Consider the following 288358-nt stretch of genomic DNA (forward strand, 5'->3'; position numbering starts at 1 on the left):
TGCCGAGAGATCCGCTGTTAGTCTGATGGGCTTCCCTTTGAGGGTAACCCGACCCTTCTCTCTGGCTGCCCTTAACATTTTTTCCTTCATTTCAACTTTGGTGAATCTGACAATTATGTGTCTTGGAGTTGCTCTTCTCAAGGCGTGTCTTTGTGGCATTCTCTGTATTTCCTGAATCTGAACGTTGGCCTGCCTTGCTAGATTGGGGAAGTTCTCCTGGATAATATCCAACAGAGTGTTTTCCAACTTGGTTCCATTCTCCCCGTCACTTTCAGGTACACCAATCAGACGTAGATTTGGTCTTTTCACATACTCCCATATTTCTTGGAGGCTTTGCTCATTTCTTTTTATTCTTTTTTCTCTAAACTTCCCTTCTCACTTCATTTCATTCATTTCATCTTCCATCACTGATACCCTTTCTTCCAGTTGATCGCATTGGCTCCTGAGGCTTCTGCATTCTTCACGTAGTTCTCGAGCCTTGGTTTTCAGCTCCATCAGCTCCTTTAAGCACTTCTCTGTATTGCTATTCTAGTTATACACTCTTCTAAATTTTTTTCAAGGTTTTCAACTTCTTTGCCTTTGGTTTGAATGTCCTCCCGTAGCTCGGAGTAATTTGATCATCTGAAGACTTCTTCTCTCAGCTCGTGAAAGTCATTCTCCATCCAGCTTTGTTCCATTGCTGGTGAGGAACTGCATTCCTTTGGAGGAGGAGAGGCGCTGTGCTTTTTAGAGTTTCCAGTTTTTCTGCTCTGTTTTTTCCCCATCTTTGTGGTTTTATCTACTTTTGGTCTTTGATGATGGTGATGTACAGATGGGTTTTTGGTATGGATGTCCTTTCTGTTTGTTAGTTTTCCTTCTAACAGACAGGACCCTCAGCTGCAGGTCTTTTGGAGTACCCGGCCATGTGAGGTGTCAGTCTGCACCTGCTGGGGGGTGCCTCCCAGTTAGGCTGCTTGGGGGTCAGGGGTCAGGGACCCACTTGAGGAGGTAGTCTGCCAGTTCTCAGATCTCCAGCTCTGTGCTGGGAGAACCACTGCTCTCTTCAAAGCTGTCAGACGGGGACAATTAAGTCTGCAGAGGTTACTGCTGTCTTTTTGTTTGTCTGTGCCCTGCCCCCAGAGGTGGAGCCTACAGAGGCAGGCAGGCCTCCTTGAGCTGTAGTGGACTCCACCCAGTTTGAGCTTTCCGGCTGCTTTGTTTACCTAAGCAAGCCTGAGCAATGGCGGGCACTCCTCCCCCAGCCTCGCTGCCACCTTGCAGTTTGATCTCAGACTACTGTGCTAGCAATCAGCAAGACTCCATGGGCGTTGGACCCTCTGAGCCAGGTGTGGGATATAATCTCCTAGTGTGCCGTTTTTTAAGCCTGTTGGAAAAGTGCGGTATTCGGGTGGGAGTGACCCGATTTTCCAGGTGCCGTCTGTCACCTCTTTCTTTGACTATGAAAGGGAACTCCCTGACTCCTTGCGCTTCCCAAATGAGGCAATGCCTCGCCCTGCTTCGGCTCGCACACGGTGCACGCACCCACTTACCTGCACCCGCTGTCTGGCATTCCCTAGTGAGATGAACCCGGTACCTCAGATGGAAATGCAGAAATCACTGGTCTTCTGCGTCGCTCATGCTGGTAGCTGTAGACCGGAGCTGTTCCTATTCGGCCATCTTGGCTCCTCGGGAATAAATTCTTAAAAACATACAACCTGCTTAAACAAAATCAAGAAGAAATAGAAAGCCTGACCAACAAGAAAAGATGAAATTGAAATAGTAACCAGAAACCTCTCAACAAAGAAAGCCCAGTGGTATGATTTAGCTCTGTGTCCTCACCCAAATCTTATCTTGTAGCTCCCATAATTCCCATGTGTTCTGGAAGTGATGTGGTGGGAGATAACTGAATCATGGGAGTGGGTTTTCCCATGCTTTTTTCATGACAGTGAATAAATCTTACGGGATTCGATGGTTTTAAAAATGGGCATTTCCCCGCACAAGTTATCTCTCTTTGCCTATTGCCATCCATGTAAGACATGACTTGCTCCTTCTTGCCTTCTGCCAAGATTGTGAGGCTTCCCCAGCCCTGTGGAACAGTAAGTCCGTTAAACCTCTTTCTTTTGTAAATTTCCAAATCTTGGGTATGTCTTTATTAGCAGCATGAAAACAGACTAATACAGTAAATTGGTACTAGTAGATTGCAACACTGCTAAAAAGATACCGGAAAATGTGGAAGCAACTTTGAAACTGGGTAATAGACAGAGGTTGCAACAGTTTGCAGGGCTCAGAAGGAGGCAGGAAACTGTGGAAAGTTTGGAACTCCCTAGAGACTTGTTTAATGACTTTGACCAAAATCATTATGATGATATGGAAAATGAAATCCAGGCTGACATGATCACAGATGGAGATGAGAAACTTGTTGGGATCTGGAGCAAAGCTGACCCTTGTCATGTTTTAGCACAAAGACTGTTGGCATTTTGTCCCTGTCCTAGAGATTTGTGGAACTTTGAACTTGAGAGAGATGTTTTAAGGTATCTGGCAGAAGAAATTTCTAAGCAGCAAAGTATTCAAAAGATGATTTTGGTGCTGTTAAAGGCATTCAGTTTTAAAAGTGAAACAGAGCATAAAAGTTTGGAAAATTTGCAGCCTGGCTATGTGATAGAAACGAAAAACCCATTTTCTGAGAAGAAATTCAGGTCTGCTGCCTGTATTTGCATACATAATGAGAAGCCAAATGTTAATCCCCAAGACAACGGGGAAAATATCTCCAGGGCATGTCAGAGGTATTCATGGCAGCCCCTCCCATCACAGGCCTGGAGGCCTAGGAGGAAAACATGGTTTTGTCGGTCAGGCCCAGGGTCCCTGTGTGCAGCCTAGGGACTTTGTGCCCTGCATCTCAGCCACTCCAGCCATGGTTGAAAGAGGCCAACACAGAACTGAAGTCATGGCTTCAGAGAGTGTAAGCCCCAAGCTTTGGCAGCTTCCATGTGGTATTGAGCCTGCAAGGGCACAGAAGTCAAGAATTGGGGTTTGGGAACCTCTGCCTAGATTTTAGAAGATGTATGGAAATGCCTGGATGCCCAGGCAGAAGTCTGCTGCAGGGGTGGTGCCCTCATGGAGAACTTCTGCTAGGGCAGTGCAAGAGATGTGGGGTCAGAGCCCCCATACATAGTCCCTACTGGGACACTGCTTTGTGGAGCTGTGAAAAGAGGGCCACTGTTCTCCAGACCCCAGAATGCTAGATCTACTGACAGCTTGCACCATGCACCTGTAAAAGCCACAGACACTCAATGTCAGCCCATGAAAGCAGCCAGGAGGGAGGCTATACCCTGCAAAGCCACAAGGGCAGAGCTGCCCAAGACCATGGGAACCCACCTCTTGCATCAGCATGACCTATATGTGAGACATGGAGTCAAAGGAGATCATTTTGGAGCTTTAAGATTTGATTGCCCCACTGGATTTCAGACTTGCCTGGGGCCTGTAACCCCTTTGTTTTGGCCAATTTCTCCCATTTGGAACAGCTGTATTTATGCAATGCCTGTACCTCCATTGTATCTAGGAAGTAACTAACTTGAATTGATTTTACAGGCTTATAAGCAGAAGGGACTTGCCTTGCCTTAGACAAGACTTTGGAATGTAGATTTTTTAGTTAATGCTGAAATGAGTTAAGATTTTGAGGGACTGTTGGTACGGCACAATTGGTTTTGAGATGTGAAGACATGAGATTTGGGAGGGGCCAGGGGAAGAATGACATAGTTTGGCCCTGTGTCCCCACCCAAATCTTATCTTTTGGCTTCCATAATTCCCATGTGTTGTGGGAGGGACCTGGTGAGAGATCACTGAATCATGTGGGTGGGTCTTTCCCATGCTGTTTTTTTGATAGTGAATAAGTCTCATGAGATCTGATGGTTTTAAAAATGGGAGTTTCCCTGCATAAGTTCTTTCTCTTTGCCTACTGCTATCTATGTAAGACCTGACTTGCTCCTTCTTGCCCTCCACCAAGATTGTGAGGCTTCTCTAGCCAATGTGGAACTGTAAGTCCACTAAACTTCTTTCTTTTGTAAATTGCCCAGTCTTGGGTATGTCTCTATCAGCAGCACAAAAGCAGACTAATATACCCAGTATTATATGACTTAATGGCTAAGTTCTATCAAATAATTAAGGAAGAACTAATACCAATCCTTAAACTCTTTCAAAAAATAGAGGAAGAAGTTACACTTCCAAACTCATTTAATAGAGCCAAAATTACCCTGACATGAATGCCAGAAAAGACACTGCAAGAAAAGATTACTACAAACCACTAACTCCTATAAACATTGATGCAAATATCTCAATAAAACATTAGCAAACCAAATTCAATGACACATCAAAAAGATTGTATGCCATGACTAAGTGGGATTTATCCCTGAGATCTGACTTTGGTTTAAAATATGCAAATCAGTAAATTAGTACAATCACTATGGAGAACAGTATGGAGGCTCCTCAAAAACTAAAACTAGAGCTACCATATGATCCAGCAATCCCACTGCTGGGTATATACCTAAAAGAACGGAAATCAGTTTATCAAAGAGATATTTGCACTCCTATGTTTGTTGCAGCACTGTTTACAACAGATAAGACTTGGAAACAACCTAAGTGTCCATCAACAGATGAATGGTTAAATAAAATGTGGTACATATACACAATGGAGTACTCTTTAGCCATAAAAAATGAGATCCATCAATTTGCAATAACATGGATGGAACCTGAGGTTGTTATGTTACATGAAATAAACCAGTCACAGAAAGACAGACATTACACATTCTCAATTATTTGTGGGATCTAAAAATCAAAACATTAAACTCACAGACATAGAGAGTAGAAGGATAGTTACTAGATGATGGGAAGGATAGTGGGGGCCTGTAGGGGGTGGAGGCAATGATTAACACGTACAAAAAATAATTACAAATAAGGAAAAGGATCTAGTATTTGATAGCACAAGGGTGACTATAGTCAATAATAATTGTATATTTTAAAAAACTTAGAGTGTAACTGTGTTGCTTGTAACTCAAAGGATAAATGCTTGAGGGCATGGATATCCCATTCTCCATGATGTGCTTGTTTTGCATTTATACCCGTACCAAAACATCTCATGTACCCCATAAGTATATACACCTACTATGTACCCACAAAAAATTTAAAAATAAATAAATAAATAAAATATGCAAGTCAATCACTGTGATACACCATGTTAACAGAATAAAAGATTAAAAGAAAACTACATGGTCATTTCAACAGATGTAAAATAAAGCATTTGACAAAGTTCAATCTACATTCATGATTAAAAAAATCCTCAAAAACTGGTATAGAAGAAACTATCCTCAACATAATTAAGGACGTTTATGAAAAGCCCATTGTTCACATCATAATCAATGGGAAAAAAAACTCTTTCCCTAAGATCCAGTGCATAAAAAAAATCTACTCTTGCCACTTGTTTTTAAAATAGTTTTTAAAATAGAAATGGCCACAGAGATCAGACAAGAAAAAAGACATGTAAATAAAATAAGAAAAAGTAAAATGATTACTGTTTGCAGATGATGTGATTCTACACGTAGAAAACCCTAAAGACATCACCAGAAAACACAGAGCTAATAAACAAATTCAGTAAACTTGCTGTATACAAAAATGAACATGCATAAATCAGTTTTTTTTTGTTCTGCATTTTATTTCCTTAACTTTTTATTTACTGTTTTAAATTTAACTTTTTAAATTCAGGGATACATGGCAGATTTCTTATATAGGTAAATTTGTGTCATGAGGGTTTGTTGTACAGATTATTTCTTTGCCCAGTTATTAAGTCTAGTACCTATTAGTTATTTTTCCTGATCCTCTCCATCCTCCCACCACTAACATCATGGAGGCCCCAGTGTGTGCTGTTCCCCTCTCTGTGTCCATGTGTTCTCATCATTTAGTTGTCACTTATAAGTGAGAACATATGGTATTTAGTTTTCTGTTCCCATGTTAGTTTGCTAAGAATAATGTCCTCCAGCTGCATCCAGGTTCCTGCAAAGGATATGATCTCATTCCTTTTTAAGGCTACATAGTTTTCCATGGTGTAGATAGGGTTTGGCTGTGGACTCACCCAAATCTCATCCTGAATTTTAGCTCCCATGATTCTCATGTGTTGTGAGAAGGACCCTGTGGGAGCTAATCGAATCATGAGGGTGTGTCTTTTCCATGCTGTTCTCATGAAGGTGAATAAGTCTCATGAGATCTGATGGTTTCATAAAGAGGAGTTCCTCTGCACAAGCTCTCTCTTTTTGCCTGCTGCTATCCATGTAAGATGTGACTTGTTCCTTCTTCCCATCCACCATGATTTTGAGGCCTCCCCAAACATGTGGAACTGTAAGTCCATTAAACCTCTTTCTTTTGTAAATTGCCCAGTCTTGGATATGTCTTTACCAGCAGCATGAAAACAGACTAATACAGTATATATGTACCACATTTTCTTTATCCAGTCTAGCAAATTCCGTGTCTTTGCTATTGTGAATAGTGCGCAATCAATGTGTGTGTGTGTGTGTCTGTGTGTGTCTTTATGATAGAACGATTTATATGCTTTGGGGCATATACCCAGTAATAGGATTGCTGGGCTGAATGGTATTTCTGTTTCTAGGTCTTTGAGGAATCACCACACTGTCTTCCACAATGGCTAAACTCATTTACATTCCCATCAATGGCATATAAGAGTTCCTTTCTCTCCACAACCTCACGAGCATCTGTTATTTTTTGGCTCTTTAATAATAGCTATTCTGACTGGAGTGAGATGTTATCTCATTATGGTTTTTATTTGTATTTCTCTAATGATCAGTGATGTTGAACTTTTTTCATATGTTGTTTGAATGTAAGCGTTCTTTTGAGAAGTGTCTATTCATATCATTTGCCCACTTTTTAATAGGGTTTTTTTTTTCTTGTAAATTTAAGTTCCTCATAGATTCTGGATATTAGACCTTTGTCAGATGCATAGTTTGCCAAAATTCTTCTATTCTGTAGGTTGTCTGTTCACTCTGTTGATAGTTTCCTTTACTGTGCAGAAGCCCTTTAGTTTAATTAGATCCCATTTGTCAAGTTTGCTTTTGTTTCAGTTGCTTTTGGGTTCTTCATCATGAAATTTTTGCCCATTCCTAGGTCCAGAATGCTTTGCTTAAGTTGTCTTCTAGGGTTTTTATAGTTTCAGATTTTACATTTAAGTCTTTAGTCCATCTTGTGTTAATTTTTTTATATGGCATAAGGAAGGGGTCCAGTTTCAATCTTCTGCATATGGCTAGCCAGTTATCCCAGCAGCATTTATTGAATAGGGAATCCTTTCCCCATTGCTTGTTTTTATAAGGTTTGTCAAAGATTATCATGGGAAAGGCAAATGAAAACAGGGGATGTCAGCTGACACCTGTTAGGATGCCTACTAACAAAAAGCAAATGATTTTAAGTGTTGGTAAAGGTGTGGAGAAAAGGGACCCTTTGCGTGCTGTTGGTAGGAAAGTAAATTGGTACTGCCATTATAGAAAACAGTATCAAGTGTCCTCAAAAACTGAAAATAGAACTACATATGATCAAGCAATCCCACTTCTGGGTGTATACATAAAGTCAATGAGATCACTACCTCGGAAAGATATCTGTTCTTCCATGTTCATCACACTATTATTCATAATAGCCAAGATATGCAAACTACACAAATATCTGTCCATGTATGGATGAGTGAATAAAAAGTTATATACACACACACACACACACAGAGGAATATTATTTAGCCTTTAAAAAAAAGGGGGTCCTTCCATTTGCAATGACTTGGATGAAACTGGAGAATCATATGCTAAGCAAAACAAGAAATGCATGGAAAAACAAATACTACATGATCTTACTGATATGTGGAATCAAAAAATGTTGCAACTGGGGCTCTCTCACCTGTGCTGAATAAGAAGAAACTCAGATTTAACTCCAATAAGAAAACTGAAGTCACAGGGCTGATGGATCCTCTTTATGCTGCCAAGGTGTGGGGACAATAAGAGAGATGGTAGCTGAATTAAGAATTAAGAGAAGTAGTGTCTGAGGTAGCCTTAATTCCCACCACTGAGGCTGGCAAAGACACTGGTGTTTCTGGTGGATGAAGACCACGTCAGTTTACGTGGTTCGGGTTAAACCATCTTGAAGGCATCCCTACAAAGCTGCACATCAGAGTTTGAGGCTTAGGCGGAGGAGTCTGTGGGTGGAGGGCCAGATAATACACTATGGGTTAGTGTAGGGCAGAGATGTGTCTGTGCAGGAGGTTGTTCCCCTCATTTCACCTCACCCATGCAGTGCCCTGAGAACAACAGATGTCCCTCCCAACAGAGCCAGCATCTGGTCCCCAGCAGCAGAGAGGGCTAATAATAATTAAAGGTGTTTTTTTTGTTTGCTTTTTTGCTTTTGCTTTTTTTGGCAGCAAAAACTTGAAGTCCTACAAATGTTCCACATTGAAGTTCTGACATCATATTGATTGCCTTATATATCTCCTGTCCCTAGATGGTTGCTAAGAGTAGGGGCAGCTCAAAAGATCTGGATAGCAGAGGATGAAAGGTAACTTTCCCCCACCTACACCTCTAGGCCACTGAAGGCCCTTCACAAAACTCTGCCTGAGTTTGGATAACAGGGCTTTGACCTAGACACTGACTGAGCTAAATCATGAGTGGAATGGAACTTTTACCCTAAACCAAATTGATTTATTCCAGAGGAAATTAAAATATTTCTGGATAGAACTGTATTCATTCATTTTCAGGCTTACTCTAAATCCACCAGTCATGTTAAGTCCACCAACACCCTACCAATAACACTATCAGAATTAGGGGCTTGAATTTAAAAAAATAAACAATTGGTTAGCAAATATGTAGAAAATATTCCAGGTATGTACACTGCAATATTGCCTTCTCATTACACAAATAATTTCAGACTTAAGCAAATTCCTAGTCCTATGATATTCAAGTACAGATATTCCAAAGGCATTTGGACAAACATAATCCAAAGGAAACATACAAATGACAGAGAGCTAGGTACGGATCATGTCAAACTGGGCTGTCTGTGAGAGAGACAGAGAGAGAGAGAGAGTGTGTGTGTGTGTGTGTGTGTGTAAATGCACTGGGTGTGGAGTAACCGATTGCAGTCAGAGAGCAGAGAACCAAGGGTCAAAACAAGCATGAGTGAGACAAATAAATATTGAGCCATTCAGGGGGCCATTGGGTCAGCCACATAACCTGAATTCCTGTCCAGCCAAACTCTACTCAGTCTTCTCCCCGTGCAACAGACACATAATCATGCATCTAATTCCAAAGCAGGAAGAGTCTTAAGAATTAATGTGGAAAATTTTCTCCTTCAGATTTGTGGTCATAAATTCACGCAAGATATGATCAGGATGTTTATAAAGTACATGTTACTCTGGTTCATTATACAAATATTAAGTACATCTTTAAATTTCACCTTAGTGCTTAATTTTCCAGATTGTCAGGTATATATATAAGGACTTGATTTGTAAGCAGTTGTTGTTTCCTAATTCTAAATGTAAAAAAAATTATAATTTACTTCTCTTTATTCACAAACAGAGGCATCACCATGATGTTCCTTTTCCAAACCTCTACAACCTTATACCTGAAAAAGGACTTATACTTTCAAATGATAGTTTCTTGAGGGTTCTAGAGCAGCAGAATCTCCTGCTCTAGAATTCTAATTTAGTAGATTTTAGGCCAGACCTGGGAATATATGTTTTTCAGAAAGTCACCCAGAGAAATTTGAAAACTAAACTCATGTGACTGAGCTAAATATTAGGTGGAACTATTATAAAGTTGACACTTTGTACATAAAATATTGTCAAGTTTTAACAATTTTATATGGTTCAAATTATGAAGAGTACAAAAAATGCCAACTTTGGGTTCTCAAACTAGACTCTAATGCTTAAAATTTCTGATTCAGTAGGTATAGGATGGTGAGTGGACATTCCATATTTGACAAGCTGTTCACCGTTTAGAGACCATTGATGTGTGACACTGATTTGGCTCCAGATTGATTTTCTGTTATTCATATGTAATTTGTTATTTTGTTTGCCTATTAAGGAATTTTGGAAAGCCAAAATTCAAAAATAAAATGAAATAAAACTTTTCCAGAAACATCTATTATTATTATCTTTCTTTTTTATCTAAGAAGTTGCATTTCACTACCCTGTTCTTGTCAGCTTATTCAATGAAAAGTGAAGATTTCTTTCTGACATTTCTCCTGGGAGAGGAGGTGAAGCAGGTGAAAGTCACAGCACAGAGAACTAATATACTTTTCTTGCATCAGTGAAATGAAGAAGAGCACCTGTCTGCAAACAATGAGAAGCTCAAAATGAGCAGTCATAAACCTCCCAGCCAGAGATCTATCTTAAAGATAGAAGAGTTGTGTTCAAATGGCGATGTGCCAATCTTTTCAGCAAGACTCGTGTGACTTCATATGATTGAAACCATCATTTTAAAGTGCATAGAATAAGACAGGTACTGAGTTAATTACTCAGAAGGAAAAGAAAAAGAAGAAAATATGTGTTATTGTCAGGCATGTTAATAAAATAAGTTGTAGCTGAAAAAATATATACCACAGGAATAAGGGAAGTAAATTGTTTTAGAACTTTTATCACCAAATCATAGTAATAGAGTCTTCCAGGACCTTATAGGAAAGGGCAGCTGAAGAGTAGCATTTAATAAATTTCTACTATATCAGCTAATGTTCTACATATATTTAATCTTCCTGATAACTCTTGAAGACTTGGGTGTATTTTTTTTAATTATACTTTAAGTTCTAGGGTACATGTGCACAACATGCAGGTTTGTTACATATGTATACATGTGCCATGTTGGTGTGCCCCACCCATTAACTCATCATTTACATTAGGTATATCTCCTAATGCTGTCCTTCCCCGCTCCCCCAACCCCACAACAGGCCCTGGTGTGTGATGTTCCCCACCCTGTGTCCAAGTGTTCTCATTGTTCAATTCCCACCTATGAGTGAGAACATGTGGTGTTTGGTTTTCTGTCCTTGCAATAGTTTGCTCAGAATGATGGTTTCCAGCTTCATCCATGTCCCTACAAAGGACATGAACTCCTCATTTTTTATGGCTGCATAGTATTCCATGGTGTATATGTGCCACATTTTCTTAATCCAGTCTATCATTGTTGGACATTTGGGTTGGTTCCAAGTCTTTGCTACTGTGAATAGTGCCACAATAAACCTACCTGTGCGTGTGTCTTTATAGCAGCATGATTTATAATCCTTTGGGTATATACCCAGTGATGGGATGGCTGGGTCAAGTGGTATTTCTAGTTCTAGATCCTTGAGGAATCGCCACACTGTCTTCCACAATGGTTGAACTAGTTTACAGTCCCACCAACAGTGTAAAAGTGTTCCTATTTCTCCACATCCTCTCCAGCACCTGTTGTTTCCTGACTTTTTAATGATCGCCATTCTAACTGGTGTGAGATGGCATCTCATTGTGGTTTTGATTTGCATTTCTCTAATGACCAGTGATGATGAGCTTTTTTCCATAGGTCTGTTGGTTGCATAAATGTCTTCTTTTGAGAAGTGTCTGTTCATATCCTTCACCCACTTTTTGATGGCGTTGTTTGATTTTTTTCTTGTAAATTTGTTTGAGTTCTTTGTAGATTCTGGATGTTAGCTCTTTGTCAGATGGGTAGATTGGAAAAATTTTCTCCCATTCTGTGGGTTGCCTGTTCACTCTGATGGTAGTTTCTTTTGCTGTGCAGAAGCTCTTTAGTTTAATTAGATCCCATTTGTCAATTTTGGCTTTTGTTGCCATTGCTTTTGGTGTTTTAGTCATGAAGTCCTTGCCTATGCCTATGTCCTGAGTGGTATTGCCTAGGTTTTCTTTTAGGGTTTTTATGGTTGACTTGGGTATATTATTCCTTTTCTTCAGTTGGAGAATCTGAAACTTACAGGCATTAAATAACATGTCCAAATTACACAGCATATAAGTTGCAGAACTGAACTGTGAAATGACAAATGGTGATTGGGTCAGTGCTTGAGCACTGTTAACTTAGAACCATATAATTCCTGGTTACTCAAGGAATTGTAAAAGGAACTTGATTTGCGTCATGTTTGTAATAAGCACAGTTAGAAATGTAGAATGAATGTTTAAGTTTCTGATTACTTCTTTATAGCTAAACTTTATCTTCAGTTAATTTTATAAGAATATGTGAATGCATTAGGTAGATTTGACCTTAAACTTGCATTTCAGAGCACAGGTAGCAGTCAAATTTTCTTAAAGGTTACATTTCTGTGCAGAGACTGCTAGCTTTTTACCAAAATTCATTATCCTCTTATTTTATGGCCCACCTCTAGTTGGTACTTCCCAGCTGCCCTTGCAGTTAGGTGTGGTCATGTGACTGAATTCTAGCCAATGGCATGTTAGGAGACGAGGTGTGTCTTCCCCAGGCAAAGGTTGTAAAACACCCTCCATGCTCTCTTTCCTTTTCCAGCAAATGAGATGATAATGAGGTTTTAGGGAATAGTGAATCCACAAGATGTAAGGAGTCTGGTCTCTGAATCCCCGACCAAGAGCATGTGCTTTGAATTCTTGCATGGGGGACAAACAAACTTATATTGCATTTGAGCCACAGAACAATATTCACTAACAAAATGTTAGGTGATTTTGGATTAAAACAAAATTAAATTCGGTTTTAGTGCAACCTACCTAGTTTAAGACCATGGCAGATAAATTTACTTCTTAGAGTCAATTTCCTCTGTAAAACAGAAATAATATTTTTTATTACAAGGAATTGTTGTAAACAAAAAATTAAATGATAGATATGAAACCACTTTATAATCACTAAGCAAATGGGTAACTTGAAGGAAATAATTTTCAAAGGTATGCTTCATTCTCACACTTTAGGAAAATGTTCCTTTCTTTTCTTGGAGAAGCTTTATTAAGATACAATTTATATATCATAAAATTCATGCATTATAAATGTACAATGAGTTGTAATATATTTTATAAGTTTTACAAACTCTACCGTAATGTAATTTTAGAACTTTTGTATCATCCTAGAACGAAATCTCATGTTTGTTTAAAGTCACTCCCCATTCTACCTCCCAGTCCTAGACAATTACTAATCCACCACCTCAATATATAGATTTGGGATTTTGGGACATTTCATATGAATGGAATCGTTCAATATGTGTTCATTTGTTCTGGCTTCTTTCACTAAGCATAATGTTTTTGAGGTTCATTCATGTTACAGTATGCATCTGTATTTGTTCCTGCTTGTAGCTAAATAGTATTCCACTGTATAGATATGCCAAATATTGCTTATCCAGTTACCAATTAGTGAAAATTACATTGTTTCAAATTTTTAGCAATTTTTGAATGATGCTGTTGTGACTATTCCCATGTATTTATTTGATACTTAGGAGTAGAATTGCTGGGTCAGACGGTAAAACAATTAAACATTTTAAGAAACTGTCCAACTATTTTTCAAAGTGGATTACCATTTTACATTCCCATTTGCAAGGTATGAGAGTTTCAATTTTCCCATATACTTGCCAACATTTGTTATTGTTTGTTTCTTTGATTATAGACATCAGAGTGGGTGAAAAATAGTTTCCTATTATGGGATTGATTTAAATTTCCTGGATAGATAATGATGTTGAACATCTTTTCATATCCTTATTAGCCATTTTATGTTGTCTTTGGAGAGATATGTATCTAAATCCTTTGCCCATTTTTTAATTAGGCTATTTGCCTTGTACAAATTCATCTTTTTGCATATTGATAGCCAATTTTCCCAGCACTGATTTTTAAAAGGCTATTTCTTCCTGTTGAATTTTCTTGGCACCTTTGTTGAAAATTAATTGACCATAAACGTGAGGGACTATTTCTGAGATCTTCCTTCTATTCCACTGATCTCTCTATATATTCTTATGTCATGACCATACCTTCTTCATTATTATAGCTTTGTAGTAAACTTTAAAATTCAGAATTGAGTCATTCCACTTTGCTCTTTCTCAGGATATTTTTGACTATTCTGAATGTCTTAATTTTCACATGTTATTCTAATTTATTTTTGATTTGTTTATTGTTAGTGAATGGCCTTTTATTTTGATGTACATTGTTATTTTTCAGATGCTTCATATTGGTTTTATTATCTCCTTTTCCCACCAAATAAGGTGAACTATTTCTATGGCATTTGACAAGAGTATGTGGAAAGCTCCTTTCCCAACAATCTGAACAAATGATTATGATCATATTCCTATTTCAGTACAGCAGAAGGGAAATTTGTTGGCCTAACAAAAGAGACATAGTAACTGCATATTAACTAATCTTTCTGAATGATGATAAATAACTCCCAATCCAATTTATATTTGCAAGCACACATACTAAAAGGGAGCTTGTCACTTGACTAAGGGACCAGTGACATTTAAGTTCTCTAGCTTTTAGTGTAATACATACATGAATATAAGGAATACAAAATAATTTTTAAAAAGTTATTGAGGAAAAAGGAAATGCTCTATTCTAGGCGCCTCTTCGTAGAGGCACCTTTGGTGATGATGTGGATAATAATGATGATGATGACAACAATGTCATTTGGGAAGATTCCTTCCACTTCCTGTTTCCTTCCTGCAAATAATGCTCCATTGTTATGACCCAGGGTTCCCCTGCACTCTTTATTCATTTTGCCTTTGGGGAGGTTGAATGACTTGTCATAAAGGCAAATTTAGGAAGATCTATTTCTTTAGCTACAGTCTCTTCGTCTTGAAAGAGGTTATAGCTGCAGAAGGCAGAGATTCCTTAATCCTCTTTATAATATAAGTTTCTGCAGGTGCCGCCTCATGTGGAAGCTGCTTTGAGGTGGGAGTAGTGGCTTGTCAATCAGTTTAACTAGCGTTCAGGATGAGTTACTAAGCCGTCAGGCCAAAAGTTAGTAATAAAAACAATATTGTGTTCTCCATATTTACTCTTTGTTTCATTTACCTTTTTCATAATCTGTGGATAAAGGATTTTGTTCATTGGAAGCCCATTCAGAAATTTCAATACTAATGATATTAATAATAACAAGAAGAGTAGCTAATATGTATTGAATAGTTCTTACATGGCAAACATCACTTTAAAAGGTTACAAAATTTAATAAAATATCCATAAATCCCTATTTTATAAAGATTATCCATTTTACACATGACAAAAAACTCTGAGGCACAGAAAGATACAGTAACTTGTTCAGGGTAACACAGCTAACAAATACCAGAGCCAGAATTTAAATCCAAATAGTTTAGCTCCAGAACCTGTACCATTAATGACTGCATTGTACTTATATGTGTGCAATTTTTATCCTTTTTTTTTTTTTTGCCAATGATGAAACAAAGCACAAAGAAGTTAAGTACTTTGCTCACATTTGCACAGGAAATAAGAGATGGAGCTAATAATGAAACATAAACTGTTTACTCTGAACCCACTGTGTTCCTGCAGGTGTAGACGTGTGTTTCGGAGACCCAGAACAGACAGAGGGTGAGGTAAACTCTCCAAGGCTATTAATAATGGCTGTGCAGAAAAGGAAAATAAGGCTCAGAAGAATTCTGCATGGGTTCACCCAGCTGTGTGAGAACTCTCACCAAGGCACTGATCCTATTTTTGCATTCTTGACATTATGTACAGTTGCTCTGCACATTAGAGGAGTCTATTTTGCCTTCATGTTCTTTCTCCTTAGGCTCACTTTCACATTCTTGAAGAGAATTTTTTATGGATTAAAGACCAGTTTAAATAAGGTTTTGCATTTCTATTTGTAGGAAACCAGGGAGTTATAATATTCAGAAATGATTAAATGTTTTGGTTTATATTTGGAGTTTATGTTTTTGCCTTTGAGAAAGAATAACCCGTCACCTGCTTTGGTTGCACCACAGTGGTTAAAGATGCTTAATGGTAACAGACTCATTGGAGCTACTGGCAAACATGTACCGCCAGCCCAGGAAGATTAACAGCATGCTTGCTAACCAGCTTTGCTTACCACCAGTTATTGAAAAGTAGCCAGCTGTTCTTTTACTTTAACTGTTTGTATCTCTTGGCAAAGTTGACCAAACGTCTTCTGCTTTAGAAGGCATAAAAAATATCAAAGTGAAAATATGGAAAGAAAGGCATTATTCAGAGCAAATGTATCTCTTCTTAAAATGTGTATGTTTCTGTATATGAAGATACAAATATATGATGGCAAATGTGCAATACTGAATGAAGTACAATCAAAGAAATTCTATGGAATGACTGCTGTAGAATTTGACAAAGAATTTATTGCTATTTTTGAGGAAGCAAGTGTTATGTGTGTTTCCAAACTTTGTTGTTTGATAGATAGACACTGTGAAATGGTTCCTTTGGGAGTAGAAAATGTTTAAGAAGATTGATTATCATCCATTTATTTCAGAGTCACAATATTCTATGGCTTCTCCTCTTTCTTCTTCTGTAGCCATTATAAGCTTCTGACTAGCATGCCCTCTTCCAAATCATAATTTTGAATAATAAAGTCAAAGCAGCATTTCATTTTTGGAAAAATCATGACTTGGTGCTCAAGTCAGCAGGGGCTACTCATGTTTTGTTAAGATAATGAAAGAACAGTATTTTTCCTGAAATAACATCTTAGAACATCTTTTCAGCTGTTGCTGTCTTAATATGCCTTTGATTATGCAATCCTTATTTTTAAGGAACTCAGTGTGCCTTACGATATTTTCATTATTCTTCTCAGGGTTTTGGTATTGAATTATAAATGGTATGCCATAAAACATTTTAAGTTATAGGAATAGCTGTTTCCTCCTATCGATCAACCACATCATATTTCATTTTCATTGTCTTAATTGAGAAACGAGTTATCCACATTCCCAATGGAGTTTCAACCTCTGTGCTAAATCAGCCATCAAATAATCCACTTGTATGTAAGTGGAAAAGGATCACTCATATTTCCACTCTTCAACATTGTAACTTTATGGTTAGTTGTTTTATTCTTTAAATTATGAAATCCCATAAGAAAAGATATTTATTGCGGGAGGTACCTGAGAGATTAGAAGGGGCTATATAGTAGGTGTAAACTTCTGTTCTGTGAAATTTTCGATTTAATTTTGTAAATTAAACCCTACTTAAATAGCAAATGACCAAATTTTAAAACATGGTGAACTTTTATTAGTTATAGTAATTACTAAACAATCATTTTAATAATATGTGATTATTGTATATAGTATTTACTGAGTATATTATTATGTAAGTGTATATAAAAGGTACAACTGATAGATTGTTCACCAAAAAAGTCCTGATACAGTTGTAAAAAAACTTTTAATATGAAGTGACATAGGAATAATTGATTAAATGGCATAGTAACAAATGAAAAGTTAAGATCAAAGTGCACAATTGCACATATGCATTAACATATAGAAAGATAGAAATATATGGAATAAGTTACACATATAACTTAATAAGTTATAATGATACAACTTATTAAGTTATATTTTAAGTTAATTCTTTATATAAAGTTATATATATATGAAATAGATTCAAGAAGACTTCTCTGTACAGATTTAGATGATGTGTGGGACTGATTCCATGTGGAAAATCAAAAGCCTTTTTATTTATTCATATATTCAACTCATGGGCATCTACTCTGTTTCAGCCTTGTACTGTATGCTAGGTATAGAATATATTTTTCTTTTTTATGATTTCTACTCTCATTTTAGATTCAGAGAATACACTTATAGACTTGTTACATGAGTATATTGGGTGATGCTGAGAATTTGGAGTATGAATGCTGCTATCACCCAGGTAGTGAACATAGTATCCAACAGTTAGTTTTTTAGTCCTTGTCCCCTGCCCTCTCTCCCCCTTCTGATAGAACAGAAAACCAAATACTGCATGTTCTCACTTATAAATGGGAGTTAAACATTGGATACTCATGAACATAAAGATGGCAACAATAGACACTGGGAATTATCATAGGTATAGAATATTAAAGAAAACACAGTTCCTTATCTGAATTATTATGTGTTGCTGAATGTAGACAAGCAACAAAAAGGTAGGATATGTTGTTATAAGTGCTACTATGGGAATAAGTAGGAAGGTCATTTAGTTCAGCAACCACTTTAGAAAGATCTTTATTCTGTAGTGTTAAGAATGGCTTGTAGAGCTCATGAAGGTTACGGCAGTTGAGGGTAGATTAGATACAGAGCAATCAATTAGGAGGCCATCACTACTGTTTAGGCATTTGATGAAGATTTTCTGACATAAGGCATTAATAGTAAAAGAACTGGAAGGATTCCAGTGAAGACAAATAGCCTACTAAATGATGCCTACCATAGTACAATGAAGATATTGATAACCAAAGTAAATATCATTGAAAAACAAAAGCTCAGTTTTCTGTCACCATAGAACACAGAGAGTAGACTCATAAACTCAAAAGAGTAACCATTTCTGTGAGTTTCTGTAAGGTGAAGAGAGAAATAATTTGTTTTTTTAATACAAACAGGATCATGTGCAGGCACAGTCTGTGTTTTGGAGGATGAAAACTGTATGTCAGATACAATTCTAGACCTTCATAATCTTTTGAGGGAGTAAGCACATATTAAAAAAAACCTCTTATTAAATAATTAACCTGACAAAATTATGTTAAAAAATCACTACAAGAACGCGGAGTTTGAGACAATCAATTCTGATGGGTAAGAGATTTGAGAATAGTCAGATATAACTACAAAGAAGTCGGTATTTGTATTGCTACTTACAGGATGACAAGTTCATCAAATATAACTGCAGTCAAGAATGAGGCAGAGGGGGGAAGATGTAGATAGGTGGATGGTGAGAACAGCTTTCCAATATTCCCGTGAATTCCAGAATATGGTTCTGAAGGGATAGCTGCTTCTCTGTCTAATTTATATTCATATATTTATTATATACATATGTGGCCACTGAAAACAGAATTGGACTTGATATTACAGGTAAATAGTTTTATATTAGTGTTATGTAATTTACTCAAAATATTTTAGCTATAAGTGAACTGCTTGATAATGTTTTATGTATGGATATACATTGGAAATAGTCACCTGTGCTTAGATAAAGAATATTCCCATCACCCAGAAGGTTTTCTCATTCTCACTTTGCAGTCGATACCACTCTCAACCCACTGCAAATATCTATCACCACAAATTATGTCTACCAATTTTTGAACTTCATATTAATTGAATCGACAGGCTTCTTTCAATCAACATATCTGTGTATTCTTTGTTTTGTAATATTCAAAATATTATATACTGTATTACGGGAATATGACTTAATTTATTCTTCTATTGTTGGATATTTATTTTGTAATAATACTGATATAAACATTTTGTAACTAATGCTTATAATTTTATGTTGCCTTGGCATTCATTTTGAATAAAAGTTTCACTTTCTCATACCAGAGACAGAGCTTAGTCACCATTCCAGTTCTAACCACAAACAAATGGGCTCAAGCTGGTGTCCAAAGATCAAGAACTTAGACGCATCTCTCTTGCCTTGCATGTTGGGTTCCCCACTTTCCTGCCATTTAAAGGGACCATTCAGGCATTTGCCTGAGAACTTAAAGTGATCCACACCCTATTCCCTTACGTATACCACTGGTTCGTTCTGTCTCTCTCTCTCCCTCTGGCTCTCTCTCTTTGCTTGAGTCTTCATTACTGCCTCACAGGCCCCAGGGAGGGAGGACTACCCTCCCAACTTACAGCATCCTCCTTGCTCAGGATCTGTAAGTAAATCTTTAAACTTGTTTTTATTGGGTTGGTCTATTTAATTTGTGCCTTCCATCTGAAGAATTAGGGGCTTCCCCAGGCCTGGTTTTCTTGAGAATGTGGGGAGAACACAAGGTCAGTCTCCCAGCTGCAGAGTGATGGTCTGACAGACATAAACTAGACATGGGTCAGATAACCAGGCATTAGGCTGTCTGTCAGATAAAGGAAGTATCCTGAGAAAGGCACACTGCAGACACACACATTCAGCCTCACTTGATTTCCCGTTAGGGCAAAGTTACTAGCTGCTCTGGTATTGGAACACCAGTTTACCTGGAGGCTCTCAAAAAACATCTTCTGAATCATTTGCTTTGAAGTACTACAGCATAGACATTGTGATTTTTATATGTATTGTTAATGTTAGGCTAGCTAAACCTTAGGTGTTGCCAATTGCTATAATCAGGGATTCACATTTTAGGGATTGTCACTTACTCTTTATTCAGAAAAGCCTCATTTCAGAAGAAATACACATATTTCATTATTTTATTAATCATTATTTCTGGTCACATATTTTACAATTCAATTTTAGATACAGTGATTCACTGGTGAAATTAGTGTCTTGCTAATTAACATAATGAATATGGAAGTGAAGTCTCATGGCAAAACCAGCAATAATAAAAATAAGTAGATTAGCTGAAATATTTTAGGCATATTATAATTGTCTAAATGCACCACTGCACCATTAATTGAACAGACTGTATGCATCTAGCAAGTTCTGTAGCTTGCAAACTTGAGAGAACTGCTTTGGCCTTGATTTTTAAACAATCCTTTGTCCATCTATTGGCATGAAGGATTTTGATTGGCCGATGATAATTATATGTCATCTCTAAGGGTATAGACTCCTATATCTAGAATATTACCATACCTGACTCAAGTAAACTGCTCATGCAACATCAGATCAGTACCAAAAAAATGAGATAAGGAAATGAGAACTTATCCCACTGAAAGGAGAAGTTACATAAACTTTTCTTCCTTCTTCTAAAGAATATTTATTCACTAACTCTCAGTATGTATGGTAAAATTTGGCCTGATATTTGTTTTCATTATAACCTCTTAGTGTGGTTGTGGGAAATTAGCTTATGTCACCATTATTTAATTATTGATGACAACCCTTATTTACTGTCTTCATTTGTTTTATGTTGCCATAATATAATATCTAACACTGGGTAATTTATAAGAAAAGAGGTTTAGTTAACTCACAATTTCGGTGGCTGGAAAGTTCAAGAGTATGGTACAGGCAACGTTTGGCTTCTGGTGAGGGCCATGTGCTACTTCAAGTTGTGGTAGACAAGTAGAAAGGCAAGCAGGCGTGTGCAAAGAGATCAAACATAAGGAGGAACAACACACTCTCATGGTAACTAATCCACTGGAATGAGAACTCCACAAGATGGCATTAATCTGTTCATGAGGGATCTGCTCCAATGACTCAAACCCCTTCCACTAGGCCCCACCTTCCAACATTGCCACATTGGGAGTCAAATTTCAACATGAGTTGTGGCAAATTACATCCAAAACGTAGAATTCACCATTGGCTCCTTAGAATCATGCATGACCAATTTGGCTTAGGTATTGAATTGCTGGCAGTACTTCTTCACCCTTCCCCGTATCTAGGCCTTTGCTGTGCAATTTTGCATTTTCATGAATTTTATCTCCTATCATTCACTTTAGGCTCTTGAAGTGTTTGCTTTAGCTAGTGAGATGGCAGGAGAACTTATGAGAGCAGGAACTTTAATAATGCCTACCCCAAAATAGGACATATGCCCAAGCTAGCACATTGGTTACGAGTAAATGAACAATAGAAAGCAGAGACTTCTTGGTAATTCAATCTGAAGCAAAATTTCTCCAAATGACCAGCAGTTCTGTGAGAATAAATGATTATAAATAAATAAGTTTTGTTTTTGTTGCTTTAAGGGGTCAGGATTACTGAGATACAGTGTTGTAGTAAATAAATTCACCCTTTTTGGGTATAGAGTTTTATGCATGATCACCATCACAATAAAGATTTAAAACATTTCTATCAACATTCAACATTCCCTTGTGCCCCATTACATACAGACAATTGCCTCCCCTCACTCTTAGTCCCTGGCAACTACTGATTGGTTTTCTGTACCTGGTAGTTTTCAATTTTCCAAACAGTCAAAGTAATGGAATCATATAGTATGAAGGTTTTTTTTTAATTTGGCTTCTTTCATTTAGCATAACACATTTGAGATGTATCTATGTCTTTGCATGTATGTTCTTTTGATCTCTGAGTAGCACTTTATTATATGTATTTAACACAGTTGTGGTTTTATTTTTGTCATTGTTGTTGTTGTTTTTATTTTTTACCATTCACCAGCTGATAGACATTGGGGTTGTTTACATTTGGGGGATATTAAGAGTAAAGCTACTTAGCAATATTTACATGTGTGTTCTGGTGTGGGCATACCATCGTATTTCTTTTAGGTAAATACTGAGGAGTAGGATTGCTGAGTTGTTTGTCAAGTGTATGTTTGTAAGAAACTGCCAAGCTGTTTTATGGAGTGACTGAACCATATTACATTCTACCAACAATGTATGAGTGTTCAAATTACTCCGTACATTCAGTAGCTCTTGGTAATGTCAAATTTAGGGGGTTGGGGCTGTCCTTGTTTTGGTTTATTTAGTAATTGCTGTAGGTGTAAAGTGGCATCTCATTAGGTTTTTCATTCAGATTTCTCTAAAAAGTAACAATGTAGAGCTTCTTTCATAAATTTATTTGCCATCCATATTTAAAGTTTTTAATCTTCTTTGACGAAGTGTTTGTTAAAATCTGTTGCCTATTTTTAATTGATTGTTTCCTTATTATTGAGTTTTGTAAGGTTTTTATATATTCTGAATTCCAGCCTTTTATCAGATAAATGTTTTGCAAATATTTCATCCTAACCTGTGACTTGTCTTTTGATTTTCTCATCAGTATCTTCCAAACAGCAGATGAAAAAAATTTTGATACAATTCAGTTTAATTATTTTCTTTTATGGTCTATAGTTTTGTGTCCCATCTATGAAACATTTTCCTACCCTAAAGTCACAAAGATATTCTATGATTTCTTCTAGATGATTTATAAGTATAGATCATACTTTTAGGTCAAAGACCCATTTCAAGTTAATTTTTATATATGATGTGAGGTAAAGTCAAGGTTTTTTTTTTATAAATCACTGAGTTTTGAGGTGGTTTCTCATATATCATTACTGTAACAGTATAAGTTTTCAATATCCTATATTTACATATTACTGTGTCCCCTTATTTATCTTTCTCTCCTTGTGTCTATAATTTCTATGTAGGCAGGAAAAGGCTTCCTGATGAAAAACTGTAATGATGATAATCGATTAGCACTTATGCCTCAGAATACATAAGTATGTGAGAACCATCAGCTAGTCATCCTCTTTAGGCCATCTAGGGAAAATGGATCTGTAGCATGAGAAAAGGTCCATGTTTTATCTCCTTTCTTTCCATTTCAAAAACCTTATCGGTGCAGAGTGGCATGACACATTTAACTGCAGATGATCATAAGGTTCAGTTTGATATGCATGCTAAATGACACTTAGCAACAGCTCTCTTGTCAGCTATTGTTTCAAAGAGATGGCTTTCTCAAACATCATTTTTTTCCTGTCGCTTAGCAACACTGCTTATTTTGCTAGTGAGGTACCTGTGATGGATATTGACCTGAACAGAAACACACCCTTGCAAAACACAAATAGAAGAAGAGTCTTTGTTGTGGGGTTCCTAGTTTGGGTCCAGGACTAGCACAAGGCCCTTACTGTTGGTGCTATGAAGATACAAATTAATCATCTGGTTTCACTTTTGGTAACATGCTTTCTGTGTTTTGATACTGATTGTTTTGCTCCAGCACTGCAAGCCAGCATAATTTCATATGAAGAATCTCTCTGTGCCTTTCCTCAAACTGCCTTTTAGAAAGGAAAATATTCTGTTATATATGTTAAAACATTTGATTCTACTGGAAATTTGGCTCTACTGGAAATATCCTTTTATTACAATCAAAATATTCAAGAGGAGCTGCTTAAAAAATTGTGAGTGTTCATAAACCTATAAAATTGAACATCGTGACTACTTTAGATGATATGACATGTTCAATAATATTCTGGAAAAATGTGCTACACACTGTTGGCTGTACGCTCTGCAGCCATTCTTCCCATCCCCAGGATTTCTTCCTTGCTGACTTAACTCCCATTAAAGAAGCTAAAAATACCATATAATCACCTTTCTGGCTTTCATTGCACCAGGACATCAGAATGTGACTCAGTCCTGGCCACAGGGATCTGAGAGAGAAGTCTGACTCAGTCTCTGGGAAAGAATTTTTTCCCCAATAAAAATAAACACAGGAGGTACACTTCCTCTGCCCCTAAACATTGTCATTGCATACCCTGTTGGGGAATATGGAAACCATCTTGCAACTTTAAAGTGATGATTTTCAATGAAAAAAATAGCCTAAGTGACATATAGAATTACAAGATTTTATTCATCTGAAATAATCAGTGAGTATCTCAAGAATGGGTGACTCCCCAGATCAAAGTAAGATTGTAGCTGTACTGGCTAATGAAGAAGGGGAAAGTACGGGGTACTTTGGTTTGGATCAGGTTGCATTTTTCATCGGATTTGTTGGAGATTATTCTGGTTGTGTTTTTGCTTCTGTTGTTCACACCTCTTGCTCATCATCAGTGAAATCCCAGAAGAGTGTTTGGAGAGCTGTTTTTCTAAGCCTTGAAGTTTGTCTGTTAACAAAGCTTCAGGAGAGAGGAAGGGGGAAAATGGCATGGGAAAAGGGAAAATAAATGAAGGAAACTGGATTACTCTGTTATCTGTCTTAATTCTTTTATAAGATTAAACCATTATACCAAAGATGGTATAGTAGGAACATAGGTCCTCATGACATTGCTGAACAGCTGCACCAGCACTGGAGCCATGAAGAACCTTAAAAGGACTCACCTGAGGCCCACTGAAGATCATCTCCCTATCTGAAAGATTAACTGATTTGGAACACTAACTATATCTTCAAAATTCCATCACAGCAGCAACTAGATTCCTGTTTGATTTGATAACTGATTAGATGATGATTGTATGCCAGAGGTGAGGAATCTTGAGAATATCTTAGAATTCTTCCTATTATATAAAGCAGTAAATTTTAGAAGAAATTATAGTATACTATATAGCAACCTAAGTATTGAGATATATATATATTTTTTTTTTTGAGGCGGGGTCTCATTCTATCACCAGGCTGGAGTGCAGTGGCGATCTTGGCTCACTGCAACCTCCAACTCCTGGGTTCAAGCAATTCTCCTGCCTCAGCCTCCTGAGTAGCTGGGATTACAGGTGCCTGCCACCACATCCGGCTGATTTTTTTTGTATTTTTAGTAGAGACGGAGTTTCACCGTGTTGGCCAGGATGGTCTTGATCTCCTGACCTCATGATCCTCCTGCCTCGGCCTCCCAAGGTGCTGGGATTATAGGCATGAGCCACCGCACGCAGCCAGTATTGAGAGATATTTTAATTATAAAATTTATTCTCAAAATTTTCAAGCCTATGGCAAGGTTGAAAAAGTTTGCAGCAAACATTTATATAACCACCACTTAGATCTAACATCAGTAGTTTATTTGTTTTATCAATATCTGTCTGCCTACCCATTCCTTTATCCATCCATCAGTTTATTTTATTTTCCATGCATTTCAAAGTTGACTGAAGAAATCAATAAATCTCATAAATATTCAGTATGCAAATTGTTAACTAGAGGTCAACATTCACTGGATTTTTCTTTTGATATAAAATTTGATATATAAAATTAGCCTTAATTGTACCATTTGCTAAGAGTTTTTTTTCTGTTAGTCCCCCCACCCCAGGTTTATGGACGTAGAATTTACATATAATGAAACCCACCCAATTGAAGTGTATAGTTTGATGGGTTTTGATGAATACATATGTTCATGTAACCCTTATAATAATTAAGATATAGAATATTTCCACCATCCCAAAAGATTTTCTCTTGATCCTCTGCAGCTAATCCTCTCTCCTCTCACCCTTCCCCCAGGCAATCATTAGGAAGATATTTTAACCAAAATATTAAATGTATAAATAATTGTATGTCAAAAATCTTAAGATAAAAGTTAATAAACAACATTTTAACATGCAAAAAAACCCACGCTAACCAAAAAAAGACAAAGTGGACAGATATGATATTCACAAAAATATATAATCAAATGGGCAGAAGATGTTCAGACTTTTTTTCTTTTTTTCTATTATTGTTATTACACTTTAAGTTTTAGGGTACATGTGCACAACGTGCAGGTTTGTTACATATGTACACATGTAGTTGTGAAAATACAAATTTGAACGTAATGAAGTATCACTGTTTTCCTATTATACTGTAAACATGTAAAATAAGATGTAGTATTTCTAATGTTGAGAAGATAGAAAAATGGTGAAATGTGAATTATTATAGATCTTTGGTAAAATAATCTGGTGATAGCTGTTAAAATTAAAATTACTGACCAAGACAGGCTAAATATTTCCCTCAGCTTGATTAAACTCTGGATAGGTTTCTGTCTGTCTCTAGACCCCTGATCACCCTCTCACCCCGGCCCTTATGAAATCCAGATGCCGTAACCACAGAGGTCCCTCCCTCCCTTTTCTTAGAGCATTTACTTTTTTTATCTGGTTCTTTAAGCTATAATTTTTTCTCTTTTTAAAAAGATATTTGTTAATTTCTTATGTAGTTCTAACAATTAAAAATATTTTCCCCAGCTTTAAGATATAATTAACAAAATTATATATGTTTAAAATGTACATTGTTATATTTTGATATATTTGTACATTATGAAATGAATCAAGCTAATTAACATATCGATTATCTCATATATTTGTCACTTTTGTGGTAAGATGGGACAGTTTTGAAGTGAGTGTTAAAAACATGCTTGTATTGCCATAAATGGAGCATTAAGGGTGATTCTGTTGAGGCCTCAGAAGAGAACTGTAGGGAAAGTATGAAACTTCTTAGAGATTATTGAATTGGTCATGACCAGAATGCTCGTGGATATATAGACAGTGAAGACTACTCTGATAGTGTTAGAAAGAAATGAGGAAAAAAGTACTGGAAACTGGGGTAAAGGCCATCCTTGTTGTAAAGTGGCAAAGAACTAGGCTGAACTGTGTCCATGCCCAAGGGCTTTATAAAAGACGCAACTTAAGAGCAATAAACTAAGATATCTGTTGGTACAAATATGCAAGCAGCAAAGCATTCAGGGTGCTCAGTGGCTTTTTGTAACTGCATATAGTAAAATTTGAGGGGAGAGCAATGATTTAAATACAGAATTTATAATTAAAAGGGAAGCAGGATGGAAAGATTTACAAACTCTCAGGCTGCCATATAAAAGCAAAAAAAAAGCATGTTCAGGAAATAATACAAAGGTTGTGACCAAGTGACTCTTTGCTGAAGAGATTAATATTGGGTAGATGGGAGCCAGATTCTATTTACCAAAAAAATGGAAAAAATGACCCAAAAGGCATATTAGAGATATTTGAGGCAAGCTAAAACCTTGAGGGCAAAGTTTCCAGAGAGGTGTCTATGGGATCTCAGCATTTGCTGCCCAGTGTGGCCTTAAGTGTCTGTCCTTGAATTCCACTGCAGCAATCCTGGACCATCCAAGCCCAAGGCTCAAGCCAGCCCAGGAGCAGTTCAGGCTACCACTCAGGAGGGCGGCACAATCAGTAAACTTTGACAAAGTTCAGGTGGTGCTAATACTGCAGGCTCAGAGAGTATGAGTTGCAGAGGCATGGTTTCTTCCGCTTAAATTTCAAAGGATGTCATAGACAAACTTGAGGCCCAGGCAGAGACTTGTCAGAGAGGCAGAGCTGCTGCACAGAGTCCCCACTAGAGCAATGCCCAAAAGAACTGTGGGGTTAGGGTCACTTGCAGAGAACTCAGAATGGTCAAACTACCAGCATGCAACTCCAGTCTGGGAGAATTGCAGGCATGAGACCCCCAATGCCTGAGACCAGTTGCATGGGCTAAGTTCAGCAAAACCATAGGGGTGAGGCTAATGGAGGTCTTGGAGGGGGGGCGACCCCCACCCCAGTGTGCCCAGAAGTTGAGAGATTGATTCAAAGAAGAATATTCTCCAGCCTTGAAATTTGATGTTGTTTACCCAGTTGAGTTTTGGACTTAATTGGGATCAGTTTCCCCTTTCTCCTTGCCTATGTCTCTCTTTTGGAATGAGAATGTTTATTCTATGCCTGTCTCATTATTTTAGAAGCATGTAATTGTTAATTTTACAGTTTCACAGCTAGAGAGAAATTTGCCTCAAGGTGAAATATGTCTTAAGTCTCACCCATATCTGAGTTAGATGAAACTTTGGACTTTATTTGAGTTGATGCAGGAATTAGTTGACTTTTGGGCTATTGGCATGGAATGAATGTACTTTGCAAGTGAGAATGACATACATTTGGGGGGCTAGGGATGAGATGCTATGGTTTGAGTATGTCCCCCACAAAGCATTAGTTGGAAAATAAATCCTAATGCAACAGTTGTGGGAGGTGGGGCCTAATGGGAGACATTTAGGTCATGAGGGTTACTTGCTCACAAATGGATTAATGCTGATGATAAAAGAGTTTGAGGCTGTGGGTTTGATGTCATGGTCTCTCTGACTCTCTCTCACTCTCTCTTTGCCCTTTTGGCATGGGATGACACAGCAAAAAGGCCCTTGCCATATGTGGCCCCTAGATCTAAAACTTCCCAGCTTCCAGAACTGTAAGTCAATATATTTCTGTTTATTATAAATTATCCAATCTGTGTTATTTGGTTATGGCAGTACAAAACAGACTTAGACAATACTTTAAGTAAAAGACCATGAAATGAGACATAGAAGGTCATTATATATTGGTAAAGGGGTCAATTCATCAAGAGGATATAATAATTATATATATAATATATATATCCAACATCAGAGCACCTAAATATACAAAGCAAATATTAATATTAATACATCTAAAGAGAGAGATAGATTGTAATATAGTAATAGTAGGGGACTTCAATACCTCACTTCCAGTAATGGACAGATCATCCAGAAAAAACAAATCAATACAGAAACATTAAACTTGGACTACACTTTAGAACAATTGGCCTTAACAAGACATATTCAGAACATTCCATCCAACAGAAGCAGAATATACATTCTTATCAAGTACACATGGAACATTCTCCACGATATTATATGTTAGGCAACAAAACAAATCTTAAAATATATGAAAAGATTTAACTTTTATCTAGCATTGTTTAAGACCATAATGGTATGAAACTAGAAATCAGTAACAGGAGAAATCTTGGAAAATTTTTAAAAATGTGAAATTTATACAACATGCTCATAAACAACTGATGGGCCAAAGAAGAAATTAAAAGGGAACTTCAAAAATGTCTTGAGACAAAGGGAAATAGAAACACAACATACCAAAATGTATAGGATGCAGCAAAAGCAGTTCTAAGGGAACTTTATAGCAATTAATGCCTACACTGAAAAAATATATATACCCTAATTAAACAACCTAACATTTTACCTCAAATAACTAGAAAAAGGATAACAAACTAAGTGCAAAGTTAGTAGAAGGAAGGAAATAAGAAATATCAGATGACAAATAAATAACATAGAGACTTAAAAAACAATAGAAAATATAAAAACAGGGTGTTTTTCTGAAAAAAAATATACAAACTTTTAGCTAGACTGACAAAAAAGAGAGAAGTTTCATATAAGTATCAGAAATGAAAAGGAAGACCTTACAACTGATACCATAGAAATACAAAGAATTATAGGACACTTCTCTGAACTTATACACCAACAAAATGGATAACCTAGAGGAGATGGATAAATTTCTAAACACATACAATCTGCCAAGACTGATTCATGAAGAAATAGAGAATATGAAAAAAACAATAATGAGTAAGAAGATGAAATCAGTAATGAAAGGTCTCTCCTCAAAGGAAAGCCTAGCACTGAATGGCTTCATGGCTGAATTCTACTAAACATTTAAAGAACTAGGAGTTTCAGCCAACAGGGCTGACAAGTTGGAGCCAGGAGGAACACCTGTCATTGAGAGACCAGGACATAGAGAAAACCAGCACACTCCAGGCAGATCTTCAGGGGGAAAGTATTGCGAGCAAAAACAGGAAGGGTACAGGCATCGGGCTGAAGCTGGAGGAAGCTGGGAACTCCACATGGGGATACCAAGCACCAGGACTCATTCCTGGCCCCTAGTGATTATTGGGGAAGAGGTGAGTTGAACAAGGAAACATACATCTGTCCACATACGTCTGGAATCCTGGCAGCAAGAGACTCCACAACCCCCATGAACACTTGAGCTGGCAAAGAGACTTGCTTAGAGAGGTGATAGGGGCAGGACTCCAGCCTGTGTGGAGTCTAGAGGATTTGGTGTGGGAATGTTTGCAGTGGAACACAGCCAGGAGTGCCTATCCCCCAGGATGCACTGATATGGTTTCACTGTGTCTCCACCCAAATCTCACCTTGAATTGTAATAATCCCCAGGTGTCAAGGGCAGCAGGGCCAGATGTAGATAATTGAATTATGAGGGCCATTTCCCCCATACTGTTCTCATTGTAGTGAATGAGTCTCACAAGACCTGATGGTTCTATAAATGGAAGTTCCCCTGCACAAGGTCTTTTGCCTGCCACAATGTAAAACATGACTTTGCTCCTCATTTGCCTTCTGCCATGATTGTGAGGCCTTCCCAGCCATGTGGAACTGTGAGTCACTTAAACCTCTTATAAATTACCCTGTTGGGAAAAAGCTGAGTGTTGGGGGAAAAAACGCTGAGGCAGGGCTTGCTTGTCTGACATAATGTCCAGGGCTCAGGGCATAAAACCCCTCGTGACCTCTGGAATGAGTCTAGATTTGCTGGCTCCTTGCTTCTAGCTTAAACTAGAAGAACATGCTCCCCATTGTCTCAAGTAGCAGAACATGCTCCATATGCCTCAAAGGAAATGCTAAACCGTCACAGCTGTAGATCAAGCACTTGACCTTTCACCCCCACATTCTCACCATCTGTTTCTTTGTTTGATCAACAGTAGATAGTCTGGGCTTCCAGAGGTTGAGGACTTTGCAGCCTCCATACTCGTGTTGGCCCCCTGGACCCACTTTCTCTCTCAAGCTGTCTTTTCTCATTCCTTTGACTCCAGTGGACTTCATCACCCCCACGACATGGTGTTGGGTCTGATCACCCCAACATTACCCGGTCTTGGGTATGTCTTTATTAGCAGAATGAGAACAGACTAATACATTCACCATGCTCCTCTAGAAGACTGCAGCATTGGGGTGACTGTTGGACGTGGACAGAGCAAGCGACTGCCCTCGATTATGAGTTGAGTCCAGTCCGATCTGAGCGTTCCTCTGTCTGCTGGCCTCTCCTGGGGTCCTAGTCTGGCTACAGGGCAGCCTCAGATACCTAACCAGGGTGCTTCCCAGGGGCCCTCAGACTGTGTCAGAGAGCTCCATGAGCATTGCTTGCAACAGCCTACCTACACCCTCCCCAACTGTGACCTCTCTCATGCAGCTTTGCAGCATACACTAGCCCAGAAGCCACCCCCACTACTGATTTGCTGGCATGCACATGCTGATGGACCTTGCCTCCCCATCCCTGCTGGCCCACACCTCGCCACCCACTGCTGCCAGGGTGAGATCGCCCCACCATCCACCTACCCACCTCCACAACCTTCTAACCCCCCATCCACTACTGACATGCAGGGACCTGACCATGCCACCATTGCTGGCATTAATGTAGGCACAGAGGTCTGAGGCTCTGCACTCAATAATGCTCATCTCTGTTGCCACTGATGCCAGTGAGAGTGCAAATACAGACACCGTCAACCCTGCCCTTGCCAGCACCCCACCACCACCACGCCACCACCTGAGTGCAAGTGCACACAGGAACGCAACAGCCCAACTCCCACCAGTACCCCTCCCCAACTGACACACACGTACCCCACCACACTGCTGCAGCTGCTGGCACATGTGAGCAAGTACGGATCCCACTGCCACTGCCCCAGTGAAGCACTTTGGCTGGCTCCACCCATCAAAATGTTGTGGCCAGCAGATCAGGAATGCTTCAGCCCTTTAGTGCAGCAGGTTCTACAATAACCAAAACAGCATGGTACTGGTACAAAAACACACAGACAATTGGAACAGAATAGAGAGCCCAGAAATAGTGCCATACGCCTATAACCATCTGATCTTTGACAAAGTCAACCAAAACAAGCAACTCGGAAGGAATCCCTATTGAATAACTGGTCCTGGAATACCTGACTATCCATATGCAGAAGATTGAAACTGGACCTCTTCCTTATGCCATATACATGCATGTGTATGTTCATCACCACACTATTCACAATAGCACACACATGGAATCAATGTAAATGCCCATCAGTGGTGGACTGGATGAAGAAAATGCAGTATATGTACACCATCGAGTACTACACAGCCGTTAATAAAAATGAAATCATGTCATTTGCAGCAACATGGATGGAGCTGGAGACTAATATCCTGAGGAAGCTAATGCAGAAATAGATAATGAAATAACACATGTTCTCACTTATAAGTGGGAGCTAAATGATCCGAAGAAATAGACACAAAGAAGGAAAGTTGTTTGTATTTCTGTGGGTTCAGTGGTTATAACCCCCATATCACTTTTGATGGTGTCTATTTGATTCTTCTCTTTTTTCTTCTTTATTAGTTTAGCTAGCAGTCTATTTTATTAATTTTTTTTAAAAAGAGCTGCTCCTGGATTCCTTTATTATTTTCTTGAAGAGTTTTTTGTGTCTTTTTCTCCTTCAGTTCCACTCTGATCTTGGTTATTTCTGCTAGTTTGGGGTTTGTTTGCTCTTGGTTCTCTAGTTCTTTTAGTTGTGGTGTTAGGATGTCGATTTGAGATCTTTCTAGTTTTTTGATGTGGGAATTTAGTGTATAAATTTCCCTCTTAACACAGCTTTAGCTGCATCCTAGAGATTCTGGTATATTATCTCTTTGTTCTCATTAGCTTCAAAGAACTTCTTGACTGAGTTATTCAGGAGCAGGTTGTTCAACACCATGTAATTGGGTGGTTTGGGTGTGTTTCTTAGTCTTGAGTTCTAATATGATTGCACTGTGTTCTGAGAGAGTGTTATAATTTCAGTCCTTTTCATTTGTTGAGGAAAGTTTTACTTCCAATTGTGTGATCAATTTTAGAGTAAGTGCCATGTGGCAATGAGAAGAATGTATATTCTGTGGTTTTTGGGTGAAGAGTTCTATAGATATCTACCAGGTCCACTTGATTCAGAGCTGAATTCAGTTTCTGTGTATCTCTTTCCTTTGAAATTGCCATTCTATGCCAAACACTTAACTTATGGCCAGGAACTAGCAATGATTTGAGCACTACACTTTACAAAACACTGGTCTAGGGTTTAAGTTAGGTTTTATGTTTGTGAATTCCATTGTACAATCAATTTACTTTATTTATTCTTAGATAATGTGTGGTTAACAAATGTTTGTGGCAATTATGAAATTTAAAAACATGGAGCAAACACATCTAATAAAGGACAAAGCAGGCAATTTATTTATCATTTTTCTTATTTACTGGGACTGCAAACTGCCATCTGACACCCATTTGACAACCAAATATACAAAGTAAATTTTTGACTTTTTAAAAATTGACAAATTACATTGTATGGTTTTATCATGTACAACATAATGTTTTGAAGTGTATAGGCATTGTGGAATAGTTAAATCTAACTAATTACCAAATACATTGGCTCACATGGCTATAATTTTTGTGGTGAGAGCTTCAGCTTATAGAGCAGAGATTTTTTTCTTCAGTGCTTAAAAGATTTAAAATTGAACAACTTTAGATAGGGTCATATTCTCCTGATCTGCTATTTGCTTATTTCTTCCCTAGACCCAGTTTGGCTCTTCCATGAAGTATGTTACCATCTTGTACCTTAAAGTCATGGTTTGGGAACTCTGGTCTCTATTATGTGCATACATTATTTGTGAACATCAAAGTTTTGGATGTATCAGTAATGTGTGTGTATGTGTGTGTCTCTGTGTGTAGAGAGATGGAGAGACTAGAAATCATGTCAGTGCCCACATCTAAAATAACAAGCTTCTCTTTTATGCAAGCTGGCAACTACCACACCCTGAAAGAAAATATTTACTTTCTCAGTGATTTTCATTTTTAAAACAAAGTTGCAAAATCTCTGAACTACCTCAAAACAAAGCTTTTGTTGTTGCTTCTTATTTTTACTAAGAGACCGAGAAAGCCAGTTGGTACCATACAAATGCATGTAAATCAGTGAGAACTCGTCATTGTAAGGCTTTGTGGATATAAGTACTATCATATTCCTTTTTATTTCTTCATCTTAATGTCCAGTGAAGCTAGGAGTAACTGATATTTTAGGGCAGGCTGACAAGGCAAGGGAGAGTGTTGAAAGTTTTAGTCAAGCATGAGAATGCCTTTTAGTTTGAAGCCTGCTGGTAGGCAAAGCTGGTGAGCAACTCCAAATTAGAGTCCTAGTGGTGTAATCTAAAATGTAGGAAACAGGCAATCAATTATTAACATGATACAAAGATTATGGAAAGAGAATCTGGCCACATCAAAGTACTCAGAGAACTAATCTATCTAGCCTTTTCTATAAGGTGCAATGGCATGACCAAAAAGTTTACCCAAGGGCATGCATAAGGGGTGGTATAGATGAAGCTCCTTTTTTAATTCCTAATCTCACACGAAGTCATTATTCCTGCACTCTTGTATAAATCATCCTATTCAAGTTAAGATTAAGTCAGTTAGTTATGCTCTCCTATAGCCTTCAAAATTGCTGTCATAAAGAGACCCACTACGAAACCATATTTATATTTGTATATACCAGTATGATTTGAAAGCCTGGGAACAGGAGGGTAGAGGAAGATCTTGAGGCTGGGATTTAGCTAGGAGCAAGGGCCTTCAGGATATTAGCACTAGACTGGTTGGAGTCTCTGGGTTTGAAACCTTGGTTCACAATGTTCATTTCTTTTCTTTTTTTTTTTTTTTTGAGACGGAAATTCGCTCTGTCACCCACGCTGGAGAGCAGTGGCACGATCTCAGCTCCCTGCAACCTCCGCCTCCTGGGTTCAAGCGATTCTCCTGCCTCAGCCTCCCGAGTAGCTAGGATTACAGGCGCATGCCACCACGCCCAGTTAATTTTTGTATTTTTAGTAGAGACAGGGTTTCATTGTGTTAGCCAGGATGGTCTTGATCTCCTGACCTCGTGATCCACCCGCCTCAGCTTCCCAAAGTGCTGGGATTACAGGCGTGAGCCACCACGCCTGGCCCACAATGTTCATTTCTATCCTCGATTCCACCAACAGTTTGGCAGTTTTTTATTCATCTATACTCTAGGCTTATAATTTCATGATTCCTAAAGCATTCACCTCCCTTCTATCATAGCAAATTATGTTCATAGCCACACTCTGAACCTTGTCACTACTAGCAACTATTTTATTTTTTAAAGCGATGAACTAACCTTTTACTCACAGTCATAGTGCTTCCTTACTCCAGTTTGGAACCCAACATTACCTGTGATCTTAACTCTTCTATCACCTCTCAACACTTTAGGTTTCTTCCCTTTATTCTATCTAATGTGAACCACATGGCCCGTCATCCCAACCAGTCTAGTGATAATACTCTGAAGGCTCTTGGTTCTACCTAAATCCCAACCTAAGTGTATGCCCAAGCTTTCAAATGTCACTGAAGAAAAATCCAACATCCACCAAGACTGGAACTATTACAAATACATTATTTCCCATTTTAGCTCAGCTTTGCCCTTAGTATTGCTTGGCAATGTATTTATGTGTCCCAAGAAGTTGTTTCTGCCATTGCTTGGAAAAATGTTTCAAATACTCACCTTTCTCTGCAATTCCCTAATCTCAGTATATTGCTTCCCCAATGTGTCCAAAATAAATACATAGTTATTATCCTATAGTTGCAAATATATCTTTAAAATCTTCTTTACATTTTGATAAATCATGATCCTTCCACTGCCACTAAGCTTCTTGAAAGACAATTCTGGTCTATCATCTGTTTTTTATCTTCCATTCACTTTTGACCTCCTGTAACTTGAATCTAAATCTAAGCGGAGCTGTGGTTTCATGGCCATGATGTCATAGAGGAATTCAGCTTCCTTTGGAGGTGTTAGTGGCTACGGCCATGGCTTTCTAGTTGAGGCAGATCCAGCTTGTGGTGTGCAGCAGTTTCCTCACTAGGTGAGTTTTCAGTAGTGTTCCTATTTCTAGAAGTTTGTCTTAAAGTCTGGTTCCCAACCTCTCAACATTTTTGTGGACTTCCCAGAATCATTTAAATTAATTTCTCATTGTTTAAATAGCCAGAGTCAACTTTTATGTCTTAAAATTAGGGCACTTCGCTCATAACATTATTTCTAAAAAACTATTTTAAAATAATATTTTGTAAGAACCAAATTGACAGGGCACTTACTGGTTCTAATAACTTTCTTCTCACTTCCCTTGGCTTTAGAAAGATAATCTTTCTAAAACATAAATCTGACTATATGATTTTCCTTGAAGACCTCCTCTTTGCTTTCAGGATAGAATCTAAATAACATGCTTTTACATTTAAAGCTCTTCAAGAGATGGCTGCTACCTAGTCTCTACCTTCCTGTTCAAATATAGTGGATTGTCCACCCACCTCCATTGTTAATGATGTTCTTGAATTTTTGTTAAAGTGTATTCTTCTAACTCTAGGCTTTTGTGCATTTATCCACATATGTCTGGAAGGATGTTCCTTCCTTCTTCCTTCTCGCTAACTCTTTTTTTTCCAAACTTGGCCAATATTTTTACTTTCGCTGAGTGGTTCAAGATATCTGAGCACCGTGTCCTACCTCTGACCCCTACTTTTATCCCAGTCAAGATTAAATTTCCTTCAGCTCTACTCTATTGTAGCGCTTACTTCTTATACAACATTTCTACCTTCTTGTGTTTCCCCTCTAGATCCTCCTGGTATATGGAGCAAACCACCAGGGCACACGTTTACCTATGTAACAAACCTGCACATCCTACACAGGTACCCCAGAACTTAAAAATAAAAATTAAAAAAATGCAGGAAATGTATATTTTCAAATGTGTTCTCCCAGCATCTATTTTTGCATCTGTCCAACAATAGGCACATAATAAATAGCAACTAAATAATGTTACTTTATCCCTTTAAGATACCATTGACCTAATGGCTAGGTGTCTACCCAATGCTAATAAAGATTTTTAAGAGATTTTTCATCTTCTGAATTTTACAGGCTGAAATGGCACAGAAAAAAGCTCCCATTATGGGAGTTAGTTAAATTATTAAGCTGAAGCTATAATGTGGCTTTGCTACATATGAATATGTGTCTTTTTTCACCATATTTATTGTGTTTTACCTACAGAACTCTTCATTTGTCTAGAATTGTTTTTGTGATTACCATATTGTAAAGGGAACCCAGGCACAGTTTTGACAAAAAAAATCTGATTCAGGGGCTTGACTCTCATGTTGGGGTCTTTGGGATCACTTCATGGTCCTAATGTCAGCAAGAAGATGATGAAATGATATCTGCAACAATTTGCAAGTGAGTGATTCTATAGAATGAATTTTTTAAAACTCTCATAAAAACACCATTTCTTTCAGCTATTTGATTTTATAGACACTTATCTTTTTACATAAAGAAGAGCATGTAGAAATACTTTTTTATTAATGTGTTTAAGCTAAATAATTAATTCTACTATATTCTACAATTAAAAAATAAACAAAAGCATCTAAGTCACAAGGTATTCTTTAAATTGATATTGGTTGTAGGAAAGTCCTCTTAAATCTGCATTTTAGATTTAACAAGCAGAATATTTAATTAGAAGTGACTTTGGGAGGAGAAAGGAAAGGAAAGAAGCAGATGGAGAAGGTGAGCTGTAATGCAGAACCAAAGAGCATCTTGGCTGTCCCATGGGAAGTCCTGGAGCTAGACATCTCAGCATTGACCCAAGTTGAGCTGAGATGACCAGGCTTTTACAGTCTCACGTACATCAGCCATTGGATATAGTCCAATGTGGGAAGAAGCTTGACCTTGGGTAAGGAAGCTCTCTGAAACAAGGTGATCCCTCCAGGGCTGCTATCCAAAGGCTGTGTCCAGGCAGCCGAACCAGAAAGTTTTTTCTATGAAGGAAGATCTGGGTGTTCACACAGCCTTTACCAGTCTGGAACTACTGATTTTGCTCTCTGACATATTCTCTCTCCATTGCTCTGTCTCAGTTTCACAATATCCCAGGCTGCAAAGCCAAGAGGAATTCAACCCTGTATGATCTCAGCAGATTATCCTTACCAGGAATGAGAAGAGTGTATGTTTTCATAGCCAGTTGGAAAGGGAGATATTTGGGCATGTAGTGCTTCCTCAGAGGTCCTTCGTGCTAGTAAATATGCATTTCTATAAAGATGCACTTTTTGAATGTAGATGGAGAGTTATTTTTTCCCTCATCTGAGATTTTCCCGGAGAAGACTAACCTGTTTAGTCCTTTCGTATATTAAAGCTTCAGAGAACTATCTGCTTCTCAGAGTAGCACAATGATCTACCAGACCAGGAATCTTGCAGTAAACAATGTGTTATTGTGTTAGTTTATCTCCTATTCTTTATTTCTTATATATTCACTGTGCAAAGAGTGAGCCAATTTTCATCTTTCATTTCAATAACCACAGTTCATATGTAATCAGAATTAAAAGATAAAATTATCGTACTCCTTTTGTTTGTTTGGTATCTAGTTTTGTAGCAAGAAAAGAAACATTTAAGAAAATGAAATAAAAGCAGATTTACATTTTTATTGGGCAAAGATATATTTCAAAGTGCTCAGTGGTCTAGTCAGACATCTGGTGAATTGAATTCGTCAAACAATTGCTTCCAAACACAAAGTAGCAATAGTCATTTTGCAAGAACATGACCAAATACAAAGATAAATATTATTAAAATTAGAATCATTGTCTATAGTGGCAACAAGGATAAGCATGAAGAAGGGAGATAGAAGAACATTAGGCAAGAGAGGGCACTTTCCCAATCTAAAGACAAATATGTGCCATGAACTGAGTATAATGAACTCAATTCTCTGTACTTAATCTTTAAAAAAATGAACAAATTAGAAAAAATAAGAAGTTGAGGTATGATTTAAATACCTTACTAAACTATTTCCAGAACATTCATAGAACATAATACAGTCAGAGACTTGTTTAGAAGTTCTCTATGTTGCATTTATGTGATCTGATTTCCCTATTCCTTTTTCCTTCTCAGATGGAGAGGTCTCTTCTACATTTACCATCTAGCTTCTGTTATTTTTTACCAATTCAAGAAAGAAAGGTCCTTTCTTTCCCTTGTTTATAAGTTCTATGAAACCCTCTAGCAAGTAGAGCTGTTCTAATGATCAAGTTTGGAATTTGAACTACCCATAAATCTGCAACATTACATGAGCTAAAAAAAAAAAAAAAAAAAAGCCTACTCTCCAATGCGAATGCTCCTACTACTCTATATTTAAGTGGCCTCATAGAGAAGGCACTGTGTTACTTCAGCACTAATAAGCCAACAGACATTGCAATGATGCTATAATAAATCTGAAACGAAACTAGAAAAAGTGGACTATTTGCTGAAACTAGCCTCCAACAACATATGTTGAATGACCAATGCAGAGTTTGACAGACATCGCAAGTACAAATGTGATTTCAATAAGCATAGATAGGAATGGGTCTGAAACAGGCAGTAAAAAATGTTTTCTGTGTCCACATGGACACAGGGAGGGGAACATCACACACCAGGGCCTGTCAGGGTGGGGGGCTAGGGGAGGGATAGCATTAGGAGAAATACCTAATGTAGATGACAGGTTGATGGGTGCAGCAAACCACCATGGCACATGTATACCTATGTAACAAACCTGCACGTTCTGTACGTGTATCTCAGAACTTTAAGTATATGTATATGTATGAATGCCCTCAGAAATGCTAGGAAATCAGTGATGCCTGGAGACAGGCAATTGGTGATAACATAGTTTCTGGAGATTTCCTTCTTATGCCTAATTTAACAAATCATTAAAGGTACATAGAACAAAATCCAGCCTCCGTTTTGTCTGCAAAGAGCTATGTAGAATATCAGAGCTCCAAGCAAATAGATCTGCTATTTGTGTAAGTTTTTGACTACTGCAAATAAAGCAGTCATGAACGTTTGTGTACAGACCTTTTTGTAAGCTTGGAATGGTTGGGTTCTATGTTAGGTGCCTGATTGTTCAATTTTACAGTATTTGAGTTATTTAAAATATATTTTATTACTGATTTCTAATTTTAAAAATTATTTTGTAGTTAGATAATATACTACTCTGTATGACTTCAATTCTTTTAGGTTTATTGAGATATATTTTATGTCCTAGAATATGTTATATCTTCTTAAATATACCATATGCACTTGAAAAACATGTTTATTCTGCAGTTGTTGGATGTAGCGTGCTCTAGTGGTCAATTAGACCAAGGTGATTGAAGGTGTGGCTGAGATCTGTATTTACTGTTATATTTCCTATTTTATCTGGTTTTTTAAATCAATTGATGAGAGGTAGGTGCCAAAATCTCCAACTGTAATTTTACAAATGTCCATTTTCCCCATCAATTTTGTCGACTTCTGTTTTATGCATATTAAGGATATATTATTTTGTGTATCTCCTTTATAATTGCTACATTTTCCTGATGAATTATCTCTTTTTAAATTACAGAATATTCCTCTTATCTCTATTAATGCTCTTTTATTTGAAGTCTCTTATAACTAATTTAAAAATAGCCACTTCACCCATTTTATTTAGAAATATATACACTTTGGATATTAACTTTCAACTTAGTTTGATTATGTTCAAAGTTCATGGTTTGAATGATACCTTTTTTTAGAAATTTATTTTAAAATATTACAAAAGCAATATTTGTTTATTGCATGATTTGGGGAAATATGGGGAAAAAACAAAAAATTACATATGCACACAAACACAATGGAATCATTTTATATTCTGTTTTGTGGTCTGCTCTGCTCTCTTCAAAAATTGTAAGTCACTTTGCTTTTTATTTCTTTTTTAAAATTTCTTATTTTAATTTTTGTGGATACATAGTAGGTATATGTATTTATAAGGCACATGAGATGTTATGACACAGTCATGCAATGTGTAATGATCACATCACGTAAAATGGAGTATCCATCCCCTCAAACATTTATCCTTTGTGTTACAGACAATCCAATTATACTCTTTTAGTTATTTCAAAATGTAGTATTAAATTATTATTGACTGTAGTCACCGTGTTGCACTATCAAATACTATGTCTTATTCATTCTTTCTAACTATTTTTTGTACCCATTAATCATCCCTACCTCTCCCTTATCTCTCCACTACCCTTCCCAGCCTCTGATAACCATATTTCTACCCTTACCTCCATTTTGATTTTTAGATTCCACAAACAAGTGAGAACATGCAATGTTTGTAATTTCTGAGACTTGCTTTATGGCTGATTTCAAGATCATATTGTTAGACACATGTTTTTATGTAATATAGTACATTAAGCTTTGAATAGAATAATTCAAAACTTTTATGTATTTATTGAATTTTTGTTTATTGAACTTACTAAATTTAAGATCAATATATTGTAATTTTTCAATAAGATGGTGACTATGTCTGTATTTCCATCAAGTTTTTCTCTACATATTTTGGTACCATTTTGTTAGGGATATATACATTTGTAAACCGATATACATATACACAATCATTACCTATAATTACAAAATAACAAACGCTCTGAAAATTGAAAGTTTTTTCAAAGGTTTGGCATCAAGACTCATTCAAACAAGACTGACCTGAATAATTTTCAGCCATCAGTATGTCTCATCTCTTCTATCAGCACATAGACTTCTGCTGTTTGTGTACATTTTGTTGTTTTTAAAAATTTAGTGATGCTTCACTATAATTCCTCTGTAAAGACATTTTGGAAGTTAAATATTCTTATGGGTAAGAGTAAGTAGAAGATAGAGAAGTAATTGTTATATACAGCATGAAAATTGTAGTTGCTGCAGAATTTTCATGATGTTGTGTTTGCGGCATCTTACAAAAAAAATGGTATGGAAAGTGTGATGGTTAATACTGAGGGTCAACTTGATTGGATTGAAGGATTAACATTTGAGTCAGTGGACTGGGAAAGGCAGACCCACCCTTAATTTTGGATATGTGCAATCTAATCAGCTGCCAGCATGGCTAGAATATCAGCAGGCAGAAAAATGTGAAAAGAGAGACTGGCCCAGCCTCCCAGCCTACATCTTTCTCCCGTGCTGGTTGCTTCCTGCCCTCAAACAGTGGATTCTGAATTATTCAGTTTTGGAACTTGGACTGGTTCTCCTTGCTCCTCAGCCTGCAGATGGCCTATTGTGGGACCTTGTGATCATTTGAGTTAATACTTATAAAACTCCCCTTTATATATATCTATTCCATTAGTTCTGTCCCTCTAGAGAACCCTGGCTAATACAGAAAGTACATCAACCATATGTGAATTAAAGAAGAAAATTCATAATGTCCAGGTTTTTATTATCCAATGGAATTGTTTATTATTTCTTTTGTTCAGCCAACAAATTAGACTTTCTAGGAAATATCTGACACATTTTCTGCCTTGAGTTTCTTTTCCAGGAAAATACCAACATTGAAATGAGTACTACCATAAAATATGCTTGGATAAGTGCTATGATTAAAAAGCCTACACAAAGTAATTTCAAGGCTAGGAGTTTAATCTAGAACAACAGAAAAATGTTCTCAAGTAGATAAGTTTATCCTGGGTGCCTCTTCATGTCTCATTCTTATTCATGCTTTTTCCTTGTCATTATTTTTATTTGTTTTATTTGTGAATAGGAATATAATGCTGAATATGAGAGACATGGTCCCTCTCTTTATGGAGTTTATAATTCAAAGACTACGATACAGCTACCTTGTCTCAGAAGCAGTTTGTGTTGTTCTTGCTTTTTAAAAAGGTTTAAATGACAGTAATTAACCAGAATAGAAATTTTTAAAAATATATATATTTCACTAGACCAAAATGAAAATCGTACCATGTATTGAAAGAATAAATTTAACAAAGAATTAGTGAGCATATCCCTCATGGCAACTTGTTAGTCATGAAACAAGCTAAAATATACCTTACAGAACTGAACATTTTAGAAGAGTATAAATATTTGAAAGTCATGCCATAGAACTTTAGAAGGCATCATAGTGGAAAATATTTGAGAATCTGTGGTAGTAAATATTTTGCTAATCATGAAGTATCTGAAAGTTTGACTTATGAATTTTCTAATAAAATATCTGATGAACAAATTTACATACTGATAAAACAGTTCTATATTGCTATAGTCCTGGAGAACAGCTCTATATTGGTGTTACATTGTGGGATGTGGGTGAAGCCAGGGATTAGGGTGGAAAAGTTGATAAAAGTTTGGGAAGCTGAACACACATTTACTGATTGGGTGGGCCAATCAGTACTATTTTAAAAAGAAATGAAGTTGGTGGTTATTGGATAAAACCAACATGTTAGGGCCATATAGTCCATGTATGTGATATCTTGCAAACAGCAAAGCACAGAAAACTAGATGAATATTTGCTTATTGGTTTAATAATCATTTAAGTTTTAGTTTGCCATTACAGGCAACCTGGATTGGAAGAGCAAAATTTTGCAAAATTTTATTGCTCTTGAAAAATTCTCTGATGTCCTTCCTGAACTTTTGTTGGAATATGACATATTCAGAATGTACTTTTTCCCTAGTATGATGTTGACTGCACAGTTTTATCAAAAGGAACTTTACATTCTTATAAAGAACAAGTGGAAATGCTTCTTAAAAACAAAACAAAACTTTGGTCTACAATAAAGAGCTCTGAAAAATTGAGGAGGAGAAACTCCTCCCTAACTCATTCTATGAGGCCACCAATTATGCTGATACCAACACCTGGCAGTGATTAAAAAAAAAAGAAGAAGAAAAGAAAACTTCAGGCCAATATCCTTGATGAACACTGGTGAAACAAATCCTTAACAAAATACTGGCAAACCAAATCTTGCAGCACATCAAATTGCTAATCCACAAAGATCAAGTAGGCTTTATCCCAGGGATGCAAGGTTGGTTCAACAAACACAAATCAATACATGTGATTCATAACATAAACAGAAGTAAAGACAAAAACCACATGATTATCTCAATAGAGGCAGAAAAGGCTTTTGATAAGTTTTATTACATCTCATGATAAAATTCTCAATAAACTAGGTATTGAAGGAACATAACTCAAAATAATGAGAGCCATCTGTAACAAACCCACAGCCAACATCATACTGACCAAGCATCAGCTAGAAGTATTCCCCTTGAAAATTGTTACAAGACAGGGATATGCTCTCTCACCACTCCTATTTAACATAGTATTGGAAGTCCTAAACAGAGCAATCACACAAGAAAAAGAAATAAAGGGCATCCAAATAGGAAGAGAGGAAGTCAAATTATCCCTGTTTGCAGACAACATGATTCTATATCTAGAATACCCCATGATCCTGGCCTAAAAGCTCTTAAGCTGATAAACAACCTCAGCAAAGTCTCAAGATACAAAATCAATGTACAAAAATCACTAGCATTCCTATGCACCAAAAACCATGAAGCTGAGAGCCAAATCGAGAATGCAATCCCATTGGCAATTGCCATAAAAAGAATAAAATACCTAGGAATACAGCTAACCAGGAAGGTTAAATAACTCTACAATAAGAATTACAAAACACTGCTCAAAGAAAACAGAGGTGACACACACAAATCTGAAAACATTCCATGCTCATGGATAAGAAGAATCAATATCAGCAAAATGGCCACACTGCCCAAAGCAATTTATAGATTCAATGCTATTCCTATCAAACTACCAATGGTATTCTTCATAGAACTAGGAAAAACTATTTTAAAATTCATATGGAACCAAAAAAGAGCTCAAATAACCCAGACAATCCTAGGCAAAAAGAACAAACCTGGAGGAATCATGCTACCCAAATTCAAACTATCCTACAGGGCTACAGTAACCACAATAGCATGGTACTGATATAAAAACAGACACATAAAACAATGGAACAGAATAGAGAGCCCAGAAATAAGGCCACACACCTACAACCATATGATCTTCAACAAAGCTGACAAAAACAAGCAATAAGGGAAGAACTCCCTATTCAGTAAATAGTGCCGAGATAACTGGCTAGTCATATGCAGAAGATTGAAACTGGACTTCTTCCTTACACCTATACAAAAATTAACTCAAGATGGATGAAATACTTTAATGTAAAACCCCGAACCATACAAACTCTATAAGATAACCTGAGCAATACCATTCTGGACAAAGGAACTAGCAAAGATTTGGTGACCCAGAGGCCAGAGGCAAAAACTGACAAATGGGACCTAATTAAACTAAAGAGCTTCTGCACAGAAAAAGGAAACTATCAATAAACAGATAATCTACAGAATGGGAGAAAATATTTGCAAACTGTGCATCTGACAAAGGTCTAATATCTAGCATCTATAAGGAACTTAAGCAAATTTACTAAAAAAAAATTCATTAAGAAGCAGGCAAAGTACATAAACAGATACTTTTCAAAAGAAAACATACATGTGGCCAAGAAGCACATGAAAAAATGCTCAATATATGGAAATCAAATCCACAATGACATACCATCTGATACCAGTCAGAATGTCTATTACTAGAAAGTCAAAAAATAACAGATGCTGGCAAGGTTGTGGTGAAAAAGGAATGCTTATACACTGTAGGTAGGAGTGTAAATTAGTTCAATCACGTGGAAAGCCATGTGGTGATTTATCACGGGGTAAACACAAAACTACTTATGATTCGATCCAGCAATCCTATTAATGAGTATATACCCAAAGGAATATAAATCATTCTGTCATGAAAAACATGCAGGCATATGTTCATTGCAGCACTAGTCACAATAGCATGTTGATCAGCCTAATCAGCCTAAATGTCCATCAATGGTAGACTGAATAAAGTAAATGTGGTACATATACACTACAGAATACTATGCAGTCATTAAAAAAGAATGAGATCATGTCCTTTGCAGGAACATGGATGGAGCCGGAGGCCATTGTCCTTAGCGAACTAATGCAGTAGCAGAAAACTAAATACCATGTGTTCTCACTTATACATGGTAGCTGAATGATGAGAACACATGAACACATAGAGGAGAATAACAGACACTGGGGTCTACCAGAAGGTGGAGGGTGGGAGTAGGGAGAGGATTAGGAGAAATAACTAATGAGTACTAGGCCTAATACTTGGGTGATGAAATAATCAACAAACCCCCATGACATGGGTTTACCTATATAACAAAGCTGCACATCTATCCCTGAACTTAAAAATTAAAAAAAAAATTCAAAAATCTATACTTTTCACTAAAAAAATAAACATTTGTCTGAATTTTGAAAGTATATGGAAATGTTACAATCTATTTTCTAAACTAGTTTTATCTTTAAAATTTCACTTATGATTCCTGGGCAAGATGGCTGAATAGGAACAGCTCCAGTCTGGAGCTCCCAGTGACACTAACGCAGAAGGTGGTTGATTTCTGCATTTCCAACTGAGGTACCTGATTCATCTTATTGGGACTGGTTGGACAGTGGATGTAGCCCAAGGAGGGTGAGCAGAAGCAGGGTAGGGCATCGCCTCACCCAGAAAGCACAAGGGGTCGGGGAACTCCCTCCTCTAGCCAAGGGGAGCCCTGAGGGACAGTGCCATGAGGGACGATGCTATCTGGCCCAGATACTATACTTTTTCCATGATCTTTGCAACCCGTAAACCAGGAGATTCCCTTAGGTGCCTATACAATAAGGGCCCTGTGTTTCAAGCACAAAACTGGGGGCTCGTTTAGGCAGAAACCCAACTAGCTGTAGTTTCTTTTCATACCCAAGTGGTGCCTGGTATGCCAGTGAGACAGAACCGTTCACTCCCCTGGAAAGGGGGCTGAAGCCAGGGAGCTAAGTGGTCTAGCTCAGCAGATCCCACCCCCATGGAGTCCAGCAAGCTAAGATCCACTGGCTTGAAATTCTCACTGCCAACACAGCAGTCTGAAGTCAACCTGGGATGCTCAAGCTTGGTGGGGTAGGGGCATCCAACATTACAGAGGCTTGAGTAGGCAGTTTTCCCCTTACAGTGTAAACAAAGCCTCCAAGAAGTTTGAACTTGGGGGAGCCCACTGCAGTGCTGCAAAGCTGCCGTAGCCAGGCTGCCTCTCTAGATTCCTCCTCTCTGGGCAGGGCATCTCTGAAGGAAATGCAGCAGCCCCAGTCAGGGACTTAAAGATAAAACTCCCATCTCCCTGGGACAGAGCACCTGGGGGAAGGGGTCGCTATTAGCGCAGCTTCAGCAGACCTAAACATTCCTGCTGCTGGCTCTGAAGAGTGCAGATCTCCCAGCACAGTGCTCAAGCTCTGCTAAAGGACAGACTGCCTCCTCAAGTGGATCTCTGACCCCTGTGCCTCCTGAAAGGGAGACACCTTCCAGCAGGGGTTGACAGACACTTCATACAGGAGAGCTCTGGCTGGCATCTGGCAGGTGCCCCTCTGGGAGAAAGCTTCCAGTGGAAGGAGCAGGCAGCAATCTTTGCTATTCTGCAGCCTCTGCTGGTCTGGAGTGGACCCCCAGCAAACTCCAGCAGACCTGCAGAGGAGGGGCCTGTTAGAAGGAAAATTAACAAACAGAAAACAATAGCATCAACATCAAAAAAAGGATGACCACACAAAGACTCCATCCGAAGGTCACCTAAAGCAAAGACCAAAGGTAGATAAATCCACGAAGATTAGGAAAAACCAGTGAAAAACGCTGAAATTTCCAAAAACCAGAATGCCTCTTCTCCTTCAAAGGATCACAACTCCTTGCTAGCAAGGGAACAAAACTGGATGGAGAAAGTTTGAAGAATTGACAGAAGTAGGCTTCAGAAGGAGGGTAATAACAAACTCCTCTGAGCAAAAGAAGCATGTGCTAACCCAATGCAAGGAAGCTGAGAACCTTGATAAAAGGTTAGAGGAATTACTAACTAGAATACCCAGTTTAAAGAAGAATATAAATGACCTGATGGAGCTGAAAAACACAGCACAAGAACTTCATGAAGCATAAGTGGGAGATCTAACTTCATGAAGATCAAGTGGAAGAAAGGATATCAGAGATTGAAGATCAACTAAATGAAATAAAGCATGAAGACAGGATTAGAGAAAAAAAGAATGAAAAAGAATGAACAAAGCCTCCAAGAAATATAGGACTATGTGAAAAGACCAAACCTATGTTCGATTGGTGTACCTGAAAGTGACGGGGAGAATGGAACACAGTTGGAAAACACACTTCAGGATATTATCGAGGAGAACTTCCCCAACCTAGCAAGACAGGCCAATATTCAAATTCAGGAAACACAGCGAACTCCACAAAGATACTCCTTGAGAAGAGCAACCCCAAGACACATAATCGTCAGATTCATCAGGGTTGAAATGATGGAAAAAAATATCAAGGGCAGCCAGAGAGAATGGTGGGTCACCCACAAAGGGAAGCCCATCAGACTAACAGCACATCTCTCTGCAGAAACCCTACAAGTCAGAAGAGAGTGGGGGCCAATATTCAACATTCTTAAAGAAAAGAATTTTCAACCCAGAATTTCGTATCCAGCCAAACTAAGCTTCATAAGTGAAGGAGAAATAAAATCCTTTACAGACAAACAAATGCTGAAGGATTTTGTCACCAGCACGCCTGCCTTGCAAGAGCTCCTGAAGGAAGCACTAAATATGGAAAGGAAAAACTAATACCAGTCACTGCAAAATCAAACCAAAATATAAAGACCATCGACACTATGAAGAGACACTATCAACTAATGGGCAAAATAACCAGCTAGCATCATAATGACAGGATCAAATTCACACATAACTATTTAACCTTAAATGTAAACAGGCTCAATTCCACAACTAAAAGGCACAGACTGGCAAATTGGATAAAGAGTCAAGACTCATCAGTGTGCTGTATTCAGAAGACCCATCTCGCATGCAAAGACACATATAGGCTCAAAATAAAGGAATGGAGGAATATTTACCAAGCAAATGCAAAGCAAAAAAAAAAAAAAAGCAGGGGATGAAATCCTAGTCTCTGATAAAACAGATTTTAAACCAACAAAGATCAAAAAAGACAAAAAAGGGCATCACATAATGGTAAAGGGATCAATACAACAAGAAGACCTAACTATCCTAAATATATATGCACCCAATGCAGGAGCATCCAGGTTCATAAAGCAAGTTCTGAGAGACCTACAAAGAGACTTAGACTCCCACAAAATAATAGTGGGAGACTTTAACACCCCACTGTCAATATTAGATCAATGAAACAGAAAATTAACAAGGATATTCAGGACTTGAACTCAGCTCTGGACCAAGTGAACCTAATAGACGTCTACAGAACTATCCACCCCAAATTAACAGAATATACATTCTTCTCAGCACCACATAGCACTTATTCTAAAATTGGCCACATAATTGGAAGTAAAAAACTCCTCAGCAAATGCAAAAGAATGGAAATCATAACAGTCTCTCCGATCACAGTGCAATCAAATTACAACTCAGGATTAAGAAACTCACTCAAAACCACACAACTACATGGAAGCCTGCTCCTGAATGACTGCTGGGCAAATAACAAAATTAAGGCAAAAATAAATAATTTCCTTGAAACCAATGAGAACAAAGACACAACATACCAGAATCTCTGGGACAGAGCTACAGCAGTGTTTAAAGGGAAATTTATAGCACTAAATGCCCACAGGAGAAAGGAGAAAAGATCTAAAATCAACATCCTAATATCACAATTAAAAGAACTGGAGAAGCAAGAGCAAACAAATTCAAAAGCTAGCAGAAGATAGGAAATAACTAAGATCAAAGCAGAACTGAAAGAGATAGGGAAACAAAAAACCCTTCCAAAAATTAATGAATCCAGGAGCTGGTTTTTTTTTTGAAAAGATTAACAAAATAGACCGGTAGCCAGGCTAATAAAGAAGAAAATAGAGGAGAATCAAACTACATAATTAAAAGCGATAAAGGAGAGATGACCACTGATCCCACAGAAATACAAACTACTATCAGAGAATACTATAAACACCTCTACACAAATAAACTAGAAAATCTAGAAGAAATGGATAAATTCCTGGACACAAACACCCTCCCAAGACTAAACCAGGAAGAAGCCGAATCTCTGAATAGACCAATAACAAGTTCTGAAATTGAGACAGTAATTAATAGCCTACCAAACAAAAAAGGCCCAGGACCAGATGGATTCATAGCCGAATTCTACCAGAGGTACAAAGAGGAGCTGGTATCATTCCCTCTGAAATTATTCCAAACAATAGAAAAAGAGAGACTCCTTCCTAACTTATTTTAGGCATCATCCTGATATCAAAACCTGGCAGATACACAACAAAAAAAAAGAAAATTTCAGGCCAGTATCCCTGAAGAACATCGATGCAAAAATCCTCAATAAAATACTGGCAAACCGAATCCAGCAGCACATCAAAAAGCTTATTCACCATGATCAAGTCAGCTTCACTCCTGGCACGCAAGACTGGTTCAACATATGCAAATCAATAAACGTAATCCATCACATAAACAGAACCAATGACAAAAACCACATGATTATCTCAATAGATGCCGAAAAGTCCTTCAATAAAATTCAACACCCCATCATGTTAAAAACACTCAATAAATTAGGTACTGATGAAACAGATCTCAAAATAATAAGAGCTATTTCCAATAAACCCACAGCCAATCTCATACTGAATGGGCAAAAGTTGGAAGCATTTATTTTGAAAACCAGCACAAGGCAAGGATGCCCTCTCTCACCACTCCTATTCAACATAGTATTGGAAGTTCTGGCCAGGGCAATTAGTCAAGAGAAAGAAATAAAGCATATTCAGTTAGGAAGAGTGGAAGTCAAATTGTCTCTGTTTGCAGATGACATAATTTTATATTTAGAAAACCCCATCATCTCAGCCCAAAAATCCTTAAGCAGATAAGCAACTTCAGCAAAATCTCAGGATACAAAATCAATGTGCAAAAATCACAAACATTCCTATACGCCAATAATAGACAAACAGAGAGACAAATCATGAGCAAACTCCCATTCACAATTGCTACAAAGAGAATAAAATACCTAGGAGTACAACTTCAAGGGATGTGAAGGACCTCTTCAAAGAGAACTACAAACCACCGCTCAAGAAAATAAGAGAGGACACAAACACATAGAAAAACATTTCATGCTCATTGATAGGAAGAATCGGTATCATGAAAATGGCCATACTGCCCCAAGTAATTCATAGATTCAATGCTATCCACATCAAGCTACCATTGACTTTCTTCGCAGAATTAGAAAAAAAATATTTTGAATGTTATATGGAACCAAAAAAGAGCCTGCATATCCAAGACAATCCTAAGCAAAAAGAACAAAGCTGGAGGCATCACGCTACCTGACTTCAAACTAAATTACAAGGCTACAGTAACCAAAACAGCATGGTACTGGTACCAGAAAAGATATATAGACCACTGGAATAGAACAGAGGCCTCAGAAATAACACCACACATCTACAACGATCTGTTCTTTGACAAGCCTGACAAAAACAAGCAATGGGGAAAGGATTCCCTATTTGATAAATGGTCTTGGGAAAACTGGCTAGCCATATGCAGAAAACTGAAATTGGACCCCTTCCTTACACTGTATACAAAAATTAACTCAAGATGGATTAACGATTTAAACATAAGACCTAAAACCATAAAATCCCTAAAAAAAAAACCTTGGCAATATCATTCAGGACATAGGCATGGGCAAAGACTTCATGACTAAAACACCAAAAGCAATGGCAACCAAAAACAAAATTGACAAATGGGATTTCATTAAACTGAAGAGCTTCTGCACAGCAAAAGAAACTATCATCAGAGTGAACAGGCAACCAACAGAATGGGAGAAAATTTTTGCAATCTATCCATCGGAGAAAGGGCTAATATCTAGAATCTACAAGTAACAAATTTACAAAAAAAAACCATAAAAAGTGCTGAAGAATACAGACAGACCCTTTTCAAAAGAAGACGTTTATGTGGCCAAAAATCAAATGAAAAAAGCTCATCACTGGTCATTAGAGAAATGCAGATCAAAACCACAATGAGTTACCATCTCATGCCAGTTAGAATGACGATCATTAAAAAGTCAGAAAACAACAGATGCTGGAGAGGATGTGGAGAAATAGGAACACTTTTACACTGTTGGTGGAAGTGTAAATTAGTTCAACCTTTGTGGAAGACAGTGTGGCAATTCCTCAAGGATCTGGAACCAGAAATACCATTTGACCCAGCAATTCCATTACCAGGTATATATCCAAAGGATTATAAATCACTGTACTATAGACTCATGCACATATGTGTTTATTGCAGCACTATTCACAATAGCAAAGCCTTGGAACCAACCTAAATGCCCATTAATCTTAGACTGGATAAAAAATTTGCTATATATACACCATGGAATACTATGCAGCCATAAAAGAGAATGAGTTCATGTCGTTTGCAGGAACGTGGATGAAGCTGGAAACCATCATCCTCAGCACACTAACACAGGAGCATAAAACCAAATACCACATGTTCTCACTCATAATTGGGAGGTGAACAATGAGAACATATGGGCACAGGAAGGGAAACATCACACACTGGGGCCTGTCAGAGTTTGGGGGCAAGGAAAGGGATAGCATTAGGAGAAATAGCTAATGTAGATGACGGGTTGATGGGGGGGTGCAGCAAACCACCATGGCACATGTATACCTATGTAGCAAATCTGCAAGTTCTGCACATATATCCCAGAACTTAAAGTATAATTTAAAAAAAAAAAGAAACAAAAAGAAACGTCTTCTGCCAGATAACCTAAATCATCCCTCTCAAGTTCAAAGTTCCACATAGCTTTGGGGTGGTGGCAAAATGCTACCAGTCTCTTTGCTAAAGCATAAACTGGAACATTTTTGCTCCAGTTCCCAACAAGTTCCTCATCTCCATCTGAGACCACACCAGCCCTGACTCTATTGTCCATATCACTATCAGCATTTTGGTCAAAGCCATTCAACAAGTCTCTAGGAAGTTCCAAACTTTTCCACATTTTCCTATCTTCTCTGAGCCCCCCAAACTGTTCCAATCTCTGCCTGTTTGTTCCAATCTCTGGTTCTTAGACTTGCAGTGACTAAGAAGGTCATGGTCATATCTTCAGTTTGAAGCAAACCATTAGCTCTGTAGGCATTCATGCATGTGCCCCATGCTGTTTCTCTGCCTACTTTTCTTATACACCTTTCCAACTTTGAACCCAAGAGGTTAGGACAAACCTCTAATTATATCATTAAGGGCAAGCTTTTTTCAAGGCAAAGACCAGGAGCTTTCGTTTTAGGTCAGTCCCCATGTGGCTACCTTTAAAGTTCATCTGAATTAACATTCAGTGATATTTTTGTCAGATGTGACTGCAAGCAACATTATTACAATGGAATAATAATGCAAATAACTCTGCATAGCTCCATTAAATGCCACATTGTTCTATAATGGAAGTGGCATTTCATTATTTCTCAAACATCAAATGCATCATGGCACTCATTGCCAGTTATACTTTAGGCATATTAATATTTGTGACAGATGTGATAACTCTAGGAAGACTAAAAAGAATAAAGATGACTGATAGGGGCATAACAGTTACCAGATATGCTTATGAGGCCCACTAAAAATGAACCATGAATCGAGTATATAATTATCAGTGACCTTATCCACCCTACTGATAGTGCTAGTGAACCCATCATTCTGGCATCCAGAAATATGCATATCCAGATTCCTTTAATTGCCTAAAAGACTGCAAGTGAGTTGTCTTTTGTGTTATGATCTGGGCCTCTTTAAGTACTTTAAGAAACTCTCCTGCACAACATAAAGCAAGCATTCTCATTGTCAAAAACTGCTGGCTTTTAAAATAGAACTTTCAAGCATGAATATTTGAAACCACATGAAAAAAGTTTAAATGCCACTATAAACTCCTGGAAATGAGGTGTAAAAATGATATGATAAGCAAAAGAAAGATTTAGAAATGGTGTCATCCAATAGGATGAGGGAGAGGCAAGTAGATTTGCCATTGTCTTCACTTAGGGGAGTTTGACTTGATCATTTCTAATTCGAATAATCAGTTAAATACCTATCATGTAAATATGGGCAAGGTTTAAAAAGCAAATTTTCTTAGGCTCATAGGCATAGTAAAAACACATAGCAAACATGGAGATTTACAGAGGTCTGGTCTTTTGACCAGAGATTAATTTTAGAATAAAAAATTATATGCACCAATGATATTGATCCTCTAAGTCCATTCAATTATAATGGATGCTAGGATTCTGCCAAAGGTGATCATCTCTTCCATTGACTCAACAAATTTGTAGTCTAATTTCAGGGAAAGATAAACGGGTTTTAGGTATGATTTCTATTTCACTATATAAGAGAGTGAGTTAGCGTGGAAGAAATAGTTCAGGTGAAAGGCTAGGTGAAAGATTCTCAGGAGGTAAAGAAGACTCAAACTAGCTGAGCACTTTGCAACTGGAAGAATATGACACAGAGGAGAAAGTGTAAAGGACTGTCTCCTTATTGGAGCTGCACAGCTGGTATGAGGTTCTCTCTGCAAGGAAGAAATGGATCTCTCAGAAAAAAACCTAGGCATGCCTCACTTAATTATACCAATAATTCATCGGAGTTTGCAGGATCAAGAACTTGAGGTTCAAGAACTTCTTATCAAGTTCTTGATCCTGCAAACTCCCGTGAATTTAATTAGTTAAATTGAAAAAATATTTCTTGTTCACTTAAAATTTACTCATTAGAATTACCATATGATTGAGCCATCTCACTTCTGGTTGTATATCCAAAATAATTGAAAACAGTATCTCAAAGGGATATTTGTACACCCATGTTTATTGCAGCATTATTCACAATAGCCAAGAGATCGAAGCAACCTAAATGTTCATCAACAGATTACTGGATAAAGAAAATGTGATATATACACATGACGAAATACTATTCAGTTTTTCAAGAAGGAAATCCTGTCATATGGTACAATATGGTTGAACTTTGAGAACATAATGCAATAAACCTGTCACAGAAGGAAAAATGCTGCATGATTCCTCATTTATGAGGTATCTAAAGTGGTCAAATTCATAGAAGCAGAAAGTAAAATGATGACTGCAAGGAGCCTTGGGGGGAGGGAGAAACAGGGAGTTGCTGTTCAGCGGGTGTAGAGTTTCAGTCATACAAAATGAAAAATCCCTAGAGATCTGCTATACGTAAAAGCACATATAATTAATACTATAATGTATACTTAAAGATATAAGATAGATTTCATGTTATGCTTTTAACAAAATTAAAAAGTTGTTAATGATTAAAACTTTATTCATTCTTTTTCATTTATTTATTAGAATTTTAGCATTTACTGTGCCAGCCTTATAATAAGAAATGCAACTAACCAGAAAAATAGCTATTTTTCTTTCTTCCAGTCTAGAATAGAGTTCACATTTCACATGTGTTTGAGGACATTTTAGCACTAAAACATACTGCGTTGGCCATTATGTAAGCTAGGTGGGGCTGTGCATAATGTAACATCATTTTAATTTAAATTGCCAACCAGCAGAGAGAAAGTGATCAATATGATTGTATCTGAAAATGAAAAGGTAGAAGCAAGGTAACTTAAATGGACCAGCAAGATGAACTGCCTCAAGGATGGGCTTTGGTCAAATCACAGATTTCTTGGGGCATAGGCATAGTGGTATGATACAAGATACTTTGACCTATAAGACTGTAAATTATAAGACATAGGCAGGGAGTAGAAGAAAAGGCCTTTAGGAAACAGAGATAGTTACTCCTAGGAGAACTGCAGAGTAGAATGGTGTCAGATACTGTGAACAATCTATGTTTTTAGCCTGTTTGCAAGGCGACATGTTAGCCTGTCAGTTTCATAGGTCCTAGCAGAAAAATACAAGACTTCTAGGTCAGAGACATAGGCCTTTATTACTCACAGTGCTACAGGAAGTTTGACATTCATGTTTGCATCCATTCTCCTTGTTCCCAAGTCCCATAGGGGTGATACAGAACAGCCCAGGCAGACGTGATACACACTGTGAGTTCATCACAGCTGGGGAATCCCAAGCTTAGAGAACCTGGATCTGTTAAAATGGGCTGCCAGTAAACTTGCCCTACCTTTGTCTCAGAGGGAGATATTGTATTTATTACACTGAACAATAAACAAACCTGCCAACTGCTCCTGAAGGAAACACTATCTCTGTCTTCCAAGTTTGTTAGCTACACAAGTATACAAAATAAAAAATAGTCCAGAACAAAGGCTACCTGATATGGTTTGGCTGTGTCCCCACCCCAATCTCATCTTGAATTCTAGCTCCCATGATTCCCGTGTGCTGTGGGACGGACCCGGGGGTAGGTAATTGAATCACTGGGGTGTGTCTTTTCTGTGCTGTTCTCATGATAGTGAATAATTCTCATGACATCTGATGGTTTTATGAAGGGGAGATCCCCTACAAGAACTCTCTTTTATGCTGCTATGTAAGACGTGACTTTGCCCTCATTCACCTTCAGCCATTATTGTGAGGCCTCCAAGCCATGTGGATCTGTGAGTCAATTAAACCTCTTTCCTTTATAAGCTACCCAGTCTCAGGTATGTTTTTATTAGCAGCATGAGAACAGATTACTATAGTAAATTGATACCAGTAGATTGGGGTTCTGCTGTAAAGATACCCAAAAATGTGGAAGCAACTTTAGAACCAGGTAAGAGATGAAGGTTGGACAATTTGGAGGAATCAAAAAAAGATAGAAAAATATGGGAAAGTTTGGAACTTCCTAGATACTTGGAAAGTTCAGAAGACAGGAAGATGTGGGAAAGTTTGGAACTTCCTAGAGACTTGTGGACTGGCTTTGACCAAAACACTGATAGTGATATGAACAATGAAGTCCAAGTTAAGGTGGTCTCAGACGGAGATAAGGAACTTGTTGGGAACTGGAACAGAGGTTACTCTTCTTATGTTTTAGCAAAGAGACTGGCAGCATTTTTCCCCTGCCCTAGAGATTTGTGGAACTTTGAACTTGAGAGAGATAATTTAGGTCATCTGGTGGAAGAAATTTCTAAGCAGCAAAGTGTTCAAGAGGAAGAAAAGCATAAAAGTTTAAAAAGTTTGTAGCCTGATGATGTAGTAGAAAATTTCTCCCCATTTTCTGGGGAGAAATTCCAGCTGGCTTCAGAAATTTGCAAAAGTAATGGGGAGCCAAATGTTAATCAACAAGACAACAGGGAAAAGGTATCTTCATCATGTCAGAGGCCTTCAGGGCAGCCCTTCCCATCATGAGCCTGTAGGCCTAGGAGGAAAAAAATGGCTTCCTGGGCTTGGCTCAGGGCCCCCCTGCTGTGTGCAGCCTTGGGACTTGGTGCCCTGCATCCCAGGCCCTCCAGCCATGGCTAAAAGGGGCCAAGGTACACTTTGGGCCATGGCTTCAGAGGGTGCAAGCCCCAAGACTTAGCAGGTTCCACGTGGTGTTGAGCCTGCAGGTGCACAGAAGTCAAGAATTGAGGTTTGGGAACCTCCACCTAGACTTCAGAGGATGTATGGAAATGCCTGGATGTCTAGGCAGAAGTCTGCTACAGGGGTGGAGTCCTCATGGAGAATCTCTACTAGGGCAATGGAGAAGGGAAATGTGGGGTAAAAGCCCCCAAAGAGAGTCCCCACTGGGGCACTGCCTAGTGGAGCTATGAGAAGAGGGCCACCATTCTCCAGACCCAAGAATGGTAGATCCACTGACAGCTTGCACTGTGCACCTGGAAAAGCCACAGACACTCAGTGCCAGCCTGTGAAAGCAGTCAGAATGGGGGCTCTATCCTGCAAAGTGACAGGGGCAGTGCTGCCCAACGCTGTGACTGCCCCACTCTTGCATCAGTATGACTTGAATGTGAGACATGGAGTCAAAGGAGATCATTTCAGAGCTTTAAGATTTGACTGCACTGTTGGATTTTGGACTTGAATAGGGCCTGTAGCCCCTTTGTTTTGGCCAATTTCTCCCATTTGAAATGGGTGTATTTACCCAATGCCTATACCCCCATTGCATCTAGGAAGTAACTAGCTTGCTTTTGATTTTATAGGCTCATAGGTGGAAGGGACTTGGCTTATCTCAGATGAAACTTTGGACTGTGGACTTTTGAGTTAATACTGAAATGAGTTAAGACTTTTGGGGGCTGTTGGGAAGGCATGATTAGTGTTGAAATGTGAGAACATAAGATTTGGGAGGGGCCAGAGGAAAAATGATATAATTTGGCTGTGTTCCACCCAAATTTCATCTTGAATTGTAGCTCCCATAATTCCCACATGTTGTGGGAGGGACCCAGTGGGAGGTAATTGAATCATGGGGGTGGGTCTTTCCCATGCTGTTTTTGTAATAGTGAATAAGTATCATGAGATATCATGGTTTTATGTAGGTGAGTTCGCCTACACAAGCTCTCTTGCCTGCTGCCATGTAAGATGTGATTTTGCTCTTCTTTCACCTTCAGCCATAATTATGAGGCCTCCCCAGCCATGTGAACCTGTGAGTCAATTAAACCTCTTGCTACCAAGCCACTACTCCTGTAGAAATGTGAAGGACCAATGGAGATCATCCCCAATAAGCAGGAGTTCCTTTAGTTTAGAGTGAGCTATTCTAAGCCAGGAGAGAGTGGAGCAGGGGTGGAAGGAGAACTTAATCTAGAATTCAAGGCTCTTAATGACATCAGGTTACTAACATTTAAGCCAAGAACCAAGGAAAAGGACCAGTAAGTTAGTCACATAAGCATTAAGTTGGACATCTACAGCAAAATGCTTACAGAGGGAGTCAGGCTCAGGTGCTTCACTTTAGAGGGCAAAGGTTTTCTAAAATACTTCTGGGTCATATTCTCAGTAGCTCAATAGCTAAGGCTGCAGGATTAGGTCCACTGGCAGTTTGGCATGGCCTGACATGCTCATGCAATGCTAAAGAGTTTTCTCCACTAGAGGCGTACACCGCATCAACTAAAGAGCCAACAAGGAAATGGGTTTGCTGGTCATGTCTAACTAATTTGATATCTCTCACTTGCACTTATAAAACACAATTATTTCCATTGTATTCACTCATTCTTTACACCCAAGATAATATTTGCACTTACCATTTAATAACTATTTTTGTGCTATTATATTATATCTTCAATCAGGTTATAAGAAATCAGAGGTGTATATGAAATTTATTTTGCAGCTTGTAAATCATCCTAGCCTTGTGAGCACAGTGCTGACTACACAGTACATTCCCCAAAATGCTTCTTGATTCATTTTTTGTGTAGTTTTTGAGAAACTCCAAGTCCCTGTGCCTCTTTAGAACAAGTCTGAAAGAATTTGGGGATTGTATAAACTGTTGACATTTCTCTGGCCTAAACATTATACTTGTGTGAATACTGCTTTTAAGTTACAGAAATTAAATATATGAACTGAAAGCAAAGTCAAACTTCATATTAAAGTCCCTGAGTTATCCTCACATGCTTTGGAATATGTTGTACATTTCTCAAAAAAACGATTAGAGAGATTCTTGAGAAATGTAACTGAGCAAATAATATTTGTTTGATTTGGGATTCTGAGAGAAATTGTACCTGGTAAGCAACACAATATTTTCCTTTCCTCTGATTCTGGTAAGAGATCAGTTAGGGGATCCACAGCTTCAAGGTAACACAAGCACTGAAGGTTATAAAAAGTCAGTGCCAGCCATGGAGGTTATAAAAGGTCACTCTTCCTCCATAGAGGAGAGAATGAAGCCCATTATGTACAAAATACAAGATAATAAGTAGGATAAAAACAAAATACTAGGCTGGGCATGGTGGCTCACACCTGTAATCCCAGCACTTTGGGAGGCTGAGGTGAATGGATCACCTGAGGTCAGGAGCGTGAGACCAGCCTGGCCAACGTGGCGAAACCTCATCTCCACTAAAAATACAAAAATTAGCTGGGCATGGTGGTTTGTGCCTGTAATGCCGGCTACTCAGGAGGCTGAGACAGGAGAATCGCTTGAAACCCAGAGGCAGAGGTTGCAGTGAGCTGAGATCATGCCATTGCACTCCAGCCTGGGCAACAAGAGTGAGACTTCGTCTCAAAAAAGAAACAACAAAATATTAAACACTGGGGAAACGCTTCATGAAATTGGACTGGGCAAGATTTTTATTTTAAGAAGACTTCAAAAGCACAAGCAACCAAAGCAGAAATAGACAAATGAGATTATCAAACTAAAAACCTTCAGCATAGCAAAGGAAAAAATCAACAGAGTGAAGAGAGAATTTTAAAAAATGGGTGAAAGTGTTATTTGCAATCTATGCATCTGACAAGGGGTTAACATTCATAATATGTAAGGAAGTCAAACAACTCGATAGTAAAAACCAAATAACACAATTAAAAAATAGGCAAAAACCTAAATAGACATTTCTTAAAAGAAGACCTACCAATGGCGAACAGGTATGTCAAAAAATGTCCCATATCTCTAATCATCAGGGAAACGCAAACCAATGCCACACTGAGATATTACCTCACCTCAGGCAAAATGGCTGTAAAGGATACAAAATAAATGCTGGCGAGAATGTGGAGAAAAGAGAATGCTTAATGCACTTTGGTAGGAATGTAAATTAGTAGAGCTGTTATGGAAAATAGTACGGAGGTTACAAAAAATTGAAAGTAGGACTACCACATTGCTCAATATGGTATTGATCCAGCAAACCCATTACTGGGTATATATCCAAAGGACATGAGATCGGTACTTCAAAGAGATATCTGCACTCTCATGTTTATTGCAGTACTGTTCACAATAGCCAAGATAAGCAATAAACCTAAGTACCTATCTACAGATAAATGGATAAAGAGAATGTGGAATAAATACACAATGAAATACTATATGGCTATAAAACAGAATGAAAACCTGTCATTGTGGTAACATGGATGAACCTGGAAAACATTATGTTAAGTGAAATAAGCCAGGCACAAATTGACACTAAATGATCTCACTCATATGTGGAATCTAAAAAAGTTATTTCATAGAAGTAGAGAGTAGAATAGTGGTTATCAGAAGCTGAATAGAGTAGGGAGGAAGGGAGTACTGGGAGAGGCTGGTTAATGGGTACAAAGTTACATTTAGACAAAAAGAATAAGTTCTGATGTTCTATTACACAGTAGGATGATTATAGCAATGTGCAAATTTCAAGGTAGCTAGAAGAGATTTTGAATATTATCACCACAAAAAATGATAAATGTTTAAAGTGATAGGTATGGTAATTACCCTGATTTGATCATTTTACAATGTATACATGCATTGAAACATCACGCTGTACCCCATAAATATGTGCAATTATGTGTCAAGTATAAATAAAAATCAATAAGAAAAAATAGAGCTAAATATATTTTTTGAAACAATGAATCTCATTTATTCAATACATATATAAAAGAGAATAAAGGGACATGTTAAAAAATGACAATAAGAAAAGACACTATCTAACTTCAAGGACATCACAGTCTACTAGATGACATAGAAATTAATCAACTCTTTACACAAATGTAAAATTGCAACTTTGAGAAGAGCTATAAAGAATAGAACTATCATGTTATGAGAGTTTTGATGGGGGCTTTGGCTGAGTTTGACAATAGAAGAGACTTAGATGGCTTGCCTCAGATAGTGATATTTGTGTTAACTTTGAAGAATGAGTAGAGATTAACTTAGCTGAGGAGAATGGTAACAGCCTTTCACACCCCAGGGAACAGCCTTGTGCCAGAGTTTGTGATTGAAGGGATCAAGGTATTTCTGAGAGGCTGAAGGGCTAGTATTTCATGAGCAGGGAGAAGAAGGATTGCACCCAGTACTGGAGAGAATGGCCTTGCATAGTCATTATAACTCATAATAAGGGTTTTAATGTTTGCTATAATATCAATAGGAAGCCTTTGAAGGATTTTAAACAGGAGAGGGAATATTAAACTTGTCTTTCAAAGGATAATTTTACCTGCAGTGTGGATAATTAAAAAAAAATTGGAGTAGATGTGAGTAGAACATGTAGATGGAAGGTAAGCAGCCAGGGTTTCTGGTGTGCTCTGCCAGCAACCAGGAACCTGGAGTTCTGAACCCTTTCTCCCTACAGCCTCAATGATAGCCTATTTTAGAGTATCCTGACAGTTTGCTAAACACTTAACTCTGTTAATGTATAATTCTTATATTAACAGTGATACGGAATGCACTGTAGATACACAATATCTAAAATTTGGGGCCAGATGTGTCTTGAGATTAAGAGTTTGAGGGATCTTAGAAAAGTAATGCAAGAGCCTGTGCCATATATTATGTAACACTATGTATACCTATGAGCAGGATGTGAAGCACAACCACCTAACGAAATACATTACTAATTCTGCAGTGAAATGTCTGCATATTAACACCAAGTGGCACAGGTAAAGCTTATAAATAGTCTCCCATCAGTTGAGGTTTGATTTTGTCAACAAATATGTTCACATAAATTTATTTTCTAATAACCATATTAAAAAATGCTTCTATTCTACAGAATATTTAACATTAAAATTTCAAGGGGATTGTGTTGTGTGAAGATTCTCCTTTTTATAGAAAGAAAATTGAGACCAAAGTTATTAGATTAAGTGCTAACCCAGACATGTGTGTGGCAGAGAAATAATTTAAACTTAACCTATTTAACCCTAAAACCTTATCAAATATCTTTAATCGAATAAAATGGACTTTCTTTTTTTTTTTTTTTTTTTTTTAGAAAGAGGACTGTGAATAGGTGACTAAACTGGGCACCAGAGTCAAGACCAGATACAGAGTATTACCTCAGTATTACATTGATATGATGACTCTCTCAAATGGTTATGTTTTACTCAATTTTCAAGATATATAACAGTCAAAACAAAGTCCTTGAATATATAAACTTGGCTTCTATAAAATAAATATAATTTTGGCCAGGCACAGTGGATCATGCCTGCAATCCCAGCACTTTGGGAAGCCAAGGCAAGCAGATCACGAGGTCAGAAGATTGAGACCATCATGGCTAACACGGTGAAACCCTGTCTTTACTAAAAATACAAAAAATTAGCTGGGTATGGTGGCACCCACCTGTAGTCCCAGCTACCCGGGAGGCTGAGGCAGGAGAATTGCTTGAACTCGGGAGGCAGATGTTGCAGTGAGCTGAGGTTGCACCACTGCACTCCAGCCTGCGTAATAGAGTGAGACTCTGTCTCAAAAAAAAAAAAAGAAAACCAAAACACAAACAAAAAATATATAATTTTATCTTTTAAGCTAAACAGAATATTACAACAAAAACTATTTGTGGAAATATGGGAACATGGTATTTTGAAAAAAAGACCTTGGATAATTGGCTCCTGAATAAAAATGCTTATTCTTTGGAATTTTATTCATTTTATATAAAAAATTTAAATTTGATAGGAGTTCAGGTTTTAGGCTTTGAAATCTATGTCCTGTCAAACACCCATTTTTCTCTTTGAGCTTCCCAGCTAAGAAACACATACATACACACAATATCACACAAACACATGCATATACCCCAATAGCAAAAGGAAAACAATTTACTAAGCACATAGTAGCTAGTAAAGCATTCTATAATCCCAATGAAGAGCTCAGGTAAAGCCTGTTCTAAGGTATAAAACTTAGTTTTAAAGCCTAAATGAGACTTTCAGTTTTATCCATAAATGTAGTGTGGTCAAGTCTACAAACTTTGCCCTGAATCGACTTACCTAGTCAGCCACATAGTTGAGAGTGACTTGTTTGCCTTTAATGAATGAATCTCACTTTCATCTTCTTACCACAAATAAACAAAAAGTGAAAGAGTATGTACACCTCACATAGTGCTTCTATTTTTATGGGCCAAGGTGGAAACATGGGCCAGTATTGCCCTCCTTAACAAAATCTTCACTAGGTTTGAGATAAACAGAACTCAAAGATTTGACTGATGGGCCTCATGTTGTCAAAATCGTATAGGTAGCTAATCAGTTCTACTACACTGTCTAGATAATGTTTCTGAACAGAAAAATTCTCTGTATTATGTGGACTATAAAGACTAATATATGGACTTGTTCTATGTATTTTATAAAAGCATTGGTATACAAATTAAAGTAATAAATAATAACTAGCTTTACTTGATAAGAATAGTTGGATTCTTTTCATAATTCTACTTTCCAGAAGTTACCAAGAAAAAAGAAGCAAAGGGAGTCAAAGGAACACAATGCTTGAGCTTAACATTAAATGTCTAAATAAAGTCTCTGTCTGAAGATGTGCCTATCGAACTTGAGTATTTCTAAACTACACTATATTATTTGCCCAGAATATTTTATATTCTCCTAAGGCAAATTATGATACTAGCCAAACAGGACTCAATAACAGCTTATCAGAAATTTTAATGAGTAATAATTCTTGGTATTCTATAGGCAAACATGACTCAATAACAGCTTTTCAGAAAATTTAATGAATAATCATTCTTGATATTCTATTTAATATGTCATATATGGCCCTTCCACATGATTATTATATTATTGATAATACTATATTCTCTATAATATTATATTATAGACTAGTAGGGATATAACTATATATGTAAAATTATATAATAGTTTACTTGTATAATATTTATAATATGAATTACATGATATATTCAATCTGATCTTTACAACTGTCTAGATTTTGTATGTGTGGTGTGTGTGTGTGTATATGTTCCATTTGATCATTGCAACTCTCAGAAGTAAGACCAGAATTGCACTGCTATTCTACAGATAACTATAAATTGCAGTTAAATAAGTAATTAGATTTTCTCAAAGATACTCACTGTAGTAAGTAGAGGAGTTGTTAGCAGACATGGCCACCACACCCAGCCTAGACTTAGTAAAAGCTCTCGTTCCATAACTTATGTTCCTTGATTCCCAAAATGGAGGGATGAAACCATAAAAGTTGTTCATCTTAATTACAGTTTTTGTAACTTTTTCCTAAGTACCCATATCTGCGAAGACCAGCACTACAAGAATATCTTCTTATGGTTCACATATGCAGTTTGTTGTTTGTTTCCACTGTTGATCTGCTGGTGGGTTACCCAAGATCCTGCATATTTTGCTTATTTATACCATTATTTTACCTTCCTGATAAGTTAATAAAACAATGTTTCATTTAACTTCAGAGATAATTATGTGAATAATATCTCTGAAAATGTTTGCCATTTATCTCAATTCTTTGAGTGAAGATACGATTTTTCAGCCTTCATTTTAATGCTATTGTATCTATATTGTTATTTTGCTGGTGGCTGTCAATCATTTGCAAGTTTAGGAAGCTGGGCCAAGTTCCATTAGGCACTTAGCATTTGGCTGATCTTTTAAATCAAGAGAAAAATGCTTAATAAGTCACTAGAAGAGATTCTTTGCTAGAATTATTCTAATTTTCTCTGTCAGATGAGTTCCTCTCCCTGGATATTTCAATGACCTTACTTTGCTTATTGCAAGGGCATTTTAAAACTTTCATAGACTTGTATAAAATGAATTTCTGTTCCTCTAGCAAAAGTATTCACATTTCTCTTTTGTTAATTAAAACTCCTTTTTATGCAGGTCAGAGGTTGGTTAACCACTATTTAAGCCCATGGTTTTCACCTAATGTGCTGCACATCAGGACTTAACTACTTTATTGATTAAACAAATATTTACTAATCACCTATTATACAATTGTAACAGATATGAAAATCACAGACAACTCTACAGTATAAAAATGTAATGTGCTTTATTTTCTGAACAGAAGATTCACCTGGAGGTTTGATTTCATTTGACCAGAATTCTTAACATCAACAATTTTTGAAAAAAAAAGTCAATAATTTTGATGGAGGATTTTTCCTGGCCCTTTTACCAGACTCATGGCAGGGGCTCCCTCTCTACTTGGCCAGCTGCACTCAACCCCTGCGGGAGGGAACATGTGAGCTCTCAGCAGAAAAGGTAGCTGGAGAGGGGATAAGAAGGGCGGGCCATCTTCCCTGAAGTCAGGTTGTCTCTTTCTTGAAGTCAGATCATCTCTTCCTCTACTGACTGCATCTGGAGTCTTTACAGGCACAGGATGGGGACTACATGCTGATTGACTTGTGAAGATGCAAAAAGAGTTAAAGCAAAGACACCACTCAAAGGTGGGCATGACAGTGTAGAAAACCAATTAGGAATGGATAGGTATATGTAAAATAGGTGAAGGGTGAGAATCAATCAGAGGAAAGCATGCCAAACAAGAAGACAAGTTCTCAATCCAGTCTGAGGATTTAACTTGTAGCTTGGCTTTCAGGCTTTAAACTGTCTTCATCTTGGAGGTGGGGTTTCACTGGGTACCTGGCCCTATCTGCCTAGGCATTTGCCTGCTTCCTCCCACTATCAATTTTTTTTTAGGAATTTTCAGTCATTTAAGATGAGATAAATATTTCTTAATACATCCTTATTCTTAACTATTTATTATAAAATATTTGTACATTTGTAATATATGTAATATTATGTAATAACTGTTATGTAATATGTAATCTATAGACCAAAGAATACACACAACACATATGTAAGTTATAAAGCTAACAATTAAACAATCTTTAACCTATATAAGCTACAGACACCTCAACAAAAACCTACAGAGGGCAAAAAAGCATATGAAAAGATGCTCCACATCATATTTCAACAGGGAAATGCAAATTAAAATAACAATGAGAGATTAACACACATCAATTAAAGTGGCCAAAATCTGAAACACTGGTAATACCAAATGCTGGCAAGGATATGAAGCAACGAGTTCTCATTTATTAGTGCTGGGAATGCAAAATGTACCAACCACTTTGAATATGGCTTAGTGGTTTCTTACAAAACTAAACATACTCTTACGGTAGGATCCAGCAATCATGCTCCTTGGTATTTACTCAACGAACTTGAAAACTTATGTCCACACAAAAACCTACACATGGTTATTTATGGCAGCTTTATTCATAAATGCCAAAACTGGGAAGCAACCCAGATGTCCTTCAGTAGGTGAATGGATAAACAAACTGTGTTACCTCTGTACAATGGGTTATTATTCAAAACTAAAAGGAAATGAGCTATCGAGCCGTGAAAAGACGTGAAGGAACATTAAATATATATTGCTAATGAAATTAGCCAATCTGAAAAGGCTACATACTGTATGATTCTAACTATATGATGTCCTGGAAGAGGCAAAACTGGAGAAACACTTAAAAAAAATCAGTGCTTTCCAGGCATTTTGGGAAGAGGGGGATGAATAGATGGACCATGGAGGTATTATAGGGCAGTGAAAAGACTCCGTATGATAACTATAATGGCAGATACATGTCATTATACATTTGTTCAAACTCATTGAATGTCCAGCACCAATAGTGAACCGTGTGTAAACTATGGACTTTGGGTAATTATGATATGTCAATATAGATTCATCAATTGTAACAAATTTACCACTCTGGTGGGGAATGTTGACAATGGGGGAAGCTATATATGTGTGGGGGCAGGGGATATATAGAAAATCTCTGTACTTTCCTCTATATTTGGATGTGAACCTAAAATTCTTCTAATAATGAAGTCTGCAAAAAATATGCATGAGCTGAAGACATATTTTACCTATGAGTTTTTACTAAGATATCTACTAGGAGCTAAAATTCATTCAACAAATAGACAATTAGAAAAATTACAGTCAAAAAAACGGATGTATTTAATAGCCTTAATTGTAAGAACTAAAACAAAAGCTGTGGTAAGAGTAAGAGAAAATAATATATAAATGTTACATGTTCTGAAAAATAAAATAACATAATTTTGTCACATGTATAAGTTTTATCATATATGTAGATTTGCATGTCCATCACCACAGTCAAGACACAGAATGGCTCCATCACTAGAATCCCTTGTTCTGAGCTTTTATAGGCACAGTCACCCTTTTCTCCACACTGGCAAAAACTATTCTATTCGGACGTCTTTAAAGCAATAATCAGAAAAAACAGGTATTGCCTTAAATATACATATATATTAGTAAATCTTTTTAATTCAGTTTCATAAGTTGGTACTAAAACCCATACAGGAAAATAAATCTGCAGGAATAGCTAGGAAATTCTGAAAATGAAAAGGAGTAAAGGAAGCAATTCTACTAGATATTTAAAAAGACCATACAGCCTCTATAATTAAAAATGTTTGGTATTAACACATGAATAAATGAACAGTTAAATGGAATAGGATAGTTCAGAATATGGCAACTGAGTATATGGTAAAACTAGCATTTGAACTCACTACAGTAAAAGTGAACTTTTAAATGCATGCATCTCAGATTTGTCCATTTGAAAAATGAAAAGTTAAATTCATACCTCATACCACATACAAAAATATATATGAAAACATATAAGAATTGGGGAAGACAATATAAGTGTAAAAGAGGATGTTTAATTAGATTTCATAATAAGAAAAGTTTGTTTGTTTTTATTATTATTATACTTTAAGTTTTAGGGTATATGTGCACAACACGCAGGTTTGTTACATATGTGTGCATGTGACATGTTGGTGTGCTGCACTCATTAACTCGTCATTTAGCATTAGGTATATCTCCTAATGCTATCCCTCCCCACTACCCCAACCCCACAACAGTCCCCGGTGTGTGATGTTCCCCTTCCTGTGTCCATGTGTTCTCATTGTTCAATTCCCACCTATGAGTGAGAACATGCGGTGTTTGGTTTTTTTTAACTTGCGATAGTTTGCTGAGAATGATGGTGTCCAGCTTCATCCATGTCCCTACAAAGGACATGAACTCCTCATTTTTTATGGCTGCATAGTATTCCATGGTGTATATGTGCCACATTTTCTTAATCCAGTCTATCATTGTTGGACATTTGGGTTGGTTCCAAGTCTTTACTATTGTGAATAATGCCACAATAAACATACCTGTGCATGTGTCTTTATAGCAGCATGATTTATAATCCTTTGGGTATATACCCAGTAATGGGATGGCTGGGTCAAATGGTAGTTCTAGTTCTAGATCCCTGAGGAATCACCACACTGACTTCCACAATGGTTGAACTAGTTTACAGTCCCACCAACAGTGTAAAAGTGTTCCTATTTCTCCACATCCTCTCCAGCACCTGTTGTTTCCTGACTTTTTAATGAACGCCATTCTAACTGGTGTGACATGGTATCTCACTGTGGTTTTGATTTGCATTTCTCTGATGGCCAGTGATGGTGAGCATTTTTTCATGTGTTTTTTGGCTGCATAAATGTCTTCTTTTGAGGAGTGTCTGTTCATATCCTTCGCCCACTTTTTGATGGGTTTTTTTTTCTTGTAAATTTGTTTGAGTTCATTGTAGATTCTGGATATTAGCCCTTTGTCAGATGAGTAGGTTGCGAAAATTTTCTCCCATTTTGTAGGTTGCCTGTTCGCTCTGTTGGTAGTTTCTTTTGCTGTGCAGAAGCTCTTTAGTTTAATTAGATCCCATTTGTCAATTTTGGCTTTTGTTGCCATTGCTTTTGGTGTTTTAGACATGAAGTCCTTGTCCATGGCTATGTCCTGAATGGTATTGCCTAGGTTTTCTTCTAGGGTTTTTATGGTTTTAGGTCTCACATTTAAGTCTTCAGTTCATCTTGAATTCATTTTTGTATAAGCTGTAAGGAAGGGATCCAGTTTCAGCTTCCTACATATGGCTAACCAGTTTTCCCAGCACCATTTATTAAACAGGGAATCATTTCCACATTGCTTGTTTTTCTCAGGTTTGTCAAAGATCAGATGGTTGTAGATATGCGCCATTATTTCTGAGGGCTCTGTTCTGTTCCATTGGTCTATATCTCTGTTTTGGTACCAGTACCATACTGTTTTGGTACCAGTACCATGCTGTTTTGATTACTGCAGCCTCATAGTATAGTTTGAAGTCAGGTAGTGTGATGCGTCCAGCTTTGTTCTTTTGGCTTAGGATTGACTTGGCAATGAGGGCTCTTTTTTGGTTCCATATGAACTTTAAAGTAGATTCTTCCAATTCTGTGCAGAAAGTCATTGGTAGCTTGATGGGGATGGCACTGAATCTATAAATTACCTTGGGCAGTATGGCCATTTTCACAATATTGATTCTTTCTACCCATGAGCATGGAATGTTGTTCCATTTGTTTGTGTTCTCTTTTATTTCATTGAGCAGTGGTTTGTAGTTCTCCTTGAAGAGGTCCTTCACAGCCCTTGTAAGTTGGATTCTTAGGTATTTTTTTCTCTTTGAAGCAATTGTGAATGGGAGTTCACTCATGATTTGGCTCTCTGTCTGTTATTGGTGTATAAGAATGCTTGTGATTTTTGCACATTGATTTTGTACCCTGAGACTTTGCTGAAGTTGCTTATCAGCTTAAGGAGATTTTGGGCTGAGACAATGGGGTTTTCTAGATATACAATCATGTCATCTGCAAACAGGGACAATTTGACTTCCTCTTTTCCTAATTGAATGCCCTTTATTTCCTTCTCCTGCCTGATTGCCCTGGCCAGAACTTCCAACACTATGTTGAATAGGAGTGGTGAGAGAAGGCATCCCTGTCTTGTGCCAGTTTTCAAAGGGAATGCTTCCAGTTTTTGTCCATTCAGTATGATATTGGCTGTGGGTTTGTCATAGATAGCTCTTATTATTTTGAGATATGTCCCATCAATACCTAATTTATTGAGAGTTTTTAGCATGAAGTCTTCTTGAATTTTGTCAAAGGCCTTTTCTGCATCTATTGAGATAATCATGTGGTTTTTGTCTTTCGTTCTGTTTATATGCTGGATTACATTTATTAATTTGCATATATTGAACCAGCCTTATATCCCAGGGATGAAGCCCACTTGATCATGGTGGATAAGCTTTTTGATGTGTTGCTGGATTTGGTTTGCCAGTATTTTATTGAGGATTTTTGCGTCGATGTTCATCAGGGATATTGGTCTAAAATTCTCTTTTTTGGTTGTGTCTCTGCCAGACTTTGGTATCAGGATGATGCTGGCCTCATAAAATGAGTTAGGGAAGATTCCCTCTTTTTCTATTTATTGGAATAATTTCAGAAGGAATGGTATCAGCTCCTCCTTGTACCTCTGGTAGAATTCGGCTATGAATCCATCTGGTCCTGGACTTTTTTTGGTTGGTAAGCTATTAATTATTGCCTCAATTTCAGAGCCTGTTATTGGTCTATTCAGAGATTCGACTTCTTCCTGGTTTAGTCTTGGGAGGGTGTATGTGTCGAGGAATTTATCCATTTCTTCCAGATTTTCTAGTTTATTTGCATAGAGGTGTTTACAGTATTCTCTGACGGTAGTTTGTATTTCTGTGGGATCGGTGGTGATATCCCCTTTGTCATTTTTTATTGCATCTATTTGATTCTTCTCTCTTTTCTTCTTTATTAGTCTTGCTAGCAGTCAATCAATTTTGTTGATATTCTCAAAAAACCAGCTCCTGGATTCATTGATTTTTTAAAGGGTTTTTTTGTTTCTCTATTTCCTTCAGTTCTGCTCTGATCTTAGTTATTTATTGCCTTCTGCTAGCTTTTGAAGGTGTTTGCTTTTGCTTTTCCAGTTCTTTTAATTGTGATGTTAGGTGTCAATTTTAGATCTTTCCTGCTTTCTCTTGTGGGCATTTAGTGCTGTAAATTTCTGTCTACACACTGCTTTGAATGTGTCCCAGAGATTCTGGTATGTTAAGTGTTTGTTCTCATTGGTTTCAAAGAACATCTTTATTTCTGCCTCCATTTTGTTATGTAGCCAGTAGTCATTCAGGAGCAGGTTGTACAGTTTCCATGTAGTTGAGCGGTTTTGAGTGAGTTTCTTAATCCTGAGTTCTAGTTTGATTGCACTGTGGTCTGAGAGACAGTTTGCTGTAATTTCTTTTCTTTTACATTTGCTGAGGACTGCTTTACTTCCAACTATGTGGTCAATTTTGGAATAGGTGTGGTGTGGTGCTGAAAAGAATGTATATTCCATTGATTTGGGGTGGAGAGTTCTATAGATGTCTATTAGGTCTGCTTGGTGTAGAGCTGAGTTCAATTCCTGGATATTTTTGTTAACTTTCTGTCTCATTGATCTGTCTAATGTTGACAGTGGGGTGTTAACGTCTCCCATTATTATTGTGTGGGAGTCCAGGTCTCTTTGTAGGTCACTAAGGACTTGCTTTATGAATCTGAGTCCTCCTGTATTGGGTGCATATATATTTAGGATAGTTAGCTCTTCTTGTTGAATTGATCCCTTTACCATTATGTAATGGCATTCTCTGTCTCTTTTGATCTTTGTTGGTTTAAAGTCTGTTTTATCCGAGACTAGGATGGCAACCCCTGCCTTTTTTTGTTTTCCATTTGCTTGGTAGATCTTCCTCCATCCCTTTATTTTGAGCCTATGTGTGTCTCTGCACATGAGATGGGTTTCCTGAATACAGCACACTGATGGGTCTTGACTCTTTATCCAATTTGCCAGTCTGTGTCTTTTAACTGGAGCATTTAGCCCATTTACATTTAAGGTTAGTATTGTTATGTGTGAATTTGATCCTGTCATTATGATGTTAGCTGGTTATTTTGCTCGTTAGTTGATGCAGTTTCTTCATAGCCTTGATGGCCTTTACAATTTGGCATGTTTTTGCAGTGGCTGGTACTGGTTGTTCCTTTCTATGTTTACTGCTTCCTTCAGGAGCTCTTTTAGGGCAGGCCTGGTGGGACAAAATCTCTCAGCATTTGCTTGTCTGTAAAGTATTTTATATCTCCTTCACTTATGAAGCTTAGTTTGGCTGGATATGAAATTTTGGATTGCAAATTCTTTTCTTTAAGAATGTTGAATATTGGCCCCCACTCTCTTCTGGCTTGTAGAGTTTCTGCAGAGAGATCCGCTGTTAGTCTGATGGGCTTCCTTTTGTGGGTAACCCGACCTTTCTCTCTGGCTGCCCTTAACATTTTTTCCTTCATTTCAACTTTGGTGAATCTGACAATTATGTGTCTTGGAGTTGCTCTTCTCGAGGAGTATCTTTGTGGTGTTCTCTGTATTTCCTGAATTTGAATGTTGGCCTGCCTTGCTAGATTGGGGAAGTTCTCCTGGATAATATCCAGCAGAACATTTTCCAACTTGGTTCCATTCTCCCCGTGACTTTCAGGTACACCAATCAGACATAGATTTGGTCTTTTCACATAGTCCCATATTTCTTGAAGGCTTTGTTTGTTTCTTTTTATTCTTTTTCCTCTAAACTTCTCTTCATTCTTCATTTCATTCATTTCATCTTCCATCGCTGATACTCTTTCTTCCAGTTGATCGCATCAGTTACTGAGGCTTGTGCATTCGTCACGTAGTTCTCATGCCATGGTTTTCAGCTCCGTCAGGTCCTTTAAGGACTTCTCTGCATTTGTTATTCTAGTTATCCATTCATCTAATTTTTTTTCAAAGTTTTTAACTTCTTTGCCATTGGTTCGAACTTCCTCCTTTAGCTCGGAGTAGTTTGAACTTCTGAAGCCTTCTTCTCTCAACTCGTCAAAGTCATTCTCCATCCAGCTTTGTTCCGTTACTGGTGAGGAGCTGCATTCCTTTGGAGGAGGAGAGGCACTCTGATTTTTAGAGTTTCCGGTTTTTCTGCTCTGTTTTTTCCCCATCTTTGTGGTTTTATCTACCTTTGGTCTTTGATGATGGTGACGTACAGATGGGTTTTTGGTGTGGGTGTCCTTTCTGTTTGTTAGTTTTCCTTCTACCAGTTAGGACCCTCAGCTGCAGGTCTGTTGGAGTTTGCTGGAGGTCCACTCCAGACGCTGTTTGTCTGGGTATCAGCAGCAGTGGCTGCAGAACAGTTGATACTGGTGAACTGCAAATTCTGCTGCCTGATCGTTCTTCAGGAAGTTTTGTCTCAGAGGATTACCCAGCCGTGTGAGATGTCAGTCCGCCCCTACTGGGGGATGCCTCCCAGTTAGGCTACTCAGGGTTCAGGGCCCCACTTGGGGAGGCAGTCTGCCCATTCTCAGATCTCAAGCTGCATGCTGGGAGAACCACTACTATCTTCAAAGCTGTCAGACAGGGACATTTAAGTCTGCAGAGGTTACTGCTGCCTTTTGTTTGTCTGTGCCCTGCCCCCAGAGATGGCACCTACAGAGGCAGGCAGGCCTCCTTGAGCTGTGGTGGGCTCCACCCAGTTCGAGCTTCCTGGCTGCTTTGTTTACCTACTCAAGCCTGGGCAATGGTGGGCGCCCCTCCCCCAGCCTCGCTGCCACCTTGCAGTTTGATCTCAGACTGCTGTGCAACAATGAGGGAGGCTCTGTGGGTGTAGGACCCTCCAAGCCATGTGTGGGATATAATGTCCTGGTGTGCCATTTGTTAAGCCTGTTGGAAAAGCACAGTATTAGGGTGGCAGTGACCCGATTTTCCAGGTGCCATCTGTCACCTCTTTCTTTGACTAGGAAAGGGAATTCCCTGACCCCTTGCACTTCCCAGGTGAGGCGATGCCTCACCCTGCTTCGGCTCACGCACGGTGTTCTGCACCCACTGTCCTGCAACCACTGTCCGGCAGTCCCCAGTGAGATGAACCCAGTACCTCAGTTGGAAATGCAGAAATCACCCATCTTCTGCATCACTCACGCTGGGAGCGGTAGACTGGAGCTGTTCCTATTCGGCCATCTTGGCTCCATCCTGAAAAGTTTGTTAAATATAATTACATTTATAATGACTTTTGCATAGCAAAAATACCACCGTAAGAAAAGTAACAAAGCAAATGACAGACTGGGAGTAAATAATTGCAACATATAAAATGGGTAAAGGGCTGCTAGAACTAAGATGAAAGAACTCTTAAAAATTCAGGGTAAGAAGAGTAGAGAATGAATCAAGAAATGGGTAAAAAGCAAAACAAAATCTAAACAATTCACAAAAATATATAAAATGAGACTCCATCTCAAAAAAAAATAAAGAAATGCAAAAAAAGATGTTTGTTTATCCCAAATTTTTCAGAGATAAATTCTCTGGGTTTGTTCAATAGAGCTCTAGCTAGCTATAACATTTACTGAGATTAGAGACTCCCTTGAACAATGAAGACTGTTGTTTGTTGGTGTAAGGATTTTTTGTTTGCTGATTTGAAAAAAATATGATGCTAAAATCACTCCCCTAGGAGAATTGAAACATACTGTAATACTATGCAGTTAGAATAATAATGGAAGCAAGTTTTCAAGCTTCTCCTATTCCCTCTATAGGAGTAATTTATAAAGAAAATATATTCTCAATTGACCACAATCTTCACTTTTGAAAATACATTAAGGCAGATCTCAGACATTAACCTTTTAGAGTTAAGGAGAGATTCAATTAAGTCCATGGACTGAAACCATTGTAGAGTCAGGGGAAGTCAGGAAATAGTTTCATAATTACACATGGTAGAAGAGAGTGAAGAGGATTAATTGGGATTAAAGCACATGATATAATGTCCTTTTATGGAGTCTTTCCAATTGCCTCACTGTGATTTTTTTTTTCTACATTGACTCTGAAACAATCCTTTTAAGAATTCTGATGAAGGCATAGTTCAGAGTGAGTGAGCATTCAGCTTCTTATTATTGAAGTGCACTTTACAAAATAGTAAGACATAACTAACCACAAATAAAAATTACATTAAATGTATTATAATTTGCATAATAGCAGCACTATTAAGGATCATAAAATTAATAATCCTGTATTCACAGCAGTTTAAAAATTAGAATATAAATTTTTTTCAAGCTAATTGTCATGGCCCAATCAAAATCTTTTTATCAACCCAGGATAAAGGGTTATTTTGTTGGCTCCACTATCCTCCCTCCTTCTAGTATCAAGCTTCAACAGCTTTCCTTCTATACAATCTACTGTTAATGTAGTAAGTGGCTTATTCTCCTTTACACATTGGAGCAGCCTCATATTGGAGCTGGATACAATGTGATTGTTATTGTTAATAATAATGCATTTTGTTTTGAGTAGGAAATAAATCCATAACTTCTTTGACCATTAATCTAATTTAAATTTGATTCAGCTCAAACTGGGTTATTCCCTGAATACACAGACACCTGAAAAAAAATTAGAAACTCAGAATTGGTCTAATTCTTATTTCCATAGCAATCAAGAAAATTTGATTGAAGAGTTATGGCTTACACTGTGATCTGAAGGGCAAAGCTCTGGTGAATTTCAAAACACATTATAACATTCGTGCTTCTTCATGCCAATTTCACTACCTTTAGTTAGAAAAATCCCAAAACTATTTTACATATATATACCAAATAATGCATAAACATTTAAACCACCAACCAGATGCAGTCCTTGGCAGGTAGAATCATCACAATAATGATAAACTTCACTTTGAGTTAAAACTCAAATCTTAATAGTTGGAGAAGGAAGAAAAAAGCAGTTTTTCTCTTTTGCTCCTCTACAAATTATGCAAACAGAAGCATATACAAAAGTGATTTTTCTCACCACTGATCACTTTTGACACGTGAATATCTCACTACGGATCACTTTTGACACCATATTTTAACAAGGATAAAAAAATTTGTGTGTGTGTGTGTGTTCGTGTGTGCATGTTTCAATCTAACCACTTTTTAACAATTAAGTGACAATGTTTGTTTCTAAGGAATAGGTGAAGGGATTTTTATTAGCAGAAATCCAGTATGACTAACAACATGGCTCACCAAATCCAGCAGTAGCAATTGGTTCAGTGCCCAACTGTCAAGTAATGGGAAATAGTCACTGAACAATCAAGTTTAAAATAGCAAAAGAAAAGAAGAAGGATATAGTGTTTAGAATAATGCAAAAGACTTCCACCTCACCTTTTTCTCTGTTGCTATTTTAAAGTATATTTTATTAGTTATATATAATTGTTTTTATCATTTCAATAATGTACTTTTATTTAAGTGTGGCTGGCAGGTATATGTGTGTTTTTTCTTATTTCCATAGGTTTTTGGGAAACAGGTGGTGTTTGGTTACATTAATAAGTTCTTTAGTGGTGATTTCTGAGATTTTGGTGCACCAATCACCTGAGCAATATACAGTGTATCCAGTTTGTAGTCTTTTATCGCTCACCCCTCTCCTATACTTTCCCCTGAGTCCCCAAAGTCCATTTTATCATTATTATGCCTTTGCATCCTCATAGCTTAGCTCCTATTTATGAGTGAGAACATACAATGTTTGGTTTTCCATTCCTGCATTACTTCACTTAGAACAAAGGTCTACAATTTCATCCAGGTTGCTGTAAATGCCATTAGTGTGTTCCTTTGTATGGCTTAGTAGTATTCCATTACATATATACATTACATATATACGTGTGTGTGTGTGTATGTGTGTATGTATATATATATATATATATATATATATATATATATATATATATATATTTATGTATGTATGTTTCCACTCCTTGATTGATGAGCATTTGAGCTGGTTGCATATTTTTTCAATTGAGAATTGTGCACTATGAACATGCATGTGCAAGTATCTTTTTCACATAATGACTTCTTTTCCTCTGGGTTGATACTCAGTATTGGGATTGCTGGATCAAATGGTAGTTCTACTTTTAGTTCTGTAAGGAATCTATGCCCTGTTTTCCATAATGGTTGTAGTAGTCTGCATTCCCACTAGCAATGTAAAAGTGTTCCCTTTTCACCACATCCCTGCCAACATCTGTTATTTTTTGATTTTTTAATTATGGTCATTCTTGTAGGAGTAAGGTGGTATTGCATTGTGGCTTTGATTTTCATTCCCCCGATCATTAGCAATGTTGAGCATGTTTTCATATGTTTTTTGGCCATTTGTATATCTTCTTTTGAGAATTGTCTATTCATGTCCTTAGGCCACTTTTTGACGATTTTTTTTTCTTATTAATTTGTTTGAGTTCCTTGTAGATTCCAGATATTAGTCTTTGTTGGAAGATTTTCTCCCACTCTGTGGGTTGTCTGTTTACTCTGCTGATTGTTTCTTTTGCTGTGAAGAACCTTTTTAGTTTAAGTCCCATCTATTTGTTTTTGTTGCATTTGCTTTGGGTTCTTGGTCATAAAGTCTTTGCCTAAGCCAATGTCTAGAAGGGTTTTTCCACTGTTGTCTTCTAAAATTTTTAGAATTCTAGAAGCTCTGGTGAATTTTGAAACACATTATAACATTCATGCTTCTTCATGCCAATTTTTCTACCTTTAGTTAGAAAAATCCCAAAACTATTTACATATATATACCAAATGATGCATAAATATTTAAACCACCAACCAGATGGTGGTTTAGAATTTTAGAAATTTTAGAATTCAGGTCTTAGACTTAAGACTTTGATGCATCTTGAGTTGTTTTTTGTATAAGGTGAGAGATGAGGATCCAGCTTCATTCTTCTATACGTGGCTTGCCAATTATCCCAGCAACATTTGTTGAATAGGGTGTCCTCTCCCAACTTTATGTTTCTGTTTGCTTTGGCAAAAATCAGTTGACCCTTAGTATTTGGCTTTATTTCTGGGTTCTCTATTCTGCTCCATTGGTCTATGTGCCTACTTTTTTACCAGTACCATGCTGTTTGGGTAATTATGGCCTTACGCTATAGTTTGAAGTCAGGTAATGTGATGCCTTCATATTTGTTCTATTTGCTTAGTCTTGGTTTGGCTATGCAGGCTCTTTTTTGGTTCCTATGAATTTTTGGATTGCTTTTCTAGTTCTATGAAGAGTAATGGTAGTATTTTGATGGCAATTGCATTGAATTTGTAGATTGCTTTCAGCAGTATGGTCATTTTCACAGTATTGATTCTACCTTGGGCTATGTTTCCATTTGTTTGTATCATCTGTGGTTGCTTTCAGCAGGGTTTTGTTGTTTTCCTTACAGAGGTCTTTCACCTGCTTGGTTAGGTATACTCTTAAGTATTTTGTTGTACTTTTTGCAGCTATTGTAAAAAGGTTTGTGTTCTACTTTTCAGATGTGTAATTTACATTCAGTAAAAGTCACTCAAAAATGTATAGAGTTGCATGAAAATTTTAACAGCTTTATTGAATTGTAATTGACAAAAAGTAGCACATGTTTAAAGTAGACAATTTGATGTTTTGACATATGTGTACATCCATAAAAGCATCACCACAATCAAGATAATGAACATATATGTTATTCAACTGTCTTCTCATGCCTTTTTGTAATCTCATTCTCTTATCTATGCTTGCCCCCACTCCAATCTTCAAGCATCCACCACACTATTTTCTGTCATTATAATACTTTTTAGAATTTTAGATAAATGGAATCACACAGTATGTAGTATTTCTTTGTATGGCACCTTTCACTTGGCATAATTATTTTGAGATTCATGCATGTTATTGCAGTTATTAATAGTGTTTCCTTCTAATTGCCTAATTGCTGAGTGATATTCCATTGCAAAGAAATATTATAATTAATGTATTCACTTACTGATGAAAAAATGTTTATAGAACTGCTAAGAACATTCATGTGTAAGTCTTTTAATGGACATTTGCTTTTATTTCTCTTAGTTATATATATTTATAAGTAAAATTTGAATTTTTCCTAATGAATAAAATATTGAGTATCATTTTATGTGCTTACTTACTATTGATATATCTTTCTTCATCAAATATAAGTTCGAATAACTAGCCCTTTGTTGATTATGTTTTTATAACTGAGTTTTAAGTGTTGTCTATATATTTTGGATACAAGCCCTTTATCAAATACATGAATTGCAAATATTTTCTTCCTGTCTGTGACTTGTCTTTTAATTTTCCTAACAATGTCTACCAAAGAGCAGAAGTTTTTAATGCTCAATGAAGTCCAATTCATCAATTATTTTTTATGGATATGTTTTAGTTTGTTATCTAAACACTGCCCCCTTCTTTTTTGAGAGCAGCAGTTTTGTATTGATTAGACTACTGTATGTTATGTCATAAGAAATCTACCACATATCAGAGGTTTATTAAATAAAAGCTCATTTGTTGACGACAATACAAGTAGAACATGAAACACCAGAAAGCTGCGCTCCCAACAATAGTGCACAGCAATGAAGACTTCATCTCAAAATGCAGTAGGAAGTGATAATGAGGAATTATGCCCCGTCATTCATAAGTGACACGTGTCACCTCCACTTATTTTGAGTTGGCCAAAGCAAGTCATAGAGAAATCCATTCTGGCAATTAGAAGTCTTTCACACTTTAACTCTAAGTCAATCCTCAGGCTCTAGAATACACTCAAATATGCATTGCATGCTAAGACTGGACAGACCTCAGCAGAGGAATCTCTTCCAACATTCCTTTTAGGGCCAAACACAAAGGACAATGGATAAAGTAGAACCTACTAGGGGGCAAAACCTATGACCTCTAGGAAGACTGGCATTAATGCAATTGTTTCCTTATATGCCTGTCCAATAGCACAGCAAGCAATTTATTGAAGATATTCTGTACTTTTTTCACCACAAATTGTTGCAGAAATCAGGAGTGGATAAATTGATTGTAGTATACTGACTATCTGGATCTTAAATCATGAAAACTCTATCTCTAAGACATCCTGGGTATGCTATGGTGGCTATAGTGGAGAGGAGAGTGGATTGATTTTTTTGTGTGTGTGTATTTTTTCTAATCTAAGGAAAGGTCATTTGTGAAATTCTGTGAATTGAAAGAAGAGTGGGAAACTAATGAGAGGGATGTAATTATAGATGCTTGCTTTTATATTCGTCCTTACTTTTGGTAATAGCCTACACCTTTATTTGGAGAAACTGTCCTTCCTCACTGCAGGCTTTGACTCCTTCATGACAGGGGATCATTTGTGTAATTAACGATTCTTTTCTTCTGCTCCCAGTGACTGAACCAGGAATAGTCCCGTGAATCATGTCAAGTCAAACAGAAGCCTTCTGTGGAATTGTCTATGTAGGTGCTGAGAGGGAAATGTGATATTTTCTCTGGGACTGCTAAACTTGGCTGTCACATGTCTTCTGCTATCTGTACCTCCATTTGTCTTCAACAAAACTACATGAAGGAAGCCCATATGTTTGTTTTAAAGCATAAAGAGAACACCTAGAAGGAAATATATCTAAGAAATTAAGAAAGAGAAGGAGGAATGGAAGGCAGAAGAAAGAGATAGAAACACCTGATGGTATTATTTGAGTTTATGGAGTCTCTGGGGTCACTTAATATCTTGAGATTTCTATTACTTGTTATAAGAGATGAGATCTCCCTCCCCAACACACACAAGCCTCATTTATTCTAGTTTACATATTTTATCACTGAAAGGAATCTGCCTAGCACACTAAGGTTGTCACAAGAAGAATAAAAGTTGTGTGTGTGTGTATACATGCATATACATGTATATATACACCCAGGTATACACACACACACACACACACACACACACTGCCTTTTTTGGTAATCAATATATTTAGTTAAAGCCATTAGCTTCTGTTCAGCTCTTATTCAATAAACAAATAATACATACACAAACCCATTCATGCAACACAATATCTTAAAACATTTTCCAAGTGGCAGAGTTAGAATAGTGCAAATTTAGCATGGTTATAAATGTGGATACACCATATATACTGTGCTAGACCTTCATCCTTCCCATTTGAAGGTGATTTTCAATAAACAAGCACTTGTTTCCATTTTGATGACTATCAAATGAAGTCATCAAATGGTTGAAGATGGGTTAATTTCCATAAATGATTATCATCAATGCAGGTGGCAGAGCCAGGCTATGCCACAGGCAACGTTGAATTCCTGCCTGAATTGAGATATTCATCACTGTGTTCTGCCTGTTCATGTCTCTGTCAACAAATGAAGGTCATGATAGTCCCTCCAATTTGTACTAACAGAAAATGTGCATACAACAAGCAATCTGAAAGATAAATATGAAATGTGAGGAAGCACGTCAGGTGCACTATTGCAGGATCGAAATCTAATTCTGCCACTTTTATCTCTGGTTAATTTATGGAAAAGAGAGTGAAGGGAAGGAAAGTGGTTGGAGACTCTCTTTTATTGAATACTTACTATGGCCAGATTCCTTAAATAATAATTTCACATATATTTTCTTACTAATTCATCACAACATCCCTTAAATAAGGCAATATTTTTTATAATGCAAGTGTTTTTTATTTCAATAGTTTTGGGGGTACAGGTGGTTTTCAGTTACATAGATAAGCTGTTTAGTGGTGATTTAGGAGATTTTAGTGCACCTGTCATGTAAGCAGTGTACCCTGTACCCAATATGTAGTGTCTTATCCTCACCCCACTCCCAGCCTTCCTGTCTGAGTCCCCAAAGCCCATTGTATCATTCTTATGCTTTTGCATCCTCATAGCTTAACTCCTGCTTACAAGTGAGAATATACAATATTTGCATTTTCACTCCTGAGTTACTTCACTTAGAATAATGGCCTCTAGCTCCATCCAATTTGTTGCAAAAGACATTATTTCATTCCTTTTTAATAGCTCAGTAGTATTCCATGAAGTATATATACCACATTTTCTCTATCCACTCATTGGTTGATGGGCACTTAAGTTGGTCCATATCTTTGCAATTGTGAACTGCGCTGCTATAAACATGCATATACATGTGTCTTTTTCATATAATGATTTCTTTTCCTTTGGGTAGATACCCAGTATTGGAATTGCTGGATCAAGTGGTAGTTCTACTTTTAGTTCTTTAGAAATCTCTATACTGTTTCCATAGTAGTTGTTAATTTACATTCCCACCAACAGTATAAAAGTGTTCCCTTTTCACTACATCCACACCAACATCTATTGTTTTTTGACGTTTTAATAATGGCCATTCCTGCAAGAGTAAGGTGGTATCTCACTGTGGTTTTAATTTGCATTTCCCTGATGATTCATGATGTTGAGCATTTTTTCATGTTTGTTGGTTGTTTGTATATCTTCTTTTGAGAAATATCTATCCATGTTCTTTGCCTAATTTTGATGGGATTATTTCTTTCTTGCTCACAGATTTCTTTGAGTTCCTTGTGGATTCTGGATATTAGTCATTTATTGGATGCATAGTTTATGAATATTTTCTCCCACTTTGTGGGTTGTCTGTTTACTCTGCTGATTATTTCTTTAGCTTTTTAGTTTAATTAGGTCCTATTAGTTTACTTTTGTTTTGTTGCATTTACTTTTGGGGTAATATTAATGAATTCTTTGCCTAAGCCAATGTCCTGAAGAGTTTTTTCCCATGTTATCTTCTAGAATTTGTATAGTGTCAAGTCTTATATTTAAATCTTTGATCTATATTGAGTTGATTTTTGTATAAGGTGAGAGATAGGGATCCAGTTTCATTCTTCTACATCTGGCTTGCCAGTCTTCCCAGCACCATTTGTTGAATAGGGTGTCCTTTTCCCAATTTATGTTTTTGTGTGCTTTGTCAAATGTCTGTTGACTATAAGTATTTGGCTCTCTATTCTGTTCCATTGGTCTACATGCCCATTTTTATACCAGTACCATGTTGTTTTGGTAATTATAGCCTTGTAGTATAAGTTGAAGTTGGGAAATGTGATGCCTCCAGATTTCTTATTTTGGGTTAGTATTGCTTTAGCTATGTAGGTTCTTTTTTGGTTCCACATGAATTTTAGAATTTCTTTCTAGTTCTGTGAAGAATGATGGTGGCATTTTGATGGGAATTGCTTTGAATTTATAGATTGCTTTTGGCAATATGGTCATTTTCACTATACTGATTCTAATCATTAATGAGCATGAGATGTGTTTCCATTTGTTTGTGTCATCCATGGTTTCTTTCAGCAATGTTTTACAGTTCTCTTTGTAGAGATCCTTCCCTTCCTTGGTTAAGTATATATTCCTAGGTATTTTATTTGATTTTATTTTGCAGCTGTTGTAAAAGGGATTGAGTTCTCAATTTCATTCTCAGCTTGGTCAATGTTGGTGTATAGCAATGCTAGCATTTTTTGTACATTGATCTAATAACCCGAAACATTACTGAATTAGTTTATCAGAAAAAGGAGCTTTTTGGATGAATATTTAGAGTTTTCAGGTATACAATCATCATTGGCAAACAGCGACAGTTTGACTTCCTCTTTTCCAATTCGGTTGCCCTTCCTTTCTTTCTTTCCTTTTTTTTTAATTTTACTTTAAGTTTCAGGATATAGTGCAGAATGTGTGGTTTTGTTACACAGGTATACATGTGCCACAGTGGTTTGCTGCACCTATCAACCTGTCATCTAGGTTTTAAGCCCCAAATGCATGAACTGTTTGTCCTAATGCTCTCCCTCCCTCACTCCTCACCCCCCGACTGGTCCAGGTGTGTGTTGTTCCCCTCCCTGTGTCCATGTGATCTCACTGTTCAACTCCCACTTATGAGTGAGAATATGCGGTGTTTGGTTTTCTGTTCCTGTGTAAGTTTGCTGAGGATGATGGCTTCCAGCTTTATCCATGTCCCTGCAAAGGACATGATCTCATTCCTTTTCATGTGGATACTTTTTATTTTTTTCTCTTATCTAATTGCTCTTGCTAGGACTTCCAAAACTGTATTGATTAGAAGGGGTGGACATGAGCATCCTTGTCTTGTACCAGTTCTTAGGGGGAATGTTTTCAACTTTTCTACATTCAGTATGAGGTTGGCTGTGGGTTCGTCATATATGGCTTTTATTATCTTGAGGTAAGTTCCTTCTATGCATATGTTGTTGAGGGTTTTATCACAAAGGGATGCTGGATTTCATCAAATGCTTTTTCTGTATCTAATGAAATCATCATATGGCTTTTGTTTTTCATTCTGTTTCTGTGATGTATCACATTTATTGACCTGCTTAAGTTGAACCATCCATGCATCCCTGGGATAAAACCAACTTGATCATAATGTATTATCTTTTTGATGTGTTATTGGATTCAGTTGGCATTTTGTTGAGAATTTTTGCATCTATGTTCATCAGGGATATTGGTCTGTAGTTTTCCTTTTTCATATGTCCTTTCCTGGTTTTGTTATTAAGGTGATACTGGCTTCATAGAATTATTTAGGGAGGATTCTCTCTTTCTCTATATTTTGGAATAGTTTCAGTGTGACTGGTACCAATTTTTCCTGAATGCCTTGTAGAATTCAGCTGTGAATACATCTGGTCCTAAGCTTTTTTTGTTTACTTTATTATTATTATTACTGATTCAATCTTGCTGTTTGTTATTAGTCTGTTCAGGGATGATAATTCTTCCTGTTTTAATCTAGGAGGGTTGTATGTTTCCAGAAATTTATCCATTTCCTCTAGATGTTTTAGTTTGTTCATGTAAAGGTGTTACTAGTAGCCTCAAATGATCTGTTGTATTTCTGTGGTGTCAGTTGTAATATCTCCAGTTTTGTTTCTAATTGAGCTTATTTGGATCTTCTCTCTTCTTTTCTTTGTTAATCTCATGAATGGTCTGTAAATTTTGTTTGTCTTTTCCAAAGAACTAGCTTTTTGTTTCATTTATCTTTTGTATTTTTTAATTTCAATTTTACTTAGTTCTATTCTGATCTTTGTTATTTCTTTTCTTCTGTTGGGTTTGAGTTTAGTTTGTTCTTCCTTTTTTAGTTTCTTGAGGTGTGACATTAGGTTGTCAATTTGTGCTCTTTCATACTTTTTGATGTTGGCATTTAATGCTATGAACTTTCCTCTTAGCACTGCTTTTTCTGTATCCCAGAGGTTTTGATAAGTTTTGTAACTATATTCCATGCAAATGGAAAAGCAAACAGAAGTAGCTATTCTAAGACAAAACAGACTTTAAAGCAACAACAGTTTAAAAAAAGATAAAGAAAGACATTGTATAATGATATAAGGATTAGTCCAACAAGAAGATATTACAATCCTAAATTTATATACATCTAACACTGGAGCTCACAGATTTATAAAATGATTACTATTATACCTAAGAGATGAGGTAGACAGTGACACAATATTAGTGGATACCTTCAATACTCCACTGACAGCACTAGACAGATAATCAAAACAGGAAGTCAACAAAGAAGCAATGGACTTGAAGTGTACTCTACAACAAATAGACTTGATAGATATTTACAAAACATTCTTTCCAACAACTGCAGAATACACATTCTCATCAGCACATGGAACATTCTCCAAGATAGATCATAAAATAGGCCACAAAATCAGTCTCAATAAATTTAAGAAAATCAAAATTATATCAAGTATCTCAGACCACAGTGGAATAAAACTGGAAATCAACTCCAAAAGCAACCCTCAATAGTACACAAACACATGAAAATTATATAATGTGCCCTTGAATGATTTTTAGGTTAACAATGAAATCGAGATGGAAATTATCTATTTTTTTTGAAGAGAAAATAAGATGCGCAGAAACAAGAAGGTATGAGAGAGCATTGTGTTATACCTAGTGCATTTTATTTTCATTTTTAGTTGAGTAATTGCAGGGTGACCCATCTCATATAGCTGGTTTTAGCGCTGGGTAGCATGACTCTCTGAGACATCTGAGAAATTTCTTCTGTTCTACTTCCACTGCACTGCATTTATGTATCTATATAAAGCAAGCTGTATTATCCTGAAGAATCTGAATGTGATATTGGTGCTGGAATGTACTGCGTCCTGCAACCATATTATCGATCTAGTAATCAATCTTTGGACCTGATTGTATGTGCTTGACCATAGCCATTAAATTTGAAACATATTAAAGCATCAGACAATAACAAAACCTTAGTCTATAGTCAACATTGCAATTAAAGTATAAAGACAATCCAAAGAATATACTTCCTAAATTATTTGTTTTCTAATCAATGTATTCATTTATGATTCAGCACCTACTTCATATCTTGCCTATGTTCTTTTTCTCAATAAATGCACAAACTACAACCAGAGGAAGAAGAAAATCTTTCTTGGATTAAGTATAACTTTATCTCAGGATTAACATTTTTCTGACCTGCTTTGAAGAGAGAGGAAGATGTGTGGCATATGATTTGGGAGATGATTTTTAAATGTCATATTTGCTCAAGTAAGACAGAGGAGGTGCTATGCATTTATCTGTGATTAGAGGTTCTCATTTGATCAAGAAATAATTTTGAAGAACTTAAAAACACTTGAAGCTACACAGCAGCATTGTTCACAGAGGCACATGATGAATAATGCTATGGCTTACTTCAGTCTGTCTTTGGCTTGCTTTGAATGACTAGAGTTGAATCTGCAAAAGGAAGTCAAACTTATGAAATTTCATGACAATGCAAATACCTTACTTTACTAAATCAAATAACTTAACATCCAGGTTTGCATAAACTACAAACAAGCAGATGATGATTACTTACAAAACATTTGTATTAAATATCTTTAAGACAGTCATTGCCATTTTCCATTCATAAAGTTACAACTGTTCAAAAAGTAATTGTATTTTTTTAATCCTTCTGGACTCCACTCTATTATAAAGGCAGGCAACCATATAATTCAATGTACTAAAGTTTGGTGTTGAAAACAAGTGTATTTACCCTTTAAAGGCAAACTCATTTTGAGAGAGATAATTAGTAATTTTAGGAATAAAATTTCCCCTACTGTAGTTACCAATGTGCATTTAGAAGCACTTTTACAATTTGATAAGAAAAATGATTTACATCATCTTTCCTCAATTTTTCCCGCAGAGGTATGTTCAGACAGTTTAGATGACATGTTTGCCTTTATTAAAGTGTATTGTAGTAAATCCTAATCATATTATTTCTGTTACATGCAGAATATAATTACTTATTCGTCAAGATGGCATGGATCTGACTCTTACAACTAAGAGCCCTTGGAGTCTCTTCAAGTTCTGCAATTTGTTTTCCTCTTTTAGTCTCTGAGAGGAGGTAAAACTGTTTGTGACATCAGAGCCCTGAAAGAGAAATAAGTAAATCATTTAGTCAAATTCCAGGTCCTTTAGAATGATCAAAGTTATTTTGCCCTCAGTGGCTATATATTGGGCCTGGCTCTGGTTTTTGTTTCTTGTTTTTACATGGCCAGAGCAGGAAAGTGGCCAGAGCCTCTTATAGCATGAAGAAAACCAGGATGCAGCTTTCTTGTTCTTTCTCTTCCACCTTGTTATAGGAGTGGCTAGCTGCTTAGGGCCTGTTCCTTGATAAAAGACAGAGAATATTCTCTCTTCTGTCCACGGAGAATGGCAAGATGCCAAGAAAAAACGCTGAACTTAGAAGGGAGGAAAGGGGCTGCTTGAGTCTATAATTGGCAGCATAATCTAGACTAGGTATATTGATTGAATCCTCTGAGAACCGGAGTAAAAAGTGCATAAGATTTATTGGGGGTAGTTTCAGTAACAGATAAAGAGGAAAAGGAACAGTACTGACAAGAAAAGCATTTATATTTGGATGCTGAAAGGAGAAGGGGAAGAAAAGAGAATCAGTTGGAAAAATCTCAGACCATATAGCAGTTCCGGGAAAGGCTCAGCCAGCCCAGTGAGATCTGGCACAAATATTGTCCATAGAAGAATCCTGCAAATAGGCAAAAATGGCCATGCCGGAGTGCCATCACTGTACTTTGTCATTTGTTGGAAGCTTTCTAGGGAAAGAGTGGCCTTGGTTCCAGTGGTGCAGCAGATCCTGAGGCACTGCAGCTGGAAGCTGTGAACCAACTGCATCCCTTGCAGCTAATTATTAAGTTCTTTCTGAAAGGGATATCTGAGCAGTCTGCCTGTATGGCTGACCAATCACCTTACCAGAATTCTCTGCTTTGGACTTGGGCACAATCCTAGTTAACAACAACGTTACTTTTAAAACAAAACAAACAAACAAAAAAACCATGCTTCTCGTTTTTATACTTTTTCAAGGACAGGATTCAGATACTCCTCTGTCTCTTTATCATATCTCAAAGCTCCTAAAACCCATCATGATTTCTAATGATTATACGTTCTTATTTCTCATATCTCCCATAAGCTCCTTAAAATTTAATTAATAATACCTATCAGTTTACTTCATATGGAACACATTACGTAAAGTAATCAGGAAATTATATTAGGCAATAGTGCAGATATTTTATTTTTCAATATTTTATGCCCTTTTGGGCCATATTCTACTGAAAATACCCTGTGACCCATGTTATAAACACATGGATGGATGGACAGATAGATTTACCTGTATGTTTTTTTCGTGAAACCATAATTAACTATTTAATATTTTCTGTTCATTCAGTTATTATTCTATATATTTTTTAAAAATCTAGCTATAACTTGTCATTATTTTAACTCATGGTTTGGTAAATAGTAACAATACTATATAATATTCTTGAATGGGAAAATATTTATGAATACTTTAAAATGCATTGGAGCTCTCTTTCTTCTACCTCTTTCTCTTTCTATTTTCTTGCTTCCTTTCTCTTTATTTCTCTTCCCTTTCCTAATATTTCATTCCTAAACGCATCACGGAAGACAGAGCAAGGTAGACATCTACATGGGTAGAGGAGAGAGACAAGAACTACGGTCGCCCAGAGCAGAGTGTCTGAGCCCAAGCATGGTGGACACTACTTAGGAATGCTCCCTAATAGAGGCTGTCAAAGGCTGAAAGAAGCAAGCAAAGCCCAAGAAAGGTGAAAAAATGTTTGCATAGGAGGACTCCCCAGTGTGAGGCTTCCAAGAACAAAGTATTGAGGAAGATGTTCACTAATGGGAGTGACCTCACTTGTGGTGTGAGAGCACTAGCAGATCAAAAAGGGAAAAACACAAGGGGACTCCCCAGTGGTATGAGAATGGTGTCACTGTGACAGGGCTGGCTTTGTGTGGTGTGGCAGAGCCCAAGGGGAAAGAGGAGGGCTTTCATAGGTTGGGATGGTTCAGCACGAGGTGTCAGAACTCAAACAGAGTGAGAAGGAAATCCATGCCAACACATAGCTTCCTATGAAGTGTTAAAGTCTTTGGGTTCATAAGGGCATCTCCTTGAAGAGGTAGTTTTCATATGGTGTCAGAGGCTTACAATGGTGCATTTGATATCTGTGCGTCATGCAATGGAGTGGTAAAGTCTAAATAGGATGAGGTAAGTGTTCTTACATTGGGGTAGCCAAATACAAAAGGTCAGACTCCAAATGCAGTGAGGTATGGGTCTACACAAGGGAATTCTGGCATGAGTGTTGGAATAAGGAGGGCATTTATATGAAGGAATAGGTGGTAATGAAGATGGAAGATTTGTTCCTTACAAAGGAACTGATAAAATTAGTAAATATGATAAAGAGTTAAAAGAATATTAGTAAATATCATAAATATAAACTGGGGTTCTCACTGTCAGACAAGAGAATTCAAATATAAAAAGGGAGAGAAACAGAATGAACCCTGTAGTGGTGGATTGTAATTGGAAGAATTAATGTAAAGTCATGGTTTTCACAAATATGAATGACTATAAAAGCCAATATAGATGTAAATATATGTACACATACATATATTCATATATGTACATACATATATTTCCTAGCTTTATCTACTTGAAGGGCCTAGGAGTGACAGCACGCAATATCAATGAGCACACCTGGCACCTAGAGCTTGGTTCTGTATAGCATTCTTCACTAAAAGGAAGCAAGAATTCTTAAAGACATGGCCAATTCCAGGAGCGAGGCAGGGAAAGTACAAGATGAGCCAGAAATATCTCGTTATGTCAGACAGCAAGAAAATGCTAAAAGAATTATGACACTACAGCAGAAGGACAGAGAAGCTAGCTTGAATGGACTAGCTCTACTTAAACCAAGGTTAATTTTAGCATCAAAATATATAATGATAGTAATAGATTATAACTCACTGCATACACTAGGAAACCATGAGATCACATATTTATAAATAAAAAAATAAAAGAAGAAATTTTCCTCTTGATGAGGAACAGGATATTTATTTAGTGTCAAGGTGTTTTACCCACCAGAAATTAATAATTTCAAAAGAAAAAACAGTATAAAAGATTGGTAGACATTATGTTAATCAAGTGACAAAGTGAACATCATCATTAATGGGACTAAATTTAAGTCCTATGCACCTGACAGAATTCAATGAGAACAGCATAGCATCACTTCTGTGATATTCCTGCCAGAGGTGAATATCTTAAATCAGATCCTGAAGAAATATCATATATACCCAAATTAAGAAACATTTTGCCAAACTACTCATGAATATTCCTCAGAAAGATGAGGATCAAGGAAGTCAAGGGAAGAATAACTGTTCTGGACTGAAGGAGACTAAGGGGACATGTTGGGTCAATGCAATGCTTAATTCTGAACTGCAACTTATGCTTATAAAAGATATAATGAGGACAATTGGAGAAACATAAATGGAGTTTGATGATTAGATGGTAATACTCTATTGAGTTAATTTCCTAATTATGATTTCATTTTATTGGTCAAAGCACATCACATAGCCAAGCTATGTGGCATGGGAAAGTATAATCCTGCCACAAGTAGGCACTGAAAGTGTTACGGTGGTAGTGGAGATACATAATTTTTTAAGAAGCAAGACAGAATAATTTTAAAAATGAAAAATCTAGGTTGAGAAGGCACCATGTAGATCAGGATTTTGACCATGTAAAGCTTTGAAATGTCTATTGAATATTCAAAGGATATTTAACAAATTATTACTTGTTTTGTATTATATAATTTGATGAAGCTCTCTACAGTGTCTCTGTAGTGGTTGGCTCTATACCTTAGGGACCAAGCTTCTGTTTTGCAGTCAAAATCCAGAAAATCCCAATTCAGATGTTTAAACTTTGTCTAAAGCAAGCCATTTTGATTTCCTGATTCTGAACCATATTTTGAAAATAATGAACATCAAATAAATTGTTAAATTAACATGCTGTGACCTCTTAGCCATACTACAAGGCATCTTTGTAGATGTACCAAAAGATCTACACATCTGGTTTGTGCCTGAACGCTCAGTCTGCTTCCTTCCATTGATGTGCCACCAGTAAGCCTATCAATTTCCTCTCTATTCAGGGCTCTTTAGGGCTCTCAGTCTCTTCAGATTTTACACCCATCACTATCTAAGCTGGCCCACATAGCTGATCATTTCAGCTACATTCATACCAGCACCTCCCTGTTCTTTCATTTGCATGACTCTAATATGTGTCCAGCTTCTTCCACACCAAGTAAGTTTGGATATGTTTCCTTTCACCTAGTCCTTCTAGATGATGATTTTTTTTTCTTTTAGGAAAAATAAAGCATCGTACTTCCAACTAGGTCTATTAAAAATTTGTGTTATTCAAAATCAGGTAAGGCTAGATAAGATCCAGATTTATTTTTGAATCCTGGCTTGCCCTATAAGTATTCTGAGCCCTATAACTAAGATGGGAAAAAAGTAATCATTATTTAAGTAGAGTATATTAGATTATTTGACACTTCTGAAAATATTTGAGAATATTGTCATCTGTTTGTTGGCCTTCAAATACACAGATGAATTGTAAATTAAAGGCTTTCTATACTTCAAATCACAAATATATTGCTTCTTGATTTATAAAATTCCTAGAGGTCTGTAGAACATGAGTCCACACATTGTTCTAGATATTCAAATTTCTATCCCTAGAGTAGCATGGACCAATAGAAATCTGAGTATTTACAAATAGATCATCTTACATAAATTTTATTCACTATTTTTATTGGGCTTTGGCAAACTATCCTCAGTTCTCATGGGTAAATGCTTTTAAAAACAACCTTATGAAGACTACAATAATATATGTTTTAAGGATACATTTGAGGTTATGTTTATTATTTCACTTTTGCATATCTATATAAATCCTTAAGTGAGAAATATCTGTTAGAATGAGCTACCATGAATAGCTTCCCATGAGAAACTTGTATGTTTTCTCTTGGTGAAGAGTAAGATCATGGAAATGACCATTTTAAAGCTTTTCATTTAAGTCATCAGGAGCTCATAGCCAAATTCTCAAATAAAATACTGCAATTATATAAGCCGTTTTATGATCTTGGTTTTCTAATTTCCATATACAGAATTTATTTTGTGTACAAAATTTTATGTGGAAAGAGGTAAGATCAATTTATTAATTCATTAAATGTAGTTGAGCTCTCATTGCTGCCAGATAACCCATTAACTTTCATTCATCCACTCAGCAGTTCTCCCATTCTCCACTCTGGCGTTCATCTTTCCATCTGCCTTCTAAGGCTTAACAGATGGCTTGCCTCCTCTGCTCCTTCTCTGCAAATGAAAGCTATAAACAAAATCTCTCTCAAGGTCATATCCAATTTACCTCTGACTTTCTCTATATGTTTGCCCAATCTATTTAATTATGGTACTAATTCTTAATATCCATAGAGTCTTCTTTTAATTGAAATGTAACATACACACAGAAAAGGTTAGAAATCTTATACCTGTACAGCTCAAAAGGTTTTCATAAACTAAACACCCCTATATAACTAGCACAAAGAGTAAGAAGCATAACCTTACCAATATTTCAGATATCCTCATGCTCTGTTCCAGTTACTACCCCTGTGCCAAGGGTAATCATTATCTTGGCATCTGATAGTACAGACTTTCTCTGCTTGCTTTTTAATTTTATTCAAATGGCCTCAGATAGTATGTAGTCTTGTTTTGTTTATTCTACATACCCAGAACTACTTTGACCCTGGACCTTTCTTGTGCCATTGGAGCATTGATGACTCAATATTCTCTTTCCATTCTATCATATATTTGCATTCTCTGATGGCTTTTCTTTCCCCTTCCCCAAAAGCTAAAGCCTATTTTCTTCATCGTCAATTTTTTAAAGAGTTTTTCTCAATTGCCTATGTGTTATTTGGCCATCTGCAAAACTGCCTTTTTTCACCAGTCTCCAATTCTTCTGAAAATCTTGCTAAGCTTACTTGTGACTTTCCATTTGTCAAATCAGAAGGCCAGCTTATTTCTCTACAGCATTTGACACTATAGGACCTCATCTATTTCCTGAAAATTCTACCTGAATGAGAGCCATTTCCTCTTCATTTTCCCTTTTACTCTCTGACTCCCAGTTTTCTTTGCGTACTTATACGTTATAAACTGGGATTGCAAAGTCTTTCCTTTTTGGTCTTTATACTTCTCACTTTACAGCCTCATCCATTGTAATCTCATCCATACTACTGCCTTTGTGCTATACATCCCATTTGATGCATAGCAGAGCTATAAATTTTGGTACCAGCACAATTCAGTTATGCAGAGAAATTTAATTTGATACTAATATACACCTCCTTTGTTATGATGCTGATTTTGTCTTTTTTGTAACCTTCAGCATACTGACCAAGAGAAAATATAAATAACACCGAAATTGTCTTTTTTCCTCTGTTTCTTACACTAAAATGACATCCCGGTACACAATAGAGACGTAAGGGCTACTCAAAGTTCTAGCTGAGGTCATGGAGGCCTCTGGTCCATTGCTGGTCCTTAAGTAGCATCTTCTACTTTCTAAGACAGTGTCTTTTTTATCTGCCTGATAGAGAACTTCTCTGCTAGCATATAATGCTATCATTCTCAGTTGACAGGACCAGGGAGCAGTCTGTCAGCTAAGCCAATAGTCCTGGAGTATGTGGGTGTCATGTTTCCCCTGCTGACTCACATCCCTACAGATCTCACTGCTAGCTGACTCTTCAGTATCCGCCATGGCTTTAGCTCAGCCCTGTGACCAGATGGTCCTCTGCGTGGGGTTCACCTCTTTCCAATTTATCTTACCACTCTGATCTTCTTGGAAGACTATTAAACAAATCTTAGTGTTCTTTTTAGGAGGAAGGTTTAGGAGTGTCAATTTGACTCTCCTTCTGACCACACTAGCTGGGCTGAGCAGCCTAGTATTGTGATGTCTCCTACACAGTGGGCTCCTCCTCTGCCAGAGGCCAAATGGGAAGTGGGGACAAGGTACTGCCTTCTATCCACAATGCTGTGTATAATTTATTTAACATTTCTGTGGCTGAAGCTCATAGAGGAGATCCCAGCACACACATCTAGAGCCAAACAGATATAGTTGTTCCTTCATTTCCTTTGCTTCACGTCCTCCACTTGCATTATTGAGTGTGCTGGATAAAATGGAAAGTTGGGCTGGGTTATCATCTCTACACTCTGGGGACAACTTTGTGATTCAAACAACTCCACAGTTCCATGATGACTAATGATGTTGAGTATCTTTTCATGGGCTTGTCATTCATGTATTTTCTTTAGTGAAGTGTCTCTTCAGATCCTTTGCCCATTTTTAATTGATATTTTATTTTCTTATTATTGAGTGGTGATGGTTCTTTATACTATAATTATATATTTAATATGTATGTATTATATATAATATATAGTTATGATACATTATATATAATTGTATATTTAATAAAATAAATATAAATATCAGACATATAGATTTGTGTTGTTTAGTAAGAGTTTTCTTGCAAATTTTTATGTAATGAAACAAATGCAGACATTAAAACTTTTTGACAGTTATTTTGTTACTTTTTAAGGTACAAACATTTATTCAACTGAATCCCGTATTTTATCTTTATACCTATTTGATACTATTATGTTCGCTTGTACACCACAGATAATATCACTTAAAATTTTTAGGACAATTTTTTCCTTCTTCCCTGATATTTCTGGAAACATTCATTTACTCTCTTGAAAGATACAGAAGGAGGCAGTTAAATCTTTGCTGCCTGAAGGCATTGGAAGTGAAAGACAGTTAATAAGGTATTTCTTGTGGGCTTATTTATTTTGGGAAATAATACTGACAGGAATGCAAGTTCTTTGGAAGGCAGAGAAAGGTAAAAATAATGGGTCCAATTTCCTGGGTTCTTTCAAAGACCTGTTAAAGTCACTGGCAGTGTTATTATTTGACAACACTTAAAAATAAACATTTAATTTTAGAAATATCAGTATACTACAGATGAAATAGGTTCTGTGCAATTGATCTTAGATGGTCAAACATTACTTAGGAAACAGAATAGATGATCTTGTTTGAATGGCATTCTTGAATGTGGAAATTAACCACTCTGATTTTTCAGTTGGTTGGAGTTTTAAAGAGTCAGTCATAGTTACTGAGTTTTGTATATGATTACTTTGGCCACAAAGACTGGCCCATTTGATTTAAGTTTTATTGCCTCTATGCTAATTTACCTTTAAAAGACTTCAGTGTAAGTAGGATGACTTATGTGTGTGTAAGTTAATTACGATCTCAACCTATGGGAATGTTTGCTAGCATTTGGATATGTTGTATATTCCAGAGAAAGAAGTTTATTCTCCTAATATAGTCATCTAAATCTATATTTAAGTACTTAAATATTATCATAAGACACGGTAGAGGTAATTTTTTACTAGTAGAATGAGGAGTATTAAACACAGGTCATTGAGTATAAACACTAAATAGGCTCTACCTCCCTTGTATAAACAAGATATAGGATATTGAGTAAATATGGCAGCCTAATCCTGAGGAACAACATGCAAGGTATGGAGCTCCCTGGTCGTGTGTCCCTCCAATTTATGGAGGGCTCTTTCACTCAAACCTGTTTCATGACTGGCTCTTCTTGCTGCTGCGACATGTTAAGGATAGCTCAGAGTGAACTTTTCATTGAAATTTCTAATTGAAGTGCCTGAGGACAGAAGGGAACATCTTCTAACAATAAGAGTAACTGATATGACCCCCATTTTGTGCCTCTCTGCTGGTAAATAACTGTATGTTTGACAAAATTTGTTCTAAGGCTAACTTCCATAGACACACCCTTCGTTAAAGAACTCTTGAAAGAAGAAAGCATGGCCCCCATCTAACATATGGCTGAGGCCAGTTGTACTTACAAATAGCAGACATTTTTGAAAAGCAGGGTGGCTTAGTTCTGTTCACATAAATCCAAATGACCAAAGTATTTGGGTTTTATCCTAAAATTACGTGAGATATATAAAATCTATTAACTGAATGAGTGATCATCTTGAAATATTTAGCTTCTATTTGTCTAAATGTATCCATCCATAAAGAGTGAGCAAATATCCCCAACTCTTAATTTCAAGTTTGTGAAAAACAGCTAAACTAATGAGTGGCTATGAGATGCCCTCAACCACTTAGGTATAAGATATTCTATGAATTTGAATTTGCATGATTATCAATCATTACTTATGCACTTAAATGTGTTTTTCTCCTTTTCCCTCAATTCCCTCTATAACCTGAAAAAATATCTGGCTGATAACAATAGTTACTGAGAAAATATGCATCTTTACCTCCTTCCTTCACTCCTGAGTGCATCAGTTAAAAAACTTTTATTAAATATTTGCTAAACTGGGCTCAAATACTCATTATGAAATAATGCAGGAAGCAATAAATGTGTCTCCTGTTTTTAGGTTTCTGTATCTGAAAAATTAAAAAATGAGATATGTGGCCGAGTCCATAAATATTGTTGTCTAGATGTATAAATAAGAAATTTCAAAAAGCTAGAGCATAGGCTAAATTACTAGTGCAGTAATCAATTATGAATACTTTAGTAATTATAGTAATGAGAGAAATATTTTTTTAGAAGTGGACCAGTATTTTAGTAGGATAAATAAGATGTGGCCTTGTTTAAAAGCGGGAGATCTCATAGACAAGATCTCAATATCAAAGCTTTATGTTTTCCTTGAAATTTTTAGTTTCTGACATGCTCTTTTACCTTAAAGCAAACAAACGAAACTCCCCAAATTTTTTTAAACATGACTCAATTAATGTCCAAGTACTTTTTTTTTTGAGACCGCTCTGTCGCCAAGCTGGAGTGCAGTGGTGCAATCTCCGCTCACTGCAACCTCCGAATCCCTGCCTCAGCCTTCCGAGTAGCTTGGATTACAGGCACGCGCCACCACGCCAAGCTAATTTTTGTATTTTTAGTAGAGACGGGGTTTCACCATGGGCCAGAATGGTCTTGATCTCCTGACCTTGTGATACACCCTCCTTGTCCTCTCAAAGTGCTGGGATAACAGGTGTGAACCACTGCACCTGGCCATGTCTAAGTACTTTTTAAAACTCTAAAATCTTAATGGCTGACTATCTAAATATAGTATAAGCAGTAACAGGTAGGTGTGGACTGGAGATTATGTACTTATATGCTTCATAGGAATGTTGGTAAATAGGACTTGCTCTTCATGTCTATGGGCCAAACTGACCAAAAATCTCTTCAACTCTGACTTTACCAGACAACCATTTGAAAAAAAATTACAGAACTTTTGTTCTCTATCCTAGTGGGACAATTTTGGCTTCTCTCCTGATTATACATGCATTCCCAGTTCTGCCATTCAGATATTCTAGACATTGTTTTTACTTTTTATTTGCATCTGTCAACTATTTCTCACTTATCTGTGTAGATACCCTCCATGCTATTTATTCCTCCATCTGCCCACTACTTTCTTACCCATCTGTGTAGATATTCCCCATGCTATTATACTGGTTTACTTCTATTTGTATTGGCCCTCCATCACTCATCACTCAAGGCAGTAATGGAACACCTTCCACAACCTGATTTTTGTTTGTTGTTTGTTTGTTTAATAATGGAAGAGGTATTCCTCACTAGATGGCAGAAAGCAATGCTCATTGCTAACTCAGGTATTTTAGTTTTACTGCTCAAGTTATAGTGAATTGCTAATACAGAAAACAGAATAGAGTTTAAGTAAATATTTATATGTATATTGGTATGTTGAAATCATTTTTTCATTCTTTCTTATTGATTGTAAACAGAGGCTCTCTCATTCCCTGAGCTCATAGATCCCCACAAGGGCTGAATTAGCATGTTCTGAAATACATTCTTACTCTGTACCTACAGCTGCTCCATCTATAGGCCCTTTTCCTTCCAATGAGAGTAGCTCACTCTGTTAGACAAATTTCTATGGCTGGAGATCCAACATCATATTGGTTAAGGTATGATCTCTATAGTCAGTAAAAATTACATGTTATATTTCATCTCTCACAATTTCAATTTCTTCTTTTGAAGTCTCTAGAATATACTCCTTCGATTCAAATAAGGTAAAATAAAATAAAATGTAATCTCTAGAATATATAGAGTTTATATATGAACCTTGTTTCCAGAGTTGTGGGGAAGTTTTAAAAGATGCATACAAGATTAATTTTATTCTGGGAATTCTAGTTGCCAAAGCGAATAAGTACAGTGTTATTTCATTGAAATGATGTGTTTACCACACTCTGGTGCATAGACTACACTATGTAAAATAATATGGATATAAAAAGTGAATTAGACACAGCCTCGTACAAAACAAGCACTCACTACATGTGAACTCTCATTCTGGTGATTGTCTCTCAAGGTATTTTGTCGTACCTTTTGTCAATCTGCCTTTCATACAGTCACTTCATATTCCCCACCATTTGTCAGATATGCCTGTACATATATGTCGTCTCACTACAGGCAAACTTTCTTTCTTTTCTTTATGATATCTGGACCTCAGGAAAATCATCATAACAGTAGACAATGGCTTAGAAGAAAATAAAAATGTTTTCTAAAATAAATTCCAGTTGTTTCAATAATCTATAAGTGGAACAAAATTATGACTGAACTAGGAGATAATTTAGATTATTTGTAGAATCACAGGTCTTTCTTTAGAAAGAAACAAAACTCAGAGATCATAGAAAAAAGATAGACATTTGGCTATTCAAGCACACACACAATGCACACACACAAAGACAAAGAGAGAGACAGCCAGAGACAACTACAGCAAAGAGAGTAAGAACGAGAGAGAGAGTCTATATAATGTTATCCACTACAAAGTGAAAGGAAAATAACAGAAGGGAACTGCCAGTCCACTAGACACAGCTTTCAGCCATTATATGAAATAACTCTCCTGTTTAATAATAGGTAATTGGTCATTATGCATCAAAAATTCTTTTATAAATTAAAAAATAGACAACCTGTTAGAAAAAAACATGGAAATAAAAAATTACAATTCATATGGCCAATAAAATTCAAAAAGATGATCAAGCTGACCATCTTTTCTTTCATAAAAGAAGAGCCAATTTAAACAAAGCATAAAAGAAATACAGTGTTGATTAGAATATGAGGAAATTGGCATTTTATATAGTGATTATGGAAGGAGTAATTTGGTAGTATTATTCTACATCTAAAGAAGAATCTAGAGAATTCTACTTCTAGAGACGTGGTCTAGAGAAATTATAGCATGAGTACATTAAAATAAGTAACAAAATGATAATTTGCAACATTATCAATATAAAAGGAATATATTAAAATAATAAAAATGCCTAGAAGATCAGTTTTAAATTTAAACTGGCATATAAAATATATTGCAATACTTAGAAGTGATTTAGAAGAATGAGATAAACACACACACACACTGACTCAGATACATGTTTTCGATAAGCTGTTAAATAAGAACAAGCAAGCTGAAGATTAATGGTTCAATTTTGGTAAAAGATAATACTTAACGTTTGTGTTTACATGTGCATAGATATCTATATTTAAACAAAAAAGTTGGGGAAAATATGCACTTTTTTTACATTTAATACACTTTAGAAGGGCACATGTATGAATGATGTTTCTGGGAATTCTAGTTGCATGGGTGAATAAGTACAGGGTTATTTTATTGAAAGGATACATTCACCACACTCTGGTACATAGACTGCACTATGTAAAGTCATATGGATATGAATGTTTCTAAAAGTCATAGTATTTGTTTGCATCAAGGTAATGTTTTTTCACTAAAAGAATGTGTTCACTGCCCTGTTACATTTAATAAAGTTTCGTATTAATCTGTTCTCATGTTGCTATGAAGAACTACCTGAGACTGAGTAGTTTATGAAGAAAAGAGGTTTAATTGATTCACAGTTTCACAGGCTCTATAGGAGGCATGGCTGGGAGATGAAGGGGAATCAAGCACATCTTCACATAGCAACAGGAGAGAGAGAAAAGGGGGAAGTGCTACACACATTTAAACAACTAGTTCTTGTGATAACTTACTCACTATCATGAGAACAGCAAGGGAAAATCTGCCCCCATGATCCAATCTCCTCCCACCAGGTCCTTTCCCCAACATTGGGAATTCCAATTGAACATGAGATTTGGGTGGGGTCAGAGAGTGAAATCATATTATTCTGCCCCTGGCCCTTCCAAGGTCTCATATCCTTCAATTCTGAAACAAATTCATGCATTTGCAACAGTCCCCAAAAGCCTTAACTCATTACAACATTAATTCAAACATCCAAGTCCAAAGTCTCACCTAAGACAAGGCAAGCCCCTTTCACCTATAAAATAAAAAACAAGTTAGTTACTTCCAAGATACAGTGGAGGTACAGGGTAAATACATTCCAAAAGGGAGAAATTGGCCAAAACAAAGGGGATACAGACCTCATGCAAGTCCGAAACCCAGTAGGGCAGTCATTAAATCTTGTAGTTCCAAAATAATCTCCTTTGACTCCATGTCTCATATCCAGGGCCCACTGATGCAAGGAAGGGGCCCTGAATGCCTTGGGCAGCTCTGCCTCTGTGGCTCCGTGGGGTATAGCCCCCCTGGCAGCTTTCACTCGTTGGCATTAAGTGTCTGCAGCTTTTCCAGGTGCATGATGCAAACTATAGGTGGATCTACCATTCTGGGGTCTGTGTGATGGTGCCCCTCTTCTCACAGCTCCACTAGGCAGTGCCCCAATGGGGACTCTGTGTGAGGGTTGCAACCCCACATTTCTCTCCACACTGCCCTAGTAGAGGTTCTTCATGAGGGTTCCAAACCTTCAGGAGACTTCTGCCTCGACATCCAGGCATTTCCATACATCCTCTGAAATCTAGGTGGAGGCTGACAAGCCTCAACTCTTGCCTTCTGCACACCAGCAGGCCTAACACCATGTGGAAGCTGCCAAGGCTTAGGGCTTACACCCTCTGAACCAATGGCTGGAGCTGTACCTTGGCCCCTTTTAGCCACAGCTGGAGCTGGAGCAGCTGGGACACAGGGTGCCATGTCCTGAGGCTTCATAGAGCAGCAGAGCCCTAGGCCTGGTCCACAGAATCATTTTTCCCTCCTAGGCCTCCAGGTCTGTGATGGCAGGGGCTTCCGTGAGGGTCTCTGAAATGCCCTGGAGGCATTTTTTCCATTGTCTTGGCTATTAACATTTGGTGACTTTTTACTTATGCAAATTTCTGCACCCTGAATTTCTCCCCAGAAAATGAGTTTTTCTTTTCTACCACATGGTCAGGCTGCAAATTTTCCAAACTTACACTCTGCTTCCCTCTTACATATAAGTTCTCCTTCCTTAGGAAAATGAGCATAGGCTTTTTAGAAGCAGCCAGACCACATCTTGAACACTTTGCTGCTTAGACATTTCTTCTGCCAGATACCCTAAATCATCTATTTCAAGTTTAAGTTCCACAGATCTCTAGAGCAGGGGCACAAAGCCACCAGTCTCTTTGCTAAAGCATATCAAGAGGGACCTTTACTCCAGTTCCCAATAAATTTCTCATCTCCATCTGAGACCTCCTCAGCCTGGACTGTCCATATCACTATCAGCATTTTAGTCACAACCATTCAACTAGTCTCTAGGTACTTCCAAACTTTTTGCATCTTCCTGTCTTCTTCTGAGCCCTCCAAACTGTTCCAACCTCTGCCTTTTATCCAGTTTCAAAGTCACTTCTACATTTTCAGGTATTTTTATAGCAATGCTCCACTTCTCTGGTACCACTTTTCTGTATTAGTTTGTTCTCACATTGCTGTAAAGAACTAACTGAGACTGGGTAGTTTATAAGGAAAAGAGGTTTAATTGACTCACAGTTCTGCAGGCTCTACAGAAGGCATAACTGGAGAGGCCTCAGGAAACTTACAATCATGGCAGAAGGTGAAGGGGAAGCAAGCATGTCTTCACATGGTGACAGGAGAAAGAGCAAAGGGAAAATGCTAATACACTTTTAAACAACTCCATCTCATGAGAATTCACTCACTATCACAAGAATGGCAAAGGGGAAATCTGCCCTAATGATTCAATCACCTCCCACCAGGTCACTTCCCCAAAATTGGGAATTATAACTCAACATGAGATTTGAGTGGAGAAACAAAGCAAAACCATATCAACTTTAAAAAGGCACATGTGTAAAAGATGTTTCTAAGAATGGTGGTTGTATATGTGAATGAGTATAGTTCTACTTCAATGAATGAATGTGTTCACCTAACATTGCTGCATTTAATTCACTCTGTAGAGACACATGTATAAATGACAAGGTTTTTTTTTTAAGTAGATCTTCAGATCTTATTTAACTGAAACGTTCTACCCTTTGACCAACATCTCCTCATTTCTACTTTCCTCAACTCCTGGAAACCACCATTCTATTCTCTGCTTCTATATGTTTGATGGAAACCACCTTTCTATTCTCTGCTTCTATACGTTTGATAGTATATTAACATATATTCTATATGTTTGATACCATATTTTAGATCTCACATATAAGTAAAATCATGAGGAATTTATCTTTACAGAAGGACAAATAGAAAGACAAAGAGAAATATATTTTCAGAATCTATTTTTTAACTGAATTGTCACTTTTGTTTTTGTTTTTTGCTATTGAGTTCTAGGATTTCCTTATATAGTTGGATATTAATACCTTATCAGATGTATGATTTGTAAATATTCTCTCCCATTTCATAGGTTACCTTTTCATTTAGTTAATTGTTTCCTTGCTATGTAGAAGCATTTCAGTTTGATTTGTTCCCGCTTGTCTATTTTTGATTTTGTTGCCTGTGCTTTTGGTGTTATATCCAAGAAATCATTGCCCAGTCCTATGTCTAGAGGTCTTCCTATATGTTTTCTTCTAAGAGTTTTATTATTTCATGTTTTATATTTAATTCTTTAATCCTTTTTGAGTCTATTTTTCCATATGGTGTGAGATGAAAGTCCAATTTTATGTTATGTTATTTATTTATTTATTTTTGAGACAGAGTCTCACTCTGTTGCCCAGGCTGGAGTGCAGTGGCACGATCTCGAGTCACTGCCACCTTCACCTCCTGGGCTTGAGCGATTCTCATGCCTCAGCCTCCAAAGTAGCTAGGATTCCAGGCATGCACCACCACACCCAGATAATTTCTTCTATTTTTCGTAGAGATGAGGTTTCACTGTGTTAGCCATGCTAGTGTCAAACTCCTGACCTCAAGTGATCAGCCCACTTTCAGCCTCCCAAAGTGCTGGACTTACAGGTGTGAGCCACCGCATCTGGCCCAATTTTATTCTTTATCACGTAGACATGTTATTTTCGTAGACATGTAATTTTCTTAACACCATTTACTGAACAGACTATCTTTTCCCCATCTGTGGCTCCTTTGTCAAAGAACAGTTGACCATACATGTGTGAGTTTGTTCCTGGGCTCTTTATTTGATTCAATTCATCTGTATATTTGCTTTTATGCCAGGACAAGTCTTTTGATTAGTGTACCTTTGTAATATGTTTTAAAATCATAGAGTATAGAGTGTCATACTTTAAACTTTGCTCTTCTTGCTTAAAATTGCTTTGTCTATTCAGGGTATTTTGTAGTTCCTTATGAATTTTAGATTTTTTTCTATTTAAAGAATGTCATGGGTATTTTTATAGGAATTGTAATAAATCTACAAGTAGCTTTCAGTAGTATTGACATCTTGCCAATATTAATTCTTCCAATCTGTTAACATGAGATGTCTTTCCATTTATTTGTATCTTTTTAAATTTTACCAGTGTTTTGTAGTTTTCAGTGTACATGTCTTTTACCACCTTGGTTAAGTTTGTTCCTCAGTGTTTTATTCTGTTTGATGCTTTTGTAAATCGAATTGCTTTCTCTAATTCTTATCAATTAGGCTATGGTTAATGAATACAAAAGCTACTGATTTTGTATGTTGATTTAGTATTTTGCAACTTTATTAAAGTTTTTTATTAGTTCTTACTTTCGGGGTAGAGTCTTTAGGGTTTTCAGCATATAAGATCATGTCAACTGCACACAGAGATAGTTTGAATTCTTCCTTTCTAATTTATATGCTCTTCATTTATTTTTCTTCTTTAATCGCTCTAGCTAGCACCTTCAACACTATGTTTAATAGGAGAGGTGACAGTGAGCATTCTTGCCTTGCTTCAGATCATAGAAACTGTTCAGCTTTTCACCATTGAGTATAATCTAAGTTGTGAGCTTATCATATATGGCCTTTATTTTGTTGAGATAAGTTCCTTCTATGCCTAAATTGTTGAGAGTTTGTTATTATTAGGGGTGGTCGCAATTTGTCAAATGCTTTTTCTGTATCTATTGAAATGATTACGTGATTCTTTTGTCCTTCATTCTATTAATGTGGTATATCACATTGATTGATTTTCATATGTTGAGCCATGCTTGCATTCGAAGGGTAAATCTTACCTACTTGGTCATGGTGTATGATTCTTTTATTTTCACATTGTATTTGACTTGCCAGTGTTCTGCTGAAAATTTTTGCATCTATGTTGATCAGAGATGTTGGCCTGTCATTTTCTTTTCTGGCGGTGCCTTTGTCTAGCTTTGGGAGCAGGCTGATACTGACCTCATACAAGGAGTTTGGATGTGTTCCCTCTTTTTATGTGTTTTTGAAAAAGTTTTCAAATTTTGGTATTAATTATTATTTAAATGTTTGATGAATTCAGCAGTGAAGCCATCTAGTTCTTGGCTTTTCTTTATTATAATTATTACTTCTTCAATCACCTTACTCATTATTGTTCATTATTGCTTTTCTTTCTTTTTGATTCAGTCTTGGTAGGTTGTAAGTTTCTAGAAATTTGTTTTTTCTAGGTTGTCCAATTCACTCATGTAGTCCCTTATGATCCTTTGTATTTCTGTTGTTAAGTCCCCTCTTTCATATCTAATTTTATTTGACTCTTTCCCTTTTTTTTTTAGTCAAGCTAATATTCTGTCAGTACAATTTTGTGTATCTTTTTGAAAAATAAACTTAGGTTTGTTGGTTTTTCTTATTTGTTTTTCTAGCCTCTATTTCATTTATTTCTTCTAATATTTATTATTTCATTCTTTCTAATAACTTTGGGTTGAGTTTCTTCATCTTTTCTATTCCCTTGAAATGTAGCTATTTATTTGAACTCTCTCTTCCTTTTAACATAGGCATTCATTACTATAAACTAAACTTTACTCTTAGTACTGCTTTTGCTGCATTCAATATGTTTTGGTGCATTGTGTATTCATTTTGTTTGTTTCCACATATTTTCTAACTTCCTTTTTTATTTCTTCTTTGACCCAATAGTTGTTTAAAAGTTTGTTGTTTAATTTCTTTGAATTTGTTAATTTTCCCATTTTCTTTCTATTGTTAACTTTCTGTTTAATTCCATTATGATCAGAAAAGATACGGGTAATAATTTCAGTCTTCTAAATTATAAAGACTTGTTTTGTGATGTAGCATGTGATCTATCCTGGATGATGTTCTGAATACACTTGAGTAGAATGAGTAATCTGTTGCTGTTGATTGGAATGTTCTGCATTTGGCTGTTAGATCCATTTGGTCTAGAGTGATATTCAAGTCAGCAGTTGAATTGTTTAGATGATCTATCTGTTATAGAGAGTGAGTATTGAAGTATCCTACTATTATTGTATTTCTGTCTGTTTCTACCTTCAGTTTGTCAATGTTTGCTTTATATATTTAGGTGCTTTGATGTTGGGTACATATATATTTAAAATTGTAACATGTTTTTGTTGAATTTATCCTTTTATTATGTAATGTCCTTCTTAATCTCTCGTAACAGTTTTTGACTTAATTTCTATTTTATCTAATATAAGTATAGCCATCCCTGTTCTCTTTTCATGGCCATTTGCATGGAATATCTTTCTTTACCTCCTCACCATTAGCCTAAGTGTGTCCTTAAATGTAAGGTGACACTTCTAGACAGCATATAGTTGGGTCATGCTTTTTAATCTATTCATCCACTCCAGGTCTTTTGATTGATTGATTGATTGATTTAGTCCATTTACATTTAAAGTAATTATTGATAGGTAAGAACTTACTATTGACATTTTGTTTTCTGTCTGTTTTGTAGGATTTTTTTCCTCTTTTCTCTTGTTATCTTTCTTTGTGGTTTGATTTTTTGTTGTTTTTGTTTGTTTGTTTGTTTGCTTTTTTCTTTTTTTTTTCCTTTTTTTTATTATACTTTAAGTTTTAGGGTACATGTGCACATTGTGCAGGTTAGTTACATATGTATACATGTGCCATGCTGGTGCACTGCACCCACTAACTCGTCATCTAGCATTAGGTATATCTCCCAGTGCTATCCCTCCCCCCTCCCCCCACCCCACCACAGTCCCCAGAGTGTGATATTCCCCTTCCTGTGTCCATGTGATCTCATTGTTCAATTCCCACCTATGAGTGAGAATATGCGGTGTTTGGTTTTTTGTTCTTGCGATAGTTTACTGAGAATGATGATTTCCAATTTCATCCATGTCCCTACAAAGGACATGAACTCATAATTTTTTATGGCTACATAGTATTCCATGGTGTATATGTGCCACATTTTCTTAATCCAGTCTATCATTGTTGGACATTTGGCTTGGTTCCAAGTCTTCGCTATTGTGAATAATGCCGCAATAAATATACGTGTGCATGTGTCTTTATAGCAGCATGATTTATAGTCCTTTGGGTATATACCCAGTAATGGGATGGCTGGGTCAAATGGTATTTCCAGTTCTAGATCCCTGAGGAATCGCCACACTGACTTCCACAATGGTTGAACTAGTTTACAGTCCCACCAACAGTGTAAAAGTGTTCCTATTTCTCCACATCCTCTCCAGCACCTGTTGTTTCCTGACTTTTTAATGATTGCCATTCTAACTGGTGTGAGATGGTATCTCACTGTGGTTTTGATTTGCATTTCTCTGATGGCTAGTGATGATGAGCATTTTTTTCATGTGTTTTTTGGCTGCATAAATGTCTTCTTTTGAGAAGTGTCTGTTTGTGTCCTTTGCCCACTTTTTGATGGGGTTGTTTGTTTTTTTCTTGTAAATTTGTTTGAGTTCATTGTAGATTCTGGATATTAGCCCTTTGTCACATGAGTAGGTTGCGAAAATTTTCTCCCATTTTGTAGGTTGCCTGTTCACTCTGATGGTAGTTTCTTTTGCTGTGCAGAAGCTCTTTAGTTTAATTAGATACCATTTGTCAATTTTGTCTTTTGTTGTCATTGCTTTTGGTGTTTTGGACATGAAGTCCTTGCCCATGCCTATGTCCTGAATGGTAATGCCTAGGTTTTCTTCTAGGGTTTCTATGGTTTTAGGTCTAACGTTTAAATCTTTAATCCATCTTGAATTGATTTTTGTGTAAGGTGTAAAGAAGGGATCCAGTTTCAGCTTTCTACATATGGCTAGCCAGTTTTCCCAGCACCATTTATTAAATAGGGAATCCTTTCCCCATTGCTTGTTTTTCTCAGGTTTGTCAAAGATCAGATAGTTGTAGGTATGTGGCATTATTTCTGAGGGCTCTGTTCTGTTCCATTGATCTATATCTCTGTTTTGGTACCAGTACCATGCTGTTTTGGTTACTGTAGCCTTGTAGTATAGTTTGAAGTCAGGTAGTGTGATGCCTCCAGCTTGTTCTTTTGGCTTAGGATTGACTTGGCGATGCGGGCTCTTTTTTGGTTCCATATGAACTTTAAAGTAGTTTTTTCCAATTCTGTGAAGAAAGTCATTGGTAGCTTGATGGGGATGGCATTGAATCTGTAAATTACCTTGGGCAGTATGGCCATTTTCACGATATTGATTCTTCCTACCCATGAGCATGGAATGTTCTTCCATTTGTTTGTATCCTCTTTTATTTCGTTGAGCAGTGGTTTGTAGTTCTCCTTGAAGAGGTCCTTCACATCCCTTGTAAGTTGGATTCCTAGGTATTTTATTCTCTTTGAAGCAATTGTGAATGGGAGTTCACTCATGATTTGGCTCTCTGTTTGTCTGTTGTTGGTGTATAAGAATGCTTGTGATTTTTGTACATTGATTTTGTATCCTGAGACTTTGCTGAAGTTGCTTATCAGCTTAAGGAGATTTTGGGCTGAGATGATGGGGTTTTCTAGATATACAATCATGTCGTCTGCAAACAGGGACAATTTGACTTCCTCTTTTCCTAATTGAATACCCTTTATTTCCTTCTCCTGCCTAATTGCCCTGGCCAGAACTTCCAACACTATGTTGAATAGGAGCGGTGAGAGAGGGCATCCCTGTCTTGTGCCAGTTTTCAAAGAGAATGCTTCCAGTTTTTGCCCGTTCAGTATGATATTGGCTGTGGGTTTGTCATAGATAGCTCTTATTATTTTGAAATACATCCCATCAATACCTAATTTATTGAGAGTTTTTAGCATGAAGTGTTGTTGAATTTTGTCAAAGGCTTTTTCTGCATCTATTGAGATAATCATGTGGTTTTTGTCTTTGGCTCTGTTTATATGCTGGATTACATTTATTGATTTGCGTATATTGAACCAGCCTTGCATCCCAGGGATGAAGCCCACTTGATCATGGTGGATAAGCTTTTTGATGTGCTGCTGGATTTGGTTTGCCAGTATTTTATTGAGGATTTTTGCATCAATGTTCATCAAGGATATTGGTCTAAAATTCTCTTTTTTGGTTGTGTCTCTGCCCGGCTTTGGTATCAGAATGATGCTGGCCTCATAAAATGAGTTAGGGAGGATTCCCTCTTTTTCTATTGATTGGAATAGTTTCAGAAGGAATGGTACCAGTTCCTCCTTGTACCTCTGGTAGAATTCGGCTGTGAATCCATCTGGTCCTGGACTCTTTTTGGTTGGTAAACTATTGATTATTGCCACAATTTCAGTTTTTTAATGGCATTCTTTACCCTTTTCTTCATCTTTTGTGTATCCATTGTACATTTGTATGTTTGTGTTGGTGTGTGGTTACCATGGGGGCTCAGATCAAACATGTTATATCAGTCTATTATAATATTGTAGTGACTTAATTTCAATTGCATACCAAAATTCTATACTTACTCCCCAACATACTTAGTGTAATTTATGTCATATTTAACTTGTTTCTATGTTGTTTCCATTAAAATATTTTTATAGTTATAGTTATTGTTACTACTTTTGTCTTTTAATTTATACACTAGTATTAAATGTGACTTACATGTCACCTTTACAGCATAACAGTATTTTGTGGTTTGTGTTTATAGTTACTGTTTAAAAATGAGATTTATATTTTCACATGGTTTCATGTTGTTTAGCATCTTTTCATTTCAACTTGAATAACTCCCTTTAGCACATCACAGCTGGGGGAAGGGAAAAGAAACGCACAAAAACCATCACTACCCCTCATGGAAGTGCAGGGTCGTGTTTTGGGCCCAGCAGCTGGAGAGGAGCACTTGTGAAGGCTGCACTTCCAAGAACCCAGAGCCAATGGAAAGTCTGTCTGAGGATAGGGTTCATCAGAACATCAGATAATTCCATTCCCCTCGTTCCTTTCTGTGACCAAGCTAATATCTTTAGAGTGAAAATAACAGCACAATATACCTGGGACGATAACAAGAGAGAGATTCTTTCTGGGGCCTTGTATAAAGGGCAGAATCAAATAAGTGGAGAGTAGAAATTGAGAAAATGCTCTCTGGCAAGCTACTACCCACAATAAAAACAAAATACCACTAGAGAAGTTTAAAACCTACGGTCAACTGGGGAACAGCAACAACGAACCCCAAACCACTACTACTTCTGACTTGATTAAAACAAACCCCATATTAAAGCTCTAGGAGAAGAAAAGGGCACATCACCCAGCATTAAAATATAATGCTTTGCGAAAATAATCCAAATTTCCATTGACAGATGAATGGGCAAACAAAATGTTATATATATATATATATATTTGTTTATATATAGTATATATATTTGTTATATATTGTTGTATATATATTTGTTATATATTTGTTGTAGATATATTTGCCTTAAAAATGAAGGAAATTCTGCTGCATGCTATAACATGGATAAAAGCATTATACTAAGTGAAATAAGCCAGATATAAAAAAACAAACATTATGTAATCCAACTGACAGGACCTACCTAAAATCAGCAAATTCATAGAGTCAGAAAGTAGAGTAGAGGGCATCAGGCATTGGGGAAGGGGGGAATGGGGAGTTATTGTTTAATGAGTATAGAGTTTCAGTTTGGGATGATTAAAAGTTTCTAGAGATGGATGTTGGCATTGGTTGCACAAAAATTTGAATATGCTTAATGTCTCTGAATTGTACACTTAAAATGGCTTAAATGGAAAAGTTAATTTTGTGTATATTTTATCACAATAAAAAATATATTTGCCTCGGAATATACTGTTCTGCCCAAGAAGTTTGATTTCCAGAAGGAAAAAATTAAGGCATACAAAAAATGACAAAAGATCACCACCAGGCTCAGATACAAAACAGTTTTTGGTATATCAGACTAGGAATTTGACATAACTATAGTTAATCTGCTAAAGGTTCTAGTAGGTAAGTCAGAAAATATGCATGATCAGATGGGTAATTTCAGCAGAAAGCTATAAGAAAGAATCTAGAAATGCTAAAAATAAAAAAATATATAGCATGAAGATAAATAGTACCTTTGATAGGCTAATAGGCACATCAGTAGATTCAGAGAGATTCAGTGATCTTGAAGATAAGACAAGAGCAACTACAAACTGAAGCACACACACAGAAAAGAGAAAACTGTTAAGAACAGAATATGCAAAAGATATGGTACAATATTAATCATCTAATATATATATAATTGGAATCCCCTAAATGAGAATGGGACAGAAGAAATACTTAAGTAAGCAATAACAGAGAAATTCCCAATAGAGAAATTCTCAGATCCAAGAAGGTAACATAATATTTTCTGTAAACCTACCATTTTCTCTCGTCTATTCTGTCCTCTGTGAGATTCAGCTTTGCTGCAATCCTACCAAACATGTTAAAGATAGTTGCTTCTCAAAGCCCTTATGTAGCAAGAACTTGTAAGACCATTAACTCTAAATCTTTCTAGTAATGTGTACCTATGTGTCTGTTCCCTTCTATGCTTCTATGCCTTCAGTTTAATGTTGTATTATCATATTAACAACCATATATCACAGTGGCACTATATGTAATGATACCAAAATACAAATTGCTTTAAACATTTATTAAAATCTTAAATTCCATTTGTTAATCAGTCTACTGATAGATGAAGACATTTAAAAGAGACAGAAATATATTATAGAATAAAGTTAGATCAATAATAAAAATTTATGCTAAAGTGATTTATATATAGTCAGGGAAGGCTAGATGCTCAAGAAAAGACAAAGAATAAAGGGAAAAATACTTAACACCTTCTAAAATATATGTAAAGTGTTGATATTCTAATAAAAATAAATCTTTGCAGTAAAAATTAGAATGTTTATTTCAGCTGAATATGCTTATTTTGAAAAAAATAAAACTGACTAAAAAGTTGTAAATATTTCCAACTGTTATTAAAATTTTGAGTCTTCATCTGTAGATTTTTTTACAAGGCGAATTGCCTAACCTTTGTAAATATATTGCTCATTGCAGCCAGGGGAATATGTTAGATTCATCCAATAAACATTTACTTAATGACTTTTCAAGGTTTTACAAGTCTTGTGATTCCAAAATACCTTAGCATTTACTTTATGTGTACATTTTACAAGTGATGCACTCCAAATTTTCCAAGAAATTTTCTTCAGAGATATAAAAACATTCCTTGTCTCTTAAGTGAACAATAACTAAAATGTATGCCGTGGTGGTATGAGTATTTATAAAGTCCACCTAATTTCTCTGGTTATGGAAGATCTGTAGTTTTATTATTAAAATAATAAATGGTGTTCTAAAATAATATTCAGCAGTATCTCTAGGTCCTAGTACATAGTAGGTGCTTAATAAAACATGCAGCGGAAGGAACAAAAAAAAAAAAAAAGAAGGCGAAGAAGAGGGGAGAGAGTAGTGAGAGAGGGAGAAACAAGGGGAGGAATCGATTTGCTTTCATTAACTTTATTGCTTAACCTGTGTGATCCAGTATTTTAGAGAGTTAACGTACCATATGTCCAAATTAAAATTGAATAATCTGAGGTTCTCTTGCAAATTTAGAGGTTAGAATTTATTTATTTATTTATTTAAAACATTATTTGTCTGCCTACTTTGTGTTAGGCCCTGTGCTTGGTGCTAGGATGTAAAGATGTGATGTATTTCTGCTCCAAGTAGCTTGTATTTTTATAAGAAAGTCAGATATGAATAAATCATTGCAATACAGTGAAGGAACAAGTTCCTGGTAATATACAAAGTGAGATGTAATTACCTCAGGTCATTAATTTAAAGAGGGCTAAAAAGTGGATAATAATTTTCTGGTTAAAAAAGAAAAGAAAAGAAAAAAATAGCATGCCAGGCAGAAGGACTCAAATGCATGAAAGCTTAAATGTGTGACATAGCAAGACCCATTGAAGGAGCTGAAATTAGTCTAATGTAGCAGAAGAATAATCTATCGATGGAAAAATCCTTCTAGAGTTAGTATGAGATTGGAGGCAGGGACATAGTAAGAGACTATGCCAGTGGTCCAAGCAGGAAATGGTGGACAATGAAAAGAAGGTTGGGGAGGAGAGGGTTGACTTTAGAGACATTTAAAAGGAAGAATAGTCAGGAACTTATTTGCATTAATTGGGAGGAATTGCAGAAATATTCCTAACAGTATAGCTGAAAATAACTAGTATATTTAAATGATAAAGAAAAGAGAAAGAATACATAGGAAAAACAGTGATTCGTATGTTCTATTTGCTCTTTGTGAAGTGTCTCTGTGTATGTCATTCAAGAGGATATTCATTGTCTGTTAGATATAAATCTCCGAAGGTCAAGAAGATATATAAATAGGACATGATTTTGTGCAAGGATAGCTTCCTAGAGAAATATATAAGGTTTCTTTATCTTTTCTTTGACTTTTGTGGGGGTAACTGAAAATAAATATCCTGCATTTGTGGCAAGATTGTAACAAAGTTTTTAAATAGAGGAAATATGAATTATGTAATGAAAAGTTTAAGGCATATCGGTTTTAAACTGTATTTATATTATTTTCAAACCACATGAAGCTAGGTTGAAGGCTCACATTTAACCGAAAGAGTACAAGCAATAATTTCCTGGTAACAAGAATAAGTTTCTTAGCAAGAGGTGTCTGCTACCTTACATTAGGAATAGCTTCCTGTCAAAATGTCACTTGGCATAAACGACAGATACCAAAAATAAACCTGTGTTCCATAGTTGCTGGGTTATATACAAGGCAAATTAAATAACTGCACACTGATTAAATCATTGATGCACAGTTATTTTTAAATAGTTACTTAGGCTCCAAGGAACATCTAACCAATTGACACCAATCATGTGTATGTTTTGAATCTGGTACTGGTAAGTACCTTACACCAAGAAGCCTAAGACAGTTTCTAGTCTTGTAAATCTGACACCTAATAGGATATAGAAGGCTGATGCTCTGGCCCAATAATTAAGAAAGTAATAGTAAGTAAGAATGTATAACATTGGCGGGTAAAGGCATTTGCCAGAGCCTGGTGTAGAAAGGAATTCTGAGTAAATACTTGCTTTATTGTAAGGGGATAGAGGGAAGAGAGGTTCATGTTGACACTGGTGGTGCAGGTTGGCTCGGGATATTGAAGGAGTTCCATTTTGACACTGCTAGTTTCTTTGTGAAATAATAAGAAAAGAAAAAGGTAGAGAGCCCTCAGAAATTAGGAAGATTAAAAAAGGAATCATTTTACTTGTTTTATGTTGTAATTTCAAACAGGGGAAAGTTCTATCTGAGGATTATTTTCCACCTCTTTTGTTACATTTTCTTAATCAGCAAATTATTAAAATTTAGGCTAAGAAAAGTTCTCTGCCCTTTGATAAATATAACAAAAAGTGATCCATTTACAATATTAGGTTTATAGACAGCTTTTAATGTATTCAAAGGAAATCCTGAATCAAAGGTAACTTTGTTCTTATTTGGCATAATTTCTCTTCCAAATCAGTAAGGAGAGGAAAAAATGCTTAATAAAAGGGATACTCATTCTTTAAAAAAATCAATTTGTATTCATGTAAACTTATTTTGGTATAAAAAATACAGTAAAGACTAGAGCTGATTCTTTTTTTCTTTTTAAATAGCTAATCAATATTCCCATACTTTGATATTTCATAGTCCATGTTTCTCTCTATTCAATTAAATAACACCTTTATCTTATTTTATATGCCATTATAAGCATAGCTCTATTTCTTAATGCTATTCTGTTATTTAACTTCGTGCCTATTCTTGCACTAGCACATTGTAAACAATTATAGTGTTTGTTAGACTTAGATTCCATAAACATATCAGTGTAAATAAACTAAACACTTCATTAACAGGTTTTTAAAGGTATAAACACCAATGCTTGTTAGCATCTTTTACATTTAGCTGTTTCTAAATTCCATTTAAAAACTTTGTAAAAATAAATTTTAAATACCCTTCAGATACAGTTTTACTAATATAAATCAACACACAAATGAATTTACATTTTGTCTTTGTACCCCTAAAGTGCCCAACTGGGTGAGAGCCTCCAACAGGGGTTGTCAGACACCTTATACAGGAGAGATCCTACTGGCATCAGGTTGGTACTCCTCGAGGTCTGAGGTCCCAGAAGAAGGAGGAGGCACCCATCTTTGCTGCTGTCCAGCCTCCTTGAGTGACATCTTCAGGCCAGGAGCGAATCTGATTCACCGTGAAGTGAACACCCAGCAAACTACAGCAGCCATACAGAAGAAGGACCTGACTCTTGAAAGAAAAACAAACAAGCAGAAAGCAACAACAACAGCATCAACAACAACAACAAAAGGCCCCTGCAAAAACCCCATCCAAGGGTTAGCAACCTCAAAGACTGAAACTCGACAAAGTCACGAAGATGAGAAAGAATCAGTGAAAAAATGCTGAAAACCCAAAAGGCCAGAGTGCCTCTTCTCCTCCAAATGATTGCAACATCTCTCCATCAGGGCTCAGAACTGGGCAGATGATCAGGTGAACAAGTTGACAGAAGTAGGCTTCGGAAGACGGGTAATAAAAAACTACGATAAGCTAAAGGAGCATGTTCTAACCCAATGCAAAGAAGCTAAGAACCTTGATAAAAGGTTAGAATTGCTAACTAGAATAAGCAGTTTAGACAACAACATGAATGACCTGATGGAGCTTAAAAACACTGCACAGGAACTTTGTGAAGCATACACAAGTATCAACAGCCAAATCAACCAAGCAGAAGAGAGGATATCAGAGTTTGAAGACCGCCTTACTGAAATAAGACATGCAGACAAGAATAGAGAAAAAAGAATGAAAAAGAATAAACAAAGCCTCCAAGAAATAGGGGACTTCATAAAAAGACCAAACCTACGATTGATTGGAGTACCAGAAAGAGACAGGGGGAATGGAAACAAGGTGGAAAACACACTTCAGGATATTACCCAGGAGAACTTCCCCAACTTGGCAAGACACACCAACATGCAAATTCAGGAAATACAGAGAACACCATTAAGATACTCCATGAGAAGATCAACTCCAAGACACATAATCATCAGAGTCTCCAAGGTCAAAATGAAGGAAAAACTTTTAAGGGCAGCCAGAGGGAACGGTCAGGTCACCAAAGAGAAGCCAATCAGACAACCAGCAGACCTCTCAGCTGAAATTCTACAAGCCAGAAGAGATTGGGGGCCAATGTTCAACATTCTTAAAGAAAAGAGTTTCCAACCCAGAATTTTATATCTAGCCAAACTAAGCTTCATAAGTGAAGGAGAAATAAAATCCTTTCCAACAAGCAAATGCTGAGGGATTTTGTTACCACCAGGCCTGCTCTGCAAGAGCTCCTGAAAGAAGTGCTAAATATGGAAAGGAAAAACCAGTACCAGCCACTGCAAAAACACAGCAAAATATAAAACCAATGACACTACAAAGAAACCGCATCAATTAGTGTGCAAAATAACCAAACAGCAGCATAGTGACGGGATCAAATTTACACATAATAATGCTAACCTTAAATGTAAATGGGCTAAATGTCCCAATTGAAAGACACATACTGGGAAATTGGATAAGGAGTCAAGACCCATGTGTGTGTTATATTCAGGAGACCTATCTTATGTGCAAAGACACACATAGGCTCAAAATAAAGGGATGGAGGAAAATTTGCTAAGCAAATGGAAAGCAAAAAAAAAAAAAACCAGGGCATGCAATCGTAGTCTCTGACAAAACAGATATTAAACTAACAAAGATCAAAAAGACAAAGAGGGGCATTACATAATGGTAAAGAGAAGAATTCAACAAGAAGAGCTAACTATTCTAAATATATGTACACCCAATACAGGAGCACCCAGATTCATAAAACAAGTTCTTAAGATACCTACAAAGAAACCAAAACTCCTACACAATAATAGTGGGAGACGTTAACACCCCACTGTCAGTATTAGACAGATCAACAAGAGAGAAAATTAACAAGGATATTCAAGACTTGTACTCAGCTGCGGACCAAGCAGACCTAGTGAGAGGTGAAGCCATCTGGACTTCCTGGGTCGAGTGGGGATTTGGAGAACTTTTCTGTTTTACAAGAGAATTGCAAAATGCACCAATCAGCACTCTGTAGCTATGAAGAGGATTGTAAAATGCACCAATCAGCACTCTGTAAAAATGCACCAATCAGTGCTCTGTAAAATGCACCAATCAGCAGGAGTCTAAAAGTAGCCAATCACAGGAGGATTGAAAAAAGGTCACTCTGATAGGACTCAAATGGAACATGGGAGGGGACAAATAGGGTAATAAAAGCTGGCCACCCCAGCCAGCAGTGGCAACCTGCTCACTTCCACACTGTGGAAGCTTTGTTCTTTTGCTCTTCACAATAAATCTCGCTGCTGCTCACATTTTGGGTCCATTCCATCTTTAAGAGCTGTAACACTCACCACGAAGGTCCGTGGCTCCATTCTTGAAGTCAACAAGACCATAAACCCACCGGAAGGAACCAACTCTGGACACACTACTAGACGTCTAAAGAACTCTCTACCCCAAATCAACAGAATATGCATTCTTCTCATTGCCACATGGCACTTATTCTAAAATTGACCACGTAATTGAAAGTAAAACACTCCTCAGCAAATGCAAAAGAACTGAAATCATAACAAACAGTCTTGCAGACCACACTGCAGTCAAATTAGAACTCAGGATTAGGAAACTCACTCAAAACCACAAAATTTCATAGAAACTGAACAATCTGCTCCTGAATGACTCCTGATTAAATAATGAAATTAAGGCAAAAATCAAGAAGTTCTTTGAAACCAATGAGAACAAAGAGACCACATATCAGAATCTCTGGGACACAGCTAAAGCAGTGTTAAGCAGCTATAGCACTAAATGCTCACATCTAAAAGCTAGGAATGTCTCAAATTGACACCCTAACATAACAATTAAAAGAACTAGGGAGGCAAGAGCAAACTAATCCAAAAGCTAGCAGAAGATAAGAAATAACTAAGATCAGAGAAGAACTGAAGGAGATAGAGACATGAAAAATCCTCCAAAAAATGAAGAATCCAGGAGCTGGCTTTTTGAAAAAATCAACAAAATAGATACACTGCTAGCTAGACTAATAAAGAGGAAGAGAGAGAAGAATCAAATAGACACAATAAAAAATGATAAAGGAGATATCACCACTGATCTCACAGAAATACAAACTACCCTCAGAGAATACTTCAAACACCTCTATGCAAATAAACTAGAAAATCTAGAAGAAATGGATAAATTCCTGGATGCATACTCCCTACCAAGACTAAACCAGGAAGAAGTTGCATCCTTGAGTAAACCAATAACAAACTCTGAAACTGAGATGGTAATTAATAGCATACCAAACAAAAAAAAAAACTCCCAGGACCAGATGGATTCATAGCTGAATTCTACCAGAAATACAAAGAGGAGCTGGTACCATTCCTTCTAAAACTATTCCAAATCATTGAAAAGGAGGGACTCCTCCCTAACTCGTTTTATAAAGCCAGCATCATCTTGATACCAAAACTGGGAATAGACACAGCAAAAAAAGAAAACTTCAGGCCAATATCACTGATGAACACTGATGCAAAAATCCTCAATAAAATAAAGACAAACTGAATCCAGCAGCACATCAAAAAACTTATCCACCACAGTCAAGTCGGTTTCATCCCGGGGAAGCAAGTCTGGTTCAAAATATGCAAATCAATAAATGTAATCCATCACATAAACAGGACCAAAGACAAAAACCACATGATTATCTCAATTGATGCAGAAAAGGCCTTTGATAAAATTCAACATGCTTTCATGCTAAAAACTCTCAATAAAATAGATATTGAGGGACTATATCTCAAAATAATAAGAGCTATTTATGGCAGACCCACAGTCAATATCATGTTGAATGGGCAAAAGCTGGAATCACTCCCTTTGAAAACTGGTACAAGACATAGATGCCCTCTCTCACCACTCCTATTCAACATACTATTGGAAGTTCTGGCCAGGGCAATCAGGCAAGAGACAGAAATAAAGTGTATTCAAATAGGAAGACAGGAAGTCAAGTTGTCTCTGTTTGCAGACAACATGATTTTATATTTGGAAAACCCCATTATCTCAGCCCAAAAGCTTTTTGAACTGATAAGCAACTTCAACAAAATCTCAGGATACAAAATCAATGTGTATAAATCACAAACATTCCTTTATACTAACAATAGGCAAGCAGAGAGCCAAATCTAGAATGAATTCCCATTCACAATCACTACAAAGAGAATAAAATACCTAGGAATACAGCTAACAAGGGATGTGAAGGGCCTATTCAAAGAGAACTACAAACCACTGCTCAAGGAGATAAGAGAAGACATAAGCAAATGGAAAAAGACTCCATCCTCATGAATAGGAAGAATCAATATCATGAAAATGGCCATACTGCCTAACGTAATTTATAGATTCAATGCTATTCACATCAAACTACCATTGACATTCTTCACAGAATTAGAAAAAAGTATTTTAAATTACATATGGAATCAAAGAATACCCCGTGTACCCAAGAAAATCCTAAGCAAATGGAACAAAGCTGAAGGCATCATGCTACCTGACTTCAAACTATACTACAAGACTGCAGTAACCAAAACAGCCTGGTACTGGTACCTAAACAGACATAGAACAATGGAGCAGAACAGAGACCTCAGCAATAACACCACACATCTACAACCATCTGATCTTTGACAAAGCTGACAAAAACAAGCAATGGGGAATGGATTTCCTGTTCAGCAAATGGTGCTGGGAAAACTGGCTAGCCATATGCAGAGAACTGAAACTGGACCCCTTCCTTACACCTTATACAAAAACTAACTCAAAATGGATTAAAGACTTAAATGTAAAACCCAAAACAATGAAAACCCTAGAAGAAAACCCAGGCAATACCATTCAGGGTATAGGCACAGGCAAAGAGTTCATGACAAAAATGCCAAAAGCAATTGCAACAAAAGCCAAAATTGACAAATGGGATCTAATTAAACTAAAGAGATTCTGCACAGCAAAAGAAACTATCATCAGAAAGAACAGGCAACATATAGAATGGGAGAAAATTTTTGCAATCTACCCCTCTGACAAAGGTCTAATATCCAGAATTTACAAGGAACTTAAACATATTTACAAGAAAAAAAAAACAACCCCATCAAAAAGTTGGCAAAGGATGTGAACAGACACTTCTCAAAGGAAGACATTTACACAGCCAACAAACACATGAAAAAAAGCTCATCATCACTGAGCATCAGAGAAATGCAAATCAAAACCACAATGAGATACCGTCTCACGCCAGTCAGAATGCTGATTATTGAAAATCAGGAAACAATAGATGCTGGCGAGTATGTGGAGAAATAGTAACACTTTTACACTGTTGAAGGGACTGTAAATTAGTTCAACCATTGTGGAAGATAGTATGGAGATTCCTCAAGGATCTAGAACCAGAAATACCACCTGACCCAGCAATCCTATCACTGAGAGTATATACCCAAAGGAATATAAATCATTCTACTATAAAGACACATGTACACATATATTTATTGCAGCACTATTTACAATGGCAAAGACATGAAACCAACCCATATACCCATCAGTGATAGACTGGATAAATAAAATGAGATACATATACACTATGGAATTCTATGCAGCCATAAAAAGAAATAAGATCATGTCCTTTGCAGGGCATGGATGAAGCTGGAAGCCATCATCTTCAGCAAGCTAACACAGGAACAGAAAACCAAACACTGTATGTTCTCACTCATAAGTGGGAGTTGAACATTGAGAACACATGGACACAGAGAGGGGAACAACACACACCAGGGCCTGATGGGGAGTGGGGGTGAGGGGAGGGAACTTAGAGGACAGGTCAATAGGTGCTGTGAACCACCACAGCACACATATACCTGTGTAAAAAACCTGCACGTTCTGCACGTGAATTCCATTTTTTATTTTAGAAGAAATAAAAATTAAAAATTAAAAAAATAAGATGAAAATTGTCCCTTGTAGTTAAGATATGTATCGTCTATTGAAATGGTATATTAGAAAATATTATAGGACTAGAATTTTTCTCGCTTTGCTTAAATATAATTTTATATTGTTCTGCTCTAAGGGAAAATGCTTAGAGAGAAATCAAATGAAAGAAGGACTATTTTCTGCTTCACTATACAGCATGAATGAGGCTAGAGTATATATTCAGAAGAAATCTGCATTCAGCTATTCAGGGGACTTCAGAGATTCCAGTGATTGTGTGTGTGTATATGTGCGTGTGTGTGTATGTGTGTGTGTATGTGAAACAACGATTCTTTGTTTTCTTTAGCTACAAATGGCATTATAAAACTATAGCTCAATGTAGGACTTTTTGTTGTTTTTATAATTATGCCTCATTCTGTAGAAATACACTTACCACTATACGTACCATCAGTTTTGAAGGTTAACCAATGGTGAATAAATTCATAGTAAGACTAAATTTTCCCTTCAGTGATACATTCTTAAATGTAGTTTCTATTATTCCCATGCATCACTGGCTTGAAGCAGTTCACAGCACTGTTTTTTTCTAGGCAAGCTTCATTCATTGGCTAGATTCACCCATCCTGGCAACAGAATGGGTTTCTTCCAACAGTTTCTTCCAACTCTTGACTTTCTTTATCCCCACTCACCTCCCTGCTTTTACCTCCTCCGCCTACCATCTCCTGTCTGAATCTTATGTCTGCAAGCTCCTCCTGTGTTACCTTTAATAGTTAGAGAGCTATGCTTGAAGTTCCTCTTTGATTTCCTTGAGGTAAATATTTACTGGAATATTCAGTAAATATCTCCTATGTTTTATTTAATTGGTTGGCTTTGTTTTTGCTTAAGTTAGGCGAAGACAATTTATGTCACTTACAAGGAAAGAACCTTAACTACTATGGAAATCAATTTGTAACCCTCTTATAATATGGGAAAACAAAGCTTCATTAGTTGCTCAGTGAATAAGGAATTGAAATTATTTTGCTGAAAACAATGACATTCTCAGAATAATTAGATTCGAGCCAGAAATACTGCTGGGGCAGCTGCTAAATTAACTGAACAAATCAGAGGGTAAACAAATCACCCTAGGACCACTTCCTTCTAAATGTCTGCCTTTGGAAATTTATTTCCTAAGTCTATCGGTTAGAAATTCCAGGTTGATTTTACCACAATGAACAAATATATCCCCAGTTTTCTCTGCTGTTGTTTTTTTTCTTGTTTTTCTTTTTTGATAACATTTATTATAATTACACCTTACTTTTCAATATAGTCTTTTTTTAAATAAAAACTCCTCAAGTATCAAGTTCTTATTATAATCTTCCAGTATACTTAGTACCTGATACAGTCCCTGAGAACATAGTAGACACTCAAGATAATTCTGTGAAATGAATAAATGAGAAAATGAATGGGTTATTTTAAAAAGATAATATCAATTTTCTCCTAATAGTGATTACTGTTCTCTTTGCATTCACCCTTTATATAATAACCATGGCCCCTTCAGTTCAGAGAGAATCCATTTAATAATTCCACAAATATACAGCAAGTGTCTTTATGAGGCTCTGTAGGGACTCGGCTAGTAATAAATTCTATATTCCTCAAGAATCTTTTATCGTAGCTCAGATTTTTCTCAGCCTTGACCCCTGGAAGGTCCCTGGAGGGGCACTAGGAATTCACACATCTTTTCTACATGCCTAAGTACATTATTTTTCTGGGGAAAAATTTCAGAGCTTTCATCAGATTCTCACTAGGGGACAAAATTCAAGAAATATTGGACACAGTAATACCAACAAATACACTCACCAAATAGTTAATGGTTAAAGAAGCATTGTATGTTACATAGCCAATGAATCAAGGAGACATTAGTGTTGCTAGAGTTGAAAGAACGGAGTGATTGAAAGAGATAGCCTGAGGGTTGGGTGCTGTGGCTCATGCCTGTAATCCCAGCACTTTGGGAGGCCAAGGAAGGTGGATCACTTGAGGTCAGGAGTTCAAGACCAGCCTGGCCAACATGGTGAAACCCCGTCTCTACTAAAAATACAAAAATTGGCCAGACATGGTGGCACACACCTGTAATCCCAGCTACTAGGGAGGCTGAGGCAGGAAAATTGCTTGAACCCGGGAGGTGGAGGTTGCAGTGAGCTGAGTTCACACCACTGCTCTCCAGACTGGAAGACAGAGTGAGATTCCATTGCAAAAAAATAAAAAATAAAAAATATCCTGTACTGGAGAGAATTTCACAGAAGTAGTAAAAGTTCGTAAGTGGGTTGGATTTAGACAGTTAAAGTGAAGGGAAGAGGGGATGTTTCCAGAAAATGAGACCTCTTAGGATGGAAAGAATATGTGTCTGAAGTAGGTACAGTTTGGATAGTTTCATTTCTATATTTAGCCAAGACTAAGGTATAAAGAGCTTCTCACTGCTCTTATTAGGAATACTTATTAAATAAAAAATAAAGAAAATACACAACACATTGGCTAGATGCTAAGGATACAGTCAATGCTAACCTCAAATATTATGAGTTCACCTGGGAAACAGGTGAGTTACAATACATTGTATTGAATGTTAGGATAGGAATATCTATAAAAGCATATTGGAGCTTAAGCTAATTAGTCAGAAATACTTTGTCACAAGATTAATCAGAAATGTCTCTGATCAATAAAATGTACACAAAAGGTGAGAGGTGCGATGTATAAAGAAAGTGAAAAGGTATTTTAGACAGAAGAACTGAATGAAAGAAACTCTGAAAATGTAAAGCTGCCATTAGTGGAGTGTCTTGGAGGACAGATATGTGGAGGCAACAGACAAGGGAGAGAAATATCTTGAGTATAATGCTAAGGAGCTCTGATTTTATCTGGAAAGTCCACATTATGATGAGACATTAGTGGTCTCATTAGTGGACTTCGGAATGCCCTTCCTTTTTAAATCTTAATCAATTGGTTATTTTAGTTTAAAAACAAAAATCAGAAAAAACTGCTTTTGTGTCAAAATTTAACAGAGTATTTATTTAAATAACTGAAAAAGTTATTTGTGGATTGCCTATTTGGCTTCTGTGCTTAACTCTAAGATGAGAAAGAGTGTTTGAAACACAATATTGGCTTTAAGCCTTAGAAAGAATTAAGTGATCCCCATTAAAGGCCATCCTGAAAGGCTGATGAAGGATTTAGAGAAGCTTGGTTTGACTGTGGGCCTAACTAGACATATTACCCTAATGGGGCATTTAACGTCTCTGGGCATCAGTTTAATCATCAGTAAAATTAAGGATTTCAGTAAGTGCAATGATTTCAAGTGGTGTAGTTTGAACATAGCCCCCAAATTTCATGTGTTGGAAACATAATGCCAAATTTATATGTTAATGGTAACAAGAGGTGGGGCCTTTGGGAGGTAATTAGGATTAAATATGTCATCAGGATGAGACTGCTATAATGGGATTGTAGCTTTTAAGAACAGGAAGAGAGACCTGAGCTAGCACACTTACTCTGCCTTGCCACGTGGTGCTTCCTGCCATGTCATGACACAGCAGGAAGACCCTCACCAGATGCTGTCACCATGCTCTTGGACTTCTCAGCCTCCAGAATTGTGAGCTAAGTAAACCTCTATTCTTTATAAATTACCCAGTCTATGGTATACTTTTATTGCAACAGAAAACAAACTAAAACACAAAGTATTGTGGAATTCACAAACTTGTTCTTCAAAAAGAGAAACAACAGTTGGAAAGATTATGTAACATTTATAAATATTTTTATTTTATATAACAAAGAAATAAACAAGAAAACGGGCAAACAAAGCAGCATTAACAAATAAGTGTTATTTATTATTATCAATATCTTCTGAAAGAAAGAATAATGTGACACCCACAATATGAATAAAATGTGTTTTATTGAAAAAGCCACTCCATTATCCTTATTTTTCTCAACATGTGGTATAGTGTCGAAACTTGATCTTTCACAGGCATCAGTCTGTTGACAGGTTTGAGAATCTCTGCCTTTCGCCATCCAAGCTGCTCATTAACATCACCTGGAGAGCTTTATAAGCAAAACTACCAATGTTCAGCGCTAGTCTCGACCAATAACAATGACTTTCTGTATACAAGGCACAGACATCTGCATTTTTTCTTTCCCCTATATGATTCCAAGCCGCTCATTAACATCACCTGGGGAGCTTTATAAACAAAAGTACCAATGCACACGCCTAGTCCAGTCTAATAACATTGACTTTCTGTATGTGAGACCCAAACATCTACATTTTTTCTTTCCTCTGTATGATAGCCAGAGTTGAGGAAACATTGTTCCTAACACTTCTAAAGTACCTTCAGACAATAAGATTATGTAACATTTAACTTGTCCCAATCTTAGAACATTACACAATAGGAATTTTCTCTCCTTCATGGGAAACCTCAGAATTACTTTCACTGGTTTATTTAATCTCTGCTTATGGATAGGGAAATGAAATATTTTGGGTTCTAAATAACACTGAGTGTATTTCTCAGAACAAGATTTACATATTAAATCACAGTTCTTAATTTTCTATAAGTGTCCAAATTCTTTGTTTCTGTTTGGTTAATAGCTTTGCCAAGATCTCCAAGAGTTGTAATTTATTTCATTAAAGTAATTTTGGCCAGTAAACACCTCATCCCAACAATCAAAGTTAATTACTATCATAAAGAGACTGCTGGAGGAAAAAGTCCAGGCTAGAATTCAAATATTGACTTCTTTTTCTAATTTAAACTGTGTAAAGTGAGGTCATAGGTGAGAGAAAAATCATTTTGCCCTATTGAATAAACCAGACGGCAATACATATTTCAAAGCCAGGTTTCTTTGTTCGGAATGACATGCTCTGTTTTCTTCAGACAGAAGTTTAGGGGATTCATAAGACAATTTTAATTAATGGGCTCACTCAACCATAAAATAAGTACATTTGTCTTGTAGTATAATAAAGTATATCAGGAATCTAAGAATTATGCCAATGCTTATTTTTATTAAAAGAAAATACCACCGTTATAGGAAAACTACTTTTAAAAAGGTGTGTTATTAATAGCAAAAATGTTGGCTAATATACATGATGGCTTTGAAATTTTCAGGGAGAAAAAAAGTGACTGTAACTGTATTGACAACCGAAATTTAATCTAAATAAATCTATGCTTCTAATTTTCTTGTGATTAAAATGATCTATTGTACTACTTTCAAAGTCTAAATCACAGATTTATAAATTTTATCAGGGTTGACATTTCAATCATATATATACATTTCTCTCTCTCTCTGTCTCCATGTGTATAGGTACACATACAAATCTGAAGTTTAAAAATCAATATTAAAGCAGTATTTTTTAAAGGTTTATACAGCCTCTCTGCAACACCCAAAATTTGAGGGAATAAAAAAATAAAACTTCACTTCAGCTTATGAGCCCCAAAGTCTCAAAATCCTAAAGTCTTTTTGTTCATTAGATTTATAAACCAGTAAGAAAATATCTATTAGTTGTACCAAATCACAACTAATCAGCCCAATTAAATCTTTTGGTCTGGTGGAGCAGGCAGTATAAGGGAAATTCATTAGCTGGTATTTTAAATCTGTGATACTCAGATTTTTATGGCTAAGGTTCACAGGTATATGTTTTACTTCATTACTCCATATTCACAAACTATATTTCTGCATATATATGTATATAGAACATTTTTAAAGCTCATACTTTTTATTGTAATCTAATTTTTTAAACATTAGATTAACTACATCAGTTTTAATACCTACTAAGAAATGTCTGTAGTCTACAATGCATTACATTTTTTTTCTCCCCTTGGGTTCCAGAAAGTTTACATCCATTTTGTGATCAATTGCATCAGGCTTTTTAACTTATATGCTACAGTAATTCCACCTATCACAAGAGTCATGACCAATATTTCCAAACAAAGACAGGTTAACAAGAGAAAAACACAACAAATTCATTTAATCAAAGCTTTACCTGATCCAAAGAAGTGAAGCCAAAGACCCAAGGAAAATTATGTATTTTTATGCCGAGTGTAAATGAAAAAAGTGGATAGTTGTGAAGAAACATGATTGGACAAAAGGGTGTCAGCTAATGGTAATATACTGAAGGGATCTTGGCAAAGCCTGTTTGTTCAGATCCTCCTTGGCCTGTCTGTGTAGCATTTCTTCCCCCTGGGTATGAGGCAGAACCCCTCTGGAAAGAGGGTCTTATGACTGACTTTCAGGGAAGGTAGGTCAGAAAGGGACCTTTCTAGATTTTATGGCTTGCTATAGGGGAGAGGAGTTCTAGTTGCTATGATCTGCTTCAGGGGAGAGAATCCTGGTTTCTATTACATGACTTAGGGGAGAAATGGGAGCCGGGGAGAAATGGGAGCTGGAGAAAAGAGCATAGGAGAAGATTAAAGAGACCTTGCTTCTGAGGGCCTCCCAATTGCCTTTAGTTCAAAGGACTCAGCATGCCAATGTGCCATCCTTTGGGGCATCCTTCCCCCACTTGGTTTCCAGAAAGCAGCCCTGACATATATTTAACTACCTCTCCAAAACATTATTTAGAGCTTATTTTAGTTTACTGCAAGTGATTTCAAATATGATTGAGAAATAGCCAATTTATAATGACAAATTAAAAGAATAAACAGGACACATTTTCTTTTTTATTTTATTTCAGTTTATTATTATTATACTTTAAGTTTTAGGGTACATATACACAACGTGCAGGTTTGTTACATATGTATACATGTGCCATGTTGGTGTGCTGCACCCATTAACTCGTCATTTAGCATTAGGTATATCTCCTAATGCTATCCCTCCCCCCTTCCCCCACCCCACAACAGTCCCCGGGGTGTGATGTTCCCCTTAAACAATCTGTTTTCAAGATTTTCTCTTATTTCCATAGGTTGGATAAACTCTATACTAGGATTGATTCTTCACATTAGTACTGCAGAAACAAAGTATTCGACCAAATTTTTCAAAAGACAATTTAAAAGTTTCACCTAAAACTGCATGCTTCCACAATTATATTTTAAATAGATATTGGGAGATCCAAGCTTACCAAAATCTAATTCCCAAAAAAGCTCAGAAAAGCAAAGGAATAGCTAAGATTCAATATGTACGCTTAAGGTTTTACACAAAATTGTTTTTACATATCAACAAATGGGCTTGAAGATTTCTTTCTCACAACATGATATTACTGCTTAAACTGGAAGCAGCACACATTTCCCAAGACTGGCTTTCTATGAAGAATGAAACTGACATGCCTTTCAGATCTCTGTGGCTACACAGATGTACATGCCCACTGGCAGCTGTACAGCTTGACCAGCCCTACACACTCAGCTCAGCTCAGTACAAACTTTGAAGTCCAAATACCCACATCTACTACACTTGAAGATCTTTGGTGCTTCAAAACTGGCTATTGAGATTTTGTGTATGCCAAGTACACCAGACACTGTTCTGTTTGTGTGCTGACTATCCCTTACTCTCCCAATATTTCTTTATGAGGTACCAAGGAGTTCCCTTCCTCTGCAGGGCTTGAGTTTCTCCTCATCACAAGCTTGAATCCTCTGTTCTGTTTGGTATTTGCTTAAGACATCTTGGAGGTGTGACCCATGCTATCATGGCTTACTCTGACCAGGGGACTCTTGGAAGCCACATCGCCTATGTGTCTTCCAAGTTGGTAGCTCCCTTCTAAGCCCACATTAGGATAATTCCAAAGAACTGCAGACAAGCATGAAGACAGAAAATTATCTTTTTTCTATATCTAGTCAGTCCTTGCCTTGATTGCTTTCTTTATTTCTTTATTTAACATGTACTTCTGCATATATACAGAGATCTGGAAGATTCCATCTATCTGACAACTTATGGAAACATCTCCTGATTTTATGAATTATACCTTTCATTGAGTGATGTTAAAACAACAGATTGATCTCTGCCTTCAGATATGTCTTCCCATTACTTGGCTTCCAACTATTTGTTCTCTCAGGCTTCTTGCATTTTCTTGAGCTCTACTTCCAGCTCTGTTTCATTTACTTACTTTGAACCCCAAGAACACAGATAACTAGCCTTCGGACTGGGGTTACTGAAGCCTCAGGATGTTCCTTTGTTGGCTGGAGGAAATAGCATAAGCTCTGGCTTTGGTCTTGGCTGGTCTTGTGGCCTGTGGCAAGGACCAGATTGTCAGCACGGTACATTGACTGCCCAGAGCATCATGAGCTGTAATCGGAGTGGAGAATACTCAGTTCACGCACATCATCCACTTATTTAATATCAAATCCTTTCTATTTAAGTTATTAGTAGCCTGAAAAGCAAAGGTCACTGATGACCTTTAGAAAATATTAATTTCCAAAGAATAAAGTTTAAAACATTCCTTTAAGAAACACTTGATTCTGAATAAAATGGGGGTAAGATGACAATAAAATAGCTCCTTGAGCTACATAATAAAAAATGCAAAGATATTTACTTATAATTTTCCTTTTACCTCATTTATGTAATTTGTCTCTAAATCCTTGCAATTAATCTTTACTTATACTTCTTATACCCATCCTTACCCCCACAGACCTACTGTCACATCCTTAATTAATTTCCTTATCATCTGATACCTTGACTATTGCAATTATTTTTAAGGCAGCCTTTCTAATTTGTTTTACTTGCCTGTCTCATCATACATCACACTGATTCCAAGCTGATAATTTACAATTTGCCAGCCTATTTTCATATTCTGCATGGATTAGGTGTCAAAAAGAGAATCTAGAAAGGAAGAACCATATCATCAATGTCATGTGACCTGATCCATCTCCCTTGTGGCTCCTGAGAATGGCAGGCACTGAATGCCAACAGCACATCCAGTCACAAAGCTCCAGGCGGTGCAACCTCAAAAATAATTCCTCAGATGGGATAATGCACATGCAAAAGGCAAGGAAAAAAAACAGACATATCTGATGAAATTGATATCTTCTGATAGTTATAAGTGATTATTTTTAAAATTGAATGGTGGGTAAAATTTTGGACTGGGAGACTATTTAAACTAAAACTTAGGGACAAATCTAAGAACATCAAATTACCCATTTCCTTCCTATGTTGCAATTCAAGTTGAAAAACTAAAGTGGCACATAACCTTTGGTAAAGATAATTCACTTATTTTCATGCTCTGATAGGATACTCATAGGAAGAATGAAGAGATGATTCAACATGCAAAATATTAATCTCATCTCATATATTCACTGCTATAGGAGAATGTGATGAAAGTTCTTTGAGGAACTAGAATTAGAGTGCCAAACAATAACCAAGGAACCAAAGATATAAGATGGTGATTGCAAAGAGCAGAGATGAGACTAAAGAAGGGAAAATGAAGCAGAAAACCTAAGAAGCATTCTGTAGAAAGGAAAGACTCAGAAAGAGCCTTTGCTCAGCTCTAGAGGCTGCTTCCTTTTCAAAATGGAAGAGAGTAAACTATGAATCATAAGTTACCCTATCAAAATTTAAAAAGCACATAGGTTATGATGTGGCTATTTCACTCCTAGAAAATATTTCTGAATATGAAAATATATAAACAAAGATGTTTATTGCAGCATTTCTTAATGTGAGGGACACTCTGCACATTGAAATATCAGGTAAAATGAAGTAAAAACTATATCCACACAGGGAAGGATATGATTGTGCAGAACAAAGTGATTCTGCAGAAGAAAAGAATAGGTTGTGAATGGTTCCATTATTCTGCAAATTTTAATTTTATTTATTAAATATTCTCAAACATTAGATACCTTCTATGGGTAAATTATTGGACATACACTACAAACCTTCCTCCACTAGGTTAATTTAGCTACTAAAGCATTGCAACAAAAATCTCTCTTAGTTTAGGGTGGTTGATTTATTTAAATTCCAGTTTCCTCCATTAGGTTGTAAGATCTTAATGACCTCTATGTATCCACTAAGCATAGCCCAGTATCTGTCACATTAAGACTAAAAATAATTACGTGATTTATTATTTATTCAAAGAATTCAGTGCGTCAAAACATATATTCAGGCTAACTTACCTCTCTTGACTCCTGTTTTCTATTACAGGGTGAAAACCTTTCAAATCTTCTTGTGCTTTCCCACTGACAGTTGAACTGAACATATTGAGGGAAGAGCAGTTTCATTTTGTTCCAGCCAGTTTTATAGGAAAATAACAAAGCAATATAGGAACTGTCAACTCAGTACTTTAAACTCTCAACCTGTGAGGTTCTAAGGGCAAACTACTGTCAAATAATGAATAAAATACCACAATGGCCTTAGACGAGATGTAACAAATTTTAGATTTGTGATTGTATATTCATACTTAAGGTAAACACACATGCAAAAAAACTATTGAAAGTATTGTAACATACTGATATTTTCTCCCTATTTATAATCTACTATTCAAGTCACTGAACCTGAAACAATTTGTCTCTTTCATTACACATCTTGACTTAAATGCTGCTGAAAATCAGATTGAGAAAACAGTCTCAACTGACTTTCCTAAAGTATTTCAGGGAATAAAAAAAATTAAATGACACAATATTTTCTAAATCATATATATTTGTTTTTTTCCTTTCCTTGATGTAGCTAGGCTAAGACATCCAGGACACTGTTGAATCTAAGTCATGATATGGAAGACATTTATGTTGTCTTCTTATTCTTCAAGTTAAATGCATAAAAATTTTACCATTAAACCTAAGGTTTAGAGTCAATTTTCTGTATGTGTGCGTATATGCATGTATGCATGCATTCATATACAATTATATAGGTAATTTAGGAAGGAAGTATAAAATCATATACACACGAGTTATCAGAATTAGAGAACATGGAAAGTTGTTGGATACAAAATCAATATATATAAGCAATCATTTTTATGTATAATTGTATCAAGTAATCAGTGAACTTTTAAATGTTACCATTTACAATGGCATCAAGAATATTTAGTATTTAGTAATAATCTATCAAAAGAGCTATAGAATTTTTGTAGCAAAAATCATAAAACTTTAATAAAGGACATTATTAAAGATATAAATACATAAACATGTCATTCTCATGGATTGAAAGATATTTCAAAAATAGAAAAACAACACAAATTCACTAAGATATTCAATGTAGTCCAATCAGAATCATACAGTAGTTTGATTGGGAAAAGGGGAAGTGGAATGGAAGACATCCAAAAATACATATGAAATTCTTAATGGAAAAAAGCAAGTTTGAAGGATTTGCCTTAAGGGATATCAAAATTTATATTAACATTATAAACTTAAGTGAATTTAGTATTGGTACAGAATTAGGAAAAGAATTTAATGGAACATAATCGAGAGCACATAAATGGACCCAAACCTCTAACAAAGGTGGGAAAAGGTAGATGTTTCAATAATTGCTATTGGGACAATTGCATAACCATGTTAAAAAGAAAAAGTGAAATTGAATCTTCTTCTCAGATTAAAGAAGACTGGCCCATGAAGTTTAAGTCAGGTGCTGCTCCTAAGGTGCTCCTGGGAGAGCATGGAGAGGCTGACTGTATTTGGGTCCATGCTAATATTTCTGACCTGGCCTCTCCATTCAGCTGCAATTTCATGTTCATAATCGTGGACACTGCAAACACTTGAAGTCCCCAGTGAGAGTAGCTAGCATATTCTGCTGATGATGAACAAGTCACACCATCTGCCTCCAGTGGGACCTGTTCCTATTGCTAGCTTCATCCCCACCTCTACCACCCTGCTATTTGCTTCTGTCCTGCCTGGCCAGAAAAGTGGACAGCCTTCTGAATTTACTGAGGAAAACTCTGATTACACTGTGTGGGGCTTGTCCATGGCTCTCCACACAGTTATAACTAATAAACCAGTAAAATATAATAAGAAATATTCAATGCAAAAGGAGGCAAAGAAAGGGAAAAAGCAGCAAAGAATGAATGAAACAAATAATTAAGGAAACATAAAGATGGTAGGTTTAAACCCAAACATAAAAATGACATTAAATATTAATTGTCAAAATACCCTAAATAAATGGCAGAAAATTTCAGTTTAAATTACAAAATAAAAATGGACAACAACAACAACCCCAAATGCCTAATTCTGTGCTGTGAAAAAGAAACACATTTAAATATAAATACATAAATAGGCTAAAACTAAAAATACGGAAGAAGATATAGCATGCTAATTTCAAAAGAAATCTGGGGGTGCAATATTAATATCAGACTGGAAGTCCAAGGAATTCCATACAGAATAAACCAAAGAAAACACACCAAGGCACATCATCATCAAATTGCTGAACCATAAAGAAAAAGTCTTACACTGAGACAGGAAAAAAAAAAAAAGCCACATTGCCCGTAGGCTAATAGCAGTAAGGCTGACTGCTCTTCATCAGAAACAATGCAAGCCAGAAGACACTTTTTTTAAGCGATTAAAATACCAGGGGCACTAAAAGGAGTCCTGAAATTTTATATGAGGAAAAATATATGTCTAAAATCAGGTGAAATGAAGGCATTTTAAACAATGAAGAACTAAAATAATTTGTCACCAGCAGACTTGCACTTCAGGCAATATTATAAGAAGTTCTTCTGGCTGAAGAAATATAATACCAGATACAATTTCAGATGTATATAAAAGAAAACAGAATACTGGAAATGGTAAATATGTAGATAAATAGATTGATCCCTATAAACACAATTGTTTAGGGCAAAAATAATTGCTTATTTTTAAATAATAATCAGTAGAAAGAAGGGATAAGAATATACTGTTGGCCAGGTGCCATGGCTCACTCCTGTAATCCCATCACTTTAGGAGGCCAAGGTGGGTAGATCATGAGATCAGGAGTTTGAGACCAGCCTGGCCAATATGGTGACACCTCATCTCTACTAAAAATACAAAAATTAGGCAGACGTGGTGGGGCACACCTGTAGTCCCAGCTACTCGAGAGGCTGAGGCAGAAGAATCGCTTGAACCCGGGAGGTGGAGGTTGCAGCAAGCTGAGATTGTGCCACTGCACTCCAGCCTGGGCAACATAGCGAGACTCTGTCTCAAAAAAAAAAAAAGTCACTATAATTTTCTCATTTCAAGAAGATAATTTAGCTGTCTATGTCCAAAATTGTAATATATCTGCTCCTCTTGATCACCAAGATTCTTAATTGCTTCATCAAAGCATATTTCCAAATGGTATCTGACATGAACTCTCAGTTTTATTTTACATACCAACCACACTCTTTTCGAAAAACACATCTGCTTCCTTTCTGTAGTTTTCCAAAATACAACGTTCTAGTTAACTTTTTTTTTTTCATTTTCTTTGTTGTTTCTGCTTTTTTGCTAAGTGTTCTTTTGTGGGCTTCTCTTTCTTGGCACATATCTTCAATGTTGGTAATGTGTGTGTATCTATTTGCTTGTATTGGCTCTCTTTCTTTCCAAACAATACACTGATTCGGGCACTTTCTCACAGTGACATCAAACATTGGTTATATATCTGATGATTTCAAAATTAAAATCCCCTAGAAAGAATATAGTCTTGAATATGTCAAAGATTCTTAAACATGAACCAACTGCAATCAATTAAAAAACGTCATCTGTTCTTGAATTTTCCAGAGAAGATGGTCTATACCTTATATTAGAATCCCAAGATATTTGTAATTCTAAAATTTAAAGGCAATGACTTTAAAATATGTCATTTTTAGATAAAAATTATTTATATGCCATTTAAAATATGTTTTGTTTCCATGTACCTTTTTTATATCACAGTATTCTTAACATCATATTTCAGCAGCTGACTGTTGCCATTGCTAAATTCTACAAACGGGGGTCCCACATGTTCGGGAAAACTTGAAACTGATGAACAATACCATAATTCTCCTATGTGTACCTATCTCAAATCACCAAGTTACCAGAACAGCCAGACGTTTCTGCACTTAAGCATAAATTATACACATACAACCAACAATATGTTCGAAATGTCAGGATTTTGTTACTATGTGCACAATCAAATTAGAGTAGGGCAATGACATTTTAGTCAAAAGTATCCGTAACCCTGTCTGCTTAGGCAAAATTATCTGGCATGTATTTCTTTCAATTGCCTAATACATGTCCTTCAAATATATTTCAAGGGGGTCCTTCCATGGTCCTTTGTTTTGCCATTTTAAGTTGAAAATTAAAATTTGCTCTGGTACTTGCAGCCTACATCTGTTTCTTACTTGTACAGCTGTGAAAAGCAAGTTTAATTTCTGTTTAGGAGTCATGAGCTTTTTATCTGCCATTCTTCAGTTCCTATTGAGCACCTTGCATTCATTAAATCCATAGAACCAGGAAGCTATATTTCAATATTGGCTGATTTTTTAACCATTAGGCATGTCTAAAGATAGTAGATAGTGTTCCATAATGGATGGCACATATGTATGCTAATATATTCTTACTGAACCTACATGGAGAGAGTTATGCCATCCATTAGTGTCAATTAAATTCTGCCATTGAACACAAGCTAATCTATATGAATTCTTAGGAAACAAAGGTAAACAACTTTTGAAAATAAGATAACGGCTTTTTCTCCTCACAATTTTTTCAGCTCTGGCAATAAGTAAACCACAATTGAACTTGGTTATTAGATGCTTGAAAGAAACTGGCAAAAAAAATTATATTCTTTCTCATATTATTTACTGTTTCTAGAATTTTTAAGACCCATGGGTATTCCATACTTTCATCAGGAGAACATTTGATGAGTAATACATGCTTTGTGTTTGTAGAGGACAAATCATTCTGCTAGGTTAAATGGTTCAAGATCATGACAACTTGATAATTTACCTTTAGCATTATCATGGCGGAAAGCATTACTGTCAATAGTAAAAGTGGGTGGCTACTACAGACATAGGGTTTATTCTGTGCTGGCATAAATAATTTCATAGACATTAAAATCTAGAAAGTGGGACGGGTTTGTGACTGTGCCACAGTAGTAATAAATTATGAAATAGATTAGTAGGAGACATACAGAAAGAAATAACCAAAACCTATCTCTAAAAGGTGCCAAGATCTAATTAGAGATAGAAAAAATTTTTTTTTCACTTTTTACACCAAGTTCTGCTTTTCTTAATGTCAAAAACCACTTTTTATACAATTGGCACAGATGAGTCCTTTGGAAGTGGGCAAACATCAATATAAATGTGATGATAAACAGCAAAAAAAGCACTGAACAAAATAAGCTGCTCTCAGCCTATCCTTTAAAACTTCATAGAAAACATGCAAAGGACTAGAGAAATTATGTCAACAGGCTTGTTAAAAGGTAGAACATTTCTAGGCAAACTGCCCCCGACACACGCACATCAAACAAATCACCAAAGCCTACCTCTACAATTATAGCTCAGGAATATTTCCCAGTATAGTCCTCCTTCTCTCCACCCACCACCACTGCCTTAGTTCAGGTGCGGTTCTACTGTTCTACTGCAATTGATTTTCTTAGTAGGGTCCTCTTGTCTCCTTGGCCCCAGTTGCTTCCTTTTTCAATCCATTCTCTACAAAGCTAGAAGTTTGTATTTTGAATTGAGTCCTGATGTGTTGTTTTCCCCCTTAATTAGATTTCCAGTGGCTCAAAGCTGCTTAAAGGATAAAATTTAAAATTCTTAACATGATTTACAAGGCACTTCACACTTTGCAATTGCGATCTGCAAATCATCCACTGTAACCTTCATCTACATGTCTGGTTACAACCCTAGATTTTGGTGAAGAGAAAATCATATTTTATGCATCCCTTCACCCCTATTACCTTGTGTAGTTCCTGAGACGTAATTCATGTCACATAATTACAGGACTCAATAATTTTTAATAAAATAATGAATTTCAGGACATAAAAGTTTAAATTGATATCTAAATAAATATAAAAACAAAATTAAACATTTTTCTAATAAAAAAATCTCACATAGATTTTAAATCTGTTGGAAACAACATAGCATAAAAGAGAGCACATTAGAGAATGAGTTAGTCTGGGAAAATAGCATTTTCAGTTTCTATCTGGCTGAGAATTGCTGCATAAAGATTTAACTTCCCTGTGCCTAATTACGTTCACCCACAAAAAAGAAATACAATTTTTCAGCCTATCTAATTCTTAGGTTCTTATGAGACTCAGATGAACTAGTCTATTTAAAAGTACTTAGTAGAAAGTTTATCTAAATTATCATTTTGCATTTCATGATTTAGGCAATGATTGATTCCAACTACCATCTGCTAAACATAACAAGCCTGAACATTCCAGAAATGATCATTTGGCAATTGTTGGTATACTTCAATGCTTAAGTAAAAACTAATAATATGTTCCATAAATAGACTCAAAAAAAATTCCAGAGCACAAATTAATCAGCATTTTTAGAAAGACTGAAAATAGTCTCACCTTTGTGTTTGTGTAGGAAAGTTTAGCAAGAATGTTTTCTTATTTAACTGCTTTCATAAAAAAGAAAACTGTTGTTTCTCTTGTAATACCATAATATTGCATCAAAAAATAAATGATAATAATAATATTGCAGCTGTGGCTCCTGTATTTACTCTGAAAACTATTTAATTAATCTCTTTTCACTACTGAATCTATAATAATTATATGCTAATTCCTTTGGTTATTTGATGAGTATCCTTTACAGATTCAAATGTTGCTATGGGGAAGGTAAGGTGCAAAGTGATTTTGGATAAACCTAATGCAAATATCATAATGGATTTATTCATTGAGATGGCAATTATCATAACCTTAAATTAATCCCTCTTTCCTTTCTCCTCCCGTCTTATTTTAGGTTATATCTATCAGGCCAGTTCAGTTAATCATCAGGAAAAGTAATCTATATGGATTGAGTACTAAATACGACGATATTTTTAGATGAAGTGACGGGATATTTTGGCATCCTTCAGTATGTCATGATTCATACTCATAATTCTGTTCATTTAAAGAGGTAGTCAAGAAAGTGCCACTGGCAGTATCACTACTGCACTATAAATGCAGTGTTTCTTGAATTCCCTAAGGAGCACATGTCTTCAACAGTAAAAGGGAACTGTGTAAAACTGGTGACATTTCCTTTTCAATGTTGTCCGGATAGACCCCCAGAGCCCAACATGTTTGCTTCTTCACTTTCTGTGGCATCCTGTCAAGATCCTGTAGGCAGTAAAATTTATTAGAAAGAAAATGTTAAGGTGGCCCAACTTTGAGCCATCTTACTAGGTATCAGTGACTGTCACTAATTCAGAGGTGACTTGGAGTTTTAAACCTTTCTGGTGATTCTAAATAAAGGAAGAAGGTGGAAACATCTCTATATTCAATTAACTATATCTACTAAAGGATATTAAAATAATGTTTTTTTAAAATTATTTATAAATATTTTAAGCCATATAAATACACCATATATATTCAATATCCATATATATGCTATGTTAGTATGTTGTCCACTTCCTGCCACACTGTAGAATTTCTTCATTCGTGAATACCTTCATTTCTAAATACCTGTAAGAACACATAGAAAAACATCTTTAAATATTGCCTTCAATGATCTCCGTACCCTCCCTCATCTTCATTCTATTTTTCAGCTGCTAATCAATTAGTGCTTATTCCTATCCTATTTCCACCCAGACTCAGTTGCTCATTTTACAATGGCCTGTGTCCTAAAACCAATGAAAGAGGAGAGGTCTGAAATACTAACAATTCTAATGCTCCTGAGTAAATGACGCTCTGAACTAGTCAAGATTGCTGTCATATGGCACAGGCACTGCTCATATGAGCAGGTAGCTGTTCCTTCTCTCATCCACAGCAAGAGTTCAAATTTTTGGCTTGGTTCTTGCCACATGCTTAATTACCATTTTATCCTTTGCCTTTAAGTCTCACTCAGTTCATTCAGAACTAGTCTTCTGATGCACATGAGCCCAGACCCAGGTCTAGCCTTATATAGAGAGAAAAAACCTAAGAAGATCTGGCCACATTTCTCTTCTTATCCTTATTGTCTACCATCATCCTGGGAATATGAACTCTGAGCTTTGCTCTGCTCTGTTACCAGTTACATTTTCTCCACTGTGTTATTTTCTTTTTTCTTGCATCAAAACCCTATTTTACAGGAAAGTGCTGATTTAACATGTTATTTCGCCTAATTGCCCTGCCTTATATCTTGGTTAGGGCCAAGGTCATGGTGTACTATGCCATTTTTAAAGATGTGCTATAAAAGAGTTAGGTGAAAGGTATTAGGCTAAAATTAACTGGGATATAGAAAAGAATATATATTTTATTATTCCCTTTGAATACATTATCCAGAAAAGGCAAATCTATACAGATAGAAAGCAGATCCATGTTTTCCTAGGTCTGAGGTTTGATTGTGCTTATGTACAAAGGAACTTTTGGGGTAACAGATGTTTTTAAACTGGATTGTTGTAATGGTTGCACAACTTTATAAATTCACTAAAATAATAAATGAAATGAGTTAATTTGATGTTATGCAAATTATTCCTCAATAAACCTAAAAATAAACACAAATAGCTATAAACAGGTAGATATTGAGAGGTATAGGCAACACAAGATTGTCGATATATTGATAATTTTGAAACTGGTTGATGGATAATAGAGTTCATTTTACCATTTTTCCTAATTTTATGTATGTACAAATTTTCAGAACAAAAATTTAAAAGAAATGGTTTGTTATGTTTATCTAGCAAACCGATGCAACATATTTAGTATTGTGCATAGCTCTCTGCAAAGCAGGTGCTGTGAGATAGACATAGATTCACGAAGTACTCAGATTGGATGGAACCTTAGAAAATCTTCAGGGCAAACACTTGATTTTAGATAAGGCAACTGTGGATGAGAGACAAGTGATTTATTCAAAGTTTTACCATTGATGATATTTTGCTTATAAAGATCCAACAGTTTATGGGTTCATGATCATAGGATTTAATATAAAAGAGCTTAAAATCCATTGGAATATACCTACTTATTACTATTATTATTTTTATTTTTTCATTCACATTTAAATGTGAAGAAAGGTAAAACTATTAACACAAGATATTATGTAATCACAGCAAAGACATTTAATATAAATCTAGATTTTTTAACTATTTTCTCCCTAGTGTGCTTTATATAGATTTGATATTAAGGGTAACTTTCAAGTCATCTCCTATCTCCCCTCATTATTCATGGAGGGTTATTAGTATCTGCTCCTAATAAAATCTCAGGACTTCTCTACTTTCAGTCTCATCAATGGACTCCTTCCTCCACCTTAATTCCTTTGTGTTCCATTTCTATGCTTTTCTTTGGTCTGACATCTTATTGCACTCTTTTGACTTTAAGTTGGCAGCACATGAGTACAAAGCTTGCACTTTGTCCATCAGCTTTTAATGTTGTTATGCTTATGCTGCCCAAAGATCCAAGTAATGGAACTAAGATTCATAAGGGAAAAGAGAGTTATAAGCAAAGCAAAACATGTTAATGTACAATTATTGTTTCAAAGTATATGTAATTCAAATTTTGGCATGCTGAGAAAATAAAACTTAGTCAAAACAATCTGGAAAATGATAGTGATGTTTCTAGCCTAATCTTTCTACATTTTATGAGCAAAAAAATATTGAAAGTTTGTGTAATAGGGTTATGGACTGAAGTAGATGAGTCACCTCTGTAGCTTTCTCCTGCCCTTGGACATGATTTTTGCATTTTATTTGTCATTCCTAGTTGTTCTCATAGAGAGCCCTAATATCCCACTAGCTGCTTTGAAACTCTTTTCATCCCCTCAAATATTCCCAGGGATATTAGTATGTACACTTGTAGAGCTACTCCTTTCCTGAGCAACTTACAAGCTGCTTTTTTCTTTCTTCTGAGTAGCTACTGATGAAGGCACACAAAGTTGAGAATAGCAAATATTTGAACACAATTCAATAATCAAATGATGAATAGAAACCACCTTATTAAATGTTTTAACTTTTAAAATTACCCCAATATTCTTTCTTTGGTGTTACTTTATTTTTTCCACTTACCTAATTTAATGATGTATTAGAGATCAAATTATCTTTTAGTAATAGTTTTTAAGAGGTAATATAATGACATGGTAAACAAACACTTAAATAGTACAAAGGTATACAATAAAAATTAAATGTTCTTCCTAGTCTCAATCTCAAGTCCTATTTCCCAGAGACAACAACTATTGCTAGTTTGTGTGTATATTTGAAAAAACTAATAATAGTAATAATTACTTATATTACAATGGATTTCAAGCTCTTTTCATTAGAATATTCAGATCAAAAGTTATTTTCAACAGTTGCATCTATTATATAAAAGTAACAATAAGTTTTTTAAACAATTATTCTCTTATTATGGGCAACTAGGTCTGTCCTTCCTTCCTTCCTTCTCTCCCTCCCTCCCTTTGTTTGATGTTATTTTTATTATTACAACAATATTGCAATAAATAATACATGCGAATATATCCCCAGGGTAAATTCTAAACAATTGAGTTGATAAGTAAAGGATTTGTAAATTCGTTGAATTCTGTATCTAACGCGAAATTGCCTTCCAAAAGGGCTATACATATTTATATTTCACTCCTGTTAGTAGTGTGTAAGAGATCTATTTTTCCTAAACACTTAACAATATTAATAAACATGACATTTAAATTTTACATTCAAATTTAATGACGAATTTAAGATTTTAAGGATTTGGGTTTTTTTTGTCTTGCAAAAATCATCAATTTCTCTTTCAATTAAGTGGGGTTTTGTTTGTTTGTTTTTAAAAGGTTATACCAGAACTTCTGCTCCTGTCTTGACTGGAGGCACTAATGGCAGACTAAAGCTGCCTCTGAGAACAAATAGGAAAGCCAAATAAAATACAAAAACCATCATTCCAGTATAAGTAATCACTACTGAGACAAGAGGACTGGAAAGGCAAAGGTTCCAGAGAGGGAAGAAGCTCAGAGAGGGGACATGTCTCCTCAGCGACTCTCACCCTGGGACATTTGATGATTCTGGGCATGAGCAGCACAGGGAAAACCCACATATTACATGTTTTGAAAAACCAAGACAGCTTTGACAGAGACGTAGGAGACTTCAAGTACACGACCCATTCTCCTCTTAGGAAATTTCATGATTCTGGGCCTGAAAAGGAAAGGAAACTAAAATCATAAATGGAAAACCTCTGAAAAACAGGGCAAATATCACAAGACAAAGATCAGCATTTGAGACCAGTTAGGGAGAGGTGGTGGAAAATATGCAGGCTTTTAGCTGAAAAACCTAAAGGGCCAGGAATGAACCAGAGTTGGATTGAACTGCCATGTAGGAATGACATAGTGGTTTTTGTACAGAGACTGTATTGTATTTATATTTTGATTATAGGATAATTGAATACTTTGCAATATTTAAATCTTTCTGAGCTTCTGTTATATCTTTCAACACAACTTGAAAATTCCTCCACATATGTACATACCGTAGTTTATTTCTGGGTACTTTCTAGTGTTTATTGCTTATAATTATAAATAGGACTTTTATTTCACTATATTCATTGATTTATTTATATTTAATTTTCTATTGAGGTACAACATACATGCAAAAAAGTCAAAAACTCTTAAGTTTATGTATTTTAACATATAGTACTGGAACAATGCGATAATCTATATCCAAAAAAAAAATGAACCAAGATCCATATCTCATACCATATACAAAATTTAACTCAAAATTGACCATAGACTTAAAAATGCAAAACATAAAACTGTAAGACTTCTAGAAGAAAGCCTTGAGTTAGGCAAAGATCTCTAAGATATGACAAAAGCACAATGCAGTAAAGAACGAATTTATAAGCTAGACTTAATTAAAATTTAAAACGTCTTCGAAAAATATTGTGAGAAGAATAGGAAGACAAGCCACAACTGAGAGAAAAATATTTGCAAAGTATATCTGATACAGGTCTTTATCCAGAATATATAAGAACTCTCAAAATTCAGCAATAGGAAAACAACCCAATTTTTTTAAATGGGCAAAAGATGTGAACAGATGCTTCACCAAAGAAGATATAGGGATGGTATATAAGCACATGAAAAGATGCTCATCATTAGTAATTAGAAAAATGAAAATTAAAACCAGAACAATACCATTATATGCTATTAAAATGGTTAAAATTTAAAAGGCTGATGATACCCAGTGTTGGCAAAGCTGTGGAGGAACTGAAAATCTCATGCACTGCTAGTGATATACAATAAACTATAAATATTTCAAGGTTATAATTTGATAAGTTTTGACATATGTACATGCCCATCTGATATATAATACAGACAGACATATACATATGTCAAACTGATATACAATAAACTATAAATATTTCAAGATTATAATTTGATAAGTTTTGACATATATATATGTCCGTCTGAAACTATCACCACAACCAAGATAATGAACAAGCTAATCATCTCGAGAAGTTTTCTAATGCCCCTTGGCAATCCTTTCTAAAAACTCTTTCTCCTGCACATATCTGGGCAACCACTGATCTTTCTATCAGTGTAGATTACTTTGCAATTTCTAGCCTTTTATAAAATAGAATCATATAATACATACTTTTTCTTGCCTGGCTTCTTTTACCCAGCATAATTATTTTTAGATTCATTCACATTTTTGCATATACCTATGATTCATTTCTTTTTATTCCTAAGTAGTATTTCACTGCGGCTGTACCACAATTTGCTCATGATTTATCTGTTGATGGACATTTGGGTGTTTCCAGTTTTAGGCTATGACAAATAAAGCTGGTATGAATATTCCTGTACCAGTCTTTATATGAATACACATTTTCATTTATCTGGAGCAAGTACTTACAGTGGAATGGATGGATCATACACCTGATATATGATTCATCCATTCCATTATAATTTTGAAATATTTGCAGTTTATTGTATAAGAGTTATGTCTCAAGAGCTGCTAAAATATTAAAATAATGAATCCTGGCCCTCAAAATCTTAAATTAATAGATTGACATATTTTTACACATATGAAAATCTGTGTAACACCACCTGGATACAAATATAGAGTTTGAGGTGCCCCAGAAACTTGCTCATGCTTTTTTCTAGTCAATTCATATGCCGCAGTCAGTAATCATTCCTACTTTTCCAGTTCTTGAGCTTTATATAAAGGGAATTACATGATATGTGCTCATCTTCCTTTTATATGTGTATCAGCAGTTTGCTGTTTTCCATTGTATTTTATTATATTTATTCATTTTACTGTAGATGGGCATTTGAGTTGTTTTCAGGTTTTTGGCTATTTTGAGTAAGGCTGCTATGAATATTCTTGTATATATCATTTGGTACACAATAGCACTCCTTTCCTTGAAGTTCAACCACTGGGTCATAGAGCAGGAATTTGTTTAGCCTTAGCAGATATTGACATGTAGCATTTGGAAGTGTAACTATTTACATGCCCAGTAATTCTTCTTGCTGTATATCATTTCCAATTCTTGGAGTTTTAAAATTTATCTTTTTATCTTAGCAATTATTACAGTGCCGTCAAAAGGTGTTTTTAATTTTTATTTCTCTATTAGGTAATGATGCCAAACATCTATTAATATGCTTATTGGCAATTGTGGATATCTTCTTTTGTGTTCAAGTATATCAACATTTTAAAATTTGGGCTGTATATATTCTTCTTCATAATGTAAAAGAGTTTTATGGCATGTATCAGCAGTTTGTTCATTGGTATAGCTGAATAATAATTCCATTGAAATAGTATATCAAAACTTATCCAACAATATATTTTTACTATTCAGTAAAATCTATTCCATACTGATTAATACGACATTAATCTTATCATTTTGTATCTATGATTATTTCCCTGTCACACATCTAATGCTGTGTATTTGTGCTTTTTCCTTTTATTCTTGATATTAGCTAATAATCTGTTTTTGGCTTCCTTGATTTTAAGAATTGATCTTTGATATGTATTTTAATGTTATTATTTTTCTCTTTTCTTATTTATTGTTTTCTATCCTTATCCCCTAAATTTCGTACATTTATTTTTCTTGGTTGTACTGTATTTTGTTTTTCATCTCTTAATTTCATTCATTCATTCATCCGGTACCACATGTTGATGCCTACTATATGTTAAATGCTTCTGGAAACTAGAAATACAGCACTGAACAAATAGACAGAAATCCCTGCTCTCATTAAGCTGACATTGGAGTGAAATATTTTTAAATTAAATGCTTAAATAATTTTAATTGGGTTTTAAAATCTTGATGGTATTAATTTTCCTCTAAGCATGAATTAACTGAAACCCAAAGGTTCTGATATATAATGCTTTTATTACTATTGGTTTTAAAATATGTTACAAATTTCATTTTTATTTTTCTCAGTTACCTTAGACTCATTTAGGACAGAGTCATGTGTTGTTTACCTTTCAAGAGGCATGAGATTTTGTTTATATGTTTATTGTTAATATTGATGTTTAATTCAATGTGATCAGAACATGTCCATACTTTTTCTACTTTTTTAAATAAGGATTTAAAACTAAGTTTTTTATAATTTTGCAAATATTCTATGGAGACATAAAAGAGAAAGGCATTCTTCATTTTCAAGAATATATGCTTAATATATATCTGTTAGATGCTCATAATAATTACATTTTTGTAGATTCTTAATATTATTTACTTATTTTTGTCTATTAAACCTGACTTTGACCAAACATATGTTCCACTTATTTATCCTTTTTCTACTATTATTTTCCCATAAAGATATTTATGGTACACTAATTTCTTACAAAGACTAACTTTCATTGTTCAGTGTAACATTGTCTTTGTAAAATGGTCTTCTTTGTATCCTTAATGCTTTAAGACTTGAATTAAAATTGGTCTTATATTAATTATGCGTTTCATTAAAAGTAATTATTTATTTTTACCTTCTCTTTTTTTTTGCCTATTCATTTATTTTCAACCTGAGTCACTTGCTTTATGCATACTTCATTATTTGTTTAAATACAATTAAATTATGTTGTAACATGATGTTTAATTTAATTACATATATTGAGTTGACAGATATATTTAAGTCTTGCTTCTGTTATTTAATGTTATACTTTCATGTTATGTTTTTATTTTTAATGTTCTTTTCTTTTTAATGTTTCTTTGTATGGTTTATGGTATCTTTATATTGTTTTATGTTATCTGTGCTTTCTTTCAGAAATAATCAATTGTTTTTATAATTTGTTTTTATTTTTATGGGTCTTCCACTACGACTTTATTAAATTAGCTCATAAATTGATGCATTTATTTTAAAACAGGGTTTATTTTCCTCTCATTTCCCACTCTGAGAATATGGAAATAGTATTCATGAACTTCTTACAACTTCTTGTCCCCATCCTCTTTATCCCAAGTTTTTATCTCTATATTTTAAGTCCTACAATATGAAGATTTACAGATATTCTGGCCAATCATTAAAATATTTTCAGTAATTTTTCCTTAGTTTTACAAGAAACTTTGTTCTTATAAACTTAGTTTAACAGATTGTGTTGGCCATTTTCTCTACCACGATTTCTTCACTCATCTGTTTGTCAGACTAATTTCCTCTTGAGGTTGCTTTTCAAAAAGAAACTGTGTGTCACAGACCCTATTTCTTTTCTATTTGAAAATATCTGTGCATTGCCACTTTCTGAGCCATCTCTTTGCAGGAGAATATATGGAGTAAAGTTAGGGGAAACACACCTGGCAATTGGTGTGTTGGATCCAGCTGTCATAAACCACTTCTCAAATTTTGTGCTGCTTACATTGCCTTACTGCATCTTTACTCACAACGACAAGGAGGCTGTGGGGTTACCAAAAAATCTCTGCATTTCACTGCCTTCTGTGAGGTGATCTAACAGTTATTTATCTTTCTTTACTGAGATTGGCAGATGTCAAATCTGCAAAGATGTCAAATCATGTCTTCTCTTATTCTGCCCTGCCTTCCTGCTATTGTGCTTTAGTTCAAGCCACAAGTCACATACTTGTGACTTCCAAGTGTGTCACCAATTTCTGAGAACTACAAATGCAGCTTGATTGTCTCTGGGCCCTGTTGCTTCATATCCTCTTGATATTTGATCTGGATTTTATTTTTTTAAATTGACTATTGGAATTGTAGCGGTTGCCTAATTTCATTGAAAATTCAGTAGTCTTAGTAGTTTTCAGCTGGTTTCAGAAGAGAGTCGAGTAGAAATGGCCTTAATTTACCATTTTTGTCTGGAAGTCTCCAAATTATTTCTTAACTGAGTCATATCACAGAAAGATAGTTGCTTGGGAACAATTTAATCACATACTTTATATAAACTAGTAACTGAATTTTCTTTGGAGTTAAGTTAAACATTATAATTAATTGAAAGCACAACATACCAATTTCAGTGTAGCTTTGATAACTTGAGGCTTTTCAGAGAGGGTAAGTGGTATTTAGCCTAAGAAAACAAGGTCTGTTCAGTTTGGCTGTCTTGATTTGTTTTCAGTCTACTCTGTCTTCTTAAAGACCCAACCATCCTTTTGTGCATTTCAGAGGACTCAGAGATTCTGTACTTTCAGTAAATCGGTGTCCAACCCAGGGGTCAAAAACAAAGTGCCTATAAGGGCCAGAAAGAAAATGTAAATGTGAAGTGGAAGAAGCCTGGGGAGAGAAAGAGACATGCAGTGATAAACTGCACGGCCGCCGACCACAGCTAAATGAGGTGGCTGTGCTGCATTCAGCCCCATCTGATTGCTGGCAGGCACACAACGACCAGATTTCCAGCTTTTCCCACTGCACATGAAAATGTGAATTCTGCCAGTTTTAAAATGTTGGCCAAATGTGTTTTTCAAACACTACGTAGGAGACAAAACACATTTGTGAACCAGAAAATTGGCCTGAAGGGTACTTCTGCCCCTTCCAGTTGTTGCTATTTCTGTCAGGGTTTTGGTCCCTCCTCTGCAAACCCTTATACACCTTTCCCATACTCTTTCTTACTGCTTTCCTCTATGCTCTCTGCTTAGACTCAGGCCTTGGGACCCAGTTCTTACTCTAACATCTTCTTTTTTGCAGATGCATTCTCTCATGCTTTCATAATAGTTCCCGTGATAAATAACTTTTGCCTCTAAGCATTCAAAGAGATCTTGCACTATGCACACTCTAGAGATGTTTTTGTAATTGCTGCTCTTTCCTGAACACTTTCAGATTCCCTAGGGCTCCCATCTGCTATCACAATAAAAATTATATCCAAGCGAGATTCCTTCCTTCGTCACTCTGGTCATGAAGAAGTGAGCTAGGCATTTATAACTGTAACACCATCGTTTTGTACGAATCTTAACTACTGGTCTTGACATGCAGACAATAGCAGCAGGGAGGACCACCAAAAAGTTCTGTCAATAATTCTTTGAGTTTCTCCTACTACTTTCTTTAAAAACAAAACAAAACAAAACAAAACAAATATTTGTTTCTTGAGCTCTGAATATGTATACATAGCATTTTAACCTCTAATGCTTACTATATGTATTAAGATACATGTCAATTTAATTAATTATTTATATAGTAGAAGCCTTCTTGATTTGAGAGCAAAGTTTACATTTTTCTCAGCAATCCTGATTTTATATGCTTAACTTTGAGAATTATAATAAAAAGTCATATGACATTCAGAGAAATATAAGGCATATAAAATTAGAAATTCCATTACTTAGAGAGGAGAGATTTCAATTTGTAGATTATTTGAACCTTTTGATATTTCTTCATGTCAGTGCGGTTCATTTTCCAGTTCTTTAGTTAATTGCTAATATTCTCACCAGAAAAAGTGGAACAAAATGAGGCACCATATTTCCCATTTAAAGCCTAGAAATAGACAGTGAAGACTTTTTATAAAAATACACTCTCCATTTCCCTGACGAAAATTGAGTATACAGGGAGTTTGGATATATTTTGTTTACCCAAGGGCTATTGAAGAGAAAAGAATAACTTGAGGACTATCTCACTTCTAATCGATAGTGGTAGTGCTAGCGGTACTTTTTCTATGACGAAAACACCCTATTGCCAGACTATAAAGATTACCCTTAACATCTTTCCTCTTTGCTTTTCTTCCCACTGATTTTCTGGCATTTAGACTGGGATACACTACATATGCAATATATATATTAATCACTGTGGTACTAATATTTTCATTCTGACTTTTCATTTATTATATATGACTTGCATAAAAAACAAATGCTACCTAATTTTGTTTCGTTTTAGTCCACGTGGACAAAAGGATTGATTGAAAACAGTTGACAGACATAAGGGAAAAAATGTTTCAGCTACCGTTCAAATTAACAGTTGCAACAATATATGGGTGATTACAGCATACAATAAGTGAAATAAAGAACAGCAATATTATAAAGGACAGGTGAGAAAAATTAGAATTACTCTATTACAAGGTACCTGCATTACCCACAAAACCAGGATAGTATTATCTGAAAGCAGACTTAGGCAGGGCACGGTGGCTCACGCCTGTAATACCAGCACTTTGGGAGGCCAACATGGGCAGATCACGAGGTCAGCAGATTGAGACCATCCGTGGGCCTGGTCCCTCCAGTAGGAGTCATGAGCCAGCTGAATTTGAATGCAAAAATGGAGCAAGGGCCAACCGCAGTCACACTGACATCCACCCCCATAACATGGGGACAGATCAAGAAAACAAAGCAGGAAGCTGAGAAAATGCTGGAGCATCAGGGTCAGGCAAAAACCCCTGACTCCATGTGCTTGGCCATGTTAGCAGTAGTGTCCCGTGAGTCTATAAGATTGGGTGGACCACCAACCAGCAATTGAAAGTTGCACAGCCTGGAATTACCTTTATTCAATTAATGCAAAAACGTGAAGCGGGAGATGTTGGACGCCAAAGGAATTAGGGTCATGACCAACTCAGTATACCATTGGAGGCTGTATGAGCAAACAGCAAACTGTTCTCGTGAAAGCAGTTGGCAGGCTGACAACTGAATCTGCCCCCAGAAGGAATGTTGAGGGCAGTCACGTCCCAGGTGCCATGTTCCTTGAAGTTATCTACAGAAACATATGGAGCTTGTTGAACAAAAAAAGCAATCATGTACACCTGTGTTAAATTAAATAGTTGACTGACAGTTACCCCTTCCTCTCTGTTTACTCTACCAAATAAATATGAAGGGCTGTAGAAGCTCAGGGCTCTTGTTCTCTAGAAGCAAGGAGCCCCCAATCCCTTCTTTCAAAAAAAAAAAAAAAGACTCCACAGGAAAACTATTAGAACTAAAAAAACAAATTCAGTAAAGTGGAAGGATACAAAATCAACACAAAAAAATTAGTAGCATTTCTATATGCCAATAACCAACAATATGAAAAGAAATTTAAAAAGTAATCTCATTTATAATAGCCACACATAAAACTAAATATCTAGGGATTAACTTAATCAATAAGTAAAAGATTTCTGTAATGAATATTACAAGACACTGATGAAAGAAATTGAAAAGGACACAAAAAATGGAAAGATATTCTGTGTTCATGGATTGAAATAACCAACATCATTAAAATGTCCATACTACCCAAAGCAATCTACAGATTCAATGCAATCCCTCTCAAAATACCAATGACATTCTTCACAGAAATAGAAGAAAAAATCCTAAAATTTATATGGAATCAGAAAAGACCCAGAATAGACAAAGCTATCCTGAGCAAAAAGAACAAAACTAAAGGAATCATATTATCTAACTTCAAACTATACTATAGAGTTATAGTAACCCAAAGAGCATGGTACCAGCATAAAAACAGACATATAGACCAATGGAACAAAATAAGAACTCAGAACTGAATCCACACACCTACAGTGAACTCATTTTTGACAAAGGTGCCAAGAACATACACTGGGGAAAGGATAGTCTCTTCAATAAATAGTGCAGAGAAAATTGGATATTCATACACAGAAGAATGAAACTAGATCCCTATCTCTCACCATATACAAAAATCAAATAAAAATGGATTACAAACTTAAATCTAATACCATAAACTATGAAACTACTGTAAGAAAACATTGGAGAAAGCCTCCAGGACATTGGTCTGGGCAAAAATTTACTGAGTAATACCTCACAAGCACAGGCAACCAAAGCAAAAAATGGACAAATGGGATTGCATCAAGTTAAAAAGCTTCTGCACAGTAAAGGTTACAATCAACAAAGTGAAGAGACAACCCACAGAATGGGAGAAGATATTTACAAACTACCCATCTGACAAGCGAATATTAACCAAAACATATAGTGAGTTAAAACAATTCTATAAGAAAAAAAAACTAATAATCCAATCAAAATAATGGGCAAAAGCTTTAAACAGACATCTCTCAAAAGAAGACATACAAATTGCAAACAGGCGTATGAAAAGGTGCTCAACATCATTGATCATCAGAGAAATGCAAATCAAAGCTACAATGAGATGTCATCTCACCCCAGTTAAAATGACATATCCAAGAGACAGGCAATAACAAATACTAGTGAGAATGTGGAGAAAAAGGAACCCTTTACACTATTGGTGGGAATGTAAATTAGTACAACCACTATGGAGAACAGTTTAGAGTTTCTTCAAAAAACTAAAAATGAGCCACCACATTATCCAGCAATCCTATTGTTCAGTTATACCCAAGAGAGAAGAAATCAGTATATCAAAGAAATATATTTGTTCCTATATTTATTGCAAAACTATTCACAACTTTGCAAGTCAAGATTTGGACGCAACCTAAATGTCCATTAACAGATGAATGGATAAAGAAAGTGGTGCATATACACAATGGAGTACTATTCAGCTATAAAAAAGAATGAGATACTGTCATTTGCAACAACAATGATGGAACTGAAGATCATTACGTTGAGTGAAATAAGCCATGCACAAAAAGGCATACCTCACATGTTATCACTTATTCGTGGGATCTAAAAATGAAAACAATTGAACTCAGAGATAGGGAGTAAAAGGATGATTACCAGAGGCTGGGAAGGATAGTGGGGGGCTAGGAGAGGGAAGGGGAGAGGGTTAATGGGTACAGAAAAACAGAAAGAATGAATAAGACCAAATACTTGGTATCACAACAGAGTGACTCTAGTCAATAATAATTTAATTGTACATTTTGAAATTAGTAAAGGCCAGTTGCAGTGGCTTACACCTGTAATCCCAGCACTTTGGGAGGCCAAGGCGGGTGGATCACCTGAGGTCGGGATTTCGAAACCAGCCTGACCAACATGGAGAAACCTTGTCTCTACTAAAAATACAAAAAATTAACTGGGCATGGTAGTGTATGCCTGTAATCCCAGCTACTTGGGAGGCTGTGATAGGAGAATCACTTGATCCCGGGAGGCGGAGGTTGTGGTGAGCTGAGATTGCGCCATTGCACTCCAGCCTGGGCAACAAGAGTGAAATTCCATCTTAAAAAAAAAAAAAAGAAAAAAAAGAAAAAAGAAAAAGAAATGTGTAAAAGAGTATAATTGGATTGTTTGTAACACAAAGGATAAATGCTAGAGGAAATGGATACCCCATTCTCTGATGTCATTATTACACATTGCATGCCTGTATCAGAACATCTCATGTACCTCATAAATTTATATGCCTAATGTATACCCACAAAAACTAAAAGTTACAAATTTAAAAAAATCAATAAATATTTTATTGAATGAATAAAATAACAAGTAAATGAAGGACTGAGTTTCAATGTGTTCTGTGAAACAATCATACTATTGGCAAAAGGCAGAAGGGTTGACCTCAAGACAGGAGATCTAGGAACACATTTTACCAGTAAGAAGAGCCGCTGTTTATTATTTTCCTATAGAAAACTGACTAGTCATATTTAGGTAACAGACATGTCTTTTTTCCTTGTAAGCTGTGATTTCTATCAAGTTACTGTTGCCATTCAATTAAGTCAGCTACAGCGATTCAGTCTTTTGTTGTAGTGTGCTAAATTAAAAGAGAGTGTGGGTAATGACTACTACAGAGCAAGGTGGCTGTTACAGCCAAGCAAGGAGGAGACAGTGTTCAAGTTCTTGTTTGTAAACAGGGAAACAATAAAGGGCCTAAGAAGGGTAAGGATGATTGTGTGATACAGGCGAGTAGATCACAAGGGAACAATTAAGAAATAGTCCCCAGATGAGACCCTTTTATCCCTAAAATACTAGGGGAAGGTGAAAGATATGAGAATGGTTAAATTTGGGTAACATGACATAGTGAGCAAATTTTGCTGAAAATAAGTACCTCCCTTTTCTACTCACTCTCAGTTAATAACCTTGCCTCTTAGCTTACCCAGAAAAGTAAAATACATTTACATGGGCTTTGAGATACCTGAAGTCTCTAGTCAATCAGGTCAGTGGGTAACATGGGAAATTACAGGTCAGGTGGATGTAAAATGTGTGAGGAAGGGAAGGCTAAGCTGTCCTGCAAGGGTGTCTAGAGAGTTGTCTGGACACCGCTTATGCTGTGTCACTGCCATTTATTGTATGTTGCAAATCTACAACACTTTCTCTAGCACTTAAAAAAATACGCAGTAAGCCCTTATAGCTGCATGATCTTAAAGAAAGCTACGATTTTAATAAATAATTACTGAATTTCTGTGCATGAAGAAAGTGAATGATAAATGTATAATTTACACCAAGTAGTTGTCTTTACCACTCACCCTGAAGACCAGTTATACCATGTTAAAAGCAGAATGCACAATTCTGCTAACAAAACAACCACATTTACTTCAAATGTTATTTGTGTATTAAACAGACATTAAACATTTAATACCTGGAGCTGCAGAAATTGTGTTTATATATTGCTCTATGAAGCAAGACATTTTGTTCCAAACAAATGAAAACAACTGTTTTCTATGTTAATTTCACTCATTTTCTATTTAAAATTATTTTCTGTGCATGCAAGAGAAATGAAATGACAGTTCTTACAGTGTCGGCTCCATTCACCGAACTTCTCAAATAATTAAAAACATTAGTTTTATATCAATCAAGAAATGTTTTCAACAGTAAACCCACTAAGGTGATTCTAACAATGGTTAAATTTATTTCATCCAATTTGAAAGCTCACTTTGTCAAAGATGAAATACTTAACATTAACATTATTATAAATGTCTAAGTCCTGTTAGAAAACAAATAACTGGAAATATTTTACTTTTTGCTGAAAGTAAGTAAAATGGGATTACAAAACCGACAGAGATTCATGCAAATGAACATACATACTGCCATGGCCTGATTGTTTGTGTTCTCCCAAAATTCACCTGTTGAAAACTTAATCACCAAAGTGATGGTATTAAGAGGAAGGACCTTCAGAAGGTGATGAGATTTTTAGAGAGGAGGCTTCATGAGTGGGATTAGTGCCCTTATTAAAGGGACCCCAGAGAGCTGCTTTGCCCCTTCCACCACATGACTACACATTAGAAGGTGCCAAAAAGCAGCCTTCACCAAATAACCAAATCTACTGGTGCCTTTATCATGGACTTCTTAGCCTTCAGAACTTCGTGAAATAAATATCTATCTGTTGTTTATAAGCTACCAAGTCTAAGGAATTTTGTCATAGCAGTTCCAACGGATTAAGACACACACACACACACCACACACACACACACACCACACACACACCACACACACACACACACCACACACACATACCACACACACACATAGAGGATAAAAATATGTACAAAAATAAAATAAAGTAAGGAGTTTTCAAGCAAGTATTGATTGTCGAGCTTCTGTCACAAATAATTTAAAAACCAGTCTAGAAGTAAAATGGCAAGTAATTAAGAAACGATGTAAAATGCTACAATGTCTGATGGAAAAACAGCAGGGTTCTTATTAAATAGAGTAGACCAGGAAATTGAACCAAGTAAAAAGAATGGGATTCACAGATGTTGAAAAATCTATTGATTTCTTTCCTACTTTCCCTAAATAATTCTTGACAAAGCATGGCTATATAAGCAAAAGAAAGATACTGTCTGTTTAGTTCTATTCCATATACGACAATAGTCAATGTCTATATATAACAATTTATCTTCTGTCTACATCTGTTTAACCATCTGACATCACTGTTTCAATGATCAAAATATCCCGTAACGTCAAAGTACTTTTTTTTGGTGTAACTCTTAATTCTTAAAATGACTTGCTTACAAAAGCTGAAACAATATTCTTTCTAAAACACAGCCTTAATACACTTGGGCCTTTCCTAAATTAGTACTGAGAAACAATACTATGTCACATAAGATAGATTATACTGTGAGCATAATTAAATTTGAGAAAGAATAACCAAAATACAGCAAAGAATATCTAATAAGTAGCTTTGAATTCAATGGCTTTAAATATTATATATATGCATATTTACTTAGAACATTAAATATTCTCTTAACCAATCAGAAATGAATTGTGATATCAGGTAAAAAAATTGCATAAGTTGAAGTGGGCAAGTTTATTCTACATTGCACAAAATGCCCAAGTTTCAAAGGCATAACACAACAGAAGTTCATTTTTTCCTCTGTTCCTTGTCTACATCAGGTGAACAGTGGGTGGCTGTGCTCTTCACAGTCTTTCAGTTCCTCAGATGGAGACTCCTCAATTCATGCATCCACTCTCATCCCTGTGAGGAAAGAAAAATGCCAAATCAGATATTGACTCTTAACGATACCAGAGTTTAAGCTTTCATCACTTCCAGTCACATTTTTTGGCAAAGAAAAAAAAGTCAAATAGGTGTACCTAAATTCAAAGGGATAGCAAAGGATGATTCTATCATGTGTTCAGAAAGGAGAACTGATCAACTGTGGTAATATTTCAGATTTCTAGTCACTAAATATTCACTTTACTACCTTCTGACCGCAAAATACACTCATCAACTTCCCAGGAGGGTAAACCAAAATTTCATTCAGTTATGGCATCAATCTCAAAGTTCAAAATTCTGGATGACAGATGTTTGGTAGTCTCTACATCAGGTCAGCTGTGGCTCTTAATCTTCTATAGATGCATAAACTGCAATAGTAAATTATACGTGCTTCCGAATAGAGAATTCACTCATAGACTAGGGATGAGACTTTTTGTTTTAATAGAGAAAGGGTCTCACTTTCTTGCCCAGTCTGGTCTCAAACTTCTGGCTTTAAGCAATCCTCCCACCTCAGCCTCCCAAAGTGCTGGTATTAGAGGTATGAGCCACCATGCCCAGCCAAGATAAATGCAATAAAAACACTTGTATTCAGAAAAGAGGAGATGAGAGATATGGACGACACAGACTTGGTGAAACTGACTTGGGCAAGTAGAACCTATTCTTTGATGAAGTTCCTCTTCTGTAGGTGGGCACTGTGTCCATTATTCCCCCTGGCCCTTGACTACATCCTAAATGAGCTTCTTGCATAATGATTGGGAGGGCCCAAAATGGACAAATTTTCCATAGAAGATCTCAGGCATAAATCTCAGACTGGCTCTTCCTTAAAATCTTCCTTTAAACTCAGTAAGCTTCTTATCTTTTTCATCCCAGTCAGTTCTACATATTAGTTATCCTTCTTAGGTTTCATATCTCCTACCACCACCACTCCCACCTAATCTCACTCTTTGCATGTTAACTTACTTGTATTTGGAACTTATCAGGCATCAGGAAAAATTTTACCTTAAATCCAGCTGGAAAGACTCAAACTACTAGAGTCTGGAAGAAGTGGGGCTGAAGAATCCACTTCCAAGATAACTTCTTAAGAAAGCTCATGACAGACAGTTGAATGGTGGTTGCCAAGGGCTAGGGCAAAAAGACGAGTATAAAATTAGTGTTTACTGGGTACAGTGTTTCAGTTTGGGATGATGAAAAAATTCTTGGGATGGTGTTGATAGTTGCACAACAACGTGAATTCACTGCTTACTGCCACAGGACTATACACTTAAAAATGTTTTAAAAGGTAAATGTTATGTTGTATATATTTTATCACAATTGAAAAAAAGCCTATGCCTCAGGAGAGATGATTTAAAAACTGGCTCAATTGGAACTGTTTACTGGAGAATCTAGCACCTGGATCCTCTCTGTGGACTGGGCTTCTTACACTATAGTGGCTGGGATCTGCAGAAGTCATCTCAAAAAGAGGCCTCCAGATCATGGCCTTCTGACCTAGTTTTTTTGTTTTGTTTTGTTTTTTAACCTTAAAATTCAGAGGTACACGTGTAGGTTGGTTACATAGGTAAATTTATGTCATAGGGGGTGTTGTACAGATTCTTTCATCACCCACGTATTAAACCTAGTACCCATTAGTTATTTTTCCTAATCCTCTCCCTTCTCCCACCCTTTACCCTCCGATAGGCCCCAGCATGTGTTGTTCCCCTCTATGTGTACATGTGTTCTCATCATTTAGCTCCCACTTTAAGTGAGAACATGCGGTATTTGCTTTTCTGTTCCTGCATTAGTTTGCTAAGGATAATGGCCTCCAGCTCTATCCATGACCCTACAAATGTTCTTTTTTATGGACCCTATGTTCTTTTTTATGGACCCTATGTTCTTTTTTATGGATGCATACTAGCCCATGGTGTATATGTACCACATTTTCTTTATCCAGTCCATCATTGGTGGGCATTTAGGTTGATTCCATGCCTTTGCTATTGTGAATAGTGCTGCAATGAACATACACCTAATTGTGTCTTTATGATAGGATGATTTGCATTCCTTTGGGTATATACCAGTAGTGGGATTTCTGGGCCATGTTTTTAAAAGGCTGCAAATTCTCTTGACTTAATCCTTATGACAAAGCTCAGTTTAACTCAGCCTTTTTTCATTAAAGGCCTTCTCCATTTGATTTTCTATTTATTAGGTTAGAGAAGGCACATTCCAACATTGTAATTCACCAAATTTCTGGACTTTCCCTTTTTCTACTTTGCTTGCAAACCAGTCATTCTTTTTATTCTGAGCTCTTATCTCTCATGATCCTTCTCCCAAATGCTACCAACGTCAAACAAAGCATACTAGTAACATATATTTTTACAGCCACTTCTCATAGAAACTTGGGCTCTGCTTTCTAAATAATTTCCCTTTCATCTATTGTCACTACATCATGGATTGTAATTTTTTTTCTAGATTCCAATATTGGCTTCCTTCCTGGTTCTTCCACTAATTTATTAAGCCAGTTCCCCACATTTTAAGCCATCTTGTGCATTAGTGAGTGTAGATAGGTTACACTATTATAGGAAATATTCCAAACATTAATAGATTCACTATATGAAATTTTATTTTACACTCATATCTCTTGTCTAACTCAGGTCATCAGGGAGGCTCTGCTTACAATAATCACTTGGCACCTAGGCTGATAGAGACCTTATCTCAATACATGTGTTAAATCAAGATCTTCCTATTAAAACTTCTTCCAGAAAGGATATATCCTTCACTTCTGCTCCAATTTAATTGACAAGTTACATAGGTACACCTAACTACAGAAAACAATGACATTCCATGTTACCGCGTACCCCATAAAGAGGAAAACCAGAAATATTTAGTGTACAGCACTAATAACTACTATCGAGTTCTAAATGATAAGCCTACAATATCTAGTTTGGTAATTTGAATTTTCATGCTTTGCTAAGTAGATTCAATGGCAATTGTAGCAGTGGGAATAATTTCAATTTTAATTTTATTCAAATGTAATACACTATATATGTTCTTAACTGTGGATATATAGTTTTTAAAGAAAGTCAGGAAATAAAAGTGAGAATTTCTTTTGACAAACTAAAAAAGAACTTTCTGAAAATTAGGATTCTCAAATATCAGAAACTTTTCATAAAGAAAATTTAATATTTTTCTCCAAAGGATCTGCTTTGACACAATTGGATGATTATGCACACTGAGATTTCTAAAATAGTTTGGATGTAACATTAAAACTGAGATGGTATAGATGACTATTTAGCCCTCTCAAACACTGCTACTTAGATAGTAAGTTGGTACAATGTTCCTTGAAAGTAATTTGGCAACATGTGTCAATAGACTTAAAAATATTTCTCTTGGTTGGGCGTGGTGGCTCATGCCTGTAATCCCAGCACTTTGGGAGGCCTAGGTGGGCAGATTACCTGAGGTCAGTAGTTTAAGACCAGCCCAACCAACATGGCGAAACCCCGTCTCTACTAAAAGTACAAAAATTAGCCAGGCATGGTGGAGGACGCCTGTAATCCCATCTGCTCAGGAGGCTGAGGCAGGAGGTGGAGGTTGAACCCAGGAGGTGGAGGTTGCAGTGAGCTGACATCGCATCACTGCACTCCAACTGGGGCAACAAGAGTGAGACTCCATCCCAAAAAAAAAAAAATTCTCTTATTTGACATGATTTATTTCATTTAAAGAATCTGTAAGAAAGAATAATGAGGAATAATGAGGTTAAAAAACCATGATTTTGAAGATTGCTTAAAGACTTAAGAAAATCCTCATGCTGTACTGATATATTATTAAGAAGAAGTGAAATATGTTCTACACAAAACTGTGTATATATATATATATGCACAGAAACACATAAATTTATGATTGTGTATATTTGTATATGATTTTATTTTTGTATAATGTACATATATTTTACAGACACATAACTGGTATGCAGAAAAATAACTTGAGGAAATTATATAAAAATGTCACCAGTATTTATATCTGTGTTTTAGAGTCATAAGAATTTTTATCTTCTTTTTACACTCCTATAATGAACATTTTCTATAAATGCAATTATTTCTTTTATAATTAAAAAATTATAGAATAGTTCCCTTGAACAACCTATAACTTTTAATCTATTTTTAATGGATTTTTAATATAATTTCAGCATTAAGTATGCAAATCAACTGTTTACCTTCAAGTTATCTGCCCACGATCCAGGAAACAATCAAATAAATTATTTCTTATTATACAATATTTTCTATCAAGACTATGTGTCAACACATATATTAGAACTAATAATAAGATAAATGAACCAATCTATTATTTTTGTTCCTTTATTGGAGGAGGAAACATGTATAAGAATAATCAAGTCTTAAGCAACTTAACAGTTTTTTTTCCCTCGTAAGTGAGAATTTCAGGGGTTTTTGCTTCAGTTTTGTCTGTATGGAGTCCTCCCTGCCACTTCCAATTATCTTTTCTATTTCCCAGCAGAAAACTATTTTCCAATAGAATTAGTTACACACACAAAAAAAACCCTTTTTCTTTTGTCAGATTTTAGTCATCTGGTACTAAAAGTTGCTATGATTATATAAATAGAGAAAAAAATTGGTGGTTTCTGATAATCAGTAACAAAACAGAAAAATAAGCATTAAATTTTTAATTTCAATTATAAGGATATTTTCTCATTAATAAATAACATATATAGGAGCTGAGAATGCCATATATATTTCTCAATAGCATAAGATATAACTTAAATTAGTAAAAATTATATTAATTTTGATTATAATTAGAATTGCCCGCTTCATAATGTGTCATCTTTTATACAAAGAATTTTCAAATCGGTTGCAATTATGCACATTAAGTGTGAATTAAGTCCTTTTGCCATTTGGCTTCCTTAAAAAATATGTTACAGTAAATAATACTTTCTAGTGTGCACACAATAAAGTAGGGAAAATTTGGACTGTCTATCCCTTTATACTAAAGATGGCTATAAACCTGCATATTAATTCTATTTTGTCCAGCATCAATTATAATTTGAGTGTTATAACATAATTGCACAATAATGATATAAAAATATCATTATGATGTTTTTCTGAAAGCATCATTACTTATCTAATTTCTTGCTTGCTTCTGTTTTTTTTTTTTTTTAATTTTATCCTGTATTGAAAATGTGTACCTAGAAGCATGCCTCAGCTATCTCTTTAGTAGGCCAATTTTTGGCATCTGCCACCTGCACGTTTAGTTCCACCATACCATCTGCTTCAGCTTGTCTTCATTTCTGCTTGGGATCAGAACACAATACCCCAAAATATGGTTCCTTGGCATGTTAATCTGTCTTTGTAAGTTTTATTTTCGGGCCCAGTCAGGAACCCTAAGGAGGTTGAGGAAAGCTTCCTTCCCTACTCCTCCATTTATGACTCACACTTTCTACTTTCTGTGGGTACCCTTTGCCTTTACACTAAATTTCCCAACCATCTCATTCATAAAATTTTATCCCTTTACAAAATCTATTCTTTAAATATGAGACTGAAAATCAGTGCAATACAGATTTTTAACTGTAATCAGTAATAAGAACTACTGGAGTGACAAAAGCAAATACTTACAGAGGATAAAGTAGATATCTTCTAAAGGAGTGAAGTGGCCTGGTAGGGTCAATACAGTAACAGAATTTTGGCCAAAGAGAAAAATTACTGGTCCAGAGAGGGAGGATGCAGAATCATATGAAACAATAAAGAGATTAGTAGAAAATTAGCCATTTCAGAACTAAGGAAAATTTAATTCCACGTGTTCAAAATCAAGAAATAAAATGTAAGAAAAGTTAGGATAAAAACTGAGTAATGGTAAAACTTTAAAAAAAAAAAGCCCAAGGGATACATAATACATTGATATTATGATGTAAGAAATTTATTTAAAAACACTTCAGTGTGGAGGCTGTGACTAAAATCTATATTAGTTTCAATTTGCACCCTAGGGGCAGCAGTTGCCCTAATCAAGAATTCACACTCTGGAGGTGGTCTGCTGTCCTTTAATCTAAAAGGCCACCCCCAAAGGCAGCTTCTACTGGTGTTTCAGCTATCTTTCTCTTCCATCAACACTTGAAGCTACACTAATTTATACAGTGAAAGTTAAAATGCTTATCCATTGGTAAAATTAGTAGTTTGTCAACTAGCACAGAGGATTTTGGACAGGAGCTTTCTTTGATAAAATTGAAAAAATTGTGTGTGTTTTTATTTAAATAAATTCATGCACCCACCTCTAACTGGGAAGATCAGACTCCAATAAACGGTCAGCAGGATCTGGACCTTATTCAGTTGGTTGCAAGACAGAGTCTGTAACTCTTTTGCGAACCTAAAATTTTCTGAGAGAGGTCTCAATCAAATTTAGAAAATTTATTTTGCTAAAGTTAAAGGATGCATCTGTGACACAGCCTCAGGAGGTCCTGATGACATATGCCCAAGGTGATTGGAATACAGCTTGCTTTTATACATTTTAGGGAGACATGAGACACCAATCGCTATGTGTGCAATGTACATGGGTTTGGTTCAGAAAGGCGGGGCAACTGAAAGGGGCAGGGGTCATGGCTTCCAGGTCATAGATAAGAGATAAAAGGTTGCATTCATGTCTTTGATCACTATTTCACTGAATACATAATTCACATGTGTTGGGGTAGAGTAGTAGTCACTTATGCCTTAGTCTGATTCAGTGAATCTGCATTTTTACATAAACAACAGGGCAGAAGAAGCAATAAGATATGCCTTTGTCTCAGGTGAGCAGAGGGATAACTATGAGTTCTGTCCTTTGCTCTGCACCTGTGAAGATAAGCGATTAATGTACATTACCAGGGTGAAATTCAACAGAACTGTTTTAGGGTAAAGATCTTGAGGCCCACAAGGAATTTCCCTGTGGGAAAATTGTGAGGGTGATATGTAGCTTTTTTGTCTTTATAGCTATCTCATTCTGAAATAAAACAGGAGGCAGGTCTGCTAGATGCAGTTCCCAGTTTGACTTTTCCCTTTGGCTTAGTGATTTGGGGGTCCCAAGATTTATTTTCATTTCACAGATTTTTTGTTTCCTGAATAACAAATGTCTACTTGTGTGTCAGAGCTTATTCCGAAGCTTCTTTTCAGTAGAATCTGGTAGTGAGAGAAAGAAATATGAAGAAGGAAGAAGGAAGAGGGAGAAAGGGAAGGGGGAGGGGAGGAAATAACTAAACAGTTTTCTAATTCCTAACTAAATTAGGCTGGTTCCAGAAAAATCAGTTTGCAAAATTAGGAGCACGATAGGCATGAACTGAAGATCCCCTGTGAACAAGGCAGGATGTTCAATATTGACAAAGGTCTCAACAAACATCTCACATTTTTATGATGGAAGATAGTTTCAGAGGAAGGCTTCTACCAAAGTTAGGCTTCTAGCCTCCTGCAGAAACTGCGAGACGGGAGAGTTATCTTCCTTGATGATTTTGTGTCAGAATTGTCTCCCAGGTCCTTCGAAGAGGCATTCTGGATCTTAAAGTTGGTAAGAGTCTTGTTTAGCTTTTTAAAAGATTTACACATCTTTTAAAGACAGAAATAATTTGCAAGTTTTCTAAAGCAAATGTTCTCAGAAAAGGGAGAAAAGGCTCTTAGTCTCAACAGGGAGAATTGAGAATCTGATTTTATATATGTATTTGAATATTTCTGGTTTTGTATTTGTATTTGTATTAAGGCAATTGAATTTCTATAGGACAGGACAGAATTTACATATGTAAAAAAAGAATGGTATTTGTTGCCATCAGTTAGCTACAATGTACAGACTTGCAAAATAGCTCAAAGACGATGAAAGACTAGATTCAGATCATCCGGAAGAGTGTACTCTAGGCCGGGCGCGGTGGCTGACGCCTGTAATCCCAGCACTTTGGGAGGCAGAGGCGGGCAGATCACGAGGTCAGGAGATCGAGGCCATCCTGGCTAACACGATGAAACCCCGTCTCTACTAAAAATACAAAAACTTAGCCGGGCGTGGTGGCGGGCACCTGTAGTCCCAGCTACTCGGGGGAGCTGAGGCAGGAGAATGGCATGAACCCGGGAGGCAGAGCTTGCAGTGAGCCGAGATTGCGCCACTGCACTCCAGCCTGGGTGACAGAGAGAGACTCCGTCTCAAAAAAAAAAAAAAAAAAAGAGTGTACTCTAGAGGTACATAATTGAAGTACAATTTTTTTCTCTACAATATTAGTGATTTCAATTTGAAATATGCAATGATTTAAGATATATTTTAATTTGTAATGATATAAGATATATTTTAATTTGTAAGGTATTTGATAATTTGGTTATTGATATGCAGTAGTTGAGTGCTTAAGACAAGCTAATCTGTTTCATTTATAAATTTGACTTATTAGATTTGCCAGAATTGCTCTGAGAGCTTCAATAATTCTCCAATTCCACATATATCTTATAATTCTCAGAGCAGGATTATAACTGAATCTCCTTTCCACATTACCATTCTGATCCTCCAAAATTAGGCACAACAAATTGAATGGTAGGTACTCAGATTTTCTCAGTTTCTAAAGAGATATGTTGGAGAATAAACAGAAATTATAGAACTTTCAGTAGTCCAGCATGTAGAATAAGTATTTCTCAATCTTTATTTTCTTACAAATTTTATAATTTTTCTGTCATAAATGAATACAACTATTACTTGTGTTATGTCATATTTATCATAACTAATAACTTATTATTTACGTAGTTTAATTCAGTATTAAGTTAACTCTTTTTCTAATTTATTCTATTCCTATACAGTGATATCTTTGGAATTATGAATTCAATGTACATATGCTTTTAAAAAAAATTTAATAGATGTAAGTATAAATGTTTGTCAGTGAACTGCCTACAATTATCTGATATAGCATTATATGTGTACATAACACATTCTTCAAAACACTAAGTTGAAGGAAAAAGGAAAGTTCTTCCTCAGTGGACAAAAATACATCTAGAAGAGCAGAGAGGTTTCACACAGTTGTCAGGTTTTGGATCATGACTTTTCATTCCATTTTTATTAAGTGTGTGATGCAAGAAGGTTACAGCTCTAATGACCCCTGAAATTGAACAACCAACATGTAAAGAGCACTATCAAAATGAATTAGTTTATTTGAATGCACTTCATAAATTACAAAACAACTTAGAACACTGAAAAGCTTCAGAGCTTCACAGCAAGCCATAACTATGGGACGAGCCAAAACTTCCATAAGTTTATAAATTATTAAGGAAGAATATACAATTTTTAAAAGTTTAGATAAAGAGGGAAGATAAGGCCAGGGGTGGTGGCTCATGCCTGTAATCCCAGCACTTTGGGAGACCAAGGCGGGCAGATCGCTTGAGCCCAGGAGTTCGAGATGGTGAAACCCCATCTCTACTAAAAAATATGAAAATTAGTAGGATGTGTTGGCACACGCCTGGAGTCCCAGCTACTTGGGAGGCTGAGGAAGGAGAATCACTTGTGCCTAGGAGGTGGAGGTTACAGTGAGCCAAGATCTCACCACTGCACTCCAGCTTGGGTGACAGAGTGAGACCCTGTCTCAAAAAGAAAAAAACAGGGATGATAAGTCCTAAATTTGTTTTCTTTCATCCATGTTTTAATTAATTATTTATGTCCTTAATCTTTGAATGCAATGTTAATTGAGACTCACAAATGTAAAAATTATAGCTCTTTTCTAAAATGCATCAATGTTAGGCTGTGTCTCACTTCACTTCTGATGAGGCTGTTAATTACTAGGTCTATGAAAATCAATGATAGTCCATTAACTCATTGTAGTCAAAGACCCAGGATTATTCCTCTCCATTCATAGAGTAAGTCCGGTTAATTCATTCATAACCTAGGACTGGCATTTTTCTCAAAAGAAAATTGAAAGAAGACATTTAAGTGTTGCCCTCTTACAATCTTCAATATTTGAGATTCTTTGCCTAAGCAATTTCCTTTGCATAAGATCTTGTAAGTTTAGGATTTCATTGTTTTAAGTTTCAAAATTCAAATATTGTGCCAAGTAGCCAAGATTGAAAATATTAATCTATCTAGATATTGTCCCAATTGAGATCTTGAAACAATGGTCACATGTTGAAATTCTGCCTACACTCATCCATTTTATGCAAAATGGTGGAAACTTGAATAGGTAAGGGCAAAAATAGGCTAACAAAACAGTGAGACTGAGAAGGAACACAATCTAAAGTAAGTAGTCCTATGATTACATGAGTAAATTTGATGACAAAAGAAACAACTATAAATAATTAAAAACTTAAGCATCTATTTTCCAATTCAGTTTTGAATTACCATCAAAAATTATAGATACCTTTACTTTTGGGGTTTGGAGTCTTGGCCTTTTCCTAGTTTGCTTCCTTCCCTTGCTTTTGGGAATCCTTATTCTGTTTTTAGACTTTTCTCCTGTGATATTTCCATTTACTGATTCCTAATTCTATTACTTCTGTAAAATTCAATTTCCAAAAAATACTCAACCTCTAGCGATAGTAAAAGTTGATAGTTCACTTCTTTCCTCATAAAATGCACTTTGTGTAGTTTCATTTAGAGTTGACTTGCTTCCCAACTCCATACATATTACATAACGAAGTGGATTATTCAAAATTAAAAACTGAGTTCCTGCTAAAATTCCATAAATTTGTATTGTGAGCCTATTTAATGTAGAGAGGATTGTTTTAACTCTGTATTTAAAGAATAAAAATAGGATAAGGAAACCTTTTAATTTTTCAAAACAAATAATTTTTATTGCACAGGCAGGCATTCTATATACCTATATATTTATGTGCTATGCCATCAATACATTATATACCATATCATTTTATAATTTCCTACTTTATGATTATTTTTGCAGTATAGACACATTTTAAAGTATAATTAGTGCTTATAGTTTCCCAAAGCATTAAAACAATCCCTTGATTCACATATTTGTATTAGGTTTTTCCTGTTTTTATGGTATTCCACATGAGATTTAAATAGTCAGACTGTAATTACAGCAAATTGCCCAGCGTAAGTATATGCCTATATTAATGGAGCATCAGAACACTTTGTATCAGAAAAGTGTTATTCATTGTTCTTATTGGATGCTAAGGCTGGGGGCAAATCCCTTCTGTGAAAATAAAACCAATATTAAAGTTACTTCAGAAGAGAATAAAAATAATAGTATAACTTGTTTAAGTAATGGTCAAAATGCAGAACTAGATAGAATGTGTTCCTAATACTTACGAAATAATTTAACCTGTGGATTTGACATGGGTACTTTTGGAAAAAAAATTAGGATATGCAGTTACTTTAAGATATAAAATGAAATATTATTAGGAGCTTCCAGTTTTAGATGACTCTGATGTGGCTGGCATTGAACTAAGCTCTATTCCAAAGCTATTCTATTTGTTATTTTAACATTATTCCAATTGTTAGTACTTTTCTTTTTACATTTTGCACAAGATCTCACAGTTGGGAACCAATGGAGATTTATTTGATTGAAGTATTTTTGAATCTAATGTCTATGTACTTTTCAAGATGTTACACTTTTTCTCTCCATATCACATTAGAAGGAAAATGTTATTTCAATCCACTATTGTACTCCTAGAATATTTCAATTCTTCTTACTCATTGGTTCAGAACACTTAAATCAGAACCTCCTCAAATAACATCATTGTCATGGTAAAATAAATTATCCAACTAATAATTAAAGACCACATATGTTGAGCATGCTCTGTTGCTCAACATGCTCTGTTGCTGATGTTGAGAAATAACATCAAAAATGTTATTTCTTACCTTCTCAATAAACATTTAAGATGGGCATCATTCTCTCGGTTCTGTAGATGAGACGTTAAGTTACAGAAGGCCAAGTTTCTAATGGCCTCATTAGAATTGGCCATTAGAACTCAGTGGAATTGGAATCCAACCCTCTTACTGTTGAAACTCAAATGACTTGCACAGCATCATTTCCCCACGCTGCAATTAACACATTTTCCTACCAAAAGTTCTGTCTGTCTATAACTCTAGTAAAGCTAATGAAGTAACTTCAGTGAAGTAGAAATGAATTACTGATCTAAACAGATTAAGAGTGTTACACTTCTAAGCCTTAACTAATTTTGATATAATTTTGCCCTTAATTTTGCCTTCAAAAAATTTTTATTGTGAGTGCTTTGTGATGATATCTGCCATAGGTCTTGGGGATCCATGTTTCTAATGTGTTGAAGAAATGTTCCTTAATTCAGAATATACTTTAAGAGTATTTAAAAATCAACAGTTTTTTTTTCAGTAAATGCCATAGTCATATAATTTAATGCAAAATAATTAGTAAGAAATTTATTCTCTTTGTTCTATATTTCTCTTTATTCTATCATCAATATTTCTTTTTTATTTACCTTTTAAATTCAAGGGTACATGTGCAGGTTTGAGCCATGGTCTCTCAGCGTGTGGGCAATATATAGAATAATTTAGTCCATCATCCCAATATAGCAAACTTTTATCATTTTCCTGATCCTTTATGGCTATAAATTAATCTGAACTGTTCTATGGAATAGCATATCCAATTCATTAACGAAGGAATCAGAGTATTTGATGTAAATGCTTGTTGGTCATCTTCTTTGTGCATAAACCAATCTGCACACTTTAAACAACACACATTATTCAAAGGACTTTATACTCTTTTTCAATTTCTCTGTAATAAATTACCACAAACTTAGTGGCTTAAACAAACATACAATTATTATCTCACAGTTTCTGTAGACCAAAAGTCCAAGCACAGCACAGCTGGATTCTCTGTTCAAGGTCTCACATGGCTGAAATAAGTTGAGATATGTTCTCATTTAGAGTGCGAGTTTCTCTTCCAAGCACATTCAGGTTGTTGGCAGAATTCAGTGTCTTGCAGTTGGAGGGCTGCAGTCCTCATTTTCTTGCTGGCTGTTGGCCAAGGTGGTTTACAGCTCCTAGAGGCTACCTTCAGGTTTTGTCCATGTGGGCCTCTCACTACCTGGCAGCTTGCTTTCTAATTAAAGGCCAGCTGGAGAATCCCTCCTAACGTGTTAGACTGGAGTCCCATATAATGCATTATAATCACAGAAGTGACTATCCGATCACATTCACATGTTCTACCTACACTCACTGGGAAGGGATCTTACAGGGTATGTACAACGGGAGGTTGAAATCTTGAAGGCCATCTTAGAATTTCAGGGCCAATTCAGAAACTGGGCTGGCTATTCAGGAAATATTTATTAAGATTGCTATATGCGCTAGATGCTGTGCTCTGCTCTGAGTTATAGAGATAAATGACACAGGTCTTTCACATATGTTGTGCTCTACTCTGCGTTATAGAGATAAACATTGGTCTTTGACACAGAGGAGTGCTTGCGGGAACATTGGAATATTACAATGTGATTAAAGGGAATTGGGGACACTGGAAGAAGTACTATCAAAACATAGTGAGAAAAGTGATTAAAATTTTTGACTTTTTTGAAATGGTACTGTGTCTGACATCTCTTGCTTAACACGATGCTTTTGATTGATATTTCTTAAGTTTTTGCTTGCATTAGCAATTGGCTCATTTATATTGCTAGGTAGTATGCCATTGTATGATCACACCACAATTTTTGCATCTTTTAGCCCACTGATGGACAATGAGTTATTTACAGCTGTTGGCTATTATGAATGAAGCTGCTATAAATATCTATGTACATGAGCTGTGGGGTTTTCCTTTTATTTTTAGTTAAATAGCTCAGAGTGAAATTGCTGTATTATAGCTAGCTATTCTAGATATGGATAAGGCAGGCTATAATTCCACTTACAGTAAAAGTTTTAAGGAGGGTTATTATTCCCATGGAGTGAGAACACACCGGCTTTCCATCTTTCTCTCTCATTCTGTCTCTATAGATAATGGTTTGGTCTCTTTTACTTTTATAATTATAATTGGGAGAAAACTGCAATACACTTAATTAATATGCAGACACTGCAGTATTTCTGTATTAGTTAATTGAAAGTCAAAACATCAAAAGAACCAAAAAAGAAATAGCTTGAATGACCAAATGTGATTAATTAGTGTGACTGAATATTAGGAAATCAAATTAGTGTTTTAACTGCACATTTTCTTTTTTCAGTGTTAAAACAAGATTTCTTAAACTTTATAGCAGCCTGCATCTCTATTTAGTGGCCTTTCTTTATTTTCAAGAGTGGATTGTGGCTAATAGGCTGAACTCTTAGAGCATTCATAGTTTATTTAAAGAAAATAGTAATACATTTCTGGCATAAATTGATACCATATACAAGCTACAATACCTCACATTATTAGAATCAAAAGGCAGTATCTTCTCTAGGGAAAACATTTACTGAATGGCTGATTAAAATACTTAAATGAGGGGGAAAGCCCCAAAACATGCTACTCTAATATTGAAAAAATGTGAGAAATCCCAAATATTTAGAAAATTATTGTCAACTGAAATATTTAAAAATTGAAAGCTTTGCTCAAAATATTCTGTTTCTTGCAGTCAAAAATCATAATTTTTTTTGAAAAACCGTAAGATTTAGCATTAAAAACAAGATTTCTAATATATCATTCTTTCAACACATGACAGAAGCTGAATTCCAAGGACATCTGAATTTAGATGCACAGAGGAGTAGCTATAAATATTTTTGGCCCATGAGTCATATTGCAGGGGCAGGAAATTGTCCCATTTATATTTCTCCCTTGACTATTGTTGTAGAGGAAAAACTATCTCCACCAGCCTGGTTCATTTTGAATGACTGAGAAAGTCTGTATGAACTTTCATAGCTAGCTGAGTATAAGTCTTCTTCTTTAGTTATAAGAAAAAGAAAAAATAATGAGAATATGAATAAATATAATAAGAAATTAGAGAACAAATAGGAAGAAGAAATAATAGCTTTAAGACCATGAAATATATTTACCCCCACCAAAGAAAATTTTAAAATGAGGAAAAAAAGAAGACAAATTTAAATATTTAATTCATTTACTTAAAATTCAAGAAAATATATTGCATTAACAAATCAAAATAAGTGATAATAAAGAGGAAAAATGCAAAATTCAAAAGGAAACTCCATGGTAATGAAAAGTTTGAATTTAGTAACAAATACCATTATGGACTCTATAAATAATAGACATATATAGGGGATAACTGATTTAGTAACAAAGAGCATAAGCCTCAGCAGTTTTTATGGAACTCAAAGAAGAAATAAAGAGAAAAAATAAACGAACCATAAAACCAAGTCTTAAGAGAATCTATTTGGAATAGGAGTTGTAGAAGGAGAGAGAGAAAAACAAAGAGCATGAGCGCAAATGAAGGATAAATATATAATTTCCTTGATAACAGTTATTCAAGAAATGCATATATTTGTATTTTGAATAGATATTGGACATTGTAAATAAAATAATTATTTTTAAAAGCCCATGGCCATTGTCTTCATTAAACTTAAAGAGTATGGAGAGAAAAAGACATTGATGTAATAATCTTGCAAAAAGAAGGTAAAAGGTCATCTGTTGTCAGTGCTATAAACGTTTCATCTGTGGTACAGTTCTACCATGTCATGGGGGATTCACCAAGACTGTCATGGAGGAGATAGGAAATCTCCCCTCCTATTTGAATGGTCCTCATCAGTGGGATTTTCTTAGTAGGAACAGTGGACGATGAAAGGAATAGAGAATAAGTGTGACAGGCAGAGGAAAGGGCAGAGGCAATAGCTGAACTAAGAAAGGCTGGAGTTGCCAGCGTCAAGGGCTCAGTAAGAAGCCGAGAAACTTCATTAAAAGGAATTAATAATGGGAGAAATGTTTGAACATCATGGAAAATAAACAAGGTCTACAAACATCTAAGCTTCGAAAGCTGTTTTTATATATATATATATTTTTAAAATACCAATATTTTGCTGATTTCTGTCATCTCCACACTTCCATATTCTGGGAGACAATGATGTAATAGTATTTAGAAACATTCAAGGGAGAAAAAAACACTATAACCCAAGCTATCTTTTGTCACCCCTTATCCAACTTCTTGTCTTTTTTTTTTTTTCTTTAGACAATCTCGCTCTGTTGCCCAGTCTGTAGTGCAATGGTGTGATCTCGGCTCACTGCAACCTCCGCCCCCCGGGCTCAAGCGATTCTCCTACCTCAGCCTCCTGAGTAGCTGGGGCTACAGGCACATGCCACCACGCCTTTCTAATTTTTTTGTATTTTTAGTAGAGACAGGTTGGCCAGGCTGGTCTCAAACTCCTGACCTCAAGTGATTTGCCTGTCTCAGCCTCCCAAAGTGCTGGGATCAACTCCTTGCCATTTGACCAGAAATAATAATATTCCTGGATTGTATTTTCTAAACTTTCTCCTGGGTTTCTTTGTTTTATTCACAATATAGTTGATGCTGAGCAAATGTTACTTACTCCATTCAGCATTTTCAACTAAAAGATACAGACGCTTTTTGCCAAAAGGTTTCCTGGGTTTTTGCCTGGGTTAGAGCTTTTGGAACCATTACATTTCTTATCATTCATGTAATTTTGTGTACAATATTTTATGCAACTTGTTAGAATGTTTCCATTCTCTCTACCTCCCCCACCCCAGGGCAATATCTTTCATAGCATAATGTAGTACATTGCTCAAAATTTTCTTGAGATGAATTTAACATCTAAAAGTGTGTTTTGTATTTTAAGATTAAGTCATTTTAGCTTGAAAATTTTTGCTTTCCTAGTAGGGGTAAAAGAGATAGCTATGTTGCTTTTTAATTGTTTTCTATGAATTTTCAACATCCTGCTTTGGACAATAAGTCCCTTTGTCTAAGGAATCCATTTGGAGGAATTTTTTTTTACCAGACTCGGCATCATTAATATTAATACAAAGCCACCTCATTCATTGAAGATGCATTATTTCAGAGATGAAGAAGAAATACAGCTCAAGGTTCTGGGTTGTTTTTCTTTTTCTTTTGATGACTTTGGTACCAAAGGCTTCTGTTTTTAATAATCATATTTAATGTAGCAAATAATTTGTAACATTTTCCTTATTTTTAGCATGATTCTTCACTATGTTTTTCTCTTGAGTATCAAGAAGATTTCTGCTTCCAATGCCTACTCAAAATGGAAACCTGCACACTTGCCTAAGAGAAAATATAGTCTAGTCCTTCTCTTTCTATATGGATTTAAGGGGTATTAATATGTATTTTTATATTTATGAGAGCCCAGAAAAAATCCAACACACTGCTCTAGGATAATTCTTGGATAGATTTATGATCCTTGTCTTAAAAGATTATAGATGCTCAGGGGTCACCTGCGAACCCTTGTCTCAATACTTCTCTGGAAGCTTTCCCAGTGCATTGTGTTACATCTTCTCATCCTTTGAAACACATATTGAGCCATTAAAAGACTCAGTTTTAATATCTGTTTTCTTAACATGTAAAGTGAAACTCAGTTGAGAACTATGTGGTATCTTGATTACATTATTTTGCCTAAGACTCATCTACACATATTCATGCTCTAGTTAACAAAATATATAGCCAATTTTTCATTATTTTGCCTAACAAAAAAAAAATAAGAATGACTCAATATTTTTTCAAATTGTCAATTTACAAAAAAAAAAAAAGAGTCTAAGATACAAAGAAGGTAAAGTTATACAGGTAGATAATGATAGACTCAGAACTAGAAGATTACCTTTCATCTCACTGATCTCACTGATTTTTCCATTGGAAAATAATTTCATCCTTGATGTGAAATCAGCTGAACAACACAGACACACACACACCATACACACACATACACAAACACCCACACACACACTGATACTCTCATCATTGTCACAGACTTAATTGAAACAATGTTTTCAATTAAATTTTGGCCTGAATTTCTTGGGAATGAACTTTCCAGTACAGTATAGTTCTAGGAGAATTTTAGGTTGCTTATAATTTACATTGAGCTATTAGTAATCTAAATTGCACAGAATGTTGGTTGCGCATGGAGTTTAAAACAGAATTTTTAGATTGGTAAAATAAATGTCAGGCACAAACATTTAAAATATGAATAAAAGATAAGGGCTTCAGAATTGCATTTCATTTTGTCTTCTTTGTGTTAAGCATATTTAAACATACTTATTTTCTTATCCAAATGCCCAGAATTATTTGGGATGCCTTTATTTGCACACTCCAATAGCTCTCCTAATGTAGCATATGATCATTTTCAGTCTATACCAAGCTATTATACTATTTGGTGGTCATGTTTTTAAATATCGTTTTTCCTGGTTAAATTGCACCTAATGTAGCGAAGTGTTTGCAACTAAGCTCTAATGTATGAACACTTTACCTTGACATTTGAGATTGTAGAGTACTGGAAGTCATTGAATGTAGAGCTCATGAATAAAAGTGATTATGGATTCAGAGGATTTAGCTTTTCTGACAAAATACCTAATAACATGACTTCAATTCTCAATTTCTTATGGCACTTTTTGAAAAGGTCAGCTTGTTTCCAGTTTAAAAAAATCAATTGATCTTCAAAAAAATGTTTACATTCTGTTTTGTTGTCTTATTTCAGGAAGAGAGTCAAAATTACGGTGATCATCATTGAAATATATGCCAGTGTAGTGAGGAAAGAGTTTCAACTGCTTCTACTTGCTTTGAATAACGCTTTTGCAAGCAGCAATCAGGAAGCAGTGCTATCACCTTGCTGCTGCCTAATGGCCCTGAAAGGCAGTTGTAACATCCTCGGAAGCCCCATTAGAGCAATTCCTGAGTTTATAATAAAGAGGGCTGGGTCTTTTATCCTAAATGTAGCAAGGAATAAAATTTATTTCTGAAAGAGTTAGTGCTTCTGCCTTTTTGTCCCCTAAGTCTTATATATCTTGCTGGAGGATAAACAAGAACTGAATCCCAAGGGGAGTATAAAGCACCAAGAGAAAGCAAAATGCAACTTATGGCAATATTTTCCTTATGCCTGGTCCAATTTATGAGGGACACATTTGGAAAATGCTCTGAAAAGCCAGAGTCCCTACAGAGATACATTAGGATTTCAAACATCAGACAAATTAACTGTCAGCTGAATGCAATTTTTGTTGGGATGCAGCTGTATGCCATCAACAACCAACATTTTCTGTAGCCGGTAAATGAGTGTTTAAGACCTGATGTGGGGCAGGTCACAGTGGCTCACGCCTGTAATCCCAGCACTTTGGGTGGCCAAGGCGGGTGGATCACCTGAGGTCAGGAGTTCAAGCCAGGGTGGCCAACACAGCAAAACCCCATCTCTACCGAAGAATACAAAAATTAGCCAGGCATGGTGGTGCACACCTGTAATCCCAGCTACTCAGGAGGCTGAGGCAGGAGAATCGCTTGAACCTGGGCCACGGAGATTGCAATGAGCCAAGACTGTGCCATTGCGCTCCAGCCTGGGTGACAGACAGAGAGAGACTCCGTCTCAATTCAAAAAAAATAAATAAAAATAAAAGACCTGATGAGGGGAATCTGAGGAGTGCAATGCAGCACCTACTCACTCTAAAACTTCTTTAAAAACTCCTTTTTTTCTACTCCAAAAAATACAGACCCGACAACAAACAAAACTCACGTGATAATTTGAAAGTACTGTCTTATTTTTCTCTTGCTGTATAACAAATTGCTACGAAATTCAAAAGCTTTAAAAAAAAAAACTCTCAAAGATTTATCATCCCACAGTTTCTGTAGGTCATTAATGCCAGTAGTGATGCCTCTGGCTCAAGTTTACTCATGAGATTACAGTCAGGCCTTTGGCCAGGTCTTTGATCTCATCTGAAGGCTATTTTAGGGGAGAATCTGCTTCCAAGCTCACTCACATGGCTGCTTACTGGATTCAGTTTCCCACAGGCTATTGGACTGAGGCCTCCATTCCTTGGCATGGGGGTATTGTTATGGGCTGAAAATTCATATGTTAATGTCTTAACTGCTAATACCTTAAGACCTGACTATATTTGGAGATAGTGCCTTTATAGAGGTGATTAAATGAAGATTTATTTTTTAGGGTAGGAAAAAATACAAGCTGACTAATGTCCCTATAAAGAGAGGGTTAAACATTGAAGAGTACTGGTGCACAAAGGGAGAACCATGTGAAGAGGCAGCAAGAGGGCTGGATCTGCACGCCAAGGAGAGTGGCTTCAGGAGGCACCAACCCTTCTTGCACCTTGATCTTTGACTTGTGGGAAATAGACTTCTGTTGCTTAAGCCACACAGTCTGTGGTGTTTTGATATGGTGGCCCTAGCAAATAAATGCAGGCCTCCACATCGGGCAGCACACAAGATGGCAGCTGGCTTCCCTCAGAGTGACAGAGCAAGAGCGTACATCTACAATGAAAGCCAGTCTTTTTGTAACTGAAGAAGCAACACCTGAGTACTTCTGTTGTAGCCTATTCATTGGGAGTCAAGTAGTCCAGCTCCATCTCCAAGAAAGGGGGTGACTTAAGGGCATACTTGTCATGAGACAGCCCGGGTGCAGTGGCTCACGCCTGTAATTCCAGCACTTTGGGAGGCTGAGGCAGGTGGATCACAAGGTCAAGAGTTCAAGACCAGCCTGACCAACACGGTGAAACCCCGTCTCTACTAAAAATACAAAAATTAGCTGGGTGTGGTGGTGCATGCCTGTAATCCCAGCTACTCAGGAGGCTGAGGCAGGAGAATCGCTTGAACCCGGGAGGCAGAGGTTGCGGTGAGCTGAGATCGCACCACTGCACTCCAGCCCGGGTGACAGAGTGAGACTCCATCTCAAAAAAAAAAAAAAAAAAATCAAAATCACGAGACAGGGATTATTAGGGGCCATTTCAGAGGCTGCCTGCCAGACACTAACGTAACATCTGTAATAATGTAGGAAATATGAGATAAAGGAAGGAAAAAAACAGAGAATAACGTACAATGAATGGATTATAAAGGATCTGGAATAAACAACCTTTAAGAGTGTCTGGATGGGGTTTAAACTGGAGAAGAGATGTTAAACACAGGACGGCTACAAGAAGTTTTCGCCACATGGTGTTACAGAAAAATAACTGTAGCAGATCCCTAGCAGTCATCATCCTGGCAACAAGGGCTAAATTCAATTTTCTTTTCAACACCACTACCTATAGCTGCTATCTTTTCTTAGAAGCAAAACTAAAAAAAAGCCAGTTTACAATAGGTGAGTGTCATCAGTTGCCCTTGTACTTCTGCTCTGCATTCACTTTTACCCCCTCCAGCCCTTCCCAGTTTTCATGCTTGACTTAGTAACACCTCTTCGTGAGTAAAGTTTGTAGTCAATTACTGTGACAATAGCAACTATTCCCCTAAATATACATTCAAATTAAGGCTTACATAGCAGACATTTCTAAAGCAGAACATTCCTATAAAACAAACAAAACTGAAACCAGCTGGAATGTTATTTTCGGTGCATCGTCCTGCCTCAGGACCATTATTAGTTTTTCAGGACTCATTTCCAAAGATTCATTTAGGGGAAAAAAAAGCAGATTTTGTTATAATTAAACATAAGTTAAATATATGCTTTTGAAGTTGAGAAAGAGGTGCTGAGAACTCCAAACTTTCTTTCTTTTACAAAAAAAATCGTTCTATATATTTTAGGTAGTAAAAAGACCACCAGAGGCATATTTATGATTATCTTTGTCTATAATTATAACAAAACAAAGAGGAAGAAGATAATTTTGGAAATATTTGAAGGTCATAATTTCTTGTTCGAGTACTATATTTTAAAGTCAGTAGAACACATTCATAAGCTTAAGTTCTGAATTACTTGGTCACTTAAAAATATGCTCACAAGAAAAAGGTATTTATACATTTGGAATAGGGCGCACTGGGTATTACAACCTCTGGTTTTGAAAGTTGGCATTGGGGATGTTTACAGCTCCATTGCCAAAGCACCCATGCTCATTCATTCTCCATCTCCACCTTTTCTGTCCCAGCTAAGTGGCATAGTAGTTAAGAGAATGGAGCCTGGGTTTGGATTGGCTGAGTTTGAATCCTAACTCTATTTTTTTATTAACTGCAAAATACTTCAGAAACTCACTTTCTTAATCTGTAGTGTGGGAATAATAATGGCAATTATATTGATGAGGAATAAGAGCATTTTTTATCCAGCTTGGCAGATGGTAAGCATTCAAACCGTATCTGTTATTAAGTTATTAAGTTATTACCCTGTCTGAAATGTCTTTTTTCAATCTGTCAGCTTGTCAAGTTGTTCAAGATACAACTTAAATGTCTCCTGTTCTAGAGTTTTCCTGTAAATCCTCCAAAGTCCTCCTGGGCTTTCCTGTCATTTCACACTTATCTTTATGTATGTACTTTTCACTTTTAATAGTCTTGTCTACAACTTCTTCCTTGGGTCCCACGTTGTGGGTGCTTAACAAATGTGTATGAAATAAATGAATGACCACTCAGACCTTAATATGACATCTCCTTGAACAAGTGTATGTCAGAGTAGAGCGACTTATGTTAACTAGCATGTTTCAATGGAGGATTAAGAAAAATATCTTACCCTAAAAATATCTTGAATCAATATATGCTATACAAAACAAAAGTTACTCATCACTAATGTTTTAGCATGATTGAACATTTTGAACAGGAATATTTTAAAAAATATATGAGGCTCCTACTACCAACATCACTTACCAAAAAAAATGTGGCATACGGGCTTGTGATTTGTCAGACAGACATTTGCATCTGATATTTTAAATCATTTATTGAAGTATATAGCATGGATCCAGTTAAAAGTAGCATTAAGTTAAGAATGTTAGTCAGTAATAAAGATTTCAAAAACTGATATTAAAATATAAGAGTAGTCAAGGCAACTATTTCAGCCTCTAATGTCCAGCATTTGACATTACAGTTATTGATATCCATCCTGATGTCCTATGGGATAGCATATCCATTCAATCATATATTAGTTCAAATAAATCATTATTCTGTGCTTCCATACCTTTCATTTAAATATAAAAATGTCAAAATTTTACCTTCTAATCTGACCTATAATGATATGTTGTCTAAGTTTGCACTTGTAGATCATTATCAGTGCTTCATTACGTGGTTTGAAACCCTAAGTAATTAGCACTTGCCCCAATCAGCATTATTTCACAATGTAAACTGGATCTACATTTGAATGAAAGATTTCACACTTTAAAAATAATGTAATTTAGTTATCCAGAACTGTTTTTGTTAGTAAAATTGTTGCAAGTATCAGTATATATCACAGTATAAATATTAAACTTTCATTTACTAGTGTAACTACAGCAATTTATACTGACTTCCATTGTCACAAAATGGTGCTATTATATATGGCAGTCATATAATTAGTTACTAAAGAATTTGGGGTAGTATTATGCAGAATATAATGAATTTCAAAAAGCACACTGAAGTCAAAGAGATCCTAAATTTTTAAAGTCCAAGCTGCAAATTAGGATTCATTCTTTATTTCTCATGTTCCTCAACCTTAGCCTCAACCTTAGCCTCTGCTTCTAATTTATTATCAAATGCTTTCCATTTCATCTCCAAATTATAAGTACAATCTTTCTATTTCTTTTTTCACTGCCACCATAATAGACTAAGTAACTATCCTTTTTTGACTGGCCTACTGGCAATCACTTCTAACAGGTAACAAAGATACTTCCCTCTTATATAGTGTTTTCTGTAGTCAATATATATTGACAATTAATATTCTCATCAGATTTATTTTTGAAATATTCTAAAAACAGCACTAACATTCCTTAGTTTGGGGGAATAGTGCTGGGTATCAGCATGCTGGTATCTGAGCACACTGCAGAATAAAGCGATTTTTATCTCATGCCTCTCTTTCTGTCTTAGATCAATAGGCCACTAAGGCCATAGGGATGAAGCCATGAAGACTTGATCTTAGCCTGACATCTATGTTGTTTTATATATATATAAATATATATATATGTGTGTGTGTATATATATATATACACACACACAAATATCTATATAATCTTTAATCTGATGGAGAAAAATATTGACAGAAATAAAAAGAGAAATAGACAAATCCTCAGCTATAGTTGGATACTTTATCTTAGCTCTCTCAGACACAACAATAAAGCACAAGTAAAAATCAGTAAATATATAAAGATTTGTATAGCATGATGTTGCCAACTTAATGTAATTTATACTAACAACTGCAGAAGACATAATTTTTCAAGTTCTACTATCACCACATTTATTCAGTATTGTACTGGAAGTTCTAAATGGTTCAATAAGGCAAAAAAAGAAGAAAAGCAATACAATTATGAAGATTGGAAAGGAAGAGCACATAATTTTGCATTTTAAAAATGAATCTTTAAATATGATCTAGGATTAATAAGTATAACAAGATTATAGAATAGAATATCATTATATAAAATTTAATTGTATTTTTATATAAAAGAAAAAGATCAAATAGAAAATGAAACAAAATATAAACATTTACAATAAAATGTTTGACTTTTGATGTTTATAAGTAAAAGTTTAAACATTTACAGTAGTATAAAAATTCTATATCTAATACTAAATCTAGCAAAGATGTGCAATACTTCTGCATTTAAAACTAAAAAAAATTGAGAAAAGAATTTTTAAAAGCAAATAAATTGAGAAATATATGACGTGCATGGATTGGAAAATTCAATAATGTTAAAATTTCAATTTTCCCCAAGTTAATCTGTAGACTCACTGTAACTCCACTGAAATCCAAGTTTGATTTTATTTTATGATCTCATTTATTTGTTATTTTTAAATTAAAGACTTATTATTGTGGAAACTCCCAAGCCAATACAAAAATATATATGGAAATAGTCAAGAATAGTCAAGAAAATCTTGAGGAACAAGTTGGAGAGCCATACTATCAAATAACAAAACTTACTATAAAGTTGCAGTCATTGAGCCAGTGTGGTATTTGTGTAACATTATCATAACAAACAAATGAAATAGAATAATATTAAAGTAGATGAATGCATATATGCTCACCTTATTTACAAGATGCCACTACAAATCAGGGTAGAAAAGTTAATCTTTTTAAATAAATGATGCAGGAACAATTAGATAACCACATAGAAGATGACCCTTGACTTCCCTCTCACACCATACACAATTCAAGGCATGAAAGACTTAAACGTAGATGGTGAAATATTAAAACTTAAATAAAAAAATATAGAAATACATCTTCACAAACACAAAGTAGTCGATAGGATGTGAAAAGCACTAACCACAAAAGAAAATGGTGATAAACTGCATTTCATAAAATTAAGACAGTAAAAAGTCAAGCAACAAAATGGGAGAAGAAATTCACAACACAGACCAACCTAATTGAAATTTGCCAAAGGATCTTCAACAGGCATTTAATGAAAAACTATACAAAAATGGCTAGTTAACATATAAATGGATGCTCAACATTAGTCATCAGAAAATGCAAACTAAGCCATAATGTAATACCACTGTATTCCCATCAGAATTGCTAAAATTAAAAAGACTGATAATATCAAGTGCTGACAAAGATTTTGAGCAATTGGAGGTCTATATCAATAGAGGTGCAAATTGGTTCAACTGATTTTGAAAAATCTTTGCTATTATATACAACTAAACCTATAAATGCCCTCTAATCAGCAATTGCACTCATGAGTATATACTCCATAAGGTAAGTTTCAACTGAAAGGCATAGTCAGTAATGTTCACAGTGGCTTTGTAATAGCCTCATAATGGAATTAACCTATGTTCTCCTCATCATAGAGTGGGCAAACATATTTTAGAATAATGTTCATACAGTGGAATACTACATAGAAATAAAAAAGAATAAACTATTATGCCAACACAATAAAAGAATGAACTCAGCAACATTTTTGAACCTCAAAGACAAAGCTCAGTGAAAGGCATCAGACACAAAAGAGTACATACTGTATGATTCATTTATATAAATTTCAAAAATAGGCAAAATTAATTTTTAGTGATTGTATTCAGAATAGTCCTTATGCTTGCTAGTTTGGGTACTGACAGGTTGGAGCACAGCAAAAGAAAGCCTTCCTGGGTAATGAAATTTTCTTTATTTTGATAGAGAAAATGTATTTTATATGTAAAATTACATTTAATGTAATTCTATGTAAGTTATACCTCAATAAAATATCACTGAAGACAAGAGCAACAATAAAAAGGTTTGAATAATACTACTCTATGGGACTATTTTGAGGACTGAATGGAATGCATTTTTTTGTATACAAATGGATTCTTTTGGTATTTTGTATACAAATAAGGGTGTATTTTGTGTAATACCTAGCACATGGTAAGTGCCCAGTAAATATTAGATGTTGTGGGAAAAATAAACGTAGACAATATCGAGATTTGTTGATGATGTTCAGAAACTCGAGATCTAATATACTGCTGCCAAAGCATATATTGGTACAACCACTTTGAGGAACAGTTTGACGGTATTGACTAAAGTCAAATATATTTCTAACCTCTGATAGAAGTTTCTCTCAGGTATAGAACTAAGAAATATGAGTATATATGACCCGCTCAAAAAGATGCATAGGATTATCCAAAGCTTTATTCATAATAGCCAAACACTGAGATGACTCAAATGCCCATCTGTTTTATTGGACTATCCATTGCTATAACTGAACACTTGAGACTGAATAATTTATAAAGAAAATAAATTTATTTATTACAGTTCTGGAAGCTGGGAAACACAAGGTCAAGGGGCAACATCCCTTGAGGACCTTCTGCTGGTGAAGACTCTGCAGAGTCCCAAAGTGGCACAAGACGTCACATGGCAAGGGGGCCACAGCATTAGCCAAACTGGCTTTTATAACAAACTTAACTCTTGTGATAACTATCCCACTACCATGATAACCCATTAATCCATTAATTTATTAATCCATGAATGGCTTAATCCATTCATGAAGACTCTGTCCTCATGACCCAATCAGCTATTAAAGGCCCCAACTCTCATAGTGGGGATTAAGTTTCAACATTACTTTCAAAGAAGAAAAACATTTGAAGCATATCACCATCAACTATTGAATGGATAAATAAGTTGTAGTAGTTCTTATAATGGAATATCACACAATGATATAATGGAACAAACTACTACTACAGGCAATAACAGGGGTAAATGTTGAACAAGAGAAGCAAGGCCAAAAAAGAAGGAGAGTTTACAATTTGGGTCAAGGAAAGAAGCTCAAGACTAGGCTAAATTAATCCATAATGATAGAAGTCAGAGGGGCTACATCTTTGTGGGAATGGTAGTTGCTGACTGGAAAGGCATATTGAAGAGCCTTTGGGATACTGAAAATTTTCTCTAGGTTGATGAGGGGTGGTTACACAGTTGTATACATATTTAAAAATGTCATGAATCTGTATTCATGATTTGTGTACTTTACTGTAGGTATATTATACTTTAATATAAAAATTTTTAATTATTAAAAACTTAGGATGTAGAATAAATAAAATAAAGCGTTTACTTAGGTCCACCATGATTTTAAAACATCAGCAGTAGGACTGCTGACACATTTTATAAACACACTGCAATAACAATTGGATTATATAACAATAGTAGGGGTCATTCTTGGATAAAAAAGAATAGCAACATTAATATTTTCACAATATTTGAGACATAAGTCCATGAACATATTACATTTCATAAATTATGAGATTTAGGGATTACTGAAATGAGAAAGATAAAAATTTTATCAATTGCTATATAAAAACAAATAAGCTAAAGTAAAAAAATGTACAATTGTAAATATGAAGTAAAAAGCATACACAATCGTAAAAAAACATACCTTTCTTTTCTTCCAAGCCACCCAAATAACAAAAACATACAGGAAGTAGAAGAAATATGTTAAACTGAAAAGTTCATAAACTAGAAAAATATGAAAAATAAATTTCGAAAAAAATCTAAGAATTAGTTCTTTGAGTATATCAATAAAAGAGATAGTTGACTTGCTAGCTTAATCTAGAGAAAAGAGAAAAAGATGATAATATAATTATTGTATATTTGTTGAAAAAATAATGTATTATCAAAGACAGAGATAAGGACAAAAGATTAATATAAATCAGTTCTTTTTATGCTAACCAATTCAAAACAGATTAAATGACTGATTTGTAAGGAATATATAAATTAACAAAATTGATTAAGAGAAGATGGTTCATCAAAAAGCCAAAGAGAACAATTTTTTAAATTAAGGATGTTGTCAAGTAAATACTCCTCAAAAAAGAAAACACCATTCTCTGTCAATTTTCTTCTTTTGTTTTAGCAACGATTCCATATCTACATGGAATGTGCATAAGTCAGCATATTTTTGATACATTAATTTGGAGACTAAAGATGAAATACAACCTCACTATTCTATTACAACAATTGTGTATGTTGATAATAAAACTTGAAAAAAATTCTAAAATTATGCACAAATATTACTGCTAAATATAAATTAAAAGTTTTAAAGGAAATATTTGTATATGTATTTTTAAGCTAACTGAAGTGTTTTGGTTTTTTATTGCTAATTTACTTAAACTGGAACTACATTTCCCAGGATTCCACCCCCACCCCGCCCCCTTATGGTTCTGGTCCAAGATTGACCACAAGAGAAATCTGCATGAGATTTGGGAGGCAGAAGAGAAGCAGCAGTCATTACTCTCTGAAAATCATTGTCGGGATTCAGATGCTGCTGTTTCACCCACTGGCTCATTTTCTGCAGATCCTCCAGCTCCAACTGATCTCCTCCTTCAGACTCTGAGTCCTGGACCAAATGCAGATTTTTCCGCAAATCTCCCCATAATCCATTTTAAAGATGGCGAATGACAGATGTAGATTTATATTCATGGTTTGCTGATCATAATCCTAGGTTTCAATTTTCCCAACTCTTGCCTGATTTTCTTCCACAGTCAGCCCTGCCAACCTACAGTGGATTGTGGACCATCCCCAGACACAGGACAGTAGCCTTCCCTAGACTCCTTTACCTGCTTCCCTCTGGATTCACTGGTTAATGACTTATCTAAAATGTCTCCTTCCAGACCTTACTTGCTCAGCTTCTCCCTTATGTACTCCTTGTAATACATCCCTTAGTACTTATCAGTCATAATTGTTGCACTTCCCTGATCAAATGCTGATTGGTCAGTGGTGTTAAATCCAACAATGTAAGGATTGTTTGCATAAGGAAATCTACCATTATCGTTTATCATTTTATATGTCAAATTATCATCTTACAAAAAAACCAAAAAACTTCTATCCCAGAGAGTTTCCAGCAAGTCCTATAACATTCAGTGAGGAAATAATGCCAACCTTACATCATTTCAGATAATGAAAAAACAAGAAACAGCCCCTAACTCAATTTTATCATGTAGCTAAAACAAAATATAAAAATATAACAAGGACAATATGAGAATGTAAATTTATAGATTCATCTTATTACCATAGGTACAAAAGCCTTAAACAGAATTTTAGTATAACAAATCCATTAATATGTGTTTCCGTGTGTGTAAATATATTCAAGTTATAACTCAGAAAATCAAATAATATAATTCTCCACATTAATAACAAAATATTTTCTAACTTCAATAGGTATAGGAAAATTATGCAATAAAATGTGGAAGTATTCATTTTTTAAAACTGTAAGTATTCATTTTTTAAAAGTAAGAAAACAAAACCCACTATCACCAGCACTATTCAATAGCTGACAACAATGAAGTAAGAAAAATTATAAGTAGTATAAGGATAGGAAAGGAATAAATAAAACCACCATTATCTGAAGATGAAATAATTATATATGTAGAATATCTTGAAGGGTCTCCAGGCAGAAACTGGCAGAATTTAAAAAGGATGATCATATCAAATCTTGGTAAGGATGTGCAGCTAAGGAAACTCACATACACTTCAGGTTGAAATATACATTTAATTACAAGACAGTTTGGCCAAAAATAACATTATTATGTCCACTTTAAATGCCCTTCAAAACTGGCAATCCAACTTTTCCTTTCTTCTTGTTTACCTTACAAAATAATGGTTTTCCTGCCGTCTCCCATTCTTTAGGTATTCTCTCTCCTCCATCTTCAAAATACATTCAAAACTCAATTTCACTTTCTTCTTTTCTTTTTACTTGTTGGATTCTTTTTTAACGGAAAATCTTCCACCTTGCTGTCAACTTCATGAGAGATATCCAAGGCAGGTCACATTTTCAGTTTAAATTTGTTTGGTTACACATTGCAGCATTGTTTATCATCTCATTTCTTCCTGTAACTCCTGCTGCTAATACTAGAATCTGTTTTCATTTACACACAGTTTGTGCCAGGTACACAGTGAGCATTAAACTAATCTGTATTGATGATAATAAATGGAGAAAAAAATTAAACATTGGGAAAGAAACCAAGTTGCTCCTCTGCTATCTTGACTTGCTGTCTTCAAGGATCTGGGATTGATACTTGGAACTTTCACTAGCTCGGAACTTTCACCCAATTAACTTAATTTGGGTTAATATATTTCTTTAGCAATAGAATATTGTAAAATGGTGATGTAGCTATAGATGATCTTATAAATGCAAAAAAAAACCTAATTTCTTTCCTGTTAATTGTTTTTCTTAGATGATAGGTTTTACAGTAAATTAAAATGAAGATCAGGCTTGAAGAATCTCTGAGCAAACAATTAGGCCTCACAGGGGAGCTAAACCTTGCTTGATTTGCAAACGTAAGTGAAACTTAACTTGAGCTTTTTCTTGTAAATGCCTATATTAAGGAAAAGCAGAACTTTTAAGAACTAGTCAACAAGCTCATAGTTAGAGAACTAGGAGCATTTTTTATTTATTTATTTTTATTTTTTTGAGACAGAATTTTACTCGTTGCCCAGGCTGGAGTGCAATGGCACGATCTCGTCTCACTGCAACCTCTGCCTCTCGGTTCAAGCGATTCTCCTGCCTCAGCCTCCAGAGTGGCTGGGATTACTGGCATGCGCCACCACGCCCAGCTAACTTTGTATTTTTAGTAGAGACAGGGTTTCTCCATGTTGGTCAGGCTGGTCTCAAACTGCCGACCTCAGGTGATCTGCCCGCCTCAGCCTCCCAAAGTGCTGGGATTACAGGCGTGAGCCACCTCGCCCAACCGATAACTAGGAGCTTTCTAACTGGAGATACTAAAGGAGACAACTGTATAATTGCAACTAATCAAATACTTTATTTTCTTTCTGCATTTACTCCATACTTTCCTCTGACAGTCATCAGCCCATTAAGCCTCTCTTGGGTTGGTGTTACCCAATTCATAAATTACTTCTTACTCAAATTAACTATTAAAAAAGTATTGTGCCTCAGTTTACCTTTTTAAGAGTTTGGTGTCAGAAAAGTGGGATCTGAAGGAGACCGTCATCAACTCCCAGGAGCAATAAGTAACCAGGAGTAGCACTGAGCCCATGGTGCTCAGTGTTTTCTTTCTTTCTTTTTGTTTTTGTTTGTTTGTTTGTTTGTTTGTTTGTTTGAGACGGAGTCTCACTTTGTCTCACAGGCTGGAGTGCAGTGGCGCGATCTCGGCTGACTGCAAGCTCCGCCTCCTGGGTTCACGCCACTCTCCTGCCTCAGCCTCCCGAGTAGCTGGGACTACAGGCGCCCGCCACCACGCCCGGCTAATTTTTTGTGTTTTTAGTAGAGACGGGGTTTCACCGTGTTAGCCCGGATGGTCTTGATCTCCTGACCTCGTGATCCGCCCATCTCGGCCTCCCAAAGTGCTGGGATTACAGGCGTGAGCCACCTCGCCCAGCCGGTGCTCAGTGTTTTCTTACCGCCTCTGGGGGTCATGAGTAAGTCCCTCTTAGATTTGAAGCTCTGCAATTTGTGTCCTGAGATCTCTGAGTTTGTCTGAATAATTTTATTTCAGTTTGGATTCTGGGGACAAAATGAGTGTTCAGAAGGAACTGGACTAGGTCCAGGCTAGTGCACTAGTTTCTAGACTAGTCTGTAATCCAAGTTGGAATCTGAGAAATTTGTGTTAGATGTCCAACAGGTCAAACAGGGTGTTTGACAGAAACCAGAAAGAGTCCACTTGGAGGCCTTAGTAAGTAAAATTTTAGAAGGACAGTGTATTATAGGTTTGTCAGAATCTAGTGAGTCTCGGACTCGTCTGTCTGGAACTTCAGCTAATTATATGTTCAGAAATTGTGGACCCAGAACCTATTACTTTTTAGAGAACTGTTGTATCTCAGGAAGATGACTTAGAGTTACAGTGGCCACAATGGGGGAAGTTTTATTCTAGATACAACTATTCATCTATGAGCACATTAAGAAATGAAAAGGGATCCCGAAAGCCTCCAAAACAATGAGACACATTTTTCAATGGGTATACAGAGGCTCCTAAAAGACAGACTACAGCACACTCATAAAAAATTATTCTGAATCTTTTAACTTGTTTGATTTCTTGCCTTTTCTATTTAAACCTCCCTAACACCAACTTTTTTAAAAAATTAGATTATCAGATGAACCAAAAGCATCTGCAAAAACTCAGTTTAACTTTTGGTCTTGCACACAATTCCAAACTATTATAAAAGCAACTGCCTAAGGCTAAAAAGGATAAAGACTAATTGAAAATAGAATGGATCTCTCCTCCATTCTAGTTCCTCCATTCTAAGTCACTCACCTAACTGTACTCCAGTCTCAATAATATTGACACCTGATAATAGGCAGCTTTGCCCCAAAACTCCATCTTGGAGAAAACTTAATATCCTTTCTTTGTGCCTTTGAGATGTTTAGATCTTTAAAATGCAGGCTAAATTTAGAGAAAAGACTCAAAAGAAGAAAAAAAAGATAAAATTTTTTAGAAATTAACTGGCAAGTGAAAAACCTTGAAAGTCCATCCCACAAATATTAATGAAAAGCTTTAGCCATTTGAACAAGTAACTTTAATTGCCAGAGACTTGATTTGGATCCAATTAGTGAGTTTTATATTATTGTCACTGACACATGGCTAACACTTTAGAACAGAAGCCATGAATTTCTGGTTCCATCTGTATGTTTGTGTATGATTATCTGTGTATGTTATTTATATGTAATATATATTATATATAAATATTAAATATATTATATATTTAATATTTATATGTAATAAATATTATATATAAATATTATTATATATAAATTATTAAATATATATTATATATTTAATAATTTATATATTAATCAACTATTTATTATACTACCTATATATGATTTTTTAGAAATAATATTAAATATTAAAAGATCTGTATGTAATTGACTTAAAAAATAAGCAGCTATATAAATTATTTTCTTAGAAAAGAAACTAATCCAAATAATTTTTAAGTTCACATGACTTGAGTAATGTTTAATAAATAAGAATATTGATGATTTAGTTAAAAAAATGGATATTTTACCTAGCTTTCCTAGTGAAATAAGCTCATATTATCTCCGTTACAAAATTTATCAATAAGGAAAACAATCAGAGGTTACAAGAAATTTTGTTTAATGTTATGTCTGCCTGAAGACAGTTTCCAAAATCTTTTTGAAAACTTGAAACCTTAAAATTATACTAAGCTAATTTAAATGATAGCTATTCATTAAATATCTAAATCATGTCCAAATAAGATAAACTACTAAAATAATTCCTGAACATTAATTTAAGATTGTGTATTCTTGGCTTCTTATTAAATAGGAACTTGAGATATTTGGGTCTGCTGGTAAGCATGTTCTGTGCTATGAGAAAACATATGCTATTTTAAAACTATGAAATAATGTACTGCCTCATTTTGATAAAAATTAAGATTACTAAGTGTTGGGAATAATGCTTAAATTTTTAAGGAAATTGAACACTTAGAGGATTTTTAGCAAAGTAATTTTATTTTTGCACCAAGGGGTGTTTTTTTTTTTTTTTGGCCAGTTGCCATAAGAGCACACTTGAACAAAGGGGCACAAGAGCCTTTATTTTTGATGCAAGTCTGGCTCTTGTATTTTTTTTTTTATTGGCCGTGGTCAGGTCGTATAATTTAAACTAATTTTGGTTGGCTAAACATTTGGGTTTTTTTAGATAAGGTGGGCACATAAAAGAAAGAGAGAGGAAAGGGGAAGGGGTGTTTTAATGAGCTGGAAAGTTAGTTTTTTTTTAAATAAGGAAAGGAATGTGAACTGGTACCGGTAACGCCTGGTACTGTGGTGTGCCTGGGCATTTAACAAAGGCAGAAAGGAAAAAGGGAAAAAAGGAGTGCAGTAAGGGTTAAGAATTTTAATTAGTATGTATAATTAAAACTAGTAGAAATTGTAACGATGAGAAGAAAAAAGCTATATATGAAAAAATGTACAAAAAGTAGGATGTGCTGTTAATAAGGAAATGTATAAAAGATGTGTGTTTTCATTAAGGAAAAAATAGAAAGTAAGTTTGTCTTAAGGCAAGATAACTGATTGTTCTAGGATAAAAAAGAGGAAAGACAAAAACTGAATAGATATAGAAAGCTGCAGAAGGTCTGGAATAAAGGAATCTTACATGTGGTCGAACTACAGAGATTAGATGGATTTTATTTATAAGGTTGATTTTAAAATAAAAAGCTTGATAATGTAGGAATATAAATTTGAATTTGGTTTCCCTCTGTTGAAAGGATAAAGGTTTTTTTTTGAAGCACTGATCTGCTCCTGATTATGAACTTTATTTTATCTTTAAGCAATTGCACTAGAAAACAAAGATTTCAAGTTTTATCATGATAATTTTTAATGCTTCATATTGTCTTTCATTAGATATTGAAAGGAGGTAAGTTTTTTAAACAAGTGTTTAACTTCCTGTATTTGCTTTCAAAACTTTTTATCACTTTAGTATTGTTTCACAGTGGCCTGTGATCCTGTTTAATCAAGCGTCTTAAACCTTTTGATATCTTTTTCCCCAAAGATACATCAAATAGTAAATCTCTTCATGATTCTTTTTGATATTTTTTGACAGCTTCCAAAAATCAAATTCTAAATTAAGTCATTTTGAACTTAAATTAACTTAGGAGTTTCCAGAAGCATCCCTGAAATATCTCAAAATACTTATTTATTTCCCCTTGAACAAAGAGATGTTAAATTAATTAGGCCTTTTTGATACATTGAATTGCATGTGAAGCATTGTCAGATAATAAGTGATGTTAAAACTTCTTCAAGTTATGTTTGTTACTGATATGAGTACCCAGAAATTATATGAAATTTCTAAAAACCTGATATATCCTGGTATAGTAATAATTCTAATTATTATGTTAAAATGTATGTCACCAAAACAACTACATTTCTTTGTCAGTTGTATGATACAAAATCGCAAAAGTTTAATTAAAAAGATTCTGATAAGTACATGCTTCAGATAACTTTAAGATTATGCTATTGGACTAGGTAAGAATTTTGAGAACTGGAATTAAAAAAACTGATGGACTCATAAAACTTAAGATCAAACAAAACAAAAATAAATGTTATGGGACTGAGTTAACTGGTGAAAATAATTATAATTTTTATAACTTTTTGTTTAAAACATTGCTGGTTCCTTAATGTCTTATTTTTCATATTTAAGGAACTATTTTTTCTTTTCTCTTATGCTTTCTATAAGTTACAGCAATTTGATAAAATGTGCTTTTGAAAACAAAAATGGAACATTTACAATTTTATTCCTGCCTGATTGCTCCAGAATTTGGAAACTCTTATTAAATATTTTTATCTTTATTACAATATGGAAGTTGGCATAGGTTCAATAAAAATCTATTCTTCTTGTAACAAGACATAATTAGGCAGGTCCTTGGCTTGGCTTCTTAGCCTAAAGAGGTTTTTAAGGTCTATCTTAAGATTTCTTATTACCAGATAGTTTTTAAAAACTAAGTTGACTGATACAAAGTCAATAATGTTCCTTTGGTATTATCAAAGATTTGGCTAAAATAATGTTTTCATTTTGTATTTTTGTTTTTTGTTTTTTGAGGTGGAGTCTTGCTCTGCCACCCAGGCTGGAGTGCAGTGGCGTGATCTCTGCTCACTGCAAGCTCCGCCTTCCAGGTTCACGCCATTCTCCTGCCTCAGCCTTCTGAGTAGCTGGGACTACAGGCGCCCGTCACCACACCCGGCTAATTTTTTGTATTTTTAGTAGAGACGGGGTTTCACTGTGTTAGCCAGGATGGTCTCGATCTCCTGACCTCGTGATCCGCCCACCTCGGCCTCCCAAAGTGCTGGGATTACAGGCGTGAGCCACCGCGCCTGGCCTAAAATAATATTTTAAAATATATATAGCCTTACTATTCTTCTTTCACTTATGTAAATAATCAGGTGAAGTTTACTTATTTTGTAAAAAAGAAATTAATCATACTGTGATTATTCTGGCATAACGGAAGTGACTATATAAAAGGAGAAAGCCATAGTACACCCATTAGCAGATTCTACTTCTGTTTATTTTTCTTTAAGGTTTTGTTATGCATCTGTTAACGGGATTGAATCTCAAAATTTTCTAGTTTCACTAAAATCTAAAACTGCCCGTCTCCCAAGGGCATTCAAGTTTCCTGAATGCTGAAACTTGATGACTTTCAGCTTCAGAAAATCACTTCAATAGACCATGCATGGATGACCTTCAGACCTGCTGCTACACAGGATGCTTAAGAGAGTTTACCAGAACACCCCCCAATGACATAACCAAAGACATCCAACTGCCATCCTCATTCCACCATCTAAGGATGGTTCAAACTCGAATCTAGATGTCTTGACTCACTACCCTACGGCCTCAAAAACCAAGAACATAATGTGCTCCAAATATAAACCTTTGTTTTTCTTTTGTTTTCATAGAACAATACTTTGAATTCCTTTCAAGCAATACAATCTGAAACGAACAATTTAACTGCAATAGTACTTCAAAATAGAAGTTCTTGCTACCTTAACAGCCCAATAAGGAGTGTATGCTGTTATCGATAAAAAAAAAAAAAAAGGTGCTTCTGTGTTAATAAATTAGAAATGGTTGCTCAAAATTTAAAGACTCTTAAGAAACAAATATGTCTCTTGCTAGATAGGTGCTGCCTCCTCCATTGATTTATTTAGTTGGTTAATTCTTGGTTCCTGGGAATATCTGCCTCAGGAATTTTTTTAATCCTTGGCTATTTTTATCACTCTTTTCATTATATTCACCTCCCTAGTGTGTTGTATCCTCTCAAAGGTTTTGAATGCTTTCCAGCAGCTACTCACACATCAAATGATTGCCATCAGGATTAGACAACATGCAGAACTCAACAACCCAACCACCAACGCCTACGGTGACTTTGCAGTTTTTGATAACAATGACTATGTGACCTCTCATCCCAATGCAATTATTGATGATGATTGTATCTACATGACTCTTTGTTCCAGTGACTACATCAATAGTGACAACCATAAGTAATGCTATAGCATTTGGTCACACTCTCAGATTGCCGAAAGGCTGACCAAAAGAGGGAAACTGTTAAACTAAAATGAATATCAGATCTAAAGAACCTGGGCAAACAAAACCAGTTACGTCTCATAAGTGACCTAAATCTTGCTTGATTTGCAAACATGGGTAAAACTTAACTTGAGCTCTTTCTTGTAAGTGCCTGCTATTAAGGAAAAACAGAACTTAAGCTCAATCAATCAGAAGTAGCCAAGAAACTTATAACTATATAACTAGAAATTTTCCAACCGGATAGACCAAAGAAAGCAACTGTATAATTGCAATCAAATAACTTTTTTATTTGCTTCCACATAAACCCAGTAAATACTTGCCCTGATGATATGTCATGGGAACATTAAACCTCTCATGGTTTGGTGTCTCCCAATTTATCAATTACTCAAACTTCTTACTCAGTCTTTAAAAAAGAAATGTTATTGTGCCTCAGTTTACCTTTTTTCCTTCAGAAAACCATAGATTCACCACACCCCCCCCCCTTTTTTTTTTTTTGAAACAGAGTCTCACTCTGTCACCCAGGCTGGAGTGCAGCAGTGTGATCTCAGCCCACTGCAACCTCCACCTCCCGGGTTCAAGCGATTCTCATGCCTCAGCCTCTTGAGAAGCTTGAATTACAGGTGCACGCCACCACACCTGGCCAATTTTTGTATTTTTAGTAGAGATGAGGTTTTGCCATGTTGTCCAGGCTGGTCTTGAATTTTTTGCCTCAAATGATCTACCCACAAAAGTGCTGGGATTACAGGCATGAGTCACCGTGCCTGGCCCAGTTTATCTTTTTAATACAGATACTGAATGAAGCTCAGCAGGAAAGTCATTTTCAACTTTTGACACAGTCACCTGCAATGGTTGTTAAAGCAGCAGATTTTCCAGCCCTATACAGAAAGATTCCCATTTAGAAATTTTGAGATGAGGCTTACTGATCAATATTTTTAGCAAAGAACATATTCATTCAACAAATATTTTTGAGTGCTAGTCATTAATATTTTATTTTATATATAGCTGGGAACAAAACATCAAAATTCTTGCTTTTGTGGAGCTTACAATTCAGTGAGAAGCTCTAACATAAGTGTCTGCAGTATTTAACGGCAGTCTTTAACTCTCCCATACTTTCTAAATATTGTTGTTTATAGTAGTATCTACTGTGTTTGGTGTGACCTTTGGATGAGGAACTATTTTGGGAAGGTACAATATTAATGTTAATGATACAATGGCCACATATCTATATGCTATATCTTGATTTTCTTTCTAATTTTCAAAGCCATGTATCTGATTGACACTGCCATTGCAACATATACACCATGGAATACTATGCAGCCATAAAAAAGGATGAGTTCATGTCCTTTGTAGGGACAGGGATGAAGCTGGAAACCATCATCTCAGCAAACTATTGCAAGGATAAAAAACCAAACACCACATGTTCTCACTCATAGGTGGGAATTGAACAATGAGAATACTTGGACACAGGAAGGGGAACATCACACACCGGGGCCTGTCATGGAGTGGGGGAAGCGGGGAGGGATAGCATTAGGGGATATACCTAATGTAAATGATGAGTTAATGGGTGCAGCACACCAACATGGCACATGTATACATATGTAACAAACCTGCATGTTGTGCACATGTACCCTAGAACTTAAAGTATAATAACAATAATAAAAAAGAAATTGCCTTTGCAAAATTATAACTGAAAAAATGAAAGAGAAGTGGCCATGTGGCCTAACCAACTCCTTTTTACTTCTAACCTCCAAGCTGTCCTTGTTCATTCCTGAGCATAGGCCAAACTAACTTTGGGAGGAACTTAGTTTATAGTTTAGCTTTGAAACAAAAATGATAATAGCACATTCCTGAACAAAACCCCTTCTTTCCTGTGAACCAGTTTGCCTTTGTAGTATTAACAAATTAGCTACAAGTTTAGAAATTAAGATTTAGGGGCCATGCAGCTTCTGGCTTCAAGAGTCTGAACCTTCCCAAATTGCTTCTGGGAATAACATTGCTGTTCTGAAATCAACGATCAGTGCTGGAGATATTTTGCAGACCCTGTGTTCTGACACACCAGCTGACACCACCCAAACTGGTAATCTGGCTCAACCAATTCTATGATTCCATCCAAGGAACAGAAGACAGCAAGAAAACTCACTGAGACACCCTATTATTTTATCTCCAATCCAACCAATCAGCACTCTATACTTCCCAATCCCCTACTTGCCAAATTATCCTTAAAAACTCCAGTTCCCAAGTTTTTGGGGGGACTGATTTGAGTAATAATAAAACCATGGTCTCTTACACAGCCAGCTCTGCGTGAATTGCTCTTTCTCTATTGCAATTCCCTTATCTTGATAAATTGGCTCTGTCTAGGCAGCAGGCAAGGTGAACCCGTTGGGAGGCTCATGATCTGTAGCTTTTTGATTATAAAATATGCTCTTTCAGGTAAAACAGTAAGATCCATGATGATGTAAAATAGGAGAGGCTTTCAAATCTACCTATTTTTGAAAGAGCATTGAAAACTCTCAACTGTAACACTATAATTTTAAAAATGAAGCAATGGATACTGATATTAATTGGGAAAAAGAACATTCAAATTTTCCTTAATATCAGTTTATTTAAGAGAGGAATGTTTCTTTCCACTTTTAAGGACTTTCATAATACCCTTTTCCCTCCTACCCCCAACAAAAAGACCTGTTACACAAGCTGTAGAATTTCAGCAAATGTAAAAACACTATTAGTCACATCAGGCTCAACAGCTAAAAATCAAAGCCAAGTTCTGACCCATAATCATTTCTTCCCAAGAAAATATACTCTTTTAAGCAGAAAGAGTGAGATAGTGCTCTCTGCAACAAAGAATTGTCCAAAAAGCCAAGAAACTATGGTTGACCCAACAAATATGCCAGAATAAAGTGAGGGTATATGCTCTTTGAGATGTTTCATTTCAGATACAGCCACAGTGTCCTCTCAGTATTTTTAGTTATTACTAACAGAAGCTTTCTCAGGCTGATCGAAAGGAAAAAAAAATTGGGAAAAGCTGGCAAACAGATTTGAGACTAATGTTCCACATATAGCAAATGACCCAAACTGTCTTCTAGCACCATGTCAGAAGAAAACCTCTGCCAATGCTACTGAGCATAGACAGTGAGTTTTCATTGCTCTTGTTTTTGTGCCAGAAACTCAAATCTAAAATTTTCTGCCCTTTTGTGCCACCAACTCCTGAACTTTGACGAAGTTGCAGTGAATTGGCAGAATTTGTGGTACAATCCTGTGCCTTAGCTGCAAGGGAGCCTCGGAAAGAATTTGACATTTCCAGCTTCAAAGTGAGATCCTTTGTGTCCTCCACCAAGGTTCATAAAAATGGTTAACTCCTTAGCCACAAGCTTAAATGATGTACAAACTGAATGATAAAGAACAGTTGCAGCCTTGTCTGGCTAATTATTTTTATTTTTATTTTTTTACTTTCCACTTTTGGGAAATGCTAAACCTAAAAACTTTGCTATGGAGATAAGGACTCCATGCTCTTAAAAAAATCTAAAATAGATTAATGTAAGTATCTTTTCCTTTCAAGGGCATAAGAAAGTTGATTTCTTTCCCAGTGAATCACTCACAGAATGGAAAATGATCCTTAGTTATATATGAACATAATGAAATGTAAGCACTGTAATTATTTCTGCAAGATGAACACAAATAGTTTAGATGACTTTAAATTTGGTAGAAGAGAAAGAATATTTTCAGTGTGTTCTAATACTCTTCTCATGTTACTGACACGATGATCACATATCTTCCAGTGGCAAATGCTAGTTTTAAAATAATTCTCTTAGAATGGAAACCATGCCTCTTCAGCCTTTCTATATCTTCAACCAGAGTAGAAAATTTTTAATAATTTAATTTTAAAAATCAGGTCATAGCTCCTTTAATAAATTTAAATTTAAATAGATTAAAATTTATCCCTGGGTGGAGAGCAAATTGAAATCAAAGACTGCACGCTGTGCTTCTCAACCTTTACGGTGCATATCAATAGTCTGGGTTTTTTAAAAATAAACGCATATTCTGCCTCCAAATAAGTGGGATGGGGACAGATATTTGCATCTGTAACAAGCTCCCATGTGTTGCCAGCTGTTAGTACACACAGGCTACATTTTGAATAACAATGGCTTTGAGTTTAGCAAAGGTTAATGAAGAATCTTGAGCACCTGTTGCCACAGGTGCTTTGAAAACGGGAAGGCCCTGAGCTTGCCTTTTTTATCAAATTATATTGGAATAACAGCTGAGGGACTTTTTTGAAGAAAATTGCTTTAAAACAACTAAGAATAGGAATCGTAGTTTCTGTTGGGGTGAAAGTCCCTTCCTACTCAATTTATACTTATTTTGTATCTTGTGACAATGAAAGGATCATGATCAGTTTGCTGGTAGTTCTCCTGGATTTATGTTCTGTAAAACATAACCCACTGTCTTTGAACTACATGGGCATTATTCTAAAATATCTCTGGGAAATGAGTGGCTGAACTTCATATATTAAGAAGGTTTAAGTACTTTTGCCTTGATTTTCTATTCAGGAATGAGTATAATAACAGTTATGACCAGCGGGTAATTTTTTTTAAGTAATATAAATGTTCAGTTTTCCTCTGGCAAATGATTTACTAAGTCACAATGTGACTAAAATACAGCTAATATGCAAAACAATTATACCAGATGTCTTAGTCTGTTTGGGCTGCTATAACAAAATACCTTAAACTGAGTAATATATAAACAATAAAAATGTCTTGCTTACACTCCAGAGGCTGGAAAGTCCAACAGGAATGCGCTGGGAGATCTGATGTCTGATAAGGGCTCACTCTCTGCTTCCAAGATGGCACTTTCTGTGTGTCCTCACATGGTGGAATGACAAGCAAGCTTCCTTGCACCTCTTTTATGAGGGCATGAATCCCATTCACGAGAGTCTGACCTCATGGACTCATAACCTCCTAACCCTATCTCTCAATATTAAAACAAGGAAGATTAGATTTCAACATATAAATTTTGGAGGGACACAGACATTCAGACCATAGCACCAGGGAAAAAGAGACACAGTGACCTGACAAGTTTACTACTGAGTAGTTGGCTTTCGAAAATTAGAGTGGCAGCATAATACAATAGTGAGAACTCAGGCTCTAGAACAGGCAGAACAAAACTCATCTCCAGATCTGATTTTCCCTAGCTCTGTGATCTTGAAAGAGTCATTTCACTTCTCTGAACCTGTTTCCTCATGCATAAAATGAGGTTATTCAGAATTACCATTCAATCTAGCATCTCATTATTGAGTATATATGTAAAGGAATATAAATTATTCTATTATAAAGACACATGCATCTGTACATGTGCATGTTTATTGCAGCACTATTCACAATAACAAAGAGATCAAATAAACCCAAATGCCAATCAGTGGTAGACTGGAGAAAGAAAATGTGGTACATATACACCATGGAATACTACACAGCCATAAAAAAGAATGAGATCATGCCTTTTGCAGCAACATGGATGGAGCTGGAGGACATTATCCTAAGCAAACTAACACAAGAACAGAAAACCAAATTCTGCATGTTCTCACTTAAAAATGGGAGCCAAACAACAAGAATATATGGACATAAAGAAGACACCAGGGCTTACGTAAGGGTAGAGGTTGGGATGAGGGAGAAGATTTAAAAAACTACCTATTAGGTATTATGCTTATTACCTGGGTGATGAAATGATCTGTACACTAAATCCCCATGATACACAGTTTTCCTATGTAACAAACCTGCACATGTACCCTGAACCTAAAGTGAAAGGTAAAAAGATAAATAAATAAAAATAAAATGAGGTTGTTAACAGCAAGCGTGGCATAATGCCTGTAAAATGTTTATTATTTTCTATTATATAAGCTATAATTTTCTTTTTAAAGAAAGGAAAGTGATTATATTAAAGTAATGAATAATTGAAAAAGTTTCGTTAAACAGACTAAAGGAAGAACGGTGATCTTTGTAAAACTGTGAGACTCATCCTCTCCTAAAGCATTGTAAAAACAGATGATTGTGAAGTGAGGGTGGTATATTGTTAGGAAAGTAACATAGATACGTCTTGGTCCTGTTTTTTATAGGCATGAGAATTTGGTATTTTTTTCTATTCATATTTCTTAGGCATGAACTAAATTAGCCAATTACATAAAGGTCATATTCCTGGAGTTCGGTCATGAACTAAATAATTGAAAGGTCATTATTTAGTCTATTATAGAGGAAAAATGAATTTCTAAGTTCTTAGAGCACAGTCATTTAATGGCTTTATTAATCTATTGTTTATATAAACTGAAGAAAAATAAGTTAAAGAAGTTGAGCAGGTTGTTTTTCTATTGAGAAATTTATAGTAAAATTTAACTTCTTATAAAAAGAATAATACATAAGAAAAGGCATTTAAGAATAAAATTATGTTACGTTACACAAGAACAGAAAACCAAACTACATGTTCTCACTCATAAGTGGGAGTTGAACAACGGGAACACATGGACACAGGGAGGGGAACATCACACTCTGGAGCCTGTCATGGGGTGGGGACTAGGGGAGGGATAGTGTTAGGAGAAATACTTAATGTAGATGATGGGTTGATGGATACAGCAAACCACCATGGCACGTGTATACTTATGTAACAAACCTTCACGTTCTGCACATGTATACTTTTTTAAAAGTATAACTTTAAAAAAGAATAAAATTATGAAGAGATTATGGAATCTATAGTATGAGTAATATACTAATTTTGAATCTTCAGAGGATACTGTGCTGTACCATTTGATTACACAACCTTGTATGATAGTATTTTCACTGTGATATAATAACAAATAAAATGCAAGAATGTTATAAAATATTTACTAGATTAATGATTTTTCTGAGAACTGCAATGACAAAACCACAAACCTAAATACCTTATCTAAGAGAATAGGCAATTCTCTCCGATTAATAAGTTATACTAGAACTCTGAAAAATTTTAATAATTTATATGAATCACATATTTTTCATACTTAGGTGTTTCAATTGATTATTGAAATTCATTAGGTTAAATCTTGGGATCTGCCAGAGCTCCTGCATTGTTTTAAAACCACTGAGGTTTTGTTCTATTCTTTTACGCTCAATGTAGATGGTCTTGAGATTCTGCTGGAGCAGAAAAATTATTCTAATAGTTCATCTAACTGATTTCTGAAATGGCCACAAAATTAGGCTTATCTAAATATTTTTAAAATATTGACTCAGAAAGGAAAACAAAAGCGATTTGAGTTGAATGAGGCCACTGAACATCTTTCAATTTTATTGATATTTTTAGATTTTGTTCTTACTTTAATTTTACCATTTCCCAAAGAATTCAAAATGCTTACTAAAGTCTAACTCTAAATATTCCACTCCTTACGGTATTTCATATATATTATTCTTATACATGTTACATAAAGCCTACATGTTATTGTTTTAAATATTAGGTATCATTTTATATTTATCTTTTTTTGTGCTTTCATTTCTTTCTGCAGTTTTTTGTTTCCATCTGAGATTACTTTGCTTCAGCGTAAAGAAATTTAGTGTTTCTTTTAGTGCTGATTGCTTGTATTGAATTAAATCAGAGGAATCAGAAGGTTTTTTTGCGTAGTGTGTTTTGTTTTGTTTTTGGTGTAAAGAGATTGTTTTCTTACCTTCATATTTGAAAAATAACTTCACTGGATATGGACTTCTTGGATGGCAGGTGGGCAGGTTTTCTTTTAGCAGTTACAAAATGCTATTCTATTGTTTTCTGCCTGTCATCATTGCCATTTAAAAGTTTGCTGTAAGCCTGTTGATATTTCATACAAAGGTATGAATTACCTCGATTGTTTTGAAGCTTGATTTTTATGGTGGGCATATTTTATTTGATCTTTCTGTGATCTCAACTAAAACCCTAGGATATTTACCAAGATATAACCCTCAAACTAAATTTTTACTCTGATATTTTCATAGCATTGTGCAGGATCTTACATCTCACTTCAGCTTTCCAACATCATCTAGGCTGCCTGGAGTCTTGACCTGTGCACCTACAGAATAAAAGGCATCCAAAGACATTTGTTACTATCTCAGAACTCCAATTTCTGTTGACTACATTCAGCAAGATCTTTGTTTTCTATTTGGACTTTATTTCAATATGCTACAATTTGGAAAATATCCTCAGAAAGAAAACCAGAATGAACATAGAGCTCATCTTTTTGCAGACTGTTTTTCATAAATTATAACCTTGAATTGGTTTCTGTCTAACGACAGGAAACAAATGTTTTATAAATTTTGTTAGTTCAATGACAGTCACTCAATCATGATTTGAATGGGAAGTCCTACTGCAAAACTCATTTTAATTATATAGACCAGTATCAGTGGTTTGATCACTCAATAAACCTTATTTTTCTGTCTAAATCATCAAACTCTCCAGAAGTAGGAGATACACGATCCTACTTCATACATTATTACAAGATAAAGTCTTTTCTCCTATTCCCGTGTAAGGAATATGTTCACATTTCAATAACATGAAGAACAAATACTTTTATGTATACACACATATAAATATATATTCATAATACACCTTTACTTGAATATTTTACATACGACAAATTACTTTCATCCTATATTTTTTACTGCTATTGTAAGATAAAGTCCTTTCTTTCATTCCTATGTAAGGAATATGTTTGCATTTCAATAACGTGAAGAATACTTTTATGTACACACACATATATACAAATAAATATTCATATATAGCTTTCATATTTTATATATAGCAATTTAATTTTATCCCTTATTTTTTCAAAGAAACTAAGTAATTGGTTAGTTTCTTTGTAATCAGTATCCATTTAAAAGCAGTTTTATGAAATTGCTACTAAAAAATCTGAACAGATGTTTAATTTTCATTTTTAAAGGAGGATGGTGGCAGATATAGACATAATTGTCCTTTCAATTCAAATTAGGATTTCGACCAACCTCCTTTCATGTGCATGAATAGCACATGTCCTCCGAGATAACAGATTATTTTTCCACCTAAAATTGTGACTGCATATCTTTGCTTTGGCTCTGATAGTCTGGGAATCTGTCAATTAGAACAACATCTCGCAAAATGATCAACAGAATGTTGTGTGCCAAACGTTGGGATCTGAAATTATGCTTTCCATTCCTACTCATTAATGTAACTAAAATCAAATTGTTTCCACAGTGGAGATTAGAAGAACATAGCCACCTATCTCTGAGCTGATTTTGTTTGTGTTATCAAATCGTGACCAAAACACAAAACATTATTTCCAGTCAGACTCACTGTCATGGCTTTTTATTAGTTTATTATTATTTAATAGTAGTTTTAATTAATACATTGGTTTTTTTATTGGCTTACCTTATCCATAGTCTCAAATTAACTAAAAATCATTAGTTTGAAAACTATTATTTTGTTCATTACATAATTTAAATTGAAAAAATGTTATAATGATGAATTTCAATATCTTTTGAGTAGAAATGAAAAAGGTTCACACTTAAAATAGTAAATTTTGAAAGAAGAGCTGATAAACCAGATTTCTTGGGAAGGTACTACTTTAATATCAGAAAGCAGCACAGCTAAAATAGTAGTTCAAAAATGAAAGAAAAGTCACTTTCATTGGGTATTTGGTATGTGCTACAACCTTTGACACAAATGGCATCATTTTATCTTGATAACAATCCTACAGTAAACATTTTCGGAATTATTTTGTAGATGAGGAAATAAGCTCAGAGAAGCTCCTCAACATGCCTAAGATCATATAGTTTTTGAGTGGCAGAGTTGGAATACAAATAAAAGTCAGTCAGACTTCGAAACTTGTGTCTTTTGCAAACCAGTAGGACAATGTGAACCTCTACTTTGGAGCAGAAGAAGGCAGAGAACAATCATTTCTTGCTTGTAGACTATGGCTTACATTGTTCCTGCGTCTCCTGATTGACAGCCGAAGTAAACAACATGGTTTACCTTTGCCAGCACTTTGTTCTCCACTCAATACTCATTCAGGCTAGATGAACTCCTGATTGGGTTCTCTGCTTCCATTTTTTCCCTCTGGCTACTATGCATCAGCTTATTTTTCATCTTTATAATGTCAAATGTACCAGGTTTAGTGTGTCTTTATAACTCTGACTCCTTAGCTAAAGATGTGCCAGTAACCCAATCAAATAATATTTCATTTCACATTTTCTCACTGTGTGTGTAATCAGTTTTATAATTAGAAAATGAGTATACTTGATTCCTTTTTAGAAGTGGTTCATATCTTGGAGTACTCATTTTTAACAGTTTGATTCATCATCCTTACTTTGAATAATTATTAAAATATAAAACAGCCAGAAGTATCTATTTTCAGGAGAATTTCCCCACCTTCCATTGTATATTAAGTATGCTTTTGTTACCATAGTCTCAATGAACTTCATTCTTAATGGTTTGAAATTCCACTGAGTCAGTGTACCATAGTTTACATAGCATTTCCTTATTACTGGCTATTAGGTTTTGCAAAAATATTCCCTATCAAAAATCAAGATAATGTGAATTAATTGTTATAAGGCCTTTCTACATTTATAATAGTGTTGATAGGCTACAATAACAGATAAATTCCTGGTCAAACACACCTATATTTTTAAATTATCTAATAAATATCAGCTGCTCTTTGGAAATCCTTCTGAAAATCGTTGCCTATATTTTTCTTAAAATATTTTTCATCTCCTAAAGTTGGCAGATATTAAGTCTCTAGGGATTACACACACACTGATAACACTTACTCTGCACCTTTTCCCATTGCAGATACAATTTTCCACCACTCCTCTAATTTATGGAAGTAAGAGGAAAGTTACTCATTCTCTTGCTCTTAGACCATTTTCTTGCCGTTGACATTCAATGATCTTTTACTTACTACTCTTCTGGAAGCGCCAATCTTTGCTTATTTGTCTATTCTCTCCTTAATATCTCTGTCTCTCTTACTACTGACCCTTTCTTTTATATCAATTTCTAGGCACTCTGGTTCCCTACTCCCTGATTTTAGCATCTTTTTACTTTATCCTTTGATATCGTATTGGGTAACTTCTTTGTCTAAATGAAGAAATAGACAAACTAACAGTCACAATTTGAGATTTCATAAGTCTTCTCTCAGTAACTGATAGGACAAAGAAGGATAAAGAAGACTTGAACCACATTACTAGCCAACTTAACCTAATATAGAAAACTCTAGGACCAACCCCAGCAAAATATATATTCTTTTTAGTGCACATTGAAAAATCACCAAGATACACCACATTCAACAAGACTCAATAAATTTAAAAGAATTGAACTCATACAAAATATTTTTTCTGACCACAATGATATTAAACTATAAATCAATATCAGAAAGATATCTAGAAAATATGAAAAATATTTGACAATAAGCATCATATTCTAAATAACTCATAGATTAAAAGAGAAAATACAAGTTAAATATTTTAAACTGAATGAACACGGAAACATGAGGTATCAAATTTTGTAGGAAGTTGCCAAAACAGAGCTTAGAAGGAAATTTATAGCATTCAAAGCTTACATTAGGAAAAAAGTGCTCTGAAATTAGTGATCAAGTTTCCACAATTTGATACTAAAAAAAGAAGTGTGAACTAAATCTAGTGTAAAAAATAGAAACAAAATAATCAAGTTAAGCATAGAAACTAATGGAATAGAAAATTAACAGATAATAAAAGTCAATAAAACAAAACTAGTTTTGTGGAAAAATAAAATTAATAAATTCCTAGACATCCTGATAAAGTAAAACAAACCAAAAAATGGGGTAGGGAGAGAAGACACAAATGTATCTAAAACATGCCCATAACTTAGTAGGCTATAAAACATGTTAATTTATGAATGCTATAAACAACCATCCTAAGGATACAAGACGCCAGAAAAAACACATATGAAAAACAAACATTAATTTGCTTCATCTTTGACTACCTTTTTGGCACCATCTTCACTCAGCTTATCCAACTGAAATTTCACATGACATACCAAGCTTTACCCAGTTTGAACAGACTGAATTCTGTTAGAAACTTGCAAAGCACCTATGGCATTTCTATACCTTTGCTAACCTCCTTCAAAAAAATAGTATTAAATATGTGTCAATGCTCAAGCCCAGAAAGTTCTGGTAACATTAATTTGATTAAATACTTTTTTCAAGAATATTGAGGAACTTTTCATGCTGAGAAGTTAACTTTTGAAAGAGGATGCTTGAATGAAGGTAAATACCAGCTACCACTTCCTTTATTCTTTTTTAAATAAGAAGTAAACTAAAGCAACTACGAATCTTTTCAAAATCAAGGTCTATCTGGATTTACAAGAAAAGGGACAGATTATCTATCTAAAACAATGGAAAAAAAGAACCAGGAAAACATTTGTACCTGGGGCAAAAATCTAAGTAAATAACATCTATCTATTCTTTGCTACTATGAAGAATTTCCCTTATTACTTACTCCCAGGGCTGGCCCATGTTATTAAGGGAGCAGTGATAGTTCAAATTCTCAACAGAACAATTGATATAGCGATTACAATGAAATATAGAGAAAAAGCATAGTACTATGCTTGAATAAAAGATCTCTAGTTATTATTACAATTACTATATTAATTTTAGCACATGTATGTAAAATCAGAGAAAAAATGTCCAAGCACATTTATTTATGTGTTTATTAGTGTCTTGCTCACAATTGATCTTCAATTAATAAAAGTCAAATGACTGTTATATAGAAAGATGTTGATCTTTTATTCCATTTTATATTCCTGTATATTTCTATAACATCTGGTATTAATTTTTAATATCAGTTATTAGAAAAATTATACCATAAGCTTTGAGAGACAGTTAAATAAGGTAAGACCTTTACAAATATTCATTAATATGAATGCTTAAAGTGTGACAAATAAAAAATATTCAACCAGTAAAAACCTTTTTTAAAAAGTATTATTAGTAGAATCCAGATTATTCGAATTTGGAAAATAAACTTTTAAATGGAAAATATTTCAACATATATGTAAATCGCTACTAAAAAAAGACTAAATACAACTCATAAAGGTACACATATAAGATGAATTGAATCAAATGATTATTAAATTGCGTATCATCATGTTTTGATTTGATATACAGTGGCACTTTTCACTTTAAGCATAAAGTCTCAACAAATCAAGTATATTGAAGACACAAGAAAAAAGTCCTCCTTTTCCTAGAAGCAGATAAGTGAATGCGGAAAAGACAGACTAATTTTTTAACTACATATTGTGAAGTCATAAAGGCTATGAGAGACGGCCTAAAATGGTATAACCTTCACTGAGTCAAATTAAGCTCCTGGGAGATTTGCTCGGAGGGCAGAGATAGAAGACTTTTGGTTTACTCCGGTCCATTAGGACTGCAGGCTTTCAAAATTGCTACTCTGACCTGGGTCATTCCTCTCATCAAAATTTCTGGGAGCTTCTGAATTAACAAATCATTTTGAAGTAGAAGAGAAAAATAATAAAGGAAAAATAAGGCCACTAAGTTATGTTCTTTGAACAATGGTTTTTTAAAACCTGGAGAGTCACAAAATGAAAAATGTTTTAATAAATGAATTACAGTGACCCAGCTCTTAAAGCCTGATATTCAACTTCCACAACTGCCATTAACCCAAAGAGGAAGAGAATGTAATAGCATAACTTCATTGCAATTCAATGGACTTGAGCAAGTTATTTCCTCAAATGATAGCTCTTTCATGATGTTTATTCTTTTTTCTTTCTTATGTTCACTTAGTTACTGAATGGGAAAACCACACAGCTTCCTTTTGAAAACATCCTTGAAAGGAAGAGATCTACATTTCTCAAAAGAATCAATTTTAAAAATTAACATTGTATTTTTTCTTGATATAAAGAAATAAATCTTTTTTAATGTTATTTTTATTTATAAAAGAAATGAAGATAAATTTATAACCTATTCATTCTTGGATATTCTGACTTTTAGAAGTATAATTACTTGAAAATCCTACTCCTTAAACTTTCACTTAAAAATATACAACACATTTATTGAAACTTTGTGCCAGGCACTATGGAGAACAGATAAATGTAGCTGGTAATAGTAAGAAATAGAGTAAAATATTTACTCAAAAAACATTCATTCAAAATCAGAAAAGCTTTACAAAGCTTTCCATGATTATTAACTAATGTAAACATCTAAGAAGTCATTGCATATAATAGGCACTCTAAATCCCTGTTGCATAAAATCTTGGAAAGTTTTGGTAAGCAAGATCACTCTTTTTTTCTTACCTTTCAAAGGCTGATTTACACTTGTAATTTACCATTTCTCTTAAGTAGATTTGGGCTTTCTATATGACTGCTGTTTCACCTTTTAAAATTCTGTATATTTGTATAAACTTATATGGACTGTGTTTCTATAAAACTTGGCGCAGATTCAGATTTCAATGCTTACTCACCAACTGCCATCTGGAGTAATTGCTAACCCCTAACTTCCCTATGTCTTCATGGGGTTTATCCTTCTTTACTCCCAAGGAATTGAGAATTAAATAATATAATGTTAGTGAGGATGTTCTGTGCAAAAGAAAGTGATATGTATCTTAGCTAAAATCGATATATTTCAATAACACGTTTTATACTTTGTGCAAGTATTTTTAATGCATTCATTGTGCCTTATCCTACAGAGGTTATATATCTTTCAAACTAACAAAATCCCCAGGAAATTAACTTAGCAAATAATGATATATATGAGTTATTTCACTGCTCATTACTTCATTATTTAATAAAGCAGAAGTTTTACCAAATGATTTAAATTGCATGGGCTGTATTTCAATGAATACTTTCTTTAGAGGATTTATGTCATTTAGTTCATCTACTTTCAGAGCAAAGTGAAAGGACCATGACTATGATTTCACGTGCAAAGTTTGAAGTCCATATAAGGAGGAAAAAAAAGTAATGCTTACTTAGCATTTACTATGTCAGGTATTATTCCAAACATCTCACAAGTATTATTTTGTTGACTCTGGTCAATTTCCTGAAGAAGGTGTGGGGTGGAAATGTGTGATACCTTTCCTCACCCATCATGAGTGTCATGGCTAACACTCCTACAGGAAAAGACAGGTGAACAAAAAAATAGCATAACAAATTTACTTAATCAAAATTTTGCATGACACAGGAAACTTCAGCAATGAAAATCTAAAAACCCAGGTAACGCTGTCTATTTTCATGCTTAGGTTTGATGAAGAATGGACAGCCATGTAGAAATGGATTGGACCAAAAGGTCTGATTTAATGATAATAAACAAGGGGGTACCCAGCAAGGCCTCTCTTTGAATTCTTCTTGACCTCTAGGTATAGCATTCCTTTTTCCCAGATATGGTGCAGGATTCCTTTAGAATGAGGGTCTTCCTGGGAGAAGAGACAGAGTGACCTTTCTAGGTTTTATGACTTGCTTTGTGGGAGAGGGGTTCTAGTTTCTATGCCCTGCCTTGGGGAAGGGGAATTCTGGTTTCTATGATTAACTTTAGGGTAGAAAGAGGAGCAAGAGACAAGAAGATGAGAGAAGGTCAGAACGACCTTGTTTGTGAGGCTTTTTCCATTTTCTTTAGATCAAAGTACTCAGCATGCCAAGGTGCCATTCTTTGGGGTATCACATTTGAGCCCTAGCAAAGGTATTATTATCACCATATTGAAGATGAGGAAATTCAGGCTTAGAGAGGTTAAATAATGTGGCTAAGGATTTAGTAAGTAGGAATAGGAACAGGAATAAGAAGAAAAATCTGTTTCTACTTTATCACTTAATATTTTAGAGTTTCTCAAATATCATTTCTCATCACTTTCTTGAAAAAAATTCCATTTTGAACAACACAATTGTACATTTAAGCTGGATCTAATTTTAATAACTTTTGTTTGTCTTCAGATAACCAAAATTAACTGAATTTTAATGACTCTTTTTATTTCTGCAATCCACATCATTCTTAGGACATGAATATATGCAACATCTATTAAAATAAGGGCTTATTTAAATAAGATAATAAAAATATCATTATTAAGATTAATTCAATAATACATTGTAAATGGTAGCCACCATCACACTACCCCACTCTAGAAAACCACACATTTGACTCTTAATTTTTTAATAGCGTTTTATTTTTCCAGGCTTAATTGCATTCTTAGATTAATTGCATCTAAATGTCTTACCTTGATCTATAAGGTCCTACTTGATACGTTCCCTTGCAACCTCTCTGACCCCATTTCCTCCCTCTCTTCCCCTACACACTGGGCTCAGCTTACTTTCCTCAAATACACCCAGCAGCCTTCCTCATGGGCTGTCATACTGCTCTTACCTCTGCCTGGAGCATGGTTCCTCTTGATAGTCACAAGCTCCCTCCCTGACTTCACTGGGGGCTTGCTCAAATGGTACCTTCTCCATGAGGCCTTCTTTGACTACCATGTCTATAATAACACCTCCATCTCCCTCTATACCTTTACCCTGTGTTGTGTATTTATTTATTTAGTACTTAATACTGTTGGACACATTCATTTCTCCATCCTCCCCTTCATACTATTGGACACATTCATTTTGCCATCATCCCCATAGATCCTGGTGTTCGCAAGAGCGGGGACTTTATCCTCTCTTGTTCACTGGTGCTTTCCTAGTGCCTAGAACAGTGACCTCTCAATAAATATTTGTTGAAGAAGTGAAAATTATGTGTTAATAGCCTCTGACAAGGGAGTAGCATTTAGATTAGATTATAACATGTAATACCTAAAGGCATTTATATGTAAATAATTATTTAACTGCCTATCTTTGATCATTGGCAGACTGGATGCCAGGTGTAGGAGGCCATGAGGTAGGGAAGTAAATAGCAGGAATTAAGAAACTGAATTATCACATTATCTATGTTTATGGATTTAAGTAAGTCATCTTTCTTTCTGGATACAAGTTTCATTGGCAACAAAATTCCATCTCAAAGAATTAAAGATCATGTCCAAGATCACAAATAGATCATGGGGGAGTTTGGTTTGTAACCCAGGTTTGTTCATCTCTAAAGAGCCTAACCTCAATAGCCTTTCTCCCATATTAAAACTGAATAGGAGGGGTTCTGTCTCTCGGCTTTGGAGCGACTCTCCCTCTGTCTCTGTACGGGGGAGCTTCTTCTTTCTTTCTTCCCCCTTCTTTCTTGCCTATTAAACTCCCTGCTCCTTAAAACTAAAAAAAAAAAAAAAAAAAAAAAAAAACTGAATAGGAGAGTTGACATTTATTCGATGATTTTAATCGGTGAAAATAGATCAAATAATTTTTTATAATAGTCAATCACTCGGATAGTTATTTCTTGGGCTAAATTTCTGGGTAATTTCCAATATTTTTTTCATTTGTTTTGAAGATCTTAGCAACAAATACTGATTACAGAAAAAAATGCTAATATAAAATGTTCAATGAGAAAAGAAAACTTTAAAAATTTCCAAATTGAAATAACCAGTATTTATTTATTTATTTAGTTAGTTAGTTATTTTTGAGACAGAGTCTTGCTCTGTCGCCCAGGCTTGAGTGCAGTGGCATGATCTCTGCTCACTGCGAGCTCCATCTCCCGGGTTCACGCCATTCTCCTGCCTCAGCCCCCCGAGTAGCTGGGACTACAGGTGCCTACCACCACACCCGGCTAAGTTTTTGTATTTTTAGTAGAGACGGGGTTTCATCGTGTTAGCCAGGATGGTCTCTATCTCCTAACCTCGTAATCTGCCCGCTTCGGCCTTCCAAAGTGCTGGGATTACAGGCGTGAGCCTCCGCACCCGGCCGAAATAAACAGTTTTAATCACACTGTGGGAAAAAAATAACCAGAATACAGTTAAACATAAGCTTTTCTTTAGAATTCTGAAACACAAGAATGCCCCAAAGGAGTGTGGTGTCTTAAGGAAGAAGGGATGCTTTTTTTATAGACCTTCGGTAATAGGGGTTAGTTGTTCATCTGTTTCTGCAATAGCAGTCAAAAAAGTAATTGGAAAATAGTGAAATGGTTTTTGTAGTTTAATAAAGAGATGGCTGGGCAATTTGTTTATCAAGTGGTGTAGGAGAGAAATAGATGCATGATCCAATGACATGTGAGCGTCACAGCAAAAATTTTCAGTCCTTCAAGGTCTCCCATAATCTTTTGGTCAAGGAGGAGACCAAGTTTCATTGCTTGACTATAACTTCGTACAATCTGTCAGATCTATAACAGTCTGTCAGTTATAATCCCAGACTCCTTGGTGACTTCCAAAAGTATTTCTTATAACTTTTGTCTTCGTCATTGGTTTTTTTGTTTGTTTGTTTGTTTTTGAGACAGAGTCTTGTGGCTAGAAATCAGTGGTGTGATTCTAGCTCATTGCTGCAGCCTCAACCTCCAACACTCAAGTGATCCTCCTATCTCAGCCTCCCAAGTAGTGACGACCCCAGGTGCATGCCACCACATCTGGCTATTTTTTTTAATTATTATGTTTTGTAGAGATGGCCTCACCAAGTTGCCCAGGCTGGTCTCGAACTCCTGGGCTCACATGATCCTCCCACCTTGGCCTCCCAAAGTGCTGGGATTACAGGCGTGAGCCACAACACCCAACCTGCAGTTGAATTTCAGTCTTTTGTCAAATGAGTACTTACATGGAATATTTAAAATTCTGAACATAATATAGCAAACAAATGTTGAAACAAAAGTGATCAAAGGAAGCCTTGGATGGTATCTCTCAGCCAAGTCCTGCTTCCTGTGGGATCAGCCAGGATAATAAATCTCATCCCACCTAGAGTTTGTGGAGAAGAGAGGTGCTTTGATATCAATAGGTTTGTATAATTTTTTCTACTCCTGACTTTTTTTTTTTTTTTTTTTTTTGAGATGGAGTCTCGCTCTGTCGCCCAGGCTGGAGTGCAGTGGCACAATCTCGGTTCACTGCAAGCTCCACCTCCCGGGTTCACACCATTCTCCTGCCTCAGCATCCCGAGTAGCTGGGACTACAGGTGCCCGCCACCGTGCCTGGCTAATTTTTTGTATTTTTAGTAGAGACGGGGTTTCTCCGTGTTAGCCAGGATGGTCTCGATCTCCTGACCTCGTGATCTGCCTGCCTCAGCCTCCCAAAGTGCTGAGATTACAGGCGTGAGCCACCGCGCCCGGCTCTACTCCTGACTTTGACAGAATAATAAGATGTTCTGAATTTTAAGAATCTCATTTTAGTAATCAGAATAAGAGGGGGGGAAATTTTAAGAATCTCCTTGTAGTAATCAGAAACAGAAGGAGGAAAACTCCAAGAGGGTAAAAGCAACTAAGAAGGGAGTGTTGCTCAGTGATTCCAGGCATTTGAGAATCTTGACCTTTTGGTCTTGGATGGAATCTATCCATGTTTAGTAATCTGTTGCTTGATCCGAGGTTCTTTGGAAAGATGTCTATGTTCTGATGCTGGCTGCTTTTGGACAATCCTGAGATAGTCCCAGTTTAAGATCTTCCATTATCATGGAAGTCCAGGAAGTGGTTATATACTGTCTTTTTAACAAGAAAATGTGAAGAAAAGGGTTGATTCCCTAGAGTTTTACTGCACTGTGTGTGTTTAACAATGACTGATAAAGTATCTTCTAATGAGATTCAAGAGCAACTTTTAATGGTGTCAATTCCAGTAAACCAGATACCTAGCTGAAAGTTATGCAGTCATTCCTACAGTTTGTCCCAGGGAAAAGATAGCTGATAATAGACTGAGCATCTTAAATTAAGCCTATATACTATTTGACCATGTATACCTACAAAAGTGGGAGAGTGAGGGATTAGTGGTGAAATCGCCAGATGGCTGTACATTTCTGTCAGCATCGACCTATAGCTAAGGGAAAATACTTTAGTCATGATGACTGAAATTTCTTAGAGACATTTTCAAGTTTCAGTTTTAAAATGCCATTCATTTATTCTATTTTCGTTCAGGAAGTGGTAGGGGCAGTGAAGTTTCTTGGTGACATGCAGAGCTTCACATAGTTCCTAAATTACTTCCCTAGCAAAATGTATACCTGTATCAGTAGGCAAAGAGTTTAGGGTTCCTCAATTGAGAAGTACAAAGTCTAAAAGCTTTTTTGCTGCTTTACATCAAGAAAAGCCTTCTAGCCAACCAAAACCAGGCAGACAATATTAATATATTCAAAAGCACACAAGGGTAAATAAAGAAAATCCATTTGTTGTTCTTCAAAAGAGCCTAAAAGTTTAACTCATGTACACGTTTCACCTTTGCAGTTTTGCCAGGATTGTGCATTTGACAGATGAGGCATCACAGGAGTCATCTGTTATGTGTTTGAAGTTTTCCTATTTGAGCATCCCGGGGTGTACTAAACAGACATCTTGGCAATGTTAGAGACTGAGTGAAGCAAATCCTATATTTCCTAACTTGTTTCTTTAGAATCAGGTGCTTGAGGCTAGAGTTGACTAAAAGACCTGATGCCAAAAGTCAGAAATTAGTTATGGCTCTGATTTTTAGACTTGTTAGCCTAGGAGTGTGTTAAAAACAGCCTGGGTAGTATTATAATTTGATCAAGCATTACACTTTGCTTCTAGAGTCTTTTTTTGGGGGGGGTGTTTCTTCGCTTTACTGATAGTTAATTCCTTTGGAAAAGGCAAGGCATTTAATAGGGCTTTCAGGTGATTGCCCTGTTTAATTGGAGAATCAGCAGCAGCAATAAAGCCACACTACTACCAAAACATAGCAAAACCATGAGCCTTGCAAAAACTGTAGCAATAGCTGCTATCTGTAAGAACATTTGTTCTACTATCGCTAGCTAACTGGTAATCATAGAATTTCAGGAGTGTGAGAAATTATAAATGCTATCTACACCATTTCTAAATGTATTGAGAGATTGTAAAACTAAAGCAAGAAATGTAGAAAATAATTATAGCTATAAATAGAAAATTGATCATAATTCTCAGGGCCACTATTCAGAAATTATCAATTCTCACATTTTGATGTATGTTTCATCCTTAATTCTATAAATATTTCTGTATAGTCACAATAACTGTGTATAAAAGCTAGTTATCTGCCTTATATACTGCATATTTTAAATAATTTCTATGTCATTATACTTTCTTTTTTTTTTTCTTTTTGAGACAGAGTCTCGCTCTGTCACCTAGGCTGGAGTGCAATGGCACAATCTTGGCTCACTGCAACCTCAGCCTCCCGGGTTCAAGCGATTCTCTTGCCTCAGCCTCCTGAGTAGCTGTGATTACAGGTGCCCACCACCACGCATGGTAATTTTTGTATTTTTAGTAGAGACAGGGTTTCACCATATTGGTCAGGCTGGTCTCGAACTCCTGCCCTCGTGATCTGTCCCCCTTCGCTTCCCAAAGTGCTGGGATTACAGGAAGGAGCCACTGTGCCCAGCCTATACTTTCATAAATATTACTTTTAATGAAATAATATTATATCAAATACAGATTCTACAAATTTCAAAATTATTGCCCTTTTAAGGCACTTGAGTTATTTCAATTTTTTCAAAGTCATACATAACATAAAAGATTACTCTATAGGTATAATTATTTCATTAAAGTATACATCCAGTAATAAAATTATTAACTGAAGGCAACGGATATGCTGCAGTCTTCCGATTCAGTTGCTAAGTTGTCTGCAGCATTACTTTCCTTCTTAGAAACATAAAATATATCAAAGTGTCCATTATGTCACTTTGCATCAGAATTAAATAATTTTTTAACATTGATGTCAATTTGATAATGAATATGGGGAGGAAAACAATGATAGGGAAGTCAAAGAGAAGAAGGAATCCAAGAGAGTGTTGCATTCTGAAAATCAAAAGAGAAGAAGGATTGAATATGTGATTCGTGATCTTTAAGACACAGAGCTGCAAAGAAGCAATTCCCTGCATTACCTAAATATCTTCGGTGAATTTAAGAGAGTAATTAAAGTGGAGTGTGAGTGCAGAATTAGACGATAAGAGGTTAAGAAGGTAATCTGTGATTAGTAATTGGAGGAAATATATGTGTGTAAAATACTATTTCTTTTTCCTTTTTTTTTTTTTTTTTTTTTTTTTTGAGACGGAGTGTCGCTGTCTCCCAGGCTGGAGTTCAGTGGCACAATCTCGGCTCACTGCAAGCTCCGCCTCCCGGGTTCTCGCCATTCTCCTGCCTCAGCCTCCCCAGTAGCTGGGACTACAGGCGCCAGCCACCACGCCCAGCTAATTTTTTTGTATTTTTAGTGGAGACGGGGTTTCACCATGTTTGCCAGGATGGTCTCGATCTCCTGACCACCCACCTCGTGATCCACCCACCTCGGCCTCCCAAAGTGTAAAATACTATTTCAAGATTTGAGAGGATAGTCAGTGGAAGCTTAGGAAGATAGCAAGAGAGAATATTTTAGAGATTTTGTACTTGAGCTTACTTTTAAGTGAAGGCACAAGGGACAGACCAGAAGACCATGGGTGTGAGAAAGAGCAAACTTTAACAAAAGGGTCTGTGAATAGCTAAGTAGACTACAAATACAATTAAATTATTCATTTATCTTAAAAATATTTTGGAAGTGTCTATGTATACATAAATGTTTTGAACAAAACACTCATTTGGTTTCTTCTGTGCTTTCATTTTTCTTTGTATCTTCAGTGTTCTCGATTTAGCACATCTGTGTTTCCACAATTAATTGCACTGTCATCTTTGAATAAATTACATTTTCAACTAAATATACTTTTGGTAAGATACTGAGCTATTCACCTTGTATTACCAACCTTAAGAGATGGACTTTCTAAAGCATTGTGTTTTAATAAGTGTTCTATTTGTGTTTAATAAATGTTAATAAATATTTTGTTGCTGACATATTAGATAGCATTATTTGATATTGGAAAATCAAAAATCATTTCCCAATATATGTTGAAAGGAAATATGAAATGAAATTTTGAATTTTATCTAGGGATTTAAATCAATGAGGGCAACAAATATGATCATTCTGGCCAATCTTATTTTGTCTTCAATAACAATTTGTTTGAAGCTGCTTATGTGAACAACCGTTTAAATTTATCACCTAATTTTTCTAGTGAACAACACAAACTTTGGCAATTTCTAAATTAGTCAGTGAAGAACTATATATTGAGTCTGATTCTTCCCTATGTCCTAAAGTGAAAATAAACACCACTATGTCTGAATGAAATGTAAAGCACAATTCAGCCAGCCTCTACTGTGTTTTTCTACATAATATCATATATATGACTATAGAAAGCATCTAGTTTGGTTATAGAACAAACTCTTTCCCAATTAATTCATTGCTTGACTTATAAGAAAAAATGTACGCCATTATCGCATATAATCATGAGACATAGCTTTACATACAATTATTAATGAAAGATGCCAAAACGGGACAGAGCCATCTATATAATTTAAGCTATACGAAATATTTTATGATAGCCAAACACCATGCGTTAACATAGGTTCTATAACAAAGCCATAGCTACTGATTATAAATTATTTTACATCGGTCACTAAAAGAAAACATTACTCTAATTGATGCGTTTACTAGTATCTTTCAGAAAATTCATTTAGATCTTTGGGAAAAAAAAAAAGCTTGCTCAGATGTTTGGAAGTAAACGAAGCACCTGGATGACTATGTCTTCTCTCCTCCAAGTCATGAAGGAGTCAAGCATGGCCATACTGCTTTCCTACTCACTGGACAGCTACACTTTGCTTTGCATAACAGATGTGTCCCCAATAAGCCTTTTGCAAATTTAATTCCATTTTCAAGAAATGTGTGCAATTTCCTATTTAGAAGTTGCCATTACTGAACCATTTTTCAATAAAGTAAATTCCAAAGCCATTTTCTAATCTGTTCATATTGTTGAAGCAAATCTAGATTTTCACAAGCTCCTTTTAGGACAAAAACATATGCACGTTATTACAGCTTTCCCTACTCTTGTGCACCAATGTGAAACATCATGCTATTTCCTGCAAACAGAAATAGTACACACATACATATATACACATATATTACTGGATTTCTTTTTATATTCATATAGGTACATATATATTTCATATACATATATGAATTTACATATGTAATGCATACATTACTGTATTTTTTACATATAATACATGTATACTTTAAAGGTAATATCTTTCTGATAGCACCCTCTGTCAAGATAGGTTCTCAAAATATACATATTGGTTGATGGATATAAGTAAATGACAGACTGGCTTTCTAGTCCCTTAGCTCTTTGGCATAAAGTACTACAGTTCCTTCAATGCCTAAACAGAAGTGAAGCTCCAAGAACAAATATGGGTGCACCAAACAAACTAACATCACTTAAACATTGTTTAACAATAGTTCCACTTGCATGAGTGAATATTTTTTGGCCAAGAAAATGTTTCTACTAGATTTACAAGAAATTTTTATTTTTATTAAGTTGGCTGATTGAACAAGCTGAACACTGCAAAATACAATCAACAAAAAAACATTTTTCTATTTCCCACCTCTGCTTTCAAATATGTTTTTTGGAATCTTCATTTTTTGCTTCTAGATATCTCTTGCAGATACTTATCTTTCTGATCATTTTCACATATTAGAACCATTACATTTTCAGGTATTGAAAAGTCAAGTCCAATTTAAATCATAACTTCAATGTCTTTGCGTGCTCAAACATTTTCCACAGCCCCCTTTTCCTAGTTAACTCCTGCTAACCTTCACATCTTGGCTCAATCATTGCTGAGACAGAAGGAATTTCTTGACATATCTGATAATATCACATCAAAAGAAAATTCAGAAACTTATAGGAATATTAATAAAAGTATTTTTACTTGTAGTGCTTACAAGAGTCCAACCTTTGGAAGAACTGGGCTTTTACATAAATGATATAGCAAGTATTTACAAAACAAAATTTTGTTTGTCAAATTTTGTGCTCAAATATTACAGTTGTCCCTTGTTAACTGCATTGGTTCCAGGACCCTTGACGTTACCAAAATCTGCCAGTACTCAAGTCCCTTATATAAAATGTTGTTTTGGTACATAACCTATGCATATCCTCCTGTATACTTTCCATCATCTCCAGGTTATTATATCTAATACAATGTAAATACCATTTACATCATTGTTATATTGCATTGTTTTTTATTTGTATTATTTTTATTGATGTGTTATTAAATTTTATTATTTAATTATTTTTTAAAATATTTTTGATCTATGATTGATTGAATCTCTGGATGCAGATCCCTCAAATATGAAGGGTTGGCTGTATATGCCAAATACTTTTTAATATGAAAAGATTCCTGTCCTCAGAGAGACTCATCTTCAAAACTTTCTTCCAAACTTTATCATACACCCAAATACTACTTGATTTCTCCACTCAGGTGTCACTTAGAGACTTCAAATTAATCTGTCTGAGACTAAACCTATGAGCTTTATTCAGTCTTTTATCTTGGTAATCAGCATCACCACCTGTCAAATTGTACAAGATAAAAATCTAGTTATCCCACCATATTTCTCTTTGTTCTCCCTCAACACCAAATTTAATCATTCACCAAAAGTTATCATTTCCAAATCAGTCTTTACATCTATCTGATCTGGCCATTTTACCCATCCTTGGTGTAGCTACTTCGAGGTGACCGTCGTCTCTCTCCTAGTTCACTGCAATGGCCTCCCAACAGGCCTCCTTCACTCTAATCTGGAGTGCTCCTCAAACAAACCATTCCCAGTCCTTTCCTTAGAACCATTTTTCTAAGGTGCAAATGTCATCATGCCATTCCTACATACAAGCCTTCTACTTTCTTCATAGCCTCATTTATGACAACTTCCCACCTTACAGTTTATACTTCAATCATACTTACCTACTAGTACAACCACAAAACTCCATGCTTGGTCTCACTGCCCAGCGTTTAGACAAGTAACACGGCTGCCTGATATGTCCTATCACCTCATTTTTCCAGTGGCCAGCTTTCTCCTACACATTCCTCAAAATTCAGTTTAGGTTAAATAGTATTCCATTGGGTATATTACACCACATTTTCTTTTACCATTCGTTGATGAACACACGGTGGCTTTAGTTAATAACTGTATTGTGTTCTTGAAAATTGCTAGGAGAGCAGATTTAAATATTCTCACCACAAAGATGAAAAGTATGTGAGGTAATGCATATATTAGTTAGCTTGATCTAGCCATTCCACAATGTATACATATTTCAGAACAACTTCTAACACATGATAAACATATACAATTTTATTTGTCAATTCAATACATAAAATATTTTTTAAAACCACTCAATCTTGGCATGACTTTATCAGGAAACCTTACCTGACTCTCAGCACAGTGCTCCTTCTGATTGCCTCTACAGTCTGGATTTATGTCTACCATAGCACTCCCCCTACTGCCTGTTCTTCATAGCTTCTTCCCTCACTACTTTGTGAGTTAAATGAGCACAGGGGTTTTGCTTTATTTTTCTCTTTATCTCCAGTGCTTGGCACAGTGGCACATTTAGTAACCAAATGGATAAATAAAAGGTTCACAGTGTAATTAGGGTGAAAGCTGGATTTAAAAAAAGAATGATATATTTTACTTAAAAAGACATATAGGAGGTAACACCACGTAGCGATTAAGAGCATGGACTCTAGGACCAGATTGCTCATGCCAGGGGCACCACTAAAAATTCAAGCCAGTGACAATTTATCTGTAGCTTAGCTCCCTTGTGAAATGAGGCTAACAATATTGTCTCCCTGCAGGGTTGTTAGCATTAAAGAAGGTAAAGCATGCAAAATTCTAAGCAATTAAAACAAACAAAAGTGTCAAAAAAAAAAAAGCATGGTTTATATGCTTAAGAGAAGAAAACGTTTGGGAGCATGAGTAATAAAGGAACTAGATTAAAAAGTGCTAGTAAGTAAAGACGTGGTGAATGAACAGATTTTTGAACAAACTATTTGCGTATTTTGAATCAGAGTAGAATCTTACCAAGTGGAGAATGTAGCAATCCCGAGCAATTGTGTCTAAGTTGTAAAGTATTCCTTTGTTTTTAAGAATGATTGAGTTGGTTAATGTTTTTAAGTGACATATTTTTCATCAGTACAAATGTATTTCTTTGTTTGAAACAAAGTTTTATAAAATTGTATTATTTTTCTGCTTTCACTCTATTTAATTTTAGAGCATGCACACCACTTCCTAAATAACACATAATGCAAGGCAGTTTGCATTTTAGTTTAGAATTCTATGAAGACCAAGAATAATGGTTTAAGTTTTTAATTATTTTCTCCACGAACTGCATAGAAATGAAATTAAGTGAAGAGTGCAAGGAAGTTACATTAAGTGAAATTGTAGAGGGGTGACATTAAGTGATGGCTTAAGATACACCACAAAGAGTTGCCTAGAATTACACCTGATAACAATCGTTCTCTCCTTCAGTTTCTCTTTCCCCATGCAAGTCATGTTAGTAAAAACCAATGTAAGCAAGCAAACTCTTGCTTATCAATCCAATCCAAATTTTTATTTCTCTTCTTTTTTTAAAGACAGAGTAGGTCGGGCGCTGTGGCTCACACCTGTAATCCCAGCACTTTGGGAGGCCGAGGGGGGCAGATCACCTGAGATTGGGAGTTTGAGACCAACCTGACCAACACAGAGAAACCCTGTCTCTACTAAAAGTACAACAAAATTAGCCAGGCGTGGTGGCACATGCCTGTAATCCCAGCTACTCGGGAGGCTGAGGCAGGAAAATCCCTTGAACCCAGGAGACCGAGGTTGCGGTGAGCCGAGATCGCACCATTGCACTCTAGCCTGGGTAACAAGAGCAAAACTCTGTCTCAAAACAAACAACAGCAACAGCAACAACAAAAACCCAGGGTCTCACTCTGTCACCCAGGCTGGAGTGCAGTAGTGCAATCATGGCTCACTTCAACCTCAACCTCACAGACTCAAAAGATCCTCCCACCTCAGCCTCCCAAGTAACTGGGACTATAGGCCACCACACTTGGCTAATCTTTTGAGTTTTTCATAGAGAGAGGGTCTCACTATGGTGCTCAGGCTGGTCTCAAACTCCTGGGCTCAAGTGATTCTCCCACCTTGGCCTTCCAAAGTGCTGGGATTACAGGTATAAGCCATCATACCTGGCCAATCCAATTTTTTTCCTTGACTTTTTATTTATTTAATTTTAACTTTTCATTTTAAATTCATGGTATATGTGATGGTTTGTTGTATAGGTAAACTCATGTCATGGGGTTTGTTGTACAGATTATTTCCTCACCCAGGTATTAAGCCTAGTACTCAATAGTGATTTTTTTTTATTTTATTTTTATTTTTTTATTACACTTTAAGTTCTAGGGTACATGTGCACAATGTGCAGGTGATTTTTTCTGTTGCAGTAGAAGTTGGAAATAAAATGTAGACATGTATTTTCTTGGAATGCCTTATTAAACTTTGCAATGCTTCAGCTGAAAGGTCTATAAAATTGAAGTTAGACTTAAAATGCAGAAGAGTCTTCAGAATAAAATCATTTTGATTTCTTTCTGCTCCTAAAATATTTTTTTGAAACTTAATTTATAAATTTGTGTTTTAAATAGAAATATATTAAAAGGCTAAGAATATATATTGGAAAATTCAAAAGCATTATTGCTTAGGGCTATAAATTGTATCCGGTATTCATGATCTACTAATATTGCAGCCCTTTGGTTTTCATCATCAGGGAACAAATGAAAGGGAAAACTTAAGAGAGCACTTATTTAGAATCATTCATCTCATTTTTTAATTCATGGTTTCACAGCCTTATTTGATCTGACCATAATTGTGTCTGTTACATGGGAGACAACTCAGGTGAGTTTTCATTGATCATATAGCAACAAAATATACTTCTTATTAAGTTTCTAAAATAATTAGAAAATATAGCAAAGCTAATCTACCTATACTTATATTGCAGTATTCTATTTCTCTTTATTGACTTTTTTGTGTACTAAAAATGTGGCAAAAAGTACTATGTAAGTCTCTGTAAAGACTAGTCCTACCTCTCACCCCTCCATACACCAAAACAGCAAATCTGTCACAAATGTAGTAGGTTGAAACATGGGATATGAGTGTATCACCCAGGGGGTTCAAATTCTTGTCTCTGTCTTCCCCCGGAACAAATTTTCTGTCCTTGCCACCTCACTCAACTGCAGGCACATACATTAATTTCCAACCATACTAAATGGTTTCCACCTATTCTGTGTAATTTTGTGCCTTGGAATATTTGCACAAACCATTAGCCTCATCTGGGATAGATTTTCCCATGTCGTCACTTAGTAGGCTCAGTCTTTAAAACAAGCTATATATTATAATGCCATTGTGAAACGTTCACTGACTGCCCTCAAGAAGCTTGATTTTCTTTCTCATTTTTGTTTCCCATAGTGCTGTTTATATCTCTCTTTACCACTTCTAATATTGCATTGTAGTTTTTTTGTGAAATGTTAGTTTTGCTTACCAGATTAAAAACAGGGATTGTGTTTTGTTCATCTCTTTATCCTCACCACTTAGAACAGTGTCTGAGACATTGCCAGCATCTAATAAGCATTTAAATGTTCTAAGAATTAACACATCTATCATGTGAAGTATAGCTATTTTCATATATATCCCAACTACATAGCCTGGCAAAAGACATACCTAGAATCTCACACACACACACACACACGCACACATACACACACAGTCTAAGCCAATGGTAGGCCCTAGAATTTTCCTAATGCTTTCTATCATTTGAATCATCCATTCTTTCAAGATGGTTTTTTACTTGACATTTGGAGCTATCTAAAACCACTCTACATGATAGCCTTCATACACGTAAAAACCAGTATCATATTACTGTTAATTCTTCTGCCCTTCTGCTCAACATTTCCATTTCTTTCAATCAACTAATCCCCATTATGTGATTTTCAGTCACCTCACTGTTATTTTGCTATCTTCCAAAATAAACTTTAGTTTAGCTTACTTAGAGTAGAGCAGCAAGGACTTACTGCAATATTTATGTATAGACTGACAGTAAAATGTAACATATTTTCTAATCTTGACCTAGAGCAAAGGGTTACAAACTCCCAGGAAGAGTTAGGATTCCATGGAAGGGCTTCGGGGACAATTCCGTAGTCAGTGCAGGAAAGCAGAAAGAAGGAGCACCAGGACACTTCACTTTAATAGTAAGATAGTTTCCTTTTTATTGTTTTGTATGCTTGGAATCTGTATAATTTGGTTTGAAAAATATTTCTTTGGTCAAACTTTTGAAAATATATGTTCCACCTAATTTGCTTATTGTAATATAGTCTAAAATTGCATTTTCTTTTTTTAATTTTTAATTTAAAAAAATTTTTGTAATAACAACATATTTTTTAACTTGAAAAAAAAATTGTTTCCCAATTTTGGTATTTTCTAATCACCTTGCCCAAAGTTTATTTTTAGAAATGAAACTCAGAATGTGGCATTTAATACTTCAAAATTTCAACGTGTTAAGTTCTGTATTTTCACATCTTAACTTTATTCCAAAATTTGATATTTTTCCTTTTTATAGCTAGATAAAATAACTTACAAAAGTATTAAAAATAGACAACACACATTGACACACCACCGGAGCCCAATGGGGCAATAATTTTTTTTTTTTTTAAGACAGAGTCTCACTCTATTGTCCAGGCTGGCAGTCTCAGCTCACTGCAACCTCTACCTCCTGTGTTCAAGCCTCAGCCTCCCAAGTAGCTGGGATTACAGGCGCCAGGTGCCATGCCCAGCTAATTTTTGTATTTTTAGTAGAGACATGGTTTCACCATGTTGGCCAGGCTGGTCTCGAACTCCTGAGATCAAGTGACCTGCTCGCCTCAGTCTCTCAAAGTGCTGGGATTACAGGTGTGAGCCACCGTGCCTGGCTGGGGCAAGATTATTGAGGGAACTTAAATATAAATCCAAAAAATTAGATTTATAGGCAAGAGGAGAAGATATTTAAAGATTTTGAGTCAGGATGTGATGTGTTTAAAGAGGCACCTTAGAAATATTGCTCTATTAAGGCAAGGATTTGATCTGAGAAGGTGGTCAGTTAAGAAACTCTAGGTGTAGTTAAAGTGTGACAAGATGAGGACTGGAATGGGAATGATGATAAAATGGAAGGCTTACGTGTGAAGAGCATTATGAAAAAATGTTTAAGATCTGTCGATTCATAGTATATGAGATGAAAAGAAGAAAAGGAGAAAAAATTAGAGATAATTCAAAGGATTTAAGCCTGACTGTCCGATGATATTACTGGTAATAAAGGAGAAGTCGAATTGTGGAAAAGACTAAAAATTCAAAATTAGATTTACTGGGTTTTATATGGCAGGAAAATGCCTAAGCAATGTGGGTGTGCATATACACACATGTAATATACATATATAATGTGCATATAATTTTAATTAAGAAGCATTATATTAAAACTCTAGGAGAGATTTCAGAGATGTAGAAAATAGATGATATCCACAGGGGCAAAGGATTTGGTTGGAATAATGGCTATCTATAGTCTATCCAGCACCTCACCTCTTCAGTGTTTTCTTCTCATACTAGACTCCAAGCCCAACAACCCTACTTCCAAGCATAAATAAGGTAGGTAAACCAGGTTCAGAGAAATATTGTACCCCTATCACCTATACTAAATAGTCCTGAGTTAGGCAGGCTATGGAGGATGCTCTTGGTGCCTCACCCAGAGCTCCTTATGTAATGATCTGTGAGTAATCGCAACTAACAGTTTACAGCTATACCCAATCCAGAAAATTGCCCTTGGACAGTAGAAACCACCTTCCCCAGAGATGTCTGGTAGGTACACAGCAGTCCCCTTGAGAGATGGCTCTCATCCCATGACTGAGTGGTGAAGGAGACAGAAAAGCCAAGACCAATTGCCTCAAGTGGGAAACTACAGTAGCATTAAACCTCCCCAGGGATTAAGCTGAGGCTAGTCTGCTGAAGCCACACCTTGAGTAGCTTCTTCCCTTGCCCTGTTCTGACAGTCTCCTTTATAGGTTTCATCTGCAAGTACTTCCTCACTATATCACTTGCACAAAAAAATTCTCATCTCGGGTTCTCTTTCTAGGAGCCTGACCTAGACTACATTTGAATTGTTCCAGGATAATGGGAGTCATTAGCCAGGGTTCACCTGCTCGGATTGGACAAAAAGACTCCTTTCTCTCTGGTTAGGAACTAAAATTGTCTGCATTCCTGTCTGCTGACATCAAACAAAACAAAAAATGGTGTACACATTCAAAGAGAAGGAAAGAAGAGGGGAAAGTAGGTAAGGAGGTAGGAGGGAGCATATGAATCCTCTATGATCAGACACTGAGGCTCCAGTCCTGATTCTTATATCTTGTCTTTTATTACCATGGTAAGGCTCAATTCCCCCAGGATTTCATTTTGGCAAATTTATCACACTTGATTTATTTAAAAATAGGATTCCACTACTTGAAACTGGAATCTAAATAATAAAGTAGCTTTACTAGATCTAGAAACTTCTGATGAACTCATGTCTTCCAATCCATCTACAATGAATCTCTTGTAAAGTGCCATAAATGTGGCCACAAATGCTTCCAAATGATAAGTTACTGGAAATACTTCAGAAATAAAATACTCCTAGTTACCTTGCTCTGCCATTAATTATTAATTAATAAGCTTTGGTAAATCACTTAAACTTTCAGAGTTTGAGTTTTGTACTGAATGAAATAGGAATAAAAGTACAATGACTTTACGTAGTTCTTTCAGGGATTAAGTCATATGAAGAAGGTCAAATGCACAGTAAGTGCCTATTCATTATTTTAATTCTCTTTACTACCTCAGTTTTTGTTTTTGTGGGATATTTTTCTTTTACTTTTTTAATTTTGAAATGAGGTCTCACTACGCTGCCAGGGCTGGTCTCAAACTCCTGGGCTCAAGGGATCCTCCCACCTCAGCCTCCCAAAGTGCTGGAATTATAGGCGTGAGCCACCACGCCTGGCCTGCCTGAGTTTTTGAAACAGACTTCTTTTCTCTCTTTGGGACATGTCAACTGGTTTTATGTTATTTTTCACCCTTTTTGTTAAACAAGTTCTTTGTGCTAACTCCATGTTACTTTTAGGTTTCAAAGTCCATTATTTTTTATTTCAATGATTACGTTTCAATTTCTAGAAGTTTTGCTTTTTAATCTAAACTTATTTCTCATAATCTCTTGTTGTCATTAAAATGTTGATTTCTTCTTTTATCTCTTTAATCATGCAGTAATATTTTATAGCCTCTTCGAAATTATTTTATCATTTTAAGTTATTCAAGTGCAGAAATCCTTATTTATTTTCTCTCTGGGTTCCCATTTATAATATTTATTCCTTCATCTGGCTTGTAATTGTCTTACTGGGAACTCATTTTTAGCAGAGATTTCACCTCATGCTCCTGCATCCCCCATGGAACGGTGCTGTTCACTTTCAAATGTGAAAATATCCACATAGACTAATTTTATGTTTACTCCTCCTGGGTCTCATTGCTCCAGAATTAGATTTTAATTTTTCAGTCTGGAAAGCTGGCAATATGTGGGCAGTATGAATTAATATCCCTCACCATTACATACTAAAGGCTTGGAGTTTCCATGTCTGGAGGGGTAATTTTTTTTTAACTAAGAACCCGAGGAGAAATGTTATCTTGCCACATTCCCTTGCTATTAAACCAAGTTTTTGTAACTCCTTTTACACAAAGGGAACAGCGTCTCTATGGTAGCAGTATATACACAGGACCCAGTTTCAGCCATGCTTCATGCAAGCTAAGATCATTTGACCCTATGAGCCCTAGGAACACAATCCTCAGCCACTTCATCCAAATTTTATAGTCCCCCAGGGCATGTTCCTGTTAGAGTGTATGCTTACTAGTCCACCTTCCACTTTCTGGCTCTGGCACTAGGGATTCCTGTCTCACTTCCAGCTTAAGTATTTACTTTTCAACCATTTTAGCTATTATTATCATATTTTATGTGCCATTCCTGTGTTTGGCAAGTGCAGCGATGTCACTTTTATCTAGGTTGTCCATGAATTCAAGGCAAAGTCTCCATGGAACAGCCAACCTGCCCCTTTTAGCACTTTTGTTCAATAATTTTGATTACTCTTCTTTTTAAAAATTTTTATTTGTTCAGTGTCCACATGATGCTCAGTATCCCTCCCCAAGCTCCCTCCACCAGATTAATACTTGACCTGGATTTCATCCTGACATCTGAAACTTTTTCTAGCTTCTTCCTTATAAAACTCTGTCTATACCCTATACCATTTTTTATGAGATTAGTTTTTGATTTTGATGAGAATAGTTTTTGGCTAATTTATGAATTCAGAAAACAGCTCAGCTGGTGCTCTCCTGAAAGCAGTTATCCAGATTTCCATGTGCTTTCCTCTATATTCTACACAAGTGAGGAGATCAAGAACTCAATACTATGTGCAAAAATCCAGCACAATATGTAAGTTCTGGGTGTCATTTGAATCAATCCCACAATCTCCATATGCATAATCAAAACTGACTGTCACTTTCCACAATAATAACTAAAATAGCTGACCATATGGGAGAATAAATGGAAAAATCTGCAAAACATTACCTCAAAGTTACACAATTGAGTTTCACACAGTTCTGACTCACCTCTACCATACCCAATCCTAGCACTAAAACGTGGAGATAATGGGTTCTTGTGTTTCTCTTATTGGACCATATCTTTGAAAATTTTTCTGTCTTCATTACAATTATATTTTTTCACTGAGGGGAAAATAAAATCTTCCTTATATTTCTGCACCCCAAACACACAAAACTTTCCCATCATAGACATTTATTATTTAGGTATCTATATTAGTCCATTCTCACACTGCTAAAAAAGACATACCCAAGACTGAGTAATTTACAAAGCAAAAGAAGTTTAATGGACTCACAGTTCCACGTGGCTGACGAAGCGTCACAATCATGGCGGAAGGTGAATGAGGAGCAAAGGCATGTGAGAGAGCATGTGCAGGGAAACTGCCCTTTATAAAACCATCAGATCTTGTGAGACTTATTCACTATCATGAGAAGAGCAGAGAAAAATAACCCACCCCCATGATTCAATTACCTCCCACTCGGTCCCTCCCACAACATGTGGGCATTATGGGAGCTACAATTCAAGATGAGATTTGGGTGGGGACACAGCCAAACCATATAATTTCACCCCGACCTGTCCTAAATCTCATGTCTTCACATTTCAAAATGAATCATGCCTTCCCAACAGTCCCCAAAAGTCTTAATTCATTTCAGCATTAACTCAAAAGTCCACAGTCCAAAGTCTCATCTGAGACAAGGCAAGTTCCTTCTACCTATGAGCCTGTAAAATTAAAGGCAAGTTAGTTACTTCCTAGACACAATGGAGGTACAGGCATTGGGTAAATACACACATTGCAAATGGGAGGAATTGACCAAAATGAAGGGGATACAGGCTCCATGCAAGTCTGAAATCCAGTGGTGCAGTCAAATTGTAAACCTCCAAAATGATCTCCTTTGACTGCATGTCTCACATTTAGCTTACCATCGATGCAAGAGGTGGATTCCCATGGTCTTAGGCACCTCCATCCCTATGGCTTTGCTGGATACAGCCCCCATCCTAGCTGCTTCATGGGCTAGCATTGAGTATCTGTGGCTTTTCCAGATACATGGTGTAAGCTGTGGGTGGATCTACCATTCTGTAGTCTAGAATATGGTGGCCCTCTTCTCACAGCTCCACTAGGCAGTGCCTCAGTGGGACTCTGTGTGGGGGATCCACGCCAAATTTCCCTTCTGCACTACCCTAAGTAGAGGTTCTCTACTCTGCCTGGACATCTATGTGTTTCCCTACATCCTCTGAAATCTAGGTGGAGGTTCCCAAACCTCAATTTTTTACTTCTGTGCACCCACATGCCCAAAACCATGTGTAAGCCACTAAGGCTTGGGGCTTTCACCCTCTGAAGCAATGGCCTGAATGCTACGTCCACCCCTTTCAGCCACTGCTGAGATGCAGGGCACCAACTTTTTTTTTTTTTTTTTTTTTTGAGATGGAGTCTTGCTCTGTTGCTCTGTTGCTCTGTTTCACTCCAGGCTGGAGTGCAGTGGTGCGATCTCGGCTCACTGCAAGCTCCACCTCCCGGGTTCATGCCATTCTCCTGCCTCAGCCTCCCGAGTAGCTGGGACTACAGGCGCCCGCCACCATGCCTAGCTAATTTTATTTTTTTTGTATTTTTAGCAAAGACGGGGTTTCACCGTGTTAGCCAGGATGGTCTTCATCTCCTGACATCGTGATCCGCCTGCCTTGGCCTCCCAAAGTGTTGGGATTGCAGGCGTGAGCCATTGCACCCGGCCAAGGGCACCAACTTTTGAGACTGCACAAAGCAACAAATCCCTGGGCATGGCACAGGAAACCTTTTCTCTCCTAGGCCTCTGAGCCTGTGATGAGACGAGCTGATGTGAAGACCTCTGACATGCCTGGGAGACATTTTCTCCATTATCTTGGCAATTAACATTTGGCTCCTCATTACTTATGCAAATTCCTGAAACCTGCTTGAATTTCTCCTCAGAAAATGCGTGTTTCTTTCCTAGCACATCATCAGGGCTGCAAATTTTCTGAACTTTTATGTTCTGCTTCCCTTTAAAACATAAGTTCCAATTCCAAACCATATCCTTGTGAATGAATAAAACTGAATGCTTTTAAGAGCACCCAAGTCACCTCTTGAACACTTTGTTGCTTAGAAATGTCTTCAGCCAGATACTCTAAATCATCCCCCTCAAGTTCAAAGTTTCACAGATCTCTAGGGCAGGGGCAAAATGCCACCAGTCTTTTTGCTAAAGCATAGCAAGAATCACCTTTGCTCCAGTTTCCAATAAGTTCCTCATCTCCATCTGAGACCATCTCAGCCTGGACTTTATTGTCCATATCATTATCAGCACATTGGTCAAAGCCAGTCAACAAGTCTCTAGGAAGTTCCAAACCTTCCCACATTTTCCTGTATTCTTCTGAGCACTCCAAACTGTTCCAAGCTCTGTCTGTTACCCAATTCCAAGGCTGCTTCCACATTTTTGGGTATCTTTACAGCAGCACCCCACTACCTGGTACCAGTGTACTGTATTAGTCCATTCTCACACTGCTAATAAAAACACACCAAGACTGGGTAATTTATAAAGGAAAAAGAGGTTTAATGTACTCACAGTTCCACATGGCTAGGGAGGTGTCACAATCATGGAGGAAGGCAAAGGAGGAGCAAAGGCACATATTACATGGCAGCAAGCAAGAGAACATAGCAGGGGAACTGCCCTTTATAAAACCGTAAGATCTTGTGAGACTTATTCACTATCACAAGAACAGCACAGGCAAAACCTGCCCCCATGATTCAATTACCTCCCACCAGGTCCCTCCAATGACATGGGGATTATGTGAGTTACAATTCAAGATGAGATTTGGGTGGGAACATAGCCAAACCATATCAGTACCAGTTAAGTCCAGTTGAGGCAGGGTGTAACTCTGGATGGAAATGATTCTATAAGAGCTTTTGAATTTTCTTTCTATCTCCAGTGTAGGTTAGCTTTATTAATGAAGGAATATTCATTCAAGTTGCAGGAAGTATAACTTAAGAAACAAGTGATAAATTCAGTTCAGGTATGAGACACCTAGAGGAAATTGGGAGGCAGTTGGAAGTGAAGGAGTGTGCATGAAATTTCAGAAGAGAAGATTAAGCTCAACATCCTGGTTAGAAAATCATCAGTGTATACATGGTAATTGAGGTCATGGATGAAAATAACTTATTTTCCCCATGGTAGCTTTTTACCAATAAGTCATTAATATGTACCTTTCTTTTAAGACATTAATATTTTTATTGGAAACATAATTATCCATAGAAAAATATAATTAATGTTTAAAATGCAGAAAACAGCAGTGGGAAATATATGGAGAACCAGATTTTTATCTCTTTAAAAATAAGATTCTATCATAAAGACAGTTGTATTCTCAGCCAATCTTTAAAGATAGACATCTGCAAGTATGACATTGATTAAATATATTTTCATAAACTAATCCACCATAATGATATTTATAAACCTGTTTCTTATCCATGATATAAGTAGAAAATAAAAAAATTGTTTGGACAAGATTTACTATAACAGAAATTTAGAAATGTACATATTTTTTAAGACTCCTCTTTTAAAAATACTTCAATTATACTTTGAAATATCAAAAATATATGCTGGGTCATGTAACACAAGATGTGGGTTTTTTTACCATTTAGTCTAATATTCACAAACAATCTAGTTGTCAATGTGGATATTGTCATTCAGGTATAAAATTAGTTTCAGTAATCAATTTTTAGAAATTTAGAGATGCTTTTAGGAAAGTATAATAAAAAATAGTAAATGGCCCACACAGCCTTTTAGAAGTGGCACATAAATGCTTACTTTGGCTTCAACATTGCATTTAAGATAGTTTAAAAAGTGGCGAAATAAAAAACATTTAGACATTACATTCATTTTCTTCTGAACACATCAGGGCGCATTTCCTAAAACCAAAGATTTTCTCTTACAAACCACAGTACAATAGTTTAAATAATGCAATTAACCTTAATATGATGTCTAATCTTCAGACCTTTTTGCATTTTTGCCAATTGCCTAACTAATGTTTCACATACCATTATTGTACAATTCTTACTGTTTTGTTTTGTTTTTGTTTATCAAGGATTGCATATTGCATTTCATTGCTATATCTTTTTAGTCTCTTTTCATTTAGAATATTCCTCAGTCCCTCTTAATTCATGAACTTGGCGTATTTTAAGAGTATAGGCCAGTTGTTTTATAGGATGTGTCTTTCGGATGTTTATACATTTTCAGACTTATGTTATGCATCCTTTTTTCAGGGATACCACAAAAGTGATACTGTCTTCTTCTTAGTGCATGGTATCAGATAACAACTGATATTATTGGTCCTATTACTGGTGATGTTAACTGTGATCACTTGGTTAAGGTAGTAACTTTACTGTAGTCATTGTATTAACCTTTGTAAGTAGTAAGCATCATATGGGAAATATTTGGATACTGTGTAAGATCCTGTTTTTCATCAAACTTGAGCATCCATTTGTTGTTTTTCTTGAAACAATTATTGCTATATTTTATATTTTATTTATTTAAATTGACAAAACGATATCTATTTATAATGTACATGATGTTTTAAAATATGTAGACATGGTGGAATGACTAGACCAACCTATTTAGCATATGTATTATCTCACGTGCTTATTTTTTTGTGGTGAGAATACCTAAAATCTAGTCTTTTAGCAATTTTTGAGTATACAATACATTGTTATTAAGTATAGGCATCCTGTTGTACAATAGAAATGTGTTAGCAGCTTGGTGCCAAAATACAACTGTGATTTCCATTTAGAACCATCACAGCGAGTAATTATTTTTAAAGGAAATGTGAGTGATTTTGTTCATTGTACACATTTTTTGGTGAAGAAATAAAGTATGGAATAACTTCTGTCTTATCTTTTGGAAACTCATATTTGGAGTATTCTAGAGGTTTCAAAGTGGTTGTTGAACTACAAATCAAGTAAAATCATTGTTCTACATAGAGAAAAATTATTAAACCTACAAAGGCCCTATTTTGTCCTTTCAAACTATTCTCATAACTTTAAGCACAATGATTTCTGTTAATGGTGTGAGAGAAAGATTACAGAGAGAGTGCTCTAAAGGCTGGGCTATCATAAGGATATTAAATTTGTCACAATATGACCTGAATTTAACCAGTAGAAGTGCAGATATAAAAAAGCAGATGGCCTTGAGACATTTTTAAGGAGGGAGAGTACATAGAACCATGTGGCTGATTGTGTGCAGGAAGTGAGAGAGAAGTGACTAGGTTTTGGCTCTGGGAACTTGATAGAAGGTGACCCAGTGGGGGGGTGGGTTGGGAAAGATTTCATTTTGAATATGTGTTTAGATTGTCTAGGAAACAACTAAAAATATCCATAAAAAAATAAGAATGTAGGTATGGAACTCACACGAGTCTTTTATTTGTAGCTAAGTAGCAGTGTAGAACTGTGGAAATGTGGGGAAGACAGTGTCATAACAGCAGCCAAGAAGGAAAGAGAATTCCTGCGTTCTTCATGATGATAAAGTTAAATGCATTATATATTGTTTTGTAAAATAAATTACAGGTTAATTGGGATTGTGTGTTTTCTTGGAACCAATCATTTGGCTTAATATTGCGCTAATGAACAAATTACCAACTAAATTACAAACTTACGCAACAAAATCTTTCTGTAAACTGTAGGGGCCTTCTGAGCATGAGGACATATTTGGATACACAAGTACCTAAGTGTACATTTTATGTAAGATTTTATATTTAGTGGAAAAGTTCCCAAGGAACAATATTCTTAATTCTAAAAAAGTATAACTGGAATTTGATAATTTGCAAAGCCTAAAAAATCTTACTATTTCATTTTACTGATTTGAATGTATACTTTTGTGAGAAAGTTAAAGCAAGGTAAGTAATGCATACAATTTTTATTATTGCCAAAAACAATGTATTAAGAAAAATAAATTTGTGGAACTATAAAAAGAAACAAAATTAAGGTTAAATGTATCATCAAATAATTTCACATTTTATTTAAAGCTATCGCAGTTTGTATATTTTTTCTCTTTTTCTCATTGCAGATGTCATTTGAAAACAAGTGTACAAAAATAAAATAAACAGAAAAGGAAGTAGAAAGGAAGCTTGCTACAAGAATTTTCCCAATTCATGTACTCACCTAGCAGCACTGTTTATGCATCAAAGAAAGGTCATGGCTTGTCATATTTTTATCTTAGCTGACAAGCTGTAAAAAAATCTCTTAAAAAATAAAAGTATTATAAATGTCAAACTGTCTTCTCACCAACTTACATAGGAGGCAGTGCACTTAGTGGTGAAATTCTATCCAGAAATGATGAAGAGATTATTCTGGGAATAATGTACAAGTCTCATTCCTACTAACCTGCTTTGCTTAGAAATTTTATAGGGCTGCATACATATTTAATAATAGCATTATAAGTCACAGGAGAGTTGAATGACCTTTTACTAACTTGAGGTGAACATTTCACAAAAGGACAGTATTCCACCAACAGGCCAATGTTTCAGATGTGTAATATCACATACGAATTTTACCCCTTTGTAAAATGCATAGTGTAAATGTTTACATAAAAGGCGGTCGTTTTTCTTTTTCTTTTTTATTACACTTTAAGTTCTGGGATACATGAGCAGAATGTGCAGGTTTTTTACATAGATATACACGTGCCATAGCAGTTCACTGCACCTATCAACCCGTCATCTACATTAGGTATTTCTCCTAATGCCATCTCTCCCCTAGCCACCCACCCGCTGGCAGGCCCTGGTGTGTGATGGTCCCCTCCCTGTGCCCATGTGTCCTCATTGTTCAACTCCCATTTATGAATGAGAACATGTGGTGTTTTGTTTTCTGTTCTTGTGTTAGTTTGCTGAGAATGATGGTTTCCAGCTTCATCCAGGTCCCTCCAAAGGACATGAACTCATTCTTTTTATGTCTGCATGGTATTCCATGGTGTATATGTGCCACCTTTTCTTTATCCAGTCTATCATTGATGGGCATTTGGGTTGGGTCCAAGTCTTTGCTATTGTGAGCAGTGCTACAATCAACACATATGTGCATGTGTCTTTATAGTAGAATGATTTATAATCCTTTGGGTATATACCCAGTAATGGGATTGTTGGGTCAAATGGTATTTCTGGTTCTAGGTCCTTGAGGAATTGCCATGCTGTCTTCCACAATGGTTGAACTAATTTACACTCCCACCAACAGTGTAAAAATGTTCCTATTTCTCCACATCCTCTCCAGCATGTTTTGTTTCCTGACTTTTTAATGATCACCATTCTAACTGGTGTGAGATGGTATCTCATTGTGGTTTTGATTTCCATTTCTCTAATGACCAGTGATGATAAGCCTCTTTTCATGTGTTTGTTGGCTGCATCAATGTCTTCTTTTGAGAAGTGTCTGTTCATATCCTTCGTCCATTTTTTGATGGGGTTGTTTGTTTTTTTTCTTTTGAATTTAAGTTCTTTGTAGATTCTGGATATTAGCTCTTTTTCAGATGGATAGATTGCAAAAATTTTCTCCCATTCTGTTGGAAGTGTGGACATTTGGTATTGAGCATAAGGATCTACCATTACTGAACATCAAAAACACCTGTATAAGACTTAACACTTCTCCCACTGACACAACAGCAGAGCCATTGGCCTGATCTCCTGAGAACTTTCCCTCTCAAAAAGCAAAGGAAGACGGGTGCTTCTTGAACTTCTCCCTACCTGCCACCTGCTACTGCCACCCGTGCACTGCTGTTGAGAGGCTGGAGGACTGAAGGTCTGTTTGCTACTCGTTGCTCTTGGCAGGTCCAGGTTTCCTTTTGTGACTATCATGTGGAGCACTTCGGTGCTCAGAGGGCAAATGTAATGTTCTTAAAATTCAACATAACATACGAATATCAGCCAAAATATTACATATAATGAGCCAGGGACTAGGAATATAATCTCTCTATAAAAATGTAACAGGGCAGTTCGGAGATAGCTGTGCAAATGTTTAAAACAACAAGAAGATATAATGAGAGCTCTAATAAAGTATTTCTAAATCGCTGTGGGAATATGAGGAAGGGCTCCACCTAGCACTGACTTTAGCAAAACTTCAGTAGGCTCTAAGTACTCTCTTTTGTTGGAAGCCCCAATTCAAATCATATCAAACATGTTAAAAATGTAACCATGTTCCACTAAACTTTCGATGACCCTTTGCAAGTCTGTGTACCTTTGGCATTGCACCTATAGAGCTTAATCAAAAAAAAACAAGCAAGTCTAATGGAGAATGAGAAAGTTGCACATAGAAAAAAATACTTCAGTCAATATTTTAAGACCGGATAGATTTTTGTAGAGCTTAAAGGAGATAAAGATACGGTTTAAAAAATGGGGACAGCATTTGCAAAGGCCTGGAGGCAAGACAAAACAAGTGTTGCATATAGGAAATACGGCAGAAAAGTAAGATTTGGGAAAGTTATCAGACAATTACTGAGGGTCTTGATGTTATCCTGTGGTTGACAAGGCATTATTAAAGTATTTGTAAATAGCTAAAGGATATAAACATTTTTTTCCATTAGCAGGTCCAATCTGGAGCAATGAAGAGAATAATTTGAATTGAGGTATGGGGAAAGACTGAAGATAGGGAATCCAGTGACACATAAGAAATGTTGTCCCTAACAATATCTTCAGTCCTTAGGGTCTGACACACCATTATTGGAACTAGCTGGGGGCTGCAAGTCTGGCTCAGGGCAGGTGGTAGAGCACTTTCTACAGGATTCTGTGAATGGAAATGATTTCTGGGATGTGCTTAATGCAGTAGTGAATTGGTACATGCATTGTCTGCTAAGAATCCATCTCACACCAGCTCTGATTCTGAACAGACTCCATTTGACCATTGTCTTGAAGACCACAAAATTCCAGTGTCTCTTCTTTATGAAACAATTCTTCTTCCACTTTTACTCATGCAACTATGGTTTAAGTGGAAAATTTTCCTCTGCGCTATTTCACAAAACCAGCAAAAAGCCCATGTGGCTGATTTTCAGTAGAAAGATAATTCTGGTATCACTCCCCTCCTCTCCAAGGTACAGCTATGTCTCTATCACCTGAGATTGTGGCATTTGCAATTTGTGCTGATTAGCTTGTGCCTATGTGAAATGCATGTAGAGTACTTCACAATTCGACCAGGAGCAGCAATCAGTATTTCTAATCAAAACAGCTCTCTACCAGGGCTTCCCACTGCTCATTACCTTGAGCTTGCTGAATTATTCTGGTTCTGTAGTCAAAGTGGGAAAAGCTAAAAATCGTTGGCTTGAAATTCAGCCTTGGATTCGAGTGCGGCCTTTGACATTAAATGAATGTGTGAACTACTGTTTTTTGGGCCTCAGTTCTTTCTCCAAAAAAAAGTCACAAAAATTGTTTAAATGATGCCCAGGATTTTCCTTCCTACCCTTCTTATTATTTTATAACAGAAACTTTTTTTAACCTGACAGGCATACCCATTGTAAAGAGCACCTCCATCATTAAGACCACTTGTGGAAAATGGACATTTTAAATGTGTGTGTTTAACCATAACCATTTTGTGCTTAATTAAAATGCTAAAGATGGGATTCTTGCTTTTAAACAATGAGAACACATGGACATAGGGAGGGGACCATCACATACCGGGGTCTGTTGGGGGTTGGGGGGGCTAGAGGAGGGATAGCATTAGGAGAAATACCTAGTGTAGGTAATGGGTTGATGGGTGCAGCAAACCACCATGGGACGTGTATTCCTATGTAATGAAACTGCACGTTCTGCATATGTACCCCAGAACTTAAAGTATAATAAAAAATAAAATAATAGCTCTCTCCCAAAAGATGTGCAAGTGCTTTGTATTTTATTAGCCATAGCTCTAATTCTTGCCTTGTATATGAATGATGTTCCTTACTAACTAGTCTTGCTGACATAACTGAGAGAAACTGTCTCCCTTCACCTGTTTTTCTTTCACTTTTCAATGCTATAAGCCTTTACTTAGCTACCCAAATAATGACTTTAGCTTCTGGTTTTCCCATGACTGGTAAAAAAGACCAAAGAAGTTGAAGCAGCATGAGCTTTCAGAACCTTTTACTTTATTTTCTTTCCATATTAATCCAATTATTTTGTTTATAAGAAATTATTTAAATGTTATCCTAAGAAGAAATACAAATAAATTTGGTAGTTCACTGTTTTTATGCTAATACAAACATCACTTATTTGTAATGGCAATCTTAGGGTGTTTTGTCTTGGGTGACATAGAATCCACTTCCCAAACACTGTCAATTCTTAATCTTATAGTGCAGGTCAGAACAACCTTTAAAAGTTCAAATATGTGCTAATGAAATATAAGACAGAGGAAGTGAGTCAAAGCAAATATGTAGATTTTATACCAATTTGCTATGCAAACCATCTTTAGAAACTTGAAAACAACGGAAGATCTGTGATGTCAGCTAATTCCCAAACTATCTCCATGTCACTGCTTTTGCTTGAAACTGACATTTTAAGTGATGGACTTTTGTACTATATTAATAATTTCACAATAATGCAACTGCTGGAGGTATACCCTTTTCACTTTTTCACTTTCCATATCTACCCCTGTGAGAACTTTATTACTAAAGATTTGAAGGCAACTATTTATTCAGGAGATTGCTAAGCTGTTCCTAAGAGCGGGTAGAGCAGGCTGTTGGAAAGCTTTCTTTCATGTCCCGTGGTATGAGTGCCACCATAAACAGACCTACATTAGTCAGTTTTCATGCTGCTATAAAGACATACCCAAGACTGGGTAATTTATTAAGAAAAAGAGGTTTAATGGAATCACAGTGCCACATGGCTGGGGAGGCCTCACAATCATGGCGGAAGGCAAAAGGCATGTCTTACATGGTGGCAGACAAAAGAGAATGAGAGCCAAGTGAAAGGGAAAACCCCTTATAAAACCATCAGATCTCATGAGACATATTCACTACCATGAGAACAGTATGAGGTAACCCACCCCCATGATTCAATTATCTCCCACTGGGTCCCTCCCACAACATGTGAGAATTATGGGAGCTACAATTCAAGATGAGATTTGGGTGGGGACACAGCTGAACCATATAAATACCCTTCTCAGTTCCCTTTATGCCAATCATCAGCGATTTCTTCATTTCCGCTCTTCATTGTCCTGGCCTTAAGATCATTTTGTAATGTATATAAATGTCTGGCTTATTCTATTCTAAATGTGAGTGAATCTTTTACAATTGAAAATTTATATGGAAAAGAGGGCCAAGATAGCAGATAATGGAGCAGAGATGGAATGTAGAGCAGCATTAAAGACACATAAGACAGAGATGGGGACAAACACATTAAGATATGTTTTCAAAGGAGGAAGAGGCCCTCATTACTCTGGCAGCCACAGGTCCTGGGCTTTTATTGAGTGGTTGTGGAAAGTAAAGCTCCAACCAAGGAAGGTAAAACTCTTCTTCTCCCATTGAATTCAATGATTTAAGAGGCATAAGGTAGAATGAAGGAGAATTTCTAAGACATTTTAAAGAGAAAAATGTGGAGAAAGATAAGGGAGTAGCTGCTATGAAGAGTTTGTGGAAATAAATTATAGATAAGATTTTTACAATACTTTCTGCCTGTAATAATACAGACTTTTTAATTTGCTTCTTTCAGAGGCTCTAGTAAATACTGTTTCTTTGAATGAGAACAGCCATGATATACTCTAGCTTTTATTGGATTAAAGGTATTTTACCAGCTTTAGTTTTTTTAGTTTTAGTTTTTAGTATTTTTAGTTTTAGTTTTTCCAGTGGCCATTCCCATTATTGAATGAAGTATAGTTGTGGTTTTCTTTCATAGGACAGAATGAAGTTCATATCTACAAATAGAGATGCAACTTTTAAATTTTTTGTCTTTTGGAATGAGGGTAGAGAAACCTTCTATTTCGCTGAAAATCAATTACCAAGATTTAAACTATAGCGGGTAAAAGATATTAAGAAATTTTTATGGAGGAGGAAAAGAAGAAGGAAAAGAAGATGAAGATGAGGAAGAAAAAAGAAAAAGAAAGGACAAGAAGAAGGATATGGGGGAAGATAAATAATTATAAAGAGAAATATATATAAATATGTAAATATATCTACATTTATACATAAATATAAGTATTTATATATTTTAATATTTAATATATATTTTAAAGCTTGTGAACATCTCAGTCTACATGTTACCACCAAACTAGAGGCTTATTTATATTTTCACAAAATATAGACAAGATTTTTATCAAAACCAAAAGATGAAACAACGGAATCAAGAAGATACTATTTATGTGCAATGGTGAAATCAAAATTAAGAGAATGTTAAAGTACATGGGTGACATTTTAAGTTACATGCTAATTAGTTCATAAAATGAACCCACAAAATGAAACTCAACTATGCCCACACCATACTATCACATAAAAAACTTTTATCCTGGTTTTAATATCTTTTATGTCTCAGGTAGAACAGATAATGGCTAAGTTGGTTGGCATTTATGTCAACATAAATAGCTGAAAAAAAAAAAGTCCAGGTATATTTCAAGTTGTCACAGATTCCAAGGTATGGCGGCTTTCCCATTTTAGTTTTAAAGTTACAGAAAGTGAAAGCTAAATTGAACAATCTAGGCGTGCGCGTGTGTGTGTGTATATATATATGTATGTATTTTAAATCTTAAATTCAGTTCGGGATAAAAGCAAAGAATCCCATAAAATACCAAAAAGAATATTCCAATTAAGGCAATTAAGAATTGCAGGCTGGGCGAGGTGGCTCACGCCTGTAATCCCAGCACTTTAGGAGGCCGAGGCGGGTGGATCAGGAGGTCAGGAGATCGAGACCATCCTGGCTAACACAGTGAAACGCTGTCTCTACTAAAAATACAAAAAATTAGCCAGGCGCGGTGGTGGGCACCTGTAGTCCCAGCTACTACTGAGGCAGGAGAATGGCTGAACCCCGAAGGCGGAGCTTGCAGTGAGCCAGGATCGCGCCACTGCACTCCAGCCTGAGCGCAGAGCGAGACTCCGTCTCAAAAAAAAAAAAAAAAAAAACAGAATTGCAGAAGTCCCGTGACTGGAATGCACTTAGCACATTCTGTGAGTGATAAGAAGGCAGGTGTGATAAATAATAGCAGGGAAAGTGAAACCGATGGTGAGAATTGAGGTTGGTAGATATCCACAGCCACGACCTATACAGCCTTGTAGGTAGGACATAATAAAGTCACTGGAGTTCAACTTTAATGTGAGGGGAAATCATCGAGACTATTCTTAACAACTCACTGATGCTACCACCTTTGGATCAACTATTTCACTCAGAGAAACTCCTCCAGAAAATATCAGTGACAGACCACCCTATTAACCATAGAAAGTATGAGGTCTAGCATCAACATGTGACCCTGAGACATCTTTCCATCCTTGGAAAAACAAATTAAATTACTTAATCTTTTGTAAATTTTTGTGCCATGGGTATAGAAGGTGTTTTGTTGTTGCTGCTGCTGCTGCTGTTGTTTTTCCTATCAATGCAAACGATATTTCCACTCCAAACTCTGCAGTCCCACTTGTGATGCATTCAGCTATTCAAAAAGCATTTGCTGAGCCTTCACTTAGTGACAGATGCTGTGCTAAGCTCTGGGTATACAGCACTGACCAAAATAAGCTTGGCAGCTGATGTCAGTAAACTACCCTAGTGGCCCTTAAAATCCAGGAATCATTTACAAGCTTCACAATGGTTGATATCTGCCACCACCTAATTAGAGACAAAATATCTATATCTACTTACTTAGCTTACTGAGTTTTGTATAAACGCATTTTAAAGACTCATCCTATCAAAGTTACTTCAGTATTCATTGTTTTAATTAACAAGATAATCACATCTTCAGATATTAAAGTACAGCATTACAAATGGGAAAATGCTAAGCTCAGTTAAAATAGAAACTACATGATAGCTGGAAGATTTTCTGTAAGCTTTGAGGAACAGAATGTATAATGCATCAGTGGCAAACCAACCTATATTTGAATTGCTAACTTGTTTCCTCAGGAATGTTTCTTCACTCCACCAGGAGAGGGAGGTTTACTAGGGTGAGATTTTTACAACCGGAAGTCTTGTGCAGTGTCTCCTCTCTCAGGATTTATGTAGAAATAGGCCATGCTATTTTATTTCATTACCGTCACCACTTATTGCCATTATTTATTTTTAACAGGTGTGTTAGATATATATTTGATATATAATAAATTGCAAATATTCAAAATATACAAACTGACATTTTGACATACATGTGCTTATAAGAAGCCATCAACTTAATCAAGGTAATAATAATAAATGTGTTTTTACACTACCTCCCCAAGTGTGTCCGATTCTGCTATGTAATTCTGCTTTCTACCCATTCCTGCCCCTTACCCCTTGTCACATGAAAACCAATGATGATCTGCTTTACGTTACTATAGATAATTTGGATTTTTAGAAATATATATGAATGGAATAATAGAACATATACTTATTTTTGTCTGGCTTGTTTTATTCAGCATAATTATTTTAATATTTCCATATGTTATACATTTCAAAAGTCCATTCCTACTTATTTCTGAGTCGTATTTCAAATTATGAATAGTTTACAGCTTATTTATTCATTTATCTTCTAAGTGCTTCTTAGCTGCACCCCACAATTTTTTGTTTGTATTTGTATTTTATTCAATTTTTCTTATGTAAAGAATAACTTTATACAAAATTATTGAACATAACATAATTTAAAGTTAAAGTACCTTTAAATTTTAAATTTACCTTTTGACTTATTATTTGGCCCATGGGTTATTTAAAAGTATACTATTCAGTTTTCAAATATTTGGGGATTTTTTTCATGTATCTTTCGCTTGTTAATTTTAAATTTAATTTCATGGTGATAAGAGAACAGACATTGCATGGCGTGAATCCACTCAAATTTTTGAGACTTGTTTTATGGTTCAGATATGGTCTATACTGGTAAATGTTCATGCCCTTGAAAGGAATGTACATTCTGCTGTGTCAAGTGAAGGGTTTTTAAATGTCAACTAGACAGTTTGGTTGCTATGCTGTTCATGTCTTCAGTGTCCTTACTGACATTTTTGTCTGCTTATTCTGTTGGATTTTTGGGATTTGTCTATTTTCCTTACAGTTCTATCCATTTTTGTTTCATGTACTATGATGCTCTGGTTTTAGGCATACAAACTTTTAATATTAATATGTTTTCTTGGTGAATATATCCCTTTATCATTATAAAGTTATGTTTTATATGTCTGCTAACATTTTTGCTTTGAAATCCACTGTGTCTGATTTTAGCACAACCATTATAGATTCTTTTTGGTTAGTGTCAGCATGGTATACCTTTTCCCTTCATTTTATTTCTAATCTATTTGTGTCTTTGCACTTAAAATGTATGTTTTGTGAGCAGCATGTAGTTGGGTCTTGCTATTTTATCCGATATGTGAATCTCTTCCTTCTAATGTGATTACTGATAAGGTAGGGTTAAAGACTACCATCTTTCTGTTTTCTATTTGCCCCATTTATATTTTATTCACTTTGAGCAATATGATTATGATGTGCATGGATGCAGTTTTCTTCATGTTCTATGCCTGCTTTTTAGTTTGGTTTTCCACTTCTTGAACATGTGAGTTTATAGTTTTCATCAAATTTGGGGGTAAAATGGCCATTATTTCTTCTAATTTTTTTTATATTCCTCTGTGTCCTCTCCTTTTGGTCTCCATGTCCTTCACGCTACTCTCCAAAATGTGTCCAATTCTGATTCAGACACATTTTAAGAAGAATGTTCATCTGCTTGAAATTGCCTCCAGATTTCACTGATGCTCTGTTCATTCTATCTCTTCAAGTTCGTATTTTTTACTGCAATGTCTGTTCTGCCATTAATGACATACACTGTAGTTTTCATCTTAGGCATTATGGTTTTTATATCTAGAAGTTTGATTTTAATTTTTAAGATATTTTCCATGTCTCTACTCAACATTTTAATCTTTCCTCTAGATCCTTCAATATATAAAATAGTTATCATAACTGCTTTAATGTTATTCTTTACTAACTCTATCATACTGTGCTGATTTTAATTTAATAATTTTTTCTCCTAATCATAAATAAAATTTTCTTGTTTACTTGTGAGTTTTGTAACTTTTGATTGGATGCCAGACACTGTAATGTATCTTGTTGTACGTTAAATATTTTTGTATTACTGTAAGTAGGCTTATTCTGGAAATGGTGAAGCTACTGTTAAATATTTTCATCCATTTAGACTTCATTTAAGGATTTTTAGGCATTACCAGAGGAGCATTAAGTTTACAGGTAATTTTGATTCACCATTGGGACAATATCCTTCTGATTAACCAGTACCCATAAATTATAGTCCACCCTTTGCCCCTCCTCAACCATGGTTAGTGGGTACAGATGCTATTCCCAGCCCTGTGAAAAATCCAGGGACTGTTCCCTCTAAGTCTTTTGAGTGGTTCTTTCCCCAGCTTCAGGTAATTTATCCAAAGACGTCTTTGATCAGCCCTCAGCTGAATATTCAAGGGGGACCTTCTGCGATTGTCTGGAGGTAAAGCTTTCTTCTCTCCACTACACTAAACTCCTTGGTTTTTCCTAACTCTCAGCTCTATTTCCCCAACTCAGAAAGACCAATAGACTTGGTCTGAGTTCTTCTCCCTGCTCTGTTATAGAAATTTACTCCAGGAAGTAACTGCAGGGCTCACACCATTTGTTTCCTCTCTCTCAGTAATTATTTTCCATCATTGTTTAACATCCAGTGTCTAGAAAATTATCATTTCATTTGTTTTGTCTAGTTTTTAAACTCTTTCAACTGGAAGGACAAATATGACCTCTCTTGCTCCATTTTAGTAATAAACAGAAGTTCGGGGTCTGCTATTTTTAGTAAATACTATTTATGATATTTAAATATCTATGTTATTACATATAAAACTGCTTTTGTATAAAATAAATAACTGAGAATATACCACAAAATCGGATTTTAACAAAAAATAATAAATGATAATGATTTGTAATTTTTCAACAATTGAAATTATGAGCCAAAAGGACATTTTATTATGTACTTCTTAATTTTTAATTCTATGAAAATATTTTTCTCTTTCTTTAATATTTTATTGAAGAACTCATGATTGAATAATAATGACATTTCATTTTGAGGAAAGTTTGAAGTGTGACTTTGAAAATCTTATTATATAAGTTAAATATTTATTCTAGGTTAAAACTTCATGGCCCCCAAGATAGCATGTGGGTTTAGATGCTTTCCTGAAGTGTTCATTGTTTGGTTGAAGGGCTAGCTGCTGAAAATTACCAGAAAAACTGCTAGATGCCTGTTGCCTGGCAACAGGTATTGGGAGGACAGAAAGTTCCAGTTCTGTCTCCTCAGAAATCCTTCTTTGGAGAGGAAAAGCTCGCCTAGCAAAAGAAAAACTTTATACAAAATTATTAGTGAACATAATATAATTTATATACTCCTGTACAGTGCTGCTGCATGCATACATTCCAGGAATTGTCAAGAAATGTTGCGTCTGTGTGTATTAGATGCCATTCTATGCATTAGAGAGAGAAAAAGTAGAGCAGATACCTTCTCCTTGAGGAGTTTGCCATCTGACATAAAGTTTGTGCAATCCTGTGATAGTATCTTCATGAAGATGTTTTCATTTTTTAATTACAGATGCTTTTCAAAATGGGTTATTTATTTTACCTATAGATTTTTATTTTTTCACACAATAAATTACTGGTAGATGCCCCCACCCTTAAAACTAAATTGTCTGCATGAATATCAGAAGGACGTTTAAAAAATATGATTATTAAGTTTATTAGAATACTAAGGTTAAATCTTTCCAAATTTTTCCCCCAAAGCATTTTTCCTTTCCTATATGGCATTTCCATTTTTCACTTGATTTTGATCTGCACAGATATAGTATAGAAAGATGTATAATTCCATGACAAAAGTTATACTGAATCATTTAGCGAGTTTCATTTACCATACCTCAATCAATTAATAATTGTGAATCACAAGGCATCAGAGAGTTTTTCTCATGAGTTCAGGATCTTTGCAACATTTGTACTTGGATATCTCAAAGTCAACTCAAACCCAGTATTATAGGAACTAAACATGTAGTATCAATCCTTAAACTTGACCCTATCAAAAGATAGGCAGTTCCATCTATTCTGTTCTAGAAGCCTGTAAACTGAGAGTTCTTTCTGACCTAACATTCTCCTTCAACCCCCATGTAATTTATACACCAAGTCATCAGATTGGCCTTAGCAGTATCTGCTACCACTCTTTATTATAACACTACCCTAGCTCATGTTATCACCATCCCTGTTTCTTCAAACACGGTTTTTACCTCCTCCAATCTGTTCTGCACATTTCAGAGCAATCTTTTCAAAAGAAATCTAATCATGTGTTATAGCCCCACATACACCAGACGGTTAAAACAATTCTGCTTCTTCTGATGTTAGGTTAAAAAACCAAAATCCTTGCCATGGCCTTCAAGCGCTGTCAAAAATGCTACCTCTACCATTCTATCCTTATTCTTATGCTGAAGCCACACTGAACTTCTTTAATTTCTCAAATTGCCCTTAATTCATAAGCCTTTGAAGATGTTCTGTTTTCCGTTCATAGCTTGTTTTTTCACAACTAGCCTCCACTCCGTATAATTAATTTTTTAATCACTACTCGTCCTCAGACCTCAGTTCAATGGTCATTTCCTCAAGAAAATATTTACTTCTCCCCTAAACTCATCTAAGCCTTGCTGTTATGTTTTTTCATAGCACTTTGTACTTATTTCCATAGTACTTGCCATAGTTGTTAAGTTTTATGACTTCCCTTTTCCAATAGACTAACAGTTTGTAAATTAGAAAAAGTACCAGTAAAGCCACGTATTTCTATGGCATTGTACATCTTAAAGCATACCCTTCTACATCATCTTTTCTCATATGAGTCTCTTGAAGACAGCAGATTCTTGATTCACTCACTTGTATTCTCCATTTTGGTGATAATAGTAACACAATTACTTGTGTTACTATTTAAGGTTTCTTATTTCCCAAATGAGCATGTAAGCTTCGAGGGGAAGGAGACGACATGACAGTGGGAATGAGACAACCCAGCAGCAACTTACACAGAATGATAAGTGAGGACCAGGGGCAATGAAGGACTCTGATTGGATGCTTCCATCATAGATGCAGTAAGGAAGAGATACTCCACTGCCAGCACTCAGTGGCTTGCTGCTACTAAGGCTGCTCCCCAAGTACAAACACCGTCCTGGGGATTTGGCAAGAAAGCCCTGAATTGACTGGGATTACATTTCTGTACCTGGTTAAATGGGGCTTCTAAAGATAAATAAAGTTGATTTATGAAAAAATTGGAAAGAGATTCTTACAAACTGATATCTACATATTCTGAAATTCATGTCTATTGTGTCTTAATTATAGACAATAACACAAATAATAAAGTTCCCAATCATTCAAGAAACAAAAGAAAAATAAAGTAAGGTATCAAATTTTATACTTTTTCTCCTTCTACCCCTTTTCACTTCTTCCTTTCTAAATAGTAGAGGAAAGAAGAAAACCCGGCAGTCTCTGTAGTCATGAAAACTTGCTAGAGTTGGCATATAATGCTCTATCATCTTGTAACTGGAGGTTCACTAATTCCTGGTTAGGGAAATGGCAAATGCAGACTTTCAGCTCTGATTCCCTCTTACGCCATTTAATGACGTCCCTGCTGTGTTTAGTTATGTAAATACTGTTATTATAAAGTCAATTGTGGCTGTGTTTTCATAAATGCAAACACAATGTCTTTATCACAACAAACATCTTTAGAGTATTTCAGTTTTTTCTTTGTTGGTATTACTGTTATTTATGTAAAACAAAAAAATTTTATGGGGCCCTAGGGGAAGACAGAGGGAATCTTTTAAAATATCAAGTTCACTGTAATTATTTAGTACTTCCAGGCCAAAGAAAAAGTAAGTAAATAAGTTCACAATTGCTTTCAGATAAAGATCTATTAGACACAGGGAAGTTTCATTGAGGTCATTTATTTCTCCTATAACACTTATTGCTCTAAATTTCCCCCCTACTTCTTTATATTTTGCCAATTATTATTATAGAAAACTTGTAGCTGCCTTATTTAGATTAGTTTTAATCTTAGCATTCATTAGTTTAACAAATATTTATAGAACACCTATGCTGTATTAGGCATTGGTTACATCCTGAGGATACAATGGTAAGAAGATAGAAACTCAGAACAGAAAAAAAGGGTTCTATAAAAGTCATATGTTTTGCATGTCTGTGTTATTGGCCTGTGATTCTTATCTCCTACAAAGTTGATGTGAGTTTGAGATTGCTCTCTGTGTCTGCAATATTAACTGATTAAAACTAGACAGCCTCGTGATCTTTAGGGAACAGCTGAAATCTGTGGAATAAATGGTCTACAAATATGATAAGGAGCTCATTTCGTGTTTCACAGTATAAGGGTGCAAAATAACCTTTCATTGGGGCTTTGTTTATGAGGAAATGACATCTCTGCAAAGAGAACCTATAGCTAGTCATGCTAAAGTTAAGAGAAGTTTGGGGTGTTTTTGGCAGCCAGAAAAGGGCTCAAGAGTTGATTCATGATAGTCATAAAACTAAATGTCTTATTTGCATCTATTTCTCTTTTTGCTAGAAGTTACAAGAACTATTAAATAATTGTGCATAGGAAGAAGTCATAACAAGATTTAGGATGAAGGGCCATCATTTGCTGCCTTTAAGCAAAGATACTTCTATAAACATAAAGGCATCTGTACTTTTATTCAGGGTCTACTAGAAGTTTATCTCAGTGTAAGCGAAGTTCTCACTGATCCTTAGGTCCAGGGAAGGAGAACAGAGGGAAAGGTATGAATGAAACCTTTTTGGAGAAAATTTAAAAATGATTTCTTAACTTGCCTATTGTCTACATTTAGTGACCAAACTGCAAGCTATCCATCAAATCCTTTTTTGCCTTCTTCATGAATACATAGCTTCCCAGTTTATATATTCAACATGTCTTTCAGCTAGTTCTTGTCATGTGCCAGTTTTCTCCAATAGCATATGAGTTAAGTGGCATGTGAAAAACTTCTTCACTTCTTATTAGAAAATTGTTGCCTGTAATTTCTTTCCACTTCCCTTTCCCATGAGCTAGAATGTAAATTAACCCATTATCCCCTTTAATCAGGAAAGCAAGCAACTGCGAAGAATGGTGCCCAATAAGGAGAAAGGCACCTGAATCTTTGGATGATCATTTGGAACAAGGCAACCCCTGACCCCAGAAAACTGAAATTTTCAATCTGAGACTATTACATGAAAGAAAAATAAATTTCTATCATCTTTAATATATAATAAGGGTATGTTTAACTGTTTCATGTTTACTGTAACTAATTCATTTAAGTGTATCTAATCTTTAGGGGCCTAAGAAATTAACTATTTGCTCAGCAGTTGATGGGGAGCGTGCAGATGACACGTATAGCTTTGTTGTTTCTGCTGCTGTTTGTGAGAACAAAAGATTTGCTAATTTATTAGTTATTAAGTTATTATTTCTCAGCTTCAAGCCCACCTTTCTCTACCCTGCTTTTGCTTGCTGGCTATCTGCAAGGCACGTTTCTCTTTTGACAGTTGGCTTAATGTTAGGTTCTGGCAAGAGTTGCTTAGAACATTAGAAGGCTAGAGAAAGAACGAGACATTGCTTTTTCCTTTCTCTGTTTGACTTTCTGCTATTGTCGGTGTCACTCCAGCAAGGCTTCTTTTTCACTAGGAAGTGTCTCTTTGTTCCATTGACAACTTCTGAATTTAGTATGCAGTTTTCCAACACTTGCAACCAAAATTACCACTCCCCAATCAGAGATACCAGCACCAGAGAGCTGGCACCCACCTCAGAGGTCTCATCCCAGCCCCATAGTACCCCCTCCTCTGAGCTCATAGGCAGCACCTCCTCCTCAGAGGTCTGGGTTCAAGGATTTTCTTCTAAGCTTCTAAATATTAATAATTCCAAACAATTCCAACCCCTTTCTCTCTTTCTTTCTTTCTTTCTTGATTGCTTGCTTGCTGGCTTGCTTCTTCTTTCTTTCTTTTGAGGACTTTTTTCTAAGCTTCTAAATATTAATAATTCCAAATAATTCAAACCCCTTTCTCTCTCTCTCTCTCTGTCTCTCTCTCTCTCTTTCTGACAGGGTTTCACTCTATCACCCAGGCTGGAGTGCAGTGGTGTGATTTCGGCTCACTGCAACCTCTGCCTCCTGGGTTCAAGCAATTCTCCTGCCTCAGCCTCCTGAGTAGCCGGGATTACAGGCACCTTCCACCACGACCGGCTAATTTTTGTATTTTTTAATGGAGATGGGGTTTCACCATGATGACCAGGCTGGTCTCAAACTCCTGACCTCAAGTAATCCACCCGCCTCAGCCTCCCAAAGTGCTGGGATTACAGGCATAAGCCACAGCGTCTGGCCCTTAGACGTGGGAGCAATTAACTACTTCCTGCAGCTGCTAACTTCATGATATTTTTGTGACCAATCTTTGCCTTTGCAATTCTCTAATAGCTGATTAAGAACTTCTTCTGTGAAATTCACTGTTAAAATAAATGGTGTGATTGCTGTTTACTGATTATATATAGTGTAACTGATATCACTAAAAAAAGAATAAACACATTGTAACATTACTGATATCTTATGCCATCATTTTACCCTTTAGTTCCTCCTTCACCCCGCCCCCGACCCTTCCTTCAATTCAGTATTTTAGTTTATACAATAATTATTGGCTCAGAAAATAGATTTCATAACAGAAAGCAGAGAAAATGAAAGTAAATAATTGGCACTTATGGGACAAATGAAAAAGCATATATTAACATACTATGAAAAATACCTTATGAGTAACAGTTAATCTGCTGGTCAACACTAAACAAAAGAGTAAAATTCAATCACAAACACAAGTGCCTACACAGGTCAAGCAGTTACGGTAGATGAGTGAAGCAGACCAGATGTGTGGGGAAAAGCAGCAGAAAAGTGACAGCAGATGACAAATGACACATATCCTCAGCCTCGGGGGCCAATACAAATGGAAGTGTCAAAGTCAAAATAAAAATGTAAAGCTAAATCTCTACAATGAACGTTTTATTTGAAAAGCAAGAATTGCAATTCAGGGTTTACACACAGGCCCAGTGGTCTTCTACACGTCTGAAGGACAAAGAGAAGGTTGTGGGGGGCGGCTATAAAAAAGAGAAATGTTACATGTTGTCTTAAAAGAAAGTTCATTGGTATTAGTAAAATCTTGAGGAGCTGCTCTGATTGGTGAGTAATTGACAGTAGGTATAATTAGTCTAAAGAGTCGCAGCAGGTTGTTTCAGAGCTATTAGACGTAACTGGTCTCAGATTACAACAAGAAGTTTCAGCATCTTGGCTTGCAGAGAATTACATTTTTGGAGCAATGTTATGTGTCCTGAGCCCTTTCTCCTCCCCAACCGCAGCATCTCTACTCTATTTTAGCGGGGTATGACAAGAATGACCCAATTTGTATAATCAACCTTCACAGAAGCAACTATGAATAACTGGACAGTGTCAACCCATTAAAAGACAAGACACCATTTATGTCCAGGCAATTACCGCCACATGGAAACAAAGATCCAAGAAGCAAGAACTTTGAATTCTCCTGAAGTTTTCTCGTTTGTAAATGTCACTCATTCAACTTTTGAAACAGCACTGTGAGGGCCAGATAAAACATGACTTTAGGCCTGATCTGACTCATAGGTACCAACTTGCAACTAATGGGGAAGAAATTGTGTAAGTCCCTGGAAATTGAGATCTCATCAAGCCCTAGGAGTGGATAGCAACAGAAATTCTTGGGAAGTTTGTGGACTTGGAGAATAGAGTCTTATCCCTCACTTCCTGAGTAGATTCAAGGGAGGCTTCAACACTCCAGAGTAAAAATGTCTGGATAGTCTGTTTAGGTAAAATACATTTAGGAAGGGTCTGAGAGGTTCCTACAGGAAAGTACAGTGACTTGTGTGCCCCTGGAATGTCACTCAAATGACAAAGGACTTGAGACAGTCCCACAGATTTTTGGGTCAAAGCGTGGCAGGAACCAGCAGAGTCATCTGTACACAAGTTAAAAATCTGAGGGAAACTCAGAAAATTTAACAGACTGTAATAGCATAAATGATGAACAATGCAACAATAAACTAAGTGGACAAAAAAATTTTAAAAAGCACAGAAATTAAGAAATATTATTGGATGCCACCATGGATTACAACACCAAAATCTGAATGCTTCTCACCCATGACAGCTTGGTTATATAAGACCCTAGAAAATGAGCTGCAACTCCATGCAAAACAGGGTCTCTAAATTAAATGAGATTACATTTCTGCCACCTTGCAGGAAGGCAGCTAATTGTTAAAAATGCAATGGCATTAGGAAAATAAAGGGAGTTATGATATTGCATACCTAAGTTTGCATTTTGAGATTTGCATCTGTGACAGACTGATTGGAGGTAAAAACTTGGCTTCCTTATTTGTTCTGAAAAGAGTAAAGATTCATTTTTAAAAGATTTTCTGCTGTTTACTTTCAAATTTATATCTCTATCCCTGACCTCTCCTGTGGGCTCTAGATTCTTAGCTCTAATTACCTTATCTGACATCTTGATTTTGTCTAATACGTCAGTCCTTATGTGACCGAAGTCAAACTTCATCCTGGAAGTAACTTCTCCCAAAACCTACTCCCTCTCTCAGTACGAATAGAACTGATGGATTTCAGGAATAGAACTGATGCAGGACATGTGAGCCCCAAACTGGCACTTAGCCCTCAAGGGGTCATGGCATCATTCACGAAAGAATTTAAGGGTTAGCCCATAGCAGCGTAGAAGAACAGCTGTATTGAAGCTGCAGTGTTACAGCTTTGTGACTGCTCCTGCAGAGCAGGGTTACCTAGGCAGTGTGCTGAGAGTAGCAGCTCAGGGCAGTTCTGCAGTCATATCTATACCTACTTCTAATTGCCTACAGATTAAGGGATGGTTTATGCAGGAATTTCTAGGGAAAGGGTAATAACTTTGGGGTCATCACGTCATTGCAATGGAAAGGGGCAGTAACTCCCAAGTATTGCCACGCGATGGTAAGCTAACATGTCCCACTGGTGGTCATGTCTTATGGAAAGCTGCTTCTGCTCCATCCCTGTTTTAGCTAGTCCTCAATTTGGTCCAGTGTCTGAGCCCCACTTCTGGATTCGAGTCCACCTCCTACTTCAAAACATTCATACATAGTTGCTCAGGTCAAATTTATTGTTTTCTTTTTCTTCCAATCAACCCCCACCAATTCAGTCCAATAATGATTCCTGTGGGTTTTACCTCCAAAATGTATCTAGTATCTGTCCACATCCCTCTATTTTTTAGTATGACCACCCTCCATAAACCTCTTCATTGGACTACTGCACTAGCTCCCTTATCAGTAGAGTGCTGTAAGCAGCCCATATCAACTCATGAAAACAGATTATTAAATTTTCAAGAATTTGCCAAGCCAATATATGTCACATTGGTAGTTTGAAATTGGCCATGATTTGACATATTAACACCATGGAAATCTGTAATCAAACCAGTGATCTTTCTCCCCTCCAGAAAGAATGTTTTAAAACATTACCAACATTATCACTGCTCCTGTTTCTACATTTGCACCACTACAGTCCATTTACCTCACAACAGCCTGTGTAATCATTTATAACAAATGAAACCTTTCTTGTCTCAGCCCTGTTTAAAATCCTCTAATGGTTTCCCATTGGGCCTACACATAACCCAAATTCTTACCAAGGCCCGAGAAACTCTATATGACCTATTTTCTCCCTACCTCTCTGATCCCCAACTCATACCACTCCCTGCCTCACTTCCTACACTTTGGATAGGCTGGCCTTCACTTTGTTTCTCCAGAGCATCAAACTATTTCTCATTTGGAGTCTTTACATTTGCTGTTCTCCCTTCTTGGAATGGGCTTCACTTATATCTTCATGTGGCTTGTTCCTTCTTGTCACTCACATCTGTTAACATGTCACTTATTCATCCAGGACTCTCTGAACTGTCTCATCCGCCTTCATCTACAGCATGCCTTATCACATCTTTCTATTAGTTCCTCATAACTCTTATCACTATTCAAACTTGATTTTTTTTTGCTATTTGTCTCTCTCATTAGACTATGTTTTATAAGAGTAGGTAGCTGTTTTCCTCACTGCCCTTTCCTCATACCTAACAAATGATTGACAGTTAAACATAACTTTGAACACTGTAAAAATCTTCTATTTTTACCCAGGATCCCATTATTGATCAAAAATTGTTGTTTTGGATTCACTGTATGTGTGTTTATAATCCCATCAAACTTAATTTAGGAAAATCAAGGCATCCTGAGTAATTAACCATGTTTTTCCTCCACAAGCATAAAAACTCATTGAACAGAGTAATCTTTTAGTAAAATACCAAGTTCTACAAAATCAGAGCCTTGCCATACTAAGCCCCTCCACAAATCCAACATAGGATAAAAGGCTCATAGAAGCTTTGAAACATGAATGTGGCATTTACCACTCTGAACTATAATTTTCTCTTGTTGTATTATGTACAACTTCCCCCAGGGCAGGGTTCATGCTTTTAATCATTTTGTATTCCCATTCCTGACTCAATCCCTCCACATAGTAGTGTTCCATAAATGTTTGTGGAAATAAATTTTGTTTGATGATTAGGGTTGTTTGTGGAATTTATCGGAACCCAAATTTATAGAGCACTTTGTCTTATTTTGGAAATGATTCTATAACTGAGAAGCAGAGCAATGTATCAAATCAAATAGACAGAAGAGGAATGATTCTGGCTGTTAACAAAGAGCTACATTACACAAACTGAATGTATGTTTATTAGAAGTGAAATGGAAAATTAAATTTATGTAATCCTTATTTAGAGGTTATTCTGCTTTTTTCTGAAATTAGAAGCCTAAAATCATAATCAGCAATAGAAGATGATCATAAAACTGTCATCTAAGGTGGCTGGATCGACAGGAAAACTTTCTCATTTGCAGAGTATTGCTATGGGGCTGGAGGCTGGGGCTGATTTGAAGGGTACAAGAGGTAGCCAGGTTTAGTGTTTTGTGTAGGGAAAAAAGAAAAGAAAAGAAAGATCTTGGAAGGAAGCAGACTGAAGAGGGACAGGTGAAAGGTTCAAGGAGGATTTTCTAAGTTGTTTTCCATACAATATGCGATGAAAATCTTGCATTTCAGCAATCCATGTAGAATTTTCCTTACACTTCAATTTGCTCACTAATGCTTTTCAGATAGTAGATTACTTGGGGGAGGGTAATATTAATATATATATAGGTTTTATTACTCTATATAGATTCAGTAACTAGAAACAGTTTTCTTTACTCAAAACCTAGACAATAACTGGTAACACTTCCCCCACCCTCCCATTTCCTTCTCTGTTCTCCCGGATGACACCACTGATGTGGCTCTGTGAAGAAGGGCAATAATCTCATGTCTCCAAATCCACAGATGACTTCCAGGGCTTTTCCATTTGATATTGTTGATTGCTGTCTTCATTCCTACACTCCCTCCTTTTGATTTTTATTCACCATACTAGTGTGTGTGTCTTTGTGTGTGTGTATGTTTTCTCTCCTATAATACTAGCCTCTATTTTTCAGGTTCTTTTGCTGACAGCTGCTGGTTTAGAGAGCATACACGGTCTCCCATTACTCTTTAAATAAAGGCCAGGACCTCTAACACGGCCAAGGAAGCCCTCACATCTGGCCCATAACTATCTCCGAAGGCCAACCGTCCTTGACTTTCCACCTTGCTCTCTGTCCTTCTGCCATTCTGGCCTTTTAAACCCTTTAAATATCTTCACATTGCTTCTTGGCACAATGGTCTTTGCCTGTACAGTTTCTTCTACCTGGAATGCTCCTTCCTTTACCCTTCACCTTCACCTATTTGCCCTCTATTCATTCTTAAACCTCAGCTCAAAAATTGATTCAGCAGGGAATTCTTCTCTGTCCCTACAGTCTAAAGCAGCTTCTTGTGTTATATGTTTATATATTTCAGAGCATGTGCCTCAGTTTATAACGGCATATTTATTAGCATGACAATTTGCTTATAGGGCTGACTGCCCCACTATGTTAAAAGCTTCTTGAGAGAGACCGTGTCAGTTTGGGATCATCATTTTATCTTATCACCTAGTTAAGTGATTGACACATAGTAGGTGCTCAATAAAAAGTTGAATTGATTCAGTGCCTGTAGTCTTAATCTTACTGGATTTTTAAGAAGCATACCTTTTGGCTTCAAAAACATAAAACACCCAGTTCTTCCCCCAGCACCCTGACTTCTTATTCTGAGTCTCTAGCATGTTCATTTTCTTTTTCCCTGATCTTTAAATGTTTTAGCTTCTCATGATTAGGTCCTTAGTCCTTTTCTTTTCTCATTCATTACTCTTTCTAAGATGATTTAATTTAATTTACTGGATTCAGTTCCCACCCTTAGAAAGATCACCCTCAAATATATCTTTCTCACCTAGCCAAGCTTCTTCTATAAGCTCCAGATCAATTTACTTAACTACTGACTTCACCTTCCTAACTGAATATTACAACAATAAATCAAACGTAACATGTCTAAGATTGGCCTCATGGTTTTTCGGCTATAAACCTAGTATTTCTCCAGAAATCCACCTAACTGTACTAGCCAAAAGCATGTAAGATATGCTTATGGAAATAACTGCAAATATCTTTAGTTCTGCCTTGATTTAAATTATAATTGACAACAGAGGCCAGAGAATGGGATGAAAATTATTATTGACACAATTGCTTCTGAGTGTGGAAAGCACTGGCTAGCTATTATCCCTGACTTAGCTAGAAAAGCAAGGTAGTAAATACTTATGCTTCCTTTGTAGTCCTTATAGATCTGCACATTTAAAAAATATATTTTGATACTAATCATTTGTCAGTTGTGTGTAGTACATGACTTGATATTTGTCAGATTTATTGAATGATGATTTGTGAGTTTATGAGATAGCTTATGAGAGTTCCATATAAATTAAATAGTAATAAATAAGAATGATTACAGTCAGGAGTAAGTATATATATAGAGAGAGATATACAGATATTTATATATATTCCTTAGGTAGTTTTACAGTTGGGTTAGGAAAAGTACAGTCACCCTCAACTTCTCTGGATAACAAAGAATTTGATTATTAAAAATAGTCACTTACCCAAGATGAATATTTATGACAGCAAGATCACATGGTTTTATTTCATTTACAACTCAGGTTCCTCTTAGAAAAAAGTGGATGGGAAAGGCCCCACTCCCTTTGAAAGAATGAGATCATTGTATTTAATAAGATCTTTCAAAGAGAGCAAGGAAAATGAAAAGCAGGAAAACATTGCAGGGCAGAAACACCTGGCTATCTTGGCCACACTCCACTTCATTCTTTACTCCAATGCACATGCCTATGTGTTTGTCCTGCCCTTTTCAATAAATGAAGAAGAATAGGTCCACTTGGTTACAAACCCATGAACTCTTCAGCTTTCACCTGTTCTGATTGTTTCTGTGCTTTGGGGAAAGGGGTGTGTTCTGCCCTTTTCCAGGTCCATGTAAGTGTCACAGAGTTCTTGTTAATCATCATTACAAAGTTTGCCCTGTCTCGTGAGGAAAAAAATCAAATTGAAAAACCTTAAAAGTGTCAAAAATAAACTGTAAATGTGATCATGGTTGTTTCAAAATTTCTGAACATTTTCAGAGCTTTAATATAAAAGCACCCTAAGGCCATCAAATTCAAATTAATCAAAGCCTTTGCAAAGTTTAGTGTTCTATGGTCGAAGGAGTAGCAGATTCTAACATTAATCCACAGGCTTCTAGGAAGCTGATGGAAAAGAATGAAGCCCCATGTAGCTAGGTCTGCTTCCTGCCATTATTCTGTGGTGGAGAGGAAGCAGGGGTTCTCTGTGTGGATCCTTTGCAGGGAGGACCCATTAATGAAGGCAAAAATGAACATGGCTGGTGTGAGGTGGCATATGAAAAAGATGAACTACAGAAATTTTCACACTTCCAAATGTGTTCCATGTAAAGGGCTACCTTATCTGCAGGTTCATTTTATAGTACGGTGTCATTAGTTATCACTCACTTGGCTCTCCTGCTGCTTCACACATTGTTCCTTACCCATTTCCTTTGGTGTTTCATCCTCCTCTCCCTGACTTTATAATGTTGGAGTAGGCCAGAGCTCTGTCTTTGCTTGTCTTCTCTTCTTTATGCTCACTCTCTGGGTGGCCTCCTTCAGGCTCATGGGTTTAAGTGCCATCTATTGTGAATCTCCAGTCGAAAACGCTCCCCAACAATAGAGATTTGTTTATTTAACTGCCTACTGGAATCTCTACTTGGGTGTCTAAATACATCTCAAACTCAGAAAAATCCAAACTGAGCTTCTGATGCCCATGCCTCTGTCCCCTGAGGTGTCTCATACAGCCTTTTCCATCACTATTGATGGTCACTTCATCTTTCCATTTATTCAGGACAAAACAAAATTGAGTCTTCTTTTTCTTATGCTCTATATCCAATCTGTTAGAAAATCCTGTTTGTTTTCTATTTAAAATATATTCAGAGTCTAATTGTTTTCCATTGTTTCCACTATTGCTGCTCTGCTCCAACCCACTGTCATTTCTTATATGAATGATTTCAATAGTTTCCTAATAGAACTTGTTTTTATAAGCCCAACCCCACTAAGTGAAGCCAGAGCTTAGCAGACAGAGTGGTCCTTTCACCATGTATGTCAGATTACAACACTCAAATCTTGTCTCTGTTTTACTCAAAACTCTCCAATGCCTCTTCACACAATGGCCTACTAGGGTCTACATCATCTGCCTGAACTACTCCTCTCTTGACATTATCTCTAACCAATTTCCCCTTGTTTATTCTACTCCAGCCACAATGCTGTTCTCAAATACTTAAGCAAATTTCCACCATATGGCTTCTGCACTGTTTGTTCGCTCTGCTTGATTATTCTTCCGCTATATATCCACATAGCTAACTCCTCACCTGTTTCTCAAATGTCACTTTCTCAATAAGCTGTACCATGCCCCTATTTAAGAGAGTGGTCCACCCCCACCAGTCCACCACTCCTGCTCATTCTCCATTCCTTTCACCCTACTTTAGTGCCACACACACACCTGCTGCACTATAGCATTCCCAGCTTCCAGCAGATAGTACTTCTTTTTTCAATTTTCTAACTTCATTCCCATAATAGGAATATAAGCTTCATGAAGAGAATGATCTTCATCTTTTTTTTGTTGTTTTTTTTTTTTTTTTTTGGTAAATTTCTGATGTACTCTAACTGTTACCAGGGGGTCCCAGTTACCCTCCAAAATGGGCCTTTTCCTGTTCAGTGTCACAAGCAAGTATACAAAACTGAAAGTGAGCATTAGGCAGTACAGGCTTTATCTGATGGCCATAAAATGCAGAAGTGGGAGTGTGGCTCTCAAATCAACTTATCACCTCCTGAGAGAGAACCAGGGAGTTACAGATATAGGGTATCTTCGGTGAAGGGGCTGGGCATTAAAAGCAAGCAGAGGAATATTTATGCTTTTCTTGGTAAGGAATGGAGATTTCCTAGGAGTCGCCTCTTTTCTGTCATTTTTTCATTTCTTCTGGTCATTGTCATGGTGATTATCAACTGTCAAGGCATCCAGGGGTGAGTCATTTATCATGAAAATTGGATTACAATGAAGCTAGAGATTCATCGGAGCTCAAGCAAACTGCCAATGTGGATTTCACAAGTTTCAACTGGTTTAGTTCTAAGAATAAACTTTTGATCACAGACATGCTGTTTCCTAACAAAGTTAAGGCTGAGTAGGAATTCAGCTATGTCATGTAGACATTGCCTTGGGCAACAAAAGCGGGGTAGGGGTCCAGCTAAGTCACATAGGCCCTGCAGCCGGTAACATAACCACAGACTCAGAGCAGGTGCTTAGTAAATATTTGCTGAATTACTGAATTGGAATTTTACATATTTATAAAAATTATTTAGATCCAGTGTTACCACTTAATGTCTAATTTTTCCCAGGCTTTATACTTAATAAAAGCAAGTATTATGTCCATCTTGTTCACTATTATACCTGTAAACTAGGCATACTGCCCAATGTATAATAGGTACTCAAAGAATATTTGCTGAATGTGTAATCACCAAGGACAACAATGACAGATCTTTTAAAATTACTCAAAAACCATATATAGAAAAAAAATCGACAATGTGATTTAATCATGACTAATTCTGGATTTTGAATCCTCTCACCAAAGCACTCCTTTTCCTAGGGCAGATCATGTTACTCCACAAAGGGGCATAAAAGTGGCCAACTTGTATGCTTTTCCCATAGTTTACACATTAGTCAATCTCAGTCAATCCATTAGTAAATCTTACTGAGAACTTGGGCAGACCTTGTTAACTTTCAGAGACCCTGGCCTTGATTCATAGAAATAGTCAAATGCCTGATCTATGGCTCTAATGCCTATATTCCTCATTTGGCAATTAACCTGGAACAATATTGTATTAATTCTAATAATCTTTTAATTTTGTGTTGTTATTCAACTCATGTTTTCTTTTCTTATGTATGTGCACATGCATTTGTTGCATTTCCTCCGAGTAGTTCACAAATTGCTTGAGATCAGGAACTACATCATATTTCTTTGAATCTTAATTACATAATTTGTTGTTTCTCGGGTTTGGATTGCATGGTCATAGGTTCAGCCGTAACTTGAATGTCTGTAATTCCTAAATCAAGCTAACATTAAAAATACAGATGTCACCACTAATGTTAATGAATATTTTCCAAACATTCCGATTACCCAGAAGGGACCTAGAAAAAAGGTCAATAAAATTGATCTATGTCAATATTACCAGAATTATGAAACATCCCAAAAGTAGAAAAAGGATTTACGTATAGGGTCCTAGCACTGGGTAAGCATAGAAGGAGACAAGGCTACATATATATAAGCCAAAACAAACAAAAGTCTGACAAAACCCCTGTGGTTTTAGGAAAACATAAAATATACAGCAATTAGACAAGAACAAGGGGTCATAATAGGCCTTAGCTACGCCAGCCTAGCAAATCCCTTGAAAAAACTGAGCTTGAAATGGTGAAATTCTAAGGATGTGCTCCTAAAATAGTCTGCTTTAAATTCAAATCTCCAAGAATACTTGACAATAAGGCTCAAATACTTTAAAAAAGTAATATAAAGATATTCATAAAATTCAACCAATAGCCTTATTCATTCTCATTTTTTCTTTCTGAAGGAAATAAAAAGAAACATTAACTTTGCTAGAAAACCAAAGCCTTGAAGGGATATTAGATGGAAAACTCATTTCACAAAGATCTGAATTGCCTGCAGGTTACTGCTGATCTAATTTGAAGTAATAATTTAAGGAGAAAAGCTATCTATCTCATTATCTGCAACTTTTCATCAAATTATTCTTGAGGGTGCTACAATTATTTTCCATTATGTACTTTGTAAATTAATGTTTAAGTACCACAAAGAAAAGGGTGGTATTTCAGAGTAAAATTTTATTGGATTTTGTTCATCTTCAATTATTGAACCTGCATGATAGAAATGATAATAGAATGTTCTCTTCTTCCAACACCGAAGTGGTATTAATGAACCATTAATATCATCTTTCAAACAAAGAGCTGTCTACTTCTGTGCTGCTGCTCAGTTTGCGTCGAATTTTTCTGCTGTTCTAGCATAGAACAGCTCTTCCAGAGCCTAGAGAGAAAAAACTTCAGGGTAAGCCTGCTGTATGTTTCAAAAATATTCCATAACACTTAAGATGGCAACTCCTGTCCCTCACCTCTTCTAGGTCATTATCTAGGGCTTAATGTAATATAAGATCAAACAGCTATACATTAAAGAGACTATTTAGCTAGAAAGATATCATTTCTATTTGTCATGGAGGGAAATCGCATTGTTATTTCAGAAAATGTTTTATTCCAGAGGAGCAAAAGGTTTTCCACAGAGGTCTAGGCAGTTGTATTTGTACTACAGGAAGCCTCTTACCTTCTACAGACATGAGTCTTTGTCACACATAGCCTTTTAAATATTATGACAGTTTTATTCATAACATACGAAAACCACAAACCATGGGTCGATTGATTAAATCATAAAGGCATCTGTTGTGATAAGAAGGAATTCTTCAGCCGGGCGCGGTGGCTCACGCCTGTAATCCCAGCACTTTGGGAGGCCGAGGCGGGCGGATCACGAGATCAGGAGATCGAGACCATCCTGGCTAACACGGTGAAACCCCGTCTCCACTAAAAATACAAAAAATTAGCCAGGCGTGGTGGCGGGGGCCTCAGCTACTCGGGAGTCTGAGGCAGGAGAATGGTGTGAACCCGGGAGGCGGAGTTTGCAGTGAGCGGATATCGCGCCACTGCACTCCAGCCTGGGGGACAGAGGGAGACTCCGTCTCAAAAAAAAAAAAAAAAAAAAAAAAAAAAAAAAAAAAAAAAAGAATTATTCGTATCTTTCTAAAACTAAGTTCACATTAAGGTTATTTTTTTTTTCATTTTGAAAAGGTAGGTAAAATAAATGACAATTTACACAGTCACAGGTTCAGTCATTTTCAAGAGAATCATCCTGTGTCAGCCTTACCCAAAATTACGTTACTAGCTTAAGTCAATGGAGCTTGCAATGTCCGCAAAAGTCACTTACTGAAGACCCATATTAAAATTAATGTAATTCTAGAAAAAGGTAAACCATGAAACTATTATCAATATATTTTCATAAGATATATTAAATCAACTAACCAGTCACTTTACAATACCTTGTGGAAATGGGAAAATGAACTGACGAGTGAGTTTTTCATGAGAGAGTCGACTCAAAATGTGCCCACTGGTTAGTCCACAATCTGAGAAGACAAGGGCAGCACTACAGAGGGGCCTTGCTCAATCAGGAATCACATGAAGGCAGTGGGATATATCATGCTGGAAGGAGAAGACACCAAGAAAACAAGAATAGTCCCAAACAGGTGATGGAACCATATGTAGGATAAAATTCTCTTAGCTTTATTCAACATTTGAGTAATATTCTAAAGTTTACAATGTGCTCTTACATACGATGTACTTTATTACATTCATAGTCACCTTGTAGGAAATGGAGGCAAATCATCACCCCAAACAGGAGAGGCCATTATCCCAAATTATTAATGAAGAAATTGAAATTCAAAGCATTTTTCCTGTCTATAACTTATTTGTTTATTAAAATATCCTTTTTGAGCACATGGTACTGTCACAGCTATGAGCATAAAGTACTGAAAAATATAGATATGCAATTCTTTCTCCCATATAAATAACATTCTCATGGAAGTTTCATTTAATAAGTAGACACTTCAAAACAATTATTCTCAACTGCAATGTGTTTAAAAATATAAGATAATTGCAAAACAATATATGATAGCAAGTAACTTTGGATATGATTATGAGGAAAAACTTCTTTAAACAGATGACATATGACTGAGACCTGAAGGATGACAAAACATTTGCCACTCCAACTATGGGAGGAGGTTGTTAAAGGAAGCTGGAAAAGCATGTGCATAGGCCCTGTGACATAATGGGGGTTAGGATGTCCAGGAGATGGAAACTAGGAGTCATCGAGGTCAAACCCAGGCCTTCTCCAAATATGGCTCCCAGATTTATGATGCTTTTAATTCACCTCTAACCCATTTTGAAACAAATGAAATATCCAAAAATCTCCCAACGGGGAGATTACAAGAGGCCTTCCTTATGCATGCAGGTCACCAGTGGTTTCCATGGATCATGTTGGTGGTCAATTTCTGACCTAATTAGCAAGTAATGTAGCCAAACTAATTTTACTGAAAATCCCAAAATCAGATTTTGTAGTCACAGAGCTACAGTTAATGGGATTTCCGGGAACCCAACAAAAAATAAGATAGCATAGTAACCAAGAGCACAGTCCTTGAAGACAAAGACCAAGATTTGAATACAAGTTCTGCTACTTACTGGCAATATAATCTTAGAAAAGTCATGTTATCTCACTGAGCCTCCGTTTTATTTTTCATAAAATAGATCTATACTACCACTATGCAGGACTGAAGTATGGATTCAATGAGAGACAGTATATAATTCACCTAAATCCAGAACTTTGGCAGAGGAAATATCTGATCTGATCTAACATAGACTTTTCCTCTTGTATTGAATGAGTCTTACCATCATCTACATTTCCCAGACCATTTTTGCCCCCAATATAGCTATTTCTGAGACATCATACTTTTCTAACCAAAATCTTATTGTCAGCCTTTGAATATGTATTTGTGCATCTGTTATATACGGAACCACAAAGGAGATTGGACTATTAAGTAGCTGCCTAGAGAAGCAATTTTAATTACACTCTTATCCTTGGGAGTATGCACTTTGACCAATCTTGTTTATTATTATATCAAAGTTTATGTTTTGATACTATTTTAAGTACAGCTTCTTAAAGAGAAATGTTCCTGTTGAGAATGCATCATAAACAAAGTAAAATATGTCACTGCCATTCTTCAGGTTTGTGTATACAATGCACATTTTAAATTGTGAAAGGTAACTTTAATAAATTTAATAGCAAAGAAGGAAATCTAAGTTTGAGAGATGAAAGAGAAAATGATAAAAGGGAAAACACAATGAATAGAATTCTATGTTACACAGCACATGGTGTAGAAGTAGGTATCTGTGACTTCAGTAAAGAGCTTGCTTTTATTTCACTGGGCCACATAGTAGTTCTCAAATTTGGTAATATATACGATTCCTCATTAAATATTAGATTTCACTAAATTAGTTCAAGATGATATGAAATACACTGAAAAGTTTGTGTAATCCTTAAAGCCACTATGCCTACATTTTAAGTGGCTTTCAGCAACTGAACTATGACAGTATGTAAACCAAGTTTATATTGCTGAGAAAGAAGGTACGTAGCCCATGATTGCTATGTAGCCCTGAGAAAGAAGGTATGTAGCCCATGACACTATGTAAACCAAGTTTATATTGCTGAGAAAGAAGGTATGTAGCCCATGATCCATAGTTCTTATATACTTTCAAACATAGTAACAAGTGTATCAGTGAACATATTATGTTTAAAGTTGTTTCTTTAATGCTGTAATATAGAAATTAGCAGTGCTTAAAAAGCTGTGCAATATAATTGATTACATAGGGAATCTATAAATTTTGTTAACTTTGAACTCCAGTTCCTTAGGATGCAATAGGTCACCACTGTCTGTTTTATTTTCCATATTGGTAAGTTTATTTTAATAATATAAAAGCTACCCTCACTTTGCAATGTGTGGAAACTTTCAGTGGCATGTGCCATAAAGCATTTGAATGATTTGGAGCTAGAGGAAGGTTTTTTAACAATGTGACATAGAAAATATTTTGGTGTCCATATTTCTGCTCAATCAGAAAAGAAACTTCATGCTTAAGAAAGTAGCAAAAAACACATCTGTCACCACACAGGCACAGAAATCAACACACCAACATAGCATCCAGAATGCTCAGACTGAATGAAAGACTCAAGCACAGTCATTCTGGAAATAATAACTAAAGTAGCTAATCAAGTTTTCAGAAAGTTGTAGAATGTTTTCTTAGCTAGACAGAGACAAGTAATTGCCCTGCGTGTCTAAGCATTTGGTCCTCCTTTAAACCAACACTACTTACATATACAAGATTTTTTGCCAACGTTTTTTAGCTAGGTGGGGAGAAAATAAGTTTCTATTAATAAAAAGTTTGTGCTTCTTAATATTCAAAACTAGAACTGATATCAATGTTATAAAACATTTTCACTTGAACTTTGCCTTCAGATTTTAATTACTATATTATTCACGATGGAATAGTTTGCATCACTCACATCCAATAAAAGTAAAAATGAGTATAATTTAAAAGTTCAGGTCTAAATAACTACAATTTCTTCTTTTGGCTGACATTCTGGGCAGCAAATCTTACCTCACGTTTCTGCATTCCTGTTTTCAATTCAGTGTTCTTTTGTACTTGCTTTCGACCCATGACTGAAGTTGTCACATTGATGCTGCCAATTCTCTGTGCCTTTGTAAGTGAGAAAAACCTTTCCTTCTCCTCATATGGGGAAAGTAATAAGTCATTTACAAAGGCCTGTTTGTAATTGTGGCCTTTAGCGTCTGTGGACTGCGTTTTAGGTGCATTATGAGAGATTAATTGACCACAGAACTCTCTTTTGTTAGGACTGTAGAAACATCTGATTCAAATAACTCTATCACCAAAAGGAAAGAAGAGTAATGCAAAGGAACATTAAGCTAACAATTAATAAACAAAAATATAGAATAAAATAACTGTGGAGCACATTAAAATATTTGGTAAATAAATGCAGGATTATATCTGGATCCAGGTTTATGTAATGTTTCTAATCAAAGTGAATCATTGAATAAATCAGACTGGTTTGATTATTTTGGTTTAAAAACACAATTAAATGTCTTCCTTCTGATTTTATCAAAGTATAGAACATTACCAACATGGCATTTCATTTTATATAAAATTTTATTTGTTTTCTCAAGGAATAATTAATTAATTTGAATCATTTAAATTTTCTATACTGGCTTCATGAGTCAAATTTATTTTCATTATTTTCAGAAGTATTTAAAGTATAAAAATGCAAATATATGTATTTAATTATATTAAAATGTAATACTTTTATTTTTTTAAAAAAAGAACTATTAGTATCTGTGAACTTTAAACATCGTTGCAAATTATTTGACCTGAACACTATTCTTACATTTCTCTACATCCTCACCAACATTTGTTATTTTCCAGGTTTTTGTTTGTTATTATTTTTCATTACTTGGTGAGTTTGAAGTGGTATCTCTTTGTGGTTTTGATTTGCATTTACCTAATGAATAATAATGTTGAGCATCTTTTCATGTGTTTGTTGGACATTTTTATAATCATTTTGAAGAAATGTTTATTCAAACCCATTGCCCATTTTTAATTGGTTCATTTTTATTTTTCTTATTTAGTTTCATGAGTTCTTTATACATTCTGAATACAAGATCCTTATGAGACATTTGAATCTTGCAAATATTTTCCCCCATTATGTAGATGCCTTTTCACATCCTTGATAGTAAACTTTGAAGCATGGAAGTTTTTAATTTTAATAAAATTTAAAAGGTATCAATTTTTTCATATGTTGCTCATACTTTAAGTGTCATATCTGAGTCTTTCTCAATCTAAAGCCATAAATATTTACATCTAAGTTTTCTGCTAAGAATTTTATAATTTTACCTCTTACATTTAGGTATTTGATCCATTTTTGTAAGGGATGTTGGATGTTGTCAAATGCTTTATATGTCTCTACTGAGATGATGTGCTTTCTGTCCTTTATTCTACTAATATAGTGTATTATATTAATTGATTTTCATATGTTAAATGAGCCTTGAATTCCTAAAATCAATTCCACTTGGTCATGGTTTATAATCCTTTCTATATGTTGCTGGATTTGGTGCTAATATTTTTTAAGGGTTGTTGCATAGCTATTGATAAAAATATTTTGATCTGTAACTTTTTGCTCCCCCCCTCCCATGTCTTTGTCTAGGTTTTGTAACAAGGTAATACTGGCCTCCTGGAATAAGTTGGGAAGTGTTACCTCCTCTTCTATTATTTGGAAGAGTTTGTAAAATATTGATGCTAATTCCTTTTTAAACATTTGGTAGAATTTATGACTGGGATCATTCAGTCTTGGCTTTTCTTTGTTAGAAGAGTTTTAGTTACAAATTGAATCTCCTTACTTCTTACAGGTCTATTGAAATTTTCTATTTCTTCTTGACTCAGTTTTGGTAGTTTGTATCTTACTACAATTTTCCATTTCATCTGTGTTATCTCATTCGTTGGCCTAAAATTGTTCATATAATTCCCTTGTAATCTATTCTTTCTTTTTTGTTTTTTAACTCTTATTTTAGGGTCAGGGGCACATGTGCAGGTTTGTTATATAGGTAAACTCATGTCACACGGGTTTATGTACAGATTATTTCATCACCCAAGTACTAAGACTAATACCCAATAGTTATTTTTCCTGCTCCTCTCTCTCTTCTCACCCTCTAACGTTAGGTAGGCCTCAGTGGCTGTTGTTCCCCTCTATGTGTCCATGTGTTATCATCATTTAGTTCCCACTTATAAGTTACAAGATATGGTATTTCATTTTCTGTTCCTGCATTAGTTTGCTAAGGATAATGGCCTAGCTCCATTCATGTTCCTGAAAAGGACATAACCTCATTCTTTCTTCTGGCTGCATAGACTTCCATGGTGTACAACTACCATATTTCCTTTATCCAATCTTCCATTCACAGGTAATTGGGTTGATTCCATGTCTTTGGCATTGTGAATAGTGCTGTAATGAACATATGTGTGGATGTCTACAAACTAGAACAATTTATATTCCTTCAGGTACATACCCAGTAATGGGATTGCTGGGTCAAACGGTAGATCTCTTTTCAGCTTTTTGAGGAATTGCCACACTTCTTTCCACATTGGTTGAACTAGTTTACACTCTCACCAACAGTGTATAAACATTTCCTTTTCTCTGCAACCTCACCAGCATCAGTTGTTTTTTGACATTTTAATAATAGCCATTCTGACTGGTTAGAGATAGTATCTCATTGTGATATTTATTTGCATTTCTTTAACGATCAGTGATGTTGAGCTTTTTTTTAATATGCTTGTTTGCTGCATATATGTCTTCTTTTGAAAGCTGTTCATGTCCTTTGCCCACTTTTTAATAGGCTTGTTTTTTTTCTTGTAAATTTGTTTAAACTCCTTATAGATACTGGATATTAGATCTTTGTCAGATGCATAGTTTGCAAACATCTTCTCCCATTCTGTAGATTGTCTGTGTACTCTGTTGCTAGTTTCCTTTTCTGTGCAGAAACTCCTTAGTTTCACTAGATCCCATTTGTCAATTTCTGCTTTTGTTGCAATTGCTTTTGGGAGTCTTCATCATGAAAATTTTGCAATTTCTTATGTCCAGAATGGTATTGTGTAGGTTGTTTTCCAGGGTTTTTATAGTTTTTGGTTTTACATTTAAGTCCTTAATCCATCTTAAGTTGATTTTTGTCTATGGTGCAAAGACATTTTGTCTATGGTGCAAGGACTTTTTGTCTACGGTGAAAAGACTTTTAAGTTGATTTTTGTCTGTGGTGCAGAGAAGGAGCTCAGTTTCAGTCTTCTGCAGTATGGCTAGCCAGTTGTCTCAGCATCATCTATTAAACAGGGATTTTTTCCCCATTGCTTATTTTTGTCAGATTCATCAAAGATCAGTTGGTTGTATGTGTGCAGCCATATTTATGGGCTCTCTATTCTGTTGCACTGGTCTAAATGTCTGTTTTCATATCAGTATCATGCTGTTTTGATTACTGTAGCCCTGTGATAGCATGATGCCGCCTGCTTTGTTCTTTTTGCTTAGGATTGCCTTGGCTATTTGGACTCTTTTGTGGTTCCATTAGAATTTTTAAATAGTTTTTTCTAGTTCTGTTAACATGTAATTGGTAGTTTGGTAAGAATAGCACTGAATCTATAAATTGCTTTAGGCCATATGGCCATTTTAATGATATTGACTCTTCCTATTCATGAGCATGGATTTTTTATCCATTTGTTTGTGTCATTTCTGATTTCTTTGAGCAGTGTTTTGTAATTCTCATTACAGAAATCTTTCACCTCCCCGCTTAGCCGTATTCCTAGGTATTTTATTCTTTTTGTAGGAATTGTAAATGGAATTGTTCTTAATTCAGCTCTCAACTTTGCGGCTATCGGTGTACAGGAATGGTCATGAGTTTTGTATGTTGATTCTGTATTCTGAAACTTTGCTGAAGTTATCAGCTTAAGGAGTATTTGGGCCAAGACTAAGGGGTTTTCTAGATACAGGATCACTTCATCTTCAAACAAGGGTTGTTTGGTTTTCTCTATTGTTATTTGGAGGCTCTTTGTTTCTTTTTCTAGCCTGACTGCCCTGGCCAGGACTTCCAATACTATGTTGCATAGGAGTGGTGAGAGAGGGCATCCTTGTCTTATGCCTGTTTTCAAGGGGAATGCTTCCAGCTTTTGGCCATTCAGTATGATGTTGATTGTTGGTTTGTCATATATTTGGTCTTATTATTTTGAGATATGTTCCTTGAATACCTAGTTTTTTTGAGTTTTTAACATGAAGGGATGTTGAATTTTATCAAAAGCCTTGTCTGCATCTATTGAGATAATCATGTGGTTTTTGTCTTTAGTTCTGTTTATGTGATGAATCATGTTTATTGATTTGCATATGTTAAGCCAACCTTGCATCCCAGGGAAAAAGCCTACATGATTGTGGTGGATTAGCTTTTTGATATGCTGCTAGATTTGGTTTGCTCATATTTTGTTGAAGATTTTTGTATTGATGTTCATCAAGGATATTGGCCTGAAGCTTTCATTTTTTTGATGTATCTCTGCAAGGTTTTGGTATCAGGGTGATGCTGGCCAAATTGAATGAGTTGAAAAGGAGTCTCTCCTCATTTTTTCGGAATATTCTCCATAGGAATGCTACCAGCTTTTCTTAGTACATCTGGTAAAATTCAGCCCTGAAGCTGTCTGGTCCTGGGCTTTTTTTTTTTTTTTCTGGTTGGTGGGCTATTTATTACTGATTCATATTGGAGCACGTTATTCATCTGTTAAGGTATTCAATTTGTTCCTGCTTCAGTCTTGGGAGGGCGTATGTGTCCAGGAATTTATACATTTCTTCTAGGTTTTCTAGTTTCTGTGCATAAAGGTGTTCATCATAGTTTCCAATTGTTATTTTTATTTCTGTGGGGTCAGTGATAATTTCCCCTTTGGATTTCTGATTGTGTTTATTTGGATATCTCTTTTATTCTTCATTAGTCTAGCTAGTGGTCTATCTTATTAATTATTTTAAAAGCTCAGCTCCTGGATTCATTGATCTTTTGAATAGATTTTCACACCTCAATCTCCTTCAGTTCAGCTCTGATTTTGGTTATATCTTGTTCTGCTAATTTTGGGATTGGTTTGCCTTGCTTCTCTAGTTTTTTCAGTTGTGATATTAGGGTGTTAATTTGAGATCTTTCTTACTGTTTGATGTGGACAGTTAGTGCTATAAATTTCCCTCTTGACACTGCCTTAGCTGTGTCCCAGAGATTCTGGTATGTTGTATTTTTGTTCTTATTAGTTTCAAAGAACTTCTTGATTTCCACCTTAATTTCATTATTTACCCAAATGTCATTCAGGAGTAGTTGTCTAACTTCCATGTAATTGTATGCTTTTGAGCAATTTTCTTAGTCTTAAATTCTATCGTTATTGTGCTGTGGTCCTAGAAAGTGGTTGGTGTGATTTTGGTTCTTTTGCATTTGCTGAGGATTGTTTTATGTCCAATTGTGTAGTCAATTTTAGAGTATGTGCCATGTGGCAATGAGGAGAATGTATATTCTGCTGTTTTGGGGTGGTGAGTTCTGTAGATGTCTATCAGGTCCATTTAGTCCAGTGTTGAATTCAGGTCTTCAACATTTTTGTTAATTTTCTGACTCGATCATCTGTCTAATACTGTCAGCAGGGTGTTGAAGTCTCCCACTATTATTGTGTGGGAGTCTAAGTCTCTTTGAAGATCTTTAAGAACTTGCTTTATGAATCTGGGTGCTCCTTTGTTAGGTCCATATATATTTAGGATACTGAGGTCTTCTTATGGAATTGAACCCTTTACCATTATGTAACTATATGGAACGGTCAAGAATTTGCATGTCATCCTTGTGCATGGGCCATGCTAACCTTCTCTGTATCATTCCAGCTTTAGTACATGTACTGCCACCATTATTTCTCTAAGGTCAATAGTTATGTACCTTCTTTCTTTCCTGATTTTAGTAATGTGAGTCTGCTTTATTTGATCAACCTAAATAAAGTTTTGTCAATTTTGTAGATATTTTAAAGAATTGACTTTCGGGTTTTTAAATATCTTTTTTTTCGGTCTCTATTTCATCAATTTCCACTCTCATCTTTGTTATATCCTTCCTTCTATTCCTTCTATTTGCTTTGGCAGTTGGGGTCATCCTCTGGTGTGAATGACCCCACAGGGTCTGCCCCAAAAGAAATCTACCCCAACTCCACAAAGCAAATAGAAGGAAGGAGGGAGTTTAAGGTAGGAGTTTAGGTTATTGATTTGAGATCTTTCTCCTTTTTTAATACAGGCATTAACAGATATAAACTTCCCTATCAGTACTACTGTCTCTACATCCAATAAGTTTGGAATGTTGTGTTTTCATTTTCTTTGACCTTAAAGTATTTTCTAATTTCCCTTGCAACTTCCTCTTTAACACATTTGTCTCCTAATGAGAGATGTCACGCTGCATGGGGTGTTACTCCCATCTATTGCTAGCAGATTGAATTTAACAAACCTTTGATTCTCTCTCGGAGCTATTGGTGATGCCTCATTGCAAACTGACACTTTGTCTTGTTATGTTTTGCCCTTCTCGACTAATCACTTAACTCTGGCCACACAGTTATGACCTTTGAAACTAATCTGTGTCATATGTTTGGCTCTCCAGATGATTAGGACTGATAGTGGTACATTTTTTATTACAAAATAAAAACCTGACAAGTGGCTAAAAGTCAAAGCATTCAATGGGCCCTCAACTCACTGCCATCAATAGGCATCTGATGTTGTTGAGCATGTATACAGGCTTATCAAAAGTTGACTCTAAAAGATTTATGATTTTATCTCCCTCAATGTCTCCTGGTCCACACATCCTAACAAGACACTTTAATCACTAATTACAGCTGTCCCTAGAAAAGAATCACCTCTTCTTAGAGACTTTCTGGGTAATGAATGGGATGAAAGTATTGGAGAATTATATAGACCTATTTTGAAATTTTAGGATTGTGTCTTGATTATTTTTGAGCGTGATACTTTTTTTTCTCTCTAATTACAAGCTGAAGCTGGTCTTATTTTCATACATTTTAAGGGGGCCCAGAGGATTCCAATTTAATTCTAGTTCAGCCACCTGCATTCTCTTGTTGGACTGACATGATCCCACATCATAAAAATAATGACTACTATATTGAATACAGTGCTCACTGAGTCTCCCTATATTGGCTCAGGCAAAATAAGATAAATGATATAGTGGGTCTCCATAAATTTTATAAAAGTGTCCTTTACCTCTAACACACATTCCCTCCATATCTGGTTGCAAACTGGACATGACTGGAAGAAGAAGTAAAATTATAGCTATTGGATTGGGACATACTTGCTTGTTTGTTTGTTTAGTAATAGTGAAGGAAACAAACAACCCAGGCATATGAGAAAAAAAATATTTTACATCTTGAAGGTATGGAGTAAGTGAGGTATTAATGATCTTTCATCAAAACCTCTTGTAGCCACTCTCATTACTAAAAACACAATGTTTCTCTCCTAAACCATTGTAAGTGTCTAGAATTTAATGGATTCATGGGGTCTGTCTAATCACAACCCTCAACCCCACTGACTCTATTTTATGATAGCCATTTCCCTTAATCCTTCCAAGAAATCTGCCAAAAACACCAGAGGATGACCCCAACTCCTGAACCTCTCAGGCAAAACCTATCAGTATCTCCAGATGTCTTCCCTATTCTCATTCCCATAGCCACTACTCAACCACTCATGGGTTGGACAAATGCCACCCAGTTGGTGGCATGAATAAATAGGACAGTTTGGGCTGAGTGCCCTCAGGAAATCCCTCCAAAAATCAGGACTAGACTCAATTATTCAAATTGAATTAAGAATCTGACAGTTTATCAGCTGGCCAGGAAGTCATGTTGAAGACACTATAAAATTCTGCCCCTACTGATGTAGGTTCTACTTGGAGGTTCCCAACAATTGTTAGCAAACCTTTATTTCCAGTGGTACCACATGCACCCTTGGGACTGTACCTCTTGTATGGAAGCCAGACATTAACTTCCCTCCCTCCCCAAAACACTGTGACTTGCACCTTAGTGGTGGTCATAAGAGATTTTCCAGTGTTAAAGGAAACCCCAGCAGTGGATTATAATGTAGTCCTTAGATGACCATGACTACCTCTCTAAAATGAAACTACACGTGATTACTTGGAGGAGCTACCTGGATAATTGGAGCTACCTGGAGGGATAATTGACTTGTTATTTTTGCGCTCTGTAAGCAGTTGTCCCTACAGTGTGATCATTCAATTAGAAAAGGTGGTATGAAATTTGTTTCTCACTTTAGCTGAAGTGGTCAATGACACCACTTTAGTCCTAGAAGTCATCAGGTCAGCTCAGTTTACTGGCCAGGGTTGTTATGGATAGATAGGTGCAAACCAATATGAGGTCTGTGCAATTGCTTTTGTAACTGTATTAATGTCCCAGGTCAACTGGAGCCATCAATACAGAAACTTAAAAAGAAAGCCACATGGCTTCTAAGATAGACTGTAATGGTTTATGACTTTTATTTCTGTTGGTTAAATCTTGGACCCTGGGAAGCACAGTTAAGCTCAACACAGAAGGTCAACAGCCACTGATTTGAATCCTATTGGTAGTAGCCTTAACTAAATGCTTGTATAAGACCAATTAGATACACTAATTCCCAGCCTCTGTCAGATTAATCACAGTCACCAACAGAGTGGCATCCTCAGGGGAAATTTTGCCAGAAGCCAAGATAGTTTAGAAAAGAATAAACCTCTATTTCTCTTTTACTTTTCTACATAGATTGCGAGTGAGGTATTGCTCCTCCTTTTTCAGGATTATCTTTTCAAGAATACAACATGAACAGCCTTGGAAGATTGTACCACTCTCCAGAGGAAAGAATAGGTTTGCTTATGCTTACTCTCTAGTATAATAAAGATAATTGTTCCCTCTGTGGTAAAATGATAGGCCTTCTTACCACCCATTATAAAAGATTTGGGTTTCCTAAGTTCAGTATTTTCCTTTAACATAATCCACTATTTGTCTAGCATCTCTCTGGGTCCTATAAAACTTGGGGGCATAAGAGAATTGATGAAAATATGCTGATACTTATATTGCCCATTGTTCCATAGTAATAAACTCCTTTCTCTTTGACCCAGGACTCTTATATCTTCTGCCAGCATAATACGACAGGCTAATATGATAGTGTAAATGTAGGGTAATATATTAGACACTTCACAGTTCTTGACTGCAGGAGAGAAAACACTCCAAAAAAAAAAAAAAACTTTTATCATACTACAGGGTGTAATTCACTTTTGTATCTAATTTAGAAATTTTATTTCAGCATTTTTTCATTAGTTTTATCATCCTAGTTTTTAAAATCCATTTCAATCCTCTGTTTTTCTGTTAGTTATCATCTTAATGATTAAAGTAAAAATGTGATGTGCTCACAATGCGTAGAATTTTGTCTGTAACAATTTAAGGATTTTGCCTTTATAATAGCATAATCTCACTAACAATGGGCTCTATGACTCCTCCCTCTTTTCTATCTCTTCCAGCATACTTTATGAAATTGAATTAATGAATATGAAATTTTATACTTTTATACTTTGCTCTGCTTTTTTCATGTCCTGCATGTTTCCAACAAGATTTGACAAGTTTTGAACCAAAGAATACATTTATATACATATAAAATAACAAGGACATGAAAAGAAAAAGAAATCCAGAAAGTGTATATAGTTATTACTATCATTCTCCAAATGGATAAATGACTGACTAATATATGAGTGAATGATTTAGCTATGTGTATAAGTAGCTGGAATTAGAGATTTAATCACTCTTTATTAACCATTGTTTTCATATACCCAATTTTTTTTATTTTTGCATTTTTTTGAAGTAGAGCTAACCAACTCTGAAATATATTGTTTGTATAATAAAATATTGTTTTAAATATAACTAATATTTTCCAGGAGATCATAGATTATAATTGGATATGTGTTACATCAGAGCATATCAAAGAATAATATGCTTTTTAAAATATAGAAATATACATATGCACATGCACCTTGACTTATGATTGGGTTACATCCCTATAAGCCCATTGCAAGTTAAAAATATCATAAATCAAAAATGTATTTAATACCCCAATAAACCCACCAGAAGCAAAAAAAAAATCATAAGTTAAACCATCATAAGTTGGACTATCATCAGGAATACAGGATTGTCTGTATTTCTTTCTAAATATTAGAATACATACACCATGTGTATATGTATCATATATACATATTATATATATGTGTATATATATATATATAATGCAAAGAAAGAAAAGCGTGCAGGATTTTATTCTTCCTTTATCTACTAAAAGCCCATAGACATTCCACTTATATATCACAAGATTTCAGCATTTCAGTATTATTCTCAATTAATTTGAGAAAACATCACTGAAATTCTGTATGCAGACAAGCAAACATGCTATGTTCTTCTAAATCTAATTACTCAAATCTTCATTAATACAAGTAAAGTAGCACAAAGGGAGCAGCAGTATTCAATTAAAATAATTATGAAGCCTACAGCTCCCCTTGATAGAGCACAAACAATTATATATACAGGTTTTCTGTGCAATTAATACATATATCCCCATGGTAAACCTGAAAACCATAATACAAACTGCACAGAGCTGAACAACTCTAGGCACAAAATCTAACAACCTCTGATGTAAATAGGGCTTTTAAAATTTATTTTTATTTCAACAGGTTTTTGAGGACCAGGTAGTGTTTGGTTACATGAATTTCTCTAGTGGTGATTTCCAAGATTTTGGTGCATCCATCACCCAAGCAGTGTACACTGTACCCAATGTGTAGTCTTCTATCCCTCACCCCACTCCCACCCTTTCCTCCCAGTCCCCAAAGTTCATTTTATCATTCTTATGCCTTTGCATCCTCAAAGTTTTTCTCCCACTTATGAGTGAGAACATACGATGTTTGTTTCCCCATTCCTGGGTTACTTCACTTAGAATAATAGTCTCCAGTTCCAGCCAGGTTGAAGTGAATGCCATTATTTCATTTCTTTTTATGGCTGGGTAGTATTTTATGCTATTTATATACCACATGTTCATTATCTACTCATTGCTTGATGGGCATTTGGACTGGTTCCATATTTTTGCAATTGCAAACTGTGCTACTATAAACATGCTTATGCATGAATCTTTTCATATAATGACTTCTTTTCCTCTGGGTAGATACCCAGTAGTGGGAATGCTGGATCAAATGGTAGATCTAATTTTAGTTCTTTAAGGAATCTCCACACTGTTTTCCATAGTGGTTGTACTAGTTTACATTCCCACCAACTTTGTAAAAGTGTTCTCATTTCATTACATCCATGCCATCTATTATTTTATGATGCTTTGATTATGATCATTCTTGCAGAACTGAGGTGGTATCACATTGTGGTTTTGATTTGCATTTCCCTGGTAATTAGTGATGTTGAGCATTTTTTCCATATGCTTCTTGGCCATGTGTATACCTTCTTTAGAGAATTGTCTATTCAAGTCCTTAGCCCACTTTTTGATGGGATTGTTAATTTTTTTCTCGCTGATTTGTTTGAGTTATTTGTAGATTCTGCATATTAGTCCTTTGTTGGATGTATACATTGTGAAGATTTTCTCGCACTCTGTGGGGTGTCTGTTAATTCTGCTGATTATTTCTTTTGCTGTGCAGAAGCTTTTTAGTTTAATTAAGTCTCGTCTATTTATCTTTGTTTTTGTTGAATTTGCTTTTGAGTTCTTGGCTATAAAGTCTTTGCCTAAGCCAATGTCTAAAAGGATTTTCCCAATGTATCTTCTAGTATTTTTATGGTTTCAGGTCTTAGATTTAAGTTTTTAACTCATCTTGAGTTAATTTTTGTGTAAAGTGCGATATGAGAATCCAGTTTCTTTCTTCTACATGTGGCTTGCCAATTATCCCAGCACCGTTTATTGAATATGGTGTCCTTTCCCCACTTAGTGTTTTTGTTTGCTTTGTCAAAGACCAGTTGGCTGTATTTGGGTTTATTTCTGGGTTCTCTGTGCTGTTCCAGTGGTGTATGTGCCTATTTTTACACCAGTGTCATGCTGTTTTGGTGACTATGGCCTTATAGTATAGTTTGAAGTCAGATAATGTGATGCCTCCGGATTTGTTCTTTTTGCTTAGTCTTGCTTTGGCTGTGAGTCTCTTTTTCGGTTCCATATGAATTTTAGGATTGTTTTTCCTAATTTTGTGAAAAATGATGGTGGTATTTTGATAGGAATTGCATGAATTTGTAAATTGCTTTTGGCAGTATGGTCATTTTCACAATATGGATACTACCCATCTGTGAGCATGTGACGTGTTTCCATTTCTTTGTGTCATCTATGATTTCTTTCAGTAATGTTTTGTAGTTTTCCTCGTAGAGGTCTTTCACCTCCTTGGTTAGGTATATTCCTAAGTTTTTTTTTTTTTTTTTTTTGCAGCTATTGGAAAAGGGATTGAGTTCTTGATTTTATTTTCAGCTGGTCACTGTTGTTGTATAGCAGAGCTACTGAAATTGTGTAAGTTAATTTTGTATCTTGAAACTTTGCTGAAATTCATTTATCAGTGCTAGGAGCTTTCTGGGTGTCTTTAGGGTTTTCTAGGTAAGTGATCATATCATCAGTAAACAGCACCCGTTTTACTTCCTCTTTACCGATTTGGATGCCCTTGATTTCTTTCTCTTTTCTGACTGCTCTGGCTTGGACTTCCAGCACCATGTTGAATAGAAGTGTGAGAGTGGACATTCTTCTCTTGTTCCAGTTCTCAGGGGAAATGTTTTCAACTTTTCCCCATTCAGTATTATGTTGGCTGTGGGTCTGTTACAGATGGCTTTTATTACATTAAGGTAATAATTCCACTTATATGAAGACTCTTTTTAAAAAAAATCGAACTCATAGAAACAGAGAGTAGAATGAGGTTGTCAGTGGCTGAGGGGTTAGGTAATGGGGAGATGTTGTTAAAGGGTACAAACTTTCAGTTGTAAGTTCTGAGGGTCTAACGTACAGCATGGTGACTATAGTTAATAATATTATATTCTATACTTGAAATTTGTTAAGGTAAAAGAGTAGATCTTAAGTCTTTTCACCAAAGGAAACAAAACATAACTATGAGAAGTGATGGATGTGTGGTCATCATTTCACAATGTATAGGTACATAAAATTATCACATTGTAAACTTCAAATATATGCAATTTAATTTATCAGTTATACTTCAATGAAGGTAAAAAAAATTAAAATTTTTAATTACAAAAACACTGAGTAACTAGAAGAAGCAATAAAGACTAGAAATCAAAAATAGAGAAAATTAATAAAGCCTAATGTATGTTTGAAAAAATAAAATTAATTGATCAAAAAAATGAAAAGAAAAGTAGATTCCTAACATTAAGAATGAGTGTGTTCCTACATATATCACAGATACCAAACGATAACAAGAAAATACTATAAATGCCAATAAATTTAACAACTTAGAAATATTGGACAAATTTCTTGAAAAATGCTAATTAGCAAAACTGATACAAAATGAAATTAAAAATATCAGTTGCCCTAATAATTTTCAAAAAAGTTCCTATTTGTTATCAGAAACCTTCCCACAAAAAATTACCTGGCATATATGTGCTTATTAGTAAATTCTACCAAAAATTATAGAAGAAAAATTACAAAATGTATGCATTCATTCAGAATATAAAAAATAAACATTGCTTATTCATTACATGATGCTAGCAGGGTCCTGACATCAACCTCTGGCAGAGACATTGCATGAAATAAAAATTACAGCTAAAAATCTTACGAAATGCCAGCAATATATAAAATAGATAATGTATCATGAGCAAATAGGGCACAAATCTCAAAGGCAGGGAAAATTTCTTACATCAGTACTTGTAAGCAAGTATCGATTGAAAATGGCAAAAATAAGCTAAGTAACAAGAAAATATCTTAATATTTAGGGCTGGATATAATAATCTAAGATCATAGAGTATAAGGATCTTAATCCTTCTCACTTGCTAAGTGCTTAACACAGTCCTGAACATATAGAGGGAGTCAGTAAATATCTATGATTTGGTGGACTGGTTAAAAGCTTTTCTTTTTCTAATCAATTCTAAAGAATTTCATGCTTCAAATTTGACAGCCATCTGGACAAAGTTTGGAAATTTGGAAAAAAAGACGAGTAAGTCCTCCTATGAGTCACTTAAATTTAACGAATAATAGATATATTATTGCAGGAAAGGAACACTGAGTTTTATATCTTAAAAATCAAATACAACTTTCTGATAAGGTGTATTGAGTATAAATGTAACTTAACTGTAATATCAAATGCATCATTTTGACAGAGAAAAGGAAACTTGTTTGAAAACAAAATATTTTAACAGGGTTATGCTAAATCTTTTAATTACTAAGGTAATACAAATACATTTAAAATTTTTGATTAGAGAACTACAGTATTCTCACTATTCTAAAAAACTTGTAGATGGCTTACTGATATATTTTCTTCCAGTATTTTTACATTATAATTATTTACATATTGGATACTACATTGTGCATACAAATATGTTTCATATTTTTAAAACATTACATTATAAATGCAAAGAAATTATTTAAAGGATATGAAAATAAAGTGCTAAATTTTACAAAGCATTTCCAAAAAAATATATACCTGTACTAACTTGCTCACTGGTTCATTTCAGCAATCATAGTGCAATTTGAAAGGGAACATTTCAAATGAGAAATGAAGAGCATGCTATGAATATTAACTAAATACATAAACTATTTTAAAATCTAGTAGGTGTTGTAGCTTAATCAGAGATTTAACTTAACCAGAGTTTGTCTTTTATTTTCTATCTTGAATTTCAGTTAATATCATCCGGGCTACTTTTGTTACCTGCTCAGCTACAGAATTAGTGTTGGAACAGCTTTCAGATTTATTAAATTTAGTTTAAAATCCTTAATTACTTCAATAGGAAAAAAAGTGATTTCTTTATATTTTGTTTATTTTTATTTTTATTTACAATCAAGAGCCATATTTGCTCTCTAGAAGTTTGAAAACTTGAATGATCACTACTGGAAACCTGATTCTAAATACAGGCCCTATAGTAGAATTTTGAGATGGGGCTCAAATTTCTCTGCCCCTAGTGTATACACACTTTCTCTCGGTTGTTGAAACAAACACTAATATAAGTACTGCTGTGAAGGTGTTTTGCAGATAAGAGTTGTGAGCCAACTAATGACATTTAGATCACTGATGGACTGAATACATAATTAAACCCATAAGGTTATAATGGAGCTGAAAAATTCCTAATAATGTCCTAAAAAAATTCCTAGTGACATCCTAAAAATTCCTAGTGACGTCATGATGTCATAGCACAACACATTACTCACATTTGTGTTGATGATGGTATAAGGAAATCCATTGTGCTGCCAGTGCTATAAATGTATAGAATGTACAATTACATATAGTCCATAATACTTGATGATGATAATAAATGATTATGTAACTGGTTTATGTGTTTCCAATATTAAACTTTTTATTGTTTTTAGAATGTACCCCTTCTACTTAAAAAAAACAACAAAAAAAGTTAGCTGTAAAACATCCTCAGGCAAGTCCTTCAGTGGGACAGGATGTGGAGGTGAAAGACGGTGATACCGATGATCCAGAATTTGTGTAGGACTAAGCTAGTGTGTGTGTTTGTGTTTTACTTTTTGACATAAAGCTTAAAAAGAGGAAAAGATAAATAGAATTAGAATATTAAAAAAGAAAATATTTTTGTACAGCTGTACAATGTGCTTGTGTTTTAAGCTAAGTGTTATTACAAAAGAGTCAAAAATTTAAAAAAAATTAAAAAGTTTACAAAGCAAAACTCATAGACTAGCAAATCTTCAGAGACTAAAATGGTGCCTGGTAGGTAGTATTACATTGGCTCAGTTTGTGTTTCATGCATTACTTTTCTTTTAAGAAACAAGAGAATAGGGTTTATTAGAAATACAAAAGAAAGACTGTGTATTATAGCAAACCAAATAGACAACATACCCATTATAATAATTTCTGCTAACATTTGCCTTAGTACAATGTTAATTAATATAAACAATAATAACCTAGACACTGTACAAGTGTTCAAAGTGCCTTCCATATCCTCACAGATTCAGTCTCTTTGGCTAAGCTCTGATGTTGTACAGGTTTTTATGTATTTTTTTAATTGGCACATAATATACATATTTATGTGGTACAGTATAATGTTTTGATACATATATAAAATGTGTAATAATCACATCGAGGTTTAACATATTCATCACCTCAAATATTTATCATTTGTGTTGGGAACATTCAAAATCCCCTCTTCTAGCTATTTGAAAATATGCAATAAATTATTGTTCATTATAGCCACCCCACAGAGCTATAGAACACCAGAACTTATTCATTCTATTCAGCTATAATTTTGTATTTGTTAGCCAACCTCTCCCTATTCCCCCACCCTTCCCAGCCTCTAGTAATCACTATTCTAGTCTCTCCTGCTATGAGATCAACTTTTTTACATTCCCTATATGAGTGAGAACATGGAATATTTGTCTTTCTGTGCCTGGTTTATTTCATTTAACATAATCGCCTCTGGTTCCATCAATGTTGCTGTAAATTACGGGATTTCATTCTTTTTTATGGCTGAATAGTATTCCATTGTACATATAAACCATATTTTCTTTATCCATTCATCTGCTGATAGACACAGGTTGATTCCATATCTTTGCTATTTTGAATAATGCTGTAATAAACATGGGAATACTGATATTTCTTTGATATACTGATTTCTTTTCCTTCGGATATATACCCAGTAGTGGGATTACTAGATCATAAGGTTGTTGTATTTTTATTTCTTTGAGGAACCTCCATACTGTTTTCTATAATGAGTGGCTTAATTTACATTCCCAACAGTATGTAAAAGTTCCCCTTTCTCTGCATCTTCACCAGCATTTGTTATTTTTTGTCTTTTGGATAATAACCATTCTAACTGGGATGAGATAGTATCTCATTGTGATTTTGATTTGCATTTCATTGATGACTAGTGATGTCGAGCACTGTTTCATTTACTTGCTGGCCTTTTGCTTGTCTTGTTTTGAGAAATGTCTGTTCAGATCACTTGCTTATTTTTTACTTGGACTATTTGGGTTTTTTTTTCTGTTGAGTTGTCTAAGTTCCTTGTTTATTCTGCATATTAACCCCTTGTCAAGTGAATAGTTGGCAAATATTTTCTCCCATTCTACAGGTTGTCTTTTCACTCTTTTGATTGTTTTTTGTTTGTTGTTCAGAATCTTTTTAGTTTGATAATATTCCATTTGTCTATTTTTACTTTTGTTGCTTGTACTTCTGAGTTCTTATCCATAAAATCTTTGCCCAGACCAATGTTCAGAAGCATTTCTCCTATGTTTTCTTCTAGAGTTTCACAGTTTCTCATCTTATTTTTAAGTCTTTAAGTGATTCTGAGTTGATTTTTGTATATGGTGTGAGATGAGTCTATTTTTATTATTCTGCATATCCATTATCCTTCCTGTATAATGACAACAAATTAGTTTTAGTAGACTTTTCCCCAGCATCACTTATTGAAGAAACTCTCCTTTCCCCAGGGTTTGTTCTTGGCATCCTTGTCAAAAACCAGTTGGCTGTAAAATCCATTGGTTTGTCAATTTTATATTTTCCAAAAACCAACTTTTTGTTTCCTTGATCTTTTGTATTGCTTTTAGTCTTAATTTTGTTTATTTCTGCTCTAAACTTTATTATTTCTTTTCATGTACTAATTTGGGGTTTGGTTTGTTCTTGGTTTTCTAGTTCCTTGACATGCATCAATGTTTATTTAAAATATTTTTACTTTTTTGATCTAGGCATTTACTGCTATAAACTTCACGGTTACTGCTGCTTTTGCTGTATTCCACAGGTTTAGGTTTGTTCCTATTTCAACTGTATTTGTACAGTTTCCAAAATCCCTCTTGTTTATTGATTCCTAGTTCTATTCCATTATTGTCTTAAAACATACTTGATATGATTTTGATTTTGATAAAATTTTTTGAGACTTGTTTTGTAGCCTAACACATGGTCTAACCTTAATAATGTTTCATGTGCTGGTGAGAAGAATTTATATTCTGCAGCAATTGGATGAAATGTTTGCAATATCTACTAGGTCTATTTAATCTAAAGTACAGTTTAAACCTGGTGTATTTTTGTTGAATTTCTGTCTAGATGATCTGTCCAGTGAGGGTATAGTGTTTAAGTCTTCAATTATTTTGTTGGAGTCTATCTCTCCCTTTAGATCTAATAATATTCAATTTATATATCTGGGTGCTTCATTGTTGGGTATATATATATACACACACAATTGTTATATCCTCTTGCTGAATTGATTTATCATTTTATAATGATGTTCTTTATGTTTTACATTTTTTGATTTAAAGTATATTTTATCTCATATAAATATAGTTACTCCTGCTTGCTTTTGGTTTCCATTTGCATGACCTATATTTTTCTATCCCTTCACTTTTAGTCTATATGTGTCTTCATAGGGGAAGTGAGTTTATTGTAGGCAACATATAGCTCCTTTTATTCTCTCTTATTGTTTATCTTTGTGGTTCGGTGGTCTTCTGTAGTGATAAGGTTCGATTCCTTTCCCCTTCTCATTTGCATATCTGCTCTATCATTGAGTTTTGTACATTCGTTTGTTGTCATAATAGTAACTATCATTCTTGTACTTCCAATGTAGAACCCCTTAATCATTTATTGTAAGACTAGTATAGTCGTGATGAATTCCTTCACTTTTTGTTTGTCTGGAATAGGCTTTATTTATCCTTCAGTTCTGTGAGATACTTTTGCTGGGTATAGTATTTTTTGGCTGGCGGGTTTTTTCCCTTCAGTACTTTGAATATATCATCCCCTTTTCTTCTAGCCTGTAATGTTTCTTTTTGAGAAATAAAAAAATCTGCTATTAGTCCAATGTGGATTCCCTTACATTAAACTTGATGCTTTTCTCTTACTCTTTTTAGAATTCTCTTTGTCTTTGACTTTTGATACTTCGACTATAATGTGCCTCAGAGAGAAACGTTTTGTTTTGCATCTATTTGGGAACCAATGAGCTTCCTGGATCTAAATGTCCATATATTTTCCAAGACTTGGTAAATGTTAAGCATTTACTTCGTTAAATACGTTTTTTATGCCTATTCCCATGTTTTCTCCTCTGAAGTTCCCCTAACACAAATATTTGTTCATGTAATGGTGTCCCATATGTCTTAAAGGCATTTTAAATTTTATTAGTTTTTTCTTTTTTTGGTATGTCACTGAGTTATTTCAAAAGACTTGTCTTCAAGTCCAGAAAATTTTTCTTCTGCTTAATCTAGTCTGTTGATGCTATCAGTTGTAATTTTTACTTCATTCATTAAATTCTTCAGCTTCAAGATTTCTGTTTGGATTTTTCTATGATATCTACGATATCTTCTTGAATTTCTCATTCACATCATGAATTGTTTTTCTGATTCAGTACAATTATCTGTGTTCTCTTGTATCTCATGGAGTTTCCTTAAGACCATTATTTTGCATTTATTTTCATGTATTGCATAGATTTCTTTTGGATGTATAACTGGGGAATTATAGTGTTCTTTGGAGCTGTTATGCTTTCTTGTGTTTTCATGTTTCTTGTGTCCCTACATTGATATCTGCAAATCTGGTAGAACATATGTCTCTTCCAATTTTATAGAGTAACTTTTGAAGGGAAAGACTCTTCCCTATAGATGTACCCTATATTGTTGATTGAGTAGGGTGCTTTGGCTTTGGTTTGGGGTTGGTACAATAGTGCAGTTTCCATGTGATTCATTTTGCTATAATCGATGACACTGGTGTCTGCAAGTGCCTCAGTGGCCTAAACTATATGTTTTTGTGGAGATGGTAATATGGCTTTTCTGTGGGTGAGGGCCACTGAGTGAGCAGGTTCTCAGGAACTGGTGGGGGCACACACCAGTCACATTGGCTCTGTTGGTCATGGAGGCGGCATTGCTGGCAATGATGAGTGCTGGATGGGATGGTCCTTGGGCCCTGGGGTCTGTGTGCATCAATTCTCCTACCTTAGGGTCTGTCTCACCACTGTGCTGTACTGCCTGCTTCTTAGAGTGCAGGGAGCTGCATAGGCTTAAGTGCTGGTGTCATGGTTGTACTGCTGGGGCTAGCTGGGGTCATGGCACCACTTGATTGTACACCATGCCTTTTGTGTGGGCATGGTGGGATGATGGCAAGGCCTCAGAAATGTGGAGATTCAAGGGCTATTGGCCCCCAAGGCAAGATGCACTCTAACAGTGGCCCTGTTCACAAAATGGCATCTGCCATAGTAGCTTAGGTCCGTGGGAGTGGAGAGAACCCAGAAAGGGCTCCTTTTCTTAGGCAATGCAACCATATGGACTCCAGGCAGCTTCCTATATTGGGCTCAGGGCCTGGGAGAACTGTGGGGGCTCTCCTTTAGCTAGGATTTCAGGTTTCTGTTCTAGTAATAGGAGCTGTTGGGAATCTCCTGCTTACCTTTTCCCCCACAAAGGGAAGATGCTTTGGGTTCTGAACTGATCTTGGCCAGGTGCTTCACTGCCTTCTGTATTCTGCCATCCCAAGTTTTCATGCTTTAGGTCTTCATCACTTCCTAATTCCAGTATTCCTCCTTAGACACTCTACTCACAGTTTACTTATTGTTTGTGTACTGCTTTATACAGAAGATGAGCACTGGGCACCTCTAGACAGCCATCTTGATGATGTCTGCCTAGCTAGGTTACTGTCACTAAACTTGTTTAACAACTAGTAACGCCTATTTTTCAAAGAGATCATTTATTTTTTCTCTCTCTCTCTTCTCTTTCCTCCTTTTCCCCACTTCCTACTTAGTCCTTTAGAAATGCAAATATAGCCTTTTACCTCCCTTTCACCAGTCACTTGCTACAGGGCAAGTTCATCTAACTATGTGCTTAGCAGCTTCAGAAATGAACTCTCGCCTACCAGGAGGTTGCCTCAAGAGATAACAGTCAATTTACAATCCAAAATATGCCTGCCCACAAAGATGCCAGCAGGCACCAGCTTGACTGGCTGGTAGACAAGGCACCAAGCTGATACACAGATCCCCTGCCAGCTCACCTACCGCCCCCCAAACTGTGCTTCTCATGTTCAGCCCAGTTTAAAAGTGCTTGCTTTCTGCTCCAAAAGTGAAGCAGCACCCTTAAGCAGGAAGCCTGTACTTCCACTAAGCTAGCTTTGGAATAAAAAATCACTTTCTTTATGCCAGACCTCACTATTGTTAATTGGACTCTACAAGTGTCCAATTAGCAACAGGTGGCAAGTGCCAAGTCGCTTAAGTTGCATTTCAAATACAGTTTCTTGGTCTGTAAAATGGGCATAATAATATATACCTCATCATATGGTTATAAAAATGCTGAAACTTAGAGATGGGTAGTGACTGGTTATGTTAAATAACTAATAGGTAAATGTGGTGCTAATATTCTGGTTATACTTAAATTTGAAATCCAATATCTTTTCTTCCTGTGTAATGAATAATCAATGATATTTTTATATTTATAATAAGTGTTTATTAATGCCTGTCAATGTCATATAGAATCTAGGGTAATAACTGAAGGATGTTAAGAGTTTTCATAATTTCTTCTATGGGTGGGCAGTCATCTGGCCACTTAAGAAATATAGTAAGGTAGAGGTAATCTTGTTCCTTGGTCCTATGATCAAGTGTTTAAGTAAAGACAAGGACAGATAAATTATATGTACATATGTTTCTGGTGATGAAGAGATATGGGGCTCCAAAAATTGCAGGGCTTTCAAAATGCAACCCACAAAGATAAGTTCAATAAACTGAGTATTCAGGCAGTAAATTAATTTTAGGAGACTTTTTAAATATTCTTGAATCAGAAGAGATTACCTAAACATTTTACAAAATGGCTCTGAAAGTCATGTATGCTACAAATGAAGTAAAAAAACAACAATAATATTTAAATTAACACTGGATAAGATTTAATATTGTTGGGATCAAAAGTCCCTATAGAGATGCTTTTTAAAGTTTTCCATGAAGGGAAACAGTACCTGAGGAAAGAAAACTAAATTTATTAATTGCTTATGATATTCAAGGCATTTTACATATATTTTTCTATTTAGTAGTCACAGTGACCACAAAGACTTGTATCTTCCCCAGATTAAAATGGAATAAATTGTGAAATGTTTCACACCTGGTAAGTGTCAGAGTAAGGATTCAATCCAGTTTAATCTGACACCAAAGTCCACACTCTTTCCACTTCACAAAGTTTCCAAAATAACCATATGCCCTTTTAGGGAATGATGCAACCCTGAAAATAAACCAAACCTCTGAAAACTAAAGCATCAGACTTCTGAGGAATGCTTTAAATAGAAGAACTTCTAAGAGGAAAACTCAATTTCAATAAGACATAGTGTATTTCTCATGAATTTCCCAACTTTGATCTCCAACATGCACGTTTTAAAGTACAAGAGAGTTTCTGATAGTCAAATAACAAGAAAAAAACATAGTAAGAATTAACATTTGATTCAGCTATAAGAGTAAAATATGTATGCTATTTTTTCAAAACAATGTTTACGTAACATCATCTGTGAATTT

General features: G+C 35.8%; 1 non-coding gene across 1 annotated transcript; it reads right to left on the reverse strand.

The window, feature by feature from the left end:
• Nucleotides 1–271507: 271507 nt before the first annotated feature.
• LOC112436745 (U6 spliceosomal RNA) lies at nucleotides 271508–271610 on the reverse strand. Its single transcript, XR_003025449.1, has one exon. It is a non-coding gene; the product is annotated as a U6 spliceosomal RNA (small nuclear RNA).
• Between the last annotated feature and the right edge of the window lie 16748 nt (nucleotides 271611–288358).

Source organism: Pan paniscus, chromosome 10 (assembly GCF_029289425.2).
Source record: "Pan paniscus chromosome 10, NHGRI_mPanPan1-v2.0_pri, whole genome shotgun sequence".
Lineage (NCBI taxonomy): Eukaryota > Metazoa > Chordata > Mammalia > Primates > Hominidae > Pan > Pan paniscus.